We start from the raw sequence: 288,358 nt of genomic DNA, 5'->3' as shown, positions 1-288,358 counted from the left end.
CCAATGACCACTGTTTTCCCAAGCAGAAGACAACCTTGTTATTGAATGGAAGTTGTTGGATTCATTCAACATATCACTAAACCAACACACAAAGATGGCTACACCAATGACCACTGTTTTCCCAAGCAGAAGACAACCTTGTTATTGAATGGAAGTTGTTGGACTCATTCAACATATCACTAAACCAACACACAAAGATGGCTACACCAATGACCACTGTTTTCCCAAGCAGAAGACAACCTTGTTATTGAATGGAAGTTGTTGGACTCATTCAACATATCACTAAACCAACGCACAAATATGGCCACACCAATGACCACTGTTTTCCCAAGCAGAAGACAACCTTGTTATTGAATGGAAGTTGTTGGACTCATTCAACATATCACTAAACCAACACACAAAGATGGCCACACCAATGACCACTGTTTTCCCAAGCAGAAGACAACCTTGTTATTGAATGGAAGTTGTTGGACTCATTCAACATATCACTAAACCAACACACAAAGATGGCTACACCAATGACCACTGTTTTCCCAAGCAGAAGACAACCTTGTTATTGAATGGAAGTTGTTGGACTCATTCAACATATCACTAAACCAACACACAAAGATGGCTACACCAATGACCACTGTTTTCCCAAGCAGAAGACAACCTTGTTATTGAATGGAAGTTGTTGGACTCATTCAACATATCACTAAACCAACACACAAAGATGGCTACACCAATGACCACTGTAGCTCACTGTTTTCCCAAGCAGAAGACAACCTTGTTATTGAATGGAAGTTGTTGGACTCATTCAACATATCACTAAACCAACACACAAAGATGGCCACACCAATGACCACTGTTTTCCCAAGCAGAAAACAACCTTGTTATTGAATGGAAGTTGTAGGACTCATTCAACATATCACTAAACCAACACACAAAGATGGCCACACCAATGACCACTGTTTTCCCAAGCAGAAAACAACCTTGTTATTGAATGGAAGTTGTTGGACTCATTCAACATATCACTAAACCAACACACAAAGATGGCTACACCAATGACCACTGTTTTCCCAAGCAGAAGACAACCTTGTTATTGAATGGAAGTTGTTGGACTCATTCAACATATCACTAAACCAACACACAAAGATGGCCACACCAATGACCACTGTTTTCCCAAGCAGAAAACAACCTTGTTATTGAATGGAAGTTGTAGGACTCATTCAACATATCACTAAACCAACACACAAAGATGGCCACACCAATGACCACTGTTTTCCCAAGCAGAAAACAACCTTGTTATTGAATGGAAGTTGTTGGACTCATTCAACATATCACTAAACCAACACACAAAGATGGCCACACCAATGACCACTGTTTTCCCAAGCAGAAGACAACCTTGTTATTGAATGGAAGTTGTTGGACTCATTCAACATATCACTAAACCAACACACAAAGATGGCTACACCAATGACCACTGTTTTCCCAAGCAGAAGACAACCTTGTTATTGAATGGAAGTTGTTGGACTCATTCAACATATCACTAAACCAACACACAAAGATGGCTACACCAATGACCACTGTTTTCCCAAGCAGAAGACAACCTTGTTATTGACTGGAAGTTGTTGGACTCATTCAACATATCACTAAACCAACACACAAAGATGGCCACACCAATGACCACTGTTTTCCCAAGCAGAAGACAACCTTGTTATTGACTGGAAGTTGTTGGACTCATTCAACATATCACTAAACCAACACACAAAGATGGCCACACCAATGACCTCTGTTTTCCCAAGCAGAAGTTAACCTTGTTATTAAATGGAAGTTGTTGGATTCATTCAACATATCACTAAACCAACACACAAAGATGGCCACACCAATGACCTCTGTTTTCCCAAGCAGAAGACAACCTTGTTATTGAATGGAAGTTGTTGGACTCATTCAACATATCACTAAACCAACACACAAAGATGGCCACACCAATGACCACTGTTTTCCCAAGCAGAAAACAACCTTGTTATTGAATGGAAGTTGTTGGACTCATTCAACATATCACTAAACCAACACACAAAGATGGCTACACCAATGACCACTGTTTTCCCAAGCAGAAGACAACCTTGTTATTGAATGGAAGTTGTTGGACTCATTCAACATATCACTAAACCAACACACAAAGATGGCCACACCAATGACCTGTGTTTTCCCATGCAGAAGATAACCTTGTTATTGAATGGAAGTTGTAGGACTCATTCAACATATCACTAAACCAACACACAAAGATGGCTACACCAATGACCACTGTTTTCCCAAGCAGAAGACAACCTTGTTATTGAATGGAAGTTGTTGGACTCATTCAACATATCACTAAACCAACACACAAAGATGGCCACACCAATGACCTGTGTTTTCCCATGCAGAAGATAACCTTGTTATTGAATGGAAGTTGTAGGACTCATTCAACATATCACTAAACCAACACACAAAGATGGCCACACCAATGACCACTGTTTTCCCAAGCAGAAGACAACCTTGTTATTGAATGGAAGTTGTTGGACTCATTCAACATATCACTAAACCAACACACAAAGATGGCCACACCAATGACCACTGTTTTCCCAAGCAGAAAACAACCTTGTTATTGAATGGAAGTTGTTGGACTCATTCAACATATCACTAAACCAACACACAAAGATGGCTACACCAATGACCACTGTTTTCCCAAGCAGAAGACAACCTTGTTATTGAATGGAAGTTGTTGGACTCATTCAACATATCACTAAACCAACACACAAAGATGGCCACACCAATGACCACTGTTTTCCCAAGCAGAAGACAACCTTGTTATTGAATGGAAGTTGTTGGACTCATTCAAAATATCACTAAACCAACACACAAAGATGGCCACACCAAAGACCACTGTTTTCCCAAGCAGAAGACAACCTTGTTATTGAATGGAAGTTGTTGGACTCATTCAACATACAGGTATCACTAAACCAACACACAAAGATGGCCACACCAAAGACCACTGTTTTCCCAAGCAGAAGACAACCTTGTTATTAAATGGAAGTTGTTGGACTCATTCAACATATCACTAAACCAACACACAAAGATGGCCACACCAATGACCACTGTTTTCCCAAGCAGAAGATAACCTTGTTATTGAATGGAAGTTGTTGGACTCATTCAAAATATCACTAAACCAACACACAAAGATGGCCACACCAAAGACCACTGTTTTCCCAAGCAGAAGACAACCTTGTTATTGAATGGAAGTTGTTGGACTCATTCAACATACAGGTATCACTAAACCAACACACAAAGATGGCCACACCAAAGACCTCTGTTTCCCAAGCAGAAGTTAACCCTGTTATTGAATGGAAGTTGTTGGACTCATTCAAAATATCACTAAACCAACACACAAAGATGGCCACACCAATGACCTCTGTTTTCCCAAGCAGAAGACAACCTTGTTATTAAATGGAAGTTGTTGGACTCATTCAACATATCACTAAACCAACACACAAAGATGGCCACACCAATGACCACTGTTTTCCCAAGCAGAAGATAACCTTGTTATTAAATGGAAGTTGTTGGACTCATTCAACATATCACTAAACCAACACACAAAGATGGCCACACCAATGACCACTGTTTTCCCAAGCAGAAGATAACCTTGTTATTGAATGGAAGTTGTTGGACTCATTCAAAATATCACTAAACCAACACACAAAGATGGCCACACCAATGACCTCTATTTTCCCACGCAGAAGATAACCTTGTTATTAAATGGAAGTTGTTGGACTCATTCAACATATCACTAAACCAACACACAAAGATGGCCACACCAATGACCACTGTTTTCCCAAGTAGAAGATAACCTTGTTATTGAATGGAAGTTGTTGGACTCATTCAAAATATCACTAAACCAACACACAAAGATGGCCACACCAATGACCACTGTTTTCCCAAGCAGAAGATAACCTTGTTATTGAATGGAAGTTGTTGGACTCATTCAAAATATCACTAAACCAACACACAAAGATGGCCACACCAAAGACCACTGTTTTCCCAAGCAGAAGACAACCTTGTTATTGAATGGAAGTTGTTGGACTCATTCAACATACAGGTATCACTAAACCAACACACAAAGATGGCCACACCAATGACCACTGTTTTCCCAAGCAGAAGATAACCTTGTTATTGAATGGAAGTTGTTGGACTCATTCAAAATATCACTAAACCAACACACAAAGATGGCCACACCAATGACCTCTATTTTCCCAAGCAGAAGATAACCTTGTTATTAAATGGAAGTTGTTGGATTCATTCAACATATCACTAAACCAACACACAAAGATGGCCACACCAATGACCACTGTTTTCCCAAGCAGAAGATAACCTTGTTATTGAATGGAAGTTGTTGGACTCATTCAAAATATCACTAAACCAACACACAAAGATGGCCACACCAATGACCACTGTTTTCCCAAGCAGAAGATAACCTTGTTATTGAATGGAAGTTGTTGGACTCATTCAAAATATCACTAAACCAACACACAAAGATGGCCACACCAAAGACCACTGTTTTCCCAAGCAGAAGACAACCTTGTTATTGAATGGAAGTTGTTGGACTCATTCAACATACAGGTATCACTAAACCAACACACAAAGATGGCCACACCAATGACCTCTGTTTTCCCAAGCAGAAGTTAACCTTGTTATTGAATGGAAGTTGTTGGGCTCATTCAACATATCACTAAACCAACACACAAAGATGGCTACACCAATGACCTGTTTTCCCAAGCAGAAGTTAACCTTGTTATTGAATGGAAGTTGTTGGGCTCATTCAAAATATCACTAAACCAACACACAAAGATGGCCACACCAATGACCACTGTTTTCCCAAGCAGAAGTTAACCTTGTTATTGAATGGAAGTTGTTGGACTCATTCAAAATATCACTAAACCAACACACAAAGATGGCCACACCAATGACCTCTGTTTTCCCAAGCAGAAGATAACCTTGTTATTGAATGGAAGTTGTTGGACTCATTCAAAATATCACTAAACCAACACACAAAGATGGCCACACCAATGACCACTGTTTTCCCAAGTAGAAGATAACCTTGTTATTGAATGGAAGTTGTTGGACTCATTCAAAATATCACTAAACCAACACACAAAGATGGCCACACCAATGACCTCTGTTTTCCCAAGCAGAAGATAACCTTGTTATTGAATGGAAGTTGTTGGACCCATTCAAAATATCACTAAACCAACACACAAAGATGGCCACACCAATGACCACTATTTTCCCAAGCAGAAGATAACCTTGTTATTAAATGGAAGTTGTTGGACTCATTCAACATATCACTAAACCAACACACAAAGATGGCCACACCAATTACCTCTATTTTCCCACGCAGAAGATAACCTTGTTATTGAATGGAAGTTGTTGGACCATTCAACATATCACTAAACCAATACACAAAGATGGCCACACAATGACCTCTGTTTTCCCAATGCAGAAGACAACCTTGTTATTGAATGGAAGTTGTTGGATTCATTCAACATATCATTAAACCAACACACAAAGATGGCCACACCAATGACCTCTGTTTTCCCATGCAGAAGATAACCTTGTTATTGAATTGAAGTTGTTGGACTCATTCAACATATCACTAAACCAACACACAAAGATGGCCACACCAATGACCACTGTTTTCCCAAGCAGAAGATAACCTTGTTATTGAATGGAAGTTGTTGGACTCATTCAACATATCACTAAACCAACACACAAAGATGGCCACACCAATGACCACTGTTTTCCCAAGCAGAAGATAACCTTGTTATTGAATGGAAGTTGTTGGACTCATTCAACATATCACTAAACCAACACACAAAGATGGCCACACCAATGACCTCTGTTTTCCCAAGCAGAAGATAACCTTGTTATTGAATGGAAGTTGTTGGACTCATTCAAAATATCACTAAACCAACACACAAAGATGGCCACACCAATGACCACTGTTTTCCCAAGCAGAAGATAACCTTGTTATTGAATGGAAGTTGTTGGACTCATTCAAAATATCACTAAACCAACACACAAAGATGGCCACACCAATGACCACTGTTTTCCCAAGCAGAAGACAACCTTGTTATTGAATGGAAGTTGTTGGGCTCATTCAACATATCACTAAACCAACACACAAAGATGGCCACACCAATGACCACTGTTTTCCCAAGCAGAAGATAACCTTGTTATTGAATGGAAGTTGTTGGACTCATTCAACATATCACTAAACCAACACACAAAGATGGCCACACCAATGACCACTGTTTTCCCAAGCAGAAGATAACCTTGTTATTGAATGGAAGTTGTTGGACTCATTCAAAATATCACTAAACCAACACACAAAGATGGCCACACCAATGACCTCTGTTTTCCCAAGCAGAAGACAACCTTGTTATTGAATGGAAGTTGTTGGACCCATTCAAAATATCACTAAACCAACACACAAAGATGGCCACACCAATGACCTCTGTTTTCCCATGCAGAAGACAACCTTGTTATTGAATGGAAGTTGTTGGGCTCATTCAAAATATCACTAAACCAACACACAAAGATGGCCACACCAATGACCACTGTTTTCCCAAGCAGAAGACAACCTTGTTATTGAATGGAAGTTGTTGGACTCATTCAACATATCACTAAACCAACACACAAAGATGGCTACACCAATGACCACTGTTTTCCCAAGCAGAAGATAACCTTGTTATTGAATGGAAGTTGTTGGACTCATTCAACATATCACTAAACCAACACACAAAGATGGCCACACCAATGACCACTGTTTTCCCAAGCAGAAGACAACCTTGTTATTGAATGGAAGTTGCTGGACTCATTCAACATATCACTAAACCAACACACAAAGATGGCCACACCAATGACCACTATTTTCCCAAGCAGAAGATAACCTTGTTATTGAATGGAAGTTGTTGGACTCATTCAAAATATCACTAAACCAACACACAAAGATGGCCACACCAATGACCTTTGTTTTCCCAAGCAGAAGACAACCTTGTTATTGAATGGAAGTTGTTGGACTCATTCAAAATATCACTAAACCAACACACAAAGATGGCCACACCAAAGACCACTATTTTCCCAAGCAGAAGACAACCTTGTTATTGAATGGAAGTTGTTGGACTCATTCAACATACAGGTATCACTAAACCAACACACAAAGATGGCTACACCAATGACCACTGTTTTCCCAAGCAGAAGACAACCTTGTTATTAAATGGAAGTTGTTGTACTCATTCAACATATCACTAAACCAACACACAAAGATGGCCACACCAATGACCACTGTTTTCCCAAGCAGAAGATAACCTTGTTATTGAATGGAAGTTGTTGGACTCATTCAAAATATCACTAAACCAACACACAAAGATGGCCACACCAATGACCTCTGTTTTCCCAAGCAGAAGATAACCTTGTTATTGAATGGAAGTTGTTGGACCCATTCAAAATATCACTAAACCAACACACAAAGATGGCCACACCAATGACCTTTGTTTTCCCAAGCAGAAGACAACCTTGTTATTGAATGGAAGTTGTTGGACTCATTCAAAATATCACTAAACCAACACACAAAGATGGCCACACCAAAGACCACTATTTTCCCAAGCAGAAGACAACCTTGTTATTGAATGGAAGTTGTTGGACTCATTCAACATACAGGTATCACTAAACCAACACACAAAGATGGCCACACCAAAGACCACTGTTTTCCCAAGCAGAAGACAACCTTGTTATTAAATGGAAGTTGTTGTACTCATTCAACATATCACTAAACCAACACACAAAGATGGCCACACCAATGACCACTGTTTTCCCAAGCAGAAGATAACCTTGTTATTGAATGGAAGTTGTTGGACTCATTCAAAATATCACTAAACCAACACACAAAGATGGCCACACCAATGACCACTGTTTTCCCAAGCAGAAGACAACCTTGTTATTGAATGGAAGTTGTTGGACTCATTCAACATACAGGTATCACTAAACCAACACACAAAGATGGCCACACCAAAGACCTCTGTTTTCCCAAGCAGAAGTTAACCTTGTTATTGAATGGAAGTTGTTGGACTCATTCAAAATATCACTAAACCAACACACAAAGATGGCCACACCAATGACCTCTGTTTTCCCAAGCAGAAGACAACCTTGTTATTAAATGGAAGTTGTTGGACCCATTCAAAATATCACTAAACCAACACACAAAGATGGCCACACCAATGACCACTGTTTTCCCAAGCAGAAGACAACCTTGTTATTGAATGGAAGTTGTTGGACTCATTCAACATATCACTAAACCAACACACAAAGATGGCCACACCAAAGACCACTGTTTTCCCAAGCAGAAGATAACCTTGTTATTGAATGGAAGTTGTTGGACTCATTCAAAATATCACTAAACCAACACACAAAGATGGCCACACCAAAGACCACTGTTTTCCCATGCAGAAGATAACCTTGTTATTGAATGGAAGTTGTTGGACTCATTCAACATATCACTAAACCAACACACAAAGATGGCCACACCAATGACCACTGTTTTCCCAAGCAGAAGACAACCTTGTTATTGAATGGAAGTTGTTGGACTCATTCAACATATCACTAAACCAACACACAAAGATGGCCACACCAAAGACCTCTGTTTTCCCAAGCAGAAGTTAACCTTGTTATTGAATGGAAGTTGTTGGACTCATTCAAAATATCACTAAACCAACACACAAAGATGGCCACACCAATGACCTCTGTTTTCCCAAGCAGAAGACAACCTTGTTATTAAATGGAAGTTGTTGGACCCATTCAAAATATCACTAAACCAACACACAAAGATGGCCACACCAATGACCACTGTTTTCCCAAGCAGAAGACAACCTTGTTATTGAATGGAAGTTGTTGGACTCATTCAACATATCACTAAACCAACACACAAAGATGGCCACACCAAAGACCACTGTTTTCCCAAGCAGAAGATAACCTTGTTATTGAATGGAAGTTGTTGGACTCATTCAAAATATCACTAAACCAACACACAAAGATGGCCACACCAATGACCTCTGTTTTCCCAAGCAGAAGATAACCTTGTTATTGAATGGAAGTTGTTGGACTCATTCAACATATCACTAAACCAACACACAAAGATGGCCACACCAAAGACCACTGTTTTCCCAAGCAGAAGATAACCTTGTTATTGAATGGAAGTTGTTGGACTCATTCAAAATATCACTAAACCAACACACAAAGATGGCCACACCAATGACCTCTGTTTTCCCAAGCAGAAGACAACCTTGTTATTAAATGGAAGTTGTTGGACCCATTCAAAATATCACTAAACCAACACACAAAGATGGCCACACCAATGACCACTATTTTCCCAAGCAGAAGATAACCTTGTTATTGAATGGAAGTTGTTGGACTCATTCAAAATATCACTAAACCAACACACAAAGATGGCCACACCAATGACCTTTGTTTTCCCAAGCAGAAGACAACCTTGTTATTGAATGGAAGTTGTTGGACTCATTCAACATATCACTAAACCAACACACAAAGATGGCCACACCAAAGACCACTGTTTTCCCAAGCAGAAGACAACCTTGTTATTGAATGGAAGTTGTTGGACCCATTCAAAATATCACTAAACCAACACACAAAGATGGCTACACCAATGACCACTGTTTTCCCAAGCAGAAGATAACCTTGTTATTAAATGGAAGTTGTTGGACTCATTCAACATATCACTAAACCAACACACAAAGATGGCCACACCAATTACCTCTATTTTCCCACGCAGAAGATAACCTTGTTATTGAATGGAAGTTGTTGGACTCATTCAACATATCACTAAACCAATACACAAAGATGGCCACACCAATGACCTCTGTTTTCCCCAGCAGAAGCCAACCTTGTTATTGAATGGAAGTTGTTGGATTCATTCAACATATCATTAAACCAACACACAAAGATGGCCACACCAATGACCTCTGTTTTCCCATGCAGAAGATAACCTTGTTATTGAATTGAAGTTGTTGGACTCATTCAACATATCACTAAACCAACACACAAAGATGGCCACACCAATGACCACTGTTTTCCCAAGCAGAAGATAACCTTGTTATTGAATGGAAGTTGTTGGACTCATTCAACATATCACTAAACCAACACACAAAGATGGCCACACCAATGACCACTGTTTTCCCAAGCAGAAGATAACCTTGTTATTGAATGGAAGTTGTTGGACTCATTCAACATATCACTAAACCAACACACAAAGATGGCCACACCAATGACCTCTGTTTTCCCAAGCAGAAGATAACCTTGTTATTGAATGGAAGTTGTTGGACTCATTCAAAATATCACTAAACCAACACACAAAGATGGCCACACCAATGACCACTGTTTTCCCAAGCAGAAGATAACCTTGTTATTGAATGGAAGTTGTTGGACTCATTCAAAATATCACTAAACCAACACACAAAGATGGCCACACCAATGACCACTGTTTTCCCAAGCAGAAGACAACCTTGTTATTGAATGGAAGTTGTTGGACTCATTCAACATATCACTAAACCAACACACAAAGATGGCCACACCAATGACCACTGTTTTCCCAAGCAGAAGATAACCTTGTTATTGAATGGAAGTTGTTGGACTCATTCAACATATCACTAAACCAACACACAAAGATGGCCACACCAATGACCACTGTTTTCCCAAGCAGAAGTTAACCTTGTTATTGAATGGAAGTTGTTGGACTCATTCAACATATCACTAAACCAACACACAAAGATGGCCACACCAATGACCACTGTTTTCCCAAGCAGAAGACAACCTTGTTATTGAATGGAAGTTGTTGGACTCATTCAACATATCACTAAACCAACACACAAAGATGGCCACACCAATGACCACTGTTTTCCCAAGCAGAAGATAACCTTGTTATTGAATGGAAGTTGTTGGACTCATTCAAAATATCACTAAACCAACACACAAAGATGGCCACACTAATGACCTCTGTTTTCCCATGCAGAAGACAACCTTGTTATTGAATGGAAGTTGTTGGACCCATTCAAAATATCACTAAACCAACACACAAAGATGGCCACACCAATGACCTCTGTTTTCCCAAGCAGAAGATAACCTTGTTATTGAATGGAAGTTGTTGGACTCATTCAACATATCACTAAACCAACACACAAAGATGGCCACACCAAAGACCTCTGTTTTCCCAAGCAGAAGACAACCTTGTTATTAAATGGAAGTTGTTGGACTCATTCAAAATATCACTAAACCAACACACAAAGATGGCCACACTAATGACCTCTGTTTTCCCATGCAGAAGACAACCTTGTTATTGAATGGAAGTTGTTGGACTCATTCAAAATATCACTAAACCAACACACAAAGATGGCCACACTAATGACCTCTGTTTTCCCATGCAGAAGACAACCTTGTTATTGAATGGAAGTTGTTGGACTCATTCAAAATATCACTAAACCAACACACAAAGATGGCCACACCAATGACCTCTGTTTTCCCATGCAGAAGACAACCTTGTTATTGAATGGAAGTTGTTGGGCTCATTCAAAATATCACTAAACCAACACACAAAGATGGCCACACCAATGACCACTGTTTTCCCAAGCAGAAGACAACCTTGTTATTGAATGGAAGTTGTTGGACTCATTCAACATATCACTAAACCAACACACAAAGATGGCTACACCAATGACCACTGTTTTCCCAAGCAGAAGATAACCTTGTTATTGAATGGAAGTTGTTGGACTCATTCAACATATCACTAAACCAACACACAAAGATGGCCACACCAATGACCACTGTTTTCCCAAGCAGAAGACAACCTTGTTATTGAATGGAAGTTGCTGGACTCATTCAACATATCACTAAACCAACACACAAAGATGGCCACACCAATGACCACTATTTTCCCAAGCAGAAGATAACCTTGTTATTGAATGGAAGTTGTTGGACTCATTCAAAATATCACTAAACCAACACACAAAGATGGCCACACCAATGACCTTTGTTTTCCCAAGCAGAAGACAACCTTGTTATTGAATGGAAGTTGTTGGACTCATTCAACATATCACTAAACCAACACACAAAGATGGCCACACCAATGACCACTGTTTTCCCAAGCAGAAGACAACCTTGTTATTGAATGGAAGTTGTTGGACCCATTCAAAATATCACTAAACCAACACACAAAGATGGCTACACCAATGACCACTGTTTTCCCAAGCAGAAGATAACCTTGTTATTAAATGGAAGTTGTTGGACTCATTCAACATATCACTAAACCAACACACAAAGATGGCCACACCAATTACCTCTATTTTCCCACGCAGAAGATAACCTTGTTATTGAATGGAAGTTGTTGGACTCATTCAACATATCACTAAACCAATACACAAAGATGGCCACACCAATGACCTCTGTTTTCCCACGCAGAAGACAACCTTGTTATTGAATGGAAGTTGTTGGATTCATTCAACATATCATTAAACCAACACACAAAGATGGCCACACCAATGACCTCTGTTTTCCCATGCAGAAGATAACCTTGTTATTGAATTGAAGTTGTTGGACTCATTCAACATATCACTAAACCAACACACAAAGATGGCCACACCAATGACCACTGTTTTCCCAAGCAGAAGATAACCTTGTTATTGAATGGAAGTTGTTGGACTCATTCAACATATCACTAAACCAACACACAAAGATGGCCACACCAATGACCACTGTTTTCCCAAGCAGAAGATAACCTTGTTATTGAATGGAAGTTGTTGGACTCATTCAACATATCACTAAACCAACACACAAAGATGGCCACACAATGACCTCTGTTTTCCCAAGCAGAAGATAACCTTGTTATTGAATGGAAGTTGTTGGACTCATTCAAAATATCACTAAACCAACACACAAAGATGGCCACACCAATGACCACTGTTTTCCCAAGCAGAAGATAACCTTGTTATTGAATGGAAGTTGTTGGACTCATTCAAAATATCACTAAACCAACGCACAAAGATGGCCACACCAATGACCACTGTTTTCCCAAGCAGAAGACAACCTTGTTATTGAATGGAAGTTGCTGGACTCATTCAACATATCACTAAACCAACACACAAAGATGGCCACACCAATGACCACAGATTTCCCAAGCAGAAGATAACCTTGTTATTGAATGGAAGTTGTTGGACTCATTCAACATATCACTAAACCAACACACAAAGATGGCCACACCAATGACCACTGTTTTCCCAAGCAGAAGTTAACCTTGTTATTGAATGGAAGTTGTTGGACTCATTCAACATATCACTAAACCAACACACAAAGATGGCCACACCAATGACCACTGTTTTCCCAAGCAGAAGACAACCTTGTTATTGAATGGAAGTTGTTGGACTCATTCAACATATCACTAAACCAACACACAAAGATGGCCACACCAATGACCACTGTTTTCCCAAGCAGAAGATAACCTTGTTATTGAATGGAAGTTGTTGGACTCATTCAAAATATCACTAAACCAACACACAAAGATGGCCACACCAATGACCTCTGTTTTCCCATGCAGAAGACAACCTTGTTATTGAATGGAAGTTGTTGGACCCATTCAAAATATCACTAAACCAACACACAAAGATGGCCACACCAATGACCTCTGTTTTCCCAAGCAGAAGATAACCTTGTTATTGAATGGAAGTTGTTGGACTCATTCAACATATCACTAAACCAACACACAAAGATGGCCACACCAAAGACCTCTGTTTTCCCAAGCAGAAGACAACCTTGTTATTAAATGGAAGTTGTTGGACTCATTCAAAATATCACTAAACCAACACACAAAGATGGCCACACTAATGACCTCTGTTTTCCCATGCAGAAGACAACCTTGTTATTGAATGGAAGTTGTTGGACTCATTCAAAATATCACTAAACCAACACACAAAGATGGCCACACTAATGACCTCTGTTTTCCCATGCAGAAGACAACCTTGTTATTGAATGGAAGTTGTTGGACTCATTCAAAATATCACTAAACCAACACACAAAGATGGCCACACCAATGACCTCTGTTTTCCCATGCAGAAGACAACCTTGTTATTGAATGGAAGTTGTTGGACTCATTCAAAATATCACTAAACCAACACACAAAGATGGCCACACCAATGACCACTGTTTTCCCAAGCAGAAGACAACCTTGTTATTGAATGGAAGTTGTTGGACTCATTCAACATATCACTAAACCAACACACAAAGATGGCTACACCAATGACCACTGTTTTCCCAAGCAGAAGATAACCTTGTTATTGAATGGAAGTTGTTGGACTCATTCAACATATCACTAAACCAACACACAAAGATGGCCACACCAATGACCACTGTTTTCCCAAGCAGAAGACAACCTTGTTATTGAATGGAAGTTGCTGGACTCATTCAACATATCACTAAACCAACACACAAAGATGGCCACACCAATGACCACTATTTTCCCAAGCAGAAGATAACCTTGTTATTGAATGGAAGTTGTTGGACTCATTCAAAATATCACTAAACCAACACACAAAGATGGCCACACCAATGACCTTTGTTTTCCCAAGCAGAAGACAACCTTGTTATTGAATGGAAGTTGTTGGACTCATTCAAAATATCACTAAACCAACACACAAAGATGGCCACACCAATGACCTCTATTTTCCCAAGCAGAAGACAACCTTGTTATTGAATGGAAGTTGTTGGACTCATTCAACATACAGGTATCACTAAACCAACACACAAAGATGGCCACACCAAAGACCACTGTTTTCCCAAGCAGAAGACAACCTTGTTATTAAATGGAAGTTGTTGTACTCATTCAACATATCACTAAACCAACACACAAAGATGGCCACACCAATGACCTCTGTTTTCCCAAGCAGAAGATAACCTTGTTATTGAATGGAAGTTGTTGGACTCATTCAAAATATCACTAAACCAACACACAAAGATGGCCACACCAATGACCTCTGTTTTCCCAAGCAGAAGATAACCTTGTTATTGAATGGAAGTTGTTGGACCCATTCAAAATATCACTAAACCAACACACAAAGATGGCCACACCAAAGACCACTGTTTTCCCAAGCAGAAGATAACCTTGTTATTGAATGGAAGTTGTTGGACTCATTCAACATATCACTAAACCAACACACAAAGATGGCCACACCAATGACCACTGTTTTCCCAAGCAGAAGATAACCTTGTTATTGAATGGAAGTTGTTGGACTCATTCAAAATATCACTAAACCAACACACAAAGATGGCCACACCAATGACCTCTGTTTTCCCAAGCAGAAGATAACCTTGTTATTGAATGGAAGTTGCTGGACTCATTCAACATATCACTAAACCAACACACAAAGATGGCCACACCAATGACCTCTGTTTTCCCAAGCAGAAGATAACCTTGTTATTGAATGGAAGTTGTTGGACCCATTCAAAATATCACTAAACCAACACACAAAGATGGCCACACCAATGACCTTTGTTTTCCCAAGCAGAAGACAACCTTGTTATTGAATGGAAGTTGTTGGGCTCATTCAACATATCACTAAACCAACACACAAAGATGGCCACACCAATGACCTCTGTTTTCCCAAGCAGAAGATAACCTTGTTATTGAATGGAAGTTGTTGGACTCATTCAACATATCACTAAACCAACACACAAAGATGGCCACACCAATGACCTTTGTTTTCCCAAGCAGAAGACAACCTTGTTATTGAATGGAAGTTGTTGGGCTCATTCAACATATCACTAAACCAACACACAAAGATGGCCACACCAATGACCTCTGTTTTCCCAAGCAGAAGATAACCTTGTTATTGAATGGAAGTTGTTGGACCCATTCAAAATATCACTAAACCAACACACAAAGATGGCCACACCAATGACCTCTGTTTTCCCAAGCAGAAGATAACCTTGTTATTGAATGGAAGTTGTTGGACTCATTCAACATATCACTAAACCAACACACAAAGATGGCCACACCAATGACCTTTGTTTTCCCAAGCAGAAGACAACCTTGTTATTGAATGGAAGTTGTTGGGCTCATTCAACATATCACTAAACCAACACACAAAGATGGCCACACCAATGACCTCTGTTGTTTCCCAAGCAGAAGATAACCTTGTTATTGAATGGAAGTTGTTGGACCCATTCAAAATATCACTAAACCAACACACAAAGATGGCCACACCAATGACCTCTGTTTTCCCAAGCAGAAGATAACCTTGTTATTGAATGGAAGTTGCTGGACTCATTCAACATATCACTAAACCAACACACAAAGATGGCCACACCAATGACCTCTGTTTTCCCAAGCAGAAGATAACCTTGTTATTGAATGGAAGTTGTTGGACCCATTCAAAATATCACTAAACCAACACACAAAGATGGCCACACCAATGACCTTTGTTTTCCCAAGCAGAAGACAACCTTGTTATTGAATGGAAGTTGTTGGGCTCATTCAACATATCACTAAACCAACACACAAAGATGGCCACACCAATGACCACTGTTTTCCCAAGCAGAAGACAACCTTGTTATTGAATGGAAGTTGTTGGACTCATTCAACATACAGGTATCACTAAACCAACACACAAAGATGGCCACACCAAAGACCTCTGTTTTCCCAAGCAGAAGTTAACCTTGTTATTGAATGGAAGTTGTTGGACTCATTCAAAATATCACTAAACCAACACACAAAGATGGCCACACCAATGACCTCTGTTTTCCCAAGCAGAAGACAACCTTGTTATTAAATGGAAGTTGTTGGACCCATTCAAAATATCACTAAACCAACACACAAAGATGGCCACACCAATGACCACTGTTTTCCCAAGCAGAAGACAACCTTGTTATTGAATGGAAGTTGTTGGACTCATTCAACATATCACTAAACCAACACACAAAGATGGCCACACCAAAGACCACTGTTTTCCCAAGCAGAAGATAACCTTGTTATTGAATGGAAGTTGTTGGACTCATTCAAAATATCACTAAACCAACACACAAAGATGGCCACACCAAAGACCACTGTTTTCCCATGCAGAAGATAACCTTGTTATTGAATGGAAGTTGTTGGACTCATTCAACATATCACTAAACCAACACACAAAGATGGCCACACCAATGACCACTGTTTTCCCAAGCAGAAGACAACCTTGTTATTGAATGGAAGTTGTTGGACTCATTCAACATATCACTAAACCAACACACAAAGATGGCTACACCAATGACCACTGTTTTCCCAAGCAGAAGTTAACCTTGTTATTGAATGGAAGTTGTTGGACTCATTCAAAATATCACTAAACCAACACACAAAGATGGCCACACCAATGACCTCTGTTTTCCCAAGCAGAAGACAACCTTGTTATTAAATGGAAGTTGTTGGACCCATTCAAAATATCACTAAACCAACACACAAAGATGGCCACACCAATGACCACTGTTTTCCCAAGCAGAAGACAACCTTGTTATTGAATGGAAGTTGTTGGACTCATTCAACATATCACTAAACCAACACACAAAGATGGCCACACCAAAGACCACTGTTTTCCCAAGCAGAAGATAACCTTGTTATTGAATGGAAGTTGTTGGACTCATTCAAAATATCACTAAACCAACACACAAAGATGGCCACACCAATGACCTCTGTTTTCCCAAGCAGAAGATAACCTTGTTATTGAATGGAAGTTGTTGGACTCATTCAACATATCACTAAACCAACACACAAAGATGGCCACACCAAAGACCACTGTTTTCCCAAGCAGAAGATAACCTTGTTATTGAATGGAAGTTGTTGGACTCATTCAAAATATCACTAAACCAACACACAAAGATGGCCACACCAATGACCTCTGTTTTCCCAAGCAGAAGACAACCTTGTTATTAAATGGAAGTTGTTGGACCCATTCAAAATATCACTAAACCAACACACAAAGATGGCCACACCAATGACCACTATTTTCCCAAGCAGAAGATAACCTTGTTATTGAATGGAAGTTGTTGGACTCATTCAAAATATCACTAAACCAACACACAAAGATGGCCACACCAATGACCTTTGTTTTCCCAAGCAGAAGACAACCTTGTTATTGAATGGAAGTTGTTGGACTCATTCAACATATCACTAAACCAACACACAAAGATGGCCACACCAAAGACCACTGTTTTCCCAAGCAGAAGACAACCTTGTTATTGAATGGAAGTTGTTGGACCCATTCAAAATATCACTAAACCAACACACAAAGATGGCTACACCAATGACCACTGTTTTCCCAAGCAGAAGATAACCTTGTTATTAAATGGAAGTTGTTGGACTCATTCAACATATCACTAAACCAACACACAAAGATGGCCACACCAATTACCTCTATTTTCCCACGCAGAAGATAACCTTGTTATTGAATGGAAGTTGTTGGACTCATTCAACATATCACTAAACCAATACACAAAGATGGCCACACCAATGACCTCTGTTTTCCCACGCAGAAGACAACCTTGTTATTGAATGGAAGTTGTTGGATTCATTCAACATATCATTAAACCAACACACAAAGATGGCCACACCAATGACCTCTGTTTTCCCATGCAGAAGATAACCTTGTTATTGAATTGAAGTTGTTGGACTCATTCAACATATCACTAAACCAACACACAAAGATGGCCACACCAATGACCACTGTTTTCCCAAGCAGAAGATAACCTTGTTATTGAATGGAAGTTGTTGGACTCATTCAACATATCACTAAACCAACACACAAAGATGGCCACACCAATGACCACTGTTTTCCCAAGCAGAAGATAACCTTGTTATTGAATGGAAGTTGTTGGACTCATTCAACATATCACTAAACCAACACACAAAGATGGCCACACCAATGACCTCTGTTTTCCCAAGCAGAAGATAACCTTGTTATTGAATGGAAGTTGTTGGACTCATTCAAAATATCACTAAACCAACACACAAAGATGGCCACACCAATGACCACTGTTTTCCCAAGCAGAAGATAACCTTGTTATTGAATGGAAGTTGTTGGACTCATTCAAAATATCACTAAACCAACGCACAAAGATGGCCACACCAATGACCACTGTTTTCCCAAGCAGAAGACAACCTTGTTATTGAATGGAAGTTGCTGGACTCATTCAACATATCACTAAACCAACACACAAAGATGGCCACACCAATGACCACTGTTTTCCCAAGCAGAAGATAACCTTGTTATTGAATGGAAGTTGTTGGACTCATTCAACATATCACTAAACCAACACACAAAGATGGCCACACCAATGACCACTGTTTTCCCAAGCAGAAGTTAACCTTGTTATTGAATGGAAGTTGTTGGACTCATTCAACATATCACTAAACCAACACACAAAGATGGCCACACCAATGACCACTGTTTTCCCAAGCAGAAGACAACCTTGTTATTGAATGGAAGTTGTTGGACTCATTCAACATATCACTAAACCAACACACAAAGATGGCCACACCAATGACCACTGTTTTCCCAAGCAGAAGATAACCTTGTTATTGAATGGAAGTTGTTGGACTCATTCAAAATATCACTAAACCAACACACAAAGATGGCCACACTAATGACCTCTGTTTTCCCATGCAGAAGACAACCTTGTTATTGAATGGAAGTTGTTGGACCCATTCAAAATATCACTAAACCAACACACAAAGATGGCCACACCAATGACCTCTGTTTTCCCAAGCAGAAGATAACCTTGTTATTGAATGGAAGTTGTTGGACTCATTCAACATATCACTAAACCAACACACAAAGATGGCCACACCAAAGACCTCTGTTTTCCCAAGCAGAAGACAACCTTGTTATTAAATGGAAGTTGTTGGACTCATTCAAAATATCACTAAACCAACACACAAAGATGGCCACACTAATGACCTCTGTTTTCCCATGCAGAAGACAACCTTGTTATTGAATGGAAGTTGTTGGACTCATTCAAAATATCACTAAACCAACACACAAAGATGGCCACACTAATGACCTCTGTTTTCCCATGCAGAAGACAACCTTGTTATTGAATGGAAGTTGTTGGACTCATTCAAAATATCACTAAACCAACACACAAAGATGGCCACACCAATGACCTCTGTTTTCCCATGCAGAAGACAACCTTGCTATTGAATGGAAGTTGTTGGGCTCATTCAAAATATCACTAAACCAACACACAAAGATGGCCACACCAATGACCACTGTTTTCCCAAGCAGAAGACAACCTTGTTATTGAATGGAAGTTGTTGGACTCATTCAACATATCACTAAACCAACACACAAAGATGGCTACACCAATGACCACTGTTTTCCCAAGCAGAAGATAACCTTGTTATTGAATGGAAGTTGTTGGACTCATTCAACATATCACTAAACCAACACACAAAGATGGCCACACCAATGACCACTGTTTTCCCAAGCAGAAGACAACCTTGTTATTGAATGGAAGTTGCTGGACTCATTCAACATATCACTAAACCAACACACAAAGATGGCCACACCAATGACCACTATTTTCCCAAGCAGAAGATAACCTTGTTATTGAATGGAAGTTGTTGGACTCATTCAAAATATCACTAAACCAACACACAAAGATGGCCACACCAATGACCTTTGTTTTCCCAAGCAGAAGACAACCTTGTTATTGAATGGAAGTTGTTGGACTCATTCAACATATCACTAAACCAACACACAAAGATGGCCACACCAAAGACCACTGTTTTCCCAAGCAGAAGACAACCTTGTTATTGAATGGAAGTTGTTGGACCCATTCAAAATATCACTAAACCAACACACAAAGATGGCTACACCAATGACCACTGTTTTCCCAAGCAGAAGATAACCTTGTTATTAAATGGAAGTTGTTGGACTCATTCAACATATCACTAAACCAACACACAAAGATGGCCACACCAATTACCTCTATTTTCCCACGCAGAAGATAACCTTGTTATTGAATGGAAGTTGTTGGACTCATTCAACATATCACTAAACCAATACACAAAGATGGCCACACCAATGACCTCTGTTTTCCCACGAAAGACAACCTTGTTATTGAATGGAAGTTGTTGGATTCATTCAACATATCATTAAACCAACACACAAAGATGGCCACACCAATGACCTCTGTTTTCCCATGCAGAAGATAACCTTGTTATTGAATTGAAGTTGTTGGACTCATTCAACATATCACTAAACCAACACACAAAGATGGCCACACCAATGACCACTGTTTTCCCAAGCAGAAGATAACCTTGTTATTGAATGGAAGTTGTTGGACTCATTCAACATATCACTAAACCAACACACAAAGATGGCCACACCAATGACCACTGTTTTCCCAAGCAGAAGATAACCTTGTTATTGAATGGAAGTTGTTGGACTCATTCAACATATCACTAAACCAACACACAAAGATGGCCACACCAATGACCTCTGTTTTCCCAAGCAGAAGATAACCTTGTTATTGAATGGAAGTTGTTGGACTCATTCAAAATATCACTAAACCAACACACAAAGATGGCCACACCAATGACCACTGTTTTCCCAAGCAGAAGATAACCTTGTTATTGAATGGAAGTTGTTGGACTCATTCAAAATATCACTAAACCAACGCACAAAGATGGCCACACCAATGACCACTGTTTTCCCAAGCAGAAGACAACCTTGTTATTGAATGGAAGTTGCTGGACTCATTCAACATATCACTAAACCAACACACAAAGATGGCCACACCAATGACCACTGTTTTCCCAAGCAGAAGATAACCTTGTTATTGAATGGAAGTTGTTGGACTCATTCAACATATCACTAAACCAACACACAAAGATGGCCACACCAATGACCACTGTTTTCCCAAGCAGAAGTTAACCTTGTTATTGAATGGAAGTTGTTGGACTCATTCAACATATCACTAAACCAACACACAAAGATGGCCACACCAATGACCACTGTTTTCCCAAGCAGAAGACAACCTTGTTATTGAATGGAAGTTGTTGGACTCATTCAACATATCACTAAACCAACACACAAAGATGGCCACACCAATGACCACTGTTTTCCCAAGCAGAAGATAACCTTGTTATTGAATGGAAGTTGTTGGACTCATTCAATATATCACTAAACCAACACACAAAGATGGCCACACTAATGACCTCTGTTTTCCCATGCAGAAGACAACCTTGTTATTGAATGGAAGTTGTTGGACCCATTCAATATATCACTAAACCAACACACAAAGATGGCCACACCAATGACCTCTGTTTTCCCAAGCAGAAGATAACCTTGTTATTGAATGGAAGTTGTTGGACTCATTCAAAATATCACTAAACCAACACACAAAGATGGCCACACCAATGACCTCTGTTTTCCCAAGCAGAAGATAACCTTGTTATTGAATGGAAGTTGTTGGACTCATTCAACATATCACTAAACCAACACACAAAGATGGCCACACCAAAGACCTCTGTTTTCCCAAGCAGAAGACAACCTTGTTATTAAATGGAAGTTGTTGGACTCATTCAAAATATCACTAAACCAACACACAAAGATGGCCACACTAATGACCTCTGTTTTCCCATGCAGAAGACAACCTTGTTATTGAATGGAAGTTGTTGGACTCATTCAAAATATCACTAAACCAACACACAAAGATGGCCACACTAATGACCTCTGTTTTCCCATGCAGAAGACAACCTTGTTATTGAATGGAAGTTGTTGGACTCATTCAAAATATCACTAAACCAACACACAAAGATGGCCACACCAATGACCTCTGTTTTCCCATGCAGAAGACAACCTTGCTATTGAATGGAAGTTGTTGGGCTCATTCAAAATATCACTAAACCAACACACAAAGATGGCCACACCAATGACCACTGTTTTCCCAAGCAGAAGACAACCTTGTTATTGAATGGAAGTTGTTGGACTCATTCAACATATCACTAAACCAACACACAAAGATGGCTACACCAATGACCACTGTTTTCCCAAGCAGAAGATAACCTTGTTATTGAATGGAAGTTGTTGGACTCATTCAACATATCACTAAACCAACACACAAAGATGGCCACACCAATGACCACTGTTTTCCCAAGCAGAAGACAACCTTGTTATTGAATGGAAGTTGCTGGACTCATTCAAAATATCACTAAACCAACACACAAAGATGGCCACACCAATGACCACTGTTTTCCCAAGCAGAAGACAACCTTGTTATTGAATGGAAGTTGCTGGACTCATTCAACATATCACTAAACCAACACACAAAGATGGCCACACCAATGACCACTATTTTCCCAAGCAGAAGATAACCTTGTTATTGAATGGAAGTTGTTGGACTCATTCAAAATATCACTAAACCAACACACAAAGATGGCCACACCAATGACCTTTGTTTTCCCAAGCAGAAGACAACCTTGTTATTGAATGGAAGTTGTTGGACTCATTCAAAATATCACTAAACCAACACACAAAGATGGCCACACCAATGACCTCTATTTTCCCAAGCAGAAGACAACCTTGTTATTGAATGGAAGTTGTTGGACTCATTCAACATACAGGTATCACTAAACCAACACACAAAGATGGCCACACCAAAGACCACTGTTTTCCCAAGCAGAAGACAACCTTGTTATTAAATGGAAGTTGTTGTACTCATTCAACATATCACTAAACCAACACACAAAGATGGCCACACCAATGACCTCTGTTTTCCCAAGCAGAAGATAACCTTGTTATTGAATGGAAGTTGTTGGACTCATTCAAAATATCACTAAACCAACACACAAAGATGGCCACACCAATGACCTCTGTTTTCCCAAGCAGAAGATAACCTTGTTATTGAATGGAAGTTGTTGGACCCATTCAAAATATCACTAAACCAACACACAAAGATGGCCACACCAAAGACCACTGTTTTCCCAAGCAGAAGATAACCTTGTTATTGAATGGAAGTTGTTGGACTCATTCAACATATCACTAAACCAACACACAAAGATGGCCACACCAATGACCACTGTTTTCCCAAGCAGAAGATAACCTTGTTATTGAATGGAAGTTGTTGGACTCATTCAAAATACACTAAACCAACACACAAAGATGGCCACACCAATGACCTCTGTTTTCCCAAGCAGAAGATAACCTTGTTATTGAATGGAAGTTGCTGGACTCATTCAACATATCACTAAACCAACACACAAAGATGGCCACACCAATGACCTCTGTTTTCCCAAGCAGAAGATAACCTTGTTATTGAATGGAAGTTGTTGGACCCATTCAAAATATCACTAAACCAACACACAAAGATGGCCACACCAATGACCACTGTTTTCCCAAGCAGAAGACAACCTTGTTATTGAATGGAAGTTGTTGGGCTCATTCAACATATCACTAAACCAACACACAAAGATGGCCACACCAATGACCTCTGTTTTCCCAAGCAGAAGATAACCTTGTTATTGAATGGAAGTTGTTGGACTCATTCAACATATCACTAAACCAACACACAAAGATGGCCACACCAATGACCTTTGTTTTCCCAAGCAGAAGACAACCTTGTTATTGAATGGAAGTTGTTGGGCTCATTCAACATATCACTAAACCAACACACAAAGATGGCCACACCAATGACCTCTGTTTTCCCAAGCAGAAGATAACCTTGTTATTGAATGGAAGTTGTTGGACCCATTCAAAATATCACTAAACCAACACACAAAGATGGCCACACCAATGACCTCTGTTTTCCCAAGCAGAAGATAACCTTGTTATTGAATGGAAGTTGTTGGACTCATTCAACATATCACTAAACCAACACACAAAGATGGCCACACCAATGACCTTTGTTTTCCCAAGCAGAAGACAACCTTGTTATTGAATGGAAGTTGTTGGGCTCATTCAACATATCACTAAACCAACACACAAAGATGGCCACACCAATGACCTCTGTTTTCCCAAGCAGAAGATAACCTTGTTATTGAATGGAAGTTGTTGGACCCATTCAAAATATCACTAAACCAACACACAAAGATGGCCACACCAATGACCTCTGTTTTCCCAAGCAGAAGATAACCTTGTTATTGAATGGAAGTTGCTGGACTCATTCAACATATCACTAAACCAACACACAAAGATGGCCACACCAATGACCTCTGTTTTCCCAAGCAGAAGATAACCTTGTTATTGAATGGAAGTTGTTGGACCCATTCAAAATATCACTAAACCAACACACAAAGATGGCCACACCAATGACCTTTGTTTTCCCAAGCAGAAGACAACCTTGTTATTGAATGGAAGTTGTTGGGCTCATTCAACATATCACTAAACCAACACACAAAGATGGCCACACCAATGACCACTGTTTTCCCAAGCAGAAGACAACCTTGTTATTGAATGGAAGTTGTTGGACTCATTCAACATACAGGTATCACTAAACCAACACACAAAGATGGCCACACCAAAGACCTCTGTTTTCCCAAGCAGAAGTTAACCTTGTTATTGAATGGAAGTTGTTGGACTCATTCAAAATATCACTAAACCAACACACAAAGATGGCCACACCAATGACCTCTGTTTTCCCAAGCAGAAGACAACCTTGTTATTAAATGGAAGTTGTTGGACCCATTCAAAATATCACTAAACCAACACACAAAGATGGCCACACCAATGACCACTGTTTTCCCAAGCAGAAGACAACCTTGTTATTGAATGGAAGTTGTTGGACTCATTCAACATATCACTAAACCAACACACAAAGATGGCCACACCAAAGACCACTGTTTTCCCAAGCAGAAGATAACCTTGTTATTGAATGGAAGTTGTTGGACTCATTCAAAATATCACTAAACCAACACACAAAGATGGCCACACCAAAGACCACTGTTTTCCCATGCAGAAGATAACCTTGTTATTGAATGGAAGTTGTTGGACTCATTCAACATATCACTAAACCAACACACAAAGATGGCCACACCAATGACCACTGTTTTCCCAAGCAGAAGACAACCTTGTTATTGAATGGAAGTTGTTGGACTCATTCAACATACAGGTATCACTAAACCAACACACAAAGATGGCCACACCAAAGACCTCTGTTTTCCCAAGCAGAAGTTAACCTTGTTATTGAATGGAAGTTGTTGGACTCATTCAAAATATCACTAAACCAACACACAAAGATGGCCACACCAATGACCTCTGTTTTCCCAAGCAGAAGACAACCTTGTTATTAAATGGAAGTTGTTGGACCCATTCAAAATATCACTAAACCAACACACAAAGATGGCCACACCAATGACCACTGTTTTCCCAAGCAGAAGACAACCTTGTTATTGAATGGAAGTTGTTGGACTCATTCAACATATCACTAAACCAACACACAAAGATGGCCACACCAAAGACCACTGTTTTCCCAAGCAGAAGATAACCTTGTTATTGAATGGAAGTTGTTGGACTCATTCAAAATATCACTAAACCAACACACAAAGATGGCCACACCAATGACCTCTGTTTTCCCAAGCAGAAGATAACCTTGTTATTGAATGGAAGTTGTTGGACTCATTCAACATATCACTAAACCAACACACAAAGATGGCCACACCAAAGACCACTGTTTTCCCAAGCAGAAGATAACCTTGTTATTGAATGGAAGTTGTTGGACTCATTCAAAATATCACTAAACCAACACACAAAGATGGCCACACCAATGACCTCTGTTTTCCCAAGCAGAAGACAACCTTGTTATTAAATGGAAGTTGTTGGACCCATTCAAAATATCACTAAACCAACACACAAAGATGGCCACACCAATGACCACTGTTTTCCCAAGCAGAAGATAACCTTGTTATTGAATGGAAGTTGTTGGACTCATTCAAAATATCACTAAACCAACACACAAAGATGGCCACACCAATGACCTCTGTTTTCCCAAGCAGAAGATAACCTTGTTATTGAATGGAAGTTGTTGGACTCATTCAACATATCACTAAACCAACACACAAAGATGGCCACACCAATGACCTTTGTTTTCCCAAGCAGAAGACAACCTTGTTATTGAATGGAAGTTGTTGGACTCATTCAACATATCACTAAACCAACACACAAAGATGGCCACACCAAAGACCACTGTTTTCCCAAGCAGAAGACAACCTTGTTATTGAATGGAAGTTGTTGGACCCATTCAAAATATCACTAAACCAACACACAAAGATGGCTACACCAATGACCACTGTTTTCCCAAGCAGAAGATAACCTTGTTATTAAATGGAAGTTGTTGGACTCATTCAACATATCACTAAACCAACACACAAAGATGGCCACACCAATTACCTCTATTTTCCCACGCAGAAGATAACCTTGTTATTGAATGGAAGTTGTTGGACTCATTCAACATATCACTAAACCAATACACAAAGATGGCCACACCAATGACCTCTGTTTTCCCACGCAGAAGACAACCTTGTTATTGAATGGAAGTTGTTGGATTCATTCAACATATCATTAAACCAACACACAAAGATGGCCACACCAATGACCTCTGTTTTCCCATGCAGAAGATAACCTTGTTATTGAATTGAAGTTGTTGGACTCATTCAACATATCACTAAACCAACACACAAAGATGGCCACACCAATGACCACTGTTTTCCCAAGCAGAAGATAACCTTGTTATTGAATGGAAGTTGTTGGACTCATTCAACATATCACTAAACCAACACACAAAGATGGCCACACCAATGACCACTGTTTTCCCAAGCAGAAGATAACCTTGTTATTGAATGGAAGTTGTTGGACTCATTCAACATATCACTAAACCAACACACAAAGATGGCCACACCAATGACCTCTGTTTTCCCAAGCAGAAGATAACCTTGTTATTGAATGGAAGTTGTTGGACTCATTCAAAATATCACTAAACCAACACACAAAGATGGCCACACCAATGACCACTGTTTTCCCAAGCAGAAGATAACCTTGTTATTGAATGGAAGTTGTTGGACTCATTCAAAATATCACTAAACCAACGCACAAAGATGGCCACACCAATGACCACTGTTTTCCCAAGCAGAAGACAACCTTGTTATTGAATGGAAGTTGCTGGACTCATTCAACATATCACTAAACCAACACACAAAGATGGCCACACCAATGACCACTGTTTTCCCAAGCAGAAGATAACCTTGTTATTGAATGGAAGTTGTTGGACTCATTCAACATATCACTAAACCAACACACAAAGATGGCCACACCAATGACCACTGTTTTCCCAAGCAGAAGATAACCTTGTTATTGAATGGAAGTTGTTGGACTCATTCAAAATATCACTAAACCAACACACAAAGATGGCCACACTAATGACCTCTGTTTTCCCATGCAGAAGACAACCTTGTTATTGAATGGAAGTTGTTGGACCCATTCAAAATATCACTAAACCAACACACAAAGATGGCCACACCAATGACCTCTGTTTTCCCAAGCAGAAGATAACCTTGTTATTGAATGGAAGTTGTTGGACTCATTCAACATATCACTAAACCAACACACAAAGATGGCCACACCAAAGACCTCTGTTTTCCCAAGCAGAAGACAACCTTGTTATTAAATGGAAGTTGTTGGACTCATTCAAAATATCACTAAACCAACACACAAAGATGGCCACACTAATGACCTCTGTTTTCCCATGCAGAAGACAACCTTGTTATTGAATGGAAGTTGTTGGACTCATTCAAAATATCACTAAACCAACACACAAAGATGGCCACACTAATGACCTCTGTTTTCCCATGCAGAAGACAACCTTGTTATTGAATGGAAGTTGTTGGACTCATTCAAAATATCACTAAACCAACACACAAAGATGGCCACACCAATGACCTCTGTTTTCCCATGCAGAAGACAACCTTGCTATTGAATGGAAGTTGTTGGGCTCATTCAAAATATCACTAAACCAACACACAAAGATGGCCACACCAATGACCACTGTTTTCCCAAGCAGAAGACAACCTTGTTATTGAATGGAAGTTGTTGGACTCATTCAACATATCACTAAACCAACACACAAAGATGGCTACACCAATGACCACTGTTTTCCCAAGCAGAAGATAACCTTGTTATTGAATGGAAGTTGTTGGACTCATTCAACATATCACTAAACCAACACACAAAGATGGCCACACCAATGACCACTGTTTTCCCAAGCAGAAGACAACCTTGTTATTGAATGGAAGTTGCTGGACTCATTCAACATATCACTAAACCAACACACAAAGATGGCCACACCAATGACCACTATTTTCCCAAGCAGAAGATAACCTTGTTATTGAATGGAAGTTGTTGGACTCATTCAAAATATCACTAAACCAACACACAAAGATGGCCACACCAATGACCTTTGTTTTCCCAAGCAGAAGACAACCTTGTTATTGAATGGAAGTTGTTGGACTCATTCAAAATATCACTAAACCAACACACAAAGATGGCCACACCAATGACCTCTATTTTCCCAAGCAGAAGACAACCTTGTTATTGAATGGAAGTTGTTGGACTCATTCAACATACAGGTATCACTAAACCAACACACAAAGATGGCCACACCAAAGACCACTGTTTTCCCAAGCAGAAGACAACCTTGTTATTAAATGGAAGTTGTTGTACTCATTCAACATATCACTAAACCAACACACAAAGATGGCCACACCAATGACCTCTGTTTTCCCAAGCAGAAGATAACCTTGTTATTGAATGGAAGTTGTTGGACTCATTCAAAATATCACTAAACCAACACACAAAGATGGCCACACCAATGACCTCTGTTTTCCCAAGCAGAAGATAACCTTGTTATTGAATGGAAGTTGTTGGACCCATTCAAAATATCACTAAACCAACACACAAAGATGGCCACACCAAAGACCACTGTTTTCCCAAGCAGAAGATAACCTTGTTATTGAATGGAAGTTGTTGGACTCATTCAACATATCACTAAACCAACACACAAAGATGGCCACACCAATGACCACTGTTTTCCCAAGCAGAAGATAACCTTGTTATTGAATGGAAGTTGTTGGACTCATTCAAAATATCACTAAACCAACACACAAAGATGGCCACACCAATGACCTCTGTTTTCCCAAGCAGAAGATAACCTTGTTATTGAATGGAAGTTGCTGGACTCATTCAACATATCACTAAACCAACACACAAAGATGGCCACACCAATGACCTCTGTTTTCCCAAGCAGAAGATAACCTTGTTATTGAATGGAAGTTGTTGGACCCATTCAAAATATCACTAAACCAACACACAAAGATGGCCACACCAATGACCTTTGTTTTCCCAAGCAGAAGACAACCTTGTTATTGAATGGAAGTTGTTGGGCTCATTCAACATATCACTAAACCAACACACAAAGATGGCCACACCAATGACCTCTGTTTTCCCAAGCAGAAGATAACCTTGTTATTGAATGGAAGTTGTTGGACTCATTCAACATATCACTAAACCAACACACAAAGATGGCCACACCAATGACCTTTGTTTTCCCAAGCAGAAGACAACCTTGTTATTGAATGGAAGTTGTTGGGCTCATTCAACATATCACTAAACCAACACACAAAGATGGCCACACCAATGACCTCTGTTTTCCCAAGCAGAAGATAACCTTGTTATTGAATGGAAGTTGCTGGACTCATTCAACATATCACTAAACCAACACACAAAGATGGCCACACCAATGACCTCTGTTTTCCCAAGCAGAAGATAACCTTGTTATTGAATGGAAGTTGTTGGACCCATTCAAAATATCACTAAACCAACACACAAAGATGGCCACACCAATGACCACTGTTTTCCCAAGCAGAAGATAACCTTGTTATTGAATGGAAGTTGTTGGACTCATTCAACATATCACTAAACCAACACACAAAGATGGCCACACCAATGACCACTGTTTTCCCAAGCAGAAGATAACCTTGTTATTGAATGGAAGTTGTTGGACTCATTCAACATATCACTAAACCAATACACAAAGATGGCCACACCAATGACCACTGTTTTCCCAAGCAGAAGATAACCTTGTTATTAAATGGAAGTTGTTGGACCCATTCAAAATATCACTAAACCAACACACAAAGATGGCCACACCAAAGACCACTGTTTTCCCAAGCAGAAGATAACCTTGTTATTGAATGGAAGTTGTTGGACTCATTCAAAATATCACTAAACCAACACACAAAGATGGCCACACCAAAGACCACTATTTTCCCAAGCAGAAGACAACCTTGTTATTGAATGGAAGTTGTTGGACTCATTCAACATACAGGTATCACTAAACCAACACACAAAGATGGCCACACCAAAGACCACTGTTTTCCCAAGCAGAAGACAACCTTGTTATTAAATGGAAGTTGTTGTACTCATTCAACATATCACTAAACCAACACACAAAGATGGCCACACCAATGACCACTGTTTTCCCATGCAGAAGACAACCTTGTTATTGAATGGAAGTTGTTGGACTCATTCAACATATCACTAAACCAACACACAAAGATGGCCACACCAATGACCACTGTTTTCCCAAGCAGAAGATAACCTTGTTATTAAATGGAAGTTGTTGGACCCATTCAAAATATCACTAAACCAACACACAAAGATGGCCACACCAAAGACCACTGTTTTCCCAAGCAGAAGATAACCTTGTTATTGAATGGAAGTTGTTGGACTCATTCAAAATATCACTAAACCAACACACAAAGATGGCCACACCAAAGACCACTATTTTCCCAAGCAGAAGACAACCTTGTTATTGAATGGAAGTTGTTGGACTCATTCAACATACAGGTATCACTAAACCAACACACAAAGATGGCCACACCAAAGACCACTGTTTTCCCAAGCAGAAGACAACCTTGTTATTAAATGGAAGTTGTTGTACTCATTCAACATATCACTAAACCAACACACAAAGATGGCCACACCAATGACCACTGTTTTCCCAAGCAGAAGATAACCTTGTTATTGAATGGAAGTTGTTGGACTCATTCAAAATATCACTAAACCAACACACAAAGATGGCCACACCAATGACCACTGTTTTCCCAAGCAGAAGACAACCTTGTTATTGAATGGAAGTTGTTGGATTCATTCAACATATCACTAAACCAACACACAAAGATGGCCACACCAATGACCACTGTTTTCCCAAGCAGAAGACAACCTTGTTATTGAATGGAAGTTGTTGGACTCATTCAACATACAGGTATCACTAAACCAACACACAAAGATGGCCACACCAAAGACCTCTGTTTTCCCAAGCAGAAGACAACCTTGTTATTAAATGGAAGTTGTTGTACTCATTCAACATATCACTAAACCAACACACAAAGATGGCCACACCAATGACCACTGTTTTCCCAAGCAGAAGATAACCTTGTTATTGAATGGAAGTTGTTGGACTCATTCAAAATATCACTAAACCAACACACAAAGATGGCCACACCAATGACCACTGTTTTCCCAAGCAGAAGACAACCTTGTTATTGAATGGAAGTTGTTGGACTCATTCAAAATATCACTAAACCAACACACAAAGATGGCCACACCAATGACCACTGTTTTCCCAAGCAGAAGACAACCTTGTTATTGAATGGAAGTTGTTGGACTCATTCAACATACAGGTATCACTAAACCAACACACAAAGATGGCCACACCAAAGACCTCTGTTTTCCCAAGCAGAAGTTAACCTTGTTATTGAATGGAAGTTGTTGGACTCATTCAAAATATCACTAAACCAACACACAAAGATGGCCACACCAATGACCTCTGTTTTCCCAAGCAGAAGACAACCTTGTTATTAAATGGAAGTTGTTGGACCCATTCAAAATATCACTAAACCAACACACAAAGATGGCCACACCAATGACCTCTGTTTTCCCAAGCAGAAGACAACCTTGTTATTAAATGGAAGTTGTTGGACCCATTCAAAATATCACTAAACCAACACACAAAGATGGCCACACCAATGTCCACTGTTTTCCCAAGCAGAAGATAACCTTGTTATTGAATGGAAGTTGTTGGACTCATTCAAAATATCACTAAACCAACACACAAAGATGGCCACACCAATGACCTCTGTTTTCCCAAGCAGAAGATAACCTTGTTATTGAATGGAAGTTGTTGGACTCATTCAACATATCACTAAACCAACACACAAAGATGGCCACACCAATGACCACTGTTTTCCCAAGCAGAAGATAACCTTGTTATTGAATGGAAGTTGTTGGACTCATTCAAAATATCACTAAACCAACACACAAAGATGGCCACACCAATGACCTCTGTTTTCCCAAGCAGAAGATAACCTTGTTATTGAATGGAAGTTGTTGGACTCATTCAACATATCACTAAACCAACACACAAAGATGGCCACACCAATGACCACTGTTTTCCCAAGCAGAAGATAACCTTGTTATTGAATGGAAGTTGTTGGACTCATTCAAAATATCACTAAACCAACACACAAAGATGGCCACACCAATGACCACTGTTTTCCCAAGCAGAAGACAACCTTGTTATTAAATGGAAGTTGTTGGACTCATTCAAAATATCACTAAACCAACACACAAAGATGGCCACACCAAAGACCACTATTTTCCCAAGCAGAAGATAACCTTGTTATTGAATGGAAGTTGTTGGACTCATTCAAAATATCACTAAACCAACACACAAAGATGGCCACACCAAAGACCACTGTTTTCCCAAGCAGAAGATAACCTTGTTATTGAATGGAAGTTGTTGGACTCATTCAAAATATCACTAAACCAACACACAAAGATGGCCACACCAATGACCACTGTTTTCCCAAGCAGAAGATAACCTTGTTATTGAATGGAAGTTGTTGGACTCATTCAAAATATCACTAAACCAACACACAAAGATGGCCACACCAATGACCTTTGTTTTCCCAAGCAGAAGACAACCTTGTTATTAAATGGAAGTTGTTGGACCCATTCAAAATATCACTAAACCAACACACAAAGATGGCCACACCAATGACCTCTGTTTTCCCAAGCAGAAGATAACCTTGTTATTGAATGGAAGTTGTTGGACTCATTCAAAATATCACTAAACCAACACACAAAGATGGCCACACCAATGACCTCTGTTTTCCCAAGCAGAAGATAACCTTGTTATTGAATGGAAGTTGTTGGACTCATTCAACATATCACTAAACCAACACACAAAGATGGCCACACAAATAACCTCTATTTTCCCATACAAAAGACAAAACTTTGTACAATGATGGATCACCAGGTTACAACATTTATACATTAACCTGTGTACAGTCCCCTCAAGAACACTTTTACTATGCCTATAAAGTCTATGCTGACAATGTTGCAAAATGTTTCCTTTATTTTCTTAAGGTTATTTGGATTGATACATATAAATGACACATAAATTATGCAAATTAGGTACTTAATTATCATATTTTGCACTGAAAACCTGATGAGGTAGAAACCCTCTGGTCATGTTGCTACCTCCACTAACTTATGTCACTGTAATCCATGGATCTTCAAATGTATCAATTAGCTAATAAATTTGAGTATTTTTGGTGAAAATCTAATCAGGTCGAAAACCTGTGATCATGCTACCTCAACCAAGTTTTGTCATCATCATCCTTAAGGTTCTAAAGATAAATTGTTCACAAGCTTTTAGCACACACACCCAGATTGACACAAACATACCATAGTGACCACGGGGTCTCCCCTTCAGTCCGAAACACTGTTAGTCCGAACCACTGCTAGTCCAAATTTTTAGGGTTAGGGTTAGGTTTAGGGTTAGGTTTAGGGTTAGGTTTAGGATTAGGGTTAGGTTTAGGGCCAGGATTAGCTTTAGGTAAGCTTAAAATTCGGACTAGCGGTGGTTTGGACTGATGGGGTTTCGGACTGACGGGGTGTACCTGTGACCACAAAAGACATAAACTATGGATGTATTCAACAAATCAACTTACCCACGGCATGTATAGTTCACAACCTTGACGTCTGTACTGTGAGATATAAAGTAACACAAAATTAAACCATGCATACAATAATTCAATAAAACTCATTACAAAAGATTGATTATTTCTTCCAACATTCCTGTCATGTCAAATTGGCTTATTCTAGTTGAAATTCCATACACCGTCTATGAAAGACATGACCTTAATCTCCCATGCAGGGGCGGTGTAGATTTCAAATGGATTCAACCATTTAAGTAACCACATTTGAAATTCACACTCCATGTGTGGAAGATTATGATCATATCTTCCATAGCAGTGTATAGATATCAACTAGAACAGCCCAATATTGTGCTATGTGTACGACTTGGAAACTATTTTGTATTCAAGTGGGTAAACATGAGCAGGATTTGGTTTTCCCTGGATCGAGAAGTCAATGTCAGAGGGCTACTCTATGGAAATAGCAAATCCCACTCAAATATTGACCTATGCCATTTTTCACCCTGATGTGCAGTGGCGTCAGTGCACATCTCATTGGGCACAGGTTCAAATTTCTAGTGTTCGCTCAAAGCACTGGCGTGCATAGATGCGCACACGACACAGCTGCCTCAATGCGTTGACCTCCCTGCCACATCAGGACAAAAATGGTATAGCTTGAACCGATTGTTGTAGTCAAACTTGGGGAGCTTGAATTTTTATTATTTTGAAGGTCGACTATATTCTCTGAATAATACTATAATGATCAATAACCCATATGTTGAGGGCTTTACCAATATCTCTATTGAGGCCAACCCAAAAAACAAAAACAAGTAGGGTTAAGTTGGTCTTCATGGATACAACTGTGATGGATTGGCGCAGATAGAAGGGTTCACTCTATTAAAGGAGTATTTTGTGATCCTAGCATCCTCTTTTTATGACATTTTTCAGTAGATATCCACTAAAAAAGCTTATTCCCAAAATTTCAGTTGATTCCGATTTTGTGTTTGCGAGTAATGCATCATTATGTGTAATTGCACTGCTCCATCATGTCCATAGGCCACTGTGCTGCAATTTTGTTCTGGTATACCAGAACAAAATACAAATTTGGCGATATTTTTGCGAAAGGAATTAATCTGCAAGAATTGTTTTGCACATAAACATTATGCAGCCAGAGGTTTCCAGTGGCACAAAAATGAGGGGGATGAGGCTGTGGATCACAAAATGCCCCTTTAAATGAAATGGACCAAGTAAATAAAACCTATAACTTAATTCACTCATGCATAAGACTCACCTTGTATAGTGCTTACACGTTCCTGTCTTGGCCTTATACGGATACTTTTTTTCTGTAACCATAGTCTGGTTTGTATCTAGGAGCCACTCTAGGGTTGCACATAGATTGCCCCCTCCACATCCATGGTCTGGTGGTGTGTCTGCACAGTCTATTAGTTGCTGAGGACTTAATTCAATCAGTTTGCCTAAAACACACAATGAAATGTAAGAAGCAGCTTTAGAATAACAATCATCACCCCTAACCCCAGTCCTGACCTGAATTTTTGCTGGAAAATCAAGACAAATTTTGTGAAAGTTTGCCACTATAGGTGGGCTCAAACCCACAAACATTAACCTAGTTTTGCCACTAATGCCCACAAGCATGCAGTGATAGAGTACAGAACCTTAGACCACTCAGCCGCCTCGCCAACTTATCTCTTATAAAGTCCCAATTTATGCTGGTTTCATACTTTCTGCCGCTTCATCATGCCGCTTGTACTTTTCTGCAAGAGGAGCGCCACACCAATGAGCGGCAGCGGCATGACTCTGAAAGCCACTCTTGCCGCTCAGCACCGCTCCAAAATCGTGTTTTGTTCTCATACGTCAGATCGGCACTGCTCCAAGTTGACTTGAATTGAACTCCCAGCGGTGCTGCCGCCACGGCAAAGCGGTGGAGTGATCGATATATCGGCTTGCCGCTGTCCACCGCTAGCGTTTTTTGGTGCGATTGTGCAATGAAGTAAAACCATCTTCAGAGTGGCAAGGCGGCAAGCGGCAGGAAAGTATGAAACCAGCATAAATCCTAATTGGACCCCATAATAACCCTGACCATAAAAACCAGAACCTAACCCTAACCCTTATCTTAACCCTAAAACTTGACCCTAATCCTAGTATCTTGCATGGCAGCAGTTACACCAAAGCTTATATGAATGTCTTACCAAATTTATCATTATACAATACAAAACTAATTTTCTAGTTTTAGGGCACTCTTTGGAAAGCCTTGATAAACCAAACTTTACTATATATGTGCTGATATCTAACGATTGCAGGGACTGAATTCAATCATTTAGGAATGAAATCAAAACTCGACCGCCGGTTGACCGCCGGTTCCATCCGGTACCGTCCGGTTGCTATTGTTCTAAACCGGACAGAACCGCTGGTCAAGTTTTGATTTCATCCCTTAGCCTGTTAAATGAAAAAAAATGTATATTTGGATATTCCATTTAAAATCCACATTCCTCCTGTGGAAGATTTTGGAAATATTTTCTACAGTGGGAGTATGATTTTCAAATGAAATGAACACATTAGGCAGCTCCATTTGGGTTTCATACATACCCTGAGAATGATTCATCCTGATATCTTCCACAGAGGGAGGCTGAATTTCAAATGGACCTTTCTAATGTATTCATTCCATTTAAAATTCATATTCCCCCTGTGGAATATATTTTCAAAAATCTTACACAGGGGGAGTGTGCATTTTAAATGGAATAGCCAATTTTCATTGGTACCTGTTTTCAAGGCATACTGTGTCTCCATACATTCCACAATACTAAATGCCCTGCAAATTAAAAGAAAATAACATTAGTATGAACATGAATTCAGATCTGTAATTGAAGAGCTTATTTCCAAACCGAGTTAAGTTCACACCCCCATGTGTCTCATTTACTTGTGAGATACAATTACTTTTACAAGTTCGACATTAGCAACAATGAGTTGTACCATCAACAAGCTATTATTTACCATAACAATGCTGCATAACAATATGCAGATGACTATTGTTCTCATTTAGGAGCAAAAGCCTCACACAGTATTGTTACAGAGTGTCTACCACTGTTTGCTTTGTAATGGTGCATCCAACTGAAATTATAATACCTAGCATATCACAACACAGTGCAATATCGCACAGGGAAATCAGAAACATGGGATAGTGTACTTAACACGGTTTGAAAATAAGCTCTTCAATTGGTAGTATGTAATGCATTTAATGCCCTGTGTCCTAGCCATAGGCTTCACATAAAAAGTCCAAATTTTGAGATATTTGAACCACTGAACCAATACTAGGCTTTTTTGTACTCATTTTAATGCAATTTTCATGCTGATTCCAAATATGAAATTTTACAATTTGGAAATTTTTGAATTAAAAAACCACCATGAACTTGTCATCTGCAGTTGACATCCGCATGAAGATTGAGAATTAATTCCCACACTGGAGTTAATTTGCAAACACTTTTACACAGGAAAGTTTCCTGTTTTACACCAGCATATAATATAGGCTCATGATTTGCTCTCATTATGATACTTTTGAAATTGCTTAGGGGTACTACACCCTGGCCAATTGTGTGCCTATTTGCATTTTTCTCAAAATTATAAGCGCATTGGTGACAAGTAAGATATGTATATTATAGGGCAAGGACTACAATTACTGCACTGAAAATTCACCAACTCAAGGCTAGTAGTTATTGATTTATTGATCAAATATTGGTTTTCCCTAATTTTGACTGTAACTCCACAACTGTTGTCTGTGCTGAAATAAAATTTCCAGTGCAGTAGTTGTAGTCCTTGCCCTATAATATACATATCTTACTTGTCACCAATGCGCTATAATTTTGGAGAAAAAAGCAAAAATAGGCATAAAATTGGGCAGGGGTGTAGTACCCCCTTAATGAGTTCACACCTGTAAATAGGAATCTCCTGATGCATTCAGGGCAAAAATTTGTGTTACTGCAAGAAATACATTTGAAAAAGCTTAAAAACAAACAATTAGGCTCTGATTAATGCTTTATCCTAACTTAGGTCTGGATAGTTGATTGTCTATACAAAAATAAGCATCAAGATCTGATTTTTTATCAAGATTTGGCTAAGGTTTCAAATTTAGTTGTACTATATATTTTCAGAAACACCAAGCTATTTTTGGAGCTGCAATGCGATGTATAATGGTCTATAGGGTGATCAAGTCAGCAATTAATAATTTTCCCCATTTTGTCAAGAAGGTGTTTCTCTGCAATAGATGTCTTGCTGGGCTATATGGAAGAACCGAGGAATAAATTTCCCTCTGAAAATGACCCCAGGGCAAAGAAAAAACAAACACACAAACAAACCTTCAACTTGCAAAAACTGTAAGTTTTAAAGTGCTGAGAAGCTCTAAAGTCAAAGGAAATGATTTTAGCGAAAGACCCTTTTTGTAGTCGGTCAGCAAGGAAGCATTTACAGCTGTGCATCCTAATTTAATGGGAATAAAAATTTTGGCCATGTTCCTGGTTTTGTAGGAGATATGTCTTGTATTTCTTAGTATAGCTTATTGTCGTTGGGCAGGAAAACCTCCTATGTATGTGTTTGTGGCCATGTTCAGGGACCAATGACACATAAGAGGTTTTTCCTGCCCAATGTGACTGGATTAATTACCATAGCAATGGATGCACACTATCTTTGAATGCATCGCCCGGCACTATAAGCAGGTTGCACGCAAGTCCTGTGTATGTCTGCAATATAGATTGAATACAATACCACCCTTTTCAAAGATTCTAATCTTACAGGTGAGAGTGATCAGCATGATATGAATATTCTATAGAATTACGATCCAGGTCTTTATCCCTGTTCTTTGGGTGACATCCCGCTATCTCTAAGGTCCGCTATCTCTAAGGTTCGCTATCTCTAAGGTTCGCTATCACTAACGTGTAAAGTCTATGGAGATCAGAATCCTGCTATCTCTAATAGAAAAGGGTTCGCTATACCTAAAAAAGGTCCGCTACTTCTAAGGTTCGATATCACTAATTTAGAATAAGGTTACGCTAGTTCTAAGGTTCGATATCACTAATTTTAAATAAGGTTCGCTATCACTAATTTAAAATAAGGTTCGCTATCACTAATTTTGAATAAGGTCCGCTATCACTAATTTATTGAAGGTTCGCTATCTCTAAGGTTCGCTATCACTAATTGCAATAAAGGTCCGCTATACCTAAGGTTCGCTATCACTAATTTTGTTTAAGGTTCGCTATCCCTAATTAATCAAGGTTCAGCTATCTCTAAGGTTCGCTATCACTAATTTCGATTAAGGTTCGCTATACCTAAGGTTCGTTATCACTAATCTTAAATAAGGTCCACTATCTCTAATTTTAAATAAGTTCCGCTATCTCTAATTTCAAATAAGGTCCGCTATCTCTAACATTAAATAAGGACCGCTATAGCGAACCTCATTTGAAATTAGAGATAGCGAACCTTATTTAAAATTAGAGATAGCGAACCTTATTTAAAATTAGTGATAGCGAACCATAGAGATAGCGAACCTTAGAGATAGCGGACCTTATTTAAAATTAGATATAGCGAACCTTAGGGATACCGGGATTGTTAAAATTAGAGATAGCGGACCTTATTTTAAATTAGTGATAGCGAACCTTAGAGATAGCGAACCTTCAATAAATTAGTGATAGCGAACCTTATTTAAAATTAGTGATATCGAACCTTAGAAATACCGAACCTTTTTCAAAATTAGTGATATCGAACCTTAGGTATAGTGGACCTTTTTCGTAATTAGTGATAACGAACCTTAGAAATAGCGAACCTTAGAGATAGCGGTCCTTAGAGATAGCGAACCGTAACCGTTCTTTGATAATCTCTGTGCCATGCAGTGGAACAGTGTAACATCTAGTACAGGTCGATATACATTCAAGGATGGTGTGCACTGCGCGCCCATTGCTATGGTAATTAATCCAGTTATATAACCACTTCTACAGCGAATAGTTATATAGTAAACAAACAAATCAAGTTCACTTACCAACAGCCTCCACACTAATGTTGAAACCATAGTGACCAAATGATATGATGGTGATGGTCCATTACACATAGAGAGAAACAGAAAGTCTATGGTTAATAATGAAAACATAACATTTTTTCTAAATTGAGTCCAAGTTTTGAGATATTTTTTTCAAAATATCAAGAGCTAGAACCATTGAACCAATACTAGACTTGTTTGTACTCATTTTAACACATTTTTTATGCTGATTCCAAATATAGTCATGAAAATGTACATTTCTAAAACGTTTGAACTTGTCATCTGCAGTCAACACCCATATGTAGAGAGTTAAAGGAGTATATTGCGATTCCAGCATCCTCTTTTTATGATTATGTTTGAGTAGATATCCACACAAAAATTTATTCCCAATATTTCAGTTGATTTTGAATTCACGTTTGCCAGTTATGCATGAATATGTATATAACATTGCTCCATAGGCCACTGTGCTGTAATTTTTGTTCTGTTAACAGAACATAAATACAAATTTGACAATATTTTTGATAAGTGAATTAATCAGCAAAGATATTTTTTGCATATAAACATTATGTAGCCAGAGGTTTCCAGTGGTATAAAAATCTTAACTTTTTAAAAAAAAAAAAGGAGGGTGAGGCTATGGATCACAAAATACCGCTTTAAAGTAGCAACAGTTGCCATTCAAGCTCTGGCTGTTATACTAACTAAAATCCCCTTCCTTTTATTCAAACGTGTCAGAATACAACAACATTTTAACCCTCCTCACACAGGTGTCGACTGCAGACAACAAGTTTCAAATTTTCTGTAAAAAGTAAAATTATTCAGAATTGTACATTTTCATGAAAATATTTGGAATCAGCATGAAAAATGCATTAAAATGCACACACACAAGCCTTTGGTTCAGTGGTTATTATGATAGCTCTTGATATTTTGAGAAAATATCTTTAAAAATTTATGTTGAAGTCTATAGCTAGCATGCAATGCATTAATTGATATCCTACAGTGCAATACATACATGTAAGGTACTTTCACAAAAATATTCTGTATTTTCAACTAACAAGGTAGGCTTTGTATAGACTAAAGTACAACCACGTTTCGTATAGCATTTTTCACCCTGATGTGGCAGTGCGCATTTCATTGGGCGCAGCTACAAATCGCTAATATTCGCTCAAAGTTCTGGCCTACATGCACATGATTAAAGATGCTGCATAGATGCGCTCGCAAAACAGCTGCCTCAACGCTTTGACGTCATTGCACTGCCATATCAGGGTGGAAAATGCTTTAGATAACTTTGTATTCAATGAAATACGCTACTTACTGATCCTTGGTCTCGAACTTTTGTCACTACTGCTGGTTTGTGAGTCCTCCTACATGATAACCAAATTATACAATTTACTGTCAGAGACTAAATATCTCTAGCGCAACTTACAAAACACTTCAGAAGTGCGATTTAAATCAATTTTCTATAAAATTATGATATTGTCCACCCCTGTAAATGCAGTTTTGGTTCAGATAAGTGCCTTCATAATCTACAGTCATCTGCCCAAGTCAAACCAGTTTATTCTAGAGATAGACGCTCTCTGTAGTTTATCTTTCCTCTCAACTTAGAGAAACAAATGGGCCTTAAAATCTCAGAATATTGGGAAATACTAATATTTCTGTTGTCAGACATTGAGAAAGCCCCACAGAGCATGTGTACACCTACCACAAAAAGTAAGCATACCAAGCATTCCCCCACCCATTTTTACTAAGTTTTGATAAACTAGGTGTGGTTTCTCTTGTACAAGCACCAAGATTGGGCAATATTTATTTAGCGGTGTGTACCCAATTAGTAATGCTTCCACAGTGATCCTCTTCGATTTCATATGGCTTAGTGTAATCTGAAACTCTATTTCCCATTACTATTTTTTTCAGCTCATAATGAAGCAACTTTTTCATTGTGGGTTGGGCTACTTAGCCCACAGACCCACCAACAGATCGTCGATGTGTTTCAGTGTATGCAAAAAAGCAAACAAACGAAGTACTTGTGGACAGTGACACTTTCAGGATATGTAAAGTGTGTGCTAGTGATGACACCTATTAAATTGTAATCGTAGTAGACATGTAGAAAAACAGAAACGGACGCAGCCAAAATAGCTCAAAATTGTACTAATTCAGTTTAACATCCGCCAAGTCGCCCAATATATATGCATTGGCAACTCTGTATCCCGTGCGATCGAACCGAAGTTGGGCTACATGAGCCGGTTATGCTTAGGCAACACCCACCGTTTACCTGTAGTATACTTCTATCTCAGACTGGCTGATGGCCAATCAGGGTTTGATCAAGTTCGAAGTTGCATAGTGTATCTCCGTTTGACTGGGTCGCTCTAGAGTCGTCACGGAGTGTATAGTCCTCTACTTGTCATCGCGTGCAATCGTGCGATAATATAAGTATAATAGTATGTTAACACCTACGCACGTTTAGATTGTGTGCGGCTTTAAACCGTTAAACGTAAGCATGATAAGGATGGAGGCTAATCGTGATCAAGTCATGATCAAAGGTCAAAAGTGGCTGTGACTCATTTTCTTGGGCGAATTGATATTATTTATATCATGACGTAATAATTTTTCTGCATTGCAGTGCACGGGATGTTCTAATATTCGGCAGATAAAAGAGAAATCGATCTTGCTCAAACCTATATAATTAACAGCTATTAACATTACATATCAAGGAAATTGGTACTTAAGCTTATGAATGGGACATCGTAGTGGGCGAATTGAAAGTTGGGAAAGGGGTTTAAAACCTTACAGATTTCGTTATTATTTTTGATTATTTATTAAATGTGTTTAGGCCTATATTTCAACATATCATTAGCAAAAATATTTTGTTACGTCTAATTAGCATCAAAAACTAGCGTTTTCTAAGCCAAACCAAGTCCTTAACACTGTCATTTTATAACGAAAAGACCCTTAAACAGCTTGTTTTTGCTACTTAATAATACTCTCGTGGCCGTACGAAACATCCACCCTACATATACGTTTGGTATCGTTGCCAAATAAGGGAATAAACAAGTCCTAGTCTTTACCCACGGTATCTTTTTTGATGTGTGACATGCTTCAAACTGAAGGCATTGCATAAGACTTTGTCCAGACTATCACTGTTATTATTTATCAAGTGTGTTACCAAGCTCAAAACAGTTCGATATAAAAGTAAGGCTATTCAGAAATTTTCACTACTCGTATTTGGCCGCGAAATACAGACCTGCCAACTGACACAGTCCTGCATTCCATAGTTTTAACTAAAAAACCCGAAAATACGGGACGTATCATGTGCCACATTTCCGTCCATTAAAGAAAAATATTAATGTGCATGCACGATCTGATTTTTTTGCACAAATAAAGCAAAATAGTTAACTAAATACCTTCAGAAGACATAGCATAGTAGCAGTTGCATGTTATGAAAAATATTAATGTGCATGCGCAATCCGAAAGCCAGGAAAAAATATGTTGGAAACCATCTTGTAAGCCTTTTAAATAATTTGTTTTATTTGTAATTTTATGTGTATTTTTTATTAACCATGTAACTGCCACATCCCGTGCTAAATGCTATGTCTTTTATTTAGTCAACAATTTTAAAGTGAATAGGCTTACAAGATGGTTTCCGACACCGCTTTCCTTTCGAATTTCGGTTGATGCATGCCCCGGGATGCATGCACATTAAAAATAGGCCTATATTTTACGCTTAATGAGATGGTTTCCATCATTCTTCGAATGGTGCATGCACATTATTATTTTTCATTAACCATCTAACTGCTAAATGACAGACTATGTCTTCTGAAGGTATTTAGTTAACTCCGTTGCTCTTATATATGGTGAAAAGAAATTTAAGCCTACAAGATGGTTTCAGACATCGTTTTTGCTCACGACTACATTAATATTTTTCTTTAACCATATACCATGCATATAGGCAACTGCTATACATAGTCTTGTAGGTTCTAGTTGACATTGCACTAAAATGTTTTAATTTCAGTTTTGGAAATCATGAACAAAACCATGTGATCCTCTGGGGGTACAGTTAACTTATAGAGCCAAATTTTTATGCCTCCACCGCGAGGCATAGGCCTACAGTTTTTGCAATGTCCGTGCTTACGTCCATCCGTGCTTCCGTCCGGAGACTATATATCTCGGGCATGGATGGGCGGATTGACTTCAGATTTTCAGGATAGGTGGGTCATGGTTAGAAACTCTGGCTACTTTTTTTGGGTGAGGTTCAAGGTCATACATTGAGGTAAAAGGTCATTTGAGGTCAGGGGGCCCATTTTTCTTATTTACCACTTTCTCGGAGACTAGGGGTCGCACGTTCCTCAAACTTGGTGGGTGGGTGCATCTTGACCCCAGGCAGAACAAGTGTGTATTGGTTAGTGGGTCAAGGTCACCAGAGGTCATGCAGGGGTCATTTGAGGTCAAATTAGCAAAAACTGTCATATGCCAATGAAACTTGGTAGGTACAGTCAACATTTAGAGCAAAATTTTTGAAAGGTCATTTTGGGGTCATCTGGGGTCACCCAGGGGTCACCTGAGATTAAATTAGTAAAGACTGTCGCATGGGCATAAAACTTAGTGGGTACAGTCAACATTTAGAGCCTAATTTTGGAAGGTCATTTTGGGGTCATCCAGGGTCACCCAGGGGTCATCTGAGGTCAAATTAGTAAAAACTGTCGTATGGCCATGAAATTTGTGGTGGGTACAGTCAACATTTTAAATAGAGCCAATTTTTTTGAGGGTCATTTCGGGGTCATCCGAGGTCATCCAGGGGTCATCTGAGGTCAAATTAGTAAAAACTGTCGTATGGGCATGAAACTTGGTGGGTACAGTCAACATTTTGAGCCAAATTTTTGGGTCATCTGAGTTCAAATTAGTAAAAACTATCATATGGGCATGGAACTTGGTGAGTACAGTCAACATTTAGAGCCAAATTTTTGGAAGGTCATTTTGGGGTCATCTGAGGTCAAATTAGTAAAAACTGTCGTACGTGCATGAAACTTGGTGGGTACAGTCAACATTTGGAGCCAAATATTTGGAAGGTCATCTAGGGTCACCCAGAGGTCATCTGAGGTCAAATTGATAAAAAACTGTCGTATGGGCATGAAATGTGGTGGGTACAGTCAACATTTAGAGCCAAATTTTTGGAAGGTCATTTCGGGGTCATCCGAGGTCATCCAGTGGTCATCTGAGGTCAAATTAGTTAAAACTGTTGGATGGGCATGAAACTTGGTGGACACAGTCAACATTTAGAGCCCAATTTTTGGAAAGTCATTTTGGGGTCATCTGAGTTCAAATTAGTAAAAACTTGTGAGTCATTATGGGGGTCATCCGGGGTCACACAGGGTTCATCTGAGGTAAAATTAATAAAAACTGTCGTATGGGCATGATACTTGGTGGGTACAGTCAACATTTAGAGCCAAATTTTTGGAAGGATATTTTGGAGTCATTCGGGATCACCCCAGGGGTCATCTGAGGTCAAATTACTATAAACTGTCGTATGGCCATGAAACTTGGAAGGTAAAAAAAAAAAAACAATCAACAATTAGAGCCAATTATTGGAAGGTCATTTTATGGTCATCCGAGGTCACCCAGGGGTCATCTGAGGTCAAATTACTAAAAACTGTTGTATGGGCATGAAACTTGGTGGGTACAGTCAACATTTTGAACCAAATTTTTTGAAGGTCATTTTGGGGGTCATCTGAGGTCAATTACTAAAAACTGTCGTATGGTAATGAAACTTGGTGGGTACAGTCAACATTTAGAGCCACATTTTTGGAAGGTCATTTTGTGGTCATCGGGGTCACACATGGGTCATCTGAGATCAAATTACGTGGCTGGTACAGTCAACATTTAGAAGCAAAAATTTGGAAGGTCATTTGGGGTCACCCAGGGCTCATCTGAGGTCGAATTACTCAAAACTGGTGTATGGGCATGAAACGAGGTAGGGGCAGTCAACATTTAGAGCCAAATTTTGGGAAGGTCATTTTGGGGTCATCCGGGGTCACTCAGGGGTCACCTGAGGTCAAATGTCTAAAAACTGTTGTATGAGCATGAAACTTAGAGCCAAATATTTGAACGGTCATTTTAGGGTCATCCAGGGGTCATCTGAGGTCAAATTACTCAAAATTCTCGTATTGGCACCAAACTTGGTAGGTACAGTCACCATTTAAAACCAAATGTGGGAATGTCATTTTGGGGTCACCAGGGGTCATCTGAAGTCAAATGAGTAAAAACTGTCGTATGGGTATGAAACTTGGTTGGTACCAACGCTCTGCAGGGTCTATTGTTCTATTGTTTCCGATTAGAGCGCTGACATATTGGAAAATGTTGCCAATCAATATTCATGAGAGTGTACATTCAACGTCCAGTTTGCGAAATTGGGTGAGTTGTGTTTGGTAGGTGTGAAATACATCTGACTGGGCGTTTTAATTACGTAACGAATAAAGGCATTGACATCATCGAATGGCTGCCCAGTGCTGTTATGTGTTTAGTTATTATATAGGCCTAATATTTATTATTAAATGTATTCATCATTCCTTTCTTTTCCCTTCTCTGTACTTATTCTTTCCTAGGCCTACACTGTATCACTCCCTCGCTCTCATTGTCCCGTCTCACCCTCCCTCTCTCATTCCCATCATTTTCCTTATATTTCTATTTATCTACTTGTCTTTATTATATCTTTTTATTTCTCCTTCCTCCAGCCCTCTCTCATTCTCCATATCCCTCCTCCCTCTTCCTCCCTCCTCCCTCCCAAGACTTCTCACAGAGGTGAATCTGCCCTCCCCAACCCCCCTTCCCTCTTTGGGTACGCCACTATTTCTATACCAATCTCCTTCTTAAAATAAAATTAAATGGACATTTCTTAAAAACAACCTTTATAGGCCTATACTTATACTTACATGTATACGTATAGCTATTACCATTATAGTGTAATATAGATATATGGACTGGACATGGCAGCCTTCATACATTCTAATGTGTAATCGATCAGCGAGAGCATTCAATTTATTTAAATGAAACGCCTAACGTCAGGTGGGTGGTAAAGATGATTGCATCGACAGCTAAAGCCTCCTTATATACTTCAGACCCACACAAGTACACATTTGGGATACGTGAGTACAATGGTACCACTTTACACATGACTGCCCTTACACATGACTGTAGTGTGGTCACTTATTGATACTCGCCTGTTGTGTAGAGCGTTAATATGATGCCGGATCAGTGACCAATTTAATGGCGGAACCCTTTATTCAAACAATGGTACCACATTTATGAATAGGATGTCGCAACTTCTAATCGGCATCAAACGAACAAAAGATTATATAATCTATTGCGACTCTATTTCTATTTAAAACCTCTTTGGTTGGTACAGTCACCAATAGCCAGCTAATTGCGACAGCCGTGAACCGCCAAATACGGGTAATCGCCTAGTAATAATAATTATAGTTTCTTGTACTTCTTTACTACCTCAGTTTGCAAATCGTTAGAACTCTGGCCTTTCATAAGTTGTAGGGATTATATGCTGCAAATGGAGCAATATGTTTTTGGGAGAAATGAAGAGGGACAAACCTAATCATTATGATCAACAGATATACAAACAAAACAAGTTCACACAAGACTTGAAAGTTTTTCAGATTTTATTCAAATGCGGTGGCCAGTGTGTGTTTATATTTTTGCAAACACTTTCATAGCAATTTGTTTCTCCATATTCAAAACCAAACAGTCTACTTTCACAATATAACCAAATGCCCCCACCCATTGACTCGTCCAACCCACATGGTTCTGAACAGAAACAATATACAACCAGCTACAACCACACAGGAAGTCCATCTCACTCCAATATCAGCAAAGAATTGCACAACATGAGAACCGCGAAAGCCGAGAACCGCGAAAGCCGAGAACCGCTCTAGTTATTCATTATTTTGCCAATTTCCATTTCTCACAAAAAGTTGCAAGGGCTTGTACACAAACAAGACAAGCTATGAATAGGGGATCACAGAAGACTGAATTGTTTATTCCCTGCTTCCGAAATGATTTTGCGGCCCATTTTCACTTCAAAAAACACCAAAATATTTACAAAAATATTCTTAAGTACAATTGTACCAAATAATGAATTTTTTGGAGATTCTTGATACAAACGCAGCTTACGTGGACACCGGTGACTGTTAACAGGAAATCAAGTTTCAAGGGCCTGATGGTTCTCAACCAGAAATCATGAGTGCACTGGTTTGATCTCCACAGCTTCTAATTTGCCAGCGAAGTGGTTACACACACCTTTTGGTATTGGTAGTAAATGCCATAGACTTTGTGTTGCGATCATTTCGATCATGGTGCAGAACTCAAAAGCGTGATCCAGTTTACATAGTGATTATCGGATTACACGTAACACTTCGCTGGCAAATTTTGTCTCTCTTCCAATCTCTTTTTTCTCTCTCTGATTTCAATCCACTTGATGCTACTTGCTTTGAATTCAATATAGTTTACTGAGGGTTTCAATTATTTAGACTTACCAATCAAACTTTGGATCAACATCTTTCACAATTTTTAAAAACTGAAAGTTTGGTTTCAAGGCACTTGCTTTTTGACCTCCCAGTGACCTATGACCTAACACAGAAGCTGAGAATTCTTGGGGTGTCATATCTGAGAACTGTGTTACTCCATAGAGAGCATCATGTGGATGAGTTCTTGCAGCATTGAGTGCTCTGTGACGTTCCAAACTTTGCTGGTAAACAAAATCAAATCAAAGTTAGTTACCTTTTGATCACCAAATCAATGAAAATCTTTTCTATGACTGAGAAAATATGTTAAAAAGCAAGTCTTAAGTTATTTTCAAATCACCTAAATATATAGTACATCATATCTTTATAAAATTAATTTATTTCAATGAAAACATCAATGAAATACTGAAAATACCATACTAAAACTTTTAAAAAAAGTTATGAAATAATGTACATACATGTAGTATATATTTTTCTGTTTAAGCAAGTTAAATTTGTTTCACCTTATACAAAAAACAAAATGTAACATTCATTTACTAAATTGAAATTTGATGGAAAATAATGGGTCCCCTCCCATTTTTTTTGGTATTTTTTTAAGGCAATACCAAGGGTGTTTATTGGGCTGTTCCATTTAAAATCCACACTACCCCTGTGGAAGATTTTGGAAATATCTTCCACAGGGGGAGAATGAATTTCAAATGGAATGAACACATTAGATAGCTCAATTTGAAACTCATCCTCCCTCTGGGGAAGATTCCGGTTGAATCTTTTTCAGAGGGTGTATGAAATATAAATGGAGTTGCCTAATATGTTAATTCCAATTGAAATTCATACTCCCCCAGTAGAAGATATTTCAAAAATCTTCCACAGGGGTAGTGTGGATTTTAAATGGAATAGCCCATTAGAACAATAACACAAACAAAGTCATTTTTTGTTTTGTTTTTTCTTACCTTGAAAATGTCAAATCTGGCACGTAGCTCTTCTGATGATGAATATGTTTTGTTATACATATTTATAAAATCTTTAAAAGTTCCATAGCTTTGATCACTGGTGACATTGTTGTCAATAGTGTTAGTGGACACATGTCTAACAGAAGTACAGATGACATACAGTAACAATAAACCCATTGTTTTCACATACTGATACTTGTCCATTGTTGTGGTAGTATTCTCTTTGGTTCAAATGTAAGTTATGAAGCCTGAAAGAAAACAAAAATGGAAATAAATTGCATAGGTCCTATAATCCAATGAAATTTATCAGGGCAATCAACATTTTAAGGGAGTACATGTACAGCCAAAATGGTTTGCTGAGCTCAGCCAAGCTTTGGTGCCTTCACTGAAGGTTCGCCTTCCTAAGAGCCTTTGATATTAACAAATGAACACTATACCAGTTTACTGATATGCATCGGAACCTTCAGCAAAGCAGCAGGATTATAAACATGGGTCACAGACACAACCGTAATTAATTTCTTTTGTGTTCAGTAAGTACATAACGACCCAGTGTCTGCAGTTAATAAGAAAGTCAATATTAAATGTGTTAACAAGTGTAAGTGTAAAGTGGTGCAATTAGGTGCCTCAAGGGGTTGTCAATTCAAGAATGGTCATAAAATAGATTTGATCAATATCGGAGTGGCGTGTGTAAAATTATAGCGAAGCCTGGTTGCGTTTTCTTCAGGCTTTTATGGGTTTGGGCTTTGTCAAAAGCCGGGTACCCCTTCGCTAGAATGTGTTATCAAAGGCAGCGAACCTTGGCTGAGCTCAGTGAACCATTTTGGCTGTCCTCCCTAACTAGGGATGGAGGAATTACCAGCCATCAACAATTCAACATATTATCTACTTCACTTTGGCCATGTAACACTGCATGGTCATGCAAAAACTATTTAAGGATGCATGCAGGATCGCGTTTGGCGGGAAATTTACAATTTAATTTATAAAGTATTATGTGCATTTTATATGAAGTTCATCAATTGAAAATTAAGCAAATGAGTGATATATTTAGATTCATTGATTCATGCCAAATTCTACAATCCCACACACCACAGTGACTGCAAGCAGTACAAGGCGCTAGTCTGACACTGTGAATGAGTGACACACACCACTATATGTTAGTACAACTAGTATGAGCACCCATATCCATTCTCTTTTTTCTTTAATACAGATATCAGTTGTAAAACAGGCAGCCGAGAAGCTGAGCGTGTGTGTATTTCCGAAAAAATTGAGAAAATTTTGAAAAAAGGACCCATTAATATACCAAAATAGGCTTTGAAAAAGGGGTCATTGATATACCAGAAGCCTGAAAATGCTACCCATGTTTGCGGCACGTCCCCGTATGGTCATTTGTACTGAGTACCCCCCCCCTCCCCGGGTATTTCAATATAGACTACAGTGTAAAAAACTGGACCACCGGTCATAATTTACCATAGTATGGTATTATGGATAAGTTACCTCTTTCTCAATAAGTCTAGCCATAAATGTGCTCACCGATAATGAAATTGGTTAATTTCATTTTTTTCAAACCTGATTTTTTGGTATATTTGTAATGTTTACACATGTCCCAACTTGCATCTAAATGGAATCAGCCAAATTTGTTGTGTTTGTAGGTCAACAGAACAAAGTTTGACATAAAGTCATAATTCATAAAATTATGACTTTATGTCCTCCTATTGACATGTCACATGATTGAACTACTGAAAATAGCCAAAATAGCCAGTAGGATTTCTTTCACTTTACCTTCTTATTTCAGCACAAAATGGTCAGAAACCCTTCCAGCATTTTGGGTATACAGGGTGTCTCAATATAAAAAATAGGCCCTGTGTAGTGCCGTACTATTACGCTGCCTTTCGTATTCGCAGAGGAGGACAATTTCGACCTCCTCGTTTGTTTACAAACAGAGAGGTAGACAAAGGGCCTGTAAAAACTGTTCCGCTTGTCCAAATACTCAAGTATCAAAAGGATGGTCCACAATAGAGTGATTCACGCAACATGAATAGGGGATTAAAAAACTGTGAAGTAGGACCATGTGCTTCTTTTGTCCAATTTGGCATCAAGATTTCGAATGGAAACAGTTCAGACCCAGAACATGATCATGTCAGAAATTAATATTTTGTTCTGGGTCTGATTATTCGGACTAGGCCCTGTGGATCATTCAGGGGGCGTAACTTATAATATCGGCAGTAAAATTAAAACTTTCTTGAAGATTCAAAATCCATGAAGTGTCTTCTTCAAATTGGTGCATAAATCATCAAAATCCGTTCCCTTGTCACTGAGATAATTGGGAAACTACAACAAATAGACTCATTTTTGGACCGTTCCAATGGGATAATACATGTACACATTAAAATAATGTGATGCATTGTAGTTTAGAATGGAAGAAATATATGAAGTAAACTTCTAGTGTTGCTGGGTAGGAGATAACTATTATGGCTCTTTTCTGTTATTGATTGGAATGGTCTTTCTTTCTTTCTTTTATATAGACCTTTATTCTAGGGTACACAAAAAATACTATACTGCGCCAATAAAGTATCCTTACACTTGGAAAAATAATCACAATTTCAAAACTGAACAATATTGGGGTAAATTAGTTTTTTTAATAGATGCACTATTTAATCCTGCACGTTATGAGACCACATTGAATCCAATGTGACCTCAAGAAGTAAAGTTACAAGCAATTGAATAGACGAAGGTCCAGTTTTAAAAGTGACAAACTGGTCTATACAAGGCGCAAACAGATTCCAACAAGCGCAACAAAGAGACAACACAGTTTCTTCAATGAAGCGTTATTTAAAACAGTTTTATTTCAGTTTTACTTCTTTGTACTTTTCATAACTTAAATTTAATTGTCAGTCCTTTTGTTTCAGTTTTCTTTTGTTCCTTTTGTTTTAAATTAAAGCCAAATGCACAAATTAGCCATTCACCACTCTCAAACCAGATGTCTAGTCTGTGGAGTTTTGAATAGGCCAGTTTGTCACTTTTAAAACTGGACCTTCGTCTAATCAAATGCTTGTAAGTTTGCTTCTTGAAGTCACATTGGATTCAATGTGGTGTCATAATGTGCAGATTTCGATAGTGCATCTATTAAAAAAACAAATTTACCCCAATATTGTTCAGTTTGGAAATTGTGATTATTTTTCCAAGTGTAAGGATACTTTATTGGCGCAGATACTTACATAAATACCACTTCTCGGGGATCATTAAAACGTCAACAAATTTCAAAACACGGAAGTCAGTAAACTTAATGGCGAGCGGTCCGAATTTTGAGCCATACAAGTTTATGTTTCAACAAGTTTATGGTTCAAAGGTCACGAGTCGCGGGAACACGTATTCTGTTTTGCTCTCACCTAAACCTTCCTAAAAATCATCCTTTTTACGGACTCAAGCCGATTTCCTGCTTTCTGATGCAATCTACCACCCCATCTTTTATGCAAGATTGTTTCCATCATTTTGGTGATCGTTTTTGGAGATCCATTGTGTGGAGTTTCATTAAGCTTATCTTCTCACCGTCAACAAGCACCACAGCATAGGGCAGGGCCCTTCGTGAGTACAGTACCAGTAGTAGACTGACTAGTGCATGAACAATATGGTGACCATCTTGTTTACTGTTATATTCATGACTTGACTTTGATGAACATTTGCAATCCACTGTGCTGTGATACCTTCTGTCACCCATCCATTACCCAATGTTCCTTCCCATGATCATACCCCTTGATCCTTCCCATGATCATACCTCTTGTTCGTTTCCCTTGTCTTTGATCATCAACATCATCATCATTATTTGTGAACACTTTGAAGTTTGTGACAATGTTTAAGTGCTACCTGATTTTATCACTGTTGGTTTTATTATGCCTGGCAAGTAACTTTTGTACATATGAACAGTTTACTGCACCATATAGACAGTCTGAGCAGAACTCCTCTGCTTCATACCCAGCTGCTAGCTTGTTTGAGCCAAATCACCATTGCTACCATCAGTCGCTCCAAGCATCCTTTATAGCTAGTATCAACCTGTTATCTACACCCAGCATTAAGGCATACCCAGTTCACATGAATAAGAAACTCGTTTTACTGTATATTTGTATCCTGCTGATAACTCAATCTTGTGACACTGAATCAAATCCTGGCCCATACACCCCCAAATATCCCTGTGGTGTATGCAAAAAGGCTGTACGTTGGTCTCGGACAAGAATGGCTGCTGCATGCGATACCTGTGATACTTGGTTTCACACAGACTGCATGGGCATGTCTTCCGAATCGTATGACAGAATTAACAGATCTGATGTCACATGGATATGTGCTAATTGTGACACCCCAAATTATTCCACATCCCTCCTCGACACCTATGTTTCTGAATCTGAAAACCGATTTGATGCTCTATCCAGCCTAAACCACGACCCAACTGCTCCCATGCCAGAAAACGCTAGTGTCAATTCAAGTAGGCACAGTTCATCCGGTAGTGCAGCGGACAGCTCGGATATTGGTTCACCGCTTCAACGCTCATCCCCATAAAAAGAACTAACAGAAAGAAAAAATGTTTCTAGACCCTTAAAGATTTTGTCTGCCAACTTGCAAAGCTGTAAAGCAAAGAAGGAAGCTTTTTGGGAAGCGGTAGACTCCAGTCAACCAGATGTCATCATAGCAAACGAGACCTGGCTTAAACCGGACATGCTGAGCAGCGAAATGATGCCACCTGGTTATAACGCCCCTCTTCGCAAAGATCGCTCAGATGGCTACGGTGGAGTTTTGATCGCTACGAAACATGATCTTGTAGACAGTGAAATTACAGTTGTTACCGACTGTGAAATAGTAGCCACTAAGGATGGCATTCTTCAATCTGACAGCACTGTTAAGGCCAATCTTCTTAACGACCAGTTTGTTTCTGTTTTTACGACTGAAGACACCACTTCACTTCCAGACCTAGGACCGGAGATCCACCCTACTGTACCCAGCTTTACAATCAATGTGGAGGGAGTTCGGAAGTTGCTTTCTAACACCAAACCATTCTCTGCTTGCGGCCCAGACAACATACCTGCATACCTACTTAAAGAAGGAGCAGGCAATTGGCGCCAGCCTTAACTATGCTGTTTCAGGCCTCACTACATCAAGGCAAGATCCCCACCCAGTGGAAGACAGCTGACGTCTCACCCATCTTTAAGAAAGGCGACAGACACAAGCCTGAGAATTATCGTCCCATCTCCTGACATCCATCATTGGCAAGTTAATGGAACACATCCTACACAGCCAGATCATTCACCACCTTGACAAGCATGGTATCCTTACGGACAAGCAGTTCGGCTTCCGGAAAAAACACTCCTGTGAGTCGCAGCTGCTTCTGACAATCAACGACCTGGCCGAGGGACTCCGTGACAAAGAACAGGTTGACGCCATCTTACTTGACTTTTCTAAGGCCTTCGACCGGGTCCCCCATGAACGTCTCCTGCGTAAACTTCATGTTGGCGTACGGGGTAACCTTCTCGCATGGATCCGTGACTTTCTATCTGGCCGCACCCAGCAGGTTGTCTTGGAAGGGAAGAGGAGCTTCACGTCAAGCGTAACATCAGGCGTTCCCCAAGGGACCGTATTGGGTCCACTTCTACTTTTGGTCTTCATAAATGACTTACCTGATGCTGTCACATCAAGCATCCGCCTCTTCGCTGATGACGCTCTCCTATACAGACGTATCCAAACCAACGATGACGTAACTGCCCTCCAAGATGATCTAGACCAACTTCAGACCTGGGAGAAGACCTGGCAAATGGCATTTAATCCTGATAAGTGTGAAGTGCTCAGAGTCACCAATAAGAACAAGATCATTGATGCCCAATATTCCATCCATGGGACTACACTCTGCACTGTCGACAAGGCGAAATACCTAGGTGTCACCATTCAAAGCAACCTGAATTGGAAAGCCCATGTAAACAACATCTGCAAGAAGGCTAACAGCACCCGTGGATTCCTACAGAGAAACCTCAGGAAATGCCCCAGCAGGATTAAGGAGAAGGCTTACAACACCTACGTCCCCCCAACGCTTGAATATGCCTCATCAGTCTGGGACCCTCCAACCAAAGACCTTGTGAATCAGATTGATATGGTACAGAGGCGTGCTGCCCGGTTCGTCAAGTCAGACTACGACCAGAGGCATAGTGTCACCAGCATGCTGGAAGATCTTAACTGGAAGACCCTTCATGACAGGCGAGCTCACAACAAAATGATCATGATGTACCGCATTGTTCATGGTCTGGTAGCCATTCCATCTGGCCCTCCTTTCCTGTACCAATCCTCCGAGACCACCAGAGGACACAACATGCAGTACAGGCAGCAGCACTGCAGGATTCAAGCCTACCAGTACTCATTTTTCCCGAGTGTCATCTGCATCTGGAACCGACTCCCAGCATCCGTAGTGTCAGCAGAATCCCTGGACCAGTTTAGAAATAATCTGCGTCCACTGCCTCTACGTTAGTCCTCAAGTCTTGGATTCTGTTTACTCGCACCTTGGTCTGCAACTGCACCTGTATATATTTTTTCTTCATGAGCAGCTAGAAGCCGTGTTCCCGCTCGTCCACATTTGCACTGCACACAGTACGACGATACTCTCGAAGAGAGGAATGTACTCACCGGTAGAAGAAGAAGAAGATGTGGTGAACTAACGTACCCTCAACCTCAAATCGTGCACTCTGAGTCTGACACATGTTATGAAATTTTAAGCTTACCTGTACCTAAAAAATAAATTGTGGATCTTCATTATGGATTTACGGGCTTATTAGAGCTGTAAACTCATGTATGCCGAAGGGGATTTTCAAACAATCATTAGCAAACTGATCAATATTTTTTTTACAGAGAATCTGACCAAATATAGGAAATTCTGCCTACTTTTTGTCTTTGGTTTACCTCTGTTTACCTTTTTCCGGCCGCAAACTTCCTGCTGCTAACCACAGCTAGTGAGCCAATAGCATATGTGAAGGCAAAGTTCAATATGGTACGACGTTTCAGAGTGAGAGTGAGTTTCAGACTACTGGAGGATGAGAATAATGTTACCTTCGGAATGTTATCGACAGCAGTGAGCTCTACAAATCAATCAATCAACGTGTGTTGGTGACGCAGCTGCGACTTGATTTTGTTATTGATGAAAATATACTACGTATATGCATGTAAGTATAAAAACTAATTATGAATCAAGTGATTATGAGTCCTCTAACTCAGCAGAAGGTATAATTGGCAACTGACACTTGAACATTCAACATCATCCAACATGTGACTGAACTTGACTTCATTTCAAGTTCAAAGAAAGGTCAATAAAACTACTCCCTGCCCCCTGCCTGACCCTATTCCCCTCGCCGCTGCCGACAACCTTAACTTTATATATATTTGATTATTGTGATCGTGATTTGTGACTAAATGTAAAGGAAGAAGGAACAATTCTTCTTTATTTGTGATTGTTAAGTGACTAGTGGATGTTTGTGAACTGAACTTACTCTTCAAAAAGGAAGAGGTGCTCCTACACAAAAGGAGGAAATTCCAATACGAAACGAAACGAAACGATGCCAACTCACACATGCATGCACAGACAGAAACTCAATTACAATAGTCATTGATAGTATTTTAGTATTTAGCTGAATTTATAATCGATCGCTGAGCGATTGCGATGCACCGCGTCTGGAAAACAATTACAATAATCGCTATCGCCGCGGTGATAAGTATGCAAAAGCGACAAGCGATGAATCACAAAAATTCGGCGATTGACCATTTTTGTGGTTCATCACTTGTCGCTTTTGCATGACTTATCACGGCGATAACGATTGCAAAATAAAATGCCAAGCATTGCCACAAAATGCATTTTTAGAACATCCATTGCTGTCAATAATTATTGCTTTGATCTTTTTTCAGAATATAGGTCTTTATTTTTTTTTGGCATATTTGTAATACTTACACATGTTCCAACTTAAATCTACAACGTATGAGCAAACTGTCAAATTCGCCCTATTTGTAGTAAAACGGGATGATTTTCTGTTGGTGGGACATATCATAATTTTCAGATTATGATATTATGACGGAAAGATCGCAAATCGAAGTCTCCTACGAAGCCAGTTTGGTTACGCTCCCTCCACATGTGTGGAGGGAGCTTAACCAAACTGACTGCATTGGAGAATAACTCTGAGGTCGAACTCGCCGTCCTAATCCAAAAAGTAACGAGATATTTCGAGTAGTAGAGGTGAAGTTTATGATGTTGTTTCTTTGCAAATTGCCAATGTTTTCGCGTTCAAATGTATTTGGAACTTTCATAATGATTGCATAATTATTAACTAATTATCATTTTGGAAGAAAAAAAGATTGTACATTAAAGGCTTTAAAGGAGGATTTCATGATCCTATCATCCTCTATGACATTTTTCAGTAGATATCCAGAAAAAAAGCTTACTCCCAAAATTTGGGTTGATTCCGATTTTGCATTTGCGAATTATGCATGATTTATGTGTAAAACACTGCTCCATAGGCCACTGTTGTAAATACCGGAACGAAATTCAAATTTGACGATATTTTTCCTAAACAAGAAATTTTTGGTACCGTTACATGAACATTATGTAGCCAGAGCTTTCCAGTGGCATAAAAATCTCAACTTTTTTGTAGAGAAGTGGGGGGAGGAGGCTGTGGATCACAAAATGCCCTTTTAATTCATAAAGTTAATAATAATCGAGAAAGGTAAATTAATTAGCAAAATAATAGATCCAATTGGTTGGAAATGATTGGTTGACATTGATGCATTCATGTGTCAAGGGACATCGTCATCGCCATGGAACATCGCTGGGAATTAGTTGAGATTTCTTCAACTTGCAAAAGCTGCGTCGATTTTGCCTTGGCGATTTGTATCAATTGATCCACTTGACGTTCTGAAAACAGAAGTAAACACTGAGCATGTGTGAGAATTCTGCAAAAGCGATCAAGTATAAATGATTCAGCTTAAAATAAAGCTGACTTAAATTGACGTAATGATATTGTTTGTAAACTACTTACACAGTGTCATGCTTCAGCGAATCTGAGTAGATTTCGAATGCAATGGTCTGCTCGAGAAGTCTAGGATGTCTAGCCAGCTGCCACAAATAATATGCTCTCCGATGAGCTTCACTTTCGAGGCTAGAGACAATTGTATTCGAAATCTAGTCAGGATTCGCTGAAGCATGACACTGTGTAAAAGAGTAGAAGTCCAGAAGTAACACAGCAGTTTACGACGGGCGGCCACATTAAAAATGTTGCTAAAATTGCACTCTAACAAAATTTTGGACTGTTGAAAATATAGGCAGTCTTTACTCCAAAGATGCAGTTGACTCATCAAAATAATATAACTTTCATCCTAATTTCAATAATAACACAGAATAAAATGTTGATGCTGACTGACCGAAAAATGATAGCAATGCATCAGTTGTTTTGAGGGTATTGTAAAAAATCTAAACATTTTGCTTCGGAACTGAGGAATATCCTTAGGGGCACAGCCCCAAAGGATATTCCAAGATCCAAGCAAAATGTTCAGATTTTTCACAATACCCAAAAAAAACTGATGCAAAGTCATAACCTCATTCATAACTGTCACTTTGTACTTTTGAAATTCCATGTGCATTGCATTTTATTCTTTTAAAATTTTAACTTTATCTTTCATTTTCCCTACGCAAAATTGAACAGCCGATTAAAGAGATACTGATAGCAACCAATCACACTAGCGCGTAATCATGCGATGTCCAAATACGGTGGCCAGCGCCCACGTAAATTGTTTGAGGGCATAATACGTCACACAATGTGGTCATTGTAAAGAGGACATTATGTGACGTCACAAGACGTAGTCATTATACTTTGTCAATAACCTGCATTTAATTTAATATTTATTCTCTGTGATTGGATTAAACATGTTATGTCTATTCATGAGGTTATGAATAATGTTTTTTTAAAGTTGGTTGAAAGTTGTTTCAATGACTCAACTGTATAGTAAAGTTTGCCTATTTAGAACAGTCTAAAATTTAGTTGAAGCCTAAATTAAGTATCTCTTCCAAATGAGCAGAACAGTAAAAAGTGAGTTTGTTCACCAAGTACCGTATCAGCTTACATATTAAGGGGTACTACACCCCTGTGGTAAATTTGTGACTATTTTGCATTTTTCTCAAAAAATAATAACACACTGGTAACAAAAGTTATGTATATTATTGGGGCAAGGAATCCAATTACTACACTGAAGTTTCAGTGACTCAAGACATGCGGTTTAGTATATATATATGATAGGAAATGAGGTACATCCTAGCGGTACCTTATTTGTTATCATAAATAACGAACCGCTTGTCTTGGGTCACTGAAATTCCAGTGTAGTAATTGGATTCCTTGCCCCTATCATATATACATAACTTTTGTTACCACTGTGTTATTAGTTTTTGAGAAAAATGCAAAATAGACACTAATTTATCGAGGGGTGTAGTACCCCCTTAAAATGAGGAGTCAACGCTAATTTGGATTTTATCTCTTTTATTGCAGTTTGACAGCATACAGCAAGCTTTATAATTTTGTAAAATGAGCTGTCCATTTAGTGGAGCTGCCTTAAATGGGTAAGTCTTTCATACTGTATGTTTAATATTTATTCATGTATCCTTTGCAAGATTTAATGGAAGGAATATGGTACTATAACTTTTAGTGAATATATTCATTTCAATTTTTTAAGGCATTTATTTATACTTTGACACTTGCTTTATATACACCAGGCACAAAAAGAAACTCGTCAGTTATATTCATCCTTGCTGTTCAATAACTTGATAATTTTGGATTATTCTGAAATATACATGTTGTTAATTGGACTTTCCTTTCTCATTTGACACGTTCGTGAACATTGAGCAAGAATTGACCAAGATATGCGCCTCCAAACTCTCAAACGCCAAAATGAAAAGTTGCAATTTTAACAATTCAAATGTGCCTGTTACACTGTGTGATTTATTGATTGGCCCGTGGTGCTTGTGTGCAATACAATGATGCATTCCCATTGAAAATCGTTGAAAATGCAACCTTTGATTTTGGGGTTTGGAGGTGCATATCTTGGTCAATTCTTGTTCGTTTTTCACGAACAGAGTGTCAAATGAGAAAGCAAAGTCCAATTAACAAAATGTATATTTCAGAATAATCCAAAATTATCAAGTTATTGAACAGCAAGGATGAATATAACTGACATGTTTCTTTTTGTGCCTGGTGTATTTTGATGAGTCTTAACCACCATTTTCACTTACTTCTTTTTTACCACCAGCATGTTCCCTACCCCAAATACCAATGGCAATAATTCCTCAACGAAGGACAAGAATAAGCCAGAGAAACTGACCTATGGTAATTACCTTCACTTAGACCAGGTTCTTGGTAGCAATGTGATGCAGAGTGAACTACATGGAGATCCAATACACGATGAACATCTCTTTATTACGGTACATCAAGGTGAGCAACACTTCTGTACTTGAGGCTAACCTTTGGATCACCTCCCAGAGGGGTGGGGGAGGGGGTTCTTGGTAGCAATGTGATGCAGAGTGAACTATATGGAGATCCGATACACGATGAACATCTCTTTATTACGGTACATCAAGGTGAGCAACATTACTCTGTACATGTAGCTAAACTTTGAGTCAACTCCGGAGGGGGGTTCTTGGTAGCAATGTGATGCAGAGTGAACTATATGGAGATCCGATACACGATGAACATCTCTTTATTACGGTACATCAAGGTGAGCAACATTGCTGTACATGTAACTATAAACTTTGTGTCACCTCTTGGGGGGGGGGTTCTTGGTAGCAATGTGATGCAGAGTGAGCTACATGGAGATCCAATACACGATGAACATCTCTTTATTACAGTACATCAAGGTGAGCAACATTTTGCTGTACAAGTAACTAATTAAAGTTTGGGTCACCTCCGGGGGGTTCTTGGCAGCAATGTGATGCAGAGTGAACTACATGGAGATCCAATACATGATGAACATCTCTTTATTACGGTACATCAAGGTGAGCAACATTTCTGTACATGTGGCTAAACTTTGAGTCACCTTCGGGGGTTCTTGGTAGCAATGTGATGCAGAGTGAACTACATGGAGATCCAATACACGATGAACATCTCTTTATTATGGTACATCAAGGTGAGCAACATTTCTGTACATGTGGCTAAACTTTGAGTCACCTTCGGGGGTTCTTGGTAGCAATGTGATGCAGAGTGAACTACATGGAGATCCAATACACGATGAACATCTCTTTATTACAGTACATCAAGGTGAGCAACATTTTGCTGTACAAGTAACTAATTAAAGTTTGGGTCACCTCCGGGGGGTTCTTGGCAGCAATGTGATGCAGAGTGAACTACATGGAGATCCAATACATGATGAACATCTCTTTATTACGGTACATCAAGGTGAGCAACATTTCTGTACATGTGGCTAAACTTTGAGTCACCTTCGGGGGTTCTTGGTAGCAATGTGATGCAGAGTGAACTACATGGAGATCCAATACACGATGAACATCTCTTTATTATGGTACATCAAGGTGAGCAACATTTCTGTACATGTGGCTAAACTTTGAGTCACCTTCGGGGGTTCTTGGTAGCAATGTGATGCAGAGTGAACTACATGGAGATCCAATACACGATGAACATCTCTTTATTACGGTACATCAAGGTGAGCAACATTCCTGTACATGTAACTAAACTTTGAGTCACCTTCGGGGGGGGTTCTTGGTAGCAATGTGATGCAGAGTGAACTACATGGAGATCCAATACACGATGAACATCTCTTTATTACGGTACATCAAGGTGAGCAACATTTCTGTACATGTGGCTAAACTTTGAGTCACCTTCGGGGGTTCTTGGTAGCAATGTGATGCAGAGTGAACTACATGGAGATCCAGTACATGATGAACATCTCTTTATTACGGTACATAAAGGTGAGCAACATTTCTGTACATGTAGCTAAACTTTGTGTCACCTCTTGGGGGGGTTCTTGGTAGCAATGTGATGCAGAGTGAACTACATGGAGATCCGATACACGATGAACATCTCTTTATTACAGTACATCAAGGTGAGCAACATTTCTGTACATGTAGCTAGACTTTGAGTCTCAATATAGGAGAGACCTCCCCTGGAGGTCACCTCAAGTTTGGTAGTGGTGTAGGTGTTTATTTTGTTAGTGGTACAACGTACTAGTATCGTGTTTGTATCCAGGCCCGTACGCGGGATTTTTTTTGGGGGGTGCTGATTTTGAAAAAGTGGACCTTTTTTTCCAGGGGGGGGCAATTTGTAAAAAGTGGACTTTTCCTCAAAAATGTGGACATTTTTTTGGCCAAAAAAGTGTAAAAACCCTGATTTTTTTGCTCGCTATGCTCGCAAATTGTCGTATTGTGGGACTTTTTGTATACTTTTGCACATTTGGGGGGGGGGTGTATCAGTAATGGTCTCTTGCATCAGAGGCAACAACCTTAACCACTGGACCATGATGCTCTCTTGAAAATTCTTTAATTGGCTTTCAAATTGTCTTTTAAAAACTCCTATTTTCATGATAAAATGTATGGCATTTGAAAAATAATGTAAATTTTTGTGTTTTAAGGCTATGGTCTGTAAATAATAGTGTTAAGGTTTGACACTATTTTAAAGTGTTGCGATTTGGTAGTTCACAGCATCTTGCGAATGGTAGTCAGCTTTGGCAAAAATCGCATTGCTCATTTCATAGCGAGTGTGTAGAAGAATTCAAATATCACAGATATACTTTTGTAGGTCCTGTGGTTCTTGAGGAGGGCTGAAACACCTGCAACACTTACATAAATGTACATAACTCATTAACAACGATAAATCAAGCAAGGTTTATAGAATGAAGTTTATGCTTTGTAGAATGAACTTTTGCAAAACATCAAAGTGTTATTTTTCAATAATATACTGATTTACATAATGAAAATCAATATTTTTGGCTGCTTCGACCAACAGTACCTTGTCTACCCTTAACATTATTACCTAGGGCAATCGTTCAATTTATTGACTTATACAATATTGGGTCTGTCTGGAATGGTATAAATGATTAAATAAATAAATAAATAAGAATAAATAAATAAATAAGTTTATGTCATCTACTATATCATTTAAAGTTTGTTACTTCTTTAAATTTTATGTGAAGTGTGTAAACTATGAAATTGTTTACGATCGTGAAGATTATCATTCATCCAGGTATTAATGACTGTGAATTTTTAAGATTATAATCTGATCTACAGGACTCTATGAGTGCACTATTATACCACATCCTATCCCGGATGCATTATCAGGCCAATTGATGTGACAGGATATCTAGGATGTGAAATAATGCCACGTAAGTCCAGTAGATCAGATTATAATCTTAAAGGGGCATTTTCTGATCCAAAACTTAAGTTTAGATTTTTATACCACTGAAAGAAAACCTCTGGCTACATATAATGTTTATGTACAGAATATTTCTTGCAGATTAATTCGTTTAGCAAAATTATCATCAAATTTGTATTTTGTTCTGGTACAACAAAAGGTAATTACAACACAGTGGCCTATGTAAATACACATAATCATGCATAACTCTCAAACACAAAATTGGAATCAACGTAAATTTTGGGAATAAACTTTTTTCATGCATATCTACCAACTGAAAAATGACATAAAAAGAGGATGATAGGATCACAAAATACTCCTTAAATCATATGAAATTGTTTGTGATTATAAACTGTTAGTTATTTAATGTATGTAGGAACCTATCAAATGTTTGATTGTTGTGTATTTGTTTCAGTTTATGAGCTGTGGTTCAAACAGATTCTATACGAGATGGATTCTGTGCGTGAGATGCTGAGCTCTATCCCTGTTGATGAGAGCCACATGTTACTCATCAACACACGCATGGGACGAATCAATATGATTATGAAGGTAAATATATCAGAATTTATTTTATCAAACTTAAAATATGATAAATCAAATTTATTTAGGCTAAATTTCATAAAAGACTTGAGATGTATTGTAAAGGCATGTGATCTGCTCATAATAGGCAAGAATGATTTTTTTTTTTTACTGTGGTTACTGTGCACATCAATAAAGTCCTAACTTATTCCCCGCTTAAATTATTTACTCTCATTTTTTTTATCTGGCATATTTAATAGATGACTGGGGATTGTAGAGTTCCTGCTTTGAGTCATGGACCATAATGTTTTTCCTGAAGGATGGATGTTAGTTTTGCCATTGCTTGCTTTCTCAAGTAACACCAGCTATGAAAATAAAATTACTTGGTGTTGATTTCAGCTATTTCTTTTAAAATCAAAAACTTAAAAGTTTTAAGTTTTTTAATGCATTCTGCAATGATCATGTGTCACATCTGCTCCTTTCAAAATAAGTCAGCTTCTGCCCCTGTTCAGTGACAACACTACTAATATTTTTCTTTCCCCCCCCCCTAATTTGAAGGCATTGTCAGCCTTAAAACCCAAAATTACAAAAAATGTCAACTTTTTGCAGCAATTGTTATTCAAAATGTATTTGTTTTCCCCTGAAATTCACACCACCCCTCCCCCCGCCAAAAAAATTCCTGGTGCCGCCAGCCCGCCACTGCTCCTGTTTATTGTCGTCAAGTGCAATGAAAACAGTTCTTTAATCACTTGTGATAATCTGTATTGTTTTCAACAGCTTCTTTTGGAGCAAGTTCATGTGGTAGAGACTATGACTCCATTTGATTTCTCAGCATTTCGCTGCTACTTGGGGGGATCATCTGGATTTGAAAGCTATCAATTCCGTGTGCTGGAGAATAAACTGGGGATCGTGCCAGTAAGCTGTACAAGATAAATTATTAGCAAAATGAAACTTCTATGTTACTCAAATTTGGTACACTCACCGGAGTGCTTCCACCGGGTCAACCGGAGTCTTCAGCTGATGTTATTGCTCTGAAGATATGTTGTTGCTATATGTAGTGATGTTGTTGTTGAGACACCTCCGATGATGTCACATTTATAGATGATGTCAAACAAGAAGATGTTCATCTTATTTACAAAAGTTTTTTCAGCAAGTTTATGATGTTTATCTTCTTGTTTGATGTCATCTACACCTGTGACGTCATTTGAGGTGTCTCACGCTCCGGTGAGTGTACCAAATTTGAGTAGCGTAGAAGTTTAATTTTGCTTTTATATTCACATATTTACCGCTACGTAGGAATATACATCATTATATATTGTCATTTAGGTGTTTTGAGGCAGTCTGAATGAACATGTACCTTTCTCTGGTCCTTACCAGTTAGAAAGCACTTGTAAGGTGACAAAAAAAACCCAGTTTTTTAAATTTTGCTAAAATCATGTAAAATCAGCCGTTTGGGGCCAAAGTTTATTAATTTTGGCTGAACATTTTTAGAAAATATGATTGCAAAAAATCTTAATTTGTCAGATTTTGGTGAAATTTTGGGTACTTTTAGCCTTAAAAAAATGCCTGACCGACCGCCCCTATCCGCCCATAGAAAAAAAAATTTCAAACAATTTTTCTAAATAGAACATAATTTGAACAAAAATGATCCGAAAAAGTTGTTAATCAGGAAAGAGACAAATGTGATTTTGGGAAGCTTAAAGGCACTGAAGCTTGTCATGGATGTTGTGTGTGGAATAGTACCAAAAGTTGGGGACATCATTTTGGTAGTGACCAAAGTTTATTTCGGTAGAAAAAGTATTTCTACATTGTACATCAGTGTGTATATTTAATGTGACAATTTATGATGACTTTTCAGAGCTGGAGAACTAGCTATGCTCAGAAGTCCTACACTCATGTTCATCATGGACCATATTTGGAAGATATCAAACAGGCTGAGAAGGAGCCATCTATGTTGAACCTGGTAGAGGTAGGTATTCTTTATTGAGTAGAAACAGACAGTGGAATAATTTTACTCTGTATTCAACAAAATTAACTACTTTTCACCCTGATGTTGCAGTGATGTCAATGCATTGAGTTAGCTGTTTTGCACACAGCGTGTGCATGCCAGCATATGAGCGAACGCTAACGATTTGAAGCTGCGCCCAATGAAATACGCACTGACGTCACTGCCAGATCAGGGTGAAAAATGGTATATAAGGTTTAAGTGCATTTCAGTTGTAATTTGTATATAAGATGGGTCCAGAGCCAAAAAAAAAAAAGGTTTGTCTCAAAGCTTGCCCGCGCGTTTGTAAAATCGCACGATTTGACAAAAAAGAAATACAGAAATTTTTTTTTATTTCAAAACAATTTTTTTTTTTTTTTTAGTTTTTACAGAAAAAATTAGGCGGAAATTTTTTTTTTTTTTTTCCTTAAAAATACCATGAAAAAAGTCAGGAATAAATTTTTTTTAAATAAATCGCATTTTGCATTTGTTTTTAAATTTTTCGTGAGCTTTGAGACAAACCTTTTTTTTTGTGCCTAATACAGTTTATTTATGCAGAGTAATACATTGATCTTATAGACAATGAGTCAAGGAAGCCACTGGCAACATTTATATTTCCATATGTACATGTATTGCAGTTATTCAGTTATATATCAAATTATAGGCCAAAACAAGTTTTTGCTATTTCCCCCGTCCCATGAAAAATTATGGACACACAGAAAATAAAACCCTACATGTATACAGTGAGCCTTTGGATCTCACGTATATTGAACCGATACCTTTCCCTGCAAGTGCAGACTTTATTTTTCTCAATATTGGAGTACATAAACTGCTAGCTCAGGCAACGTTCTGACTAGCCATAATTTGGAAGGATTTGAAAAACAAAAACCTTTATTTGGCCATAACTTACAATCAATGTTTACTCTTTCAACATGAGTGTCACCTGCAGATGACCCAATCAATTAATTCAAAATTTCAGTATTGTAAATTTTCATAATCATATTTGGAATCAGTATGAAAAATGCATTAAAATGAGTACAAACAAGCCTAGTATTGGTTCAGTGATTTTTAAGATAGCTCTTTATATTTTGAAAAATTATCTCAGAACTTTTTAGTTTAAAAGCTATAGCCGGCACGCAGAGCATATACAACAAATGAATTATTTATGCAACTACTTCTCATATTATATTGAAATGGTTTGGTTTATGAATTTTTTAGCGATGGCTAGAGAGGGCGCCTGGATTGGAGGAAGATGGATTTAATTTTTGGGCCCGATTTTCTGATTCGGTGGAACGTATGCTTGAAGACAAGTCTGATGAGGTCAAGGTAAGCAGGCTATTCCATTTAAAATCCACTCTACCCTTGTGAAAGATTTAGCTATAGTCTACCACAGAGGGAGTTTGAGTTTTGAATAGAATAGACAATTGGGTAACTTCCATTTGTAATACTCACTCCAGTTGTGGAAGAAATAGGTAAAGCCATAATACAGGGGGAGTATGGGTTTCAAAATGATTACCTCTTTACCAATTACATTTGAAAAACATATTCCCCCTGTGGAAGATATTTCCAAAATCTTTCACAGCGGTAGTGTGATTTCAACTGGAATAGCCCATTGCATTAATTGAAAGAGATATGATATAGTGCGCACAGGAATTAAGGTACCAGATATGTTCCCCCCTGTATATCGTAAACAAAGGCAGATATGTCAAAATTGGAACCAATTTAACTCAAATTTAAGACCCCATTCAAAGAAATTGTTAAAGAAATAAAGACATGATGATCCAAAAACCCAAGGAAGATGTGAATTCAAAAGTTGCAGTTTGCTCCATTTCATACCCTATTGATTTGTACACAAAGCGTTCTCGATCAAGAGAACTAGCGCCATGCTTTCCATTGACTGCTTAAGTCTGCTTTTTACCAATGGTATGATAAAGAGAAGAAACCTCACACAGTTGGATAGTAAAAACTCAATAGGTTGGTTGATGTCCCCTGTTATTGTTTGCTCACACACACCCACACAGCCCCTACGGTTGTGTGGGTGTGGGTGATCAAAAATTGAAGATTAGAGAAAAACTAAGAAATAGCTTATATTACATTCATTGTTAGACATAAAATCGAAAATGGTAAGATCAGAAATTTAGATTCGAGCTACCATGTTAAAAGTTTTATTGTCCTCCTGTTTCTGTAGAATATTGAAAATGAAGCTGAAAAGGAGATTGCAAAGGCTGAATACGAGACTCTGAAGGAGACTTTTGACTCAATCTTGGATGTTAGTATTCATGATAAGCTCAGAACACGAGGTAAGTGTATGAGCCTTAGACCAAAAAAAAAAGTTGTTTGCTTGTCCTCGTCTGACCGACCATCTCGGCAGTCCCGACCGTAGAACTTTTTTTTTTACATTTTCCCAAAAAAGTCATGAACTTTTTGTCTGAAAAATTGAAGATATGACATTATAAAATGAATATTAAATCTGTTCATCTGGACATACTATTTTTGATAGCAACAGTATCGCGTCTCATCCAAGACGCATCATCAGGCTGACTGATCAGGTTGTTGACTATTGACCTGTGACACACTTGATGGTATGACGTCACAGGAGAGTCGCTGGGGTAGTTTCCTGATTGCTGCGTCGTAAGTCCTTGACAGGTTGTGGCGAAGTCCCCCTCCTCTGTTGAGCGAACGTTCCTCCCGCCGGACATGTATTGCCTCCTTGACTCCTCTTTCAAACCACTAATGTTCTCTGTCGAGCACTAGCACATCCTTATCCTCAAATGAATGATTGGCAAATTTGAGAATTTGTAAACTGCAGAATCGTTCAAACCTGTAGAACTGGGTCTACGGTGCTGATACATGCGTTTGTACATGGGTTGTTTAGTCTCCCCTATATATGAGAAGTCCCCCTCCTCAACAGAGGTTTCACTGTATTTCTTTTGTTTATTTACAGGTGAAAGAAGATTGTCACACAAGGCCTTACAAGGAGCTCTTCTTATTTCATTTTATCGTAATGAAGTACGATTCCATCAGCCATACCAATTCCTTAGTCTTCTTATGGATCTTGACTCCCTGCTGATGAAATGGAGATGTAAGTAACTGGTGTTGTTTGTTTGTTTGTTTACTGCCAGTTCCTTAACCTTCTTAGATATTCGGAATTTGGAATCTGGATTCCGGATCTGCAACTTAATTACAAAATCATGATTTTTTTTTACATGAAAGACGCTGAATTCAGCTTTACTATTTCCACATGCTAGTGATTAGTATATAAACAAACATCGTATACATATTAAAAAACAGATTTTGATCAAAATTGATGGCGTAAGTTTTTATAAAATCTCACAGAGCCCCTTTAACCTTTGACATGATGTTTGTTTGTTTGTTTGTTTCAGCCAATCATATGTTAATGGCTCAGAGAATGATTGGAAGCAAGGCTGGCACAGGAGGATCATCAGGATACCAGTACCTTAGATCTACTGTCAGGTAAGGATGACAAGCTTATTATAGCAATCACTTCAAGAAGCTGCCCACAGGAATTTTGTCATGATATTTTTCTTTAAAAGCTGATAAACTAGGACACATTCCATTTGAATCATGTACATGTACCTTATTTAAACTGTAGGATTAGGTATCTCTTGAGCAGAGGTTTGTATCACAAACACTGACTTAGATTGTAGATCCCTCATCTCTGTTCATAATTCCTTGCCCCCTCCTCCTGATCTGAGGGGATCATGTTGAAGACTGCAAGTAGACATCAGTTGTTGGATCATCACAACAACAAGCTTTGATTGTCAGCAACAAAATAGTAAATTTCTTCAATGGGTTTTGACAAATTAAAAACACTTTAACACTGTGCACAAAATGTGGTGATCTTGTATAGTTAGGCAGCTCTCTTAGTTAAAGCAGTTTTATATTTCAGATATTAATTTCTCTGTTGTATTTTCCTTTCCTTACAGTGACCGTTATAAAGTATTTGTGGACCTGTTCAACCTTTGCACCTTCCATCTGCCTCCTGCCTACATCCCTCAGCTCCCGCGTCGAGTCAAGCGTATGCTATCCATCCCTAACAGCCCACAGATGCCTACAGTAGACATGGAAAGACTCTCACTAGCATTCAAGAAACGCATGGAGGAGGATTCACACAAGGAACTGAGTGTTCAGGAGGAGAACTCTGCTTGAGATGTCATGGAGGAGGATGTTGAATGGCTGTTTTCCAGTTGAAATCCATACACCCTCTTTTGGAAGGTAAAGGACTCGAGCCTGTATTTTACAGGATGGTGCTCATCTCTCTTTTGATAGCGATTAGGCCAGACTCCATCATGAAATGTTGCTGTGGGGGGATCGCCACACCTCCACAGCGAGTCTGAGATAAAGTGCCTTACTCAAGGGAACAATATGATGGCGTTGCCGGGGCTCGAACCCGCAATCTTCCGATTATGAGTCGGAGGCCCATTACACTTGGCCACCGTGCCCCCTTTTGGAAGACATAACCTTAATATTCTACACAGTTAGAGTTAACCTGACTGGGTGGCTCTATTTGAAATCTACACCCCTGTGTGGGAGATTAGGTTATGTCTGCCATAAGGGGTGTATGGATTTCAACTGGAATAGCCCATAGACTTCCATGAAATTGTATGAGTTGAATATGTCTGTGTGAGTGAGACAGTACTACTACTTGTTTGAATGTCAACAAGTTTTCTCAATTTCTGAGGGGGAAACGGGTTAAGCTTTTTTAAGGTACTTCTTGTTTAAGTTGTCAACAAGTTGGTGGGTTTTTTTCAATTTCGTAGGAAAACAGGGTAAAACTTTTGTAAAATACTGCATTATTTGAATGTCAGGAAGAAGTTTTCTCAGTTTTGTAGGAAAACAGGGTTAAGCCTTTGTAAAGTACTACTATTTTAACAAGTCAACAAGTTTTTCTGGTTTAGTAGGAAAACAGGGTTAAACTTATAAATGGAATTAATATATCAGTACTATTCAGGGGCTTGTCTAGAAACCCTCAACCCAGAAGCTAGAAACTTCCTGGACTTGCCACTGAGTAGGGAAATATTTAAAATACTGAAATATTGATAACAATATTTAACTTCTGAAATATTCACAATATAAGAATTATACTTATAAGCAGTGTGTGTGTGTGAGTGAGTATACCCTCCATCAGAGACCTCAACCTGGTTCTCAGAAGTATCCTAATCATCATGATATATGGAGTTGTATCATAGACAAGCACATTTTTAGCAACAAGTCACCTTTTTGAGGACCCTACTCTTATAGGGTCTACAGCCTGTAAAACTTGCATTTCTCTTACCAATATTTAGAATTCCAATCTAATCTGATCCTTCCATCTCTTTGTAAATCATCTGCCCTATACCAAAAAAGAGGCTGAAGTAACTTAAAATTAGGTTTCTGCACTTTTCTGCAAGTTTTTGTTCACATTATTTGTAATGTAATTAACTGTTATTTTACCATATTATTACATTGTAATATTATATCATGTAGGTGTATTGTTGGAAATCGCAGTGATGGCCAATAATTGTCCTTGTGTGTGGATGTGATGTGTGTGTGTAAACAACGCCCTGGCAGGAAAAAGATTATATTTACTACATGTATCTATCCAGGATGCTTTAACACCTTGGATTGGGCTAATACTAGTCAAATGTGGTCTTATTCAGTATCGAAGTTACGTAATGTTACTATGTCAACGAGATCACGCACTTGAGTAGTGAAACACGATCGAAACAATCACCACGCAAAGTATATGGCACTCGAAGGCATACCAAAATAGCGTGATCCGGTAACCAAGGGAATTACGTAACCACTTCGATGGTGAATTCCTCCCGCCGGGAGGCGCGAGGTATTAGTGTTTACTTCTGAATCGAACGTGGGGACATGGGGAAAGCCTGAATATAGTAAATTATAATTACCTTCATTTAAATATTTATGATACTTTTATTAAAACAAATATTCAAGCGATGATAGTGTGTAATATAAAAAACATAAAATTTCACTATTTTCATAGAAAATAGTGTTTTTAGAAACAACAACAATTTGTTTTCTGCATAGAGGTTGATTTATTAATTGAATTGAGCATGCGTGTTGAGAAATTTGTTCGTTTGGGGCACTGATCTGACGCTTTGATAAAATTCCCTTTAAACGGAAAGACCGGAGGGAAAGCTTAAAGCAATAAATATATATAGTAACTCGGGGAAAATGATCCCTGACTCTTGGGGAGTATGAAACCGCAAAGGTCATGTGAGGTCAAAGGTCAGGTCAAATTTGAAGTTGCTCCGATTAGGCTGTAACTTGGGGACAATGATCCCTGACACTTGGGGAGTATCAAACCGCAAAGGTCATGTGAGGTCAAAGGTCAGGTCAAATTTAAAGTTGCTGCGATCAGGCTGTAACTTTGGGAAAATGATCCCTGACACTTGGGGAGTATCAAACCACGAAGGTCATGTGAGGTCAAAGGTCAGGTCAAATTAGGAGTTGCTCCGATTGGGCTGTAACTGGGGAAAATGATCCATGACTCTTGGGGAGTATGAAACCGCAAAGGTCATGTGAGGTCAAAGGTCAGGTCAAATTTGAAGTTGCTTCGATTGGGGGAAGTGATCCCTGACTCTTGGGGAGTATGAAACCGCAAAGGTCATGTGAGGTCAAAGGTCAGGTCAAATTTGGTTGCTTCGAGGCTGTAACTTGGGGACAATGATCCCTGACACTTTGGGAGTATAAAACCGCAAAGGTCATGTGAGGTCAAAGGTCGGGTCAAATTTAAAGTTGCTCGTAAGGAACAAAAAGGTCACTGGCCGCATATCTGTAGGATCATTGGTTAATGAGATATATTCACTTTTTGTACTTAGTGCACCTAACCCTGTATTCCAATAATGTATCTTTTAAACCAAATATCCTAAAGAGTCGTGGAACACGAATCGATTGGCGCGAGTTCATATTGGTGCGTATGCACCAAATATGTATCTTGTATCTGTGATTGTGGTGAATATGTTTATGTAACTCAATGTTGTTACCCATGTATTTTCATGTGGATTCAGTTATTATTGTCGAAAATAATGGATGGGTCCTTCATGTCATTCTACCCAGTGTCAGAACTTCACTTCCAAATTATATACAGTTAATCAATATGTATCAGAGTATTAGCTAGCCACCCATCCACCCGTCATTTTGGACAGGCAGTTTGCTTCTGGGACAGGCACAATTAATGCTTGTGACATATGCTACTGGGACAGGCACAATTAATGCTTGTGACATAATGCTATATTCTAAAAATAATGCTTGAATAAGGTTTGTGAACTCAAAACAAGACCAGACAAGTAAGTCAGGCTGTGGCAATTTTAGCTATTTGAACTGACTGAACCTCAGAAGGGGCAGAAGTCTGGTTTATGTTTTCGGGGTCAAATTTTGGACAGGCAGTTTTTGGTGAAAATGATGGGCACTTGTTAAATCTAGCTAAGACCCTGATATATGACAATAGGCTAATAAGTCAGTAAATTTTGAATGCATTGTGCACCTGTTTTGGCAATGATTGGTACAGCTGAATTAAGTGAACCCTGACCTATCGGGAAAATTTGTTTTTTTGTGCTTCGAAATTATTGTTTACAATGTTTACAAAAATTGTTAAAAAAACAAAAAAATTGTAATCGCAAATACAATATGTTTTTTTTAAATGAAAGTAAATAATTTTAAGCAATATTTTGTAAGCTCAAAAAAGCAATATTCAGCTGTACCAAACCATCCAACAATGTATCAGGAATTCTGGTATTCAAATATATGAGAGAAGAACCCAATTATGTAAGTACTCAAAGCTTTGCATTCCCTTCCAATATATATATTACTGTATACCATTTTGCACCCTGATGTGGCAGTGATGTCAATGCATTGAAGCAGCTGTTTCACTCGCGCATCCATGTCTTTAAACGTGTGTGTGTACTACAGCGCTTCACGCGAACACCAGCAATTTGATAGTGCGCCCAATGAAATGCGCATGACGTCACTGCCACATCAGAGTGAAAAAGGGTATAGTATTGGTTTCCTTACATGATTATCTTAATTGTGCTAGTATCATCTTAGTTGTGCTAGTATTATCTTAGTTGTGCTGATTTTAAGCTTTAAGAACAAAGCAACCAAATAATAACTGTATATACGCATGCTTGTAATCAAGAATAACAAAAACAAAAGTATAGTTTGTAATCAGCTTATTTGTAGATAGAATTGCAGATTCATATTTAGTGGTAATAAAAATGAGAGTAATTTAAAATACTACTTAATAATTTTGCTTACCGGGGGCAGTTTTGATGAACTTCCTTGTCATCGGGTGATGCTGTTAGCTATGATGTTTTCATGTAAACGACTAGAGACCAATCTGATCAGACAACTTCGCACTAGGGGACGTCACCAAAGTTGTGTAGGACAACCTGATCAATCCCAAAAAGACCAGGGGCAGGGATTTTCCAACTTGTGACATCATCTGATCAGGTTGGGCTCTTGGCATTTCCCAAGAAAATGTTGGAGCTACAGGTAACAACATCAGCTGATGATGAGGAAGTTTCTCAAAAGCTCTCCTGCTAAGCTAAATTAACAAGTAGTGTTGCAGTCTAATTTTGAATTGCTCTCACCTTATATGTAGATTTTAGAAAGTATGGGGAGTCAAAAATTAGCTTAAATTAAGCTCACAAAAGTATTCCTTAATATGCTGCGCAATCAGGGTCAATTTGTTGTGTGAAATTGAAGTATTTTTTCTCTGGCATTGATATGTGTATTTAAATGATATAATGTGCCTTAAAAGCTTGTACAATATTAGAATACTTAAGTTTTTTATGTTTTTTTTGTAATTTTTGAGAACAAGTACAAAATATGGTTCAAGCATGTATCAGTTATGTAATCACCCTGTCCCTATTCATTTCTGATTATTCCTTTTAATTTATCATCATTTTGTGTGCAAAGATTGGTGAATAAATATGTTTAAATGCATGCTTGAACCATTTTTTGTACTTGTTCTCAAAATTACAAAAATGACTTGGGCAATTATCGTAGCAGGGTGACCATATGTAGTTGTTTACTGCATATCAAATGCTTGGAGCGCAAACCTGTTAACTGCTTAGAGCACATAAAGGTTAACTACCTTCATTTAACCTTTTTGCGCTGCAAGCAGCTTTAGGAATTAATAGTTTTGTGCTACCAGCAGTCAATATTTTTTAACAAAGCCAAAAACTTGCGGAGCCAAATATATTAAAACCTGTTATTTTTTTAGCTTTATTTTTAATAAAATAACACCAAGTTGTATTTTTGAAATATTTTACATGGTGAAATATGGGGACAGACAAAATGACTGCTCAGTGCCAGAAGTGGGTAAGTGCAATAGCTGCCCTGTGAACATTTGGCAATTTACACACAGTATATTGTACTCATCTACACATGGCAGCTATTGTACTTCCGCACTTCAGGCACTGAGCAGCCGAAAGTGCAGCCCTTATTTAGGGATTGGTCACATTTAAATGCACTGTATGGTAGTTCCCCTAAGGAGCCAAATCATATTTATGTTTTTTTAAGTAGTGTAACATTAATGTACATATTATTCATCTTAATAATAGCTTTAAATTTAATTAATGTAAAACTGATGAAATTGTCAAGAGATGTAGGTCCGATTGCTGGAAACTTGACTAGTATTAGTAGTCAGTCTTCCTAAGCCAGTGGGGTAGCCCTACCAATATGGATCGATCTTATTGATTTATCTTTCTAGGCGATGTATGATGTGAAATTGTAAGCACTGGTATTGAGCTTAAGCCTAACGATTTAGGAAGCCTGACCAATAGCCATGGTTCGAGAAACTGGCTTCAAAGTTTTTAGTTTGCTGAAATGATGTGGTTTTCACATGCGTGACCATCAGTGGCGGCGCTACAGGGGGGGGGGGGGCAAAATCCTCAAAATTACGTAAATTTCCAAATTTTGCACAAAATGTGTTGATTTTGCCCCAAAAAAAAATTCCTGGTGCTGCCATTGGTAGCCATTCTCTTTTTCTTTTTTGTGGTGTTTCTTTTGCTTTGTCTTCCCCACCCAAACATGAAAAAAGAAAGCCTTCATACCTCTTCAAAGATCTCTTGACCGAATATTGACCAAGTTCTTGCTAATTACCCAGCAAACACAAAATGTTTACAGAAAACGCTTAAATGTTATGTTATATAAGGGTATAAAATGTTTTAACATTCAAAAACATTTTTGAAACTTGCTGCAAAACATTCTTACATATTTTTCAATACTTTAAAAAAATATGTTGCAAATTTTGACAAAAGTATTTTACAATTACATTTGATCAAATTTTTTTAAAATATTGTTATAGTGGGTTTTTTTCATACAAAATATTATAAAACGTTTTCATCACCTGTATGTTACCCAACATTTAAATGGTATGAAAACGTTTTAACCAAAACATGTTTACAATGTTGTTGTTTTTAAATTGTGTTAGCTGGGAAAGACATTGTTGAAACCAAATCAAATCTTTTCTGAGTCTTTATAGCTTATTTTGTACTGCTTCTGAACAATTCAAAAATGAAACCTGTGCCTTAAAGGGGGGTAACCCTGTCAGTTTAGGATATGGATTGTCTTCAAACTTACATACAATTTCAAATATTGTCCCCTTTATGCATCTATGGGAGAAAACGAGAACATTTTCAGCGTAAAAGTGAATAATTAGCACAATTAGTAAGCCAATACGCTGGTACGCATGAATTGCATTGTGGTCCGCATCCAGAAACAACACTCCCGTCGAAAGTGCTTCGCCATACCACACTACGCTCATCATTCTTGTGACAAAATATCTCATTCTTTTTATTTTAATTTGACCCAGATACATTTCCTTTCAATTTTGTATATTATCATCATGTACATTTTACACTTATCTTTTATTTTAGGATTGGTTTTAATGAAAAAATGGGGTTTTTTTATAATATTTTTAATTAATTAATTAATTTTATAGTGGGGGACATTTTTTCTCATATTTTTTTCATATTCCTCGATCATACTTAACAAGATAAGGTCTTGTTTTGTATTTATTTCATCCCTTATGTATTTCTTTATTTTTGTTTTAAGCGCTTATCATTATAGCGCCTCATTATTTCCGACCTATTTCCGTTCGTGCGAATTGGCATGGGAGTAAAACGGCTCTTATTCACGGAATCATTTTTTCCTACCCAGAATGTCGAAGGTGGCTACCAGTATAGCCTGTTTGTTTCTTGATTTCTCCGAAAATACATCAAATTGGATCGTCAAATTTCAGGATGGTAATGAGAAAAATATAATCTATTAAGGGATCTAAAATGAGCGTTTATTGCGTTTCGACAGTATTTTTTGTGGGACATGAGAGCACCTCAGACCTATCAAATTGCATTCTGAATACAAAGCATGTCTTTCTGATATCAAATAATTTTCATTTTATAAAATTACAATATAATACAAATTTTATGACAAATTATAAAAATTTGATATTTTTCAAATTTTTGATATATAACAGTCCTCGAAGTTAATTATATAAATCTAATGATATATTCTTAAAGTGTATGTAGCAGGAAGGAAAAGCCGACGGTCAATTGAAAATTTTGACCTTTCATATTGAAGATATGGATTTTTTCCCAAAAGACCTAATTTTTTTTTGGTGTTTTGGGGAAAAAATCCATATCTTCAATACTGAAAAGGTCAAAATTTTCAGTTGATCGTCGGCTTTTCATCCCAACTACATACACTTTAAGTATAAATCATCAGATTTATAAAGTTTACTTCAAGTACTGTTAAATATCAAAAATATCAATTTTAATGATTTGCCATAAAATGTGTATTAAATTGCGAATTTCAAAAATCAAAATTATTTGATATCAGAATGACATTCTTCGTATTCAGAATGCAATTCGATATGTCTGATGTGCTCTAATGTCCCAAAATAAATACTGTCCAAACGCTCATACCCCAGCCCTTAAATGATACCAAAAACTCATCAACAATGAGAAAAATCGGGGGGATGATGCTGTCGATCGGGTCACGGACCTTTAATAACAGGAGAATCAATTAAGCTTTGCTACTTACTAATTAGGTCACTTGAAGTAAAATCATGTCAAAGACAATCCAAAGATGAAATAAATGTGTATTATTCATCAATATGCCAGAAAATAATCAATTCGGACAATTCCCGCTATTCGCAATAAGGGCGCCGCCAGCGGTTTGCGATGTAATCGTGATGTATCTTGGGAAAAGGTCGACATCAAGTCCGCATAATCTGAATATTACCATGCTATTACATAGGAACACGTGACAATATTTTTTAGTTTGTCAAAATAAAGGTGTTACACGCGAATCGATACTCAATAATACTTAATAATGTGATTTGAAATGTGCACAATTAATTTTTTCTATCGATTTGCGTGTAATACCGTTATATTGACAAACTAAAAATATTGTCACGTGTTCCAATGTAATAGCATGGTAATATTCGTATTGCGCGGACTTGGATGTCGACCTTTTCCCATGATACATGACGATTTTCCCATGATCATCACGATTACATCGCAAACCGCTGGCGGCGCCCTTATTGCGAATAGCGAGAATTGAATTTTGCTTATGAAGAGCAAATGTACAGATGATTGCTGTTGAAGTAAAATGTGAAATAAGTTTGATAAATTAATTTGTCACAGGTAAAAATAATTGTGTGTAAACTGAGAATAATTATCATATAAGTGAAGCTTTTTTGCTGTCAGCTATATGCTGACACCCCCACCCCGTGCCCCTATGACGCTACACCACTGAGCATAGGTAATGATGTACTTAACATTTGTCACAAAAATTACATAATGTGCATATACCTTTCAGGGGTTTAAACAGAATTTGAATTTTGAGGTTACTTTCTCATACTACTAGCCATCTGATATAATGCTATCTACTGAAGATAACCTAATTTGCTATAGATATTATTTGTGACACGGTCTGGTCCGTGGAGGCCAAAATTGCAAATTTGAAATTGAAATAAAGGCGATTGACAATCATTGTATTTTGTATGTAGGGTAATATTTTGTTATTCCAGATATTGCCCATTCCCTACACACCAAATATGATTTATAAGTCCGTTTTAGGGTGGATTAAGCAAATATTTGGATTAATACAAATACACCCAAAGGTCTATTCTGTGTTTTTTTGTACAAAGGTAGGTAACATGAGTAACCAAGAATATTTCCTGGATATAATAGTAATACTCTGCGTGCTAGCCATATGCTTCAACACAAAAAGTCCCAAGTTTTAAGATATTTTCTCAAAATATCATGAGCTATCTTAAGAACACTGAATCAATACTGGACTTGTTTGCACACATTTTAATGCATTTTCCATGCCGATGCCAAATATGGTCATGAAAATTTACAATTTCGAAATGTTAAAAAAAAATATTGAAACTTGTCGTCTGCAAGCGATACCTGCGTGTTAGTACTTTGTGACTTGCTTCATGTATATAAGAGACTCATTGTTGGTTGCTCACGTTTATTTATCTTTTAAAGGATTTTTTAGTGGTTTTGTTTGCTTTATGACATTTTCATATTGTGAATACCCCAATATTGAGGCTTGGGTAATTTCCGGAATGACCCACTACAAATACAACTTAGTGCCTTTAAGATTCTGTGACCGTCTTCCTATTTAAGTGATCAGATTGCAGCGTTTAAACAGTATTATTTGTGGGACCTGAGAGCACATCAGACACATCAAATTGCATTTTGAAACGATTAATATCCAGATGATATAAAATAATTTAGATTTTTTACAAATTAATGATACAAATTGTATGGCAAATTATTAAAAATTGATATTCTTGATATTTAACAGTCCTTGAAGTAAACTTTATAAATATAATGATATCAGAAGGAATGCAATTTGGTGTGTCTGAAGTGCTCCTATATCCCACAAAAAATATTGTGCCAACGTCGCTATTCGTTCCCTTAAGTAAAGTATATTTTAGGATATAAATTTTGTTTTACCTGATATGCCTACAATACTATTATTAACCAATAAAAGTATTCAACCTTGACCTAAATTTTATCGTTTCTGTTTTTCTCTTTTAATGTCTGTAATTGCTTGTTTGTATTTATTTATTGTCTTGTTATTATAACATTTTGTGTTGGTTGACTGTTCTTTCTTATTAATCACATTCAAGTTACCTCTTCTAGCAAACAATCGTTCATTTATGCACACCGCCATGACTAGTACTATACTATTGACGCAAATCGGAGAGGAAATAGTTGGTCAAGTGGCGTAGTTCCACGGAAATAATATAATATTATTTTATTTCAAAGTATATAATTTGGGCCTATACAACAACGAGCTGAACATGATGTGGACTGAACTACCCATATTTTAATTTTTCAGCCAGGCATTTTGATATTTTTCCAGAGAAGCCTGTTGTAAAATCTGGGAAAATACCATTGATGATTTTTCCTGACATGACTCTGATACCCTCTTTTTGAGCGTCATTGTTATCAACACACTGATCTGAAAATACAAAGAAATAACAATTTTGACAAATTTTCACGCCGCCGTGCCCCTTTAAAGCCATGCCTTGGGAATGTTACGATCGATTTCAAAATAAAACGGGATCATGTTCAGCAGGAAAGTTTTTGGACTCAATTTAGTTTTCATCATAAACTTGACAAGATAGCTTGGGAATGTTCCCACTCATGGTACTCAATAATAATTCAAAAGTTAAATTGGACGCAGCGATCACGACTTCAGAATTGGCGGGAAAAGTTAAAGCAAGGCGTAGTTCACCTCATTTTTAACCACCATTCAACCCCGCATTCAACTCATATCAGATGTGTTGTGTGGATTGAGTGACTGAGTGTGTGCGTCAGGGTGAAGAATTATCCTCCGGGATTATCCTCACAATATTTTCATCTTTCTGCATGAAATGCTGCGTGTCAGCCTTCAAATCAACAAGAAAGATGATGTTCAGTCTTATTCAGATATTTTTGTAATCATACACACCAGCGCAAACACAAAGAATAAGACTTTTAAAAGGCCTTGTATAAATTGTCCTCGTGTTGTAGAACGTGCGTGCATTAAGCCCGTTGCATACTTTTTATTCGATGCACCGTCATTCGTTTTTCCATGGTTTTTCATCCTAACTTCTGAATAATGGAGATGTGAAATCAATCATACATTTCCACCAGATATTCAACATCAAATATAATTGCTTTTCCGTCGACAAACTTTCGTTGGAAGATTAAAAATGAATTGAACCCGGAGACTGAAGTAACGAAAGTTGAACGAATGTTTTAAGTCGAATATTTGAAGAATACATGACCCTTAAGACATTTAATTGACGCAAGTTACATAATCGAACAAAAAGTCGTAGATTTAATCGACTGTCAAAATAACTTTCATTGTTATAAATGCAACTCATGCTCATTGAACACTACTGCCGCGAGTGCCTATCACATTATTGTACATTTAGACTGAGGCTCGGACCATTAAAGTGTTGTATTTTTAGTACAGCAATAGGCCTATTCTTTAAAAATAACAGTTAAGGCGGCTGTTTCCCGTTTCCCGAAAGATGAAAGCGTTAATTCTTTCTTCGTTGTTGTTAGCCACATTTGTAATGTGTGCACAAGCTCAGCTATCCCAGCTACCACGGCGGATAGGTCAATTCGTTTACATAGGCCGAGGATCGTGCCCAAGTGTTAACGTTGCAGCCGATTTTGACAAGGTAAGAACATGGACGTTTACAAACTTCTTCCAGATTATTTTTAAAATGTTGAGTAAAACCTCCCAATATCAATAGAATTTCAGGTATAATATCACTCAATGCTCTTGAAATTCCTGTTAGGTCTCAGCACATGTTACTTGTTAGCAGTTTTTCATAACTTTTCATAATTTTTCAAATAAGTGACAAAAACTGTACTCGGTCGGTCTCTGGACAAACAGTAATCACGACTTTTATATTGGGCTAACTAAATCATTCAGATTCATATGTGGATTAATTACCTCGGATACTTCCAAACTGTTATAATTATTTCAGAAAAAGGAAGAAATACATCTACATGCAAAAGGTTCAAATTTGGAAACAACAGGTCCATTCCCTTGAGGAGATATGATAATAAATAAAAATTCCTTTAAAAAGGAACAGGGCGAACAAATGAGGAAGTGTCAAGATAAAGGTGTAGTTATTTTATTGTTTGAACTGTTTCTATAATTCGCATCGATCATAATGAGTATGTTTTTACGTACCTCAAATGACAAGGACTACGGTACTTAGCCTATGATCTTGCAATGAGACTGTACTCAGTGTATGGACAGTGTAGCCTATTTGTCTAATCATTTTGGCTATTTAATTCTGACCATTGTGATTAAAGCAGGCTTTCAGATTGGTGAGCTATTGTGTACCAAGTGATTAGACCGGGCACGTATAATAAAAATACACTGGATAATTCATGACAGCCTATTTACTGGCAAAAGGTGGGCCAAATAAATCTTAGTTGATTCTTGAACACAATTTAAGCAGGAACCTTGAGGCAAAATTTGAATACATATTATCCTGTAACGTTTACTTAGCCTAACAGTCAATGAACGTTCATTGTTAGCATAATAAGTAGCTTCTCCTATGTTTATGAAATAAAGTGTTTACAAACAAATAACATCTGTTATACATATATACATCTACTTGCTAATACACTGAAAGTCTAATAGAAATGAAGGATAAGGAACAATTACAGAACATGTATTGTTGATTAATGTAGCTATGGGTATACAATGTTTACAAAATAAGAGCGTTAATGTTTTGTACATGAAGTTAACGTCTTTGCTACATAGCTAGTTGTTAATACATCGAAAATGTGACTAGAGATTTACAATTTGATGACATTCAAAATAATTTAGCATTGAAGAATTTCAACAAATTACAGAACTTTCATTTGTTGACATACTAGCAATATTGTTAACAATGTTGAAAATCATGTTCATAAGCGTAACATCCTCTATACATCTATTTATTAATGTTCATAAACGTATAACAATTTGTTACATCTATGTCTTAATGGGGTTGGTACAATTGGTGACCCTACTTCTCATATACCCGACTTTTCATACCCCACTTGACCCGACTTTTTGCGTTACATTAAATCTGTTTAAATATTTCAATGAATACTAAATGAAGTGTAAATGTAGTCTATACCGATTTGACATGGCTAAATCAGTGTGATTAGTGAAAAATCATATTTTCAAAAATATTGTTTATAAACCTCGCTCTTCCTCGTTCGCTGCCATAATCTCCAAACCAGTCGTTTTTTAAAAGCTCTCGCATTAAGATGGTATTTGAGGCATTTTGGAAGTGCTCTATGCATGTTAAAAATAATATGAATATTATGGCTACACTCTTACAAAGACCTTATTATTTTTGAATAGAAACCTTTCACATGAGGAGCTATTCGGGTGGGGATATAACAGATTTCTCTGCAAAATGAACATATTTCTCTTCAAAATGAATCGGATATTCTCATCAAAATGACAAGAAAAGAATCAAATTTGATTAAAAAAATGAATAGGTTCTTGTCAATTATTAAAGTTTAAGCTAACATAATTTGCACTTGAATGAAATCATCCATTAGTTCATTCTGTTGAATGCCAATAGTGAGTCTCCCCCATATTTCTACTTTTCATGTTGCTCCGGTTATTCGTTAACGAAAGTATTTATACCTAAAAATAATTTCATGCTGACATCTACAAAATTTCTTTATCAGTTTAACAAGTTCACCCTCTGCATAAAATTCTTTTATTTTGAACATGTTGAATGCCAATAATGTACCTCCCCATGCATTGTATTTCTACTTTTTATGTCACTCTGGTTATTAAAACTAGTACTTTATTTTCCGTCTTTTAAGTTAAAGATGTGGCGATCATACTATTAACTCAAAATCAAAATGAAAATAAAATCTTCTGAAAGTAATAAAATATCTATATTATAAAGAGTATACTATTAATGAAAAATTTAGGCCTAAAACGAATTAGACATATAACAAATCAAACTCAAATAATTTATTTTCAAATTACATACCTTAAAATCTTCTGAAAGACAAACGGTTTTGTCTCAGCCATTTATTAATTTCTAGAATATGCCGCAAATACCACCTTAATATCTATGCATGACGACATCATAACTTTTTTTATTGTCATTGCAGGCAGTAGGCCTATTTAATTATTTTACTGCTAGCAACATTTGGCATTTATTGAACATTGACTTCAACGTATACAACTGTATACCACCATACCAGGTTCAACCAAGTTAGCAGATAAAGGGCAACCAGTTATTGACTTTTCTCCTGGTAATTGGTCAATAAGCAAACACTCATGGTCTGAGCAAATAAGTCCGGGCGATTTGTATTGCACAGGGCTCAGTGCTAAAGTAAATATATTTTCTCTTTATCGCCTGCCTAAGTTTCCCCATTTAAGGGATGGGGTATGAACGTTTGGACAGTATTTATTGTGGGACATTAGAGCACATCAGACATGTTGAATTGCATTCTGAATACGAAGAATGTCCTTTTGATATAAAATAATTTTGATTTTTTGAAATTCGCAAATGATGATTTTTACTTAAAGTGTATGTAGATGGGATGAAAAAGCCGACGATCAATTGAAAATTTTGACCTTTCGTATTGAAGATATGGATCTTTTTCTTAAAAAAAAAAAAAATTAGGTCATTTTGGGAAAAAAATCCATATTTTCAATATGAAAGGTCAAAATGTTTCAATTGATCGGCTTTTCCTCCCAGCTACATACACTTTAAGAATATGTCATTAGATTTATAAAATTTACTTCGAGGACTGTATATATCAAAAATATGAAAAATATCAAATTTTAATAATTTGTCATAAAATTTGTAGGCCTATTACATCGTGATTTTCAAAAATGAAAATTATTTGATATCAGAAAGACATTCTTCGTATTAGGAATGCAATTCCATATGTCTGATGTGCTCTCATGTCCCACAAAAAATACTATCGAAACGCCCATTCCAGATCCCTTAAGTACTCTTTTTAATTTACTCAAGGTTGTGTTTGTATAAATGATTCAGTTATATAAACACAGCCTCGTGAAAACGTCATGTTGACATAAATTAATTGACTGTGTGGTATCATTAACAGATTCTATACGCTATAGCAGTACAACAAGCACATACAGGCAAGTATTTTGCCAGTATCAATAAAACTATAATGAGGCTATTAATGTAGCCCAACTGTACGTACAATCTGGCAATACCGCTAAATCTTAAAGAAATGAAAAATATCTGTTGCAATTTTCGGATTTGCATAAAAGTAATTCTAGTTCATCCAAGTTGTAAAACAATTATTTCTTTTAATACAAACACATTCCTTGGTAAGACAACTTTATAGCACTGTTTGAATATCAACATGAAGTAGAAATGACAAATTTAAATGTACACTATCGCCTCTGTAGTTTCCTGATTACATAGACAGCACGATTATTTTATTTTTTATTCTGCAACGCTGTGAGGAAATAAGTATGCCAAAACCCATCGCAATAAGGACGAAAAGAGCCATCAAAGATCCATTTAGGGAGTGGGTAGGCCTAAAGTTACTACTTTATGCATTGAAGTCAAATTCTTCCCAAAACAGGTATAGGCCAACATTGCCGAAAAGCCTAACGTCTGGATGCCATTAATTACTGTTAAAATGTTGCCTACCCAGTAAATTGTTTCCCCTAATTAGAGAACAAAAATAAATTAAATTGCCCACCCAATAAATTATCCTTATTTACCTTCCTGAAAAAAAGCCGAGACTGGTTTTATAAAGTCGTGTTCACACGGTCGGATATAAGTGACTTATTACCGGTAATAGTGACTTATTATCGGTAATAAGTGACTTATGTCCGACCATATGAACACGACTTAAGATGAATATAAATATCATAGAAGTCTATCAACAACTAGTGTGTGGTCAGTGATCTATGCAGACTAACGTCCGCCGTTATTTTTTACTTTTCAGGATCGTTACTTGGGGCTGTGGTACGAAATTGCTCGTTTTCCTGTTATCTACGAATACAAATCTAATTGCGTTACTGCCGAATATTCCGAACTCGAGAACCGTCCTGAGACTATCAAAGTCACAAACACTGGTATAAAAGAGAATGGTGAATTAAGCGTGGCCGTAGGACGAGCTAAGACTCCAGATGCAGATGAACCAAGCAAACTGACCGTCAGTTTTGGTCCTGAGATTCTTGCCGCTCTTCCGGGTTTCCTTTCTCGTATTGGGTTTTCTCTACCGGAAGGTGAGTGCTTTCTTATCGTAATAAATCCAGCTTTGAATTTATACTCACATCGCTGAGCGACGAGCGATTGATATGTGACTAATGAGGCAGCACTACGCATTTTGCAACGCAACAAAATCGTTCTCCATCATTGGCTAGAAACCAATATTGTTCGTCGCTCCGCGATGGAGTATAAATTCAGCTTTAGAGCAAAGAAACATACCAAAGAACAACAACAAAAAAAAAAAAATACAATAAATAATCTTCTGACATAAAAAAAATTATACTAATATTAATCTTCAGCTTCTCGGCTATCAAATCAAATGATTCAAATTTTAAAACCTCACAGGCCGCATGACGGTCATGAAGACGAATCACCCAAACACAAGTTTGCATTACAATATTTTTTTTGGATAGAAGCATATATTTCTGTCCCAATGGCCCTGGATTATGTTCTTGGGGGTGGTAGGACAAATGAAGGAAACTTTTTTTTTTCATGTTCTTGGGGTTTAGTTGATCTAATATTGATATTCTGTTTTAAAATATCAACAGATGATGGGAACTACTGGATTCTGGACACCGACTATGACAACTACGCCCTAGTCCATTCCTGTAACCAGAGGAGAGGATTTCACACTATGGCAAACTGGATCTTATCCCGTACACCAGTCCTTGACGAGGCTGTCAAAGACGCCGCGTTAGACGTATTCAGTGGTTATGGTATACCAATTGAAAAGTTTCTTTTTACTGAACAAAGTGATTGTTGGCGTGATGAAGTACCTGAATAAAGAATAAAAATGCCCTCCCGATGTAAAAAAAATAAATTACAAAACCTGCATGTTCGTCCGTTTTACTCTTGACAGACAGATGGTTTTGATTCAGTTTCCTCACAAAATCAAAATATAGTATGCAGCATAGGCTTTTCGGAACCGGGTGGTTAGCAAGGGGTTCAACCCTCCCCGCAATAGTTTGGATGCGGGTGCTCAGTCGAATACCCTTCAGCCCCCCCCCCCTCCATCATTCCACGTGAAGTTAAAAAAAACCTGATTGGATACCGAAAAATGCCTTCTTGACATATTTTTGCGAAATTTTCTGACCAACACAAACAGGTCATCAACCAATTTTGTTTTTGCTAGCCCCACCCCCCACCCCAAATCTTCCGAATCCAATGCAGCATACTTATTACATATATAGGGGATAATTATGGCGTTTTGAATTTATGAGGCAGATAGCTTGAAACGGTCTGCTACCAGAATAAAAGGCAGTAACCGACAGTACCGTAAACATTCGTTAATAAGCATAATGTGCATGTAGTTGCTCGGACATGAACGAATTTTAACACCATTTTAAATAATATAACATTATTTTAAACATCTAACACAATAATGTTGCTATCTACTGAAGATAGCCCTCTATACGTTGAAACCAGGCCCGTACGCAGGATTTCATTTGGGGGTGCTTATTTTGAAAAAGTGGACTTTTTCCAAGGGGGTGGGGCAATTTTGTTAAAAGTGGACAAAATGTGGACACTTTTTGTCCAAAAAAGCGTAAAAAACCTCGCAAATTCTGAAATTTTGGGACCTTTTTGTCGCACCTCGTACCCCCCCCCCTTGAAATATTGCCATTTACTTGAAATAATAATGTCAAAATGCTGCTATCTACTGAAGATAGCTCCACGTTAAATTAAAACTGTGCAAGCTGCTATATTACTGCGGATAAAATGTGGAAAAAGGTCAAATATTACCATAAATATCTTATGATATTATTACCATGTTGTGATTTTTAACGATATTTTTTAAGTTGAACATGATTTAACAGTATTTTTAATGGTTTATTTTTATACTAATGTACAGTATCATTTTTTTTAAGTAATAAGGTTGTTTTTTTAAATAATAAGATAGCATTATACACTGGTCGGCTAAGTAACACCCTCCTACGATAATTGTGCGGTATGATACTTTTCTAACAATTTTTTGTCACCAAATGAAGTTTTAATACCTTTAAAAGATCTTTATGTCACCAGTATTTTAACCTTAAAAACATGACAGTTCTGAAACTTATCGCATTATATGTTTTATTCATTCTTTAAAATGTTATGAAAGAAAATGTTTTTTACATCCGAGGATCGAACATGTTTTATATAGTAACAACATATTTCTGAATATCATTCAATTCTATTTACATGTATTTCACCCTTTTTAGATTAGGCGAAATTTAAAATTAATTCGTTTCGCGTCCACCTCCCTCCTCACTTTCTGGGACCAGTCCATATTTGTTATTGTTCAATTTTCATATTAAATTTTACGTTTTTAATTCTTGAGTAAAATGTTAATGCTGATAAACAAGTTTAAGGGTCAGCATGAATCACTTGCAAGTGTTTTTGTGAAACTCTTAAGGGGTCTAACCGTCATAATCGCGGCTTCGTCGTTTTCCTGACAGATGCTGAAAACTGCTAACAATGTCAATTTTATGTGAAAACTGCTGCATTTGGTCAATTCAGCAAAAACAAAAAACACTTCCACCTTCTCACATTTCCAAAAAGGTTGGGTCGTGAAACGAATTTGTAATTTTATGTGGCCTTAACAACAGTTTTGCAGGGTTAAGTGCAAAATTAACAATGACGACATTACGAAGCATTTTGAAACTAATTAATAGTATGTAATTTACGATGATCAAGTTTTGAAATAAACAATTCAAACTTTGTGTATCACAATATTGAGGCTATCCTAGTTTATTCTTTGAATATTTTAGTACATAATCTGGTACCGTGAATAGAACTATACTGCGCCCAAAAGTAAGTGAACACTTAAAACAAAAGCCATATCTTAAAGACACTAAATCTAAATTGCAAAATGAAGTAGTCGATAGATGGAGAATTTTGTACCACAAAGTTTGATACCTTATTCGGCACGATGCGATTTTATTCCACTGAACTATTTGCCATCGAAGTGGTTATATAACTCCCTGGTCACTGGATCACGCGCCTTTTGGAATTGGTATGCCATAGACTTTGTGTTGCGATCATTTCGATCGTGGTGCAGAACTCAAAAGCGTGATCCACTTGACACGGTGATAATCGGATTAGACGTAAAACTTCGCTGGCGGGTACTGATTTGATAATAAATTGCCGAGTTTTAAATATTACCTCCTTCAGTACAATTTCTGCTGCCCTTTGTTACGGGTTCAATCCCCTGTGATCAATATCTGCTTGCTTCGAGGGAAAAGTCAATGCAAATTTGTGTCACTTTTGAAAAGCTCTTTTATTCAAATTGCTATAAGTTAGGAAAATACAGACGTTTCGTGCCGAATGAGGTATCAAAATACGCAGAAGAAAACGTATCTATTGACTACTTTATTTTGTAATTTGGGTTTAGTGTCTTTAAGAACTGGCTTATGTTTGAAGTGTTCGGATACCTTTTGGGCGCAGTATATTAGCTAATAAGATTAATATTGAAAGCAAACCGCATGGAATAATTGTGAGTTTGAACACGCATTATGGGGCCTATATACTCGGCAAATACAAAACATTATTCGTAAAAGATTAGAAAAGGTTGCCAGAAAATGTTTAAATGTCGGTTATATAGGGAATAAACGTTTTCATAAACATTCAAACACATTTTTGAAAACTGACTGCAAAATATTCTAAGATAACGTTATTTAAGTGTTGACAAAATATTTGACAAAAAGCACATATCGTCAATATTTTCTTGTTGTAGTATGTTTTCATACAAAATGTTTCCTGCCCTTTTAATGTTACTATCCATATTATATTTATATTTATATAAATATAAACCGTTAAAACATTTTAAATACGTTTTGTGTTTGCTGGGCATGTAGGTATGTCTATACAAAAACACATGCAGCTCGCGCTGGTTAAAAAGTGGTGGCGAAAATATAGGCGTACTGTGTATGGGCCGATTGGGCCGATTTTTATATACTTCGGACCAACAGTTCGTGATGTTGTATCGAGTTCCCACTGGCCCGTCATAGAGTCTGATATGCTATCTGCGCATGCTGAAGGTCACATTACATCTTTATATGTTATGGCCACACTACTATTATATTCTCTGTGAATGCTACTACTGAAGATAAAACCATATCTTTTCAGCAATTATGCTATCTACTGAAGATAACAATTACACACTATATGTTGCCAATAGAAGAAAGCACGGATTTTTGACCATTATAACGACTGCGCCATAACTAGGGAAAGCCTACGAATAATTATAGATAATTCCTTTTGTCATTTTTGTTTCGCGTTAGGGTTAGTCCTCAAAAAGCATTGAGAAAATGTGTAATTTATGCATATTTTGGCCAGTTGAATTTCAGTCAATGTTCAGTTTTCACCTTTTCGCCAGCCCATCGGGCTGGTACCTATTTCTGGGATGGGGTCAGTTTGCTCAAGAGATTATTTTTTATTGGTATTGGAATGACTTTTGTTTAAAACTTTTTGTGGTTGAATTTTTAAAAAATATTTTAATTCGATTTGTAAGGAAAAGTAAGTATGTTTTGCCGTTTCAACGAACGAAAACGAGTGAGTATTACCAAAGTTATGTTTGAACTAATTATGACTTTAAAAGTTCTAGGTATAGGCCTAAATGTAACAATAATAGTTAATATATAGCATCATATGGTCAGCAGAAGAAAATCTGACATCACCTATGATGTCATATCAGTGTCCTTGACCGGGGTCCTTACTCCTTGACCACTGAACAGCGTGATATCATGTTGATAACAGATCTATAGAATCAAAATCTTCATCATATCCCCGGATCATATCACAGATTCTCAACAATCTGTGATCATATGGACCATATTGATGTGAAAGTAGTTATCTATCATATCCTGTGTCGTTTTATGGATAAAATTACTCAAAATGTTATTGATGAAATGGTTGCTATCATAAACATCAGTTTTGTCTTTTCAACGGGAAAAATTCGATGCAAAATAAAGTTTTTAGGGCCTAGCTATAATATGGGCATAATTTATGCATGTAGGCCTATAGTATTGAACAATGTACCCCATTTGACATGCACTTATAGATAAATAAATTGTCTTACTTTATTAATTTAATAACTTCTTTATTATAAATAAAATGACATGTAACTATTTGATTCATAAAATTACATTCAACAAAATGATTGAAGAGAAAACACACAAGGCACTATAGGCAGACTGTTATAGAATGGAGTATGTAAGATGCCATGTCCATAGCTTCGCAGGAGTTTCCGACTAGCAATCAACATGATCAGCACATTCAGAAAAACACAGTTTAAGAGTGAAGATTGTAGTGAGTAACCAGTCCTTTATAAATGTGCTGGCCACTATCTATTATAATATAGTAGGCTTAAACTATACATTGCGAATTAATTAAGTTATTTTAAAATAAAATGTACATGTAAGTTAACTCAAACCGGCAGTGTATTTGTGAAGTGGTATATCGAAAGCAGTGAAATCGGACATTCCTAAGCGAAGATATTGAGTTCGTAAGTTCTGGTATTACAAAATTGGAAATTGAGATATCGTGGGTAAAAAGCTGAAAAGACAAAAAACAACAACAACAACAACAACAACAACAACAAAAAACAACAAAACAAAAAACAGACCAGAACAATTTGGAGTAATGAATTAAAAGAGTTGACATGAGATTAGGAATTAATGTTTTCTGCTGTTTCAGTGTGCATGTTGTTCTCATCGTTGATGGTTTGGTGGACTGTCATGTAGATGTAAGCGTGATCCTAAAAATGCCTTTCACATTGACCAAAACTAATTACAAGACCTCTTCTACATTGAGGCTGGCTTTCCCTTTTAAAGGGAATTTTTATTATGGTTAGGCCCGTGGTTAGGAAAGCCTAAGAGGCGTACCGACCGTCCGGGGAGCAATATTTTTCCATAGTTAACATTTGAATAGGAGAAACTTAGAATATAAGGCTAATATATTGTATTCGCCTCCGGGCAGACTCGAAATACCGGGACCAAAAGTTGTACGGCATATAGTAGAGCTATATACACTTAAGGCATACATTGGAATAACAGATATTCCTACTGTATATGGCATATTGGATGGTCTAGGGGAAAGTTAACCCATATTTGCAAGACTAACCTTGCCTTCGAGGTGAAACAAACCTACTCATTTTACCCTCTGGCCATGGGCTGGCCTGGTATCAGATCTTACCCAGGGAAAGAAAATGTATGCCTTTAAGGGACGCACCATTAGATACCAAGGGGGGGGCTGGGTAGTTTTTTGAAAAAAAAAATTTTGTCGCGCCATCTGAGCAAAAAAAAAAAATTTGCTCCACCTCAGACTAAAAAAAAAAATTTGCTCCACCTCGGACCAGAAAAAAAAAATTTGATGTCAAGGGTGAAAAAAAATTTGTCACAGTTAGTGAAGAAAAATTAACTTCATATAGCTTTTATATTACAAAATTTTTCACGCTGCGCGCGAATTTACTCCTTTTTTCATCAAGAATATTTATTTTAGCTTCAAACTGGTACATATTTTTTCCGTGTTTGTTTGTGAAAAGTTATTATGTGAACCGGGTCTGTAAGTGAAAACGCTTGATTCACTCATCTTCACCAAATTCCAACCCTATGTCAAAATTATTATAAAAATCTGGGCCACATGACTGATTGAGAGCATAGGCGTAGATCCCGGGGGATAAATCCCACCAATATTTGCTAGGGGGTGGTCCATACAATCATCCCCAATGTTGATGCCTGTATGTGAGCTTCTGACCAAATTAACCTAAAAAAACCCAATTTTTGCGCGCTTTGCGCGCATTTATTCCGCATTTGTACCATATTTCACCAGTTTAGCTTCAATATGCCAAAAATTTTCGCGCCAAAAGAGGTTGATTATACTTCAAGAAAATTTTTACACATAAAAATAATGATGTTTTTTGTGGCACTCGAAAATTTAGGTGCTACAAAACGTAAAAATGATTGAAAATATGGACAAAATTTTACAACTCAACAAACAAATTGTTGAAAATTATAAAACATTACGATTGAAAAAAAAAAAAAAATTGTCTCTCCGAGGTGTTGAAAAAAAAAAAACTTGCTTCACCCAAGGGCTAAAAAAAAAAAATTTGCTTCACCGAGGTGCAAAAAAAAAAAAATTTGTCACGACCCCAACTACCCAGCCCCCCCTTGATATCTAATGGTGCGTCCCTAAGTGAGTGTACGTGTAAACATACCGGGTAAACATATTATTGAATAAAGTTACATAATCTGCTCAAAAGGTTGTACATTTGATCAATTTTTAAAGAATTTTCTTTGTTGCATGATATGACTCACTGGACATCTATTGGGCAGGTTATAGGGTAGGTGCAGGTAATATGGGACAGCAGGTAATATGGGACACCTGTTTTCATTTTAACAAAAAGTAGCTTAGAGAAGGTAAACACTTTAAGTTGATTTGTTAAGTGTTTAGAGACATCAATTGTGCTTCTAGAAATGCAGTTTTGGAGTCTGTGTATCAAACTCTTGGAAATCAATGCCAAAAGAGTGAAATTGCCCAAAAATTATGTCGTTTTTTTGGCCTGATATAAAATCAATGACGTCACATTTTATGATTGTGTATCCAAAACCTCTGGTACTGAGGGGGCATTTGTCATTTTTTATGATCTTTAGGTGATGGGTTAAGCTTATCAGCAGGTAAAATTCCACTGACAATTGGCACTTTCCTTTTATAAATGATTATTTTCTCTGATTTTCAACTGAATGGGTGCAGGTAATATGGGACACAAAGGAAATTGTGTGCATTGTCAATGCGAAAAGCAAAACTATTTAGAAAATTGAATTTTCTTGTAGAAATTTGCATTTAACATTCAAAATCATGTAACAAAAATGTTTTTAGAACAAAAGAGTGATTTTCTGAACTTTTGATTTTCACCATAGAGATAACACAGTGTCCCATATTACCTGCACATGCAGGTAATATGGGACACTTTGACGATGACGTCATTTTGACGTCATAGCGTCCAAACAAACATAAAAACAAGGTAACATTGCCTGTTTTATTAATCTTAAAGGACAGGTTGTTCATCATAACAATCTCTTGTGGGCATATCTTCTTTAGTTTTTATGCAAATAAGCTAAACGTCCTTAATGGTCCCATATTACCTGCAGGTACCCTAGTTGTAATTTGTACATGTATACTGCAACACTTTTTGAAACGGACCTGTCTTACCGTTCTTCGTTATCATCCTCGTTCCCGTTTTATAGGCCCCTATATATAAAAAAAAAAAGATGAAAGCGTTACATCTTTCTTCGTTACTTTTAATCATATTTGTATTGCGTGTAAAGGGGACTTTTCTACCGCTCCCCTTTTACATAGGACCAGGATCATGCCCAAGTGTTAACGTTGTATCAGACTTTGACAAGGTAAGTAAAATCAACCACCATTGTTATCATGTTTTTCAGTCTGTGACGTTGCTGACGGCGCGGTGACATTTTGTTTTTTAGATTCAATCTAAGTGGTATGATTTTAACAGATTTGGGTGCGTAGGTAAAATAATTTGGTAATTTTGGTAAGTTTTAAAGACCGTCTAGTATTGGATATAGTAAGAGATATACGGTATGTCTAGTATCATAGTAATGACGTTTACCTGGGGGGGGCTCTCCCACTTTGGAGGTGACGCGTATGTAGGCTGGTCGCTGTCACCCAAAGACCCCATATTTTTTACGAACACATGCTCTGTAACCCGAAGACTCCCTATTTTTGCATTTGATATGTCACCCAAAGAACCTTACAAGTTCAATTTGACTAACAGCAACTTTCATTTCAGCACTAATTTTGTTACTTATTTTGAAAATAAAAACAAAAAAGAAATTTGAAGCCATTTAGAACTATAGAAATTTCTATATTCGAGGTTTCTGTGGCGCTGAGTTCGTCGGCTCTCACCCAAAAAAGGTCATGTTCTCACCCAATGACCCCATATTTTTTACATTTTGCTTTCACCGAATGCCAAATATCATGCTCTCACCCAATGACCCCATATTTTTTTACATTTTGCTCTCACCTACACCTATATCCATTTCATATTGAAGTGTCCCCCCAGGCTGTACTCCCGATTGCTCCGATTTTCGTGAAAATTGTTGTAAATTGTACATCTATCGGATTTTTTTTTAACACACTAGCTCTTCTGGTTGATGTGTTACCCTACTGTGACAAAGATGTCAACAGAATCAACCGTTACTTTTTACTTTTCAGGACCGTTACTTTGGACTGTGGTACGAGATCGCTCGTTTTCCTGTTATCTACGAATGGAATTTTCGATGTGTTACTGCCGAATATTCCAAACTTCGGCGCCGTCCGAAGACTATCAAAGTCACAAACATCGGTACAAAAAAGAATGGTGAACTAAGCGTGGCCGAAGGACGAGCTAAGACTCCAGATGCAAATGAACCAGGGAAACTAAGCGTCAGTTTTGGTCCTATGATTCCTGATGCTGATGGTGTTACAGGGGTCGTTTCTCGTATTCCCGGTGCTAATGCTGTTAATGTTACAGGTGTCCTTTCTCGCATTCCTGGTGCGAATGCCGTCGCAGGTGTCTTTTCTCGTATTCCTGACGTCCCTGATTTTATCCAAGGTGAGTGCGTCCATCGGCATCAAAATCTTAACCCCCTGGACACTACTGGTCATCTAATCGGGCATCTAACAGCATTTCTGATTGCTTGATAACTTGAAATGCTCATTTCAATTGCATGCCAATGACTGTTTAAACTATTTATGGTTAAACTTGCATTTGCAGATGATCTTATTAATAACCTCCTTGATTGGTTCAAAATTGGGCACAATATTCATTTTGGTCAATCTGCAGGTAGTTCTCATGGGGTTTATAATCCATCTTCGTTGAGCATGGTGAGTGGTGCATATATAGGTGAGGGGTGCGACTTTATCCATGAAGGCATATCACCCAAACATTTGCATTTCAAATTAAAATTTTATCAGTCGAGATATTCAGTTTGCAAATTGTAAACATGCGTCGTACACATGGTACACATGTAAAATGTGCGGTCCTGGGCGCATGAGACGTTGTATTATAATAGCAATTTGGTCTAAGTCCCCACATTTTCGGCAAAAAGAGGCCGCACACTCCTTTTACAATGGTCTGACGACGGTCGGCTTTTCCTCCCAGCTACATTATATACTTTAAGTATGATATGATTAGATTAGAATTATTTGATATCAGCAGGACATTCCTCGTATTCAGGATGTAATTTGCATGATGTGTCTGATGTGCTCTCATGTCCCACAATAATAGTGTGCCAACGTTACTATTCGATCCCTTAACTGGACTTGAAAACATTGTGGAAATGATCACTTTACGAGACTTAAAGGAAGTCTCCGGCAATCACAACATTATTCCTTATATGTTAGAAAAATAATTATCAAGCACGAATCACATGGTTTTATTTAAAACAAACTCATAGTGACCACATAAAAACGAATAAAAACATCCGTTTCTCAACACGCGATATTCAAAATTCCCGGGCGCCGAGTGCAATGACGTCCCAGTAATACAATGAAGGCTGACGACAATTGAACACAAATAACCATTACGTCATTGCACTTAGACAATTTCGGCGCGGGAATTTTGAATATCGCGTGTTGAGAGCCGACTGTTTTTATTCGTTTTTATGGTCAATATGAGTTTGTTTTAAATAAAACAATGTGATTCGTGCTTGATAATTATTTTTCTAACATTTAAGGCATAATGTTATGATTGCCGGAGTCCCCCTTTAAAAATGATAAGACGGTCATATTTTTATGTGCAAACGAGGGTGCCTAACTAAAACCATGGCCCCTTCTCCCTGTTATCAAAACCTAGGTTATCAAAAACGATTTCCAAAAAGTTGTCGAAAGTGTCCTCCGGGGAAACCCTCGCCTTGGGATTGCTGAAAATTAAAGAACAATTCCATTGCAAGTTCTGCAGGCTGCACCTCAAAGGGTTTCTCGAAGTGACCAGTGGCGTATAGGGTTGGTAGCGCCCGGGGCAAGAAACAAAAATGGCGCCCTACCCCCCCCCCCCCCGATAATATCTTAGACGCGGGCAGTGGATAGGGGTTGTGGTACCCAGGGCCAAGGATACATACCCCCCCCCCCCATTCTAGAAACAATTGCGAGCGAGCGAAATTTTGGACAAATAAGGCCTACCACTAATTAATTTTGGTTACTAGAAGTTGAATATCGGTTTTAAAATGTTCTTTCAATTGAATTTGTGCTGAAATGCGCGAGAAGCGCGCGACAATTTTGACTTTCATCGATTGGAGGGGCACAGAATCGATGCTGAATTGGTCAATTTGGCGTCCCCCCTAAGGGTGGCGTCCAGGGAACATCCCCCCCTTTGCCCCTCCGTCGCTACGCCACTGGTTCCTTTAAAAATATTGCGGATTTTCCTGAGAAGGCAAAATCCATTTGGAACCCCTTTTTCCAGTCTTCTTAGGATGAGTTGATCTAATGAATATTCATATTCTGATTTGTAATTTCAGCAGATGGGAACTACTGGATTCTGGAGACCGACTATGACAACTACGCCCTTGTCCATTCCTGTAACCAGAGGAGAGGATTTCATACTATGGCAAACTGGATCTTATCCCGAACTCCGATCCCTGATATGGAGGTTATCGAACACGCGTTAGAAGTTTTCCATGGTTACGGCATACCAATTCAACGGTTTATTTTTACTGAACAAAGCAATTGTGGGCGTGATGAAGAATCTTTTATGGAAATGGTGACTGAAGTCATGGAAATGGAGACCGAAGTACCTGAATAAAGAACTTTATATACCTCATATATAGATTCCTGTCATCTAATTGGTTGAATGTGCAGTCATTGAATTAACTATGCCCTCAAAATGAACTATGGACCGGTCACGTGCGTCCCGATCAAACTCAGTGCGCAATCGCAACATCCACGTATCCATTCGGTATATAACACAAATATTGACTGCTTTATTCGGGGGACATGATGACCCTCGGCTGCGCCTCATAGCATGGTTTTGAGATCCCCTTGGGCCTATAATCTTAACCATGCCCCTCATAGCAGTCAATATTTGTATAATAATGCCCTCCCAATGTAAAAAGAGTACCGAGCTAGGCTTAAAACCAGAACCATCTGTGTCCACAATTACAAGTTACTCATTTCGACAACACTTGAAATGGACGGATAATTCTGCCCTCCATAATAAACGCGACTTTGGTGTATATGCATGGTCACTTGCGTCCAAGTCCCGGTCCCCGCACTCCGTGCATCCGCGGGTATTCATGCTCGTCGAAAATTTCGCGAAATAAGGGGTGTTTTCAGATGAAGAAACGCGATTCGCGAAACACACAAAAAAGGGGTGTTTTTTCAAACCACGTGTACGAGCAGCCTGCGCGTTTTTGCGAGAAAAGGGCATATTAGAAATATCGTTCGTGTTCTAGCGAAAATAGGGGTATTTTCGAAGGGCAAATAATTCGCGAAATCGCTAAAAAAAGGGGTGATTTTCCCCTAAAAACTTCGCGAAATGAGATGCAAAAGGGGGTGTTTTTAAAGTTCACCGACAAGCATGAATACCCGCGGATGCACGGAGTGCGGGGACCGGGGTCCAAGTGTAGTGACCATGTATGTACCCCAAATGCCAAAGTCACATGCATTTATAACGGAGGGCAGAATTAACCGTCCATTTGTTGCCGAAATGAGTAACATGTAATTGTGGACATAGAGTAACATAGATGGTTCTGGTTTTAAGTTCTCGGTATAATGTCTGAAATTCTGTAAACAAATTACAAAACCTATACATCCGTTTTACTTGACAAACAGATATGGTATTGAATCAGTTTCGTCACGAAGTCAAAATGCAGTGAGGCCTACAGCATTTGGCTAAATGGGGTGCCGGTGGCTATGCCCCCTCACCTTTGTCGGTCAGTCGGGATAAATGAACACAGTCTATGGAAATGTACCTATATAGTAGGGGAATTGATGAGGCTACGTTTAAAAGTAATTGAAAAAGGTTTGACACAGAAATCTGGTCTCAACGACCCACACATTTGAGCGTCCTGGCGATAAAAAAGGGAAATGGCTCATTCACAATTTTAGTCGTGCATGTTAACACCCCTCCCCCTCGAAAACATGTGCACGCTACTGATAACTGATATACAGAATATTATTTTATAGCTTTTTATAACATAGGGAGATGTAGTTTTTATTTGACCATGTTCTACATGTTCTATGGGTCATGCAAGGGCGTCGTAACTAAACATTTTGGTCCAAATTGAGTCACTAATGTATGTGAAAATATAGGTACACAGCAAAAAATGGGAGTAATTTGCTCCCGAGTAAAACATTTTGAGTAAAAAACGAGTAATAATTTACTAAAGAAAGAGCGAACCGCGAAATTTTGATTACTCCTCCCTAAAGTAAAATCTGATAAGTTTGAATCGAGTAAAGTTTACTCGACAGCGTAGTAATATATGCTACAAGTTCGGAGTTCGCTACCGATTTAGGTTGCATTGGAGTAAAGTTTAGTCGGTACAAGTTCGGAGTTCGACGACGCGACGCCATTACAAGCCTATGTGTACGTGTTGCGAAAGATGAAAGAAGTACCCCTGGAAAAATATGTGTGGTGTTGCGTGGCGACTGCCTGAGGTTTAGTGGAAATTGTCCCCATTCTTGAAGGTAAGAGCTGATTATTTTGACCCGCAGGTTATGCAATAATTGTGTCATTGTGTGATGCAATAAACATTTCATGTTTGGCATGAAGTTGGTAAACGTAATGCAAATAAATTTAAGCTTACTCGGTCCAGTATGCTTAAGCTCTGAATGTAGTATCCTGCCCTGCATACGATCATGCTGATATCATCACCTGTTTTATTGTGTTTATTTATTATGCAAATTGGTACATCAAGTTATGGAGGACAGAATTTTATTTAAATGATGATGACTCTGTTATGATGAGTGACGTCATACTGCATACCCTCTACAGGCCATGCACATGTGGCAAGGGGCTGTGTTGCCCCCCCCCCCCATGCTTTGATTCTTTGGCAAGCCAATTATGCCCATGTAGTACCTACATGTGTTGGGTTGTGCAATAATTACAGGGGCGGAGAAATGGAGGGGGTTTAATTTTTTGGCAAACCAAAAAGGATGGGGGCAAGCATTTTTTGACCAGTCAAAGGGGAGGGCAAGTAATTTCTCTCAAGAGCCATGTTCTCACAATGAGTTTTTTGTTTTATCCTTTTTGATACAGGAAGAGAGTTGCAACTATAGCTTGGATGAGAGATACTCAAGTTGGACTACATGGGATCAGAGGGTAAAAGGAACCAAGTGAACTGCCTGGTATATGTGGTGTATGTAAAGGACATGATGAACATTATCAATTGTATACTTAAATGAAAAGTAAATAACCAAATTGTACAAAGGTCAGAAAATAAAATTGCTCTAATTTGAATAGAAAATGATGCAAATCGTTCTCTTCCCAAGAGGGAAAAAAAGGAAAATTTTGAACTATCGATGATGCCTGGTTCATATGTGTGCTTTATGATCTAAATGTCACATGAGAGCCAATGGCTAATTGATCTTTATCATTTCATATTCTGGTAACTTAATATTGCAGATAATAGTGCTAACTACTTTCCTACCTTAATTCTGATATATGATGAAGAAATCGTAACCATTTGTAAGACCGTTTTGGAGCAATTTTATTTTTGTACCCTTGACAATAACCATATTGTGACACTAGTGACATCAGACTGTCAGAGGACTTCTGATTTTTGAAATATTGTGGCATCAGACAACAAACATGTATTAATGGAGAACATTGAGAAATAATGGACATAAAACTAACAGCAGTGGTTTATACAATCTGTAGTTTAATTTAAAACTCCAACTGAGAGGTATGCTGCATTTCTGACCATCCACTACAAACCTGGTGCAAAATTGCTACATTTAACAAATTTTATGTATCTGTTTTTATAGTTTTCTTATAATATCCTTTAGGGAGGTTTTTAAACCTTTATGGGTCTTCACTCAACTTGTATCATATTTTGAGGTTGTTTTTTTTTAGTTAGATTAGATAGGGCTTTATCACTTAAAAGGCCCTACTTTACACCAGGTTTGTTCTGGATGATTTTTGTTGGGTTTAGGAAGCAAAGGCAACTTTACATTTGCTTTGCTGATGTAACACTGTACTGATTTTGTGGATTGATTGTACTGTTATAGAGTTAATTGCTGTTAAACCATTTTTTATTTTGAAGTTTGAATAATACTGTTTAAAAAATAATTTTCTTGCCAGTCATTGTTTGATTAATTGGTGTGATGTGTAAATAATTTCATGTTTTTATTAGAACAGAGAGTAAAATGGAATGACAACAGCTTCATTGATTCTGGATATTACAGATGTCACAGTTTCAATCTACTCATTAAACTGAGTAAGACACTATTTTTGCATCTAATTTGAGCAAAATATTTACTCACCTTTAGTAGTAACTTTTACTCAATCCATAATGAGTCAAAATATTATACTCCATGCAGAGTAAATATTGAGTAAAATAAGTGCTCAATCTTGTGGTAAATCTAACTCAACCTTAGTTGAGTACAGTTTTACTCTCTTGTTGAGTCAAAAAGGGGAAAGCGCTTTCCCAGAGTAATTATTGAGTAAAATAAGTTGAGTAAAAGTCTTACCCAATTCTGAGTAAATTTCTAATCAGCAAGTTGAGTAATTGGTTACTCAACCTTGATGGAGTACAATTACTCAAAAATGGCGCTTTCCCCTTTTTACTATCAGAAAGAGTAAGATTTTGATCAACTTTGAGCAATTATTTTTTGCTGTGTAAAAGCACACATTTTATGGTGTTTTACCAGTCTTAAAAGCAATTAATTAAATATAGATTTAAAGACGTTCAAAAACATAACTATAATGTAACGCAAAAAACCATTCTCCTACAACATGTACAAAATGACAAAAATGCAGATACGACATTTGAGTAACTAAACGTTTGATAACCTTAACAACATTTTAAATAACTAATGTAACAGTATTTGAAGTATCTAACACATAGCAATATGCTGCTGTCTTCTGAAGATAGCTCTAAAAGTTGAAACAAAGTTGCAAATGTTGCTGCATAAAATCATAAAAAATACTCAGAACTATAGTGCTACAGTAGCAAATGTGGTATCAAATGAAAGAGGCTAAAATGTTTTATAAATGAAGTAGTTGTCTTGCAGTTACGTTGGTGCATGCATGTTTGCCGTGAATTTTCTTTGAAAAACCTGGTTTTTTTTAATACTTTTTTGAGTGAAAAAAGACCTACATTTTGGATCTCCTTTGCACTTCTTCATTAAGGTTCTATTTCATGTTTTTTGTTTTTTATTGCTTATTCTATGATATTTTTTATGGGTTTTTTACATCTTGTTAATGTATTTATTATTGAATTCTTTTCCATTTTTTTGTAAGGACAAACTGTAGCACAAGTTACCGTAGCACGAGTTACCATGTTTTTTTCCAAGCCGGCTAATGTAAAACTCTTTTTGTGGCGCCCTCTACGGAGGCGCGCCACAATATAGGCATGACTTTGTGAAAAGCTTCTAATTTCACTCTTGCTAGATTGACTTCGCAATTGTTTTGCTAAAATTATGCCCAGCTCAGAAATAAAACCACAATTTGCTTGGATTTTATTTTATTATTGTTTTCTGATATGCACGGGATAAAATGGTGAGCGTATATTCTTTGTTTAAAATACAAAATTAGGATTTATAAAAACACCAAATAAATCCTGACCTTTGTATGCGTTCAACCAGTTTACCGTGTGCCTTAGAACCCGATAGACGGTGACATTTGACTATACACTATAGGATCCACAACATGCTCATCTATCATGTGAACAGTTCTTAAACCCTAATACATTTGTACATTCATCCTTTGAAAATTTGGGAACACAAACTCATACTCTGCAACTTGAGGTCAAATTTTGCACTATGATTATGTAATTGAGGTTATTGGACTGTGCCATTGGGATGAGACCCTTGTGGTCCATAGTGATAAGATCAATTAACGAGGCCTAAACTGATGGCTTTTGTTTGCTAATTACCATAGAATCTATATAGCGGTTATTGCCAAAGTTGCAATATGGTGGCACAATTGGGCGGCAAACTGTATGCAAACAACACGGCATATTAATTATACATGTTCTACATTGTTGTATTTTAAAACACTGAAGACCAAAATTGACTAGCTACTACCTCCATGATTGGATTAAGTAAATAACTAAATCCTGTTATCTACCCAGCAATGTTTGCTAATCTTAATAATTGTAACAAACTGTAGTGTACTAAATGGTATAAGACAGAAAAGGCAAACAGACAGAAATTTAGAGTTTTAAATTAGAGAGTTGACAGGAAGTTGTAAGAGTTAAATTGTTATGGATATGATTGGTGTAAGCGCGAAAATGTTGAATGTCAGATCAAAGTCATCCGAGGTGAATTAAGTAATGTCAATCACAAATTGTTACAGGTCATTTGAGGTGGACTAAGTTTATATTTGGATTGTCAGAACACCTTCCCCGATCAAACACATTCCTCTTGCATTTGATCATCTTCTACTCTTCCCTAGAAAAATCATTATAATACCAAATCTACACACCATGGAATTCACCATATCACGTCCAAGTTCACATTGGGCGCCACATTCCTTTTTTAAAGGAATTTTTATATCAAGATAAGCTTTAGTTAACATTATATATGACCAGCTCCAAAAAATCTGGAACAAGTCACCAGCCATGTTTTTGAGTTATAAGCCTTTAAAGATGACATCCCCATGAATAAAAATCAAATTTTGGAATTCTACTGAAGATTAAAATAAAGTTTTGCAAATGCTGAAGGTTAAAATAAAGTTTTGCAAATGCTGCTATAATATGGAAATAGTGCAGGTATCATTATAAATATATTTTATATGTTGCAAGTATATGGTGAAATGTTGTTGATGTCCTATGCACACAAATGTTACATTTATATTATGATCCTTAGACCCAGACGAATAATTCGATATGTTTTCAGTGGAAAATTGCCGTCTTAGGGGCGTCGAATCGCCCCTGGTTAAAAAATTGCGATTTGCTTCTTCCCTCTTGTCTGTTTGCATGCAAATGAACCACATTTGGCAATGAAGGATTAATATTGCTACAAATACGTGCGTTTATTTTTTTGTATCCCTACATCCCTACCTCCTCCCAACCCACCCGCACCACCACCACCACCATTCTTTAGATTCTCGAGCGCCTCTGGGCAAAAATATTGGGGTAAACAATTAACAATTTCAGTCGGCAACAAATATCTTGACATGTTTGGGGCGCCATTCTGCCCGGGGCAGGAATATCCTTGCCCCGAGCGCCACAACCCCCTAGCTATGCCGCCGATAATCGATTTTACGTCATCAAACATTCGTTATAAATAAATCAGTTAAATCTGAGATAGGCTTTGTGCATCGAAGCTCATCGAATATTATGCAGTAGGCCTTCATCAGATTTTAGTACATTTGCATAAACACAAAGAATAAAAGACAAGACCTTATGATTTTCGGAAATTGAATAAAATCTAATAAAGTTACAAAATCGGTTTAAAAGGTTTAAAATTTGATCAATTTTTTCAAAGAATTTCCATTATTGATAATACGACTCACTGGACATCTACAATTTGGACAGTGAGGTGGCCCTGAAAGTGTTGTAATTTGTACTGCAACATTTCATCTTTATACAGCAAAAGGCCGACCGGTTGTCTTACATCTTCGTTAAAATTCTCGTTCCCGTTTTTAATAATAATAATAAAAAAAGATGAAAGCGTTACTTGTTTCTTCGTTACTGTTGATCGTATTTGCATTGCGTGTTAAGGGCCAGGGGGTTTACAGAGGCCCAGGATCGTGCCCAAGTGTTAACGTCGTATCAGACTTTGACAAGGTAAGTAAAATGAATCCACCATTGTATCATGTTTTTGTGGGATTCTGTGACAGTTGTTGATACAAGTTGTTTGCTGTAAAGTGTGCTGAGTGTGCTGAGGCTTGTATAAAGTGTGCTGAGGCTTGTGGATCAACGTCTAGGCGTTGTGGATCAACGTCTAGGCGTTGTGCCTAATGTGAACAGATATCCTGTCTACCAAGGAATTTATTATTCTTCATTTATGTGAATGAATAACAGTATGAATTTCAAATGGATTAATTTCAAATGGAATGAACACAGTAGACAGTTCCATTTGAATCTCATATACTGAGTGCTCGCCCCCCCCGACACACACACACAAAAAAAAAAAAACTGGGAAGAAGAGCACAAAATAGGGAAGGGGGACGTCAGACGCAAACTAGTCTTTTTAAATCGGTCTTCAATTTAAAAAAATTTAATGGCTCTGAAAAGAGCCGTTCAGGTGAAATATTTGTGGCCAAGAAATAAAGCCGAGACTGTCCCATGTCCATGAAAAAAGATAATAAAGTCGACTGCTCGTTACCTACAAATTAGTGTATGGCTGGTCAGTGATCTATGCAGACTAACGCCCGCCGTAACTTTTTACTTTTCAGGATCGTTACTTGGGACTGTGGTACGAGATTGCTCGTTTTCCTGTTACCTACGAACACAAATCTCAATGTGTTACTGTCCACCGTAACTTTTTACTTTTCAGGATCGTTACTTGGGATTGTGGTACGAGATTGCTCGTTTTCCTGTTACCTACGAATACAAATCTCAATGTGTTACTGTTACTTTTTACTTTTCAGGATCGTTACTTGGGACTGTGGTACGAGATTGCTCGTTTTCCTGTTATCTACGAATGGTGGGTTTCTCGATGTGTTACTTCCGAATTTTCCAAAGTTGGATTCTTTTCGCAGTCTATCCAAGTCACAAACACTGGTATACAAGTGAACGGTGAACAAAACGTGGCCGAAGGACTGGTTACCACTCCAGATAGAAATGAACCAGGGAAACTAAGCGTCCGTTTTGGTGTCTTTTCTCGTATTCCTGGGTTTTCTCGTAAGTGAGTGTTTCCATCGGCGTCAAATCTGGACAATCCAGCTTTGTTGAGTTGTGCATTACCTTACTAATACTATAGGTTTTAAGTTCGGTATATTTTGGCAAATTGCAATTGCGTTGTACGAATGCTAGATGTACGAATTCTTGTGCGCATGAGACGTTGTTTTACATTATAATGTCGGGCCTCACCACAATTTCGTCGGCAAAACAGGCGGCACACGTATCCCTTCCCATTCTGACTGGTATGCAATGGTCAGATGGTCTAGCGACCCAGTGGCCCAGATCATGCGTTGCTTGAGTTTCAATTTTCGAGTTTCAGTTTTCGAGTCTCGAGTTTCAATTTTCGAATTTCAGTTTTTGAGTTTCGAGTTTCATAGAACACTTTCGAGTTTCAGTGCAGCATGTTCGAGTTTCGATGCAGCACTCTCGATATTTACAAACATTTTTTGTTGGACTGGGGGTTAATAATTTAAGGTTAATTAAGTTGGGGGGAAAGCACACAAGGGAAGTGTTCCTTCCCTGTATAGGGACTGTTGGCCGTTGTGGGGAAGGGATTGATGAAGACATATTCGCGCGTGCGGGCCAGCACGGGAACGAACATGGGTCATTTGTCCTCTACAGGTTGTATTAAAATGATTAGTACTCACCAGGTTTGATGGTTATTAAGAAGCCTACTTCTTCTGAATGCAACGCAGGGGTTTCTTTAAATGACCTTGAGTTATATGACTGTTTATAACACTTACCAACAAACGTGGATACTATGTTGCATTTTGATGTGGCAGTTTAATATGTCCTTATTACTGGAAACCGATAGGTATCAATCATTTTGATACAGCCTGTATGCAGGTTGTATATAGAAAAGAACCATAAAGTGTTCCTCGAAGTGCCCCAAAATCATTTCAATGGTTCCTTTATATCGCGGGTTCTCCTGAGAGGGCAAAATAATGGAGAACCCATTAGGCACCATATCACCATTTTCACCGTTCTTCTTATGGGTGAGTTGATCTAATGAATATTCATATTCTGATTTGTAATATCAGCAGATGGGAACTACTGGATTCTGGACACCGACTATGAAAACTACGCCCTAGTCCATTTCTGTAACCAGGGGAGAAGATCTCACTATATGGAAAACTGGATCTTATCCCGAACACCGAACCCTGACGATGAGGTTATCGAACACGCGTTGGACGTTTTCAGTGGTTATGGTATACCAATTGAACGGTTTATTTTTACAGATCAAAGCAATTGTGGCCGTGATGAAGAATCTTCTAATGAAGAAGAATCTGTTATAGAAGAAGAATCTGTTATTGAAGAAGAAGAATCTTTTATTACAGAAATCGTGACTGAAATCATGACATTGGAGACTGAAATCATGGAATTGGAGACTGAACTACCTGAATAAACAATCATCGTACAATGGAACATAGAACATGCAAACATTATAATCTAGCGCACAAACCCGGGGTGGGTACTCGGGTGTATACGGGGATGCATGTGCTGCTATAATGGGTTGCTTTTTTTGCAAGAAAGCCCTAAACATGGGTCCCGAAAGAATCCCTAAACATGGGTCTCGATTTGAAAAATGAATGTTCAAAAACCGCCAAATCATCCGGGTAGGGGTTACAGAGTTCCAGCGGCACACCCCTGTCAAGATGTAACCCCCCCCCCCGCCCACCCGAGGAAATTCCCAGCTACGCCATTGCGTGGCAGAATAAAACGTAGTTGAAGATCGAATTGATAGACTAGTTTGCGTATGACGTCCTGTCAACCAGATCAAAAAAGCCATACTGTGCAGGTCAGCAACCAATCACGCCGCACCATTGCCCTGACGTTAGACGCAACCTAGTCTTTTTGTTCACGGAGTGAACATTTCCCCCACTTGAACCCATATCTCATATGCACAGTTTATCCCGTACACACTGTGTCTTGAATAACTATTGTAGCCCATCAACCCTGTGGTTAAGAGGCTAGGAAATAATTCCTAATGTCTCATACCCAGCGCCACCTGTAAAAAAAGTAAACATACTTATGAGACCATTTTTGGACCATGTACATAAGGACCAGTAATTACACTGACAAAATTTCATCGATATAGCTCCTTTGCTTCTGGATGATGTCAAAAACTTTTGGATACCCCCTCGTACAAGTAGTTAAACAGCAAATTTACATAATAAATAATTGTTGAATGAATCCGTATATAGGTAATAATATTGTCCGGGGGTACCGCTTCAAGTTTTTGTCAATTAATTTCCATTGGTAGGGACACTTCATTACACATGTGATGTATTATGCTCTATTCGTAAGTAACATTTATTTTGTAGGTAAGAATTAGACTTTTGGTGGATATCGCAATCATATCTTCATTTTATAAAGCACTTTGAATGTATTATTTTCTTTATGTGCGTTTATTGATACTAGAGACCCTATCATGTATTGATAATGTCGGTTCATAGCGGTTGAATGAGGATTGAAGTAAGAAACAAAGGAACTAAAGTGACTTTAATTAGCTTAATTGCACACAAATCGCTTAAACCGTTATTACAGACTTGTGAAGTCCATCTTGGAGTCAGTTACGTCTTTTGGCCTTTCGTTTGAGGGCAACTACAATTAGCTTTATACCAGGGTCCATCACTGTGTTGTCTAGATCATGAGACAATGAGAACAGTCGTTTTGTCCATGGTATTCGTAGGTAACGTTAGCGAAAACGTCAAAGTTACCTTCGAATAAATCAATTTGGACACAAATTACTCAGAAACCAGAAGGTCGGTAAACGTTTTAAACGTTTAAAATGAAGCACACATGACAGCTGACAAATCCAAGTATTTATCCCCTTCTAATCTTCCTCGAATCTGATTTTTCTTTCAAATGAGTAAACCGTCGTCTATTTCAGTACATATTTTCAACAATTCAGCCGTATTCAGTTTTGCATGGCAGGCATGTATGTGAATTCGCAACTTTTATTGACATATAATTTGATAGCGAACGCACGGGCCTTCTTTATGTACCGATATGGGCATTGGCATGAATGGCGGTGTTTCACAATAGGGTCATGATGTCAAATTGTATTTGTAGGCAACATTCGGCTACCAAAATCTACCTACGAATACTTACTTATTTTGTTAATATCTCAGAAATTGTTAAATACAGGCTATTGAAACTGGTAGTATTAAAGAGTGTATTACCCTGCACCTATTGCTTAAACATAATTTACTATTCTCTCAATTTGTGGAAATGACAGAGCTTTTAACATGTATTCGGAGGTAATGCATATTTTTTTATCAAACCTACCTTTGTGCCATTTAGAATTTCTGGCAGCTAAACACAACAATAAAGATGTCTGAATGCAATGCATTTCAGTATTGGACATATCAAAGCTTGTATCAATCGCGCATTTATTAGTGATTTTCATTTTTTAAAGATATATCTAGTGCTATAAAAAATTGTATTCGTAGGTAATGTAAAAAATACCACTCGAAAAATTATCATACAAAATTCATAATTATGTACAAATATGTGAAAAATTGAACAGGCAATCTTTGAATACACACCTTTCAGAAAATCAATTTAGATTCAATCCAATGACTGCTTTTCATAACTGACATAGATGTTTTTAAAATACCATAAGAAATATTTTGAAAAAATGGGTCAAAATAGCATGTTTTTGGGTGTCTGTGTCTAAGTTTTTCACAGAAGGGGGTCTTATTATATATGGCGCGAAGCGTATGATCAAGGCGAATAAACACAATACAAAAACGAAAGCCAATTGTGTTATACTTTTAAGTTATGGCCCTGAACATGCCGTGAACACTTTTCGTTGGATTCGACCATATGCATAACAATATAGAGGATGGTCACTGGCGTACTGAGTGTACTGGCGTAGATATAAAAATTGGTTGACCCTTGTTCAGCAGAATCAGCCGGATGTTATTTATTGCGTGAAGGCCTAAACATCATAGCATTATAGTCCTATATATACCATGTCTACGGATATCCTATAGAGGAAGTTTAGACACCAAGCTGACCAGCTTTTATCATCATGATCATAGACATAAGTTTTCAATCGAACTAAATATCATTTGTTTGTTATAGCTTCCACTGATAGTCCATATAGAGTGTTTAATCGTAAAACTCAAGTTCAACATATTTTATGACAATTTTTCATCATATCATAATTTACTTTAACCGAAATCTGAAACGGCTTCAAATTTGGACTTTGAGTCAACTTAATCTTGATGTTCACGATGTTTGCCGATTTCCGTACCATATCCGAGTTTTTCTTCGATACTCGTTCTCTGTTGATCTTTGCAGTTTTATTTCTTCTTCTTTTCTGGTGGACTCATAGACCAAGGCCCTTGCCACCTGGACCAATGAATTTACCATTGGTTGGGAACTTTCTCACTTTCGCATGGCAAGCTTACAGCTCTGGATTAGGTCCTCATGAATTACTCACATATTTTGGTCAGAAGTATGGAAAGATCTACTGTTTGAATACCTTTGAAGCTACATGATCGTTATCTCTGATCTTCAACTCCTAAAACAGGCACTGAATAATCCAAAATCAACGATCGATTCGCAAATGACTTGAGAATAAAAATATTTGGTATAAATCGCGTCGCTTATGAAGACTTTCAACACTACCGTCGATTTTTAATGACCACCTTTCGCCATTTTGGAGGTGGGAGACAGTCTTTTGAAAACAAAATTGCAGCTGAAAGTGAGATCCTTCGACTAGAGGTGTCGAAATTGCAAGGCAAAAACACCGATCTTCATCTGTTTCTCAACAGCGCAACAGCAAACGTAATATGCTCCGTTGTTTATGGTCGACGCTATGAATACGACGACACTCAGTTTAAACACCTAATGGACTTGGTTGACCGTTTTGCAGTCGCCTTAGGCGCAGCTGGATCAAACAACACTTTGCTTATTTTCGCTTCGCTCTTCCCATCCAAAGCAAAACGTGAGTTGAATGCCATTCAGACACCCATACGAGAATACCTATCCAACATCATAGAAGAACATCGTCAAAACTTCGATTCAGAGCGCATCAATGATTTTGTAGATGCGTATCTACGCGAGCAATCGCTTCAGAGCGATTCAGTCGCAGATGTTCATTCGTTTGTACATGATGAAAACATAAGAGGCCATTTGTTTACTTTGTTCTTAGCAGGTGCGCATACCACCGCTGTTACCATTTATTGGGGGATGTTGTATCTTCTTGCCAATCCAGACATCCAAAGTAGTCTACAATCTGAGCTAGATTCTGTCGTTGGACGTACCCGCTTCCCTAGAATTTCTGACAAGGTAAATCTGCCGTATACTCGTGCTGTTATTCAAGAGATATATCGAATGTCAAGTCCTGTGCCTCTTTCACTTCTGCATGTGGTAAACGACGACACCACAATTGGACCTTACAGTGTGCCAAAAGGTGCAACCGTTGTATCTAATATTTGGGCCATACACCATGACCCTCAACTGTGGAAAGACCCAGACGAATTCCGACCTGAACGATTCGTAGAGAGTCCTGATAAAGTTTCCGAGGTCATTCCATTCAGTGTTGGTCGTCGAAAGTGTCCAGTAGAAGCTTTGGCACAGGCTATGGTGTTACTCTTTCTTACGCATCTTTTGCATCCGTTCAAATTTGTAAACCCCGAAGGATCATCGCAGCCTTCTCTACAAGGAGAATTTGGAACAGTATACAAATCTGTGGCATTTTTAGCGTGTGCTTTAGAACGGAGTTTGGATGACTATAAGAAAGACGATTAATTTAGTTTATCAATAATCAATGATAATGTAGCAGACGACTTAAGGATAATGTATACATCGCGTCGCTTGTGAAGACGTTCAACCCTACCGTCGATTTTTAATGACCACCTTTCGCCATTTCGGAGCTGGGAGACAGTCTTTTGAAAGCAGCTGAAAGTGAGATCCTTCGACTAGGTGTCGAAATTGCAAGGCAAAAACACTGATCTTCATCTGTTTCTCAACAGCGCAACAACAAACGTAATATGCTCCGTTGTTTATTGTCGACGCTATGAATACGACGACACTCCGTTTAAACACCTACCCAGCAAACACAAAAACGTTTTTAAAACGTTTTTAAATAAGTTATATTTTGGGTTTTGGTTCAGGTAAAAACGTTTTAATAACATTCAAATGTCGGGTTATATAAAGGTCATGAAATCGTTTTAAACGTTTTGTATGAAAACACACTACAACAATATTTTTAAAATGTTTTCGAAATGTCATTGTAAACTATTTTTGCAAACATTTTTGGCCAAATATTTTGTTAACACTTAAATAACATTATGTTAAAACATTTGCACCCAGCAAACACAGAAATGTTCTTAAAATGTTTTTTACAAAACGTTTTAATAACATTTAAATGTCGGGTTATATAAAGGTCGTGAAAACATTTTAAAACCGTTATTGTAAATATTTTGGGCAAACGTTTTTTGCAAAATATTTTTTCACCCCCAAAATAACATTCTGTTTAGAATGATTTGTACCAAGTTTTCAAAAATGTTTTTGGAATGTTATTAAAACGTTTTTATACCCTTTATATAACCCGACATTTAAATGTTTTCTGTAAAACATTTGTGTTTGCTGTGCAGTAAATTACTAACAAAATGTTATTTAATGTTATGAAAACGTTTTATACCATTAATGTACCCTTTATATAACCCGACATTTAAACGTTTTCTGACAACCTTTTATAACCTTTTGCGAATGATGTCGAAAACGTTTTGTGTTTGCTGGGTAATGGACTTGGTTGACCGTTTTGCAGTCGCCTTAGGCGCAGCTGGATCAAACAACACTTTGCTTATTTTCGCTTCGCTCTTCCCATCCAAAGCAAAACGTGAGTTGAATGCCATTCAGACACCCATACGAGAATATCTATGTCCAACATCATAGAAGAACATCGTCAAAACTTCGATTCAGAGCGCATCAATGATTTTGTAGATGCGTATCTTCGCGAGCAATCGCTTCAGAGCGATTCAGTCGCAGATGTTCATTCGTTTGTACATGATGAAAATATGAGAGGCCATTTGTTTTCCTTGTTCTTAGCAGGTGCGCATACCACCGCTGTTACCATTTATTGGGGATTTTGTATCTTCTTGCCAATCCAGACATGATAGACATCCAAAGTAGTCTACAATCTGAGCTAGATTCTGTCGTTGGACGTACCCGCTTCCCTAGAATTTCTGACAAGGTAAATCTGCCGTATACTCGTGCTGTTATTCAAGAGATATATTGAATGTCAAGTCCTGTGCCTCTTTCACTTCTGCATGTGGTAAACGACGACACCACAATTGGACCTTACAGTGTGCCAAAAGGTGCAGCCGTTGTATCTAATATTTGGGCCATACACCATGACCCTCAACTGTGGAAAGACCCAGACGAATTCCGACCTGAACGATTCGTAGAGAGTCCTGATAAAGTTTCCGAGGTCATTCCATTCAGTGTTGGTCGTCGAAAGTGTCCAGTAGAAGCTTTGGCACAGGCTATGGTGTTACTCTTTCTTACGCATATTTTGCATCAGTTCAAATTTGTAAACCCCGAAGGATCATCGCAGCCTTCTCTACAAGGAGAATTTGGAACAGTATACAAACCTGTGGCATTTTTAGCGTGTGCTTTAGAACGGAGTTTGGATGACTATAAGAAAGACGATTAATTTAGTTTATCAATAATCAATGATAATGTAGCAGACGACTTAAGGATAATGTATAAATCGCGTCGCTTGTGAAGACGTTCAACCCAACCGTCGATTTTTAATGACCACCTTTCGCCATTTCGGAGCTGGGAGACAGTTTTATAAAAGCAGCTGAAAGTGAGATCCTTCGACTAGGTGTCGAAATTGCAAGGCAAAAACACCGATCTTCATCTGTTTCTCAACAGCGCAACAACAAACGTAATATGCTCCGTTGTTTATGGTCGACGCTATGAATACGACGACACTCAGTTTAAACACCTAATGGACTTGGTTGACCGTTTTGCAGTCGCCTTAGGCGCAGCTGGATCAAACAACACTTTGCTTATTTTCGCTTCGCTCTTCCCATCCAAAGCAAAACGTGAGTTGAATGCCATTCAGACCCATACGAGAATACCTATCCAACATCATAGAAGAACATCGTCAAAACTTCGATTCAGAGCGCATCAATGATTTTGTAGATGCGTATCTACGCGAGCAATCGCTTCAGAGCGATTCAGTCGCAGATGTTCATTCGTTTGTACATGATGAAAACATGAGAGGCCATTTGTTTACTTTGTTCTTAGCAGGTGGGCATACCACCGCTGTTATCATTTATTGGGGGATTTTGTATCTTCTTGCCAATCCAGACATGCAAAGTAGTCTACAATCTGAGCTAGATTCTGTCGTTGGACGTACCCGCTTCCCTAGAATTTCTGACAAGGTAAATCTGCCGTATACTCGTGCTGTTATTCAAGAGATATATCGAATGTCAAGTCCTGTGCCTCTTTCACTTCTGCATGTGGTAAACGACGACACCACAATTGGACCTTATACAGTGTGCCAAAAGGTGCAACCGTTGTATCTAATATTTGGGCCATACAACATGACCCTCAACTGTGGAAAGACCCAGACGAATTCCGACCTGAACGATTCGTAGAGAGTCCTGATAAAGTTTCCGAGGTCATTCCATTCAGTGTTGGTCGTCGAAAGTGTCCAGTAGAAGCTTTGGCACAGGCTATGGTGTTACTCTTTCTTACGCATCTTTTGCATCAGTTCAAATTTGTAAACCCCGAAGGATCATCGCAGCCTTCTCTACAAGGAGAATTTGGAACAGTATACAAATCTGTGGCATTTTTAGCGTGTGCTTTAGAACGGAGTTTGGATGACTATAAGAAAGACGATTAATTTAGTTTATCAATAATCAATGATAATGTAGCAGACGACTTAAGGATAATGTATACATCGCGTCGCTTGTGAAGACGTTCAACCCTACCGTCGATTTTTAATGACCACCTTTCGCCATTTCGGAGCTGGGAGACAGTCTTTTGAAAGCAGCTGAAAGTGAGATCCTTCGACTAGGTGTCGAAATTGCAAGGCAAAAACACCGATCTTCATCTGTTTCTCAACAGCGCAACAACAAACGTAATATGCTCCGTTGTTTATTGTCGACGCTATGAATACGACGACACTCAGTTTAAACACCTACCCAGCAAACACAAAAACGTTTTTAAAACGTTTTAAATAAGTTATATTTTGGGTTTTGGTTCAGGTAAAAACGTTTTAATAACATTCAAATGTCGGGTTATATAAAGGTCATGAAATCGTTTTAAACGTTTTGTATGAAAACACACTACAACAATATTTTAAAAATGTTTTCGAAATGTCATTGTAAACTATTTTTGCAAACATTTTTGGCCAAATATTTTGTTAACACTTAAATAATATTATGTTAAAACATTTGCACCCAGCAAACACAGAAATGTTCTTAAAATGTTTTTTACAAAACGTTTTAATAACATTTAAATGTCGGGTTATATAAAGGTCGTGAAAACATTTTAAAAACCGTTATTGTAAATATTTTGGGCAAACGTTTTTCGTAAAATATTTTTTCAACCCCCAAAATAACATTCTGTTTAGAATGATTTGTACCAAGTTTTCAAAAATGTTTTTGGAATGTTATTAAAACGTTTTTATACCCTTTATATAACCCGACATTTAAATGTTTTCTGTAAAACATTTGTGTTTGCTGTGCAGTAAATTACTAACAAAATGTTATTTAATGTTATGAAAACGTTTTATACCATTAATGTACCCTTTATATAACCCGACATTTAAACGTTTTCTGACAACCTTTTATAACCTTTTGCGAATGATGTCGAAAACGTTTTGTGTTTGCTGGGCCCAGTAAAACACAAAAACGTTTTAAAAACGTTTTAAATAAGTTATATTTTGGCTTTTGGTTTAGGTAAAAACGTTTTAATAACATTAAAATGTCGGGTTATATAAAGGTCATGATAACGTTTTAAAACGTTTTGTATGAAAACACACTACAACAATATTTTTAAATGTTTTCAAAAAATGTTATTGTAAACTATTTTTGCAAACATTTTGGCCACATATTGTGTCAATACTTAAATAACATTATGTTAAAACCCAGCAAACACAGAAATGTTCTTAAAATGTTTTTTCAAAACCTTTTAATAACATTTAAATGTCGGGTTATATAAAGGTCATGAAAACGTTTTTAAAACGTTATTGAAAATATTTTGGGCAAACATTTTTCGCAAAATATTATTTCAACCCCAAAATAACATTCTGTTTAGAATGTTTTGTATCAAGTTTTCAAGAATGTTTTTGGAATGTTATTAAAACGTTTTTATACCCTTTATATAACCCGACATTTAAAAGTTTTCTGTAAAACATTTTTGTTTGCTGAGCAATAGATTATCAAAATAATGTTTTTTAAGGTTATGAAAACGTTTTATACTCTTAATATACCCTTTATATAACCCGACATTTAAAGGTTATCTGACAACCTTTTATAACCTTTTGCGAATGATGTCGAAAACGTTTTGTGTTTGCTGGGTAGGACCAACGCACTGAATGGTCTATTGTTCTATGGTGTCCGATTTGAGCGCTGACATATTGGAAAATGTTGCCAATCAATATTCATGAGAGTGTACATTCAACATCCAATTTTCGAAATTGGGTGACTTGTGCTTGCAGGTGTAAAATACATCTGACTGGGCGTTTTAAATACGTAACGCATAAAGGCATTGACATCATCGAATGGCTGCCTATAGTGCTGTTAGTGTTAGGCCTATGTGGGGGGGCTGTGTTTAGTTTCTATAATAATTATTATAAGGCCCAAATTTATTTGTCATTCCTTTCTTTTCCTTTCTCTGTACTTATTCTTTCCTTGCTAAAGTATCACTCCCTCTTCTTATCACCCTTCCTTTCTCCATCCCCTCTTACTTTTTGTCCCCTCTCATTCCTATCATTTTCCTTACCTTTCTATTTATTTATTTATTTACATCTATTTATTTATTTCTCTTCATTTCTTCCTCTTTCTCTCTTCCTCCACTCCCCCTCTCATTCTTCATATCCCCTCCTCCACCTCTACCTCCCTCATCCCCTCCCAAGACCTCTCACAGAAGAGCTGCCCCCCCTTCAGTACGCCACTGTTTATGACATTCTCCTTCTTAAAATAAAATAAAATGTCAATTTGTGAAACAACTTTTATATAGGCCTATACCGGTATACTTATTATATGTTACATGTATACGTAGCTATTACCATTATTCAGTACTATAGACATGCAGACATGGCAGCCTTGATGTGTAATCATTCAGCAAGCGCATTCAATTTATTTAAATGAAGCACCTAAATTCAGTAGGGTGACAACGAACTGTGCATCAGCGGCTAATGTGTGCCTTTTGTGCTTACGGCTACTCAATCACACCCATGAGTGGTATGACAACAAAAGGTACTTTTCGTTATAGTAGGCGCTTTCACGCGACTTTCGTTTGATCACTTATTGACAGTAGTCTGCTAGGTAAAGTGTTAATACACTGTCGGGTCAGCTTACCGATTTAATGGCGGAAGCCATTTGTCCCAAACAAAAGGTACCTTTCGATGAATAGCTTGTCAGATTTCAAATCGGCACAAGTTTACAATGCGTTACATAATCTATTGCCTCTCCATCTTTAATAGCTCCATGGGTAGGACCATGAATAAAACCCTTTTTTATTTATTTTTTGAACCCCAGATAAGGCATTTAAACACCACGTAAGGCGCCTTAACTCTAGATAAGGCATCTAAACCCCAGAAGGTGCGTTAACCACAGATAAGGAACGTAGACCCCAGGTAAGGCATCTAAACCCCAGATCATACTGCAGTTACTGTCCGTTTTCCTATACACAATACACAGTGCTCTTTCCCATTGACGAGTGACCTCTACAAATAGCCCTACGTTAACAGTATGGGGATATGACTAGTTAACGTCGCTGCGTGAAAAATAACCGGCCAATATTAAAAGTACTCTTCTAAAGTTCTAGAAAATATAGTTTTTTAACATGTCCTAAATTTTTAGCTAATTTAGATGTTTGAAAATATTCGTACTTTGGTGTTTTAGTTAATGTTATAGGTAATAGTACATTGCCTAGTTAACGTCGCTGTGTGAAAAATAACCGGCCAATATTAAAAGTACTCTTCTAAAATTCTAGACAATATAGTTTTGTAACATGTCCTAAATTTTTAGCTAATTTAGGTGTTTGGAGAGGGTCGTACTTTTGTGTTTTAGGAAGGACATGTAAACGACAGATAACACCAAAAATATGAAGAAATTATTTCCAAACCGTGTTAAGTCAAAAATCATTATGTTGCTCATTTTCAAGAATGCTGGTTTACAAAAAGCACGCCATTGTCTGATTTCGTGAACAAAGCCACACATAACATTGTTTCCTTTCGTTTCCTTTATAATCGGTTACCCAACTGAAGCTATGAATACAAGCTTTATTGCGATATCGCACATGAAAACAGTCACTTGTGCACAACCAGAGAAGATCCGATTTAATCAGTTGAGCTGTTTCAATGAGTGTTATCTTGGTTTAATAGCTTTTAATGGGGTTAAGTCCTGCAAAGGTCGAGATGAATTCTACTGTAGACATGACTGCATCATGTAGGGCGGCTTAACCTCAGATGAGGGACGGAAACCTGCATGGATAACACAGTCTAAACCCAGATAAGGCATCTAAACCCCACATAAGGTGCCTTAACCCCAGATAAGGGACGTAAACCCCAGATAAGGCAGTCTAAACCCCAGATAAGGCACCTAAACCCCACCTAAACAATCTAACCCCAGATAAGACATCCAAATGCCAGATAAGGCACCATATCCCCAGATAACCCCAGATAAGGCAGTGTAAACCACAAATAAGGCGCCTTAACCATTAACCCTAGATAAGGAACGCAAACTCCAGAAAGGCGCCTCAATCCCAGATAAAAGAGGTAAACCCCAGATAAGGCAGTCTAAATCCCAGATAAGGCACCTAACCCCCAGATAAGCCACCATAACCCCAGATAAGGAACGTAAACACTAAATAAGGCATCTAAACCCCAGATAAGGCGCCTTAACCTCAGATAAGGGATGTAAATCCCCGATAAGGGTCGTTAACTGGGGATAACGCAGTCTGAACCCCAGATAAGGTGCCGTAACTCCCGATAAGGGACGTAAACATATATATAGGATACCTACCTACCTACCTACTAGACAGCATCATGCATTTCTGCACCTACTGCCTGACGTAGAGAAACTTCCATATGACCCGGTCCTTGGTAGCAACTTCAGCTTCTTCCACAGACCACCTGGTGCCAAGTCTATCCAAGTCCCTTTGAATAACATTCTCCCAAGTTATCCAGGGCGTGCAGGTCTTCTCTTTCCATAGGTGGGATTCCAGAAGTAGAGTTTTCCGGGAATGCTACTCTCATCCATCCTGAGCAGATGACCAAACCACTGTAAGCGGCGCTTTCTAATGATGGCGGTGAGCTTCTGTTGCTTTGTCAGAGATCTTATGAAGTCGTTGGTGATATGCTGAGTCCATTTAATGCGGAGAATTTTCCTTTGGCATCTCATACCAAATGCATCTAATCTGGACTCATCTCTCTCAGTGAGAATCCAGCATTCAGAAGCATATAGAAGGGTAGAAAGAACGCAGGCATTATAAAATTTCATCTTGGTGTCTAAGTTGATATACCGGAACGGTCCTTCAACACCGTCTCAAGTTCTTTAAAAGCACCTGATGCTTTGCCAATCCTATGATTGAGAGCTCCTTGGCATTTGATCCATCAGCACTACAGTATGCTCCCAGATACTTGCAGTGATCTACAACCTTAATGAGGCCTTCGTCTCCCATTGGAACAGATGCTGCTGAGCTCAAACGACCAAGTGACATGATTTCCGTTTTCTTGAAGCTCATTTTAAGTCCCAACTTTCCAGCTGTTTCACGGATGGCTTCAGTTGTTTCTGTCATCTTGGCATCAGAATCTTCTAGGAGGGCTATGTCGTCAGCATAGTCTAGATCCGACAGCTTTACCTCGAGCTTCGCCTAGGTAGAAGGGTTATACCTTTCTTATTTTCATCTACGACTGATTTCATTACGAAGTCCAAAAAGCAGTGGCGACCAAATATATAGGATATATATAGGAAAAAACATAGGATACTGCAGTCTAAACCCCAGATAAGGCACCTTAACTGCAGATAAGGAATGTAAACCTAGATAAGGCATCTGAACCCCACATAAGACGCCTTAACCTCGGATAAGGAGCGCAAACCCCAGATAAAGCAGTCTAAACCCCGGTCTAAACCCCCGATAAGGTGCCTTATCCCTAGATAAGGGACGTAAACCCCAGATAAGGCAGTCTAAACCCCAGATAAGGGACGTAAACCCCATATAAGGCGGAAACTACACACTTATGCTTCCATATCCATGACCATTTTAGAATTAGCCACAAAGGGGGGTTAATTCATGATATTAGGTGCTCCCATACCCATTCAAAAGTTACGCTCTACCAAATGGGGGCCATCTTGGATTTCTGAGCAAAATTTATGTTATAACATCAAACTAATGTCAGATTCGGAATTCTTGGGGTCGACCTTGGAGAGATGGCCCAATTTCTCCTAAATTATATGAAGCAAGTAGAGAACTTACTTCACTTGATTCGAGCGAGTAGACAGGGAAAGTGGGAGCTTCATCTTGGTGCTCTAGAGGAGCAAGCGCAGTACTACTTTGCTCACGATCTTTACAAATATGCTTGACTCGTGACAGTTTTGCCCAAATGCAGTTGCTTTATTAAGAAATCTGGAAAGCTCTGAAATGTAGCGATTACACTATGGTGACTAAATCTGGCATTCCTGTCACAACTCTCTTTGTGGATCAAACATTGGAACAGCTTATCAGAGAACTCAAGGTGCGTGAGGAATTACTGAAATTACACAGAATGGGGGCAGGGGGGCAACATGCCCCAGGCGCTACCCTCAGGGGGCGCCAAATTGGCCAATTCAGCATCGATTCTGCGCCACTCCAAGCAATGAAAGTCAAATTTTTCGCGCGCTTCGGAGCCCATTTCACCACAAAATTAATTGAAGACTTTAATTTTAAGACTGATATTCAAATACTAGTAACCAAAATTAATTAGTGCTAGGCCTTATTTATGTCCAAATTTTCTCGCGCTCCACTTGCAATTGTTTCAAGAATGGGGGGTGGGGGCATTATGTATCCTGTGTGCCACAACCCCTATTGCTATGATATACTGGCCGCGTCTAAGATAATCTCGGTGGGGGGGGGGTAGGGCGCCAATTTTGTTTCTTGCCCCGGGCGCTACCAACCCTAGTTACGCCACTGATGAAGAGTACGGTACAGTATGGAAGTACTGAGTGAATGTAGTAGATATAACACCAGACAATACATCAAGCAGGGTGGAGAGCCGACACAATGTGCGTATTATCGATGCCATGGCAGTTACAACCTTGCCGATTAGCGATATGAGATTGGCTCTCTGAATGTCTGGTTACAGTGCTCTAAGAGTTCGTGGCAACTTTTCAGCTTCAACAATTTTTTTGGATTTGAACAATTCCCATCTCAACTCCTTGACTGTGCTGCATTCGCTGTTCTTGGCATACCGTTGTGCACACAAAGTTTTCGACCATGCAAAAGTTTATTAAATATGGCGGCCATTTTGATTAGCTACAAGTAAGACAATGGTTTTAATGGAATCTCTGGTATCACAAACACCCGGGGGGGGGGGGCACTCCAACTTTGGAGGTGACGCGTATGTAGGGCTGTTAAGACCCCTTTTCCAGCATCGCTGTCACCCAAAGACCCCATATTTTTTTACGAACACATGATTAGTGCGGTGCAATCCACCCATGCAGGCTCTAAAATTATTGCGATTTCAAGTTGGATAGAAAACCGACAATTTGAAAAGGCACAATGTTTGATTTGATTGACATAATGTACACATGTATTTCGATAACGACATGAGTAAAACATACAATAATCATTCCTCCTATAGTTCATAGTTTTTCTTTATTCAACATTTAGGCCCTAAAGTGATACAGTCTTTGCATTGTAGGGCCTATATTCAAAAGTGAATTGCTTAAGTTGTAGTACCTACTACCGTCACAACGTGTTAATATTTTCTAAAGCTATACAATACATTAGGCCTATTAAGGGATTCGTCCGCAATTAAGGCAATGGCTATTCCAGTCGAAATCCATACATCCCCTATTAAGCTTTCACATAGTGAGTGATATCAAATTGGGTTACCTGAATGGGTAACTCCATTTGAAATACACACCCCCTGTGTGTGGGAGATTAAGGTCACGCTTCCATAGGGGTGAGTGGATTCAACTGGAATAGCCCAGTAATATTTGAGATATATACATGAACATTATACATCATTATATAACATAACATAATTTTTATTTGGATTTTAATAATAATTAAATGAACAATGAAAGAAGTCATTCTCGTTAGATTTATCTTCGCTGTCAATAATACTTTAAATGAAGAAATGATTCGTATTCTGTGAACAGAAGACCAAATTTTGTCTACTGAGGATCAAACATTTTTTCAAGAATTTTTTGTTTAGTAGTAACTATTTTTAAATTCAAAGTATTATAGTATTATACAACTAAAAAACACCCATCCCTATTGCGGCGGCCCTATTGGCGAAAAAAAACCTAACCCTTAACAAAAAATTTCCGCCCTTTCTTCATTAATAATTCTTCTTGACAACAGTTCCGCCCCACCCTTTTTTCTTTAAGAATTCTTGGTCACATATTGAGTTAGGACCACTGGCCTATATTTTAAATATTGTATGCTATATTATAGGCCTACCGTAATAAGGTCACGTCACTTAATGGTCGACCCCACCCACACACAAACGTAATCATATAAGTAGTTCAACATCTTTTATTTTAAGTGTAATGCAGTCAGACAGCTTCATGTAAGGCCCGATTCATATTCCATATACTTGACGTCGAATATTCATGCACCTTTAGTAGGCCTATTCATTATCATCTGTTTCAATTCATTTTTTATCTTTTAACAAATGTAAAAGAGTGAAAATCCACTCTTTCAAGGATTTGAACGAAGGACAACCCGTTTTTTAAGTAAAAAAGTAAAACTGAATAAACCTCAAACCTCAAACCATGCATCACATACGTGATTGTACGTCAAATTGTCATATAACGTATGAGCGTGATGTATAGTATACGAGTCTTCCTCAACATCTTCCAGCCGGGATGATTAGATCATGTACAGTCATCTACGTGTTTATTCTAAATTGTACGTCAAAGGGTGACAAAGGGTGTACAGATTACCGATTTAGCATGGGGGACACAAAAAGGTGCTTAAAAACACATTTTGAATTTGTTTTTTTGTCCATTTGCGAGCGAATGAGTAAGTTAGAGTTGAGGAGGTCGGGCGGGGACATCTAGCCTATTAGTTTGAGAGGGTCATTATGCCGAAAAGGGCTAAAGTTATAGTTTCCTCAATTTACGTTATAATTAGAGTTAAAATTAGGGTCAGAGTTATGTTCATTGGCGGCACTACGGGGGGGATACTTATCTTGACTCCCAAATAATAAATCCATGACCCCTTCCTTCCGAAGAAAATGACAGCCCCCTAAGTTCCCTACGTGCAAACATTATCAAATAACATCATCGGCAGCTACCCAGTTCTGACCTTAAGGTTACACAAAGAGACGTATAAAAAACGTATAAAAGACGTATAAAGTTGTTCTCTAAAACAGAGTTTTCTCAGTAATCAAATATCGCAGCGACTGAAATGTTGGTGCATTGGATGTAGCTTAACATTTTTGTGTGTGTTATATACAAATTATTAGAATAAATGTGAAAATCCTTCGTTTAAAGCATTTTTACCCACCATGTTCACAAGATCAAAAACACGTTCCATGAGGTTTTTTTCAAATGTGCGCTCCGTATAAATCCACACCGAGCGATTGTTTTCTTCTTTTTCGTATTGTATTACAAATCGATCAAAGAAATAATGTTGCCTTGGGGAAGAACCAAATATAGTACCGATTAAATTTTATAAGCCCGTTTTGGGGGAAAATTTTGGAGAATTTGCTTGAGAAAAAGCTGGTTTGTGAAATTATCGATATCTTGATTACGAAACGTTAATTTAGACATCTGAATACCTACATTATTTCTCAACATTCTGCCAATTGCTATTCCATTTGATTTTCACTCCAAATTGAATCTAGTTTTGCAAAAAAACGAGGTTTTCCTCCATCAGTTCGTTCAAAATTTCAGCGCCGACATGCGTGTTTATTCTAAGAGCCATAATGCGGACGCGATTGTAATCATTTGTAATTGCATCCAATTATAGTTATATCATCCGCTTTGAGAACAGTCAATTGCGTAAGCTGATCTATGGCCTAGTGGATAGAGTGTTGGACTGGGAATCTAATATGAACAATTTTTGTGGGTTCGAGTCTCCGTGTGGCTGAATTTTCTTTTTTTTTTTTCTCTTTTCTCATTTTTACTTCCTTTCTTTCCTCTTTTCTTTCTCCCTTTCTTTTTTCATTTCTTTTTTTTTTTTCATTTCTTTCTTTCTTTTTCGTTCATTTTCTTTCTCTCTCTTTCTTTCTCTTTTTCACTATTTCTTTATTCTTTCTTGATCCTTTCTTTTTAGTTTTATTTGATTGATTCGCTGAGTGCAGTGAATCGTGATTGATTGTTTTTCACTTTATATAATTCAGAAATTTGTAGGCCTGCTAAGTCTGTCTTGTTGATTTTCATCCCAAAATCAACACATTTTCCAGGGCGTAGCTTGACGAAGTGCCCCCAATCAATTTTAAAATTTATAAAATCCTTGTGAAAATTGCCGAAAACGGCTTGTGCCACCCCCCGGCATCCGAGCTCCGGGCACGAGCTAAGCCAAGTTTCATAGCCTTTTCATGTCTTGACCGTGGATCGATAAATTCGATATTCTATTGTAAGTAGGCCTACGTCCCGGTACGCTTGTTCATTTTCTGCATGGCTGTTTCTGTTATGAACTTACGCCCTCTGAAATCAAGCGCATGAAAAACTCTCAGGCTAACCTTAATGCCAGTAAGAATCACATTTCGTCATCAATATGGCCAATTGCCACGCCCATTTAGCACGGAAATAATGAAATATAACTTTTTAAATCAGCTATATCTAGCTTTTCCGTCATAATTTTTTTTTTCCGTAATGGAAAATCCAAATAAAGAGTTTATGTTTCGGGTCAAATTATTTTGCCCTTTGCAATCAATGCCACTATTTTGCAAAGCCAATTTTCCTTGTAACCTGTCATTTTCGCCTATACTTTTGCGTGTTGAATTTGTGCACATCCGGGTACCTTACATCGTTGAACACGGTATGGCGACTTGTAGATGTCACGTGCGCATTTATATGCGCATTTATATATATACCCGAAGTCCACTGATGGGCGGGTTAATCATGAATTTACACTTAATTTAGGTGAATTTTGTCTTGGGTCCAATCTCTAGCATGGAAAGTTTGCTATATCTTTATAAATATAATGATTGTAGGCCTACTAGATTTGAGTTTTTGCATCTCATATTTGAAAGAACCAATGTTTAATTGCAATATTTTGAAACCACAAACCAAAACTGGGTGCTATGATGTATGAGATTGGGCTACGAGTATGCATTTTACCAAGTTGGCAATAAGAATTTCTTTCATTTTGCAAAAGTATGAATTTCTTGTGTTGACCTTCAAGATGTGTCTTTTTCAGTTTCATATGAGTTATACCACATCCATGGTATATTCAGAAACGGATTTTACTATCAATGCATATTATCTGTTTTGACTATAACAGCTTATAACAATGTAAATATGAACAGGGTCATGTTTTTGTAGCCTCAGCAGGTAGTACTGATAATGGATTGCATGATAATTGAATCTGAACATATATACAATTAAAAAACCGCTTATTTTGTAAACAGATAATACTCTTTGATTATCTATGGATTAAATTATGCTATCAATGAAATAATTAATATATTAAACATACATTTTGTTTTGTCAACGATGAAAATCCGTTCACAAATAAAGCTTTTAGGACCTATAATATTTGACAATTCAATTCATTCAGAAAATGCAATTTTGGATTGAGTAATCATGTAGACTATGCCATAGTCGATTTTTGATAAATAAAAGCATGTTATTAATGTTAATCATGATGAAAGCATTCAGTTGAACTCGAAATTATACTGATATTTGACCTTGACCTTGACCTTGACCTAAGCCGTCCACACCATTTTGGGAATGTGTGATGGCTTCTGTTTCAGGATGGCTTGCCAGATCCTCCGATCACGTGATAGACTGGTAGCTTCAGCCAGGGAGCTCAGGTTTCTAGTAGCACAGTCTGCCTTTACACAATCTGTCCATTTCTTGGCTGGTCTTCCACGTGGTCTGTCACCATGGATATTGGAGGTCAGGTATGTTTGGGTATCTTGATGGTTGCATCCGATTGACATGGCCAAAGTATTTCAGTCTTTTTGTGGTCACTCTGTCAATTATCGTCTCCTTCAGACCTAGACTTTCTCTGATGACGGTGTTCCTGATTTTGTCTAGTCTGGTGACACCCATGATTTTCCTGAGGCAGATCATCTCAAAAGTCAGCAGCCTATTTTCGTCTATCTTTTTCAGTGTCCATGTTTTTGAGCCATACATAAGGATGGACAGGACAAGTACTTTGTAGAGTTCGATTTTTGTTGAGCAAGTGATGTCTTTAGCATACCAGATTTTGTTGAGACTTTGAATCGCCCCAAGCGCCTTTCCAATTCTGTGCCTGATATCTTCTGAGCATGTTCCCCTCTGAGTAATGGCACCTCCAAGGTATATGAACTTGTCTACCTGAAGAAGTTTCACCCCATTGATGTTGATGTTTAGGTCCTGTAGTTGCTTGCTGATAACTTGTACCTCTGTCTTGGCGATGTTAATCTTCAAGCCGAAATTTGAGCTGTTTAGGTTCACTTTGTTGGTCAGTGTTTGCAGATCTCTTTCATTTTCGGCTATCAGCACAATATCATCTGCAAAGCGAAGATTATTTATCAGGTGACCTTGTATGTTGACGCCAATTGTAGTGTCATTAGTTGCGTATAGCATTACGATTTCAGGAGGATGTTGAAGAGTTGTGGGTACAGTACACAGCCCTGACGTACTCCCACCGTTGTTCTAAACCACTCTGTCAGTTCGCCGTTCACTCTGACTGCACTTGTAAACTGATTATACAGTGCTTGAAGAAGTTGTATGTGCTTGTTTGAGTATCCAAAGAACTGCATCGCTTTCCAAAGACCTTCCTGCCACACTGTATCGAATGCCTTTTCAAAGTCGATGTAACAACAGAATAGGCTTTTCTTCTTCTCAAGGTGTTTCTCTGCTATCTGTCTGAGGGTGAACAGTTGATCTGTTGTTGATCTTCCCGGTCTGAAGCCTTTATGATTCTACGTTGGAGAATTAGAGCAAATACCTTTCCTGCATGGCTCAGTAGACTTATGCCCCTGTAGTTGCCACAGTCAAGTTTGTCTTTCTTCTTAAAGATAGGTTTAATAATTGCTCTACCCCAGTCAGCTGGGAAGACTTCCTCCTTCTAAATTTGATTACAGAGTCTATAGAGAATATCTATGCCAGTTTCTCCAGATGCTTTCAGTTCTTCCGCTGTTATACTATCATAACCCGGTGCCTTTCCATCTGTTAAGGTTGGTCTGAACCCTGGAATTATGAAAACTTTCGGGCCTCATAACTGCTAAATTGTTAGTCTAAAGAATATAAAAGTATACATTTTTAGAATGGAAATGACTTGATGAATTCATCTGTGAGGTCAATTTGGGCCAAAATGCTCATTTTGGAAAATCCCAAAAATGGGTTTTTGGCCCAAATTTGTAAATGCAACGTAACAAAAAAATTGTTTGGCCAAAAAATTTTTTATTAATTTTTGAAAACTAGATAAAAATATCTAGGGACCGTTTTTTTATTTTTTGAATTTTGACCAACTTCACCAAAAATATTTGAAATTTGGGCGAAAATCAGGCTTTTTTATGATTTTTTTGTTTATTTTGCATTTTTTGTTCATTTTTGGTGCAAATTTCTCAAAGTCGGTCAAAATTCAAAAAATAAAAAAACGGTCCCTAGATATTTTGATCTAGTTTTTAAAAATTAATAAAAAAATTTTTTGGCCAAACAATTTTTTTGTTACGTTGCACGAAAAAATTTGGGCCAAAAAACCCGTTTTTTGGGATTTTCTCCAAAAATGAGCATTTTGGCCCAAATTGACCTCACAGATGAATTCATCAAGTCATTTCCATTCTAAAAATGTATACTTTTATATTCTTTAGACTAATCATTTAGCAGTTATGAGGCCCGAAAGTTTTCATAATTCCAGGGTTCAGACCAACCTTAACTTCTTAACAGCACTAGTCACTTCATCTCTTAGGATGTCTGGTTCATTTTCCAGCTTAGGCATATGGGGTATTTGAATTGCATCCACATTGACATAGTTTTTATTATTATACAGCTCCTCGTAATTTTCTTTCCATCTATCTTTCACGTCAGATAAATCAGTCAGGACTTGTCCATCTTTGCTGATATTTATTACATCAAAATACTAGTATAAAATTGTTATGAAAAAGTTTATATAATTATATTAGTGACAGTAAAAGTAAAGTGTACGTAGGCTTATATTATTGAATGCAACATATCATAATGTCATAATTGTATTGGCACTTCAATACTGAACAATTCTGATTTTAGAATCTGCCAGTTTATTAATCGCGAAATTCCAGGTTAAAAATCGACTATGGACTTTCAATTTTAAACGGGATTTTGAACGGGCAAAGTCCCTAACACTCACACTGTCAATCATACTTGTTTATCAATCAAATTTAACCGCAAGCAAATACAAGACGCGCTCATGCACTTACTGACGCGTTCATGCAATTACACAACACAACGGCCGCATACTTGTGTACCATGTAGTTATTAATGGTAATGACAGGTACCCGGAGGATTTAAACCCTAACGAGATCTGGGCGACCAATCACAAGCCAGATCCATTTAAAGATGCATTACATCATGGCCAATTTTAGTAGGCCAGATTTCCGACAATCTCCTCCATAGAAGCTCATAGACAGCCGTGTTAAGCATGTAAACCGCAATCCAAAGTCAGTAGTCCACTTGGGAAGCTAACAGAGGGAGTAGGGTGACTGAAAAGATCAGATGTGAAAATCTATCAATTGTGCAACACATTAATTAAATCAGAGTTTTAAGCTTAAATACAATATCCAGAGTATGCACAATGGGCAAGTGGACTACGGGTAGTCTAGTAATCATGCAGTCTTTTTTATTATAATGTGCTTGTACCTAACAGTAAACTATACCATGCAAATAAATATATTTTAAATTAAATGCCATGCTTTTAAGGGATGGGATATGAACGTTTGGACAGTATTTATTGTGGGACATTAAAGCACATCAGACATATCGAATTGCATTCTGAATACGAAGAATGTCCTTTATCAAATAATTTTGATTGTTTGAAATTCGCAATGTAATACACATTTTATGGCAAATGATTAAAAATTGATATTTTTGATATTTAACAGTACTCGAAGTAAACTTTATCAATCTGATGATCTTAAAGTGCATGTAAGTGGGATGAAAAGTCGACGATCAATTGAAAATTTTGACTTTTCGTATTGAAGATATGGATTTTTTTTTTCTCAAAACACACAAAAAAATTAGGTCTTTTTGGGAAAAAATCAATATCTTCAAAATCTTCAAAATTGATCGTCGGCTTTTCCTCCCAGCTACATACACTTTAAGAATATATCATTAGATTTATACTTCGAGGACTGTTATATATCAAAAATGTGAAAAATATCCAATTTAATAATTTGTGACCATCCACATCGAAACGCTCGTAAAGTCGGCCCCTGGTCAATTTTGTTTTCTTTCATGTTTAGAAAATATATATCATAAGCTTTACAATGATATATCATTTGATTTCAAACGATATCCAGAAGTGGAGTTATGGCTTGTTAAACTTTGCTCCTTCAGTAAAAAGGTACATTATTTTGGTGCTACAATATATCCCTTTTTCTACATTGCTGGTATTAAATATCAAATGGTCATAATTGGCGGTCACTTCAAATCATCCCCAAGTCAACGAGGTTCAGGAATGTCCTCTCTTGTTAATTGTTGGTTAACCCACCACTTGAACAGGATTTAGCCAAAGCAAACAAAGACTTAAGCTATTTACTAGACTGAAATGAGAAACTTGTAGGACAATTATTATGTACATTATGAATACAAGCTTTATGCACATTTTGGACTGTAACTCGAAATTCAATTTGCCGACTTTACGAGTGGTTTGAGATGGATGGTCACATTTGTCATAAAATTTGTATTATATCGTGAATTTCAAAAAATGAAAATTATTTGATATCAGAAAGACATTCTTCGTATTCAGAATGCAATTCGATATGTCTGATGTGCTCCCATGTCCCACAAAAAAAATTGTCGAAACGCTCAAAACGCTCATTCCAGATCCCTTAAGGGATTGGAGGAACCATATTTTTTCAGTTTTAGTAATTTAATTAAAAAACTGTAGTGTACTAAACATTGGTAAATGGTAAAACAGAAAGGGCAACAAGACAGAAGTTATGAATGAGAGAGTTGACAGAAAGTTGTAGTAGTTAGATTGTTATGGACATGATGGATGTAGGTGCAATAGATAATTTATCTGTCCTAGATAAAATATTACCAATAAGTGCATGTGTGAACATAACTTAAGTCACTTAAAACTTAAGTCGTATACAGACTCCGAGTATTAGACGTACAATATTGTATGTACAATATGTACGTTATTTAATCTATTGCCATTCTATTTCCAGTAATGTTTAAGTTCTAACGAATGTTTGATGACGAAAAATCGATAATATGTTACATACAATATCTAGCAGAAATATATTATCGATTTTACGTCATCAAACATTCGTTAGAACTAGCACTGGCTTCTGTGCTGTACTCTGATACCTGTATGATGATTTTCCAACTGTAGGAGTGCTCCCTTCGGTCGCTATTCGAGAGGCGTCGCGGTTTGTGGAACGGGGCTAGTTCTAGTTAGAAGTTTATTCGATACGGTCTTTTGATTTATTTGTTTCAGCATAGCGCCACTTGACCATAAATTGATTGTAGTTGAGTTTCGATGCGAACGGCATTATGACGTTCGCCCGCACAATACCGTTACACGTAACCCGTATGGCGTTTCCAGTGAACGCCTCTTCGCAATCTCTCTAATGAGGCAATACAAACGATCGAATTTGGTGTTGATATCATTTCGATTTGGATTTGGAAGATACCTTCTCTTAAGGCTGAGTTCACATAGAAGTATACGGTATACGGTATTCGCTATACGAAATACGCTCATTCGATCAGGCTGAGTTCATATAGGCGTATACTATGTGAACTCAGCCTGATCGAATGAGCGTATTTCGTATAGTGAATAGCGAGTAGGTCAGTTTACCAATTTTCTTCGTCTTATTAAATGCTTGTAACTTTACTTCTTGAGGTCACATTGCATTCAATGAGGTGTCATAATGTGCATCATACTGCAGTTACTGTCCGTTTTCCTATACACAATACACAGTGCTCTCACCATTGACGCGTGACCCCTACAAATGATCTACGTTGGAAGAATGGGCACTTGCCTAGTTAACATCACTGTGTGAAAAATAACCAGCCAATATGTTAGCTATTCTCCAAACTTCTAGCAAATATATTTCTCTAACATGACCTAAAATTACAGCTAGGTTAGATGTTCAGAAATAGTCGCACTTTTGTAAAATATGAGTGAGGGCAAGGCATAGCTAGCCAACTCCCCGTGTTAATTGAATGGAGATTTGACCGAAAATATTGGTATCGGACCGCTCACTTCAGAAGGATGCCACAAAAAAACGGTACAAGCTACATTTTAACTATTCTCTGGCAATCATCATGATGAGTTTCTTATATAGTATGCCGAAATTGGGTACTGTAGGTGATTGACAAATGGTCGCACTTTTCTGATAAATAAGTGACAGTGAACATGAAATATCAGCGCCCATAAACCCAAGTTAGTAGCTAGTTAGTGGAGGCCGTCACGGGACTGATTATTGATTATTTAAGTGCCTTATTAATAGATACGCACGATTTAGGGCAAGAAAAACAAACCGGGACACTTTTGGAGACATCATCATCATCATCATCATCATCATCATCATCATCATCATCGACATCATCATCATCATCACTTCCTACATTTTTTCTAAACAACATAGGGCCTACCGTTTTAATAAGATTTTTTTCTTGAAATGCATGTAACTATAATTATTGTTTAGAGCGTGATGAAATAAAACATCACGATTTTCATCACAAAACAAATATAATGCATAAGAAATCGTTTGTTTTAGAGCGTGATGATGAAATAAAACATCACGATTTTCATCCCGAAACAAAGTAATACATAAGAAATCAATTTTTCGTGAGTGATGAAATAAAACATCAAAATTGTCATCACGAAGCAAAGTATTACATGAGAAATCGTTTGTTTTAAAGCGTGATGAAATAAAACATCACGATTTTCATCACAAAACAAAGTAATAGGCCTACAAAAGAAATACATTTTTCAAGAGTGATTGAATAAAACATCACGATTTTCATCACGGAACAAAGTAATACATAAGACATCGTTTGTTTGATTGCAATCAACCGCGACAGTTCGTCTCACACACATAACAATGCACTGCGATCAAATAGGTTGATGACAACATTTGATTGAATGGACTGCACTGCGCCATGATTACGTGCACCGGTTCAAATCCTTTGTTTGGAGCCAATCAATAATTTCACGTACAGCCTCTATGCAAATTAGAGTTTACACACGCTGCAGCTGCTGGGGTAATCGACCGAAGCTTGTTGCCGTTAGTGATCGAATGCATGAGCTTATTTGCTTTACTGAATCGATTTACTGGATTAATTTCCTGTTAACTGGGTTTAATGCCACAAAGGTCGAATCGCCTTTGCCATGGACCATGACTGCATCATGTAATTAGATAGTGCACCTATTTAAAAAATATGAATTTACCCACATATGGTTTAGTTTTAAAATTAGGACGGTATACGCTGCACTAAAATCGAACACGCACGATTCCCACTATACTATACGCAGGTACGTCTACGGCCTTTTCGAATAGTGCCCTATGTGACCCGGTACTATGAAATTACCTTGCTCGATTTAAGCTATACGCGTACACCTGCAAAACGTGCACCGTATACCCGAATAGTATACTTCTATGTGATCGTAGCCTTATGTGACCCGGTACTATGAAATTGCCTTGCTCGATTTAAGCTATACGCGTGTACCTGCAAAACGTGCACCGTATACCCGAATAGTATACCTCTATGTGAACGCAGCCTAATAACAGTATTGCGAACCACCAGCATACATAACTCGATGTAGAGAGTCTTTCCTATTCAGAGGAAATATTGCAATTACACACCTTATTGCCTTTTAACAATAACCATTGACACTAGCACATATCAGAGAAGATGTAAGAAAAGGAGGGAGAACAGAATTATATCCTTGAAATAATCCCGTAGGTAATCCTGTTGCACCTATTCATAGTCCTTTATTCTCAACCCGGATTCTCAAGTGGTGGGTTAACCAACAATTAACAATGAGAGGACATTCCTGAACCTCGTTCAGTTGGGGATGATTTGAAGTGACCGCCAATTATGACCATTTGATATTTAATACCAGCAATGTGAAAAAAAAAAAAGAAATAATATAGTGCCAAAATAATGTACCCTTTTACGGAAGGAGCAAAGTTTAACAAGTTATAACTCCGCTTCTGCAGTACGAATGTCAGCGGCGAATGTCAGGTTATTATTTCCCAGTCTTTAAAAAAAATTGCAGGCAGAGGTGGGAATCGATCTCGGTACCTCCCGGTTAAACAGCACTGTGCAAGACCACTAGGCCAACTAAATATCTGTTGTGAGATGTGTGACATTAATCTTTGATATTGCTTAATGGAAATCAGTAAATAAATCAGTAATAAAAGAAGTAGATTCTTATATAGCGGTCAAATTGGATAAAAGGGAAATATTTGTCCCTGCTCTAAAGAAAATATAGGTTAGAAAATTATCAAATAAATTTAAATTAAAAATTGAGATTTTATATTCTTTCTTTCACGAGGCGGCATTATCAAACACTGTATAAGCTAAAAACTCGACCCTCATCACTAGATGCTGTCATAGCTCAATGGTAGAGCATCAGACTGCGGATATCAATATCGTTGGTTCGAGTCCTCCTGTCAGCAATGGTTGTATTTATGATTTTAATGCTACGCTAACATTTGTTCAATTGTTTTCGTTTATTTATTTATTTATTTACAAATTGATATGGTTTACACACCGAGTGCCACAACACTGTGTTTCATGCCCTGCAATCTTCAGGTGACTGAGCACAAATTTAAAACTACTTCTTTTTAACACGGCTTGCTGGCCTGTTGCCATGCCTATATTTATTTATTTATTTATTTATTTATTTATTTATTTATTTATTTATTTATTTATTTATTTATTTATTTTTGTTTATTTATGTAAATAATTTGATATATTTGAAAGAGGTATTTGAGCAATTCGAAATTTTGATTTTATAATCCTATGGGGTCATTTTGAACCCCACCCTCCCAAATTGCCAAACGCACAACACCTATGAGTTTGCATCATGCATAATGATCAGAATGTCCATGTCATCATCATAAACAAGTATTCCTGAAAAAAATGGTGTCAGTTCCAATTTACAATGTAATTATTATTTGAATGTAATGTTAAAGAGAAGTTTTGCACTGTAGCGCTGACAAGAACATGAGTGGGTAGTTCATATATCATTAAATAGGCCCACATGTTATTATGGCAAGCTAAGCGGCTCAGAACGTGGGACTAGCTACGCGCAGCTTCTTTCTCGTTACGTGCAGCTTATTAACCAATCAGATTCGCGGTTTTAAACACGTGGAGCTGATGTAAACATCCTCTCTCACAAATATTACGTTGTTAATTTTTGTAAATGAAAATATCTGTAGTATATCAGCAAAAATGGTATAGGTGCTATTAAAGTAATATCTGAACAGAATGATGATTGTTCTATATTTAGGGGGCTATCATTTTCTTCGGAAGGGGATCCCAAATATAGGGGGTCATACTTTTTTGAAAGAAAAATAAGGGGGAGGGGTCATAAATTGATAATGACAAAATGTAGGGAGTCACAAGATGACTACAGATAGTGTGTTTATTGTATTCAAAAATACAATTTTAGCCTGTCTAGGGGGTAAAGTGTATCGGTGGTGGGAGTAGGGGGGTCATAACATTTTGATGCCGAAATAGTGAGGGCTGCAATTTATTGACGCCGACTTTTGTAAATTTAGGACCCCCTTCCGAAAAAAATGATGACCCATTTTACTCTCTCCATATTTACACAGTGGCATGTGATATCGCTTTCCCTGCAATATCTTTACACAGCGCTTTACATCAGTAGTACCGTAGTTGTTGTTTGACCTTCATATCCCCTGCACCGCTAATACAGCCCGAGTATAAAGTTACTTGCTATTAAACACGGTGTAAACTTGGAAACACTAAATAAATATGCTTTGTGTCATTTTAGCCAGGCATTAGCAACATGTTCTCTTGACACGTGCTGTGATTTGGCCTCCTTTACCCGTTCGTTATCTATGCTAATTCCGTAAATTAATTACAAGATAATAATTGTGAAAGAGGATACCTATAACTATACTACGCGCAGCTAACGACCCAACCACGTGATTAAATTTGACTATTTTGATTGGTCAAACAGCTGCTCGTAACGAGAAAGAAGCTACGCGTAGCTGTTCCACGCTTTTGGCCCCCTTGGCTTGCCATATGTTTTGGCGCAACGTCAGCCTTCTATTCTTCAAATCTTTTCAGAGGGCGCACCACCAAATCACTCCACGATTTATGTATCAGTGAAATTCGGTTAAAATAGTCCACCGCTTATTTGAGCTTGTTGTGGCTTTATTTTCAAAAGATAATTGTCAAAATTCGCCCGTTTTCAGCTCATTTGCTTCTGGCAAGTGTCTACATGAAGGAATCTGAGAAAAAATTCCAATATTTTATTTCAGAGGTGAAGTTTTGGCGCAAATTTGAACAACGTCCGGTTTCAAAAATGAGTGATTTTTTAGGTTTAAATTTGAAATGGAGCCTTGATCTTTGGTTCGAGTTGTATTTTTTCCTGAATGTATTTTATGCTTTCTCTCCCCCACCAGCTCCAAGTACAGATAAAACAAAAAGCTGAAAAAGGAAAAAAGAAGTGTGGACACCGTAGGCTTACCCCGTGTATTATCGGCCGGTGCCATTATCACGTGACTGTAGAAAAATGCTGTTGCCACCAGATATAGGCTAATTAAAACAGCGTATTACTATCAAGACTTATGTTTGAAAGCTGTCCTCAGATCGATGCGTGAAGTTTCCAGTCCATCATACGTGTATGGCAAGCTAAGCGGCTCAGAACGTGGGACTAGCTACGCGCAGCTTCTTTCTCGTTACGTGCAGCTTATTAACCAATCAGATTCGCGGTTTTAAACACGTGGAGCTGATGTAAACATCCTCTCTCACAAATATTACGTTGTTAATTTTTGTAAATGAAAATATCTGTAGTATATCAGCAAAAAATGGTATAGGTGCTATTAAAGTAATATCTGAACAGAATGATGATTGTTCTATATTTAGGGACTATCATTTTCTTCGGAAGGGGATCCCAAATATAGGGGGTCATACTTTTTTGGTAACTAAAAATAAGGGGGAGGGGGGGTCATAAATTGATAATGACAAAATGTAGGGAGTCACAAGATGACTACAGATAGTGTGTTTATTGTATTCAAAAGACTGATTTCAATACAATTTTAGCCTGTCTAGGGGTAAGGTGTATCGGTGGTGGGAGTCGGGGGTCATAACATTTTGATGCCGAAATAGTGAGGGCCGCCGACTTTTTGTAAATTTAGGACCCCCCCCCCCCCCCCCGTTCCGGAAAAAATGATGACCCATTTTACTCTCTCCATATTTACACAGTGGCATGTGATATCGCTTTCCCTGCAATATCTTTACACAGCGCTTTACATCAGTAGTAGGCCTAGTTGTTGTTTGACCTTCATATCCCCTGCACCGCTAATACAGCCCGAGTATAAAGTTACTTGCTATTACACACGGTGTAAACTTGGAAACACTAAATAAATATGCTTTGTGTCATTTTAGCCAGGCATTAGCAACATGTTCTCTTGACACGTGCTGTGATTTGGCCTCCTTTACCCGTTCGTTATCTATGCTAATTCCGTAAATTAATTACAAGATAATAATTGTGAAAGAGGATACCTATAACTATACTACGCGCAGCTAACGACCCAACCACGTGATTAAATTTGACTATTTTGATTGGTCAAACAGCTGCTCGTAACGAGAAAGAAGCTACGCGTAGCTGTTCCACGCTTTTGGCCCCCTTGGCTTGCCATATACGTGCTCTATATATTAGTCCATGTCGATATTATCAAGACAGAGATTGCGTCTGATGACGTCATCTGTCAAAGTCGTTGATGATGAACCGGCGGTAACGGCGTCTTATTTTAAGCTTATTGTTAATTTTGCACCTTCAAACCGTACAAACCATCTCAAAAGTTAGGTCTTTAGGGGCTGTGCAATAATTATTTACCCCGGGGGTAAAATTTCAAACGGCTCGCCAAAAATCGCTTGCCCCCCTCTCGGCCCGCCAAAAATTGCTTGCCCCCCTCTCGGCCCGCCAAAAATTCTTTGCCCCCCCCTTGAACATGCCAAATTTTTGGGATCCCAATTTGCAAACCTTAAATGGTCTAGATGTATGTTGCGAGCGCAGCGAGCAGGAAAATTTGCATATTTAAGCGTTTCCGTACTGTTTTCCCAAGCCTTTTTAGAGCGTTTTATTAAAAAGGCGCCCCAAGAATGTCTGCCAAAATCGCTTGCCCCCCTCCTCGCGGCCCGCCATAAAATCTTTGCCCCCCCCCCTTTCGGCTCGCCAAAATTTCTTGCCCCCCCAATTTTACCCTCCCCAGGGCTCATAATTATTGCACAGCCCCTTATAGTAGGAAACTTTCTTTAGCGGGGGCACCATGTCAACAATGCCTAGAAAAGTTGCTTTTTGCCTTGTAAAGTACGTAATTTTCGGCATTTCCTGGTATCAGGTCGATTCGGCCCAAACCAATTCGTCCACAGTTGACTTGGCCATATGCCAATTCATGCATTGGCCCCAAGCTAAGTCAGCCACAAACCAATTCGATATCGACCAAAAGGGATAAACGATTTAATATGTTAATGAATATATGTGACCGTCCATCACGAAACAGTTGTAAAGTCGGCTGGCGGTCAATTTTGTTTTATTTCGTGTTTAGAAAATATATCATAAGCTTTAAAATGAAAAATCATTTGACTCAAACGATATCCAGAAGTAAAAAACAAGGGGTTAAGTGCACAACGTACAAAAAAGTGACTATATCTCATTAACCGATGATCCTACAGATATGCGACCACTGACTTTTCTGTTCCTTTTTGACATATGGCACGACTCTCTAAGATATTTGGTTACAAATTTTGAAAAAGTGACTATATCTTATTAACCAATGATCCTACAGATATGCGGCCACTGACTTTTTTTTTGTTCCTTATGACTAAGGAAAAAGTTTGACATATCTCACGACTCTGTAGGAAATGATGTACATCATCATCATCATACATCATCATTTTATTTTCATACAAATCGACATACAAAATATATATAAAAGACAACATTTGAATGAGGAGATGCTCAAAAGGCCTGAAGCGAGCGCCCCCTTACACTGCCATAAGTTACAACATACAATTACACAAAGCTAACAAATAAAAGAAAGAGGAGAAGAACATGCAAAGAAAGAAGCAATATAAATATTTATAACATTTCATATAGACATTCCACAGTTCACAGAAGAAATTGATAGTTGGGGTGGGGATGGGTGAGGTCATTAAATAATGCCTAAATATTAGATGTAATTTTTATTAGACTTTTCTTTATTTGTAACTTAAACTGGTTTACTGATTTTGCCATCTTTATATATTTATCAGTAATATTCCATTTCCTAGGACCCCTGGCTGAAATTTGATACACTTTTGATACACCACTTTTGATACGTATGAAAAATGTATGAAATAAAAGGCTTTGAATTGGAACCCTCATTTCATACACTTTTATGTATCAAAACTGTATCAAATTAACATTGCATACACATTTTATACATATCAAAAGTGTATCAAATGAAATGTATCCTTGTATCCTTTCATTTCATACATATTTGATACATAATTATATCAAAAGTGTATCAAATAAGTAACTGTATCAAATCAGGGTTCCAATTTAAACTATCAAATTAGCGTTCAAATGTTTATCCTTTCATTTCATACACATTTCATACATAATTTATATCAAAAGTGTATCGAATATGTTACTGTATCAAATGGGGGTTCCAATTTAAACTGTATCAAATTAGCATTGAAATTTTTATCCTTTCATTTCATACACATTTCATTCATAATTTATATCAAAAGTGTATTGAATATGTTACTGTATCAAATCAGGGTTCCAATTTAAACTGTATCAAATTAGCGTTCAAATTTTTATCCTTTCATTTCATACACATTTCATACATCATTTATATCAAAAGTGTATCGAATATGTTACTGTATCAAATGAGGGTTCCAATTTAAACTGTATCAAATTAGCATTGAAATTTTTATCCTTTCATTTCATACACATTTCATACATAATTTATATCAAAAGTGTATCGAATATGTTACTGTATCAAATGAGGGTTCCAATTTAAACTGTATCAAATTTTCGTTGAAATTTTTATCCTTTCATTTCATACACATTTCATACATAATTTATATCAAAAGTGTATCGAATATGTTACTGTATCAAATGAGGGTTCCAATTTAAACTGTATCAAATTTGCGTTCAAATTTTTATCCTTTCATTTCATACACATTTCATACATAATTTATATCAAAAGTGTATCGAATATGTTACTGTATCAAATGAGGGTTCCAATTTAAACTGTATCAAATTTGCTTTCAAATTTTTATCCTTTCATTTCATACATATTTCATACATAATTATATCAAAGTGTATGAAATATGTAACTGTATCAAATCAGCGTTCCAATTTAAACTATCAAATTAACATTCAAATTTTTATCCTTTCATTTCATACACATTTCATACATAATTTATATCAAAAGTGTATCGAATATGTTACTGTATCAAATCAGGGTTCCAATTTAAACTGTATCAAATTTGCGTTCAAATTTTTATCCTTTCATTTCATACACATTTCATACATCATTTATATCAAAAGTGTATCGAATATGTTACTGTATCAAATGAGGGTTCCAATTTAAACTGTATCAAATTTGCGTTCAAATTTTTATCCTTTCATTTCATACACATTTCATACATAATTTATATCAAAAGTGTATCGAATATGTTACTGGTATCAAAAATGAGGGTTCCAATTTAAACTGTATCAAATTTGCGTTCAAATTTTGATCCTTTCATTTCATACATATTTCATACATAATTTATATCAAAAGTGTATGAAATATGTAACTGTATCAAATCAGCGTTCCAATTTAAACTGTATCAAATTAGCGTTCAAATTTTATCCTTTCATTTCATACACATTTCATACATCATTTATATCAAAAGTGTATCGAATATGTTACTGTATCAAATGAGGGTTCCAATTTAAACTGTATCAAATTAGCATTGAAATTTTTATCCTTTCATTTCATACACATTTCATACATAATTTATATCAAAAGTGTATCGAATATGTTACTGTATCAAATGAGGGTTCCAATTTAAACTGTATCAAATTTTCGTTGAAATTTTTATCCTTTCATTTCATACACATTTCATACATAATTTATATCAAAAGTGTATTGAATATGTTACTGTATCAAATGAGGGTTCCAATTTAAACTGTATCAAATTTGCGTTCAAATTTTTATCCTTTCATTTCATACACATTTCATACATAATTTATATCAAAAGTGTATCGAATATGTTACTGTATCAAATGAGGGTTCCAATTTAAACTGTATCAAATTTGCGTTCAAATTTTTATCCTTTCATTTCATACACATTTCATACATAATTTATATCAAAAGTGTATCGAATATGTTACTGTATCAAATGAGGGTTCCAATTTAAACTGTATCAAATTTGCGTTCAAATTTTTATCCTTTCATTTCATACATATTTCATACATAATTATATCAAAGTGTATGAAATATGTAACTGTATCAAATCAGCGTTCCAATTTAAACTATCAAATTAACATTCAAATTTTTATCCTTTCATTTCATACACATTTCATACATAATTTATATCAAAAGTGTATCGAATATGTTACTGTATCAAATCAGGGTTCCAATTTAAACTGTATCAAATTTGCGTTCAAATTTTATCCTTTCATTTCATACACATTTCATACATCATTTATATCAAAAGTGTATCGAATATGTTACTGTATCAAATGAGGGTTCCAATTTAAACTGTATCAAATTTGCGTTCAAATTTTTATCCTTTCATTTCATACACATTTCATACATAATTTATATCAAAAGTGTATCGAATATGTTACTGGTATCAAAAATGAGGGTTCCAATTTAAACTGTATCAAATTTGCGTTCAAATTTTGATCCTTTCATTTCATACATATTTCATACATAATTTATATCAAAAGTGTATGAAATATGTAACTGTATCAAATCAGCGTTCCAATTTAAACTGTATCAAATTAGCGTTCAAATTTTATCCTTTCATTTCATACACATTTCATACATCATTTATATCAAAAGTGTATCGAATATGTTACTGTATCAAATGAGGGTTCCAATTTAAACTGTATCAAATTAGCATTGAAATTTTTATCCTTTCATTTCATACACATTTCATACATAATTTATATCAAAAGTGTATCGAATATGTTACTGTATCAAATGAGGGTTCCAATTTAAACTGTATCAAATTTTCGTTGAAATTTTTATCCTTTCATTTCATACACATTTCATACATAATTTATATCAAAAGTGTATTGAATATGTTACTGTATCAAATGAGGGTTCCAATTTAAACTGTATCAAATTTGCGTTCAAATTTTTATCCTTTCATTTCATACACATTTCATACATAATTTATATCAAAAGTGTATCGAATATGTTACTGTATCAAATGAGGGTTCCAATTTAAACTGTATCAAATTTGCGTTCAAATTTTTATCCTTTCATTTCATACACATTTCATACATAATTTATATCAAAAGTGTATCGAATATGTTACTGTATCAAATGAAGATTCTCAATTTAAACTGTATCAAATTTGCGTTCAAATTTTTATCCTTTCATTTCATACATATTTCATACATAATTATATCAAAGTGTATGAAATATGTAACTGTATCAAATCAGCGTTCCAATTTAAACTATCAAATTAACATTCAAATTTTTATCCTTTCATTTCATACACATTTCATACATAATTTATATCAAAAGTGTATCGAATATGTTACTGTATCAAATCAGGGTTCCAATTTAAACTGTATCAAATTTGCGTTCAAATTTTATCCTTTCATTTCATACACATTTCATACATCATTTATATCAAAAGTGTATCGAATATGTTACTGTATCAAATGAGGGTTCCAATTTAAACTGTATCAAATTTGCGTTCAAATTTTTATCCTTTCATTTCATACACATTTCATACATAATTTATATCAAAAGTGTATCGAATATGTTACTGTATCAAAATGAGGGTTCCAATTTAAACTGTATCAAATTTGCGTTCAAATTTTGATCCTTTCATTTCATACATATTTCATACATAATTTATATCAAAAGTGTATGAAATATGTAACTGTATCAAATCAGCGTTCCAATTTAAACTGTATCAAATTAGCGTTCAAATTTTATCCTTTCATTTCATACACATTTCATACATAATTATATCAAAAGTGTATGAAATATGTAACTGTATCAAATCAGCGTTCCAATTTAAACTGTATCAAATTTGCGTTCAAATTTTTATCCTTTCATTTCATACACATTTCATACATCATTTATATCAAAAGTGTATCGAATATGTTACTGTATCAAATGAGGGTTCCAATTTAAACTGTATCAAATTTTCGTTGAAATTTTTATCCTTTCATTTCATACACATTTCATACATAATTTATATCAAAAGTGTATCGAATATGTTACTGTATCAAATGAGGGTTCCAATTTAAACTGTATCAAATTTGCGTTCAAATTTTTATCCTTTCATTTCATACACATTTCATACATAATTTATATCAAAAGTGTATCGAATATGTTACTGTATCAAATGAGGGTTCCAATTTAAACTGTATCAAATTTGCGTTCAAATTTTTATCCTTTCATTTCATACATATTTCATACATAATTATATCAAAAGTGTATGAAATATGTAACTGTATCAAATCAGCGTTCCAATTTAAACTATCAAATTAACATTCAAATTTTTATCCTTTCATTTCATACACATTTCATACATAATTTATATCAAAAGTGTATCGAATATGTTACTGTATCAAATCAGGGTTCCAATTTAAACTGTATCAAATTTGCGTTCCAATTTTTATCCTTTCATTTCATACACATTTCATACATCATTTATATCAAAAGTGTATCGAATATGTTACTGTATCAAATGAGGGTTCCAATTTAAACTGTATCAAATTTGCGTTCAAATTTTTATCCTTTCATTTCATACACATTTCATACATAATTTATATCAAAAGTGTATCGAATATGTTACTGTATCAAAAATGAGGGTTCCAATTTAAACTGTATCAAATTTGCGTTCAAATTTTGATCCTTTCATTTCATACATATTTCATACATAATTTATATCAAAAGTGTATGAAATATGTAACTGTATCAAATCAGCGTTCCAATTTAAACTGTATCAAATTAGCGTTGAAATGTTGATCCTTTCATTTCATACACATTTCATACATAATTATATCAAAAGTGTATCAAATATGTCACTGTATGAAATCAGCGTGCCAATTTAAACTGTATCAAATTAGCATTGAAATTCTTATCCTTTCATTTTATACACATTTTATACATAATTATATCAAAAGTGTATCAAATATGTCACTGTATCAAATCAGCGTTCCAATTCTAATGCTGGCCAGCTGGACCGCCCTATTTTTGATACATGCCATTTGATACACCTTTGATATAGTTTTTGATACACTTTTGATACAGTTTTTATACACTTTTGATAGTTTTTTGATACACTTTTGATAGTTTTTTGATACACTTTTGATACAGTTTTTATACACTTTTGATACAGTTTTGATACACACTTTTGATACAGTTTTTTATACACTTTTGATACAGTTTTTCAAATTTAAAAATTGGTCTAATCAAGCTCAAATTCAACAAGAATTAACATATTTGCAAACATTAATGACCCCAAAGTGAAGGGGTCAAAGGTCAAATTTTGAAATTAGTCTAATCAAGCTCAAATTCAACACTGCCCTCTACTGCTAATGCTGACCTCTAGCACTTTCCCCCGTCACGGAGCAGCTCAATGCACTTTCCCCTATCAACGTTCAAAATTACAACGCAATAGGATAAATGTGTGAGAAAGTCTTGCAAAAAAGAAGCAAAACCCAACCAAAATGGAACATACATACATCAGAAGGCCTGCTTGGAATGCAGTGCTTGTCACTGAAGTTGTTACCCTCAATAAAGAGACAAAAAGGCTACCAATAACATCTACTATACAGGCATGTGCTATATTGATGCTTAATACATATACATTGAGGCCCTATATATAATATATAGTAAGCTTACCTATCAGAACAAAGTCAGATATTTCCTCTTTAATCACAGTCCCTGATTACAACTACATTGTAACCTAATGTGCAGTCTACAAGCATGTTTGTATCGTCATCATGATAAATAAAACACCATAATTTGCTCTAAAATACAGTACATTTCCAAATGCAAATCCTGGTGTTAACTGCATACATGCCACATGGGCAAATTTGAAAATGATGAGTCATTATCTAGACATGTGATCAGTTATTGATACAGTTTTGATACACTACAAAAGGTCAGTTTATGAAAGCCCAATTTGATACACTTTTGATATACCTCTAGCCACCCAAAATAAACTAAGTCCAATTTAATACGCTTTTGATACATTAAAAAACAGGCAAAGTCCAATTTAATACACTTTTGATACACTGTATGCAGCCAGAATTTGACTAAGTCCAATTTGATACACTTTTGATATACCTCTAGACACCAAAAATTAACTAAGTTCAATTTGATACACTTTACATACACTAAAAAACAGGCAAAGTCCAATTTAATACACTTTTGATACACTGTATGCAGCCAGAATTTGACTAAGTCCAATTTGATACACTTTTGATATACATCTAGCACCAAAAGTTCACTTTGATACACTTTACATACACTGAAAAACTGCAAAGTTCAATTTGATACACTTTTGATACACCACAAGCATGGCCAAAATTAACTAAGTTCAAATTTGATACACTTTTGATACATTTTTGATACAGTTAGGTGGTATTTGATACAGTTTTGATACCTTATATTTTCAGTTGATACATTTTCAATACACCTTTGTATATCAAAACTGTATTAAATTGCTGTTTGATACAGTTTTAATACACTTTGATACACTTTTGATACACTTCTTGCTGTATATAATTTCTGCTAGGGCCGGCAGCTCACCGGAAGCCCGGGTTGTGAGGGCCACAATAACTGCGGCTACGTACCCGGGCTACGTATAGATACGCGAACGCTGACTTTTTTGTTCTTTATGACCTGAGGAAAAGTTCGACATATCACACGACTCTTTAGGATATTTGGTTTAAAAGATAGAGGGTTAAGTGCACAAAGTACAACGAATTGGTTTGTGACCGAATGCAACACACCAAGGCATCTAAATATACAGATTTGGTGTAAAAACAACGGTTATGGAGAAAATCACGAAATAGGTTTGGCCAACTATTTTTGTACATCAATATACAGGGTTCGAATTAGCATGTGGGCGAATTGGTTTGGGGCTGAATTGACGAATAGTATTGGTATCGATATTGATATTTTTACCCACGTGATATTTCGATATGATGATTCGAATTGTCACGTGATCGTCAAACCTGTACTAAAGGTGTCAGTTCTGCAGGAACTGACACAAAAACCATTCTATGTATACCTGACGCCGGCAACTAGACTACTATAAAAAAAAATAATATCACATCTTTCCTGCTCAATCAAAATAATACTTGCAAATAGATCATAGTTTACTAATCTAATCCTGTAATATATAGACCTGTAATATCACCTGTAATATAGGTGATCATTGTTTACATGGTTTGTTATGGTTGGGATTAGTGTCCGATCTCTGTAATGTAATGTAAATGAAGCATATTGATATACATGAAGAATCGATCAGGGCGCTAGCTTTATTGTCCTATGAGATGTAGGGCCTAGTGCGAACTGTCCAAGCTGATTGTTCATTTAGTATCATAATCTATTAGGGAAAGATAAACACTATTCAAAATATCAATAGATAAGAAGAAAGGGATTTAGAGATTTGTAATAGAGTCATGCATGATTTAACAGAAGGTTCTTTCCAAAACCCAAACGTAATGATGAGCAAAATTTTGACATTTTCATTGTCAAATTAATTTTCTCGGTCAAACGAAAAGCAATAATTTTCATTTTTCAGTAAATGTCCGAGGATAATGTTTGTTACTGTATATTTTTTTTCAAACCCTGGTGTTAAACTTAGGTATGGAATTTAGGCTTGCAGTGTAAGGTTTTCGATTTTCACAGGCTTCAATTTGACCCATGAGCTTTTTTTAGGGGGGGGGGGGCAACGTTTTTGCTTTTCAGTAACATAATTCGCTAAGGAAAGATATTTCCAAACTTTCTAAAGCACATCATATAGGGCTATATATCCTAGTTTTGTCAGAATTTTGGTTTTGATTGTACCATTTTTCAAAATAATTCGACTGCCAATTTTTTCAAAATCTACTCGCGAATGTACCCATGGATGAATGATTTTGCAAGCCACAATAGAAATATCGATTATTTCTGTTGGTTATATTAGAAATGAAGTACTGAGTTGGACATTTTGGCAGTCGCAAGTGAAAAGAGGTGAAATCAAAACGGATATCTACCAAAACACGTTTCAAAAGGCTTATTATATTCAGCGAAACGAAACGAAACGAAACGAAACGAAACGAAACGAAACGAAACGAAATGAAGTTCTCACGGCTATTGGACATTATGCAGATTGTCACAGCTCATCTTGTGATACCAGTTGTTCCTCACGGGTGCAATGAGTCCGCATTGTTGATTAAGAAACACATTTCTCACGGCTATTTCTGAATGAATTATGAATTGATTTTGATTGCAAACTATGCAGATAGTCACAGCGGATGTTTTGATACTCATTTCAAAGTTGTCATTCATTCCTAGCAGGTGCAGTGAGCCCGTTTCGTTGATTATCACTTTTTGCCAAAAGTGATAATCAACGAAACGAAGTTCTCATGGCTTTTTTAAAGCCAATTATGGAATTTATTTAGAGTGGAAATTATGCAGATTGCTACAGCGCATCTTTTGATACCAATTTCAAGGTTGTCACTCACTCCCATCAGGTGCAATGAGCCCGGAATGTTGATTTAGAAACACAGTTCTCACGGCTATTTATGAATGAATTATGAATTTATTTTGATTGCAAATTATGCAGATAGTCACAGCGGATGTTTTGATACTCATTTCAAAGTTGTCATTCATTCCTAGCAGGTGCAGTGAGCCCGTTTCGTTGATTATCACTTTTTGCCAAAAGTGATAATCAACGAAACGAAGTTCTCACGGCTACTTCTGAATGAATTATGAATTGATTTTGATTGCAAATTATGCAGATAGTCACAGCGGATGTTTTGATACTCATTTCAAAGTTGTCATTCATTCCTAGCAGGTGCAGTGAGCCCGTTTCGTTGATTATCACTTTTTGCCAAAAGTGATAATCAACGAAACGAAGTTCTCATGGCTTTTTTTAAGCCAATTAAACTGTATCAAATTAACATTGCATACACATTTTATACATATCAAAAGTGTATCAAATGCCAAGATAATGTATCAAAAAAGTATCAAATGAAATGTATCCTTTCATTTCATACATATTTGATACATAATTATATCAAAAGTGTATCAAATAAGTAACTGTATCAAATCAGGGTTCCAATTTAAACTATCAAATTAGCGTTCAAATGTTTATCCTTTCATTTCATACACATTTCATACATAATTTATATCAAAAGTGTATCGAATATGTTACTGTATCAAATGGGGGTTCCAATTTAAACTGTATCAAATTAGCATTGAAATTTTTATCCTTTCATTTCATACACATTTCATTCATAATTTATATCAAAAGTGTATTGAATATGTTACTGTATCAAATCAGGGTTCCAATTTAAACTGTATCAAATTAGCGTTCAAATTTTTATCCTTTCATTTCATACACATTTCATACATCATTTATATCAAAAGTGTATCGAATATGTTACTGTATCAAATGAGGGTTCCAATTTAAACTGTATCAAATTAGCATTGAAATTTTTATCCTTTCATTTCATACACATTTCATACATAATTTATATCAAAAGTGTATCGAATATGTTACTGTATCAAATGAGGGTTCCAATTTAAACTGTATCAAATTTTCGTTGAAATTTTTATCCTTTCATTTCATACACATTTCATACATAATTTATATCAAAAGTGTATCGAATATGTTACTGTATCAAATGAGGGTTCCAATTTAAACTGTATCAAATTTGCGTTCAAATTTTTATCCTTTCATTTCATACATAATTTATATCAAAAGTGTATCGAATATGTTACTGTATCAAATGAGGGTTCCAATTTAAACTGTATCAAATTTGCGTTCAAATTTTTATCCTTTCATTTCATACACATTTCATACATAATTTATATCAAAAGTGTATCGAATATGTTACTGTATCAAATGAGGGTTCCAATTTAAACTGTATCAAATTTGCGTTCAAATTTTATCCTTTCATTTCATACATATTTCATACATAATTATATCAAAGTGTATGAAATATGTAACTGTATCAAATCAGCGTTCCAATTTAAACTATCAAATTAACATTCAAATTTTTATCCTTTCATTTCATACACATTTCATACATAATTTATATCAAAAGTGTATCGAATATGTTACTGTATCAAATCAGGGTTCCAATTTAAACTGTATCAAATTTGCGTTCAAATTTTTATCCTTTCATTTCATACACATTTCATACATCATTTATATCAAAAGTGTATCGAATATGTTACTGTATCAAATGAGGGTTCCAATTTAAACTGTATCAAATTTGCGTTCAAATTTTTATCCTTTCATTTCATACACATTTCATACATAATTTATATCAAAAGTGTATCGAATATGTTACTGTATCAAAAATGAGGGTTCCAATTTAAACTGTATCAAATTTGCGTTCAAATTTTGATCCTTTCATTTCATACATATTTCATACATAATTTATATCAAAAGTGTATGAAATATGTAACTGTATCAAATCAGCGTTCCAATTTAAACTGTATCAAATTAGCGTTCAAATTTTATCCTTTCATTTCATACACATTTCATACATCATTTATATCAAAAGTGTATCGAATATGTTACTGTATCAAATGAGGGTTCCAATTTAAACTGTATCAAATTAGCATTGAAATTTTTATCCTTTCATTTCATACACATTTCATACATAATTTATATCAAAAGTGTATCGAATATGTTACTGTATCAAATGAGGGTTCCAATTTAAACTGTATCAAATTTTCGTTGAAATTTTTATCCTTTCATTTCATACACATTTCATACATAATTTATATCAAAAGTGTATTGAATATGTTACTGTATCAAATGAGGGTCCAATTTAAACTGTATCAAATTTGCGTTCAAATTTTATCCTTTCATTTCATACACATTTCATACATAATTTATATCAAAAGTGTATCGAATATGTTACTGTATCAAATGAGGGTTCCAATTTAAACTGTATCAAATTTGCGTTCAAATTTTTATCCTTTCATTTCATACACATTTCATACATAATTTATATCAAAAGTGTATCGAATATGTTACTGTATCAAATGAGGGTTCCAATTTAAACTGTATCAAATTTGCGTTCAAATTTTTATCCTTTCATTTCATACATATTTCATACATAATTATATCAAAGTGTATGAAATATGTAACTGTATCAAATCAGCGTTCCAATTTAAACTATCAAATTAACATTCAAATTTTTATCCTTTCATTTCATACACATTTCATACATAATTTATATCAAAAGTGTATCGAATATGTTACTGTATCAAATCAGGGTTCCAATTTAAACTGTATCAAATTTGCGTTCAAATTTTTATCCTTTCATTTCATACACATTTCATACATCATTTATATCAAAAGTGTATCGAATATGTTACTGTATCAAATGAGGGTTCCAATTTAAACTGTATCAAATTTGCGTTCAAATTTTTATCCTTTCATTTCATACACATTTCATACATAATTTATATCAAAAGTGTATCGAATATGTTACTGTATCAAAAATGAGGGTTCCAATTTAAACTGTATCAAATTTGCGTTCAAATTTTGATCCTTTCATTTCATACATATTTCATACATAATTTATATCAAAAGTGTATGAAATATGTAACTGTATCAAATCAGCGTTCCAATTTAAACTGTATCAAATTAGCGTTCAAATTTTATCCTTTCATTTCATACACATTTCATACATAATTATATCAAAAGTGTATGAAATATGTAACTGTATCAAATCAGCGTTCCAATTTAAACTGTATCAAATTTGCGTTCAAATTTTTATCCTTTCATTTCATACACATTTCATACATCATTTATATCAAAAGTGTATCGAATATGTTACTGTATCAAATGAGGGTTCCAATTTAAACTGTATCAAATTTTCGTTGAAATTTTTATCCTTTCATTTCATACACATTTCATACATAATTTATATCAAAAGTGTATTGAATATGTTACTGTATCAAATGAGGGTTCCAATTTAAACTGTATCAAATTTGCGTTCAAATTTTTATCCTTTCATTTCATACACATTTCATACATAATTTATATCAAAAGTGTATCGAATATGTTACTGTATCAAATGAGGGTTCCAATTTAAACTGTATCAAATTTGCGTTCAAATTTTTATCCTTTCATTTCATACACATTTCATACATAATTTATATCCAAAGTGTATCGAATATGTTACTGTATCAAATGAGGGTTCCAATTTAAACTGTATCAAATTTGCGTTCAAATTTTTATCCTTTCATTTCATACATATTTCATACATAATTATATCAAAAGTGTATGAAATATGTAACTGTATCAAATCAGCGTTCCAATTTAAACTATCAAATTAACATTCAAATTTTTATCCTTTCATTTCATACACATTTCATACATAATTTATATCAAAAGTGTATCGAATATGTTACTGTATCAAATCAGGGTTCCAATTTAAACTGTATCAAATTTGCGTTCAAATTTTTATCCTTTCATTTCATACACATTTCATACATCATTTATATCAAAAGTGTATCGAATATGTTACTGTATCAAATGAGGGTTCCAATTTAAACTGTATCAAATTTGCGTTCAAATTTTTATCCTTTCATTTCATACACATTTCATACATAATTTATATCAAAAGTGTATCGAATATGTTACTGTATCAAAAATGAGGGTTCCAATTTAAACTGTATCAAATTTGCGTTCAAATTTTGATCCTTTCATTTCATACATATTTCATACATAATTTATATCAAAAGTGTATGAAATATGTAACTGTATCAAATCAGCGTTCCAATTTAAACTGTATCAAATTAGCGTTCAAATTTTATCCTTTCATTTCATACACATTTCATACATAATTATATCAAAAGTGTATGAAATATGTAACTGTATCAAATCAGCGTTCCAATTTAAACTGTATCAAATTTGCGTTCAAATTTTTATCCTTTCATTTCATACACATTTCATACATCATTTATATCAAAAGTGTATCGAATATGTTACTGTATCAAATGAGGGTTCCAATTTAAACTGTATCAAATTTGCGTTCAAATTTTTATCCTTTCATTTCATACACATTTCATACATAATTTATATCAAAAGTGTATCGAATATGTTACTGTATCAAATGAGGGTTCCAATTTAAACTGTATCAAATTTGCGTTCAAATTTTTATCCTTTCATTTCATACATATTTCATACATAATTATATCAAAAGTGTATGAAATATGTAACTGTATCAAATCAGCGTTCCAATTTAAACTGTATCAAATTAGCGTTCAAATTTTATCCTTTCATTTCATACACATTTCATACATAATTATATCAAAAGTGTATGAAATATGTAACTGTATCAAATCAGGGTTCCAATTTAAACTGTATCAAATTAGCGTTGAAATTTTTATCCTTTCATTTCATACACATTTCATACATAATTTATATCAAAAGTGTATCGAATATGTAACTGTATCAAATCAGGGTTCCAATTTAAACTGTATCAAATTAGCGTTGAAATTTTTATCCTTTCATTTCATACACATTTCATACATAATTTATATCAAAAGTGTATCGAATATGTAACTGTATCAAATCAGCGTTCCAATTTAAACTGTATCAAATTAGCGTTGAAATTTTGATCCTTTCATTTCATACACATTTCATACATAATTATATCAAAAGTGTATCAAATATGTCACTGTATGAAATCAGCGTGCCAATTTAAACTGTATCAAATTAGCATTGAAATTCTTATCCTTTCATTTTATACACATTTTATACATAATTATATCAAAAGTGTATCAAATATGTCACTGTATCAAATCAGCGTTCCAATTCTAATGCTGGCCAGCTGGACCGCCCTATTTTTGATACATGCCATTTGATACACCTTTGATATAGTTTTTGATACACTTTTGATACAGTTTTTTATACACTTTTGATAGTTTTTTGATACACTTTTGATAGTTTTTTTGATACACTTTTGATACAGTTTTTTATACACTTTTGATACAGTTTTGATACACTTTTGATACAGTTTTTTATACACTTTTGATACAGTTTTTCAAATTTCAAAATTGGTCCAATCAAGCTCAAATTCAACAAGAATTAACATATTTGCAAACATTAATGACCCCAAAGTGAAGGGGTCAAAGGTCAAATTTTGAAATTAGTCTAATCAAGCTCAAATTCAACACTGCCCTCTACTGCTAATGCTGACCTCTAGCACTTTCCCCCATCACGGAGCAGCTCAATGCACTTTCCCCTGTCAACGTTCAAAATTACAACGCAATAGGATAAATGTGTGAGAAAGTCTTGCAAAAAAGAAGCAAAACCCAACCAAAATGGAACATACATACATCAGAAGGCCTGCTTGGAATGCAGTGCTTGTCACTGAAGTTGTTACCCTCAATAAAGAGACAAAAGGCTACCAATAACATCTACTATACAGGCATGTGCTATATTGATGCTTAATACATATACATTGAGGCCCTATATATAATATATAGTAAGCTTACCTATCAGAACAAAGTCAGATATTTCCTCTTTAATCACAGTCCCTGATTACAACTACATTGTAACCTAATGTGCAGTCTACAAGCATGTTTGTATCGTCATCATGATAAATAAAACACCATAATTTGCTCTAAAATACAGTACATTTCCAAATGCAAATCCTGGTGTTAACTGCATACATGCCACATGGGCAAATTTGAAAATGATGAGTCATTATCTAGACATGTGATCAGTTATTGATACAGTTTTGATACACTACAAAAGGTCAGTTTATGAAAGCCCAATTTGATACACTTTTGATATACCTCTAGCCACCCAAAATAAACTAAGTCCAATTTAATACGCTTTTGATACACTAAAAACAGGCAAAGTCCAATTTAATACACTTTTGATACACTGTATGCAGCCAGAATTTGACTAAGTCCAATTTGATACACTTTTGATATACCTCTAGACACCAAAAATTAACTAAGTTCAATTTGATACACTTTACATACACTAAAAAACAGGCAAAGTCCAATTTAATACACTTTTGATACACTGTATGCAGCCAGAATTTGACTAAGTCCAATTTGATACACTTTTGATATACATCTAGCACCAAAAGTTCACTTTGATACACTTTACATACACTGAAAAACTGCAAAGTTCAATTTGATACACTTTTGATACACCACAAGCATGGCCAAAATTAACTAAGTTCAAATTTGATACACTTTTGATACATTTTTTATTTTGTATTTGGTATTTGATACAGTTTTGATACCTTATATTTTCAGTTGATACATTTTCAATACACCCTTTGTATATCAAAACTGTATTAAATTGCTGTTTGATACAGTTTTAATACACTTTGATACACTTTTGATACACTTCTTGCTGTATATAATTTCTGCTAGGGCCGGCAGCTCACCGGAAGCCCGGGTTGTGAGGGCCACAATAACTGCGGCTACGTACCCGGGCTACGTATAGATACGCGAACGCTGACTTTTTTTGTTCTTTATGACCTGAGGAAAAGTTCGACATATCACACGACTCTTTAGGATATTTGGTTTAAAAGATAGAGGGTTAAGTGCACAAAGTACAACGAATTGGTTTGTGACCGAATGCAACACACCAAGGCATCTAAATATACAGATTTGGTGTAAAAACAACGGTTATGGAGAAAATCACGAAATAGGTTTGGCCAACTATTTTTGTACATCAATATACAGGGTTCGAATTAGCATGTGGGCGAATTGGTTTGGGGCTGAATTGACGAATAGTATTGGTATCGATATTGATATTTTTACCCACGTGATATTTCGATATGATGATTCGAATTGTCACGTGATCGTCAAACCTGTACTAAAGGTGTCAGTTCTGCAGGAACTGACACAAAAACCATTCTATGTATACCTGACGCCGGCAACTAGACTACTATAAAAAAATAATATCACATCTTTCCTGCTCAATCAAAATAATACTTGCAAATAGATCATAGTTTACTAATCTAATCCTGTAATATATAGACCTGTAATATCACCTGTAATATAGGTGATCATTGTTTACATGGTTTGTTATGGTTGGGATTAGTGTCCGATCTCTGTAATGTAATGTAAATGAAGCATATTGATATACATGAAGAATCGATCAGGGCGCTAGCTTTATTGTCCTATGAGATGTAGGGCCTAGTGCGAACTGTCCAAGCTGATTGTTCATTTAGTATCATAATCTATTAGGGAAAGATAAACACTATTCAAAATATCAATAGATAAGAAGAAAGGGATTTAGAGATTTGTAATAGAGTCATGCATGATTTAACAGAAGGTTCTTTCCAAAACCCAAACGTAATGATGAGCAAAATTTTGACATTTTCATTGTCAAATTAATTTTCTCGGTCAAACGAAAAGCAATAATTTTCATTTTTCAGTAAATGTCCGAGGATAATGTTTGTTACTGTATATTTTTTTTCAAACCCTGGTGTTAAACTTAGGTATGGAATTTAGGCTTGCAGTGTAAGGTTTTCGATTTTCACAGGCTTCAATTTGACCCATGAGCTTTTTTTAGGGGGGGGGGGTCAACGTTTTTGCTTTTCAGTAACATAATTCGCTAAGGAAAGATATTTCCAAACTTTCTAAAGCACATCATATAGGGCTATATATCCTAGTTTTGTCAGAATTTTGGTTTTGATTGTACCATTTTTCAAAATAATTCGACTGCCAATTTTTTCAAAATCTACTCGCGAATGTACCCATGGATGAATGATTTTGCAAGCCACAATAGAAATATCGATTATTTCTGTTGGTTATATTAGAAATGAAGTACTGAGTTGGACATTTTGGCAGTCGCAAGTGAAAAGAGGTGAAATCAAAACGGATATCTACCAAAACACGTTTCAAAAGGCTTATTATATTCAGCGAAACGAAACGAAACGAAACGAAACGAAACGAAACGAAACGAAACGAAATGAAGTTCTCACGGCTATTGGACATTATGCAGATTGTCACAGCTCATCTTGTGATACCAGTTGTTCCTCACGGGTGCAATGAGTCCGCATTGTTGATTAAGAAACACATTTCTCACGGCTATTTCTGAATGAATTATGAATTGATTTTGATTGCAAACTATGCAGATAGTCACAGCGGATGTTTTGATACTCATTTCAAAGTTGTCATTCATTCCTAGCAGGTGCAGTGAGCCCGTTTCGTTGATTATCACTTTTTGCCAAAAGTGATAATCAACGAAACGAAGTTCTCATGGCTTTTTTAAGCCAATTATGGAATTTATTTAGAGTGGAAATTATGCAGATTGCCACAGCGCATCTTTTGATACCAATTTCAAGGTTGTCACTCACTCCCATCAGGTGCAATGAGCCCGGAATGTTGATTTAGAAACACAGTTCTCACGGCTATTTATGAATGAATTATGAATTTATTTCGATTGCAAATTATACAGATAGTCACAGCGGATGTTTTGATACTCATTTCAAAGTTGTCATTCATTCCTAGCAGGTGCAGTGAGCCCGTTTCGTTGATTATCACTTTTTGCCAAAAGTGATAATCAACGAAACGAAGTTCTCACGGCTACTTCTGAATGAATTATGAATTGATTTTGATTGCAAATTATGCAGATAGTCACAGCGGATGTTTTGATACTCATTTCAAAGTTGTCATTCATTCCTAGCAGGTGCAGTGAGCCCGTTTCGTTGATTATCACTTTTTGCCAAAAGTGATAATCAACGAAACGAAGTTCTCACGGCTACTTCTGAATGAATTATGAATTGATTTTGATTGCAAATTATGCAGATAGTCACAGCGGATGTTTTGATACTCATTTCAAAGTTGTCATTCATTCCTAGCAGGTGCAGTGAGCCCGTTTCGTTGATTATCACTTTTTGCCAAAAGTGATAATCAACGAAACAAGTTCTCATGGCTTTTTTAAGCCAATTATGGAATCTATTTAGAGTGGAAATTATGCAGATTGCCACAGCGCATCTTTTGATACCAATTTCAAGGTTGTCACTCACTCCCATCAGGTGCAATGAGCCCGGAATGTTGATTTAGAAACACAGTTCTCACGGCTATTTATGAATGAATTATGAATTTATTTCGATTGCAAATTATGCAGATAGTCACAGCGGATGTTTTGATACCCATTTCAAAGTTGTCATTCATTCCTAGTAGGTGCAGTGAGCCCGTTTCGTTGATTATCACTTTTTGCCAAAAGTGATAATCAACGAAACGAGCCCGGATTGTTGTGCAATGAGCCCGGATTGTTGAGTAAGAAACACAATTCTCACGGCTGTTTCTGAATGAATTATATATTTATTTTGATTGTAAATTATGCAGATAGTCACTGCGGATGTTTTGATACCAATTTCCAATGTTGTCACTCACTCCTAGCAGGTACAGTGGTACATGGTGAGCCCGTTCCGTTGATTATCACTTTTTGCCGAAAGTGATAATCAACGGAACAAGATTGCCACAGCGCATCTTTTGATACGAATTTCAAGTTTGTCACTCACTCCCATCAGGTGCAATGAGCCCGGAATATTGATTAAGAAACAAAGTTCTTACGGCTATTTCTGAATGAATTATGAATTTATTTAATTGCAAATTATGCCAATAGACACAGCGGATGTTTTGATACCAATTTCAAAGTTGTCACTCACTCCTAGCAGGTGCAGTGAACCGGTTCCGTTGATTATCACTTTTTACAGAAAGTGATAATCAACGAAACGAAGTTCTCATGGCTTTTAAAGCAAATAATGAAATCAATTTAGAGTGGGAATTATGCAGATTGTTGGTGTATGGGATTTTTTATAGCCATTTATTGGGTACAAAAATATGATTTTTTTTTAAAACATTTTTGACCCGAAATTTCGACCCTTTCTCGCTTATCTGATAAATTCAGCTTCTTTTTGACATGTGATAGATATGACTTTGGCGTTATATTCCGTGAAAGGATTGCTGTGATTTTGTTTAGATTCATAAAAAAGACGTGATTTTCTGCACCGAGTCGTTTCTGCTCTCGGTCATGTTTACATCTCTCAGCTTCGTTTTCACACGCTTGAACTTCCCGGCTCGCACATGCGCCGTGTGTTTGTTACTAGATAAATAAATGATTTAGTACTGTGCGCCCTCTCTTGGTTGTACGACGAGCTGTATCATTTATTTTGCGCCGTTGCTTGGGAGTGCAGCCGTTCAAAGCCGAGTAGCTTGTGACATTGTCAGTGCCTCATGCATGGCTGTGAATATATCCAGGTAAGAATTAATACTGCAAGTTCAGGTTTACAAGTTAAATATATAGGGAATGTGGAGGATGATCATGAATGATGATGATCTTAACTTTACTTCACAATGATCAATCACATGTTATAAGGCAGCACACCACAACAACATGTGGTGTGATTGTGACAACATAACAGGGGCTGTGCATTAATTATGAGCCCTGGGGGGAGGGTAAAAAGAAATTTTTGGCGAGCCAAAAGGGGAGGGCGAGCAATTTTTGGCAAGCCGAGAAGGGGGGGGAAGCGATTTTTGGCACACATTCATGGGCGCCTTTTAAATAAAAGCAGCTAAAAAGGCTTAGGAAGCGCTTAAATATGCAAATTTTCCTGCTACATGCTTTCATAACATGTATATAGACCATTTAAGATTTGGAAATTGGGATCCCAAGAATTTGGCATGTGCAAGGGGGGGGGGCAAAGACTTTTTGGCAGGCCGAGAGGGGGGGGGCAAGCGATTTTTGGTGGGCGAGAGGGAAGTGTACCCCCGGCTCATAATTATTGCACAGCCCCTAAGGTGAATCTAAGAAGTTGGAAGGTTGGGGAAGCACCCAATAAAAACAAAATGCATCGACCCAAATTAAGCGACAAAAGAGCGGTTTTAAAGCATATTTGGCGTCCTCTATCTGTTGAAATATGACATACTCTACCTAGAACTTTTTTATATCTTAGAATTTATAAAGTGAAATCTGGTTGCCATGGTTTTTGTACATTGTGTTTAACTGTGTGATTTTATGACAGCAACATTGTGTTTAACTGTGATTTTATGACAGCATTTTTATCTTGATGTATTCAGTTTGTTCCTTATAATTTGGCTTGTCCAATTTATGTGCAATACTTTGTTATGTTATTTATTACTTACTGTTTTATTAAATTACATTCTTTAGTGCATCTGTGGTGTGTGGGGTGTGTGTATATGGAGGGCTGATAGTTTGGGTGGGGTGTATGTAAGGGGTGTGTGTGGAGATGTAGGGGTGTGTGAGATGTGTGAGTGAGATTTTGCCTCAAAGTGCAATTAATTTTTTGAGTAATTTTATGGTGTTTTCATGTATGTTTTATATGTTTTTATGTCTTTTAATGTTAACAATGCAAATGTAATATTTCATGTAATTTGGCCTACGGGCCACGAATTTGAAATACATTTAATCTGAATCTGATTTAATCTGAATCTGATTTAATCTGTTAATCTGAGTGATATGCAAATATATTTTTAAAAGTTCATACTACGATTTCTTTCTTTTTTTTTTTTTTTCAGGATTACAACATGGCATTCAGATTGACACCTAAGACCATGAAGAAAGGAAGACAATTTAATGAAAATGTTAAGCTGGTACAGTGGAATGATTTTGAAGTGATAGAAGTGCGGTCCAAAAGGACCGGCTTTTTATGAATAATTTGTGTCTGAATTTCAAGCAAAAGCCTGAAAAGATCAGAAGCCTATAAGCTTGGTACTTTCACAGTGTGTGTACACTGACATATATATCATACACAGATGTAATTGGTATTTGTAAAAAAAACCAAAAAACCTTTTGCCGACCGTCCGACCCTCTGCACTTTACACTTGGGAGGGCAACACAATATATTTTTTGTCTTAGCCTTATAACATTTTTATAAGGGATAACTTCACCACATGTGAATGAAATAGAAAATACTGGTTGTGATACCCATTGCACTGAATTGACAGGATTCTTTCTTCCTGCATGTTTGATCACACTAGGGATCTGGACAAAAGGAATTCAGTGTGCTGTTATATTTAAAGCTTAGATCTTAAGTTGTTGGGATTAAGGAAATTAGATCCTTATTTTAATCCAGATAATACAACCGTCCACATTTTTGGTTTGATACTTAAACTACTAGTTGCCGAGGTGTACATGATTAGAGCTTTTCGTTCAGGGATCTTTATGTGTGGAATCGGTTTCATGCTGGTATCTAGACTACTAGAGTCCTTACTTGAGGAATATGGATGACTAGACCCTTTCTTGCAGGGAACTGGATGACTGGAACTTACTTGCTAAATCTGGACAACTGGAACCTTGTTCGATTGAATTTGGACACCTGGAACCTCCCATGCAGGGGTCCGATTGACTGGAACATGGCTTGCAGGGATCTGGTCATCTGGAATCTCGTTTGCTGGAATTTGGACAACTAGATCTCTTTTTAGGGGATTTGGATGGCTAAAACCACGCATAGCGGAATCTGGATGTCTGGAATCCTTCCTGCTTACATCTGGACAAGAGGATCTTGCATGGATCTGGGTCACTAAAATCTTGGCAGCAGGAATCCGGATGATTAGAATTGGCATGGTGGGATCTGGACAATTGGAGCTTTGTTTGATTGGTGTCTGGACAACTAGACCCTCACAGGGACTGGGCGGACTGGAACCTAGCTATTCCTTGCATTGCTTGAAATTTATATTGCTTTTATATTTAAACTACTATTTGCTGAGGTGAACATGATAAGAGCTTTTCTTTCAGGGATCTTATGTGTGGAACTTGGTTTCTTGCTGGGGATCTAGACCACTAGAGTCCTTATTTGGGTAATCTAGATGACTAATCCATATCTTGCAGAGAACTGGATGACTGGAACCTTACTTGCTGAATCTGGACAACTAGAACCTTGTTCGATTGAATTTGGACACGTGGAACCTCCCATGCATGGGTCTGATTGACTGGAACATGGCTTGCAGGGATCTGGTCATCTGGAATCTCGTTTGCTGGAATTTGGACAACTAGATCTCTTTTTAGGGATTTGGATGGCTAAAACCACGCATAGCGGAATCTGGATGTCTGAAACCCTTCCTGCTTACATCTGGATAAGAGGATCTTGCATGGATCTGGGTGACTAAAATCTTGGTAGCAGGGATCTGGATGAATAGAATTGGCATGGTGGGATCTGGACAATTGGAGCTTTGCTTGATTGGTGTCTGGACAACTAGACCCTCGCAGGGACTGGGTGACTGGAAACTAGCTTGATTGATTTTAGATTGTATCGTTGTCATTGCATTGATATGTGAAGCAAAAATCATGTTGAGGTAATAACTTTCTAATCAGGCAACTAAAACCTTGCAAGTTGCTGGATCTTGCCTTGCTCAGATCTTGTCATCTGGAGTAGGAGTATGTTATTAATATTTGCAGGGATTTGGACAATTCCTTTCAGGGATTTGGATGGGTGGATGCCGAGATGTGATTTATCATTTAATATTGTCAATAAAACCTAACATTCTTGAAAATTTAGGTATATTTTGTTGACACTGCTGATATGAGTTCAAAATAAAACACAATAGGTACTCGAGAAATCAAACAACCCAATTACCGAATTTGTTAATATATTCAGTGACCATAAACCGCAGTATGTCAATACCCCATTTTTTTCTATGGAAAATACCGAATGTAAAAAATTGGTGATTCGATTGGCATACCCCCACATTGATGAAATGAAAAGACGCTACACCTAAAAAGTGGTTGAGATTTGAAGCTGTGAAACAGTTGTTTTCAATGTATATATATTTGTATGGTATTACAAAAACGTGACTTTGTTATAGACGTCCTTGTTTTATTAGTTACTTTATGAATAAAAGTTTGCATAAAACTCATTCTGATTTAAAGTATAACTCGCTTGTATGTTTTGCGTGTTTTTTGTTTGTTTGTTTGAATGGTTTTTTGTTTGTTTTTAATACCGAAATGAAGTGAATTTAATTACCAAACAGAAGTGTCTAATTAGCATCTTTAAAGTATGCCCTGGGAAGATAAGAAAAGATTTTCTCTGGTACAATATTTAAGGACCTGCTTCAGTTAGGATAAAACCTGACAAGAACAACTCTCAAAGAATGTGCAGTTACCATCATCCTTCAAACAAATCAGTTTGGACCCCCCTTGATTTCGACGAAACGAGGTCATTTCCACCTTCAATTCAATTCAATTTTATTTCAGTATTAAAAACAAACGACCATAGTATTTAAGTTATCATTAAAATGCGCACAGCGTGATATTGTGGACATTATTGAAAGGAAAGGCCCGAGGTAATTGTGCCTAACACCTTAAGATAAAAGAACCATCCGTGATTTTGGTATAAATCAAGCAGTTGTTTTGAACCTATTCAATTTGAAATGAATAGGTGATACAAGATGTTGTTTTGAAGTATCATTGAATTTGAAATGAAGTCACAAGTAGGTGTAATTGACTCGTTTCGTCGAATATCAATTGGACCCCCCCCCCCCTAATTGATATTCGACGAAACGGGGTCATTTCTACCTTAAGATGGAAGAACCATCCGTGATTTCGGTATAAATCAATCCCTTGTGATACAAGCAGTTGTTTTGAACTAGAATTTATCACTTTTTGGCAAAAAGTGATAATCAACGGAACAGGCTCACTGCACCTGCTAGGAGTGAGTGACAACTTTGAAATGCATAATTTGCAATCAAAATAAATTCAAAATTCATTCAGAAGTAGCCGTGAGAACTTCGTTCCGTTGATTATCACTTTTGGCAAAAAGTGATAATCAACGAAACGGGCTCACTGCACCTGCTAGGAATGAATGACAACTTTGAAATGAGTATCAAAACATCCGCTGTGACTATCTGCATAATTTGCAATCAAAATCAATTCATAATTCATTCAGAAGTAGCCGTGAGAACTTCGTTTCGTTGATTATCACTTTTGGCAAAAGTGATAATCAACGAAACACAACTCACTGCACCTGCTAGGAATGAATGACAACTTTGAAATGAGTATCAAAACATCCGCTGTGACTATCTGCATAATTTGCAATCGAAATAAATTCATAATTCATTCATAAATAGCCGTGAGAACTGTGTTTCTAAATCAACATTCCGGGCTCATTGCACCTGATGGGAGTGAGTGACAACCTTGAAATTTGTATCAAAAGATGCGCTGTGGCAATCTGCATAATTTCCACTCTAAATAGATTCCATAATTGGCTTAAAAAAAGCCATGAGAACTTCGTTTCGTTGATTATCACTTTTGGCAAAAAGTGATAATCAACGAAACGGGCTCACTGCACCTGCTAGGAATGAATGACAACTTTGAAATGGGTACCAAAACATCCGCTGTGACTATATGCATAATTTGCAATCAAAATCAATTCATAATTCATTCAGAAGTAGCCGTGAGAACTTCGTTTCGTTGATTATCACTTTTGGCAAAAAGTGATAATCAACAAACAAACTCACTACACCTGCTAGGAATGAATGACAACTTTGAAATGAGTATCAAAACATCCGCTGTGACTATCTGCATAATTTGCAATCAAAATCAATTCATAATTCATTCAGAAGTAGCCGTGAGAACTTCGTTTCGTTGATTATCACTTTTGGCAAAAAGTGATAATCAACGAAACGGGCTCACTGCACCTGCTAGGAATGAATGACAACTTTGAAATGAGTATCAAAACATCCGCTGTGACTATCTGCATAATTTGCAATCAAAATCAATTCATAATTCATTCAGAAGTAGCCGTGAGAACTTCGTTTCGTTGATTATCACTTTTGGCAAACAGTGATAATCAACGAAACGGGCTCACTGCACCTGCTAGGAATGAATGACAACTTTGAAATGAGTATCAAAACATCCGCTGTGACTATCTGCATAATTTGCAATCAAAATCAATTCATAATTCATTCATAAATAGCCGTGAGAACTGTGTTTCTAAATCAACATTCCAGGCTCATTGCACCTGATGGGAGTGAGTGACAACCTTGAAATTGGTATCAAAAGATGCGCTGTGGCAATCTGCATAATTTCCACTCTAAATAGATTCCATAATTGGCTTAAAAAAGCCATGAGAACTTCGTTTCGTTGATTATCACTTTTGGCAAAAGTGATAATCAACGAAACAAACTCACTGCACCTGCTAGGAATGAATGACAACTTTGAAATGGGTATCAAAACATCCGCTGTGACTATCTGCATAATTTGCAATCAAAATCAATTCATAATTCATTCAGAAGTAGCCGTGAGAACTTCGTTTCGTTGATTATCACTTTTGGCAAAAAGTGATAATCAACGAAACGGGCTCACTGCACCTGCTAGGAATGAATGACAACTTTGAAATGAGTATCAAAACATCCGCTGTGACTATCTGTATAATTTGCAATCGAAATAAATTCATAATTCATTCATAAATAGCCGTGAGAACTGTGTTTCTAAATCAACATTCCGGGCTCATTGCACCTGATGGGAGTGAGTGACAACCTTGAAATTGGTATCAAAAGATGCGCTGTGGCAATCTGCATAATTTCCACTCTAAATAGATTCCATAATTGGCTTTAAAAAGCCATGAGAACTTCGTTTCGTTGATTATCACTTTTGGCAAAAAGTGATAATCAACGAAACGGGCTCACTGCACCTGCTAGGAATGAATGACAACTTTGAAATGAGTATCAAAACATCCGCTGTGACTATTTGCATAATTTGCAATCAAAATCAATTCATAATTCATTCAGAAATAGCCGTGAGAAATGTGTTTCTTAATCAACAATGCGGACTCATTGCACCCGTGAGGAACAACTGGTATCACAAGATGAGCTGTGACAATCTGCAGAATGTCCAATAGCCGTGAGAACTTCATTTCGTTTCGTTTCGTTTCGTTTCGTTTCGTTTCGTTTCGCTGAATATAATAAGCCTTTCAAAACGTAAAAATGGGCCAAGTTTAAAAAATCTTTCCTGTGTGGCTTTTCACCCTTTTTTAAACTTGGTCCCATTCAGTAAAGTGGTACCGTAATAACATGAAGAATGAGTCCTAATTTCTACATGCAACAATTAGGTTTAAGACTGTTCGAAAGCGGTGCAATATGACGTAGGCTATGTATTATCAAAAACATTTGAAGGTTTATGTTTCATTATATTGCGTGTTCATAAAGAGTAGTAGAGTATTATATATACTTAGCAAATTGACTGTCTGTCAACCTGTTACATATTATAGGCCCTACATCTGTACATAAGGCGCAGGATCGCACAAGACGATGAAGAATTTAACAAAGTGAGTATTTGCTACTTTTGCTTAAATCAAAATACATTATAACGTCTTTACGGAAAAACTTCAATCAAGCACGAACATTAATTAATTTACTCTACAAAATGAACACTGACAACTAAGAAAACAAACAAGTAGCCTAAAGATGACTTCGTATGGGTCTTTAGAAACTTTCATAAATGGGACCAAGTTTAAAAAAGGGTGAAAAGCCACACAGGAAAGATTATTTAAACTTGGCCCCTTTTTACGTTTTGAAACGTGTTTTGGTAGATATTAATTCTTTTTTTGAGGTAAAAAGATATTGCGCGGTAAGTGGTTCTTTTTACCATGTGAGGCGAAGTAGTTGGATATCCATATTTCGCGGTTAATGGTTCTTTGTAGCCCTGCAGGCAAACTAGTTGGATATCCATATTTCGCGATGAGTGGTTTTTGAAGCTTCGAGGGCAAACTAGTTGGATATCCATATTTCGCGGTTAGCAGTTCTTTGTAGCCCTGCGAAATTCAAACTTGTTGGATATCCATATTTCGCGGTTTGTGGTTCTTTGTAGCCCTGCGGGGTAAACTAGTTGGATGTGAGTGGTTTTTTGCAGCTTCGAGGGGCAAACTAGTTGGATATCCATATTTTGCGGTTAGCAGTTTTTTGTAGCCTGCGGGGCCTATGTTCGATATCCTCATTTCGCGATTAGTGGTTTTAAACTGCAAACCTAATAAAGATATTTTGATAATTGAAAATAGTCTTTATCATAAATCGTATTGAAAGAGTCAACAAGCGTCAGAAATTATAATTTGACATGGAACTTCGGTCATATTTTATTTGAAATATAACTGGATGTTAGGGTCTGCATGCATGGTATGCATAGTATGATGATTATACAGACATTGACCTTTTCCTAAAACTATTAAGCAGCAAGTTGTGTATCACACCCATCATCAGGGCGATGTGACTTCATAAAAGGGCAATGTCGGGGATTATAGGACACAATCGATGGGGAGAGATGAGGTCCGACCAGGTCCGACCGAGTCTCCTACACAGGTTACGCTCCCTGTGGAGGGGCGGAACCAAACTGGCTGATGTGGAGACTAAGCCAGTTTGCGTCGGTCTGATACTCGTCTTTGACCATGCGCAGATCTGGCTGGTCAGGAAGATATTTAATATCCCGAATTTATAATATGCCTACCAGTTCCATCTATAACCGATTTGCTAGAGAATATTTGTTACCATGTTTAATAAATTCGTATTAATCGTATAATAAAATGTGGCCAAATGTATATTGTGTACATAGTGTGTGGATCCACTCTTCTACGGACTTGACTACTAAGCATGTCGGGAAGGATATGGCGGTATGCTGACCTGGGTCAATATGTTCTGGGCAGATGAGGTCCGACCAATTGCCTACGACCTTATGTGCGATCATGTGTAACAGGCAATTCCCGATAATAATAGAGGTTCCCTGCCATCATGGGTTCGAACCCCTTTATTGTATTTTATTGTTAAACCTGAATAGCGTGATTACTTTTGAATGAGCGGCAGCACACATATTTTGTTTGAGGATAGCTGGATCTATCTCCTTTTCCTCACATCTTCTCTGTAGTACAAAGCTGTCTTTTTATCTAGTGTTTAGACAATGTTTACTCAACCATTGCTATCAATGGATGTTGCCATTTTGACGACTTCTAACTTTTGAAATGCCCAAAATGAATCAATAAAACCGTGTATAAGATATTTGCGGGGATATTTGGGCGCGATTACAAAAAATTAGAAAATAAATGGGCACTTCTGGGTTGGGTATCTATAGAGGCCCTGCATGAAATTATTGATTGGCTCCAAACAAAGAATTTGAACCGGTGTCCTTCACTGTAGTTATGGCGGAGTACAGTCCATTCAATCAAATGTTGTCATCAACCTATTTGATCGTAGTGCAGGGTTATGTGTGTGAGACGAACTGTCACGGTAGATTGCAATCATGCTTTTGTTGAATGCATTTGAGTAGTCTGCCATATTTACGGGATGATACTTCACATGCAATGCCTCTATAGATTCTATAGAATTTAAGTATGATATATTTTCGATGGTAATATATTTTCACTTTCAAAGTTTGTAGTTTTCATAATTGCAATTTCTGAATATTATATAAAAGGTGGGAATAAGTCTATAAATGAAAGAGTATAGGATCATTTTGAATGTTAATAAATACGAAACGCCGGCGGTAGACACCAGCAATATCAGGGATTGCCGCGATTCTTGCAGTAGCTTTTATGAATAGAATACAATAGTGGATACAATAGCGGATACAATAGCGGAACAATAGAGCTCTCTTACGGGCAAATAAACCTCGTCGCGTTTTGCTAAATTTCACTTCTTCTTTTTCATGAACTAACCGTTATTTCATTAAGTAGCCGTTATTTTTAAAACTTGGCAAAACCTCGACGCGAGGTTTTTAATTCTGACAAAACTATAATAAACACAGCCAAATTAAAAAGTCGTCACTAGTTCCATCCCCATTTAATCAGAGTCTGATGAGTTTATGACAAAATAATTTATATAATAATTTTCTGTACACTTTCCTTCGAAGGTTGATACCAAATTTGATATCAAAAGTTTAATCATCGTGAGCATCCATAGGAACCGTTGTTTGGAAATTCGTGCAATTTTAAAAATGACAAATTACAAATTGACCACGCATATAAGCCAATGCATGGTATCAGCTTATTATGAGGCCCGAAGCAACCCGTACAGCTAGGAATCATTGTACACTTGCCTGCGCACAATTTAAAGAGCGGGGTATTTAATTTGCATTTTGACATACATGGGTAAACTACGGTGTACCATGAGGGACATGAAAACTTCAATCAGGTTTTTGCAAACTTCAATCAGTTTTTGCAAACTTCAATCAGTTTTTGCAAACTTCAATCAGTTTTTGCAATCAATCAGTTTTGGCAAATTTCAATCAGTTTTTGCAAACTTCAATCAGTTTCTGCAAACTTCAATCAGTTTCTGCAAACTTCAATCAGTTTCTGCAAACTTCAATCAGTTTCTGCAAACTTCAATCAGTTTTTGCAAACTTAAAACACTTTTCGCAACCTTCAATTGTTTTTGCTAACTTCAATCAGTTTTGCTAACTTCAATTGTTTTCGCTAACTTCAAACACTTTTCGCTAACTTCAATTGTTTTTGGTAACTTCAATCAGTTTTGTTAACTTCTATCAGTTTTGCTAACTTCGATTGTTTTTGCTAACTTCAAACAGTTTTTGCTAACTTCAATTGTTTTTGCTAACTTCAACTGTTTTTGCTAACATCAAACACTTTTTGCAAATTTCAATTGTTTTGCTAACTTCAAACACTTTTTGCTAACTTCAATTGTTTTTGCTAACATCAAACACTTTTTGCAAACTTCAATAATTGTTCTTGCTAACTTCAATCACCCGAGCGGGCCGCGATAAGGGTATCAATTTCAAGCTTTTTGCAAAAAAGGGTAGATTTTTTAGCCACTTAGACCTACAAGTCTGCATTAAGGGTATTGATTTTCATGTTTTGTCGGAAGCCGTTTTCCAACTGGTATTTTACATACACAGCAATAAACATCAAAGCCTGTACGGGAGCCCGAGTATTTAAGTCTACTTTATTGTATCAGTGAAAAGGGTGTACATGAGTTGATCAGTGAAAATGGTTCCTACTTTGCTCCAAGGTCAGTAATAAGGGTTCATTTTTTTCACACAATAAAGGGCGGTGTTTAGGGTTGGGAATCTGAGGGGGATGGTTGAGGATGACAACACATAATGGTATGTGAGTGCCCCTGGGGGGGTTCTCAATGTCGTAACCAGACATTTTCATTGGGGGGTATGCAGGGGCAGGAGTACTGACATGGATGGAGTGGAACTACATTTGTAATTGTGGAAATGAAATTTAGGGCATGGAATTTAATGCAAGGAATAAAATCCCTGCCAGGTGTGAAAACAGGCGCGTGTTACCTGTTTAGGGTATCGTTTTAGCCAAGGGTTAAATCCTTGTTTAGGGTGCTTTTCAAAAGTTGATTATCGCGGATGGTGTACAGGCCACAATGGGAGTGACCCCCCCCACCGGGTCTGGGGAGCACCGTCAGGACAGAAACTTTGCCTGGTTTTATTTGGTGGTGTGGGGGGGGCATGGCTACTAAATACCTCCTGACCCACTCCCCCTATGTACTCATTTGCGTTGCCATGGGGGATTCCCCGGACCGTGCCCCCTGTTCCCCAGTAAAAACCCAAATTACGAAAATTTGCACGTTTTGCTGCAATTTTCACCCCCAAATTCACTTTGCCCCCCCCCCAAAAAATCATGGCGCCGGCACTGGCACCACTTACCTATAGTATCATGTCAACGAAAATTGTACTGGGGTTTTATAATTACAGAAGTTTTCATGTCCCTCATGGTACACCGTACCGTTTGTCTTCTAAAGGGTTTGAAGTTAACAAAAACAGGGTTTGAAGTTAGCATAAACAGGGTTTGAAGTTAGCGAAAAAAGGGTTTGAAGTTTGCAAAAAGTGATTGAAGGTTGCAAAAACTGATTGAAGTTTGCAAAAACTGGTTGAAGTTTGCAAAAACTGGTTGAAGTTTGCAAAAACTGGTTGAAGTTTGCAAAAACTGGTTGAAGTTTGCAAAAACTGGTTGAAGTTTGCAAAAACTGGTTGAAGTTTGCAAAAACTGGTTGAAGTTTGCAAAACTGGTTGAAGTTTGCAAAAACTGGTTGAAGTTTGCAAAAACTGGTTGAAGTTTGCAAAAACTGGTTGAAGTTTGCAAAAACTGGTTGAAGTTTGCAAAAACTGGTTGAAGTTTGCAAAAACTGGTTGAAGTTTGCAAAAACTGGTTGAAGTTTGCAAAAACTGGTTGAAGTTTGCAAAAACTGGTTGAAGTTTGCAAAAACTGGTTGAAGTTTGCAAAAACTGGTTGAAGTTTGCAAAAACTGGTTGAAGTTTGCAAAAACTGGTTGAAGTTTGCAAAAACTGGTTGAAGTTTGCAAAAACTGGTTGAAGTTTGCAAAAACTGGTTGAAGTTTGCAAAAACTGGTTGAAGTTTGCAAAAACTGGTTGAAGTTTGCAAAAACTGGTTGAAGTTTGCAAAAACTGATAGGTCCCATGAGACCATAAAGGCGCAGGATTGGTCATTGCACAAATAGCCTTCAATTGCAAGAAAGTGTGCAATTTGTATAAATAGCACAAATTGCACAAATAGCCAGTTGCTTAAGCAATTTTCACAAATTGCATAAATAGCCACAGGTGTTGCAATTTGTGGAATTTATGTCAGTAAATTGCACGAATAGCCTACAGTTGCAGGAAAGTGTGCAATTTGTACAAATAGCAACGTATGTAAGCAATTTTTACAAATTGCATAAATAGCCACAGGTGTTGCAATTTGTGCCATTTATGTCAGTCAATTGCACAAATTGCCTACAGTTGCAAGAAAGTGTGCAATTTGTACAAATAGCCATGCACGTAAGCAATTTTTACAAATTGTAGAAATAGCCACAGGTGTTGCAATTTATGCAATTTATAAAAGCAATGAGGATTGACAATATCTGAGTTGCTTCCAGTAAGTGCTATTTGTGCAATTTGTGCAATTGGTGGAAAGAAAATTTAAGGAAGAAATGATACGTACGAGGAAGTTTATAAGCAAACAAAATCCGTCAACAACCCTAACTACGGTTACACTCAACTTTTCCGGGCTCGCGCTTCGCCATTTCTTTCGACAACCGCTTTCATATCATCATCGTCATCGTCATCGTCATCCTCCTCCTCCTCCTCCTCCTCATCATCATCATCATCATCATCATCATCATCATCATCATCATCATCATCATCATCATCATCATCATCATCATCATCATCATCATCATCATCATTATCATTATCATCATCATCGTCGTCAACATCATCATCATCATTCATTATTCATCATCATTATCATCCTCATCCTATTCATCATATCAGAGTCATCATCATCCTAGGCATCTTATCAGGTCATCATCATCCTAGGCATCATCATTATAGTCAAAAGCTGCGTCGGCAGTGTGATGATATTATATACTGAATCTGAGGCATCGCCGTCTTATCATCATCATCCTAGGCATCATATCGGAGTCATCATCATCCTAGGCATCATCATTATAGTCAAAAGCTGCGTCGGCAGTGTGATGATATTATATACAATTCATCATCCTGAATCTGAGGCATCGACGCAGCTCTGTCCCATTGCTTTCGAGAACCGCCTTATTACAAACCGAGAAAATTTAAGGAAGAATGATACGTACGAGGATGTTTAGAAAGAAAAAACAAGTCCGAAAACCGCCCTAACACTAACACTAAACTTTTCGGGGCTGCCTTAATCATCATCATCATCATCATCATCATCATCATCATCATCATCATCATCATCATCATCATCATCATCATTATCATTATCATCATCATCGTCGTCAACATCATCATCATCATCATCATCATATTCATCATATTCATCATATTCATCATTATCGGAGTCATCATCATCCTAGGCATCTTATCAGGTCATCATCATCCTAGGCATCATCATTATAGTCAAAAGCTGCGTCGGCAGTGTGATGATATTATATACTGAATCTGAGGCATCGCCGTCTTATCATCATCATGGTCATCATGCTAATCCAAGTCTATATCATGCGATGCATCGTCATCAACAAAATTTCACGGTTGATTTAGCTCTTATTCCTGCTAATAGGGTAATTAGACTCCCAAAATAGCGCTGTCCCATTGCTTTCGAGAACCGCCTTATTACAAACCGAGAAAATTTAAGGAAGAATGATACGTACGAGGATGTTTAGAAAGAAATAACAAGTCCGAAAACCGCAGTAACTACGGTAACACTCAACTTTTCGGGGCTCCCCTAATTTCAATATCGCTAATAAAATGACACCTTCATTCATTTTGTCATTATATAGCGTAATCATCGTCGTCATCATCATTATCATCATCGTCGTCGTCTACATCATCATCATCATCATCATCATCATCATCATCATCATCATCATCATCATCATCGTCATCGTCATATTCATCATCATCGGAGTCATCATCATCTATGCATCATATCAGAGTCATCATCATCCTAGGCATCATCATTATATCCAATCATCCGAGTCATACTTAATTTGAGGCATCGGCATCTTGTCATCCTCATCATCATCATCCTAGGCATCATACGGCAAGTCCCGCCGGCGAGTTAAGATTTTACGGCAAGTCCTGCCGGCGAGAAGTTCAAAATTGCATAAATTGCACAAATTGCTGACGGCTAGAAGGGACTTGGCGATCAATGTCATAATTGCTTATATAGTCGGCACGTTAAAGCCCTTTCCACCAATTGCACAAATTGCACAAATAGCGATCATTGGAAGCAACTAGGATATGAGAAAAATAATCTAAGTTCAAAATTGCATAAATTGCACAAATTGCTGACGGCTAGAAGGGACTTGGCGATCAATGTCATAATTGCTTATATAGTCGGCACGTTAAAGCCCTTTCCACCAATTGCACAAATTGCACAAATAGCGATCATTGGAAGCAACTAGGATATGAGAAAAATAATCTAAGTTCAAAATTGCATAAATTGCACAAATTGCTGACGGCTAGAAGGGACTTGGCGATCAATGTCATAATTGCTTATATAGTCGGCACGTTAAAGCCCTTTCCACCAATTGCACAAATTGCACAAATAGCGATCATTGGAAGCAACTAGGATATGAGAAAAATAATCTAAGTTCAAAATTGCATAAATTGCACAAATTGCTGACGGCTAGAAGGGACTTGGCGATCAATGTCATAATTGCTTATATAGTCGGCACGTTAAAGCCCTTTCCACCAATTGCACAAATTGCACAAATAGCGATCATTGGAAGCAACTAGGATATGAGAAAAATAATCTAAGTTCAAAATTGCATAAATTGCACAAATTGCTGACGGCTAGAAGGGACTTGGCGATCAATGTCATAATTGCTTATATAGTCGGCACGTTAAAGCCCTTTCCACCAATTGCACAAATTGCACAAATAGCGATCCCCGTAGCGATCATTGGAAGCAACTAGGATATGAGAAAAATAATCTAAGTTCAAAATTGCTTATATGGCCAGTACGTTAAAGCCCTTTGAACCCTTGTCTTTTGCATTTACTTCTAGCTATTTGTGCTATTTGTACAATTTATATATGTGGCGAAATGTAAAATTTCCCTATACCTTAAGTATAGGAAATTTACTAAAACAACCAATCCTGCGCCTTTCTCCATGAGACATGCTTGGTAGCTTAAAGTTCTGTGGTGGGCTGGTGGACCAACATTGTTCAATGTCTCAGCCTATATACATACACAGCAATAGCAGCTAGGTCAAGGCTGCTTGAGGCAGACTCCTCACATAGTGTTACATCACATGTTACATAACCAGGGCACCAGTCACAAATAGTCGCGCTTTCTAATCGATTAACCTGCCGGCCTATTCAGGCACTCACGCTATTTCCGCCGCGTGATACGACTCCCTATGTCATTTTAAAAATTTCACGAATTTCCAAACAACGGTTCCTATGTTCACGATGATTAAACTTTTGATATCAAATTTGGTATCAACCTTCGAAGGAAAGTGTATAAAAAGTATTATATAAATTATTTTGCCATAAACTCACTAGACTCTGATTAAATGGGGATGGAACTAGTGGTGACTTTTTAATTTGGCTGTGTTTACACGATGTGCCTTATGAGGTGGGGAAAATCTTTCTTTAGTGAATTATATTATTTTGAAACGCTAAAAAGTTAATTCCAAAAAACTCACGGACGAAGTTGGGGCCTATAAAAAATTTTACACTAAAAGGCACAATTTCATGCCTAATTTTAACACTAGGATTTTTTTTTAAAAGTTATTTCCAAGTGCCATGTCTTTATCCGACATTACCAATGATTACTGAAAAAATAAATTTATTGTTTTTAATTTGACAGAGAAAATTTATTTCAAAGCAAAAAGGTGTATTTCTGAATTATGCTGATTTCAACATGTATCGAACGACATGGTTGACCCTTCAGCATGTTCAGCGGAATCAGCCGGATGTTATATATTGTGTGAAGGGCAAGGCCTAGACATCATAGCATTATAGTCCTATGTTTTAATGTTTATACCATGTCTACGCGGATATCCTATAGAGGACGTTTAGACACCAAGCTGACACCAGATTTTATCATCATGATCATAGACATAAGTTTTCAATCGAACTAAATATCATTTGTTTGTTATAGCTTCCACTGATAGTCCATATAGAGTGTTTAATCGTAAACTCAAGTTCAACATATTTTATGACAATTTTTCATCATATCATAATTTACTTTTACCGAAATCTGAAACGGCTTCAAATTTGGAATTTGAGTCAACTTAATCTTGATTTACACTACAGCAATGCTCACGATGTTTGCCGATTTCCGTACCATATCCGAGTTTTTCTTCGATACTCGTTCTCAGTCTGTTGTTCTTTGCAGTTGTATTTCTTCTTCTTTTCTGGTGGACTCATAGACCAAGGCACTTACTACCTGGACCAATGAATTTACCATTGGTTGGGAACTTTCTCACTTTCGCATGGCAAGCTTACAGCTCTGGATTAGGTCTTCACGAATTACTCACACATTTTGGTCAGAAATATGGAAAGATCTACTGTTTGAATATGTTTAGAAGCTACATGATCGTTATCTCTGATCTTCAACTCCTAAAACAGGCACTAAATAATCCAAAAATCAATGATAATGTAGCAGACGACTTAAGGATAAAAATGTTTGGTATAAATCGCATCGCTTATGAAGACGTTCAACACTACCGCCGATTTTTAATGACCACCTTTCGCCATTTTGGAGCTGGGAGAGAGTCTTTTGAAAATAAAGTTGCAGCTGAAAGTGAGATCCTTCGACTAGAGGTGTCGAAATTGCAAGGTAAAAACACCGATCTTCATCTGTTTCTGAACAGCGCAACAACAAATGTAATATGCTCCGTTGTTTATGGTCGACACTATGAATACGACGACACTCAATTTATACACCTAATGGACTTGGTTGACCGTTTTTTAGTCACCTCAGGCGAAGGTGGATCAGAAAACACTTTCCCTATTTTCGCTTCGCTCTTCCCATCCAAAGCAAAACGTGAATTGAATGCCATTCAGGCAACCATACGAGAATACCTATCCAACATCATAGAAGAACATCGTGAAAACTTCGATTCAGAGCGCATCAATGATTTTGTAGATGCGTACCTTCGCGAGCAATCGCTTCAGAGCGATTCAGTCGCCGATGTTCATTCGTTTGTACATGATGAAAACATGAGAGGCCATTTGTTTACTTTGTTCTTAGCAAGTGGGCATACCACCGCTGTTACCATTTATTGGGGGATTTTGTATCTTCTTGCCAATCCAGACATCCAAAGTAGTCTACAATCTGAGCTAGATTCTGTCGTTGGACGTACCCGTTTCCCTAGAATATCTGACAAGGTAAATCTGCCGTATACTCATGCCGTTATTCAAGAGATATATCGAATGTCAAGTCCGGTGCCTCTTTCACTTCTGCATGTGGTAAGCGATGACACCACAATTGGACCTTACAGTGTGCCAAAAGGTGCAACCGTTGTATCTAATATTTGGGCCATACACCGTGATCCTCAACTGTGGAAAGATCCAGACGAATTCCGACCTGAGCGATTCATAGAGAGTCCTGATAACGTTTCCGAGGTCATTCCATTCAGTGTTGGTCGTCGAAAGTGTCCAGTAGAAGCTTTGGCGCAGGCTATGGTGTTCCTCTTTCTTACGCATCTTTTGCATCAGTTCAAATTTGTAAACCACGAAGGATCATCGCAGCTTTCTTTACACGGAGAATTTGGAACAGTATACAAACCTGTGGCATTTTTAGCGTGTGCTTTAGAACGGAGTTTGGATGACTATAAGAAAGACGATTAATTTAGTTTTCTCATTTTTTAATAAAAAAGCTGCGTTATAGGCCTACTGAAATATGATAATCATGCAGTAAAGTGGCCGCTATTCTGTTTATGGTAATAGTTTACCCAAAGATTTAATTTAGTTTCTATACTGCAAAATCTCGTGTAGTAAAAGTAACACTGGTTGGAGTCAATAGAGAACTGCACCCACATGACCCAGGGATGTTTTTTTAACACGTTTTGTGTTATTGTTATACCTTCCATGTGTCGAAAATGACACCAAGAGTGTAAAATTAACACCCAAAAGTGTTAAAAAACAACATCAACACCCCTTGGTGCGGTCCTCTATTGATTCCAACCAGTGTTACTTTTAAAACCCGAGTTTTTGCAGTGAGAGGTGTCAGATTTAATTTTATGTAATTGAGTGTAATTTAAATGCTGCTGCATTAAGGGATCCAAAATGAGCGTTTATTGCGTTTCGACAGTATTTTTTGTGGGACATGAGAGCACCTCAGACCTATCGAATTGCATTCTGGATACGAAGCATGTCTTTCTGATATCAAATAATTTTCATTTTTAAAAATCACAATATAATACCAATTTTATGACAAATTATAAAAATTTGATATTTTTCAAATTTTTGATATATAACAGTCCTCGAAGTAAATTATATAAATCTAATGATATATTCTTAAAGTGTATGTAGCAGGGAGGAAAAGCCGACGGTCAATTGAAAATTTTGACCTTTCATATTGAAGATATGGATTTTTTCCCAAAAAGACCTAATTTTTTTGGTGTTTTGGAAAAAAAATCCATATCTTCAATACGAAAGGTCAAAATTTTCAATTGATCGTCGGCTTTTCATCCCACCTACATACACTTTAAATAAATCAACAGATTTATAAAGTTTACTTCAAGTACTGTTAAATATCAAAAATATCAATTTTAATGATTTGCCATAAAATGTGTATTAAATTGCGAATTTCAAAAATCAAAATTATTTGATATCAGAATGACATTCTTCGTATTCAGAATGCAATTGATAGTTCTAAGTGCTCTAATGTCCCAAAATAAATACTGTCCAAACGTTCATACCCCAGCCCTTAAGGGATCTAAAATGAGCGTTTATTTCGTTTCGACAGTATTTTTTGTAGGACATGAGAGCACCTCAGACCTATCGAATTGCATTCTGAATACGAAGCATGTCTTTCTGATATCAAATAATTTTCATTTTTGAAAATCACAATATAATACAAATTTTATGACAAATTATAAAAATTTGATATTTTTCAAATTGTTGATATATAACAGTCCTCGAAGTAAATTATATAAATCTAATGATATATTCTTAAAGTGTATGTAGCAGGGGAAAAAGCCGACGGTCAATTGAAAATTTTGACCTTTCATATTGAAGATATAGATTTTTTCCCAAAAGACCTATTTTTTTTGGTGTTTTGGGGAAAAATCCATATCTTCAATACGAAAGGTCAAAATTTTCAATTGATCGTCGGCTTTTTCATCCCACCTACATACACTTTAAGTATAAATCATCAGATTTATAAAGTTTACTTCAAGTACTGTTAAATATCAAAAATATCAATTTTAATGATTTGCCATGAAATGTGTATTTAATTGCGAATTTCAAAAAATCAAAATTATTTGAGATCAGAATGACATTCTTCGTATTCAGAATGCAATTCGACATGTCTGATGTGCTCTAATGTCCCAAAATAAATACTGTCCAAACGTTCATACCCCAGCCCTTAAACCTTTTCAAGGAAAATCCTGTCAAAATTACAGAAAAATGTAAAGTGGAGTCAGAGACAAACAACTTCAGTCATTTTGGCTACTTGATGTAAAAAGTGAAGAAGTGTTTGAATTGGAAAATGTAAATTTATGTTTAACATGTCTGTTACATTGTTATTGACAATAAAATATAGTCATAAAACGTATATAACTGGAAATAAAGGTGTATTTTTCACCATTGCATGATCCGAATAACTTTTGTGACTGAAAAGTTAACTCAAATAATTTTGAGTTGTTGAAGGTCAAATGCAATTTGAAAATTTTGATAATATTATGTGAAATGTATTTGAAATGTGTGTAAAATAATAGAATCATCAGATTGTATAAAAAGACGAAAATATGTTGCAATTAACAACGTGTTAATTTTGATATACTCAGCCTTTAAATTAACTGAGTCAGATACAAAGTTATTTGGTGTTATTTAATAATTTGTATAGGTGTTAAATATTGTATAGATGTGGATAGATAATATTACTGTGCGATAAATATTATGTGTTAAATTTCCTTGATTTACTATGTATTATTACACGTAGGCGCACTTGAATATTATTATAGACTAAGGGATTAATCGCATGTTCTGTACTTTGTGTTAGTTTTTGTTAGTTTGCCATAAACATATTGTCCTTATAAGTGTTTGTGTTGTCTTAAGTCTCTCTATGTTTCATAATTATACACTGTACATCTGGGTATGAACTTCACAATTAAATTTAAAATGTAACGGGAAAAATATTGTCTTGATTGTACGATGATGTATGCCTATTAAAAAAATGTAATCAGAGAGAATATCTGTTTAAAAGATAATTTGTAGCCATTATTCCGGGCCATTATTTTACAGTTTGTTGTGAAGATAACATGATAAAAGCTTATTTGCTTTTTGAGGTACAGAATTTTGACTGCAGAAATGTTATATATCGCCAATTGAATCGGCTTTTTTCGCTAGAGGCCAAAATCAAAGATGGCTGCCGGCGCCATTTTGAAAAATTTAGTTTTGAACCAGAGCACCTATAATCATGTACAAAGACACTTTTTCGGGTAATTCGAGCACAAGGAATCCGATTCTGACATTAGTTTGACATTACGGTGTCATTTTAACCCAGAAATCCAAGATGGCCGCCGGCACCATCTTGAAAAATTTAGTTTTGAACCAGAGCATCTAAAATCGTGTACAAAGAAAACGGGTTGGTTGACATAATGTACACATGTATTTCGATAACGACATGAGTAAAATATACAGTAATCATTCCTCGTAGTTCATAGTTTTTCTTTATTCAACATTTAGGCCCTAAGTGATACAGTCTTTGCATTGTATATTCAACAGTGAATTGCTTGTAGTACCTACTACAGAAAGTTACAGCTATTTCATTTAAGAACAGGAAAACAACGTGTTAATATTTTCTAAAGCTACAATACATTATTAAGGGATTCGTCCGCAATTAAGGCAATGGCTATTCCAGTCAATATCCACACATCCCCTATGGTAGACATGACATTAAGCTTTCACATAGTGAGTGATATCAAATTGGGTTACCTGAATGGGTGACTCCATTTGAAATACACACCCCCTGTGTGTGGGAGATTATAAAGGTCACATCTTTCATAGGGAGTGTATGGATTTCAATTCTGGAATAGCCCAGTAATATTTGAGGTATATACATTATACATCATTTTACAACGTAACATAATTTTTATTTGGATTTTAATAATAATTATATGAACCAAGAAATAAATATTTCAGTCAGTTATTAATGGTCGATCCCACCCGTGGACCAACCCATTCACAAACGTATAATCATAGGCTTATAAGTAGTTCAACATGTTTTATTTTAACAGACAGGTTCATGTAATGCCCGATTCACACTCCATATACTTGACGTCGAATATGCATGCACCTTTAGTAGGCCTATTCATTATCATCTGTTTACAATTTACTTTATTTTATTGTAGAACTTGGGAGAGCGTGGCGCAATGGTTAGGGTACTTGCCTTTAGTGCATGAGGTCCCGGGTTCGATTCCCGGCGGTGGCGATTTGCTGGGATGTTGACTTGGAAAAAAAAAGTCTGAAATTAATTGGCAACTTCTGTAGATTAAATTCAGACTTCCGCTCTCCCATGGTTCATTTAGAATTGGGTAAATGAATCATGAAAGTACTCCGTCCTTCGGAGGGGACGTTAAGCCGTCGGTCCCGTGTACAGAGAGCCATACCTGTACATGTATCTCGCAGCCAGTTTCGAAAAGAGTAGGGTGTTAACCCCTGACTGTTCCCAACCCGTCCCGGTTTTCAAATGGACCCCAATGGAAATAAGCTTCAACAAATCAAATCAAATCAAATCAAATAGAACTATACTGAATTTTAGTTCTTAGTTATAATGGACTACCTGGTACATCAACGACACAAATGCATGGCTTATTCGTATGTAGTACGCCCTATTATCATGATTATATTTATTTTAGTTCAGTTGCTTATTCTATACTTTCTTTATGTGAAATTGAAAACTACCACAGCGATTTTGTCGACGACTACTTCAAAGCTAACACATCTCATTTAGAGAAAGGAAAGGGTGAACAGATACGAAAAGAAGGAAAACCTCTTCGTACGAGTATGATGCAGCATTTGTCCCAATTTGACGTCATTCATGTGTCATTGGACACAAGTCATATGTCATAGCCTAAGTCATACGTATAAGCGCCACATGACACATGCGAACGGACGCCGATTCATAATCGGAATGTTCCGGGTTCGAGCCCCGGTGATGCCATCGTGTTGTCATGGTTGTGCCCTTGAGTTATGCGGCGCCCACACGTTCAATTTTATTGATCAATATCAAAGACCCTAGATACAAGAGTGGATACAAAATCTACCACTGAATACGCACAATGGTAGATTTTGTATCCACTCCTGCATCTAGGGTTCTCAAATTGATCAATATTAAATTTGATCGTGTATGGGTCGCATTAGGCTTGCCTTTTTTCGAAAATGTAAAAATTAAAGTTTCTCCTAAAGCAATAAACTATGTAATCACTGCCTCAGAAAGGGGACATTTAAAGATGAAGCCCCACCAGAGCAGTTCTTCTGGGGTGAACCAAACCTGCCTTGTTATCAAATTAATCAGTGACAAAGTTATCTCTGAATTTGCTAGGTTCTAATTGATATTTTAATGTTATTGCATCAATTAGCACCTGTCAAATTCAGAGATAACCTTGTCACTGATTAATTTGATAACCAGGCAGGTTTGGTTCACCCCAGAAGAACTGCTCTGGTGGGACGTCCTCTTTAATATAGGCCTAAATGTCATTCAGTGCATGTAATTCATCTTTCCTTTCTCCAAACAAAATACGTGTTATAAGGCTTTTGTTAAAAGGCTTCTTCATGGGAAGTTACCGGCACTCAACCTCTCCAAGTATTGCTTACGACAGTCCATCTCATCTGCTGGACGATAGTGGTACTTCAGACCGGATTCTGTTGGATCCAACTTCTTATTTGCTCGAATAGATAGACGGTTGCAAACATCCTATATAAAAATCACAAATGGAAAAATGTACCCAAAATATGAAGGTCCATTTATAAAGACATTAACCAAAAGGATCACTTTTCTTTTTTTTTGCATGTAACTGAATTTATTTAGGAAAAAGGCCAACAAATTTACCATGCATATGCCTATTACATTGCAGAAAAAACATAGAGAAAAGTAATATAGTATTTACAAAAAAAAATAAAGTAAAAAAATAGCAGACGATAGCCCTGGAGTAGCCCTCTTCAGTGATTCCTGGACATTGTCGCATCTCTTTCGGAGGGTGCAAACAAATTTGAATTCAGGTTTGTTCATATAGTTTTACTTAAGTTCTTTATTCATCGTCGTCGTCATCACCATCGTCTTCCTCCTCTATCACCATCATCATCATATGATCATCATCATCATCTTCTTCATCATCATCTTCATCATCATTGTCATCACCACTATCACCATCTTCATCATCACTATCATCATCGTCATCATCGTCATCATCACTAGAATCGACATTGGGCTAATCCATTTAAAGATTTTGGAAATATCTGCCACAGTGGGAGTATGAATTTCAAATAGAATGAGCACATTAAACAGCTCCATTCGAATTTCATACACACCCGTTGAGATTCAATCTGAATCTGCCACAGAGGGAAGGTGAGTTTCAAATGGAGCTGCCTAATGTGTTCGTTCCATTTGAAATTCATACTCCCCCTGTGGAAGATATTTCCGAAATCTTCCACAGGGTAGTGTGGATTTTAAATGGAACAGCCCATTGCATCATCATCCTTATCAGTGACGTCGTCAGCGTCAGGCCAAATAAGTAATATTTAACATTATAAAAATAGGTCATTTGCTTTCCTACCGTTTCCAATCTCAAGCGATGGTATACTCCGGCAGGGAAGACATACAAGATCCCTTTGACAACCGGTACATGTATCCAGCGTTCCTGCTTGTCTCGCATCTCTATATAACCTGCACCATCCAAAAAGAACAACACCTCATCCTGCTCGTGTAGATGCTCCTTGTTGTATTCCTGACAAGACACAAACATCAGATTGGGATTCAATCTACACTCTCAGAAAAGTTTGCCCAACGTTGGTTAAGGAGTGCACACCTCAACGTTGGACAAACTGTTGGGTAATGTTTTACCCAATATCGGGTTTGGCTAAAGGAATTTATACAACATTGGGCAAAACATTACCCAACGTTGGCCGGCTGTGCCCTCCTTAACCAACGTTGGGCAAACTTTACTGAGAGTGTATACTGCAGCATACGACACTGGCATTAAATTTTACTCGCCACTATAAAAACTATCAATTTGCTTCAAATATATTTTTGTTGCTTTCCGTTTGAGTAAAGAAAAACCATCTATCATAAAATTAGGCAGTTTGGCGAATTTGTAAGGCTAAAAACTTTTAGGTCCGATTTCTCAAAGCTTGGGTAGTGGTCAGGCTTCTTAAGCCAGCAAGCTAGCCCTATATGACCAAGTGGATCCATTTTAGGTGATGTATGATGTGAAATTGTAAGCACTGCATGGTATGGCTAATTGGGCTTATGCCTGCATGGTGGCTTATAGGAAACCTGACCACTTGCCATGCTTCGAAAAAACAGACCCTTACAGTCTACGTTGTTCCGCACCCCAACAAAATATCGAATTTTGTTTACGTCAAGGGGGTCAAATTAATTAATCAAGTTAATTAGTTTTACAAGCACTGAAAGCACCATGCGCACTAATTCACCTATTTTATTCAACATGTTCAATATGTGCATTTATACGGGGTATATACTTTATTCTTAACGGGGAGGGGGCTTACTGCTTACACCCCTCATGCCTTCAGTAATTTCATCTTCCAATGGCCATAACGTGCAAAGATTTCAAGTAAAACTTACTATAAACAATCAAGTCCAAACTATATGCATTTACAAACCGCGAAAGGCGGGTGATCGGCTAGTAACTGGTAATTTACCAGTGGCGTAAATTTCTTTTTAACATCGGGGGGATGGAAGCTTGTGTAAAATCTGTGAAGAATTAACTTCCCTGTTGCGAGCGAAAATATGCAATTTTAAGCTAAAATGCTCAAATATGACATATAACTATAGTAAAATGCACTAAGCGCGCACAAATTTGACAATGCTTAATTATATTAATCACGTGAGCATCTACTACCCTTCCCACCCCCTGTTTAACAACTATGTAGGCCTACTTTATATTACACAATTTCAAATTTAACAAAAGCACGCACGTGCAATAAGCAACGATATTGACAAAGGAACCAAAGCGTGAACTAGATGAGACATCAAATTCATCATAACGAAAAATCACAATACGTGACCACAAAATGGAAACATAAATTAGAGCAGTGCTATTTTCCCAACCGGGATGCGTCCATTAAACGAATCTTTTATTTGACGAGCAATGCACATAATTGCCTACATGAATAAAGTTGATGCAAATGCATTTAGACGACAAGTGGAAACTTGGTGATTTATATATTACGCAACTTCCAATCAAAACAACAACTATATTATGAAGAGCTTGGTTTCAAACCATGTTAAGTCCACAAACACATGTTTCTGATTTACCTGTGCGATATTGCAATGGGTTGAGATGCTATAGGTACAGCAATTTCAGTTGGATGCACCATTACAAAGCAAACAGTGGATGGATGTACAGTAACAATACTGTGTGAGGCCTTTGGTTCCCAGATGAGAACAATAGTCTGCATATTGTTAAGCAGCATTGTTGTCAATGGCTTGTTGATGGTACAACTCATTGTTGCTAATGTCAAACTTGTCAAAGTAATCGTGATTGTATCATTCAAGTAAATGAGAAACATGTGGTTGTGGACATGGTTTGGAAACAAGCTCTTCATAAACGATTCAGTCCCTTACCAACACCATTTCTCTGGTTGTCCTTTTATGGCCATAGTTCCAGTAGTTCCTCTCCTCACAAATCTTGTCGATTTTACCTTCTGCTTTCCAGTTATCAGCATCGATCTTATAAGAAAAAAGTAGGGTAGAAAAGGCTATTGAGCGATTGACCGATAGTAAGCCAAATCGGAATTAGAAGTTTGCAATGCATTGTGGGACAGTTTTTGCAGTTTTGGGACACTTTGCCCTCTGACCTATTGGGAAAATTCAGAAAAATTGTTTTTTGTGCGTACAAAATGTGTAATCTAAAACTTTTAACAAGAATGAAAACAAACCCCAAAAACATTATTATTGTAATAATTAATTATTTAAATATCTTTAATGATATGATTGTGACAATAATAATTAATTAATAATAATAACAACAATTTTCCCGATATGTCAGCGGTCAAAGTGTCCCAAAACTGCTCTCAAAAACCAGAAGTTACAATGGCGATTGGGCTTATTGTTAAAACATACATGTTTGGCAATATGGTCCACTTTTGGTGACACTTATAAAAAAAAAATCAAAAATAATAAATAAAGGTTGGCATATGCAGCGCATTTCACATTAAAGTACTTTTAAGTACTTTAATGTGAAATGCGCTGTATATGCCAACCTTTATTTTAAACATTTATTTAAAACCTTTATTTAAAACATATATTCCGTTGTCGTTTTTTATAGATGATGTCTGCTGCCATACAATTCCCAAGGCATACTCCGTAGTACCTTTGGGCGGCGCTCAATGGACGATATTCATAACAGCTCCCCATTTCACTCCTGGGTAGAGAGGGGCAAATGAGGTCAAGCACCTTTCCCAACATTTGGACAATTATTTGAGGGGTTGGTGCAAGAAGACCCATCTGATGTAATAGTTGCCATGTGTCGTGCTATTTTACGTGTCAAATGTATAGGGCACCTCGTATAGGCCTTCTCATTCCACCAACCCCTCGAAATCAAATGCACTGACAATGAGCACACGCATACTTTTAGCCATTTGCCACAGTACTCCCCTCCGACCCGCCTTAAGGCGAAAAGCTGCACTCATTCATAGAAATGACTTGTTCGTCTTGTGGCGCAATTCAAAAGGAGTAAGTTTGGACAACTCAAAAATAGTGTAAAAATTGCCAAAACAAAATTCTTTTTAGTTATCCGAACTTAAAAAATGCTGAAAAAGCTCAAAAAGTTCCGTCAACTAATCAAATTTGTTGGCATTACTTAAAAAGTTGATGTAAGTCGTTGCGTCAACTTTTTTAAGTAATGCCAACTTCTGAATTCAAGTTCAGGGAACTTAGAAAAATAAACAAGGTTCAAAGAACCAATTAGTTGAGTTTATTGTAACTCAACATGTAAGTTGATGTAACTCGTTCATATTAAGTTACTGGTACTTATTGTTTTGAGTTATTCCAATTTGGTACTTTGTTATACTTAATTCACGTAATTGGATCATTTTCTGCACAATTAGCAGTATTCAAATATTTATTTTTGTAATCAGTGCAAAATTGTGTATACTATAGCACACCTCTAGAAAATTATGCTAACCTAGTTTCATTTTCTGAGTTGTAACAACTCAATAAAGTAAGTGCAAATGAGTGCGACCAACATAATGATATCGAGTCAGCGTTACTCAAAATTGTACGCGTTGGCATTACTCGGAAAGTTGACGCAACGACTTACATCAACTTACTGAGTAATGCCAACGAACAATTTCTATTAGTGTGCGCATTATATGTCATATATAAGTCATTAATAATACAAAATTCTAAAAATAACAAGATACATATAAAATTTTCTTAGGGTCGCTTAATTTAGGCCTACGTCCCGTGCGTCTAACGTGCAACATACAACGTAGATAGCAAAGTGATTTTACCATTGCCGGGATGCATTCATAAAATGAATCACGGACTTTCAATCACCATGCTTAATCAGTCATGGTATCATTCAAGGTAAATTGGTAAACTTATGATGATTCTTTAAGAACGATTCAAGGGAAGATTTTATAGTCAGTGTCCTCTGCGCATTGCAACATTTGATGGTCTGCCTATTACAAACGCTGGTCATAGACACACTCTCGAATCACCAGTCCAGTTGCGAGAGTATAGGCCTTTATGATGCGTGGGCAGGTAAACTGGAAAAATCTATATCCCCGGCCACCAACAATTGGCGCACGAACCCTCTTGTCGATTTTGAGTTTCACTAAGGCACCAGAAACAAATATGCTCGATCTTTGGATCGACCGTCGATGCTGCGTTCGATGCTTGTTATTAATGAACTATCAACTAATTAGCTCTAATTAATCAGAATTAACGCCAAATTTAAATTGGCCAATATCCCTTCAGGTACAAATTACAATTTTATCACAATTAACAATAGTAAATTAATTGATTTCATAAATAATAAGGATCGACCAAGCATCGATGGTCGATCGAAAGATCGGACTAATTTGTTCCTATTGCCTAAGATGTTTGCACGGGAGCACGGACCGGGCTCTGGACTCATAAACAGAATCGCTGTGGAATCACCATCACTGTTGTGATAAAAATATTTATAAATATTCTTGAAATATCTTTTTGAAATTATGATGGCAAATCAATTGACAAACAAAATGATAAATACTACAGACCCCTTAGGTCTGTGTAAATACTCACCACCCAGTATTTCACGCCAATTTCGTTGAGATCAGCATCTGAGAGATATTGCTTTGGTTCGGTACCACTAAGCCAAGCTTTCAATCCAGGCATGGTGTCAGATGATGAACTGTGAACGATGACTGAAGACGAACTACTGCTAGATACTTCCAGCGAGCAGGCCTACAATGATGCACTCGGGAGGTTTGGTATAACTAGGACTGCATCATCAAAATTGGTTTTAATTTATATGATTGTCCTGTTTCAGGTGATTTAATTAATTAGATGATTTGCGTAAGAGTTTGATGTCATATTGGGACTGAAAAATGTGCACTCGCGGTTTTTTTCTTGCTGTGCTAATTAGTTTAATAAATTAAGAGGCAGCTGCATTAGCACGAGCTTGGAACCAGAATTTCATAGGGAGTATAGAATCTCTGTAAAGATAATTAAGTAAACTATATGTGGGTGCGGTGGGGTGGTGTGGAATGGGTTCAAAGTAAGAGGGCTCAAGTCCCACACCCTTTCTGGCTCATTCCTATACTTTCTTCTTTGTCAAAAATTACGATTTTGACGTATTTCATATGAGTGATTTTTAGATGCTGTTTAATTTAAAGCCATATTATAACATTTGCTGAGGAGAAGGCCCTCAAAAAAAAAATTTAAATTCAGGTTTTTACACGATTGTAATGAAATTTAGTAAACAAAGATTCTCTGCAAAAATCAAGACTTTAGGTGCTGTAGTTTTGTCAAAATCCGAGATTTTGAATAAACCGCCTGAATCAGCGTTTTATTATTACGATAGAAATATTAGTCGAACGCGTATGCGATGTCAACACACCCCTACGTACACGGCGTGCGGGACACACACACACACCCCCGCCCGCCAGAGGGTCGTACCATATTACAACTGCCGGCGTGACATGCATTGGCGCTAGTTGTAAATTCCGATTTTCTTTGCTTTACCTCACTTGTTCGGCTCAAAATTAAAAGGGGACATATCTGACAGTAAATGCTAATATTTTATTGAAAATTAATACTAATCTATTTTTAAAGAAATGTTATAATATGGCTTTAATGTCAAGAATTTCTAAACAAATTTATTTTATTCTCGTACATATCATAAGGATTACAACGGAAATGGAGTGGGCAAATAAAGTCAACGATAACTAAGACGGTAGACGAGGCAAGTCAAGAATTTCATTAATATAATTTTATGGTCGGTCCGTTACTCCGTAGGGGTAATATTTCAAATTGAGAACGGTGCGATTTTAAGGATAAAATTGCGTAGTCCAAATGCCCGACGTGATTCATTTCTGTAATTCATCATTTTTAAGTTAATTAGCTTTCACACGTGTGTAGATGTGTTTCAAATGTTGCAATTGAAGTGCAATTTGTAATGATCACGATATAGGCCTACACAATGAACGGGGAAATTAAAAAACTATCTTTTTAATAATACAAAACTTCAGGTTAGCAGCTGCACTACACGACTAGGGGCTGGTTTCTCGAAGCATGGCTTGTAAGTGGTCAGGTTTCAATTAGTCCATTGCTCATATCCTAGAAAGATAAATCAGTAAAGGGGATCAACATTGGTAGGGTTAGCCTGCTGACCTGACCACTAGCCAAGCTTTTTCAAATCGGACCATAGACATACATGTAATAGACCTATATTCCTCTCATATAGGCCTATAGTATTTGCTACCCGGATTTGCTACCGGAAAATGGGATGGGCTATACCATACTGAATCTGTATCTGGTATATTTGTTCTAATTTTGAAAATGTAATTAATGATAATCTCAGTAGCAGTTCATATCCTTTCACTTAGCCTGATACTTTGCAGACTCTAAGCCAATATTCGCCACTTGCACGTTCCGCCATTATGCACTATGTGCGGGAGAGCCTCGAACTGGCAGCATACATGAATGGGAATTGAACCAGTCATATAACATTCTGTGTAAGGTTACGTAATTCTTCCTTTCATGTATGCTGCCAGTTCGAGGCTCTCCCGCATATAGTGCATAATGGCGAACTCGTGCAAGTGGCGAATAGAAGAATCTTACCACTTTTCCAGGAATATATATTTTTTCAAATGTTACTTCTAAATGGGATTTCTGCAGTCGTACCCTTGAATCCTCCACCCCACCCCTTCAGGACAAATTTTGGGGTGTTCTAAAACTGAAAAATTGTCAGCCCTGCACAGTCATGATCATAACAGACAAAATCATGCATATGAAACAAAAAATATCAAGACTGATAAAACTTTCTCTTTTAATGAAAACACATTAATATATACATGTGGGTAATACTGTTATGAGGTAAATTTCTCACATGAATAAAACGTGTACATGGATTAATACGTACACAAAAGAGACAGACTTTTGTCCGAAGTACATTTATTAAAAAATATACTAAATAATGTACCACATTCAACCTAAATAGTACTCCCCTAAATAAGCACCCTACAGAATTGTTCAAATGAAAACCGTCTAAGACTAAAAGCCCTCAACTGTACGACTAAATCCATCAAAATTCTATTATAGGTTTATAATGATTTTGATTTCAGAGACACTGCATTTTTGCTCTTCATGTGTGTAAGTTCCCCATTTTGACTTTTTTTTTCATTTTACATGCTTTAGTAAGCGCCTACCAAATGTGGCTCAGTGACTTGATGTGTGCCCAGGGTGCTAAAGGTTGAATGCGGTAATTTGGTTTAATGAATTGAGTGCACCACTATAGTATGTACAAACTGGTTAAAAATTTCCACATTATTCATATAGGAGTATGTAGGCCTTTATACAAATAATTTTATCATAGAACATAGCATTAGCAGAAGACACATGTGTAGATAGTACACTCGTCCTAATATCTGGTTCCTTAATACATGTAATATATTACATGAAATACAAAGTACAGGAAGCATTAAAAGTTCAACACTCAATTTCTAAACATATGTGTTCCCTTTCAGGCCCATTCAGTGTTCAGTTATATATACTGCGCCAATAAAGTATCCTTACACTTGGAAAAATAATCACAATTTCAAAACTGAACAATATTGGGGTAAATTTGTTTTTTTAATAGATGCACTAGCTAATCCTGCACATTATGACACCACGTTGAATCCAATGTGACCTCAAGAAGTAAAGTTACAAGCAATTGAATAGACGAAGGTCCAGTTTTAAAAGTGACAAACTGGCCTACAAGGCGCAAAAAAGATTCCAACAAGCGAAACAAAGAGAACGTGGTTTCTTCAATGAAGCATTATTTAAAGCAGTTTTTATTTCAGTTTTTACTTCTCTGTACTTTTCATAACTTTCATTTTATTTCTCAGTATTTTTGTTTCAGTTTCCTTTTGTTCCTTTTGTTTGAAATTAAAGCCAAACGCATAAATTAGCCATTCACCACTCTGAAACCAGATGTCTAGTCTGTGGAGTTTTGAATAGGCCCGTTTGTCACTTTCAAAACTGGACCTTCGTCTAATCAAATGCTTGTAACTTTGCTTCTTGAAGTCACATTGGATTCAATGTGGTGTCATAATGTGCAGGATTAGATAGTGCATCTATTAAAAAACAAATTTACCCCACTATTGTTCAGTTTGGAAATTGCGATTATTTTTCCAAGTGTAAGGATACTTTATTGGCGCAGTATATATATTTGTCCCAGGTGATCATAGTGAAAGTTTGAAAAAAATTAATTGTGTATATTATTGTGATGTAATCAAGCAAAATGAGTCAGATTTCGGAAATATTGATTTTGAGATATAGCCAATAATAACATTCAACTTCCTTTGTATTTATATTTTATTGTTCTGAGCAACACTAAAATGTCCATATCTCTAGGCCGTAAGTATATTATTATGATGGGGGTTTCAGCAAAATAAATCACTCTTCTTTACTTTGAAAAGTAAAGAAGACAGTAATCAATGTCATAAACATTACCAAAACATGAAGGATTCTTCTACTCAAATGAAACTGCATACAGAATTGAATCTTTCATAAGTTACAAGTTACATCAAAAATTTCAATAAAAATGTCCAACTCAGATTTATTTCCTTGGGCATGAAATTAATTTGATAGGCAAGCTGCAAACTACTGCAGCAGCAGCACCTGAATAAAATAATTTAATTCTGACAAAATCAGTCTTCATACGGATGCGAATTCTATGGCATGAAATGTCAATATCATTATTGTGATTATTAAAAGGGCATTTCGTGATCCACAACCTCATCCCCCATTTTTCTTTTAAAAAGTTGAGATTTTTATGCCACTGGAAACCTCTGGCTACATAATGTTAATGTGCCAAAAATTTCTTGCAGAATAATTTGTTTAGCAAAAATATTGTCAATTTTGAATTTCGTTCTGGTACAACACATTGTCTATGGAGCAGTGTAATACACATAATCATGAATAACTCGCAAACGCAAAATCGGAATCAACTGAAATTTTAGGAGTACGCTGTTTTCGTGGAAATCTTCTGAAAAATATCATAAAAAGAGGATGCTAGTATCACAAAATCCTCTTTCACTGCAGAGTCAGTATTTAATATTTAAAACTAGAACCTTCAAAGGGACATTCTGAGATTTCTCAGTCGACCTGCTTTCCATTTTTTTCCTTTATCGTTTCTTCTATGATCATATAGAATTGTTGTGCGCTTATGTGAATTTATGAGAGCGCAAGTTATAACTTTATTAATGTGTGCTGTAAACAAACAAAAAACAACACTAAAAAATGCTACTTATAAGGCGAACAAACTATAGGCGAGACGACAATGGGCTATTTCCATTTGAAATTAAAGATGACACTTTACATCAATTCGAGTTGAACTACATTACATTGACTGCTCAGTGCCAGAAGTGGGTAAGTGCAATAGCTGCTCTGTGAACATTTGGCAATTTACACACAGTATATTGTACACATCTACGCGCGGAAGCTATTGCACTTACCCACTTCTGGCACTGAGCAGTCGACACGTTCCATCCAAATGGACTTGTTTGCCTGTTTTCCATTTGGATCTGATGCAGTTTGACCCCTATTTGAATTTTTGTTCAAAAATTCCTACACCCCTTCCTTTATTTTGTTTTGGATGAAAATAGTTGGATCTGGATTCTGGAATGGTTGGTTACAACTCAAAAAAACGTCATGAAAGGGGTGTTGTTTTCTAATGGAAGAGTCCATTGTAAAGTTTGCCGTATAACCAAAGATGAATTTACAAATAATTCTAATTAAAAAATATCAGCTGCATGTAAAATATTTGGCAATGAAATTAAGCACTTGTGAGTCTTTTAATTAGTTGCAATATGTGTCACTCAATCACACCTGCATAATTAGAGTGGCACGTGTGTGCTCAGCACCATTTTAACCATTAATACACTAACAAAGAATATAATACTTAATAGGAATGATACTATTTAATATGAAGCGACTTCCTCTTATCAAAAATCCTTCTGTAATAGACCAATCCTATAATTGGCACTTTCCTGCCATTGATGGGGTGAACATATATCACACCCTTTTTGACCTCGATTTCGTCATTTTATAATATGCAATATCGATATGACATCGATGGAAAGTGTCAATTATAGGAATGGTCTGTAGTGTTCCAATACAGTCAGGTCGAAACCATAGAACAGGGTTTTTTTTTCTCCTTATAATTGCAAATAACTCAATTTTAACTGCTGGTCTGGCCTGGTTGGCTACATTTGCATCACATAAGTATGGATGAGCCAATAATCTTTTAGAATTACTGGTTCAATTGTAAGACTGGGATTTTCGGGTAATGTTGTGCCCGTGTACCCTGTGTAATTTATGGGTGGGTACCCATGGTGATGGATCAAGTGAAAATTGGAGTGCAACATTTGCACTTAATTTTTTTTAAACGGTCTCCCAACAGTTGTGTGTGTAGCAATGATATTTATTAAAAATATATCACCTGCAAAATATTTAAAGTAAGCAAGGTAAACAACAGTTTTGTTTGACATTGAACTCTGGCCTCTTGTAATTGGATTTTGTGGCTTGGGGCCAAGTTTATCAACTCATTGGTAACATTGAACTTAGTACACAAACTGGGCCAAGGCAAGGTGTGTACATATATTACACAATGCCCTTCAGGTTATTCCACACCAGAAATTCCAACCCGACCGCAGGGGTGTCGCAGGTACCCGAGACCACGCCTGTCTCTCCCAGCCTTATCCAACTATCACTTGTCAAACAAGGTTACGGTTGCGTCATAATGGGCTATTCCAGTTGAAATCCACATTCCCCCTGTGGAAGATTTTGGAAATATCTTCTACATGGGTAGTATGTTTTTCAAATGTAATTGGTCAGAGTTAATCATTTTAAAACCCACACTCCCCCTGTATTATTGCTTTACCTATATCTTCCACAACTGGAGTTAAGTATTTCAAATTGAAGTTACCCAATTGTGTATTCTATTCAAAATTGATACTCCCTCTGTGGCAGACTTTAGCTAAATCTTCCACAGGATTTTAAATGGAATAGCCCAATGTCTATAGCACCTTTAGTCAACTATGTTAAATTAGGCCAAAAAAAGGTTGCTTGCTTGTCCCCCACCGACCGACCCTAATCAGGAAAAAAATTTTACTGTAAAAATGAATACCGACCCTAATTTTGGAAATTCCAGATAATTTTTTTCTTTCAACAATTTTGACATCCTGAAGCTTTTTTCAGTATCTACACATTTTAAAACTACTTTAAAAAACATGAATGAAGTGGTATACACTATACAGTAGAGAAATATCTCTGTTCACAACTATTTGGCTCAGGCCAAAAAAAAAGGTTTGTCTCAAAGTTTAGGTATTATGGTCTCAGGTCTCAAAGCTTGCGTGTGGATTGTAAAATTCCAAGATATGAAAAAAAGAAGAAATTAGGAAAAAAATTTTATTTAATTTTTTTAAATAGTTTTTTGCGGAAAAATTCGGCGAAAATCAGACTTTTTTCTTAAAATACCAAGAGAATTCTGAAAAAGTTGTGGAGGACAAGCAATCTGTCTTTTCTTTGGTTTTGCTGCAAAACCATTTGTGAAAGCAATCATTATCATATTGGGCTATTCCAGTTGAAATCCACACTAGCCCTGTGTGTATGCTTTTCAAATGTATTTGGTCAGGGTTACCAGGGTTAATCATTTTGAAACCCATACTCCCCTTGTATCATAGCTTTACCTATATTTTCCACAACTGGAGCGAGTATTTCAATTGAAAGTTACTCAATTTCTCTATTCTAATTAAAACCCATACTCCCTCTGTGAAAGATTTCAGCTAAATCTTCCACTGGGGAGTGTGGATTTCAAATGCAAAAGTCCATTTTACATTACAATTCTTGGCAGGGTCATGTTATACACTTGTCAAAGAGTACTCTGTTGATCAATATTGAATCAGTTGTTTCTAAGGCATGATTGTATGAATGGGTTTATTCCACTTAAAATCCACACTATGCCTGTTGAATAAAAAAGGGGAGTATGAATTATGAAAGGATTGAACACATTACACAGCTCTATTTGAATTGCATGTATACACCATCTAACAAAGAATCAACCTGAATCTTCGACAGAATGAGGATGACGACAAATTGGTAACTGTGCCAATTCCATTTGAAATGCATACTCCTCCCTGTGGAGATTTACCAAATCTTCTACCGAGGTGTTGTAGTGTAGACTAATTCCAATCAGCCGTCTACACTTCGTATGTACTGTGTATGCTTCGTAGTGACGACTGATTATCTTACAGCCAATATCATGACGGACTTCTGAAAACTATTCAATGCGACTTCAGTTGTGCGCCGTGCGCGACTGACTAGCGGCGCCAGCGTACCGCGTCGCTGTACCGCGCCGCTGTGACAAGATCGCGCTCTGAACTTCTAAAAACAACAAACTCGGTCAAAAGGTCAATTTGGACACAACTGCGCATGCTCTATGCCACAGGAATCCTGTTGCAAAATCCGTCACTATTTTTCCACGTAGTTTTCTCAGTCGTCAATCCAGACGGTTGACAACTGAGGGCAGCAGTCTAGTTGTAGTGGTACCTTCTTCAATACTCTGTATTTTAGTAGTCACACACATTCAGCACATGAGAGTCACATGGTTTACTTATCACATGAGAATCACATGATTTACTTATCACATGATACTGAGTCACATGGGTCCGTCAGAATCAGAGGCAACCACAGTTGAATGCTGCAGTAGATTGTTTGACTTTGTTGTAGCTACACCGACACAATCTACATGGTACCATGCATCGCAGCCATCGCATTGGACCTGATGCAAAAAGGACAGAAAACATGTTATGAACACTTGTTTTAAAATGATAGCACTTTCCCTGTAAGTTGCTGCTTATGGTGGCTATCACATTTAAGGGATTGATTATTGATAGCAATGTTTGCACAGTATTTATTGTGGGAGCATATCAGACACACCAAATTGCATTCTGAATATGAGGAATGTCCTTCTGATATCAAATAATGTTGCTTTTTGCGATATTCACAGTACAATACAAATTTTATGACAAATTATTAAAATTTGATATTTTTGACATTTAGCAGTCCTCAAAGTAAACTTGATAAATCTAATGATATAAGGCAAGGGGGGGGGGGACATCTCAGGGGGCCTTTGCCATGCTGCTGTTTTACAACAAATCAGACTTACCCATGCAGCCGTTACTTTTCTGTCTAATGGTCTACAACAGTCAATGGAGCTGCATACTTCTAACGCTTCATACACAACTTGACCTTTCACCTGACGGGAACCCGCTTTAGTTTTTTGCTTTTTGGCGGGAACGTTACTTTTGACGACTGCAAAGAAAGAAAAAGTTTGAAAAAAGTTCACAACCGGGTTTCAAAAAGGAAGTGCAAAGTTAATTGAACATCACATTGAATCAAATTTAAATCATTAATTGTCATGTGTCATGTCAAAAACAGACACACTTGGGCTGGTTATCAATTTTGAGGTTTCTAAATATCTTATTTCTTCATATCAATTATAAAATTGGAAATTGAGATATCGGCCTTTAAAAATATTATTGACAATGTTGAGAGTAGGAATTACCTTGAAAAATGTCTCAAATCAAAAAATACAAGATGCCAGTTATATTCTGGTCTGAAACTATCAGACAATATTTTAAACATTAATAACATCACAAATTAAACAAACCCACATTGTGAAATTAACATCCAGGCAGATTTTTGGCTTTTTCTCCATTTACGATCCTGCCCAAAAGTGTCTGCTTTCGATATACCATGTCACAGTTAAGTTTACTTATTTGAAGATCAATTGGGTATGGCCAATCTTTTGAAGTGTGGAAAATCTGGTAAGCAAGAATTAATTCATTCTCTCGCTTACAATTCCCATGATTGAGATTGTTCACAACTTCCCATTTGAGTTTGGTTGCATTATACTAGAAATCACAACAATTTTGAGATAACTCACTGGTTACATTGGAAGTGATTCAAAACTGGAAAAATTGGTCAAAATGCTACAAGAGTTTCAGTCAATGCTGGCAAATGTGTTTTGTGTACCTCTAAAATTATCTTGATTTTCAAATGCTAGCACTTATGAGCTAGCTTGTCATTCTGCTATAGTTTTTCGGCAAGGTTCTTCAGTGGTCTACATATTTGATCATCAGAATGAGCAATCAGGTACTGCTGAAGGACATTACCGAATACTATAATTGCTGTAGTAGTAATTAAAGATACTTAGTACTGCCTTAATATCTTTTTAACAGAAATACATTGCATTCCGTTGTTGTGCAGTAAAGAATGTACAAAATACTACGAGCACAATTTACAATTGGTGACTTGTGTTAGAAAGCAAGCCCTAGTAAATCATGAGTGATATACTTATTATGTAAATGTTCAATTACCTGTGACACGTTTACCCCCATTCCTTGTGGCTAGCTTCTGCTGTGAGCCCTGAGTACTTAATGATCCCCCTACTGAGCCCTGAGTGCTTAATGATCCAACCACTCCTATTACAGGGGCGGGCACCTATCAAAGACAGGACTTCCTGGTGCCTCCCCATCACCCAAGACACTTGGATTTCTTATGATATCAAGTCCAGGAATGGGAGACTCATTTAGGTCAATGTTGTTGTTATTTTGTGAGTCTGGGATGTGTGCCGAGAAGTCGTCCTCGTCGTCGTTGGTGAAATTTGTAACTTTGGTTTGAATGTCCGATGCCAAGGCAAATATATCCTCATCACTGCCATCGGAATCTACAGCTGGGAAATAACAAATTGAAGGAAAATGTGAAACTAAGCGATCGTAAGTATAATAGACGCATATTATGTTTGAATATAGTTATGTACCAAGCAGGAATCGTAAATGCTGGCATAAACAGGGTAAGAGAGCAGGCCATTAAGTGTGATCTAAATAAGTCTCCGCAATAATAATAGTTCATAACACATTTTTTACTTGCATTATCAAAAATTTACAAAAAATGAATGAGTCAAGGTACACTGTTTTTATAAATTAAAAAATTATTTATGATAATGTCACAAAAATAAAACGTTCATTCCATAATTAATCTCAAACACATGACGATGGGAAATTGCCACACATCTATGGCCTCATCAAACAAAAAGGTCACCATGTCAAAGTATCTTATATTGTGTACTCGATCCCTAGGTTTCATGACTTTTTAAAAACATTATTAAACATTATATAAAAAGAAGGACAGATAAATTATTGGAAAAACTGGATCGTATAAGTTATATTGATCAGTGCCTATCCACTGTGGGCCCCTAGAAGAAAACTTAATTCTGATTCAGAGATCAGGAAAATGTTGCACTTTATAGTGGTCACCAGACCAAATGAACAATGACATCAGCCAATATCTGAGATGAACAATACCACAGTACATTGTATGTTCAGCTGAAGAAGGCATCATTTTTATGTAATACTTATTCAAATAGTTATAGATCTTTCAGAAAATGGGTGGTCATCATTACATATTGCATTGTGGACTACAAGACAAAACAAACTTAAAGGCCCATTCAGTGATTTGTTCTTCCGGATGATCGTAAAAATCATCAAAATTCAAATTTTGGTGCCTCTGTCATTGTCATGGATGTGCTAACGTAGCCTGCTATGAGGCATTTTACATAAGGCATTTTACATGGATCTGTATATACTGCCAGTATATAAATTAGCTACATGTATTTGAATGGGGCTTCAACTTTGTCAATACTGCTGTTTTTTTCGTTTTTTATCAAATTTTTCATTTCAAAAGTACCAATTTGAATGACTTATCCATCACATTTAAGCAATTTATAAACAATTTTAATTTTTTCACTCTTTCGCTGAGATCACTGAATGGGTCTTTAATGTAATTCTGTAACCAGCTCACCCATGTCCTCTTCATCATCAAGTTCCCTGAAGTCATCATAGATCCCAGAGTCTTTGCTAATGTTCTTTGAGCCTGCTGCTTGATGGTTCTCTTCCATACTGGTCCTGCTGACTTGCTTCATAACACCTTTCAGTATAGAGGTTCCTTTGACAGTGTGGGTTGGTGTCTGTGGCAGTGGCTTTGGTATGCTGCTGCTGCTGGACGGACTTGATTTAGGATTGTGCCTGCTGGTAGTCGGGGTAGTAGGACTGCTGGATGGTTTGGGTAATATGTACACTAAAGGTTTGCTGGAAGACCCTGCAAACATGAACGACAGTTTGTTTTGGAAACAAATTGAAAATTTTTAATGATTTAATGACTTTTATAACAATGTCAAACTTATCCATAGATAAGCTCAGATAAACGCTTCATTTCAGAACATGAATGACAAGAGTTGAAAAAAAATATTTCTTTTCATTCAGGTTCACTCAGGGCTCAAAATAAGAATATATGAACCAGAAGACACCATTTCACTAATCCCAGCATGCATAGGATATTCATAGTGCACTCACCTGCATTGGTTTAAATTTTTAACATTGGAAAAGTCAACAACAAATGTGACCCATCACATCGAAACAGACCACTTCGCGGCAGAAATGAAAATTGAGATTTAAACACTAGGATAGACTGCTGTGGTTTAGCTATAAAATGACACCTTACTTGTTGAAATCAGATAGAGTAAAAATGTTTTATGAGGCAAAATAAGCTCAAATTTCTTTTATTTTCTATATTTGTTCATCTTCTTTCATTGTTATCTGCTAATGAAGCCAGCCGCGAAATGGTCGGTTTTGATGTGATGGGTCACAAATAGTTCACAAATGTTCATGCAATGTCAAACTTGTAATTTCATACCAATTGTTCATGCATTTTGAAGTTGTTTTGTACCTTATTTAGAATTATTTCATCTAAGACTTTTTTTAATGAATTGGCAGGTACCCGGTATGTGAAAATATTAATTCAAATTAAAAAAACACAAACTCTATCAATCTAGCTCTAAGGCCTAAAAAAATTGTTTGATTGGCATAACATAAAAAAGATTAGGGTAGGTAGGTCAGGATTTTTTTTTTACTTTACTTTTTATGCTGTAAATATTGCTGATAAAGACATTGGAAGTTTTTTCTTCTTCTTCTTTTAAATTTATTTATTTTTATTTATTGTTTTTAAATTAAATTTTATTATTTATTTTTTGCAAAAAAAGAAAAAGAAAAAAAAGTCAGGATCGAGCCTACTTTTAGGGTTGGTCAGGTTACGCCAATAAAATATTTTTGTTAGCCTAATGTGCATATTTTTGCCATAAAAAATTGGGTCATATTGCCTTTAAGGCTTCAATCTTGGAAAATTCATGTTATCTAATTAAGGCCTTGTAAGTTAAAACTCCAGTGTAATTAAGGCCTTTTAAGTTAAAACTCCAGTGTATTTTGAGCCATGGAAAGCAATGTCCTTCTAAAAATATTCAAATTGAAAACTAAACTGGAACACATTATAATCTGGTTGGTATTATTCAGCATTTACCACACATGCTTAAACCTTTCAAGAATTTTCATTTTGTTATTAAATTCAAATGTTTCAACAAAATGGTTGCAAAGATTAATAAAAAAATTACCTGATTGAGACTGAATCCTCTCTACTTTTCTTTGTGGAGTTGAACAAATCTGAGTACTTAAAGGAGATTTAGCTACTGGAGTTGTTGAAGGCTGCCCTCTAGCACCGGTTGAAGGCTGCCCTCTAGTACCAGAACCTGTAACATTTACGGAAGCTGTAGCACCATTCACAGACGTTGGACTATTTGCCAATTTGTCAAAACCCGGGATGCCAACCATCATCCCAGCTCTTCCCTGGCTAGTCACTTTGTCAAAATGAGGATCAACTTTGACCCCTGATCTAGGATCATCTTTGACCTCTGACCTAGTAGCTTCTGTGTTTCTATTGTTAGGAGTTGTCTGTAATTGTGCACTCTTATTAAGCAGTGCAGGTGATTTCACATTACTCTGTTTGGGTAAGGCTGGTTGAGTTGGCAGAGGTGATACATCAAGTGGGTTGGTTGCTCTGATGGTGACGTTCAAGGGCGATGATGGTGGTTCTTTGAATGTTTGCACTGCGTCATTCAACACCGATGGCTTGCCGAGACTCGGATCTGATGATATCTCTTGCACCTATATTATAATTATTAGAAAATCATACATTTTGAATTGTAATGGAAAGTTTGTGAAACGAGATGCAGACATGATGATCTGGAGAAAAAAAAGCAAGTGAATGAAATGAATACAAGTACCTTGAGAGATTCCATTTTAGATTTGCAATTTTAAGATAGCATAAGAAAATTGAGTTACCATTATCATCAGTTAACCCAGTAACCAAATGTGCTACTACTGAAAATTCATCCCTGAAATCCTACATTTCTAGCATACTTGGTTGTGAAGGTTAGAGTAGAGACCAATGTTTTCCGTTTTACTGGTGAAGAAAATGGAATTCATTGTTTTGGTGGAAAACCAGTTAATGTCATAACTTCTTGGAGAAGACTTTGCCAGACTAATTAATGTCATCTTAAGCTTTGCTTTGCTATCGATAATCGTCTGTATGTTGAAGGTGCAACTTTGCAATTTGAAAACTGTTGGAAACTGGTATTGCAATTCATAATACGGAATTTGCGTTTTAGAAAACGAAATCTTTGGTCTCTAAACTAGAGCTTTATTATGACACATGTCTTACTCATTATATTGTTGGTTGCATTCAATTTTTGCCTGTATCTCAAATTTGACAATAGCTGCCATTGGCCTGATTGGATTAGATCATGTCCCACATAGTCTACTTACCACAAAGCTGAACTCTGAGTTGAGTTGTGGACTACGGGTTCCTGGTTTTATGCCAGCCCCACTAAGATGTCCAAATGTTACTATGTCTCCAGCTTTTAGCTCAGCTGTACCTGGAATCTGCAAAGGATTGCAAAACCAAAATCACTTTTCAAAAAGATCTTGATATTTTGCCTTGTCCATATGAAACTTTAGATAGATAGGTTATTAATACATTCAACACATTAGTCTTGTACCAACAAGCTTAAATTTGTTTTGAGAAACTGTTTGAAAATAATAATTTTAGGTTTTACAAAGTAGGCATGAAAATGACATTGACCATTGCTTGAAAAGACTAACCTAGACCCATCAAATGTGTGAGTACGGTTTTAGCACCCTACAATCTTAAATGAATACAAATCCCAAAATTAGTATACAGGGTGATTCAAAATGAAGTAAACTCATGTTTGTGGTGCTTTTGTATGAAATCTAGAAAGAATCTGCTGCAAATTAAAATATCATCGAAAAGAGCAGATTCTGAATGTCTAAATTAAAAAAGAATTGTTGTATTTGCTAACTGCAAATCCGAGTTGTACTCATTTGAATAAAACCATCCATTGTAGCTGCACACAGCTTCTCTTCCCCAGCTTTAGCACAAAACTGGCATTTTACATTTAAATGTATTTTTACATAGTGTTTTATTAAGTATGTTGTATACATGTGCAATTCTATCTTATTATCTGTATTTCATATTTCATATTTAATTTTAATGTATCTGTTTTTAAAAGATTTTGATGTATTTTGTTTGACCCTGGGCACCCCTGAAAAACAGTGCTTGCACTGATGGGGTTTCCCCAGGCAAAATAAGAACTAATAAAATAAAATAAAATTGGAGGCAACAAAAGAACCATACGAACATTTGGATTCTTTAAAGTTAAGTACGATCACAATACCAACCTTAACATCGTTAACAAATGTGCCATTAAGACTGCAGTCTTTGATATGTAACTGCACCACACCTGTGCCCTCCTTCTTGGCCACGAGAATCTCTGCATGATGCCGTGAGATGAGACACTTGTTGATGGTTGAGTTGAGAAAGAAATCAACCTTGGCAGTATTTCTCCCGATCACATTCCTGCTCTTGCTTAATCTGATGAAGGAAAAGACAGCAGGGGTCAATTAATATTAAACAAGCAAGTGAGGTTGATTACGAATATAAACTCAAATCTTATTACCGTATTCATTCCAATAAGCGCCCAGGGCGCTTAACAAAGTCATTTTGCATGGGCGCTTATTTTTACCTGGTTTACCAGTTTACCCAGGGTTCGGTTTTTGCCGGCAAAAACCTGTTTTTGCCGAGAAAGTGGCAAAATCTGGCAAAAACCTGTTTTTGCCAGTTTTGGCAAAAACTTACATATAGTCACTCAAATATTAAAAGGTAACACAGAAAGCTCATAAACAGTAACACACAAGTTTTAATGAATCTTTCAACATATTTTTGTCTCATCAAGTCCTTAAAATGAAAAAGTTGTGAATTTGATCTATGCCACACTTCGGTTAAATGCACTTGAGCAATGAAAATGCATGCCTTTAATTTCTTAATATTGTTACTTAAATAATTTCAAAATTTGGCCTGTTTCACTAAGCAAATTATTTTTGTAACTTAATCATTTGTTTTAAGATGAAAAATCTGGACTAGAAATCACTTTTTTAGTTTTTGCCGGCAAAAACTGTTTTTGCCAAGCGGTTAAAACCGTGGTTTTTTCCACCTGCGGCAAAAACCTGTGAACCCTGAGTTTACCTAATTTTTTCGTAAGGGGCGTTTATTAGAGACAAATTGATGTAGGTTATAAAAGGGTCCTGAGATGTTCTAGTAGCTTTTCTGATGCAGAAAATGTATTGCAAGTTACACAGGACAAAAATTTTACCCCCCTGGGGGGCTCATAATTATTAGCACATCCCCTTATGCTGGTTTCATACTACCCTGCCACTTGCCGCTGAGCGGCGTGGCGCATGCGCATTGCAGACAAATGGACACAATAAAGGCTTGTCATTGGTTGAAACAGCCCTGCCGCTTGCCGCAGGACAGTATGCCGGGCGCTTTACATGGCGGCTCATTCGATTCATATATCATTGACATTGTAATTGTATATCATGCTGATTGATTAGTCTTGCCAGCAAGACTTCAGTCTTTATCATAACCATAATGACATCTACGAACCATAGATTCTATGGTTTCAGTTACTGGAACTATAGTAAGAATTCCAATTGAATGAACGCAGCTTTCAACAGCTGCACTCGATCCAACCGCGATCGTATATCGCGTATTTCAAACTACAACACGAACGCACGACCTTGGATTGTCAATGCTAACCAATCACAAATGTGTTGGCATGGTTGGATCAGGCCGTTGCAACTTCTATACTAGCGCAATACAAAAAGATGGCGATAGCGTCGGCTGTGCTGATAGCCTACTGAAGTGTTGACGTCACTGACCTCACGTCGACGATCGGAGTTGCAATTCCATCGCACTTCGTGCTCTATTTTTCTTCCATGGTTGGATTCACTTCCACGTCAAATCCGGATATGACGTCACATGCATCGGTCATCTCCTTTGCTATTATACCCAGCCCACCCTCGTTGGTATGATTTGTTGGATAATTCATGCGTGAACTTCAATTTTGGAGACTTTTTCCTTCATCGTATAGAGTGACGTACTACCAATGACTACTACCTGTTTGCTGTTGTTTACATCGAAATTGGTCACTTGCAATTATATACAAACATTCCCACATCTTGTGAACTACGGTAGGAACTATATCTCTTGCCTAATTCGTAATGATGTCAACCAACTATGAAACACCACCATGTTCTTATGTGCGCTGTGATAGCGGTTTCGATCCTGCTATTTATCCACAATCTGATTGTTGTAACTGATAAACCATTAATATCACTCACAGAGACAAAACCTGTCTCGCATGAAGGCTTTCCATCATGGCCCTTCAACATTTCCCAATACTTTAATACCCGTAACACAAGCATGCCAAACATATGTGCTTTTCCCGATCACTACAAATCTACAATCTGAAGTATACCACTAGTATTAGTATGCATACATGTACATGGGATTTGGAATCTGCAAACCTGAGGTATATTTACTTGTACAAATATTGTGCATCAGTAAGCACAATCATGTCAATCAAATAAAATCATGATCATGTTGATGTTGATTATGAGTCACACACACTTGTGACCATCATGTTTCCCTTGAATTATACTGAGATTGGTATGCGTACAAGTAGCCTTATTGATTCCAACCACTGAGCAGTCTGAAGGGATAAGAAATTTGCTGTCTCTTGTGACTCTCTACTTAGACTACTACTTGTACAACCATCTCGGTGCTCAGTCACAGCTTGATATAAACCATCACAATCTCCTTTCCAATTCAAATCTTCTGGAATTATGGAGCTTAAACATGTCTGTTAGTGCTGCCAAAAAACAAAGTTGCTCAACCAATGTTTGGAATTTCAATTCCTCAAATATTAGCCATCTGCTGCTGATTTTGTTACTCAGCGGCCAAGTTGTTGAGACAAACCCAGGCCCATCTACTGTTGAGTTCCCTTGTGGCATATGCCAGGCTGTTCTTGATGACAATGCCAAAGCCATGTTATGTGACAACTGCCAATTCTGGTGTCACATTAAATGTGTTGGTCTGTCGGACCACTGTTATCGTGATTTTATGAACCAATCTAGCAGCTTTGCTTGGATCTGCTACAAATGTGGTTCCCCAAACTTTGATAGTTCCTTATTTGGTGCGAGGTCGATTGAAGTGTCAAATCCCTTTTCCTCATTGCACGAGTCAAGTTTTGATGAGTGTGAGGTTTTGTTGAGTGCTACACATCCACGCACTTCCACTCCCACGGATACATGTACCTCGAACCTGAGGTCACCCAGATTTACACCACCGAAAAACCATAAAAACAAAGTCAAAGTTATGATAGTCAATTGTGACGGTCTAAAGGGCATGAAGAAACAAGCTGCATTTAGAGCAGCAGTTGAACACCACAATCCTGATGTAATGCTTGGGTGCGAATCCAAGATCAGCCCTGACCATGCAACCTATTCCATTTTCCCAGAAAATTATTCGATCTATAGAAAGGATAGAAATGTAAATGGAGGAGGTGTCTTCCTAGCCACAAAAGATAACCTGATATCAACTGACATGCCTGAGATGGACGCAAAACTGTGAAATTGTGTGGGCTAGTCTTCAATTTTCAAACTCCAAACCACTCTTCCTAGCCAGTTATTATGGCCCCCAACTTAATAATAAAAGTACATGTAAGGAGCTGGATGAACTGGCAAACTCACTTAGCACAATGCTCTCCAAACACAAGTCAAGATTCCCAAATGTCATCATTGGAGGGGATTTTAATTACCCAGACATTGACTGGGACACATGGTCATCAACAAACCCCAAAACAGCTGGTGTTCACAGAAGTTTTCTAAATTTCTTATTAGAAAACTCGCTTGCCCAATTGGTGACGAAAGTTACCCATCCTGTGTCAAATAGCATCCTTGACCTGATTGTTACCACAAGCCCACAAATTATCAGTGATGTTGAAGTTAGTCCTGGTATCTCTGACCATAGCATCGTAACCTTCAACAAAAATCTCAAACCCAAACAGCAATCCAAACCACCCAGGAAAATCTACAATTTCCTCAGGGCTGATGTTGAAAACTTGAAACAAAATGTTAAAGTACACACACAGGAGTTCCTAGCCTCTGCCCCCCCAAATAACAGTGTGGACACAAACTGGGAAAAAATTAGAGACAATCTAACTGAAGCAATGAATGCTCATGTTCCCTCAAAAATGAGCAGTGGAAACGACATCTTCCCTGGGTAACACCTGACATAAAACGCCAAATGAGAAAGAGGGATAAGCTACACTGTCGTGCCAGGAAGCAACAAAACAGCACTTCCTGGAAGCTTTTCCGCCAGTACAGAAACAAAGTTGCATCAACAGTCCATATTGCCCATGAGGATTATGTTAACAATGTAAACGCATCCCAAAAAGAAAGTATCCAGTTTGATTTTGGTCCATAAGTCAAAGATGGGGTCTTAAATCAAGACCTACCCAAAGTATGTTACTGATAAATTTATTCCGCACATTTTGATACCTCATTTGTCTAAATCGATGCAGAATTGATGACACAATGATCTTTTGAATGCAATCGCCTCAATTTTAAAAGTTGCAGTAACTTTCTATTGATTTGGTCCTGCTACTCAACATGCTCAATATGGGCAGCGATAGATCAAGGCCAGGGCGCATCAGGCGTCTCGCTAAAAGCATGCGTCGCAGATGTCTGTTTGGCAGTCATTGATGCAGCAGGAGGACATACCAGATATTGACTGTGAAGAGTAAAACATTGAGGAAGGAGTAAAAGAGCATCTGTATTGATTAAAACACATGAAGTGAAGTCAAACAGTCTTAAGTTATACCGTCTCTGTTATTGTGTACCTTTATGAAGAATCTTGAGAAGCAGGAAAACCACATCAATAGGGATTACTGCAACTTTTAAAATTGAGGTGATTGCATTTAAAAGGTCAGTGTGTCATCAATTCTGCATCGATTTGGACAAATGAGGTATCAAACTGTGCGGAATAAATTCATCTGTACCATACTTTTGGTAGGTCTTGATTTAAGACCCCATCTTTGATTTATGGACCAAAATCAAACTGGATACTTTCTTTTTGGGATGCGTTTAGTTGGTAACAGCCTGTCTGAGAGTCCCAAAAAATTCTGGTCGTACGTCAAAATGATGCGTACAGAAAACCTTGGCATTCCAACCCTGAGGACAACAACCAAACTCTGCACCACTGACCAAGACAAGGCAACTGCACTCAACTCACATTTTCAATCTGTGTTCACCCAAGAGACTGATACATGTATGTAGTATACCACAAAAAGGTATTTCACCATATGGCCAATTCCATACCAAAAGTGCCTTTGTAACGTCCGTAACAAAATTTTGGAACATTATTGCTTAAAACAGGAGCATTTATTTCAAACTTGCTAATCATGCCTCCATAGATTGATGTCACACCTACTTCAAGATAGTAAAAAAATTTTTGAGGAAGCACCTTGACAGTTTTTATTCATCATGAAAAACGTTACGGACGTTACATTTGAGATAAAATGTAACGTCCGTAACACTAAATCAACAGTGTAGGACGATACAGGAGTATTAATTTCAAACTTGCTTTTCATGTCTACATAGAATGGAGTCAGGGCTTGCTCAATGTAGTAAAACAGAAATAAATAAAACACAGAACTGAATGGAGATTTAAGGATATGTACCATCTGTCAAAAAGGCAGGCACTTTCGCGTAACGTCCGTAACGCTCGTTTCTAATTTCTGTAGCTAATTAACTAAGAAAGCCAAAACAAAATTGCTTCATAATAATGAACATTAGAGTGTGTACTAGTAGCATACTAAGAAATAAAGTGTTATCCTAACAGCAAACATGTGTGCTATTCACTTAAAAGTTGCAAGTTGCCTTTTTTCTGTAACGTCTGTAACGGTGGAATAGGCCATATCCATCCATTTCGGAGCTCATAATTGGAGTTGAAGGCGTTGAAAAGCAGTTATCATCTTTAAACCCAACTAAAGCATGTGGCCCAGATGAGATACCACCCAGACTCCTCAAGACAGTTGCACCTGAACTTGCACCGGCACTTTGTTTTCTCTTCCAACAATCATATGACACTGGCGTAGTTCCATCTCAATGGAAACAAGCACTTGTTACAGGTATATTCAAAAAGGTCAAAATCAGATCCTGCGAATTATCGCCCGATTTCACTTACAAGTTTGTGTTGTAAAGTTATGGAGCATGTGGTTTTAAGTCACCTAGCCAGACATCTGAACAGCAACAGTATCCTACTGGACTCGCAGCATGGGTTCCGCGAAAAACTGTCTACCGTGACACAGTTGATCACATCCTGTCACGACTGGGCACGCACACTTCAACAACGTGGGCAAGTTGATGTTATCCTCCTAGATTTCAGCAAGGCATTTGACAAAGTACCCCATCTGCGCCTGTCTGCCAAGCTGGAATTCTACGGCATCAGAGGTTCAACACTGACATGGATCAACTCCTTCCTTAACAACAGAAGCCAGGCAGTTTTGGTAAATGGGACCCACTCACCCTGGGGGAAAGTAACATCAGGAGTACCCCAGGGCTCCGTGCTTGGACCAGCCTTGTTTTTACTCTACATTAATGACATCCAGGAGGAAATCAGTTCTATGCGCTTATTTGCTGATGACAGCATCGTATACAGAGATATTGCGAGTCCTGACAATCACCAAGTACTCCAGAAAGACCTCAATGAGCTTGCAAATTGGTCCTCAAAATGGCTTATGCACTTCAACGTGGGTAAATGTGCCATCCTCCAAATAACTAACAAACGCAATTTTAACCAGCCTCTTTGATTATACCATCCTGGGTCAGCCTCTTGCTAGAGTCAATCAACATGAGTACCTTGGAGTTACAATATCCAGTAAACTTCGATGGGATGCACACTGCAACAAAATCACGCAGAAGGCTAACCGCACCCTCGGTCTGATACGTCGCACCCTATCACCATGTTCTCAAGAGGTCAAGGCCAGAGCATACCAAGCCCTAGTCCGCCCTCAAATTGAATACGCATCAGAAGCTTGGAATCCGCATACCATCACCACTGTGGACCGCCTTGAACGTGTTTAACGGGCAGCGGCACAATTCGTTTTCCAAGACTACCGCAGAACAACATCCGTATCGGCACTAATTATCACCCTGGGCTGGGACTCACTGCACAACAGGCGTTTAGCTGCTCAACTGTCCATGTTTTACAAGATACATTATGGCCTAGTAAACATCCAGTTCCCCACCATCATCCAACCAGCTACATACTTCAGCAGACATGACCACCAACTTAAGTTCAAGCTACCAGAAGCAACAATAGACAGCTATAAGTTCTCCTTCTATCCATGCACCGTGAGACTCTGGAACCAACTACCAACTCCTGCAGTATTGGCTCCTTCACTACCAGCCTTCCAGGAAGTCAGCCTGCCGGCCATCCAGCAGATGAGGCTTCCTGTTGGTGCCAAGCTGCTGTAGTTCACCACTCCTTGTATATAGTGCACCCTAAGTTCATCACCAGTCTTGGTTTCGTCATTTTGTTACAGTCTTCACCTTATCTTCACCCTTGTTTCTGCACCCTTGCCTGTGACTTCACTTCTGCACCAAGTCCCAGTATAGCTGTTGCTGCATAGGGATAGCACCTTTGAAGATTTGAAGACGTTACTCACGCACAGTCGCACACGCTGGCGTACATCGCACAGTGTACGCAAAAATTCGTCACGCTATTGAAAGCTGCGTTCATTCAATTGGAATTCCCACTATGATAGCTGATTGATAAGGCCAAGTAAAATAAACAAGGCGGTTCTCGAACCACGAGTCTCGCGGTAGTCCAGGCCCTGTCCTACAGACCCGTATACATTTTTCAAAGAGGAAAGTTTGAAAGTTGATTCGAGTAGGGTATGCATAGGTCTTCCAAATTCTACTAGGTGGAAAATTCCAAACTCGGGCAAACTCTGTTTATGGCCATTTTTCAAAATGGCCGCCAAAATGTACTTATGAACCAGGTAAAATGACAATAACTCTGAAACTACTTGACCTAGTAGGGTGATTGAGGTGTCAATCCCCACTAAATCAAAGCTGTCTGATTGAATGAAGGGGTTTCATGGATGTCTGAGGTCCAGGACACCTGGAATCCAAGATGGCCGCCCGTAGCAACCATAATCATCATATTAGCCAGATGATATGACAATAATTGAATCTGCCTGACCTACAAGGGTCATTGAAGTGTCTATCCCCACTAAATCAAGGCTGGCTGAGTGAATGAAGGAGGTTTCATGGATGTCTGAGGTCCAGGATACCTGAAATCCAAGATGGCCGCCCATAGCAACCATAAATCATCAAATTAGCCAGGTGAAATGACAATAATTGGAATCTGCTTGACCTACAAGGGTCATTGAGGTGTCTATCCCCACTAAATCAAGGCTGGCTGAGTGAATGAAGGAGGTTTCATGGATATCTGAGGTCCAGGACACCTGAAATCCAAGATAGCCACCCATTAGCTACTTGCAGTTCCGCCATTATGCACTATGTGCGGGAGAGCCTCGAACTGGCAGCATACATGAAAGGAAGAATTATGTAACCTTACACAGAACGTTATGACTAGTTCAATTCCCATTCATGTATGCTGCCAGTTCGAGGCTCTCCCGCACATAGTGCATAATGGCGGAACCGTGCAAGTAGCGAATAGCAACCATAAATCATCAATTTAGCCAGGTGAAATGACAATAATTCGGAATCTGCCTGACCTACAAGGGTTATTGAGGTGTATATCCCCACTAAATCAAGGCTGGCTGAGTGAATGAAGGGGGTTTTATGGATGTCTGAGGTCTAGGACACCTGAAATCCAAGATGGCCACCCGTAGCAACCATAATCATCATATTAGGCAGATGAAATGACAATAATTCGGAATCTGCTTGACCTACAAGGGACATTGAGGTCTCTGTCCCTACTAAATCAAGACTGTCTAATTGAATGAAGAGGGTGTATGTGTGGTTGTCTGATGTCTAGGACACCCACAATCTAAGATGGCATCCCATGATAGTAACCATATAATATTCACATTAACCAGATGAAATGACAATATCTCGGTAACTATTTAATCTAGAAGAGCAATTAAGGTGTGTAACTTCGCTCAATCAATAAGTCACACCAAATCCAGATGGCAGTCATAGCAACCACTATAAACCTATATAAACCTATATTAAAACCTATGTACCTATGAAAATCAAGGCTAGTTTCCATGGTTATCTGAGGTCTTGGACACCTAAAATACAAGATGGCTACACATAGCAACCACATGCATATTTCCACAGTTATAACTCTTGCAAATGATTTGACTCGAGGTATAGGTATATGGAATGTTGCCCACTGTCTTAACCAATGTTACGTTATTGATTGTTAATTGTGTTTGTTAATGTTACAGGTGAGTAGAGATTGACAGACATGACAGAGGAAAAGGAAGAAAGTACATCTGAGATCGATGCACTTAATCTCCTTATTCCCAAGCCTGCTCATGCTCCTCCAGACTCTCAAACATGTATCATTTTGTCAAAAGAAGAGCAAGAAATCACAGTCACTTCAGAGTGGTCCAAGAACTTTAAGCTTTTTGTGAACATCATCATCTTTGAGTTCAGCTACCTCTCATCACTGCTCGTACACCATGTACACGTTTCCTACCAGTTTCACCACTCTGAAGTGACTGTGATTTCTTGCTCTTCTTTTGACAATACATTTTCAGGGTCTGGAGGAGCATGAGCAGGCTTGGGAATAACGAGATTAAGTCCATCGATCTCAGATGTACGTTCTTCCTTTTCCTCTGTCATGTCTGTCAGTCTCTACTCACCTGTAACATTAACAAACAAAATTTAAACAATAAATAACGTAACATTGGTTAAGTGGGCAACATTTCATGTACCTATACCCCGAGTCAAATAATTTGCAAGAGGTATAACTGTGGAAATATGCATATGGTTGCTATGGGTAGCCATCTTGTACTTTAGGTGTCCAAGATCTCAGATAACCATGGAAACTAGCCTTGATTTTCATTGGTACATAGGTTCTAATTGATGACATTTCATTTGATTTATAGTGGTTGCTATGACTGCCATCTGGATTTGGTGTGACTGGATGCAGCGATGTTACACACGCTAATTGCTCTTCCAGAATAAATAGTTACCGAGATATTGTCATTTCACCTGGTTAATGTGAATATTATATGGCTACTATGGGCTGCCATATTAGATTGTGGGTATCCTAGACATCAGACAACCACGACACCCTCTTCATTCAATTAGACAGTCTTGATTTAGTAGGGATAGAGACCTCAATGACCCTTGTAGGTCAAGCAGATTCCGAATTATTTTCATTTCATCTGGCTAATATGTTGATTATGGTTGCTACGGGCGGCCATCTTGGATTTCAGGTGTCCTAGACCTCAGATATCCATGAAAACCCCTTCATTCACTCAGCCAGTCTTGATTTAGTGGGGTTAGACACCTCAATGACCCTTGTAGGTCAAGCAGATTCCGTATTATTGTAATTTCACCTGGCTAATTTGATGATTTATGGTTGTTATAGGCGGCCATCTTGGATTTCAGGTGTCCTGGACCTCAGACATCCATGAAACCCCTTTCATTCCCTCAGCCAGCCTTGATTTAGTGGGGATAGACACCTCAATGACTCTTGTAGGTCAGGCAGATTCCCAATTATGGTCATATCATCTGGCTAATATGATGATTATGGTTGCTACTGGCGGCCATATTGGATTCCAGGTGTCCTGGACCTCAGACATCCATGAAACCCCTTTCATTCAATCAGACAGCCTTGATTTAGTGGGGATAGACACCTCAATCACCCCTCTAGGTCAAGTAGTTTCAGAGTTATTGTCATTTTACCTGGTTCATAAGTACATTTTGGCGGCCATTTTGAAAAATGGCCATATACAGAGTTTGCCCGGGTTTGGAATTTTCCACCTAGTAGAATTTGGAAGACCTATGCATACCCTACTCGAATCAACTTTCAAACTTTCCTCTTTGAAAAATGTATACGGGTCTGTAGGACAGGGCCAGGACTTGGCGACCACCTGCTTTTTCAATTACTTTTGGTAGAGGTAAATGAATTTGGCGGTTTTCGGCTGGGCACGATTATCTGGCTGATGGTGACTGTACCCACCAAGTGTCATGCCCATGCAACAGTTTTTACTAATTTGACCTCAGATGACCCCTGGTGACCTCGAAATGACCTTCCAAAAATTAGGCTTAAAATGTTGACTGTACCCACCAAGTTTCATGCCCATACGACTGTTTTTACTAATTTGACCTCAAATGACCCCTGGTGACCTCAAAATGACCTTCCAAAAATTGGGCTTAAAATGTTGACTGTACCCACCAAGTTTCATGCCCATACGATTGTTTTTACTTCTTTGACCCCAAATAACCCCTGGTGACCTCGATATGACCTTCCAAAAATTTGGCTTTAAATGTTGACTGTACCCACCAAGTTTCATGCCCATCCAACAGTTTTTACTAATTTGACCTCAGATGACCCCTGGTGACCTCGAAATGACCTTCCAAAAATTTGGCTTTAAATGTTGAATGGACCCACCAAGTGTCATGGACATATGACAGATTTTACTAATTTGACCTTAGATGACCCCTAGATGACCTCAGTGACCTTGACCCACTAACCAATACAAACCGGTCCTGTCTCGGGTCAAGATGCACCCACCCACCAAGTTTGAGGAACGTGCGACTCATAGTCTCTAAGAAAATAGGCGGAAAGCAAACTTTAACCAAAACTTTAACCAATTTTGTCACATACACACCCCTACACATATCTGCACGGAAAAGTGATTATATAGTCTCCTGCCTTATCAGGCGAGACAAAAACATGTTTCATGTCCGGGTTTTTGAAAAAAAGGAGGAAGAGGGGCTTTTTATTTTTATCGCAAAATCAGTGTAAATACCCATAGTTAGAGCTGTTTTAGCGTATACAATAATGCCTGGAAAAAGGAGGAGGCCTCTTTTTATTTGCTTTTCTGAGAGATAGGCCCCTCTATACTATCACAAAACCTTATAAAAGTGTTTCTTGTATATTAGCAAGGCTATAGAAAGCATCTCTACTTCCTAGACATATTTTGTGAAAAGTTATAACTGAATTTCAAAAAATAAAAATAAAATTGAATAAACCTCCAAAAAGGATGCGGGAGGGGACGTGAAACATGTTTATTTTGGCGATCCTGACTTTTAGACCAGTGCCCCCCACGCTATATAGGGCTCAAATATTACTATTTCATCAAGGTTTAATATTCCAACAAGCTTAAACTAAAAGTTTCATCTAAGGAGTCAAGCTTTAAACTATTAAGCAAAAATATCCAACAAGCTAAAACGAATTTGTACCCGTTTTTAACAAGCTAAAACCAATTTTTGAAAAGAAGCTTAAAACATCAATTTTTCATCGAAAAAACATCTAACACATCTTTAAAACTACAGTGACCTACCTAATATTACTAATCTATGTTTCCGATAATATCCAAGAAGCTAAAATGTTGTGAAAGAGGGCAGGGTTTTGAGTAATGAGGGAAATTACGGGGTAAAATACATTACGTTTTTTCGAGAAATTTGCCATCTTGAATAAATGCAGAATTGTGTCACGCAGTAAAACGATGTCAAACACGCTTGAAACTGCATGATACGCTAGCGTAAATTACCGTTAAAACGAGCGTACATCAAGCGCTCGTGCTACGCGAAAACTTTGGAGCTGGCATGCATCACCTGTTTGTTACCAGCTCTTTTACATCAAAAATAGCTATAAAAACATGAATTTTGGAACAAAATAAAGCATGTTCGATGGAATAAAAGGTATGTTTGTGCAGTTGAAAACGTGTAAAACCTTGTTGCGAAAGTTTAATATGATAAATTTGCAATTTGTACTTTATATAGCTCGGGTGATCTAAAAGTCAGGATCGCCTTTATTTTTTGAGTGGCCTAATGCTAGACTTGCTTGCCAGTCCTATACGCCGTACCTATGTATATTAAGGACTGGCTTACGCCATTTTGGATGTCAATGGGAAATACACACTTAACGATTTGCACCGGTTAGAAACTTGAAAAAAAATCTTTAAAATTTTATCAATGTATATAAAAGAGGTACCAACCTTATTGTGCTTGCTAATTTAAGACTCGGTTGAAACAAAATTAAGGATCGAATGCATTTTAGTGTTCAAAAGGCAAAATTATCGTCAAAGTTCTGTCGAAATCGGCACCCTTGCTAAGAAGGGTCCAGAATTGAATCGGGAACGAAAATATCCGATCTTTGCGATCAAAAACACAAAATTACAACTTTAAACATACTATTGGCAAAAGTCTAAGACATTATTACCAAACAATATAGAATAGAAAATTTGACATCATTTTCTCAAAATATTGAAGAAATTTGCTCACTAGACATCGAAAAAGTCGCAATCCAATTCCCGTTCAAACGCGTGAGAAACTGAAAGTGCATAATCCCGACTAATCCCCATAGGGAAATACAAAAATTTGAAATTTGGACACCAGAAACTTGACGACGTAGTCTAAAAAGTGCTGGTACTTTATCCTTGATACAGAAGTCAGCATGCAGTGAAAGTTGGATTTCATAAAATAAAATCGCCTTTGTGTAAAATGGATCATCGTGGTAAAAAATGATGCATTACATGCTTTTTTTGTACAGTAAGTCATTGTAAGGTATTGACTATTGTCAATGATGGGCGCAGAAAAGTGCAGTTTTTTAAAAACAGACATTTGCCCATAACTTCGCTAATTTTTGATGGTTGACCCTCATTTTTAAGTTAAATAATCACCTTTTTAAACAAAATAATTTCAATGTGAAATATCCTACTTGAACATTTTGTGAACATGCCTATCTAAATCCCGACTAGCATGACTAGCCTATGGCATGCTGCTTTAATCCATTTATAAGCTTACCTAAAAACATCCACCACGCCCTCGCATGTCGATGGCGCTCCACATCTTTTTAAAAGATAATATGCTCGTGTCTCTTCCACCATTATTTCATCCAATGAATGTTTAAAACCTACTTATAATTTGACCAAAACTTGAATATTTTTCAGTGTTATCAAATTCAGCGCCACCTCAATTTTGACAGGATGACGTCATTTGATGATTTAGTGGATGTCCCTGAAGCTGAATTCATAGAAATCAAACAATTCTATTTCTACACCACAGTACTATAAATGTATTACTAAAAACATTTTTTAGGCAACTCATTTGCTAAATGATATTTTCTTTCCTGATTAAATGAATTATTTTGTCTTGACTTTAGGAACAAATCAAACTAGAAATAGTGTGATGTGCTCATGACCTTTGACCTAGCTGTTGTTGTTTTTATGATTTTGAACTTTTGTTTTGGTTTCGTCATTTTCCATTTTCGGGATTTTTTTGGTTGTTGTTGCCCTTGCCGATGACGAATTACGATGTGGATGTGACACCTATTTCACAGTTTGGACTTTTTTCCGTTTCATACCAACTTCTAATATATTGAGTAAGGTATTAAATATAACGAGTTAAAGGAGGATTTCGTGATCCTAGCATCCTCTTTTTATGACATTTTTCAGTAGATATCCACGAAAAAAGCTTATTTCCAAAATTTCAGTTGATTCCGATTTTGCCTATGGCCATGCGTTTTGAACTCGACACCCAAAAAGGGTGGTGGCCGGTGGCGTCACACTTTTTACTGTGATCATTTGGTTTTTTGAGTGTATCTTTGGAAGAAATATAGGAATGACCAGTTGTTTAACTACAAATTTCGAACGTTTGAGGACTTGTTCTCAAGTTGTAGAACGTGCCATAAGGTGTCTTCAGTGTTAATTATTTTCATTATAAATGTCGCAAAATATTAATATTGACAATAATTAACAACCTGTTTGACCTCTCCATATATTCATACATTGCTCACCTGTGTTTTCATATGATATTTTGTGGTGAAAAATGATTACAAATGTGTAATTTGCAATCATTTTTGGAGCAACGATTTCTTCGTACCAACGGCTAAGTGTAGTACAAGGAACTTATACGATGTCCTCATTCACAAACTGATGCGAGCGGTCCGAATTTTGAGCCATACAAGTTTACGTGGTGAACTAGGCTAAGTGTGTATGTGAATGCACATTAAACACATACATACACATACACAGCACCTGTTGGAACTCCCGGTCGGAGCCGGGAGTTTCAATTATTGGAACTGAGGAATGACAGTAAATTTGGTATCAAATGAAGGCTAAGAAAGTAAGATATTGACTAGGGTAGGCATGTTCATAAAATTTTGAAATTTAATAAATTCATCTAAAATTGCTTTCATTAAAAAGAGAATCGTTTAACTTAAAAAATGAGGGGTCAATCATGTATGTATAGGCCTATAATTGGCAATGTTATGAGGAAAAGTATGCTCGTCTGAATGTCCCAAAATGGGCCAAATTGTGTGTCCCAGCATTATCAATGGCTTCCTATGTCATAAACATGTGTGTATGTATTTTATGGCTAAATTTTTGAGCACGAAGGGCCATTTTACAAAAATTTCGCGAATGTTTCATGAAATGTGGCTTTCATTACTTGATGATAGTATCAAATATTATTCAAATGCAGATTTTCTAAAAATCATGCTAGGTTGGAGTTTTAAGGGTCAAAATCCAAATTTTCTTCATTTTCCTATTGGATTACACAGTTAAGACAGGATCTTGGATCACAAGTAAGCTTAATAAAGCCCGCCCTCACATGTTCAAAATGTGATCATGTCTAACTAGGGACAGTTTCATTAAGATATCTTGAACATTGGCAGAATGGCACCCAATCCAATTGACCAAGTCAGGGTATATGTGTGGAATAGGGAGACTATAGTGCTAACTATTTCACTTACCATGTCACTGTTGCCCTAAACATCTTTGAAGTAAGCTTCCTTGGTTGTATTATGTCTCTGGAAATTTATTGGTCCAAATTTGTAGTCAATAATCCTGAAATTATGTGTCCTGCTTGTAAGCTACACCATGCTTCAAATGGTGTTGATCAAATCTGGCTCTCTTGCCTCTCAAAATGTCTGACAAAACAATCCCTAACTTTTGACCTTTCACAGAGACTGTGACATGAAGCAATTCCTGGAGAGGGCAATCCCTCATTTGCATGTGACGCTTTCTTATTTAAATTAGCCATTGTGTTATTGCTTAATATTCATATGTTATGGGGAGCACTTTACACCACCAGGTTGGGCAAGTCATGAATAATTTAGCGTTGTGAAGCCAAATAAACTTATTATTTCCCAGGCTTGAAAAAAAAAATACAGGCAGAGGTGGGAATCGATCTCGGTACCTCCCGGTTAAAAAGCACAGTGCAAGACAACTAAGCCAGCTAAATATCTGTTGTGAGACGTCTAACATTAAATCAGTAATAAAAGAAGTAGATTCTTATTTTGGGCTCAAATTGTAGAATAGGGGAAATATTTGTCTCTGCTCTAAAGAAAATAAAAATTGAGATCTTTAAACAAAATGTTACGGCTCTATTGAAAAAAAAAAAAAGATTGATATCAAAATAACTTTAAAATCATTTCACGAGGCAGCATTGTCACAGACGAACACTGTGTACGCTAAAAACTAGATCTTTACCACTAGACGACGTCGTAGCACAGTGGTAGAGCATCAGACTGGTGATGCAAAGATTGTTGGTTTGAGTCCTTCTGATGTTTGTTTTTGTGAATGCAATGCTACGATACCATTTGCTCAAATTTTTCTTATTTATTTATTTCTTTTATTTCTTTCTTTCTTTCTTTATTTGTTTATTTGTTTATTTATGTAAATAATTATGCATGTATTTATTTTGTTTAATCACTCACTCACACTCTTTAGAAAAAAGGGCTCTTGGTCGATCAGTTCATTTATTCATTGTTTGATGGTTTGATATGATATGTCTATTGATCGAAATTGAATATCATATAATTTATTCATATTCATTGTTTGTGAATTGATTGATTAATTAACTGGTTGATTGATTTGTTGAGCCGGTGCAAGTGAGTGCGTGAAATGTTAGAGGTGAGTTACTTGAACAAGCCTTAATAATTATAATAAATAAATAAATAAATAAATAACCCCCCTGTTGGACATTCAAATTATTGGGATCCCAAATAATGATTAAATACATCAGATTTGTAGATGTAGGCCTACAGTAAAAAAAGGTTTTTTTAAAAACTAAACCGATATTTTACTCATTATTGACCATGGTAGGCTAAACCGTCAATAGTGATTAAAGAATTTTTGTTCAAAATAAAATTTCCATATCATAAGCGTTTCCGGACCTTTACTATTATCCTCAGGGCCGGATTTACCATCATGAGGGCCAGATGGGCCCGGGCCCAGGGCCCCCAAATTTTTGGGGCCCCCCAAATTGCTCTGCAGTGTCCATCTTCCATTTTAGCCGTCGAAAAACACCATGTTTTGGGCCAAATCAGGGTACAAAAATTGCAAAATTTTGTGCGCTTCGCATAGCAAAATTCAGCTTCAACTTGGGCTAAAATTGAATTTTTATCGCACGCTTCGCGCGCAAATTTCCTAGTAAAGTCTAACAACTTGGGCACTTGAGTGCACATGCCTTCCTCACGGTGCGTTTGGCGGGGCCTCTAAATTTTGGCCTGGCCCAGGGCCCCCAAAAAGGTAAATCCGGCCCTGATTATCCTCCCCCTCCACTCACGTACATACATAAGGTTTTCCACGAAAAATCCTTAGACATGGGTCTCCCTTTTAGATTGTCCGTGCTATGTGTGAAAAACATGCCGGAAAACATGTTACTTTTACTATTTTCAAGCTCAAATCCTTAGATAAGGGTCCTTACTTTCCTGACAATCCTTAGATATGAGTAGGGGGCCTACCTATTTTCGGTAAAATCGTGACCCTTAGAAATGGTTATGGGTTCGGAAGCTCGGGCCGCACATCGTCGAAAAATAATCCAAGTACCCGCCCCTGGTTATCCTAAGCCTTTTAAATCGCTTTTAAGGCCAAAATCGCACCCCCCTCTCACCCCAATTTTACCCTCCCCAGGACTCATAATTATTCACAGCCCTGATAATCTCCTAAATTATTCAATTGTTTTTTTCGATGGGTCTAAATTCCTGTAATATGCATGCACATATTGAATACAGCAAGCTACATTCAAATTATACATGCACGATGCAAGTGCTATTCCAGAAACGCTGCACATCAGTGACATCACTTAATTAATATTACTACCGGTAGTGAATAGCAAGCTTGAAGGTTGAAAGTGCGCCGCTTTACTACCTGAGAGCAATCCGGTAGTGGCGTTTCAATTTATTACGTGTTGGGAAATCCACAAGATCAAATAGAACGGTGAGTGATGATTATTTACTTGTTTTTAAAAAAAAACTTCTTAGGCCAGTAATAAACTACGTTCACGGCCGACAACTATAGTTTGAATGATATTTATTATCACACGAGGAAATAAAAACAAACGAATATGGCGCCTTACGTGCTTCAGGTCAGGTCAGTGGTCAAAGGTTTTTTTATCGCTAAATCGCTGGCTGAATATCGTATCAAATTCAAGTGATACACTACCGTTGTATTATTGACACCAATTCCTAATTTCGACATTACTATTGCGAAAGGTTATTCCATTATCAAATTAGTAGACTTTCTGTAAAAAACAAATCACTGGTGCCTGATGGGAAATACTAGTGCGCCATCACGGATTGCTCCCTGCTCTGCTAGCTGGCGCACTTTCAAGCTTGCTACTACGCATTGAACAGGCAGAGTTCGCAAAACTAACGGCGTCGTTATTTGCCAACCCTAAAAGGGATCGAAATTAATTATTCATAACCGATCGATAACTGGCCTCATTTTCTAACTAGCAAACCAGCGGGATTTGTCATAGGTTTGCGTTGATAATAGAACAACCGTGAAGTTAGTGTCACCCCCTTGACTGTGACTATGAGGTTGATATCATGACATCACTAAATATGACACATCAGCAGTTGAAGCATGTGCTGACCATGTGCAGGTGAATGTGGACTCTCAACCAGTCTCTTGTTCAGCATGAATTGGGCTATTGACTACACATGGCAGGCCTTGTGCATGTGTCTAAGGTCTGAAAGGTTATGATTTTGGGTCATGTTGTGAACATATACAATGCACATGTACAGCTGAATTTGTCATGTGGATATTTAGACTTTTATCAATAAAGTAAGTACAAATTGGGGATCATATTTTTCAGATATGGAATGGACTTTGAGTGCATTTTGAAAGTGGTATGTGTGTGGGAATTTTTATAACTGGTGCAGTTATCACGTTTTGAAATATACACTCTTTGACAGCTCTCTCCAGACAGGGTCTAATTCTGCATAAAACCGGGCAACGTTATTTCTATAGATCTGCTGCGCATTCAAATTGCATTGTATTGCATCGTAATTTCATTTGTGTCTATGCTAATTATGCTTACACAACATGAACTCATGTGTTTTCAAGCAAATTCGCTGATAATAGGTGATCAAAAGCGATCGGAATGTTCAGCTTACTTCATATGAGATGATCTTTGGAAAAATACGGCATAATTTGTCTTGGTGTTTGCGGAATGCCATGCAGTAAAATATTAATACGTTGCGGCAATTCATGATTGACAACTAACAATCGGCGTGTCCTTCGTATCCTCCACTGTCAATTTCTTATCCACTCACTAATCCTCACAAAAGCTTTGTGTTGTTTACGTAATGTGTGGAGGCAAATTGCAATAAGTACAATGAAATAATGAGTAGGGCGGGCTCCGAGGTGGGTTTCTTCTTCATCTTACGTAATGTTCAGTATTGTTCTCCAAAAAAAACCGGAAGCTTGTCGTTTGGAGCTCTAGCTGAAATACAGCAAGATAATGTACGATAGTAAATGTAAACCTGTATTTTAGCTAGAGTATCTCGAGCTAGCTCTCTCCGTGCCTGTTTGAATGCCTGGTTATACCATGTACCCATACACTAGGTATGGGTACATGAGACCAGGTATACAAGTCAGGGGTGGTGGTGGCAGCGGTGCATGTGGCAGCGGTGCACTCATGTACAAACTCTATGGTTAGTTTGTATTTTAAGTGCACACAATTGTAAAATTGTTCATTATGTACTTCAAATGTGTCCTTATTACTATAAATTTGGTATCAAAAGATAGCTTAGTTGTCCATGTAAACATTTAAATACCTTAACTTTCTTAAAAGAAAATGAGAGGACTGGTAGTCACAGGTAAGTCACATGACGTACAAATTCGTCCCTATTCTCTACACAGTAAACCCAAATTGTCAAGCGCAATATACTGCTAGAGATTACCATCGCTGCATTTTGAAAAGTGTACCCCCTAGGATAGCAAAAGTATACATTTTTGGAAAGCTCTTGGCTCAAGGAATCCAAAAATGCACTTGAAATTAGTGTAGGGTGTTACCCATAGAAAATATTTTTCAAAATGTACTAGACTGATGGGTTGAATCGGTATAAAATTCCACCAGCCATTTTCTGAAATACACATTGGTTTACTATCATAAAGCCCTATATCACCAGAAAGCTAATGGTCTGAACTTTTCAAAACTGCATTAAGAATTGATGCAGGGGTACACATGAATGAAAACCAGTACCCCAAGTAAGCGTCATCAAAAATATAAAATGGGCTTGCATTTTTTACATAATTTTTTTCACATATACCCTACACTAATTCTGATTCCTTTTTTAGATTCCTTGGACCAATAGCTTTCCAAAAATGTATACTTTTACTATCATAGGGTGTATAGATTTCAAGATATGACAATTTATACCAAAAAAGGTGTATCGTGACAGGAAAATCAAGGTGTGACGCAAAGTCGGCGAGTTCACGACGCATGGCCCTTTATGAGTTATGCATGATTATGTGTATTACACTGCTCCATAGACAATGTGTTGTAATTTCGTTCTGGTGCACCAGAACGAAATTAAAATTTCACGATATTTTTGCTAAACAAATTAATCTGCAAGAAATATTTGGTACATAAACATTATGTAGCCAGAGGTATCCAGTGGTGTAAAAATCTCAACTTTTTTTGGGAAAAGTGGGGGGATGAGGCTGTGGATCACGAAATGCCCCTTTAAAAGGGCATTTCGTGATCCACAGCCTTATTTTTTATCCCCCACTTTTCTCAAAAAAAAGTTGAGATTTTTATATCACTGAATATACTCTGGCTACATAATGTTTATGTACAAAATATTTCTTGCAGATTAATTCGTTAGCAAAGATATCATGAATTTGAATTTCGTTCTGGTGCACCAGAACTAAATTACAACGTATTGTCTATCATGGAGCAGTGTATACACATAATCATATCATGCATATAGCTCGCAAAACGCAAAAAATCGGAATCAACTGAAATTTTGGGAATTGCTTTTTCGTGGATATGTACTGAAAAATATCATAAAAAGAGGATGCTAGGATCACAAAATACTCCTTTAAATGACGTTGTTGGTCATGTGCATGTAAAACTTACAGTTGTCATGGTTGGTTGTAGTTTAACTTTAAATGTTAAAATAAGACTAATAGTCTACTCTAGAAAAATGATTTTAATTTGTGTACATCGACCATCGTGGAACATTTAACGCTTGTTACTCCGCGACTCATGGACTAATCATTACGTATCCCAGGCAAACCTTAGTTAACACATTTGCTAGTCAGCCAAATTCGCCGACAATGTCAATGCATATTTACATTGAAATTTAAAACAACTGGCGAAGAAGGAAACCTACATAAATATGTTTTCTATACTTCACTTGACCCAAATATATGATTTTTTATGGTGATAAGACAATCGCACATGGAATTTTAGAGGATTTTGATAGCAGTTCCATTAAAAAAACTGGTATCATAATGAGACTAAGATCTAGAAACACCCCCCGAAATGCCGTTTTGGGGAATTTTGCTAGCTGAATCTTTTTGATGAAAGTCAATCTTTGACAAGATGTAACTTTGCTACAGAAAGTGCTCTGAAAAAAAGGTTTTCAGTTTTGGCTTTGTTTACTCAAGGGCTTTAATTTGATATACACTAGTATAAAATGATGCAGTTTGATGGCAAATTTGAATTCACCTAGTATACCTATAATCATGCTACGAGCGTACAACGCTACTCTACGCATCCAGAGGTGCAAGGTTATCTGCGTACAACTGCTTACTACGGTCTACGCAGAGCCACGCAAAGAGTATGTTCCACGATGTACATGAATTAAATCATTTTTCGGTCGGACATGCGGGCATGAACCGGCTGACAATAGCACTGGAGTGAAAACAACATTCGCATTCACTGAACTCTGGAGTGTATCACAAGCTATCACACTATTGTGCCAGGTTCGACTCTCTGCAAATAAAAATATGCGATAAATTGTTTTCACTCCAATGCATGAATGGAGGTGATATGCATGGCCCCGACCGAGAGAATCAGCCCTCGAATTAAGGATCTGAAGGGGCACAGCAACTTTTTAGGGCAAGTTGATAATTGCCTTGGATTTTCACTGAAAAGGCAAGGCAACATGGCAGTTTGTAATATTTCAAGAGGGCATCATGGCAACTGTTGAAAATTTGAGAAGGGCACCAAGGCAATTTCTCTAAACGCACACAAACATAGATAGATGATTTTATGATGAAGGGGGCAGGGCTGGGGCACAGACGGCAACTTCATTAGAGTGCACGGCAAGTGACTGCCTTGGGTAAAGGACATATTTTGAGGGCATTACGGCAGTGGGGATGGGCACCCACGGCAAAATGCCATGGGTGCCGTGGGTTAATTCGAGGGCTGGAGAGAATAGACTTACATGTAATAGTTAAAGACCCATTCAGTGGCCCAGCGCAAGAGTAAAAAAAATTAAAATTGTTTATGAATTGCTTAAAAGTGAAGGATAAGTCATTCAAATTGTCATTTGGTATTTTTGAAATGACAAATTTGGCAAAAAACAAAGAAAACAGCAGTACTGACGAAGTTAAAGCCCCATTCAAATTAGACTCGCTCGCCAGTCCTACGATACATACTGTACCTAAGAAGGACTGGATCACGCCATTTTGTCTGTCATTTTTCATCAAATCTTCAAAATTTCATCAAAGGTATTAGACTGTGGAACTCAGCTAGTCCTCAATGATAGTCAGTCACTTATATTTTGGTCGTTATATGACTATCATTTGAGGACTGAGTTCTTACCATACATTTTCCGAGGTGCAGTTTCAGACAATAGCTTGGGATTATTGGGGCAGAGGTTATCTTTTGAATTCTTTCATGACCACTGAAGCATAGTCACGCCTGTCAAGGACACTCGGCGTGAATTGAAAGACCATGTCATGATCACTCGCCACAAAAGAATGTCAAAGGTCATACGACACCAATTTGGTGTCTTTCCGCGCCTCGAAATCTGATGCTTAAAGTCTATGTCTGCAAAGGTTTATAAAATTAATACCCACCTTATTGTGCTTGCTAATTTAAGACTTGGTTGAAACAAAATTCAGGATCGAATGCATTTTAGTGTCCAAAAGGCAAAATTATCGTCAAAGTTCTGTCAATTCTCCACCCTTGCGAAGGGTGCAGAATTGGAGTAGGGAATAAAAATATCTGATCTTTGCGATCAAAAACACAAAATTACAACTTTGGACGTACTTTTGGCAAAAGACATTATTGCCAAACAATATACATGTAGAATAGAACATTTTATGTCAACTTGTCAAAATATTGAAGAAATGTGCTCTAAACTTGTGGCGACTAGGCAAAATAATTCCCATTCAAACGCATGCGAAACTGAAAGTGCATAACACAGGCTAATTCAAATACACATAGCTAATTTAGATACTGTCAATATCTAAATTACAGATTCGTGTAAAATGTCTTATTTTGTCTTAAATACACGGCTTTCGGCTGAACCACTCGCAGGCTATGATAGCACATGTAAATCTATGACAATGACAAAGGTACCAAAATCTGAATTTTGATGATTTTTACGATCGTCCGGATGGACCTTTAAGCTTAAACTTAGGCGATCTTTTCTTTTTAGATCACCCTCGCTATATATGGTTACAATTACAAATTTATCAAATTAAACTTTCGCATCAAGGTTAAACATGTTGAAGCTGAACAAACATATACCTTTTATTTCGTCGAATAAACTTTATTTTGTTCCAAAATCCATGTTTTTATCGCAATTTTTGACGTAAAAGAGCTGAATGCAAAACCGGTGATGCAAACTCCAAAACTTTTGAGTAGCACGGACGTATGATGTACCGTTGTTTTGAAGGCAATTTCAATTGCGTTTCAAGCATTTCCAAGCACGTTTGACAATTTTTACTGTGTGACGCAATTCTGCATTTATTCAAGATTTATATGGCATTTTATTCCCTATATACACGTTTCAATAGTTTGAGACTTTCAAGAAGATCAACTGATGTCAACTGATATTTGGCTTTTGATTTTGTAATTATAATTTATAGATATACTCAAAGAATAAAGCCTATATACCGTAACAACTTGGAACGTGAAATACCACCCATACCTCAGGACTAGTTGGAACTATATATCAGCTGCCTTCTTTGAAAATGAATGTAACATCAAAGTTCCGAGAGTGCCCAGATTGTGAGAAAACGATGAATAAGAAAAATTTTGCAAGGCACTGTAAGAAATTTCACCCGCATTCCATACCTGAAGTGAAAGGAAGGAACATTTGCAAGGAAGCTGACTGTGATTTCGCTGCCAGTACAATTAATGGTCTGAGATCCCATCTACGCAATATCCACGGTATGCCTATGATGGAGAAGTCACTTGTTTTTAGTGACATTTCTGCCTTTGAAGATTGGAAAACCAAGTTTGAATTGGCAACAGCGAGCAAATATATTAAGATGCGCGGCTCTAGGAATGGAATTTCCCACTACCTATGTAACAGATCGGCTGATTATCATACGCCAAGAGGAACTGGAAAAAAGTTGAAGATTAGTAAAAAGATGAAGTCTCCTTGTACAGCTGGTATTCGAGTAGACCTGGAAGATGACCCTATTATTGTCCTGGTTTATGAAACTCATTATGGACATGAACTGCAGCCTGGTTGTCTACCTCTTACAAATAATCAAGACACAATGGAGATAGCAGGAGACACGATGGAGACAGCAGGAGACACGATGGAGATACATTTTGTAGCAGGAGACACGATGGAGAGAGCAGGAGATATGGTAATGATTATAATAATAAAGTATTTACATGTATAATAATTAATTAATTTTAAACTTGATATAACACATTCATAACCTCATGAATATACGCGATTCACAAGACCCAATATTGCACGGTTACTAATAAACAACAATGGACCTCCACGTAACATTAGTAACCTCCGCGTACATATCCTACGCAAACGAAGAATTTACGTGCACTCAACTACCATATCTGCACATCACATGATTACATGTAAGCGTTATCGGCTATTCGGTTTTTAAAGGGAAAATGAAAGGTAAAGTTGAAATTGTATTTTGTTTTAAAAAATATGATAATATTATATAGATGGAATCAATCAAATTGAAAGTGACGGTTATGAATGAGTTAATGACTTTTTGTGAAAAATCGAAACATTTTGCTTGGACCTTGGAGTATCCTTTGGGGCTGCACCCCTCAAGTTATTCCACGGTTCCAAAAGCAAAATGTTTATATTTTTCACAATACCCTCAACTGATGCGCAGTCATTAACATCTACATTTGTAAATATATAATGATCAAGGACCATGCATAATTTGTATACGGTATGTGGAACAGCAAGAAAGAGGACTGAATAGACGGACGAATATCGATTTGTGTAGCAGTGTAGCTAAATGATTTATTCTATTTCTAGCTATGATAGACTCACAGCACGTTGGTGGGGACGACCACTGAAACAAGGCAAAAATGTCAAGGTCATTTTGGGGTCATTCGAGGTCATCTGGGGTCAAATCGCCATAGACTGCATGCTGCAGGTTCATGAAATTTGGTGGGAACGGCCACCTTAGTGAGGCAAATAATGTTAAGGTCATTTTGGGGTCAAGTGAAATTAGCGGTTGAAATGATGGGCGCCAAAGTGGAGGCATTGCGGCCGACGCTTTGCGTCGAAAACCGCGCAGGTCGAAAACCGCGAAATTCTAGTTTGAAAAAATATTAGTAATCACAACAAATTTCTGCAAATTATGATGATCTGAGTATCGAGACTAAGGCATTGAATGAAAAATAACACCAACACAATGTTATAAAGAAAGTATCCTATACCTACAACACAGTCACACAGAGGCATGCGCTTAGGTCTCGCTTCAATTAATACAGACACACTTTGCAGCTACATGTAGTATAGGAAAAAGGACAATGTTGTATTTTGCCGATATTAAAAAAAACCCAAACTTAAATCGACTGACCGACCGACCCAGGTGTTGGCACCTAAAGGGCAAGTCAACTATATGTTTTTTTAAAGCCTACCGGTATACAATGTAGGACTTGGCCTCGTAATCCAAAGGGCAGTACCAGTACATGTGGTTTGAGTCTGTGGAAGTTTCTGGTTTTTAGTTTTGGTGAGGTTAGACAGATGAAACCATTCATCAATTTATAAATAGGAAGGATAATATTTCCATTATAATAATGAATTATAAAAACTCATCATATTTAAATTCTAGCCATCTCATGCAATATTTTGTTTTTAGGAGATCAAGATTGGGCGCACTTACTATCTTTAATAGTGTAAGAGCCCAACCCCATCAAATGGAGGGTTTGGTACCACCTGGGGGCATAGCTACACTGCAGGGGGGTTGGATAGCTACACTTTGGTAGGAAAAGGTCATCAAACTTTACACAGGGTCAGATTTTAAATTTGTTGGCAACATGTTTATCTCAAATTGCTTTGAAATTGTTACACAGTTCTTTCATGTCACTGAGCAGACTTGAAACTTCCCGCTCAACATCAATTGGGCTTACACCCCCTATGGAAGACTTTCATGACCTTAATCTTCCACACAGGGAGTGTTGTTCATATGGGGTTACCTAAATGGGTGGCTCCATTTTCCTATTCCTTTTGGGTATATGGATTTCAACTGGAATAGCCCAATTTGTACAGGTAGCACTTCTTGTCTGGATTATTAGATCAATAGCGGTCAAGATCTTCAGCTAAATGGCAGACACGGGCTTTGCCGTTTGAAATTTGCAGGGAAACTTTTAATCCCTCTCCTTGAGTGCTACAGGAGAGCACTAGGAGAACATTTTTACTGTACTGTATTAAGGCTGGCATTTCCGGGCGGTAAACGGGTACCCGCCGAGATTACATTACCCGGTAGGAAATGCCCTCCCGGGTACCAAATTTAAAAAAAAAAATGATTTCAAAATGCATTGAATTTGAATGCATTTTGAAATCATTAATAGACTATGACATGAATACAAATTATCAATTTTCATATTAAAAATACAAAATATCTTTTTTTTAGGTCAACCATGAATGATCCTGGCATTTAGGTCTAGGTCCATTTTTGCAATTTCGGGTACCCGGTTACCCGCCCGAAAAATGCGGCGGGTACCCGGTACAAAATTACCCGAAAATGCCAGGCCTATACTGTATATAATTATATGGTTATCATTGTCAGCGATAATAACATTCATCGACTTCAAGAAAGCTTTCGACACCATCCATAGAGGCAAGATGTTGAAGATACTCCATACCTACGGTATTCCGGAACTCATTGTTGAAGCTATTGGCCAAATGTACCAAAACACAAAAGGCAAAGTAATATCACCAGATGGGGAGATAGAATTGTTTGAAATTTTAGCAGGAGTACTTCAGGGGGATACCCTTGCCCCATACCTGTTTGTGATTGTCCTCAACTTTGCACTGAGAATAGCTATTGAAGGAAACGAGGAGGAGCTAGGATTGCATCTGGAAAAGAGGCGAAGTAGGAGAGTTGGCCCCGTCGTAGTGACACACTTTGATTTTGCTGACGACATTGCACTGTTGTCTGAGGAAATACACCAAGCACAAGAATTGCTTCATAGAGTGGAGACCTCAGCTGCTAAAGTGGGCCTGAAGATGAATGGAAGTAAAACAAAGTATATGTCCTACAATGCGGCGAGATGGCCGAGCGGTTAAGGCATTGCGCTGTCGGCCGGGAGATACGATCGACGAGAGTTCGAGCCTTGGGCTTGCCTTAGGTGAAAATTCTCCTGCCTCCCAAAAAGTTCCTATATGGTCGGGAATCCTTCAATTAAGTTCAGTTTCATCACAGAATTTAATTGTAGAATTTCTTCTCGCCCCCATACACTGCTTAGCACGTGCAGATATAGGTAGTGTGTGTGCGATGTCCGTGGTTTGGAAGTCACGTAAAGCCGTCGGTCCCGTGTTCAGGAGGATTCATCCCTGTGCACGTTTCAAGTGTCAGAGCTATTCGAAAAGAGAAGGGGATCATCCCGGTTCTGATATCTGCAATCAATCCTAGGTTCCAGGATCAAGTGTTGACGAAATGTGACATATTATAAAGTCGCTCTGTCGACCGAAACCAAGAAGAAGAAGAATAACAGGAGAGAAAGCATAACAACAAATGAGGGTGCAGTACTAGAGGAGATAGATGACTTCAAATACCTAGGCACTTGGATGAAAAGCCCAGAAAGGGATGTAAAGCTACGTAAAGCAGCAGCATGGAGGGCGTGCAGTAAACTTAAGAAAATCTGGAGGTCAACTCTTACCAGGAGTTTCAAACTTTGAATCTTTGCTGCAACAGTGGAGTCGGTGCTGCTTTATGGATGTGAAGCATGGACCATCACCCCTAAACTTGCAAAGGGTCTGGATGGCTGTTACATCCGCATGCTAAGAACTGTTCTGAATGTGCATTGGAAGGAACATATGTCAAATGCAGACCTATATGGAGATCTTCCCAAAATAAGCCACAAGATCAGGGAAAAAAGAACCGGGTTTGCTGGCCACTGTTCCAGAAGTGAGGAGCCCGTATCTAAAATGGTTCATTGGATACCCAAGCGTGGGAGGCGGAAACCTGAAAGACCTGCTCTGACCTACATTGACATTCTGGAAGGTGACACTGGACTGGAGGCAGGAGACTTCAAGACAGCAATGGAGGACAGGAAGTTGTGGAAAGCCATCACAGTTTGAGGACACCACTCGAATTAAGCAAGTAAGCAAGCATTGTTATATCAAAGGTAGGCAAGCAATAACAAGCTCTCCTCGGCTTTATTTGAGGGGAGTGATGGGAGCAATCGCTCTAGCTCTCCTCAAACGGCAAAGCCTGCAGACATAATAATGCATTTGAACGATGAAACATACGTACAGTTGATGTCAAGTTTGCTTTTGATGTTAAGTTTTGTCCGTCTGTTAAGTGTGAAAAAGGACTATACAGCTTTATTCCATGAACTGCTTAATTTCTCAATGGAGTCTTTACACTAGCCTCCCTAGTCTAAATCATAATTATATTTTACACCAAGGATACACCAAAAGTTCTCCTGGGCTGGTTTTATGCCCTGTAGATACATGTATGCTGCAAACAGACACACATCAAGAATATAAAATTTCCCACCTTTTAAACTAGCTACTGGAAAATGTGTTGTAGATGGTCCGTACAATATATACCATAGAAAGTTATAGCTTCTAGGCAAGTGGCTGCTGAATCAGATCCGGCATGTGAATGAGAGTCATGCGCATGGAGAATACACACATTGAGAGTCATCTAAAAGTGAAATTGTTTATTCTACGTGAGCGGATCGATTCTGGGGTAGCATCATCCATGCATCGAACGCTATTAATAGCAAAGTATTTTGCCTCTTTACATACACTGTCGCTTACTAGTTGGGCGCACACGTCTGTGAACTCATTGGGAATCTGCAGAGAAATAGTGTGCACTCATCCTTTTATTCTTTATTTGCAATTTTTTTTATTTGCAATTTGTGATGTGTTCATGTAAGAGGGGGTTAACATTGCGACATGTTGTGAACTTGTGAGTTCTCATGGAAAGCAAGTCCGCTCTCCCCAAGAAATAGGACAATGTCAATTATTCTATCATGCAATTTCCTCCACCTGGCTTCTGACAGGATACCTTGCTTGAATTGGTTGTTTATAGATGAGTTGACTTCTTACGTCAATGCCTGGCGGTATGCACACGCATCATCACAATTTCCATTGTTTTTTGCCTGGCAGTATGCGAGTGGATCATATTTTGTTCAGGGCTCGTGTTTTTAAAACTCCTGCCACATCACAATAAGGCTATTGAACAGTGAAGTGGTTGCATGGGGTCACTCAAGCATATCAATATACCAGTCCCTTTCCTTTAATGTTGATAAACATTGAGGTCAATGTTACCAAATGCCTTTCTAGTTCACACCACATAACATAACATTGCTTATTATGCGCATTGTTTGTGTTCAGGAATTCTTTTGGATTCATCCACTTTATATCAGGCCATCCATCTGAATCCAGCCATTTGATGGTTCAATCAATACTGGATGAGAATAGTATGCATGGCATACAATAAAGAGCTTCTCATTCACAACTGAAAACAAGCCATTCACAGTTTTGAAATTCACCATCTTAGATTTCAGAAATGTTGTAGCAAAAAGCTTGCCAGTGGAATCACTGAAATGGAATTCCTTAGGGTGTGGAAGGTGACCACATCTGACCATGTCTTCCAAATTGGTTTGACTTGGAATGTTGAGCACTAGACGGAATCAAACGGAGTCTTTTTTGAAGCTTGATTGTAGTCTGCATTTTGAACAAAACTGGGTTGTTCAACTTTGACTTTTCCATCTTATAAGAGGAGGGACATAACTTAGAGAGAATATGTGTCTCAACCTTAGTGGATGAGGCTGATGTCAGCAAATGTCAATTTAATGCTTGTTTCTTTGTATTTTGTATTTCACAATGTCCAAGTTCCATGACTTTTGACCAATCATAACTTTATTTAACTGTAAATCCGACAGAGATGGTTGAGGTATCATTTTAATCCATATTTACTTTATATGAAAATATAAAACTCTCAATGAACAAAAGGTATGTCATGTGCCTCATTTACTCGCATTGGGTCACATTATAGTACCATGTATAGTTTTGTCACTTGGATTTAAGTGATCATAATTATTTGAGAGTGTCTTTATTTAGTTAACAATTTGATTTGCTATTTTTACAGATCATTAAAACCACAATGCCACCAAAGTCTGCCAAGCGGCTGCAGAAGTCTTCCGGACAGAGACAAGGAAGTAGAAAGCGTAAGCCACAACCCGACAAGACAGCATCACAGGTACTGTATCACTAATAATGGTACACCCTAGAACTCTGGCCAAAGTAACCGTTTTTACTTTTACTAAGGCAAGAGGCACTTTACATAGAAAAAATGGGAGAAAATGCTTGAATGATCCAGTACAAAAGTTGGAAGCACTTCAATGCTTGATCGAACCAAAGCAAATGTGTTTCAGGTCCCTATTAAAACCCACTTGAGAACACACAATCGTCGGCCATTTCTAAAGATGCATTTGTACTCAATCGCTTTTGCAGAAAACCGAATCACACAGATCAGTGTACAAAATCAGCGTTGTATATGCATGCTGAGCATGCAAGCGATTCGCTGTTTAGCAAATGTGGTGCTGGACTGAAAAAGTTTGGGAAAAGCACTCTTCATATTTTAATGTACTCTGAAGTTAGGAATTACACAGAGCTTGACAGAAGGTGCATACGTACAATGTATATCAACTGCTCAGTGCCAGAAGAAGGTTAAGTGCAATAGCTGCCCTGTGAACATTAGGCAATTTACACACAGAATATTTTACTAATCTACACATGGCAGCAATATTTGCACTTACCCACTTCTGGAACTGAGCAGTCAATATTCTATTTCAGCTCAAAAAGGGTGACACTGCAAATACAATGTCATTATCAACACCAAAAATTTGGGATTTGCCAAAATGATTCCTGTATTATGATTCATGTAAATTTGTTTGATAATTATATTCACTAGAAATTATCAAACTTGCCGCTTACATGATCTGAAAACATCAGTGATCGGAGTGACAATAAGTAGTTTGAATTACTTGTACTTTAAGGTGGTACTACACCCCTGATAAATTTTGGGACTAATTTTGCATTTTTCTCAAAAAATAACTACACACTGCACTAACAAAGGTTATGTATATTATAGGGGCAAGGAATCCAATTACTTCACTGAAATTTCAGTGATTCAAGATAAGTAGTTCATTATGTATGATAAGAAATGAGGTACATTCTAATGGTACCTCTTTTCTTATCATAAATAATGTACCGCTTGTCTTGAGTCACTGAAATTCCAGTGTAGTAACTGGATTTCATGCCCCTATAAGGCCAAAAAAAAAAAAACAAGTTTGTTTCCTGTAGCGCACGCATTTCGTTTTTGATGGCTTATTGCGCGCATTTGAATTTTTTTACACTTACAAAGAAAAAAAAAAAAAACCAGAAAAAATCGCAAAAAAATAATATAAAACACTACTGGAGTAAACATTTACACATCACACAACAAACGAGCTTAGTGAAAAACTACTGGAGAAAACATCACACATTTTTTTGATATGTTTTTACAATTTCCATTCCAATTTGCAGCAAAAAAGGTATTTTTTTTCATTTGAAGACATGGATTATAAAAAAAAATATAAAAAACGCATTTCGCATTTGACTTTTTTTTTTTGACCTGCTACAGGAAACAAACATGTGTTTTTTTTTGGCCTAATATACATAACTTCAAAAAAATAATATAAAACACTACTGGAGTAAACATTTACACATCACACAACAAACGAGCTTAGTGAAAAACTACTGGAGAAAACATCACACATTTTTTTAATATGTTTTTACAATTTCCATTCCAATTTGCAGCAAAAAAGGTATTTTTTTTTCATTTGAAGACATGGATTATAAAAAAAAAAAAAAAAAAACGCATTTCGCATTTGACTTTTTTGACCTGCTACAGGAAACAAACATGTGTTTTTTTGGCCTAATATACATAACTTTTGTTACCAGTGTGTTATTATTTTTTGAGAAAAATGCAAAAATAGTCACAAATTTATCAAGGGGTGTAGTACCACCTTTATCATTTGACTTTTTAAAAACTATACTTACAGGCTAAAAGACCAAAGACCAGCAAACCCTACAAAGTCTGTGATATCTCCAGGAGCAACAGAAAAGGCATCGTAGCATCCAGCCTAGATGACTTGAGAGACAAGGTGGCTACCAAATTTAACATCCCAGATGATGAATTTGACATTGTCCTGGAAGATGACTGTACCGTTGTCGGGGATGAAGAGTACTTTGAAACTGTGTCTGAGAATACATTATTGATGGTGTTAAAAGGAAATGAGAGGACACACTTGGGTAGGTATTACTTTGTGACAGGCAAACTGAAACCCTTAAAATCTAATGGATTGCTTTAATAATTTTGAAATAAATAGATCTTATTTAAAATTGGAATGCATCTATCATAAAACTGTTTTCCCTATTAAATCAAGTTTTCATGAATTTCTTCTCTTACATTGTACCACCTCAAAGCTATTGATTATCATCCAGCCAATCATTCTGATTTACATATACCTTAAAATTAAATGACTGTATAACCTTTTAAGATTGATTAAATACAAGAACTGATCATGGCTGTGATGGTTTATTGTGGTATGTATAGGGTGTACACCTCTTAGCTGCAAAATCCCTGAATGTTGCTAAATGGTTTATATATGCGACACGATCTGGTCCATGGGGGCCAAAGGCGGCAAATTTGAAATTGAGATAAAGGCAAAAATATGGAGTAAAAAAAAACATAACAAAATACACATCACAAAGCTTCAGAGCTTTAGAACCAAGTATGCTAGACCTTTGGTGTTTTTCACATGGTAGCCTATTGTTTGTATTTGGTAATAATTATAGTAACTCAATTTTCAAAAATGCCTCCTTTGGCCTCCATGGACCAGATCATGTCACATATTGTGTCTTGGGTCACAGTGGTTAGTGATTTCCTATAAAGTATGCTGGGGCTTGTGCATAGTACATTGCACTTTATATTTTATGAGTAATTTTATTCCCAATTTTCTGTTTTGTTGTATCACTATCTATTATGAAGAGCTTGATTTCATATGTAGAAATTAATTTGCATCACTCTCGGAATCAGAAATCTGACCGAAGTGGAAAGAATTAAACCTACGCAATAGTCACACACCAAAGGTATATAGTCCACATACCTTCCTCGAGTCAGTAATTTAGATATTGTTTTTGATTGTATCTCTAAACGTAATAATAGTAAGTATATATAAAAGTATACATTTTCAGAAAAGAAATAATGCAAGGAATCCAACTAGCATAATAGATTTCTGCAAAATTAGCAGTTTTGAGAAAATCTTTCTGCCTCAAAGAAGGCATATGGACTATAGCGGGTTTGAATAGAACTTTTTATTTTAATTTATTTTTCTTGCAGAAAATGATGATACAGATTTAGCCTTTGAAGAAACAGGAGAACATAGCAGTCAAAGTGTACAAGATGCAAGCCAACTTGCTAGAATTGCTGGGAAATTATCTAAAAATCTATCAGCATTGGTGACCCTCCCAGATAATGAGGCACAGGTAAGCCAACTTGCTAGAATTGCTGGGAAATTATTTAAAAATCTATCAGCATTGGTGACCCTCCCAGATAATGAGGCACAAGTAAGCCAACTTGCTAGAATTGCTGGGAAATTATCTAAAAATCTATCAGCATTGGTGACCCTCCCAGATAATGAGGCACAGGTAAGCCAACTTGCTAGAATTGCTGGGAAATTATCTAAAAATCTATCAGCATTATAGTGACCCTCCCAGATAATGAGGCACAAGTAAACCAACTTGCTAGAATTGCTGGGAAATTATCTAAAAATCTATCAGCATTGGTGACCCTCCCTGATAATGAGGCACAGGTAAGCCAACTTGCTAGAATTGCTGGGAAATTATCTAAAAATCTATCAGCATTGGTGACCCTCCCAGATAATGAGGCACAAGTAAGCCAACTTGCTAGAATTGCTGGGAAATTAGCTAAAAATCTATCAGCATTGGTGACCCTCCCAGATAATGAGGCACAGGTAAGCCAACTTGCTAGAATTGCTGGGAAATTATCTAAAATCTATCAGCATTATAGTGACCCTCCCAGATAATGAGGCACAAGTAAACCAACTTGCTAGAATTGCTGGGAAATTATCTAAAAATCTATCAGCATTAGTGACCCTCCCAGATAATGAGGCACAGGTAAGCCAACTTGCTAGAATTGCTGGGAAATTATCTAAAAATCTATCAGCATTGGTGACCCTCCCAGATAATGAGGCACAGGTAAGCCAACTTGCTAGAATTGCTGGGAAATTATCTAAAATCTATCAGCATTGGTGACCCTCCCAGATAATGAGGCACAGGTAAGCCAACTTGCTAGAATTGCTGGGAAATTATCTAAAAATCTATCAGCATTGGTGACCCTCCCTGATAATGAGGCACAGGTAATTAGGTTGCATAAATAGTTTTGCTGGAGAGAGGATGATGGTAAATATACCACTAATAGGCCTGAAATTAGCCATTTCCCATTTGAACAAAACCAAAAATGTGACTCACAATCAGAATGATGGTTGTTGATCCTTACTTCCGGTTGGACATATCCCGACTGAAGAGGGTGTATTATCAGCCAGGAGAGGATGCCTACCTACCATGATAGGCGAATTTTTTGTTTTGTTCAAATGAAATCATTTATAATGTTTATCAACAAACCTGGTGAATCTATTTACTGATGTGTAATAGGTAATTGGTGGCATTGAACCTGATAGGGCATATGTGGGTTGATCCTTCATGTAATTATTTCGTGTAAGCTAATCCTTACCCTAACCTAGAGTCCGAAGTTTTCCGTTTTACGGAAGAAAATCACGGAATCAGAGGTACAACACGGAAAATGACATTTTTGTATGACGTGACAAAAATTGTTAAAAGATATGAGGAGTGGTGTGTGTCAATATTTATGATAAAAATACTGTTTAATAATACCGAAATAAAGGTATATTAAACACCGTAACAGTCGGCCTATTCTCGTGAGAATATTCCAATCAGAGCATTTTGATCGCGATATTGAACACTTTATTGTGAAATTAATATCATTCATAATCATTGTTTATACATTTTAAGTTTATTCATAAAACATGGATTTTCAAATTTTACAACACGGATTACAACACGGAAAATGGATTTTAGAAAATGGTAAACTTCTGACTCTACCCTATTAAACCCTAATCCTAATCCTAACCCTAATCCTAACCCTAAACTAACCCTAAACTTAACCCTAACCTTAATTTCGTGTCAAATTACATGAAGGAATAACCCATATATGTGACAATCAACCATGAACCAGGTGGGGTTATAGACACCAAAACTTGGTTTCAAGCAGAAAGTTAACATTTCTCAAAATCATTGGTAGTTTGTCATGTGCAGGGTCGTTGCAAGCGAGTGGACAGGTTTGACAGGGCCTGAGGGTTCAGGGGGCCGAAGCAAAAGCAAAAATAGGGATAGGACTGATAAAAGGAGATATACTGCTCCTTGTCCTGAGGCTCTTGCTACGCCCCTGGGTTTGAGGGAAACGTGAGTCCCAAATTAAGGTTTTGAATTCAAATTTAGGATGAGGTCAGCATGTAAGTGGAGAGGTTGCACTGTTTTCCCCCTGCCATAGTATACTAACAAGATTATATCTAAGCAAAGGAGATTAAAATTGTCATTCAAGACAAATATATTGAGATATTTGCCTCAATATTTCAATGTCCTCATCAGGGAGGCTCCAATGATGGAGTTGAATGTCCTGCTCTCAACATTTGATGTCCTTTCTATTGACCAGATTAGAGCATTTTATATAATGAAGGGAGCTCAAGTCCCTGATCATGGTTGAGTGCCGGAGCCCGGAGTGTGTTTTCTAATCTGAATGGCCTTCCGCATGAGACAGGGCTATTCTCTGTCTTCTCAATTCAAAAATCTTGATATTATTATTTCAGTCAATTTGAGGGTTAGAATGCAGATCGAATGCAGATCAGAAAACACACTCCAGTGCCCAACTGTGATCAAGGACTTGAGCTCCTTTCATTATATAATGCCCTAATAATGACAGTTCAAATCTACTTTGCTTGAGGAGCATAAGTTGCCGAGTGGATAAGGCGCTCGGCTTGTGTCAACGTGTTGTGTCCTTGGGCAAGGCACTTTATCCTCATTGCCTACGGGGGCGGGCATGGATGTTTGTATAGTTGTTTGTTTCGATGTTGCAATATTGGCGCTGATTAAGCTGCTGCCTTCAAATTGCATTGTTTCTGTTTAGGTGTGTTTAATGTAAGTTCTAGCAATTTGACCTGCGGGTCACTATTAGAATTTGAAATGAAACCATACTTTTTTTTGTTTTTCTACCAACATGTATGAGCATACACATTGATTATATCTCTTTGTGTTTAACCTTCCATAACAGATTATCGCTGAAGCAGACAGAAATCAACTTCATGTGCTACTACGGCAACCCATGGATATTGTGCGAGACATTCAGCATACCTGCGTACAGAGGTTAAGTGACAGACAAACTGTGAAGGATGCAGTAGATCTATTGAGGTTATACCACAGGGCTAAAAGCCAAGATGGCAATGATAATGATGCACAGGACAGGAGGAGGTCAAGATCAAAGAACCGTTGACCCATGGATGTACTCACCAAGACTTTTAACACACTTGTACATGTACTTGTTCATTGGTTGAGTAACAGACAGTTTGTGAAAGATGCTGTATATACCAGAATGTTGTCTAAATTGGCTGCAAGCCAAGACACTAGGCAACAATAATCATTATTTATAATCTTCAAGACCAAAGAACACGGACTTAAGGAAATAATACACTATTGTCTGTAGTCACCAAGGAGCACCCCAACCCCAACACTTTTCTTTGTATGAATGTTTACATGGCCCAAAAATCCCTGGAAAAAACCCTGGAAGCCCACATTTAGGGTAATTGTTTTACATTCAAGTTGATTTTCTCTGTGAAAGATCCATATTTGTGAACTGCTACAACAAAATGAGCGTAAAGTTGCAAGTTGTTAGTTTCGAGACATCCTGGCTGCGGAGTTGATGTTCTTTGTTTGTTTGCGCACCTGGACAAGTCATTCACAAAGGGCATACAGACATTATTGGCTTGAACAAGTGCGTGTGAAACAAAGAAAACCAACGCAGCAGCCGGGACGTCTCGAAACCACTAACTTGCGACTTCACGCTCATTTTGTGGTAGAAGATCACATTTTGGAAGCTTGACTACGGGTCTGGATGGATATAGTGTACTTGAAATGCATTTGAGAAAGTGTGTATATATGTAAGAGAGTATAATGTATAGGCCTACATAATTGTTTCTATATCATCAAAGGTTATATATTACACATGATGGGGTGAGCTATGAATAAATAGTTTTAAAAAGATATCACAGCAACTATCATACATTTTACAATAGAAAATGTTCCAGAAACAGGATAAAGCATTGCTTATTCACCTGCTTAGCCATCGTCGTCTTGTAACCTGTGCTGTGGTATTGAGAGTTGCATCATGGAAGTAAGAGACATGGAAGCTGGTCGATCCAACACCTATTGAATTATTTACGTAACATTCTATACAGGGTACGTATCAAGCTATTGTGATAACAATTGTCTTTGATGTGGATCAGACTTGCCGCCTTTGTTGCCAGTTCGTTTATTTACAGGTTTATTATTTTGAGCAAAAATCATGTTTTTCTTGATTATGTTTCAAGTATGTTGTTTTTATTCGGAAAAAAAAGTGACAGGGATGTTAGATTTGTAATCCATAATTACAGAAATCCATTCAAAATATCGATTTCTACCCTATACTTACAGATTTTCTTAAACTTCAAAATATTGGAAATCATGCATTTACGTCTAAACCACTAATTAGCGGTAATAATTGATATGCGCACTTGGCACATGCTTTACATTATAAAATGAATCCGCATCTATTTGTGTGCCCGGGATGCCCGAAATTGCTGTTGACCAGAATGTTCCAGAGTCGGGTATTATCTGTTTTAAAACTGCCATCTGAAAGTCTGGCATATATATACATTTAATCGGTAGGTTTTCACATAATTACATACTTTTAATAAAATTCTATAAATTAAACTGATAGCATTCTGACCATCACGTAGGGATTTTATAAAATCTGTTTGTGTTCATAAAACTAGTCATGCACTGCGGTAATATAACACAGCCCATTGTCAGGACTTAGTACACGACCTCGTACTGCTATTGATTTTTAAGCGGGAACTTTGATTTTAGACATGGTACACGTTGACCATGCGATGACTCAATTGTTCCACTTTCAACTGTACTGCTTTTGTTCAGTATCGCGGCAAGTATGATACTCACTTTGATGTAGTATTTGACCAGCTTCCATGTGTATTACTTCCATGGTTGCATGAAGGTTTTTTTCAAGAGACATCAGCTTGTGATGCGCAGAGTGCAATAGTCTTTTTCTAAAAATAGCACTGAAAAATAATCAATAGTACCCGGTAATTGATTTACTAGTAATCAAATGGCAAGAATCTTTGTATGAATATAAGGGTGCATACCAGTAAATGCTTCCATTGACTTTCTGTCCGTACAATCAGGGTCCAGGAAAAAATCATTTTCTTGACTTGAGAGCGACTCGGCTCTTTAAAACTTACACTTTCTACCAGTTGAAGGTCAGATAAAGACAGCCAGTACAGAGAAAACATACAGTGACTTTTAACAGGAAATTGCCGACTAGATCACCCAATAGGCCATACAGCTTATATCAGCTTGAAAATAACTCACTGCTCCTGAAATGTAACACATTTTGAAAGCTAAGCCAAATCTTCATAAAAAGTCGGATCCGGCTCATTTTTCATAGACAATCTGTCAATCTCTAATACCCCTGGAGACCTAAATGAGGATTAAATATGAATCGGGCCTAATATTTGGGTTATAAGCTTTTTTAAATGTATTACTTTAAGTGTTATGCCACTTTACCACTTTTCAAAACACTTATTTTTCCTCCAAAGGGTATAAGAGATTCCTATTTACTGGTGTGCACTCATAAATCTATCGAATGCATGAGGCCCACATTTTTCACTCACAAGAAAAAATTCCTGTTATTTTATAACATTATTGTTACTAAAAATGTTGGGGAATACAAGCAAATATGAATACATCAACCCGCAAGAAAAATGAGCACGTCAGAAAGTACTGCGCCAAGTGCCCGCCCGTACATTATACATGATTAATACACTCCTGCTATTTTTCTAACATTTGCTCCAATTGGTTCTCACTTTTGAAGAGTGTATAAAAAAGGTTTATAAAACATTTGAACAGTTTTAGAACATTTTACATATTTAAAAAGTTGCCACAAATGGTAACATAATCATATTTCAAAATTTTGTTGAATGTTGCAATAACAGGATCAACTGTCAACATTGTTTTTAATATGGAATGTTTTAAAATGTTTTTCTAATCTTTTAATAATTGAAAGTTGTTAAAATGTTTTATAAACTTTTGACAACTTTTAAAATGTTTATTTTGTGTTTGCTGGGTATACTTGTATGATATATATTTTAATAGATTATTGCAAAACTTGATGATGTGAAATCCAGTTATGTTTACCCATGTATATCCTAAACAAAGAAAGATATGTCATAATTGGAATTGGCAGCCTGCATCTTTGTTTTCGATGATTCAAAAACCCAAGGAAGATGCATATTAAAAAGTTGCAATTTACTCCATTGCATGCCCTATTGATTTGTACACAACAAGAGAACTGGTGTCATTCTTTCCATTGATTAGCTTATTAAATCTAGCGTTGTGCTTTCATTGATTAGAGCATAAAATTGCAACTTTTGATTTTGTTCCTTCAAGGTTAGGTTTTAGATCACCGTTTCTTAAATTTTTTCTTAAACATTTGTCTTTGTTTAGGACATACAGGGGTGAACATAACTGGTATCTTAATTCTTTTGCATACTGTTTCTTGAGGATGAAGTTGATATCAAAAGAAAACAAAAATACATTTGTGTTTTGTACAATGCTTTGTATTATGAATCTCATATTTTATGTTTTTATCAATAGAGCCATCAGCCTTTTGCCATCTTGAGCATAAATAGATACATTTGCATTCCCCTTTTATATTGACGGCCCCTATAGTTTGATCAGAATTAGCTATTCCTTGGGCATTGAAATGAAATGTAAAACCACAATATAAGATACAGGTAGGGGTCAAAAACTGCAAATGTAATGATGGCCTCAAAGTACCGACAAGTTTCTGGAAAAATAAAACATGAAATAAAATTCAACCTTCAATTGCTTTGAAACAGGGTAACAGCCACCATCATGTTGGCTGCATCACTATTGTATGCAGGGTGGAATGTAGGATCATATAGTTTGATCAGCTGGTAATTGGCGGAAATTGTTAGGCTTTTACCACTATGCTGAAAAGTAGACCCATGTTAAGAGTGATATAGTGGACGTTTGGTCTATATTTTGCGTGTTAAATAAGTAGACAAAGTATAGAACTTGAAATAATAATTTGTCATACTTCTGGCTAGTTAGTTGTCACAAAACAATTCTTGAAACAAAATATAATGATATCAATCTGTGATGTTTTAAGGCCCTCTCATTACAAACTGATCAAACTATAATTGATTTTATAGACCAGTTACTTAACTAGTTGGTATGCTTCAGCCATAAATGGGATAAACAGCCTTGACATCGATATTCACACGATTATAAATATAAATATGAAGTCAAAAATGATATCATGTCATCATAAAAAAATATGCGACACCATAGATGGGGTAAAATAGCCTTGACATCAATATTCACACGATTATAAATAATAATAAGGCAATAGAAATAAATTTGTTTGATCTTTCGATCCACCATCAATGCTTGGTCGATCTTTATGAATTATGAAACAAATCTTAGTATGTATTGATATTGTCCAATATAAATTTAGCATTCTCATTAATTAGTTGTTTAGTTCATTAATAACAAGCATCGAATCAACATCGATGGTCGATCCAAAGATCAAAAAAATTTGGTTCTGGTGCTTAAAGATAAGGAAGCTGAAGTCAAAAAGGATAACTTGTAATTATAAAAAAACAAACATGCAACATCCTTTCCAACCTTACTTTTTGTCTCGCCTGATAAGGCAGGAGACTATATAATCACTTTTCCGTATGTATGTGTGTGGGGGTGTGCGTGCGTGCGTGCGTGTGTGTGTGTGTGACAAATTTGATTAAAGTTTTGGTTTTCGCCTATTTTCTCGGAGACTAGGAGTCGCACGTTTCTCAAACTTGGTGGGTGGGTGCATCTTGACCCGAGACAAAACCGGTTTGTATTGGTTAGTGGGTCAAGGTCACTGAGGACCTCTAGAGGTCATCTGAGGTCAAATTAGTAAAAACTGTCGTATGGGCATGAAACTTAGTAGGTACAGACAACATCTCAAGCCAAATTTTTTGAAGGTCATTTCAAGGTCACCAGGGGTCATCTGAGGTCAAATTAGTAAAAACTGTCGTATGGGCATGACACTTGGTAGGTACAGTCAACATTTCAAGCCAAATTTTTTGAAGGTCATTTCAAGGTCACCAGGGGTCATCTGAGGTCAAATTAGTAAAAACTGTCGGATGGGCATGAAACTTGGTGGGTACAGTCAACATTTAAAGCCAAATTTTTGGAAGGTCATTTCAGGGTCACCAGGGGTCATCTGAGGTCAAATTAGTAAAAACTGTCGGATGTGCATGAAACTTGGTGGGTACAGTCAACATTTAAAAGCCAAATTTTTGGAAGGTCATTTCAAGGTCACCAGGGGTCATCTGAGGTCAAATTAGTAAAACTGTCGATGGACATGAAACTTGGTGGGTACAGTCAACATTTAAAGCCAAATTTTTGGAAGATCATTTCGAGGCCACCAGGGGTCATCTGAGGTCAAATTAGTAAAAACTGTTGTGTGGGTATGAAACTTAGTGGATGCAGTCAACATTTAGATTCAGGGTCACCAGGGGTCAAATTAGTAAAAACTGTTGTATGGGCATGAAACTTGGTGGGCACAGTCACCATCAGCCAGATAATCATGCCTAGCCTATAACCGCCAAATTCATTTACCTCTACCAAAAGTAATCACAAAAGCAGGCGGTTGCGAAAGCAGGCGAGACTCGTGGTTCGAGAACCGCCTTGTGTAATTCTGTGATCAGTGATGTCAAGGTTATTTGCTAATGGACCCCATCTACAGCTGACACATGCCAATGGTCTATAGACTACTATTCGTAACATGATATTCCCCCTACCATTATACCAACTATACATTCTATGGAATGTCCCCAGGCCCGTAGCCAAAGTCCACTTTTCACAAAATTGCCCCACCCCTTGGTAAAAAGTCCACCTTTTCAAAATCAGCATCCCCCACAAAAAATCCTGGCTACGGGCCTGAATGTCCCAGTAGTAAGATTTTTCTGAGGGTGTCCAAGAGGAGCTACTGATTTTACTTTAGGGGCTGTGCAATAATTATGAGCTGGGGGGGATAAAATTTCCAAATGGTCTGCCAAATAATGCTTGCCCCCCCCCCCCTCTTGGCCTGCCAAAAATCACCCCCTTGGCCTGCCAAACATCTTTGCTCCCCTTTTGCACATGCCAAATAATGGGAATCCCAATGTGCAAAACTGCACATTTTCGTTTCCATACTGTTTTCCTATATAAATGTGCAAAACTGCACATTTTCGTTTCTGTACTGTTTTCCTATATAAAGCCTTTAGAGCATTTTATTGAAAAGGCGCCACATGAATGTGTGCCAAAATTGCTTCCCCCCCACAGCCTCTCAGCTTGCCAAACATTGCTTCCCCCTTTGCCAAACATTGCTTCCCCCTTTTGGCCGCCAAATATTTCTTGCCCTCCCCCCCAATTTTACCCTTCCCTAGGGCTCATAATTATTGCACATCCCCTTATAGACAATCAAACCAATGCAATAAACAACAAAAGAGCAAGTTTTGTGTTCAAGGAATTTATTTGACCTAACTTATTATCTGACTCATGTATTGTCAGAATTAAATGTCAAAGTACATGAACAAGCGAACATTATTTTAACACAAAGGGTGGATTGGGGCTGCCTCCCTCTAAACAAGGGGGGTTCATAGAACTATTTAATATCAGTAATTTATAAACGTATTTAATATGAAGTTAAATTGAAATTATTCCGGGAAATTATAGCAGAAACTTTGATTTGCTAATTTTTGTCACTTAAAAATATTTTGCTGTGAATGAACTATATGAAGAAAGAATTTGGTAATCAGTGGATAGCTTTACACACACAACTAAATTGACAGTCATGAATAAATTATGATTTTTTTTGACTCCACAAACAGCATTTCATGTGAAAAATAAGAACATGTGAAAAATAGGAATGTTATAAACTTGCAAACAACTTAAAGGAGGATTTCGTGATCCTAGCATCCTCTTTTTATGACATTCTTCAGTAGATATCCAAGAAAAAATCTTATTCCCAAAATTTCAGTTGATTCCGATTTTGCATTTGTGAATTATGCATGATTTAGTGTATTACACTGCTCCATAGGCCACTGTTGTAATTTCGTGAAATTCAGATTTGGCGATATTTTTGCTAAACGAATGAATCGGCAAGAAATATTTGGTACATAAACATTATGTAGCCAGAGGTATCCAGTGGTATAAAAATCTCAACTTTTTTTGAGAAAAGTAGGGGGATGAGGCTGTGGATCACGAAATGCCCTTTTAATCTTAAGTCACACATTTATTTGGAATGTTGTTTGCATTCTGGAAAAAAAACCAGTCAAAGCAGACTCACAAATTACTCACAATACTATTCAGTAACCATTCCTTTGTGTTAAACTACACAAGGGTCAGTCCATGTCAAAACAGACTGAGTGTACACCCACCCTCTTGGATTTTGCTCTCCTTTGGCTCAGGGTACCTTTCATGGACCCCTAGGTGAGGTCACAAGAAAAAATTCAAATTCAATTTCGTTTCGAATGGCGGGCCATCTAAGTTTGGCGACCTTGGCCAAAATTGGGAATTTAAGGTGTCCAAATGACAAAGCGCTCTCTTTGAGAGGCATTTTCTTCTTAATTAAATCAGTTGTGACCCTCTTTTTGAATGTGGTCACTCACTGGCTGTGTCTGAAATGCCTAATGCCAAAAAAGATTGATTTGAATTTCGTTTGGGATTTCAGGGGGTCAAAATCGGCACTTCAGTGCTGTTCAATCAAATTATCTTTGATTTTGAAGGACCCATGATAATGTCACAGTGCACTTATAGGTCCTAATTATGTTCAGAATGGATTAACCATGTGCCAATGTCTATGAGCAATTCAAAAAAAGAGAAATTTTTTAGACCCCCTACAGAATTTTAGGCCCCCTAAAGTGGTTCAGCCACAAATGGCGCTTAAAATCGGCAAATTTTGACACCTAATAACTTTAGGTGTACACCAGATATGAATTTCTAGTCTTTTGCATCTGAAAGAATGTAGTCTAATGTTACTAGGAACATAAGATTTGTTTTGTATTTTTGTGTTTTGATACTAAGTTGATGGTCCCAAAAATCCCAATTTTTGACTAATAATTCCGATTTTGCATTTGTGAATTATGCATGATTTAGTGTATTACACTGCTCCATAGGCCACTGTTGTAATTTCGTGAAATTCAGATTTGGCGATATTTTTGCTAAACGAATGAATCGGCAAGAAATATTTGGTACATAAACATTATGTAGCCAGAGGTATCCAGTGGTATAAAAATCTCAACTTTTTTGAGAAAAGTAGGGGATGAGGCTGTGGATCACGAAATGCCCTTTTAATCTTAAGTCACACATTTATTTGGAATGTTGTTTGCATTCTGGAAAAAAAAACCAGTCAAAGCAGACTCACAAATTACTCACAATACTATTCAGTAACCATTCCTTTGTGTTAAACTACACAAGGGTCAGTCCATGTCAAAACAGACTGAGTGTACACCCACCCTCTTGGATTTTGCTCTCCTTTGGCTCAGGGGTACCTTTCATGGACCCCTAGGTGAGGTCACAAGAAAAAATTCAAATTCAATTTCGTTTCCGAATGGCGGGCCATCTAAGTTTGGCGACCTTGGCCAAAATTGGGAATTTAAGGTGTCCAAATGACAAAGCGCTCTCTTTGAGAGGCATTTTCTTCTTAATTAAATCAGTTGTGACCCTCTTTTTGAATGTGGTCACTCACTGGCTGTGTCTGAAATGCCTAATGCCAAAAAAGATTGATTTGAATTTCGATTTAGGGATTTCAGGGGGTCAAAATCGGCACTTCAGTACTGTTCAATCAAATTATCTTTGATTTTGAAGGACCCATGATAATGTCACAGTGCACTTATAGGTCCTAATTATGTTCAGAATGGATTAACCATGTGCCAATGTCTATGAGCAATTCAAAAAAGAGAAATTTTTAGACCCCTACAGAATTTTAGGCCCCCCTAAAGTGGTTCAGCCACAAATGGCGCTTAAAATCGGCAAATTTTGACACCTAATAACTTTAGGTGTACACCAGATATGAATTTCTAGTCTTTTGCATCTGAAAGAATGTAGTCTAATGTTACTAGGAACATAAGATTTGTTTTGTATTTTTGTGTTTTGATACTAAGTTGATGGTCCCAAAAATCCCAATTTTTGACTAATAATGTACAGGTTATGGGTACAAAATGTCAATTTCAACATACCCTTTTTCTATTTTTGATCACTTTATAGCAAATTGTCTTATTTATCCTGTTATTACATAGTTAACAACGTCCGATTTTGGTGTCTAATTATGTTTTCTTGCATGAGAAATACAACTACGCAACTTAAAAAACTGTACAAGGAACCAATGACCTCCTTATTACAATATGGACGCTTTTGGCAGCCATGTTGCAAAAGAGGATCATCGGTTCCTTGTATAGTTTTTTAATTTGCTTAGTTGTATTTCTCATGCAAGAAAACATATATAATTAGACACCAAAATTACCAAAATCAGACGTTGTTAACTATGGTCAGAATTCAAAAAGGTTGTTGACCTATGAACATTTTTCGTCATAGCGCCCTCCTGAAAGGTCTGACACATAGCAAACGATACATTTTTGGAATCCTCATGAGTAATTTGATATATTACTTGACATAATTGGGAGCATTCTGAAAATTTGACCCCCATAACCTGTACTTTGCATGTGCATCGTTGCCAGGAAGTGCATTTTGACCCCTTAAAAATCCATACAGAGGATTAGAAAGTAGTTTTTCTTATTACTTGACTCAAGAGCAACTTGAAATATCAGGATAAATAATACAAATGGCTATAAAGTGATCAAAAATATAAAAAAATATCATACTAAAATTGGCATTTTGTACCGTATCCTGTATGCATGGCTAAATGACTATTTTTGAAAGCGTCAACTTAATACTAAAACACAAAAAATACAAAACAAATCTTATGTTCCTAGTAACATTAAACTACATTCTTTCAGATGCAAAAGACTAGCGCCATCTGTGGCTGAACCACTTTAGGGGTGGCCTAAAATTCTGTAGGGGTCTAGAAATGTCTCTTTTTTTGAATTGCTCATAGACATTGGCATATGGTTAATCCATTCTGAACATAATTAGGAGCTATAAGTGCACTGTGACATTATCATGGGTCCTTCAAAATCAAGATAATTTGATTGAACAGTACGAAGTGCTGATTTTGACCCCTCTGAAATCCCAACGAAATTCAAATCTATCTTTTTGGCATTAGGTATTTCAGACACAGCCAGTGAGTGACCACATTCAAAAGAGGATCACAACTGATTCAATTAAGAAGAAAGTGCCCTCAAAGAGAGCACTTTGTCATTTGGACCCCTTAAATTCCCAATTTTGGTTGAGGTCGCCAAACTTTGATTGCCCGCCATTCGCAAAGCGAAATGGAATTTGAATTTTTTCTTGTGACCTCACCTAGGGATCCATGAAAGGTACCCCTGAGCCAAAGGAGAGCAAAATCCAAGAGGATGGGTGTACACTCGATCTGTTTTGACATGGACTGAGCCACAAACATTAAAATATAAAATACAAATTAATTAATTTAACTAATTAATTAGTAATCCAATGAAAATAATTAATTAGTACATTGACTTGGTACACATCAAAACCTGCAGGCTGAAGGCGACTCATTTTGTACTAGTAAAAGACATAATAGCAGTGGCGTAGCCAGGGTTTTGGTGTAAGGGGGAAAAGCCAAAGTTTTGTCCTCATTTAGGGGGCAAAGCCAGATTTTCGTCCCCATTTGCCAATTTTTTGTCCCATTTTCGGTCATTTGACTCTTTAACATCCACATTTTGTCCCTGAAAATTTTTTTGGGGGGGGGGGGCACTCTGCCCCCTTGCTACTCACTGCACAATAGAGGTTGCAAGCAACAAAGAAACTAAACAGAACTAAGGGACCTATCAATATTGATGCCAAGTGAAATGGGGGAAATCAACATATTTGGACAAAGCATTTGCTAAAATAAATTATTACTGCTTTTTCAAATTCCTGCATTAAAAAATTGTATTCCTCCCTCCTTCCTGAAAAAACAAATAAGTGCACTTTTTTCTTCTGACAACTTAATTTGTGTTCCCCAATTTTTCCCTGTTCCTTCCACCATAAAAATTGAATGGTCCCTATTAATATTATTAAAATTGTAACACATAAGGGGCTGTGCAATGATTATCTTTCTCCCTCCCCAGACAAAAAAAGGGGGGGGGGGGACAAGAGGCCTGCAACTAAGTATAGGAATGTATAAATGAGTTCAACAATAGCTTACTTGGTTACTGTTCAAGTTATAATGACAATTTGGATCTAGTCAGATTTTCCACTCCTCATGGATCAACCCAATCAAGTACTGTGTGCATAATGGGGGCAAACACGGGTGGCACTAAAATATGTTGAGGGAGCATGTGAAGAGAATGGGGCAAAGTTAATTATGGAGGGGAGGGGTAACCAAGTCAGTTATTGTTAAGTCAGCTATTCAGTGTTGGGGGGGTAAATTGGAGACCTTTCCTAAAACATTTAGCTCCATATCAGGGTATTTCCCATTTTTTAGATATTTTGACTGAGACCAATCCCAAGAGACTGGAGGTAAATACCTCATGCACCCCTCCCCAACATCGCCACTGGGGAAAATACAGGGAAGCTTGAAGGAAGCCAATCGCAATATCTCAAGGTATGATCAGGGACAGATTACAGGGCTAGCTTCCCCTTCATCACACAACCCTGTACAATGTAAAACTAGCCATCACTCAATCAGATTTATGATAGTAGGTTAAGTCAAGAACTGCTAAGGTTGCCAGTAACTCAATTATTCCATACAATTGGGCTCATTATGAAATGGTTCAGAAACAGCCAGCCAGTATGCCCTCACAAATTAGGCTACTCATAGGGACAAAGAATACCGTAAAACCGTAAAAGTGGACATTTTCACCCAAATTTATTTTTGTGCTTTTCATGTTTGAAGTAGCTACCGCAAAACAAGCAAAGTACCAAGTATAGCCCCACCCCATTTGTAGGTGATTTTTTTTCAATACTTGAATTAAAAAACAAAAACAAATCCAATGCATTTTTAAATCATTAACAGACTATGAGTATGACATGAAGAATTATACCTTCGCATATTAAAAACGCAAAAAACTTCTTTTTTTTAGTCAACCATGAATGACCCTAGCAGTTAGCTCTAGGTCCAGGGACACTCCAAAACTGAAAAAAAAAAAAAAAATTTTTACCTTCTACATTTTTTGAAATATTGGGGGGACTTTAATCAAAGGTGGGACTCGCCTTAGTACGGTAGTTCAAAATTGGTCAATTGCAAAATTATTCACGCACAAAAATTACTATATTTACTGCACTTACTAGTTATTTTTTACTATTTAGTGCAATAATTTATACCATATTGTCAAAAATATTTAACCAAATTTTAGATTATTTCACCAGATCCTGCACCCCCCCCCCCCGTGAATACCCAAAATTACGAAAATTTCCACTTTTCCCTGCAATTTTGCACAAAATTGGTTGATTCCCCCCCCCCCACCGAACAAATTCCTGGCACCGCCACTGCTCCCCATGCAAAAAAAACAACAACTTTCTGATGCTACTGGGCTACATTTCAGTGACCTTTATCAGTACAAAACTGGCTTAAAAGCAACAAGTAACCAAAATTCATTCAAATACATCATTCTTTCACTCATTTTAGATGTGCTCTTTAAAGTTAGTAAAACTACTAACATTTAGCAATTTAGAAAGCTTTCTTGGGCTACATAAAACCATCAAATATCACCCTGATTTAAAGAGTAAGGGTTGTTGTGGCAACACAGTGACTAGTTTCCTGTTCTTAATTCAATTAATTTTTTTTATCACAGTGCCATGGAAATCAGCCAAACTAGAAGGTAAGTCTCACTCAATCTTCTGTTAACTTGTGTATAATTTGCATCGGGGTTGTTGATTTTTTATATTCTTTTAAAAATTAAAAATCTTATTTTTTTTTTTAAATCAGATTTTTTTATTTGAATCAATTTTTTTTTAAATTCCAAGAACTGCCATACCCCCATGATAAAGTCAAAAGAGTACCAGTGGAATACTAGTCATATGCATAATCTTACCAGGTATTTACAAAAAATCAAAACATGTTTTTGGACATGAAAATTTCATACAAAAAATTTGGTAAAATCATGGGAAAAATCCTGTTGAATTCTGCACCTTGAAGATGAATTTTCAGCAATAGATAAAGTGACATCGTAGAGGTATTTTAATTGTATCCAAAAGTTGTAGAAACATTAGGATTGTTGAAAAACAGTTAATTTAAGAAAGAAATTAACTTGCATTTAATCAAAAATGGTAAAAAAATGAAAAAAGTTTTAAATCGTGATTTAAATCATTGATTTAAATCGGCGTGATTTAAATCAAACAACCCTGATTTGCATTATGATTTCAATTCAATCTCAGATTGAGTGTGTAAATTTTTTTGCAGGTCTTGGTATCCTTGATATTTTGCTTGGTTCAGGTTGTTTAGATTTAACTGGTTGAGATATGTTAGGTATTAGTTTACTTCTAGCTGCCAGAGTTGAGCCTTTTACTGATGATGGTGTCACTCGCTTGTCCACTGTAAGAATAAAAAAACCCAATAATTCATTGTTATTAGCAGTCTGATTAAATCGGACTAAAGTCGGCAATAATGAAATTGAAGTATCAGCAAAAATAAGATTAGGTACTGTGCAAGTTAGTAGGCATAAAGAAACTTGTCAACATTTCTGAATTTGGTATAAATGGATTAGACCATGTTGCACTATAATTTGTGTGTGTGTGTTTTGTGTGTGCTTTTCTCCCAGTGCATGTAAAATAAATACTGCAGTGGCTTTGAATGATTTTCAACATGGGGTGGGGGGTCTGACAAACCCAAATTTTGTTGATAACCTGTTTTGGGGTGTCGCCTGGGGGGAGCACATTCTCCTTCAGAGTCAGAGAATTTAATAAATAATAAGTAAAAAAACCCAGCAAAACTAAAATTCTATTCTACTAGACTATATAATGTAGATTGGAGGATGTTGGATGCATTTTACATGCTAAAAAAAGCTTCAGTGGCAATAGAGTGGATTAAGAAGTTTCCTTTCTGTCGACAAAGAGGCAAACAGTAATTTTTTTGAGAATTGCGCCTTTTTCATAGTGTAAATGGAGTCTATTATTATCAGGGATGTATAAGTAGCAATGAGAATGTGAGGGATTGCCCGGATCGGGGAATAGGCTAAGGGGCATCACCCCCTAATTTTTGTTTATGATGAAATATCATTATTCAATTCTGGAAATGTACAACAACAAAAATATATGTAAAAAATGTTTAAACAAATCAGCCATTATATACATACCTCTTTGTAAAGCAAGCTGTCTTCTGACACTTGCTTTACAGCCATAGTTTCCTATTAAATGGATCTGCCACTGCTCTTCTGTCTGCAGGAATGTTAGGTTACATAGAGGGCATCGAGCCATGTTTTCTGGCAAAACTAGGAAAATTGACAAAAATAAAGAAATTAAGTATTAGAACTAAACAAGTGATGCAATCACACAAATGAGAAATAGATTTGGTTTTCAATGCTCTCAGAAAAAATGTCCAAGTTTCTGTCATATTGCAAGCTTTAAAAATGACAAAATCATCAATTCATTTTTCCTGATAAGAAATTAATTTTGAATGATCATTCTACACAATTAAAGTGGGGCAGCACCAAGGGGGAAGGAATGGCCCCAGTTACAATCCTTGCCTACCAGTTAAAGCCATAATGTATGATCTTATAATATGAAATTGGTTAATTTTTTTCAAACCTGATTTTTTTGCATGTTTACACATGTCCCAACTTGCACCTAAATGGAATCGGCCAAAGTTGTTGTCTTTGTAGGTCAACAGAGCAAAGTTCGACATATTATCATAATTTAAAAATTATGATAATATGTCCTCCCATAGAACTGCATGTTAAATGGCCAAAATAACCAGTGGGGTTTCTTTCACTTTACCATGTTATTTCAACTTAAAATGGACAGCAAACCTTCCAGGTAGTTATTACTAATATTATTTCAACATTTTAAATAAAGAATAACAAAATTAAAATTTGACGGAAATCATACATTAAGGCTTTAAGCAATCAGCTCATGTACCTTTACAAAATGTTGCACAAAAAAAAATATTTTTTTTTGCTCTGTAAAGCACATCAAGACTTCTGTATGATGCGCTATATAAATCTCTTTTATTATTTATTATTATATTGTTTTCAGCAATTGATATATTGACGTAATTTCACAAAAAGCCATATCAACATGGGGTTTTCAGTTTCTGAAAGCTCTAAATGTCCTCTTTTTAAATGTATGTACAACTCATTTCCGACCAAGGTTGACATGTGACTCATTCCCCTTGATCATGTGACATAAATTTGAACACTATAAAATTGGAATCCAATCATACCTGAGCATGTCTTGTGCTTTTCAATCACAGTTTTCTCTTTGACTTGATGACATCTAGAACATTTGGCAAATTTATCATGAAAAATACATTCTGATAACATGTGCTCATGTAGTCCTGATATCTCAACCACCTGTTGAAGAAAGGATGAACAATTTTAAAAATAAAAACACCATCATTGGATATCAGTTATTTTCCCCTCCATGAATCACATGCAAGCATGACAGAGTCTAATTTCTTACAGTTTAATTGTGTGGCTGTACCCTTTTTGCTTATCATGTGCCTCAATATATACCCCTCGATCCTCTTCATCAAGACAAATTTGGCACCGAAAAACTCTTTTAAGCAGATTTTTTTTTTAAATCCTGTTTCTCCCAATACCTAAGTCCCCCTTTTATTTTTCACAAACTTAAAATACACTCCATTTGGGTACATTTTAGTTGAAAAATATAAATTTCTATATAGGAGTTGACAGTATTATTATGCATTAATTCAAGCAAAATATCACATGGTGGGCCAAGATGTACATACTGGCACCTTGGCAATTTTCTTACAAATTGATTTTTAAATCAATTTATAGCATTTAAAAATGCTATAACAATTTTAAATGTTTTCGCTTGTTTTCAATTTAGGTAATTTCAAGTTTTCTATAAACTTGCACACTATATAGTTTGATCAGTGCGTAATCTCCGGGAATTGTTAGACTTTTACTACTACTATGCCGAAAAATAACCTCACAATTAAGAGTGCTATATAGTTCACCTGTCTGGTCCATATTGTGCATTTTAAAGAATGTATACAAAAGTATATGACTTGAATTAATAATATGTGACATGATCAAGGGGAATGAGTCGCATGTCAACAATTTTCAATTAGAAGTTTTTTTACATCATTTTCTGGCAGGTTATGAATGCTACATTTTGATGCAAACCCCATCAAAATCGGACATCTGGTTACCGAGTTATGAGCAATTTATCAATGCCTGAAAACAATATAAAACACAAGAATTTGAACACTGTTTTGCCAATATCTCAAAAACAATATTAGCAACATTAGACTCATTCCTCTTGATCATGTCACATATGTGATTACAAGGCCTGCTGATTACGAGCTGATCAAACTATAAATAAGCATTCTGGTGCATTTAGAAACAAATGTGACAAACTTAGGAGAGGAGTGTAAAAGGAAACATAGCACAAAACCTTCCACTTTTAAAATTACTGAGGGATGGCTAATCTGGTTGGTTATCTCATCATATATAGCATAACTAATACAAGCCTCACCTGCTTACAGCTAGAACATGGCATCAGCATGGGACACAATTGCATGAAATGCTCATCCATTTCACTCTGCGTTTGAAAAGCGCCATCTTCTTCCCCACAAAACACACACTGATTATCGATGGCATAGTCACTCCCAAGTTGTATCGTCCCTGCAGCACTGGGAGCAAACGGTGTTCTTGTGGACAGCCTTGATGGGTTGGAGGGTAAGATCAAACTGGGAGCTGTTAATGAGGACTTCCGTGGTTGGGCACGTTTGGGTATCCTGCTCACTGTTTTGCTCGGAGTACCTGGAAAAGGTATCCTGCTCACTGTTTTGCTCAGAGCACCTGGAAAATAAAAGTAAAAGTAAACGTAAAAGTATAAAATAAAATAAATGTTGACATTTACATAAAGTCTCTCACATGTATGAAAGCGCTTTACATTTATTCCGCTGTCATTCGAATATGTCAGCTGCCATACAATGCCTAAGGCATGCTCATATCTTTGGGTGGTGCTAAATAGACAATATTCATAACAGCTTCCCCATTTCACCCTTGTAAGCAAGGTAAAGCACCTGAATACACAGTACAGCATGGGGAGAGTGTGGCCTAATGGTTAGGGTACTTGCATTTGGTGCAATGAGGGTCCCAGGTTCAATTCCTGGCGATGGTAACTTGCTGGGATATTGACTTGGAAAAAGTTTTTAATTGGCAACATCTTTAGGTTACATTCAGACTTCTACATTCTCCATGGTGTATTTAGAGTTGTGTATTGAACTGTGATGAGAGTACTCTGTCCTCCAGAATGGACATTATGTTGTCGGTCTCATGCAGCTATACCTATACATATATCTCACAGAAGAGTAGGGTGTTAACCCCCAACTGTCCCACTCCACCCTGGACCCCAATGGAAATAAACTACCATTTGTATGCTTTCTTGAATTATCCAGGGTTATTGTCAAACAATCCAAATAAACAGCAAGATATTTGTACCATATAAATCATTTGTCATGTACAACAGTATTAACAAATCATAGTCATATAGCAAAATGTCCTCTTTTTAGCATTTTGAACATGCTCGCTGTGGAGGAGGTGTAACGACCCCCCTACAGCAACATTACATGAAGGAGTGTGACCCAATCACCAATGAAAGAGAGATGGGCACTTCGTTCACTGTTTATATACAGGTTCGCCTCCTTTACTTTTAGTATTTTGAACAAATAACATATTTAATGGTTTAGAAAGTAAAACAATACCCATACAAGCCTAGAAAAATTTGTGCATGGACTAAATAAGTACTGTGGAAAGCATGAACCAGTTCCAGTGTAGTACAAACTGATTTATGTGTGTGGGCACTACCAGTAATTTTCAGTGGAATAATTCCTCACCTGTCACTGGAGTTGTCTTGTCTGGAATCTCCTGAGATTAAAAACATAAGAATCAAGAAAAACCTGTCACAAACTACAAGTATGTTTCACTGAGCAGCTTCATCAAGAAAGGGTCATAATGGAACATTTTCTAAACATTAAGCATTCATACTTTCCTCATAAAAAACCCATATACCATAAACTAAAAATATCTATAATTCCTATAATTTCTGTTTTCAAAGTTCCCCTAGAATCAAGCCAGTTTGTAAATTAGTAAGAACATTTACTCAGGACTCACAGAATCGTGTGCCTGGTGACCTGTGATATCCAAAAATACAACGTTGGGCAATTAAAAACACAGACCCATGTCCAGTGGGCAACTTAAAAAAATGTGCATATCAAAATCTTCAGAGAAGAAGACGTGTGCATACAATATGCACATGAATCTAATTTTATGTAAATGTTATACATGTCTACATGCCTCCAGTTAATTCTGCCCTGTATGTCAACCAATTTCCCTTGAATTAGTAATACTAAATAGAATATATGAACTTACATGGTTTGCCAAACTTTCTTCATGTATAGAAGCTCTTTTAAGTTTTAAGTTTGCAATTGCACGCTGCATGGAATTAATATCCTCCTCCTCCTCATCACCACCACCACCATCACTACCACCACCACCACTACCACCACCACCACTACCACCACCATCAGACTCTGTTATGATTGGCACTTGGTTTGAGGTCCCTTCTAAAGCTGTTCCACCTGCCTCATTTAATTCAGCATGGCTATCATCTGGATACTCATGGTTATCAGGTATAGACATATTGGCAAGGGTCTTGGCCTGCAATCAATAGTTGAAAATAAAATTGAGTTGAGGGTTGCAAAATGATATTTGGGATGGTTAAAAAGGAAAGATGACAGATTTTGTTAAGAGAACTGTTTTAGAATTATAATGATGTATATAGCGGTAAACGTAACTAGAAAGCAAAATTAAACTTCTACGCTACTCAAATTTGGTACACTCATTGGAGCCCTTTCACAAATCTTCAGAGCAATAACATCCGATGAAGACCCCAGTTGACCTGGTGAAAGCGCTCTGGTGAGTGTTCCAAATTTGAGTAGCATAGAAAATTAATTTTGCTTTCTGTTTTAGAATTCATTTTACCAACAAATGTTGAATTTAGATTAGAATTAGGAGTATGATTAAGTTTAACAGAAGGATGCATGGTGTTGAGATAGACATGCATTAGGATTAGAGATGAATTGAGAAACACCGATAAAAAGGCGATAATACAATAATCTGACTCACTAATAAATTTTTTTTAAACTGATTATTAATGTGGTTAAGGTGGTTTCAAAATTTAGTTACTTAAAATGGCACAAATTTCACATACCTTTATTTGAGACACCACAAACTTGCTCAGGCCTTTAAACAGCCTTCCATACAGAGATTTATTAGCCTGCACCTTGGGATCATCTTGGGCAGGTAGATGACCTATAACCTCTGACCCTCTCAGTTTATAGAGTTCATGGATGAGGTTGACTGCGGCTTCCCTTACAGCTGCTTGAGTGTGTTCCATGGCTTGTTTGGCAAAGGTGGCTGTATTGCTTATGGTCAAACCACTGAAAATGTATACAAATGGATATGATAACATCATCACCAAAGTGCTGCAATTTGTATAGTTCATGTTTGAGGTGTGTGTATGAGATAGTTGCTGAGGTGTGCATTTACACATTGCTATCTCGATGCAATAACTATGTATATGTAGGACTTTCTCAGGTCACAAAAACTTTATAGAAGTTTTATGTTAAGAGATGAGGTTATTACAGTTTTTGGCAAGGTACTTCGGTGGCCTGCTGAGTTGGCGCTGTTTACGGCATAAACATGGAGGTTAGATTCTAATTGGCTAATCATCATTGCATTGGCACCTCATTTGCTGCTCGAGTCATTAAAGCCATTGGCCTGGCAATAGATTTACTGGCCCAGCTTTCTTAATATTTTCTACTGCAAAATCAAGCAACTGACAACCAAGTAAATTCCATTTCCCATTTCGGGAGATATCTAAAAAGAATTTATGTAAAAGGAAATGTAGTCCAACCATGAAGGTTTATACTACAAATTTCAATTGAAAGAACACAGCAATTGAATGAACACCGCCAGAAATAGCCAGCTGACATAGCGTACACTGTGCGATGTACGCCAGCATGTGCGACTCTGCGTTCATAACAAGTGAATCCATCCATGCCAAGGTACTCTGGATTGGTTAATATTGTAACCAAGGTCATGCGTTAGCGTTGTAGATTGAAATATGTGATCTACGGTCACAGTTGGATCGTGTACATCTGTTGAAAGCTGTGTTCATTCAAATGAAATGTCTAGTATGGGTCAAGTGCATGAGTGTCCCCATTTCAGGCCAATTTATGGGCACACATGCCACACTCACCCCATACAAAAAACACAAACAAAGAAAGCATACCTTTTAGCATCTAATTCTAGTTTTCCCAGTAACTTCTGAACTATTTCAAGCCGAGACAATGCCACTTTTGTTTGCACAGTAGGTTTAAATGGAGTCACACAACGGTATGGTACTACCTTAAGACTATAAACCTCTTTATAAGTTGCCATGGATACAATGAACTCAATTGCAGCAGATTTTAGTCTCTGGTTCTGAGAGAATAAAAAAAGTAGTGTTACTTGAGGCATAAGGATATAAATATTATGTAAATGAACATGGCTTATATGGTGAAATAACATATACACCCGGTCACCCACTGCAAAATCCAAATTACATGGAAAAGACTAGCCAGAGATTTTGAAAGATGAATTAAATTATGTGGGTTCTGTGAGCGCAGGTACAACTCTCCATAACTTCCATACCAATTCTCTACGGGAGATGCCCATGGTGGTGTTTCTCATGCACCCAACATAAACAGAGCAATAATACACAGAAAAGACTAGTACAAAAAAAGAGAAAGTCAATTTTCTGAGAGTGGAGTTAAACTGCCTATCACTTACCGTATCCCCGATTCTAGCCATCAATTCTGGTAGTATTATCTCCACAGTGTGCCCAGCAGGGAATTTGTGCTTTGGAATCCAATTATCCAATATAACACTTAAGAGATGAAGGGTTGCTGTGAACACCTGTAAACAGGACAGAAAATAAATAAACATATTGTTTGTAATAAACACCCTGGGGGCGTTGCATTTTTCCAAAGGGGAGGCGTTTATTGAAGGTGAATTGTCAGTGAAAAAAACTTTAAAATCAGGTTAAATTTCCCGATGGTGCTCCTGTAGAAAGGAGGGATTTATGGCTATACTAATATAGTATTATGGCGACGCCCATGGAAAATATCTTTTTCGTAGGAAATACGTCAAAATTACACCCGTAAGTGCATCATCAAGCAAGAATCTGGTGAAATTCTACCATAATTAGGCAATGGAATGGATGGAAGTGTGAGTCATAAAAGGTTTTGTCCATGCAATTTAGCGATCGTCCCTGACAAGACTGACTGACTGATGCCAGTTTTAAGCTTACTCACACGATATAGCATGGAAATGTTTGCATTTTTGTCAATTTTTCGCATTTATTACAAACAATACGGTAATTACTTATTGGTTATTCCAGTTGAAATTCATACACCCTATGTGGAAAACATGACATTATTAAGGTTACACGAAGAAACGATAAAAAACGTATAAAAGACGTATAAAGTTGTTCTCTAAAACCGCGTTTTCTCAGCAATCAAATATCGCAGTGAGTCAAATGTTGGTGCATGGATGTATCTTAACATTATTTTTGTGTGTTTATACAAATTTTTAGAATCCGTTTGAAAATCCTTCGTTTAAATCATTTTTTACGCACCATGTTCACAAGATCAAAAACACGTTCCATGCAGTTTTTTTCAAATATTCGCTCCGTATAAAACTACGCCGAGTGATTGTTTTCTCCTTTTTTTTTTGTACTACAAATCGACCAAAGAAATAATGTTGCCATGGGGAAGTACCAAAAACAGTACCGATTAAATTTTATTAGCCCCTTTTTGGGAACAATTTTCGAGAATCTTGTACCACAAAACACTGTTATGTTACATTATCGATATCTGGATTGTGGAACATTTATTTTGATTTCTAACTGCCTACATTATTTCTCAAAAGTATGTCTATTCTTTTACCATTTGAATTTCACTCCAAATTTAAGCTACTTTTGCAAAAATCGAGGTTTTTCGCCATCGATACCTCCGACATTTACAGCGGTGATGAGATTGTTTATCATAAGAGCCTGGTATGCACTATTCCATAATAGTCAGTTTGAGATCAATCGATTTCACAGATCACTCAGTAGCTCAATCGGTTAGCGCGCATGGACTCACGTTCGACTATATCATGATATATCATGATATAATACTGTAGTTTTGAGCTGGAAAACTTTGCTACGTGTTCGAGTCCCTATGTGGTCCCATTCCATCTATTTTATTTTATTTTTCTCTCACTTTTTTCTTTTTTCTTGTTCGTTTCTTTCTTTCTGACTGCAGCGATTGATTGTTTTTGCCCGCTTTTTTTTTATATATAATTCAGGAATTTTTAGGCTTTACGAGTCTAATAGGCGCGCCTATGAATATATTTTTACAAATTAGATTAACAAAATATTGGTTGTTGGTTTTGTTACTGTTGTTGTAGTTATTGTTGTAGGCCTATATATTGCATAATCAGGGTATAAATAGGCATACTAGGCCTATTATAGCCTATAGAAGCATTGATTTATTTCACGACAGATATCATCCAGGATAATTTTAAAAATTGAAAATTTAGAAAATCCAAAGGAAAATTGCCGAAAACGGCTGCCCATAATCACCCTCCCCCCATCAGCCCATATGGTCATATTATGGTCGCCCCTTCCCTATCCCTGCAACATATAGGATGACTCACGAGCCGCGGTTTGTCCGTGGCCCTAGTTCAGATTGATACACTCTTGTTATTTCCTAATTCGCAAGCTCAATCGGAAATAAATCATTTCCAATTGCGCCTACTTGTCTAGGATCTATCAACCTGCAAAACAAACACACAATGATACAGTTTATCTTACCAGGGGAATATTGTTCGTCAGCCGCGAACTACGGACGGAAATCGAGACGGTCAGACCTATAACGGGTGTAACTTAGTAAGAAGCTAGAAGACCTACTGATAGGTCTGCGATTCATAAAGAATAGTATAACAAGACCTATATGCTAGGTCCAATTATCCTTCACTATGCTCTGCTCAAGAAATCGTTTCTTCATTGAAGGCCTAATTTAGGCATAGCCTTAAACCATATAACGCCTGTCAACATAGATAATATTTCTATGCATAAAGCAGAAAACATTTACGTCACATGTGTTTATTATAACATAAACTTAAACAAATCAATCTATGCCATGCGAATAAGAATAACAAGGAACCAAAGTCCTAACAATCAGAGGATTCAATTATCTGAATTCTCAGCATCAAACATTTCCCATCTACCCAAATTACTGGACGGACTGTGACACGGATCAGACACAACCCAAGCTATCACAATTATCATCAAGCAGGTCCCATAGGGCCTAGGCCATACGCCATTGGACATGTTGGACACAATCCAAAAAGAGATAACTGAACACAAGTTTTAATAAGCGTCACGGAAAATTAGACGTCCGTAGTCCTCGGTGCTGGCAACAATCAATGCCTTGATCACACCACGCTGTACACAATTCATGCATACCGCTGAATTGACCATTACGTAATCCTCGATCCGCAGGCCTCCAAAGGAAATGTATATTATTTCCTAATTCGCAAGCTCAATCGGAAATAAATCATTTCCAATTGCGCCTACTTGTCTAGGATCTATCAACCTGCAAAACAAACACACAATGATACAGTTTATCTTACCAGGGGAATATTGTTCGTCAGCCGCGAACTACCCCTTATCAAGATATAAAGAACGGGCGGGCAAACGGTCCACACTGAATAATTTCTATGCTGAGCTCAAACTCAAACTAATCTGGAATAATTTATTCCGAGCTACAAAGCCCCTCGATGAATTTGATACTCCTATAGGCCTATATATAGACATTATGCTACTAGTACTTATTTCCCGCCGCACCAGCCCTCAAACATTGTCAAAACAAAAACAAATAACATTTCCCTAGTCCTGATCCCAGGACCTCGGCCCCCCTCGGCCCTGAATCGCCAAATAAATTGCCACCTCAGTACTGAGACTGTAAAAACCAATGCTCTTTTGGCTAAAATAAAAGATGCCTATATATATATATATAACTATATACATGTACATGAAAATCACCAGCGTTTAGTGTAAGGACAGATCTGTGGTGTAAGCATCCAACATATTTATAACATACAACATTGCACTAATGTACAGAGCTTGGACCAATAAAGTCACTTTGACTCTCTGTAAAAATATGTAAATATCTCGTCTAATCAAAGACCCCATGGTCTCATTTAATAAGAACCACTAACGAAGAAACTCAAACACTTCTGCCAAACTGACAATTTCAACAGGTGCATGATCTCCGAACGCCACAGATACTTGTGTAACAGCAGAAGGTCTATAACTCAGTACAAGAAGCTATTGCAGCTTATTACTGCCTTGAGTGTAGTCACAAAGGCAGATGCAACGCCTGATGAATTTTGGCGCATCTCACAAATTTACTTACTGAAATACTAGTTACTGGTGAAACATGAACACATATATGCCTAATATGAAGAGCAGAACCGCAACTAAATATGTGGATATTCAGATCCAAGTGCTTCTATGAATAAAATAAATTCTTCTGACATTTTACTTTCACAAAACACTGCCCTTGTCACATACGATATCCTTAAGATATATATAGAAAAATACCTGTAGACATATATAGTAAACGTAAATCTAGCTCAGGCGTGCATACTACATGTACTATAACTATGCATAAGCAAACAAAATGGACATCCATAAATAATATAATGAGCATACTCTCGAAATGCTCACATCTGTCTTCAGGAATAATCCAATTACTGAATCTTGAAAAACAAACCAAAACACTGTACCTATAATGTATTCTTTAAGGAATACGTTAACATCTACTCAGCAGGGAATACCTCGTGAACATGGAGAACGCCTATATAGAAATCTCAAAAAACCAACTTGGTGAGACTGTACATATCATAAATGTCAAAAAACATGAACAGACTCGAATATCCATCTCCAATACACTCACTTATCCCATGCACGAAACTTATGAATTTCTACCTTCCATGATCTTCATGATCTTTGATAATAATAAGCAGAAACCCAGCATGTCTTCGAAGACACACATATTCACTGCTAACAATACAACATGCATGTAAATATCCTAATCATGAAGGTAATGCTGTGGAAATGCGTATCCATATCCCAAATCCATGCCGCTGGTAAGACAGTATAATCCATTTCATCCGCTTACCCCTACAAGTGATGCACTTCCAAAATCTTTCATGACGACACAATGATGGTATAGAACACATTGCTATAAATGCTTAGCTTGCTCATCTCCGTCTATTATGATCATGATGAGGTGTACCCAAGACTACCCGCTACGGAGTAAAGTTCATTAAGTCACCAAATATCGAGATATTAGCCCTAGTTTAACCGGCTGAGGGACAAATCAATTGATTTAGTCTATGGTCTATTAGAACCTACATTTACTATTGTCACATTCTTCCAAGTCCACGATCCATGTCATGTAAATACTCTTGCATTGCCACGTCCATGGAAAAGCTCCAACAGAGATCTTTCATATCCATGAGACTGTCCTTTATCAATGGAAAGCTCCAGTATAAATCTGAAGGAATGCTTCCTTCTATACTCTATCATCCATTCTGCTCAGAAAAACCAAACCAACCGGAACTTTAATGGGAATGATCAAATTCCATTAAACACATCCTCTGTGTGTATGAACCCAGATATGCCTATACATCCTCCTTTGCTCCATACACCTCAATAGGAAATTCCATACACATCGATGATACTGCTCCTGTGACACATCCATATGGGAATGCTCCTATAAAATAATGTTATGTTATACGCAACCTTTGGGACCTTGCTCCCATACACATCTACAGCCAGGATCCATGAGAATACTCCCATCCACATCCATGGGAAAAACTCCCATACAAACCCATGTGATGCTCCCATATATGCACCCATGGGATGCTCCCATCCACGAGATACTCGATCCCATACACATTCATCCCAATGCTCCAATACACATTCATGGAAAAACTCCCGTCGCATTATGTAAATGCTCCCATGCACGTTCATGGGAATGCTCCCATACAATGTACTCGCTCATTGGAATGCTCTCCCATAGACTCTCCCATGAGAATGCTCCTATGTATACCAAATTCATGGGAATGCTCCTATAGACATTCATGGAATGTTCCCAGACACATTCATGTGAATTCTCCCATACACTTAATATTCAAAAGCTCCCATATACATTTATAGAAATGCTCACATACACTCTGCGTGATGTTCCAGATAGAGCTTATCAGATGCCAAACCGAGACACCGCACATTCATGATAAACATAAATTGCTCCCAAACTCATTCAAGGGAATGCTCCCATACACAATCATGTGAATGCTCCCATACACGTCCATGGAATGCTCCCATACACCTTCATGGGAATGCTCCCATATACACTCATGTACGTTCATGGAAATCTCCCATATATAATCATGCGTCTGCTACCAAGCATGCACATCCTCACATACATTCCGTGAGAAATCTCCAATACGTCCCTGGGAAGCTGCCTTTACCCATAGTAAGTACTTTACTCATCCACGGGAATGCTCCCAAGATCAGAAAGCTCTAGCCTCTGCAAACCTCAGAAATTATGCGAATCTACATTTTCCTGTAGGAATACTCCCATGGTAATACAAATCCATATATATATTCCACATAACAAACATATTCATGCCAAGCTCATTAATTTCTTATTTACTCGAATTTTTAAGACCACGTTAAGTGGTAGGGCGACAATGCTCACGCCCATGGAAAAGCTCCTATATGCCTCAATGAAACCACGTGAGAGGAATGATCTCATAAAGGCCGATATGGAATTCCTCCTAAATAGCCTAACAACACTGGTAATCGTCTATCCTAAGCAAAAACCGAAAATGACGAAAATTTTGAAAAACATCCTGAAGCATATAGGCTTAATAATAGGCTTAATAAGTACCTACATTCTTATGCGACATTACCATAAGCATATAAATCAGTATGAATTTGCATTCTACTTCTAATTAACATTCTTATATTAAAGTGCCCGCTTTGAGGCCCAAGGCCAACGAAAGGCCAAACTGAACACAGCCATGCAAGCTGACATGATAAAGCAGCGTTCCCTGACATGTGCAGCGTTCTGAATAACGGCCCTTCTTGATCTCAATCTCGCAATCCATCGAAGCTTCAAACTGGTATGAAACTAATCAATCGTAAGCCAGGTGTTATTCTGGATCAAATCTTAATTTAGAAATTTTGAAAATTAATACATGCGAAAATCAATACTTATGCGAGAAAAATATATCGGTGCGTTTCCAACGGCAAAATTAATCATGTAACGCATAAAAGTATGACAAAAGCTTGCAAGAAATCGAGATGTCAATACCATTAAACCAATCTACAATCTCTATTATGACTACTACTCTATCGCAGTCGAGATTGAAACCTATGTATGATCATGATAAAAGGGTAACGAGAACAACCTCTCTGCCTGACAGCACAACCGCATTTATGTCATAATATGATATAACAATTATTAGAAGATACCGTATAACAAGAATTTATTAAAAACGCATACACAGGTATTATCTATTGTTTTATACTTTATCCATAATGATTTGGAGACCTCGTCAAGCGAGTCGCGTATAATTAGAACCCGGGTTAGAACCCCAAAATCAAATGAAAGCAAAACCATATGATATTAAGTACCCGCATCGATCACACGATATGATAATGATGCCTATTTATTTATCTGATCAATCAATATACAATCACAATGCTTTCACTAAGCAGTCTTGTACCCAGACTAAATGTAGCCCATCGTAAAGATAACGACAGAAAATCCGGCTGTGATGGAGACCACATAAAACCGTTCATGCCAGAAATTGGCGACCCAGGGATGGCGACAATTACTATACTGATAATAGACATGGTGTATAACCACCATTTATGTTTGATACCATCCTAAATGTTGATACCAACTCCTATGCAATTCACATCCAATGTACTGGCCATGAGTCATTTCAGTAAGGCCTATCCATAGCCCCATAGGCCTCCAAGGCCTATGTATTATGAGGAATAAATCACCTACCTCCTTACATCTGTTACTTCTTGTCAATCAAAAACATCTTACCGTACCAGGTCTCACAAGCAACCGCCATACATACCATAGGTACTTTTCAAATCCCGATTCCAACTTGGCCTACAACAAGCTTGATAGTAATATTTTTACTAGGCTCATATCTGTTTTATCTGAACTAAATACGCCATCCTTATACAATTTGACCAAAAGGTGTACACTAAGTACAGCGCTGGAAATTAGACGTCCGTAGTCCTCGGTGCTGGCAACAATCAATGCCTTGATCACACCACGCTGTACACAATTCATGCATACCGCTGAATTGACCATTACGTAATCCTCGATCCGCAGGCCTCCAAAGGAAATGTATATACGCGTGAGTTCATTCTTTTCTGCATGGCTGTTTCCATTATTAACTTACGCCCCTCTGGAATCAAGCCGTGAAAATCAATTGTATTTAACCTTAAATCTCCCATACAGGGAATGCAGATTTCAAGTGGAGTCACCCATTCATGAAACCTCATTTGCAATTCACACATCTTGTTTTTTTGTCAATCAAGAATTTAATGTTTAAATTTATGGGGGTTTCACTGGCATGTGCATATATATATATGCCTCAGGCTGATTGCATCATATGGCAACAAGTGGAATGCATGCATGCACATCAAGTGGAATGCATGCACGCGCAGTAGTTTTCTTTGTAAGATTTTGAAAGATTTTATAGAGTTAGGGTTAGGATCCGTTAGGATATTACAGGTTTTATCAACAACTACAAAGTACTTACTGAGAATGTCTGCTCTGAAAATCTCTTACGTCAGCTGAATTATTGGAATAACCATAATGTTATGTTGCACTGCAAACAAATGTTAATAAACAACATTCAAATAATAATTAGACCATCTTAATTAATAGTTCTCAAAGCCCCTGTGCACAATAGTAAAATTGTATTTTTTTCCAAATCCACCAAACAAAAATCTCACACCTGACATCGCCAGACGTCAAAATAGCCTAAATCGTAAATCTCAATTACATTATTCATCTTAACCATGAAAATGTAGTCTATTTTTGTCAAAAAGCTTGTCCCACAGATAAAAAATAATTATTAAATCGAAAAAAAAATGCATTCCGCATTAGGTTTCTAACTTGGGAAGGGCTTTGAGACAAACTATTAAATTAAGATGGCCTTACAAGACACAAATACAAACACATGTTCTTAGGGTTAATATAGTCAGATATTTCTGCTTGCATTTTTCTAATGCGACAAACACTTCAATTTCTGTTGTATGCTGCAATTCTGGGTTGTCTGTTGCATTGTTTTACTCAAATTATTTGATTGAGGCTTTTTTTTTATGTTTTATTATTTTCTTCCGAAGCAAAAAAAGCTGCGGCAAAGTTGCTGCTCTATCACAATGACAAAACCACATATAAAAAGTCAAACTACATACTGGTCCTTAGAACAGAAAGCATACGTTTTGAGATATTTTCTCAATATATCAAGAACGATCTTAATAACCACTGAACCAATACTAGGCTTGTTTGTACTCATTTTACTGCAATTTTCATGCTAATTACAAATATGGTCATGAAAATGTACAATTCTGAAATTTTTTAATGTACAATTTTGAAAATTTTGAAACTTGTCGTTTGCAGTCAACATCCGTGTGGAGAGAGTTAAAATATGCACAACATAGTATATCAATACTGAAATCAACACATAAAACACTCATATGGTGAGAATTGATTGACAGGTGGAAATGACTGGACATCATGTTTAAACTCAGATATCAAGTGTCACAAATAGTGAACCGAGTTGACGAATGGGCTATTCCATTTAAAATCCACACTACCCCTGGAATCTTTTGGGGAATGATTGTTGGATACAACTTACTAAAACTTTGCCAATGTAATTGAGACCATTTTGACATAGTGGACAATTGGGCTATTCCATTTAAAATCCACACTACCCCTGTGGAAGATTTTGGAAATATTTTCCACAGGAGGAGTATGAATTTCAAATGGAATTAGCACATTAGGCAGCTCCATTTGAATTTCATACACCCTCTGAGAAATATTCACTCTGACTCTTCCACAGAGAGAGGGTGAGTTTCAAATGGAGCTGCCTAATGTATTCATTCCATTTGAAATTCATACTTCTCCTGTGGGAGATATTCAAAAGGAATAGCCCAATTGTCCACTATGTCAAAATGGTCTCAATTACATTGGCAAAGTTTTATAAATTGTATCCGACAATCATTGCCCAAAAGATGATCTCAAAATATGGGGTATGAGTTTTTCCAACCCATCACATTAATGCTCTGCATGCTATAGGCTTCATGAAAAGTCCAAGTTTTGAGATATTTTCTCAAAATATCAAAAGCTATCTTAAGAACCACTGAAACAATACTAGGCTTGTTTGTGTTCATTCTTATGCATTTTTCATGCTGATTCCAAATAAGGTCATGAAAATTTACAATTCTGAATTTTTAGACAAATTTAAAACTTGTCATCTGCCGTCGACACTCTCATGGAGAGAGTTAAAGGTCATCTATTAGTGTATAGGCCTATTGGGGTTAAAGAACGTACTGACTATGAGGATGTTGTAAATCCTTTTTGGTCAGTACAAACTATTGACGGAAAATCTATAGACAACTAGATTAGAAAAAACACACATAAACTTCACAAAATTAACAGCATACATTTTGAATTTTTAATTCAATGCAACTTACAGCCAAGACTTTGTCCTTCACACCTCGTACTGACAAGGTCACCGATGCATTTAGCTTGTGCCGTAATTCTTCCTTGTTGCATCCTTCATCAAGTTGCTTTAAGTGAGATGTGAGAGACTTAAAGCCTTCTTCTCTTAGGGACCAGTTCTTGGAATGTATCTTTATAACCTGCATTAGTAAATAAGCCAAAATATTCTTATTATTTGCAAAATCTATTATTGAATACATTTATCGTTCTAATGCGGTATTCCATGCAGGCGCCAGTAGCCAACTTTTTTGGTCGGGGGGGCAAAATAAAATTTCAGGGGCAAATACGATGTGTGTGCGTATCGCGCAAAATTTTTGTATTTTACACTATTTTGACCCATGATCGGGCTGAATTTTGGGGCTCCTTGTCCCTTTCCTTTTCTTTTACCCTCCTGATTTTCTCTTTCATTTTTTGTCAGAGGGGCACTTTTTTCTTTCATTTTTTATTGGGAGCCAGGCACTCTGCCTATGTAGTTTGTTCTAACATGTCCCACTAGTAATAATTTGTACGATATACACCCACTAATAGTAATATTCTTTTCAGGTGATCACATTTAAAATATTATGCAATCCAATTTCCTGAAGAAGTGAACCACTCACACCATCATCAATCAGATGCCTGATTAAGTACGATGGTTTCGGTCGCAACAAAGCAAATTCCGCTGTAAATTTTAGTTCCAGTATTAAATTAATTTACAAAATAAAGTTTGACCACTCACGACCACAGGTCAACATTTTCTGACATGAACGACCACATTCCTTGGTATATAGTCTCGAACCCAAAATTATGAGCTTGCAAACTCATTTTGCTTTGGGATCATTATCCTGGATTTTGTAGAGATAATTTGCTATTGTAGCAAACCAGTGCACATTTTTTTATCATTCCTCAAAGACTTATTAACATGAGCTTTGCTATCTTCTCTCTATGTCTAAATCACATTTATTCATGTGTGTCCAGCGTTTCACCATGTTTCAATGTACCAAGCTGCAATTAATTTGGTACATTCTTCCCCTTGGGCCCAAAGAAAAATTGTTTAGTTGACTTTTATCACTCAAATTGTGTTTGACCAACTAGTTGTTGAGAACACAGGTACTAAGTTGCGACCAAAAAATTACATACCATTTCCTGGCCAAATATTTCCATGGCATCTCCCGATTGTTTCCTGATCTTTTGCATCATTTCCTCTGTAATGATATCAGGTGCATGACTACCAACTCCGCTATTAGACTGTGTGGTTCCACCTGTCTGGCTGCTCTCCTCTGGTGGTGGTGATGCAACACTGATGCTGGTTTCCGCACTGACACTGGTCCCTCCACTGACATTTAACCCTGCACTGAAACTTGGTGGTAATACTGTACTGTCTGGATCTTTGCTGCTGGAAAAAAACCATTTAAACAGTAAATCATTTATTCTGCCATATCTTAAAATCTGTACACATATTATACATCGCATCAGTTTCTGTGCTGATATGGTTTTTGATAGCTCATTGCTGTGTTGTGAAGATGAGTATAAATGTATTACTGATTGAACAAATTCATCAGGATCGGTAGAGTAAACTCGGTAACAAAGTTCCTTGTATCTGATCCAATTATACACTTACTTGTGAACGTTTCAACAACCACTGTTGCCTTTGTCAACACTTGATGAGGAATGACTGCAGTTACTGACAACCGGCGCTAGAGGGATTTCCAGCGTGATTTTTTTGGGTTGCCAGTTGGTTTTCCTTCTAGGGATTTTTTAGGTCCCTGCTGCAGAAACTCATCGAAAATGTGAGAAAGCTGGTACTGCCCCTCGTACAGTGGTTGTTGAAACGTTCACAAGTAAGTGTATAATTGGATCAGATACAAGGAACTTTGTTACCGAGTTTACTCTACCGATCCTGATGAATTTGTTCAATCATGTTAGACAGTCTTACGGACAGAACACAGTGAAACATCTACGTGATTTAGAAAATTGTGAGAAGAAGATACAGCGTCATAGAAACCATCTTGTCTATAGCCTCCGCTGCCGTGACCTAAAGCTAACCCTCCCAGTTTAAAACTGCGTTGTCCGGTGAACACCATCAAAGCGAAGGAAATCATCAAGCGAGCGGAGAAGAGCCTCATTAGAGAAAGGATACGTGTGGTGAACAATAAGATCAAGAACCTAAAAGCGAAAAAAGATCTCTTGAAGGAAGAAGTAAACAATGAAATTCCCGCGGAAACTGAGTTGGGACAAAGAATTGATCGTCATCTGGCGACTGTTGGTGAGTCTACGTGCGTGGATACTAAACAACATCACCTACAGAAGTTAAAGATCTTGACTGAAAAAAACCGCCACGAGAGCAACAAGAAGTCCGTTGATTCTACCATTGATTTATCGGGTACGCAGCTCAAGAAATGGGTCATAAACCTCTCAAAGTACAAATTAAACACAGCAGAAACCAGTGTTTTGTCTAAGGGACTTAATTTCGCCATATCACCACCAGAAATATGCGCGGAGGAATTCAGACTAGCAACAGAGTTGGCGTGTAAACACCTACCGCTGGCGATGGAATCCAACTGCGAGCAAAAGTAGCTAGCACGTTAAAATCATCCAAAGTGCCTGAACAAAACATCACCAAAGATGAAAGAAAAGCTATCAAAGACCTGAAAAAAGTGGAGGACATTATCATCCTACCAGCAGACAAAGGGAAATCCACGGTGGTACTAGATAAGGTAGAATATGAGGAGAAAGTCACTACCATGCTCGACGACAAGAAGACGTATGAGGAATTACCAGCTGACCCAACTCTAAAGTACAAGCGTAAACTCGTCTCGATGTTATCTAACATGAAGAAGGAAGGTAAGATCAGTGAAGTTAAGTATAAACAACTGTATCCTACTGCTGAAAACGTGCCTAGGTTATACTGTACACCAAAATTCACAAGCCAAACACCCGTTAAGGCCCCATTGTTGATTATACGGCGACTATTGGGTATAGCACTTCCAGATGGCTGGCAGATATTCTAGGTGGATTAGTAGGCAACACACAGCATCATGTAAAGAACTCCCAGCATTTATCTGAGGAACTTAGCAAAGTAATCATCGAGGAAGAGGACATTCTCAACTCCCATGATGTGGTCAGCTTGTTCACAAATACTCCGATTGACCAAGTGTTGGATATCGTGAAAAATAGACTTGAGAATGAGAATGTTCTTCGTGTTTACAACAAAGAGACCGGTTTCAGCTTAGCGAGTGATGACGTCGTACAATTACTTGAATTCATCCTAACGACCACCTATTTTACGCTCAGGGAAAAATCTATCGCCAGCTCTTCGGTACAGCCATGGGCAGCCCTGTTTCACAGATAGCAGCTAACATTTTTATGGAAGCGTTAGAACAGCAGGCTATTGCTACAGCTCCTCTCGACTGTAGACCGAAGCTGTGGCTTCGTTATGTTGATGATGTTATAGAAGTTATAAACAAACACAGCGTTCAGCAGCTGACTGACCACATCAATCAGGTTGATAAGTCTGGCTCCATAAAGTTTACGCTTGAGCAAGAAACACAAGGTTCGCTTCCTTTCTTGACACATTGATCGTAAGGAAAGAAGATGGTGCGGTTAAACTCATGGTCTACCGCAAACCAACGCACACCGACCAATACCTTAATTACCATTCCCATCATCCTTTGCACCAAAAGCTTGGGGTCATACGATCGTTGTACCACAGAAAAGACACTATAGTGACAGAAGAGGAGGATAAGGTCGAAGAAGAAAAGAAAGTCCAGAAAGCCCTTCAAACTTGTGGGTATCCGAGTTGGACATTTGAGAAAGTGAAAGATCAGATGCTGAGTGTGAAACCAAAGAAAACTACAAAGAAGAACGAGGAAAACAGCAAGAGCAAAGGCATGGTTGTTCTACCATATGTGAAAGGTGTCACGGAAAGAGTGTCCAGGGTAATGAAGAACTATAATATAATCCACAGCAATGAGGCCACACAACACCCTCAGAAAGCAACTGGTCCACCCAAAAGATAAGCGAGACCCTCTCAACACCACTCAGGCAGTGTATAAAATCCCCTGCAAGAACTGTAACCTGTCTTATATTGGGGAAACAGGAAGAAAATTTGGCACACGCTTAGAAGAACACAAAAGCGAAGTGGAGAAAGTCAGCAACACAGTGGTCACAAGAGCAGGGAGAAAAGAGTCGCTAACTACCACCTACAAGTCGGCTATAACAGATCATGTTGTTGACAAGAATCACGTCATTGGGTGGGGGACGCTAAGGTCATTGGCACGGAGCAAGATAGATTCAAACGCTGGATTAAGGAAGCTGTAGAAATTAGGAAGACGGGCCGCACGACTATGAACAGAGACGAGGGGCAGTACCAGCTTTCTCACATTTTCGATGAGTTTCTGCAGCAGGGACCTAAAAAATCCCTAGAAGGAAAACCAACTGGCAACCCAAAAATCACGCTGGAAATCCTCTAGCGTCGGTTGTCAGTAACTGCAGTCATTCCTCATCAAGTGTTGACAAAGGCAACAGTGGTTGTTGAAACGTTCACAAGTAAGTGTATAATTGGATCAGATACAAGGAACTTTGTTAACGAAATGTATTACTGTTTTTATTCATATTTAGTTGTAACCTTGTCTGATGATGATGAGTTGATGAAAGTTTGACAGATAAGTTTATTTCAAAATTAAATGAATACACCTAAAAATCATTTATTGCAGCTTCAAGATTTGTTGGAACTTAATTAGAAACTAAGGGCGTGAGTGAGTCCCGGGTATTTGAGTCCCGCCCGATAATCCTATTACCCGGCAGGAAATTCCCTGCCCGGTACCCAAATTTAAAAAAAAAAAGTTTTTTGTTTGTTTTGTAGTGTATCTGGACCTAGAAATAAATGATAGAATCATTCATGGTTGAAAAAAAAAAAAAAAAAATGTCATGTCATACTCTATTAATGATATCAAAATGCATTGAATTTGAATGCATTTTGATATCATTAATAGAGTACGACATGAAAACTATGTATCAATTTTCATATTAAAAACACAAAACAATGTGCAAAATTCAATTTTTTTTTTTTTTTTAGGTTAACCATGAATGATCCAAGCATTTAGGTCTAGGTCCAGAGACACTACATACAAAACCAAAAAAAAACTAGAAAAAAAATTAAAATTTTTTTTTTTTAATTTATTATTTTTTTTGTTGCAATTTCGGGTACCCGGTTACCTGCCCGAAAAATGCGGCGGGTACCCGGGCACAAAATTACCCGAAAATCACACCCCTATTAGAAACCCAAAATATGTTTGTGTCATGCACTGCAATTTCTGCAAACAATCTAAACAATTTGCCTTACACGAACTTACATGAGGTGTAGTGTGATGTCAATGTGTACAGAAAACAGTGATATCTTTGTATATTCCTGATATGCAAGAATTAGGCTGTTCCATGTAAAATTCACACACCCCCACACAGTGTGTGTAGATTTCAAATGAAGTCACCCATTCAGGTAACTCCATTTGAAATTCACACTCCCTGTGTGGAAGATTATGGTCATGACTTCCATAGGGGGTATATGGATTACAACTGGAATAGCTCATTCCAACAAACAAATCTAGGACTAAGTTTTTAAAGCAATAATGTGTGATTTGCATAAAAAATAGATTCCTATTTAAATGTTAGATTTCACTGATAGCTACTAATCGCATTGTCCCTTTTTAATTTTGAGCCAAACAAATGAGGTAAATCGAAGAAAACTGGTATTTCATTCCAGCGCCTATATTGCGTGTATTTAGCTCATCGATTATTATTATCATGATTATTGGGAGCTTCACACAGCTGATGGGATTCAAACAAGACGTATAAGACGAATAGCGATATACACACAGTTTATGCACCAAGTCGGCGTACAGCGCCTACAAAGCGTGTATAATCTTGCCAATCGTATTATTTATTATGATTATAAGCGGAGCTACACACGGCTGATGGGATGTACAAACAAGACGTACTACGAATAGTGATATGCATACAGTTTATACGGTACGTCACCGATTCAATGATTTAACATACACAAGCAGGCAATGTATTTATTCAGCACTCGATCGCTGAGCTCAGAATAAAACCGGGGATACCCGGTTTTATTATAAATGTTAAATTTTACTGTAATTAAAGCACTTCAGGCTTAGTCTTTCACAGGGCATTTATGTACACCAATGGCCATTATACAATGGTGCAAAAAGTAGAAATTCAAAAAAAAAATTGAGGACGTTGCTGTGCAGCAAATCACACATTATGGCTTTAAATTACAAACCTTGCTAAAGTTGGAAGAGGTCTATCATCCGTAATAGGTTCATACATGAAGGGTTCAAATGGTCCCAGACTCTGAGGTACAAACGGCATCTCCTCACGTTGCAGTGATGGGTCTCTTAAGAATGGGTGTGATGGTGGTCTGTGAGGTATATCTCTACTTGGAGTGTATTCATCTATCACCGTGTCCCAGCTGTATTTCTCAAACTGCCATGAAAATTAATAGTGAAAATATGTCAGATTGAAGGATATATATCTACACTTTGTTTCTTATCCCTAATACCCCCTCTGCTTTTTGGTGAAGGAAGGGAAAGGAAGATGAATAGAAATGTTGTTTTCTTGGAGGCAGATCTGAAACTGACCATTTGTGAAAAAAGAGAAAATGCTTTAAAAAAAAAGAAAATAGATCAAAATCATATTGAAAAAGCTCAAAATGGGCTGAAAATAACAAATAATGTGTAAATTTCAGGAATAAAAAAAGAGGAAATCAGCTAAAAAGAGGAAAAGTTTCAGGTCTGCAAAGGACAAGACTGGGGACAGCAAGCCATGAGTGTAAATATTACCCGGCCAATGATTTTGTGTGTACGTGATTTCACATGATGATGCATGATAAACAAACCTGGACACATTTTTGACACCAAGAAAATGCTATCAGATGGTGATGGAAGACTATTCAACAATGTAAAAAATAAGCACCCACCCAAAATGACTTTGTTAAGAGAACTGGGCGGTTATTGGAATGAATACGGTAACACACTCACCCAGAAATCAATAACACAATGTCTGCACAGATCTTCTAACTCCATCTCCTTGTACAGTTTCCTCCTATAATCATCTATTTGCATCTTCTTCTGTCGAGCGAAATCATAATCTTCCTTCTCAACTGCACGCCTCTTCTCCACGTCATATTGACTGATAACCTTTCCTGCCTAGAAAAGACATGAGCAGTACTATTCCAATGTATGTCCAAACAATTTTGAATGATTTACACCAACATCTTTATTTAAGTTCAGATAATTTTTTGTGAGTCTCAAATGAAAGAGGATCTCCAAATGAATACTTCATTTATATGCTCAATCGCTCATCCCATTTCATTGTTTATCAATGTGAGGGGGAAGTGTGGCTTTCTTACCCGTTTTAAGTTATTAATTGCCTTTTCCAATCTCTTTGCAAGAGTAAATAGTCTGTCTGCAAAGAAAGAAAGAACGATTTGAAAAAAATATTAAGTTGAATTATAAAAATGAAAATAATCCCCCCCCCCCCTCCCCGTTTACCCTCATCATAACTGGCTGTGAGGTCTTTGTCCACTGCATCTGGGCAGCAATTCAAATATAATAACAGGGAGAGAAGATAACTGTTAATTTTACCTCTACTGGGACACAAAAAAAGACCTCTTGCACTAGTGTCAAAGACCTTTTAAGGGTTAAAACTGCTGTAATGTATGGTTCTCCCGGCCAACTTAAAAGAATATTAAATACAATTACAAGCAATTGCAGAAAAACATGGATAGATATATGGATAATAAGTTTCTAATGAATGCAAGTCATACTAGTACCTTTTGTTGCTTCATTCCTCTTGGTCTCCATCTTCCTTATAAGTGTTGCTATTTCAGGGTCTTGGTACATGTCAAATGCCAGGTCATCTGTGGATGCGATGTATCCTTCTCTGTGATAAAAATGTTACAATACAGAAGTATATATCAGGGCCTATATGGTCTGTTTGTTTAACCAGTCGGTCCGGGTGGAAACACACTTGGGTCCTGATGGGACCAGGCTCAAGCTAAATGCTCCAACCAAGCTTAAAAGCTTATATAAGCATGCTGCCCTGTATGAAGAGAAAACTAGAAAGAAACAGAATGAAGAAAAAGAGCAAGGAAAAGAAAGGCCACTCCTAACAAATCAATTGTACAATTTTGTCTGATTTTACTTCTGAAGTACTCATAACTTGATTTGTTTTAGATCATCAATTATCTTGCAAGTATGCTTCCAACTGCAGCATGAGGCATACCAAGCATTATAATGGTTTTTGCTGTGTATGTATGACTTCACTGAGGTACACATATGAGAAACTGTAGTGCAACCATGAGAGATGGAAATGATCGTTATCCAATCTTGGTGGACATTTTACCTTCCCCCCAATGCTCATAATTTTTGCTCAGCTCCTTAGGTGGCATACAGTGGAAACAGAGTATAAATCACAAATAGCACAATAAAAACACATTGTAAACAACATCTGCTGTTTTGGATGTACACTCCAAGCTCAGTGGTAAAAACTCTAAAATAGTTTGCGGCAAGGCCTATAAAACCTTATAAAATCCCATTTATTTTGCTTCACACTTATGTGTATTTGTGTCCTCTACCACCAAATGAGCATAAAGTCGCAAGTTGGTAGCTTCAAGACGCCCTGGCTACTGTGTTGGTGTTCTTTGTTTCACGCGCACCTGTTCAAGCCAGTAGTATGTCTTTATGTCCTTTGTGAATGGGGTACAAAGGACCATTCTTGAAGGACATACTACCGACTTGTACAGGTGCGCTGCAAAGAAAGAACATCAACTCAGTAGTCTTAAAACTACCAACTTGCAAATCTGTAAATGTGACATTTAAGATAAAGAACCTCTAAACCTACCCCCTAACTTTAACCCCTAACCTCTAACCCCTAACCCTAATTTACATATGTGGTGATGTTTCTGTCTTAAATGCCACATCTACTGCAAACTTTAGACTCATTTCGTGGTAGCATAATGTGCAAGTTGTATTATTATTAAAGAAAATGAAAAAAAAATGTTGAAATAACTGTATGGGCAAAAATGAAAAGAAATGTTGAAATAACTGTATAGGCAACATACCTTGCCGCAGCTTCAACAAGAGCAGGGTTTACAGGATCACCTTCGCTATCTTTAAATTTACTCTGCAGCAATAAGAATTCATCAATGATCTTCTTATTGACCACCCTAGGATCTTCAGAATCAGCATCTTCTGTGAACTTGTTGTCTCCGATGACATTGACTGCAATCAACCCAACCTGATAGAAAAGGGAATTGCGAACGAAAATGAGAACCATTTTTAAATAAATAGAATTAAAATGTCCTTAAACTCAGCACAAGGAGGGGTGTCACTCAAGTGCTACAAAATTGGGTTAACAAAAACACAGAAAATGATCAGAATTTGAGCATACAGTGTGCATCACCATTTTTGCCAAATATGGCTACACTTCCAGTCATATCAAAATTTAGGGTCTCTTTTTTGCCATCAAGGATTCCAAATGTGATGTTTATGCCATTTGGAGGAAAATGTTTACACAACTAAGGGTAATACGAGTAAATGTTTTTAGTTCAGCCATTTTGGGTAGCAAGTTTGCTACAATCACTTATGTCATTAAGGTGGCATTCATTTAGTTGAGTGACCCCCAGTCTTATTCTACATGGCTATACTCATTTATATCATGATCACATTATTGTTGGCTAACGGAAGACAAATACATTTTCACCTGGACTTGTATCAGAGGAGCTCTAGCACTCTTGGATACATGTTATAAAAGTTCTAAACCACAAGTTTTCCAAATGATATAGCATATATTTCACAATATTTGAGAATAATAATTTTATAAGCTACTGCAATATCAAATAAAAAGAAAAAAGAAAGTTCTCTTGCAAACATGCATTTTGATAAATATTTTTCAGACATATTTGTAAGCAATTTCAAAGACTTGAGCTAAATTACCGACCTGATTAAACAGATTGTATTTATTAACATGATTCTTGTCCAATACTAAACGCAGGTATTGTCCAACAGCATCAACACTGATTGATCTCAGCTCCCTGAGTTTACGTTCTGTTGTTGCATTATCACCAAACAGGGTATATCTGTAGATAAAGCAAGAGTGGAAGTATTCAACAGAGGCATCAAATGAACACAAATACTGTCTGAAAAACAGGCATAACATGAATACATGTACTGTTACTACTTCCCCTTCCAGAAAAATACAGCTTTTTTTTTTTGGATTAAAAGAATATTATCCTGTTTTGTCAAATGAAACATAGTTAAATCCTAATCCTTTAGTTAGTTCTAACCGGCAATAAAAGTCAAATTTTAATATTTTTGCAATTTGAGGGAAAATGGTCCAGTTGCAATTTTGCATGTTTTCTTACAATTGTAGTCACAAAATTGTAAGACTTGGCACAAGTCTTAAGAATTCAAATTATATGAGTATAGGGTAAGAGTTAGCTCATAATTTTAATATTACATGTTATTTTTGCTAATTGGTTATGAAAAGCTTGGAAAATGTGTTTTCCAAAAATTAGAATGCATAACTTAAAATTAGTCTTTGTTCTCTTTGGGCTTGATTGTAGCAGAATACGAAAAAGGTCGAAGACACCCTTACAAATGCATGTTTTTGGCCCTTATTTCCAAAAATCAACCAAATATTAAAATTTTACTTTCATTGCCAATTAAGACTAACTAAAGGATTAGGATTGAGCTATGTTTCATTTGGCAAAACAGGATAATATTTTTTAAGCCAAAACATTTAGTGCTGTATTTCTCTGGAATGGGGAGTAGAAAAGGCATATTCATAATCAGTGGCTGTAGTTTTGGTTTAATCTCTGAATTTCATTGGCTCCTGTATGTCATCTATCACACGGTAGGTGATGGGGTCCACTTCGTCGTAGAACACGCTTGTTGAGGCGCACAGTAGCTGCTCGTATGTAGTACATAAGCATAGTGTGTATACGTGATCGCAGTACGTGGATTATGTGAAACTGTATTTGTAAACAAGTTTCTCGCATTTAAGAATATGAATAAATGTTGAAAATCCATTTTTCACTCAAATATTTTCAGACAAACATGTAAAATTATTTATTATACAATTAATAAAACTTAGTTATGGTGTGTTTTTTTAAATACACTATAGAGAAAATGCCAAAGGAAAGGGTTGAAGTCACCTGTCTTCATACCATTTTTGGCTCCTCTTTCAAACACCCAAGTTTTCCCTTGCACTTATCCTCTCACTTACCCTAATAATTTATATTCTTTATGATGTGACTTAGTCATGTGATCTGGTGCTGTTAGTCCCACATAAAAATCTATTTTGGTAGCTGAAAATATGAGCAACATATAAGAACAAATTATTATTATCATTATTATTTGGGAAGGAGGGTTATTATAACTTGCTTACATCTATTTGCAGTTATACATTACATTAATTAACACTCTTTTTCCTAAATGGAGCTTACAAAACTTACGTATTAGATATTCATGAGCCAAAATTTGGATTTGTCGTAGGCGTGTCTTTTCTTTCAAATTCAGTATGACTTCTTGAGGGTATATGCAGAATCTTGAAGATAACCAACCTTTGACCTGAAAAAAAATAAGCAAATAAAATTTAAAAATATTGTTGGTTTTAAAATTTGCTTTGCTTTTATAGCTGAATTTATACTGAATCGAGTTGGTTAGTATACTCGATTAGATAGATCCAGTTGGTTGTAAATGATTGGTTGATGCATTCAAGTGTCAAGCAATATCACCCAAAAGTTGAGATTTCTTCAACTCGCAAAAGCGACATCGTTTCTGCCTCAGCGATCGATTGATTGGCTCAACGCTCTGAAAACGGAAGTACACACTGAGCATGCGTGAAAATCCCTTTTCTGCAAAGCTCACCTCACCTCACCAGGCTGTGTTCGACCATTGTTGGACGTAGCCCTCTTCATGATTCTTCCACTGTTCTCTGTCTCTAGCATTTCTTGTCCATGTAGGTCCCATGTAGGCAGTATTAAAGCGATTGAGTATAAATTCAGCTTTATGATTGCAAAAATTCTTAATAAATTTGCAGTAACCAATTTTATACTCCATCTGCTTAGAAATTTGCACAAATTCTCATCACACTTTGTTGAAGCAATCAAAGTTTTAATTTCAAAATAGCCTTAATACAAGGTTTTGGCTTTTTTCCTCTCTTCCCCCAAATTTTTGATAATTTTTCCACGAAAGGGATGCAAGCATGTGGAAAACACTCTCATCTGATACATACAGTTTATTCACATGCAAGGCTATACAAATTCATTGAGAATCATGTACAGGATGTATTTATTAGGTTTCACTACATGTACCTGAAAAATTTGATCAAAAATTGAATTGAATTTTGACCTGAGATTGGTATAGATCTGTCAATGAGTTAACCAGATCACTACGCTACAGGGGAGGGGGGAGGGCTGATTTTGAAAAAGTGAACTTTTTCCCCAAAATGCGGACCTTTTTTGACGAAAAGGCATAAAAATCCCCCGTTACAGTGCTAGGCTGACATTATAGCTAGAGGCAGTATATAACACAAAATAATGGGTCTAATGAGTTACATAAAAATGACCTTGTGTGGTATTTAGTTCCCAGGAAGTGAGTTTTGCCTGAGCCAATTTGTGGTTAAATGTTGATCCCTCCCTCTATTAACTTCCATTGATTTGGTTGAAAAAGGAGGTGAGACATGATAACTTCTGTTCAGGCAGTGAAACCTAATGTGTGACACAATCTGGTCCATGGGGGCCAAAGGAAGCATTTTTGAAAATTGAGTTACTATATAACTACCTTATACAAACAATAGGCTATCATACTGAAAACACCAAAGGTCTAGCATACTAATGGTTCTAAAGTTGTGAAGTTTTGTGATGTCTATTTTCTTATGTATTTTATTGTTTTTTTACTCCATATTTTTGCCTTTATCTCAATTAAAATTTGCAGCCTTTGGCCCCCATAGGACCAGATCGTGTCACATGTACGGTAATGAATTTAGTTTGATTCCAATACAAATTTACACAGCTTTTCTGGAATATCACAATATCCTAAATTTATATTCTGCCAAAATCAAAATGCTTCTTGCAATCATTGTCTGCCAAACCAACTGACTCTGCTGCAGCCCTACCTCACGACTTTTTAAAAGTATAACAACCAGGCCCATAAGGCGACGAAAAAAAGAAAACCTGTTCTACGGGCGGACGGGCGGACCTTTCAAGTAGGGTCGGTCGGTCTGGCTTTTTAAGAATTTTTTTAATGACCCAAAAATCACCAAAATCTATAAATATTTTGCGATTTGGGAATATACCAAAAAAAAATGTTGTTCCTGAAATTTTCGAACTTTGGGTCGGCATTCATTTGTACAGGAATATTTTGTTCCCAATTTGTTCAAAATCTGGGTTGGTCTGGCCCGTAGAACAGGGCTTTCTTTTTTCGTCGCCTAACCACGATTTATTTTGGGGGGTGCTGATTTTGAAAAAGTGGATTTTTTTCTCCAAAATTTGGACCTTATTTGACAAAAAAGCGTAAAAAAACCCAGCCCCCCTGGTTATAGGCCTGATAACAATTAACACAACCAACCTGGTGATGATGTGATTCCAATTCCTTCATATTGTAACCATTCTCTGTGCTGCTGGCATGAATCACACTGTAGTGAATTCTTTGAGGCATTCCTACATGTAATGATCCTATACATGTATACGATACAACTGCTTCAATACATTGGTGCCATGCGGATGCCACTTCTTTTGTTAGATGCTCCAATACTGTACCGGTATACAAACAAAAGCAATACAATATACATTTCTTTCAGCCAATATAGTAGCTTATAGTGGGCTCTCAAAGGGTAAACAACACTTTGTCCAAAGTTACTTTGGCCAATATTGCTTTGAAATTAAGTTATTTTGTCCAATATATGTATATATGTCCAATTATGTTTTGTCCAATTTATATTTTGCCCAAATATATTTTGTCCAAAAATATTTGGTCCAAATGATTTTTTGTCCCATGTATATACCGTAATGGTCCGAGTATAGTCCCACGCTCGAGTATAGTCCCACCCCCATTTTTCAAAAATTCCAGAAATTGTAAAAAAAAAAATTTAAAAATAATTTTTTTTTATTTTTTTTAAAGTTTTTTTTCGGTTTTGTAATGTCCCTGGACCTAGACCTAGATGCTAGGATCATTCATGGTTGACCTAAAAAAAAAATTTAAAAAAAAAAAAAAAAAATTCAAGATGTTTTGTATTTTTAATATGAAAATTGATATTTTGTATTCATGTCATACTCTATTAATGATATCAAGATGCATTCAAATTCAATGCATTTTGATATCATTAGTAGAGTATGACATGAATACAAAATTGCGGGATGCCACTAAGTAAAATATTAAAACTAGGCCTGGCATTTTCGGGTAATTTTGTACCCGGTACCTGGCGCGTTTTTGGTAGGGTAAACCGGTACCAAATTGCAAAAAAAAAAAAAATTGAATTTGAATGCATTTTGAAATCATTAATAGAGTATGACATGAATACAAAATTTTCATATTAAAAATACAAAACATCTTGAAATTTTTTTTTAGGTCAACCATGAATGATCCTAGCATCTAGGTCTAGGTCTAGGGACACTCCAAAACCGAAAAAAAAAAAAAAAAAATTTAAAAATAAAAAAATTTTTTTTTTGAGTAAAATCCCACCCCCCCCCCCCTTTGTGAAAATTTTTCACCTAAAAAACGGGTGGGACTATACTCGGACCAATACGGTAATATATTTTGTCCTGACACAAGAGTGGTAGTGCGACCTATGCGCCAAGGGCGGATCCAGGACTGCTTCCCCCCGGGGTGCTTAAAAAAAAAATTGTAAATGTACAAAATGAACGCGAAGCGGCAATAGTGGGGGTTGTCTGAGGGGGGAAGTTGGGAATTTTGCAAAATGAAAACCTAATTGAAGCGATTTGGTGGACCATTTTGTCACTATTAGTGTGTAAAATTTTAGTTTGAAAAAGCCAAAAATTTGTGAAATGATGGGCCATGAAGCCTTTTGTTTCCCTATTAATTGTTGTAGGCCTATAAATTGTTTTCAACAAATTGGCAATTACATGTTGGAAGCAGGAGCGAAAATGGCCACTTATATATGCAACTACGCAAGGGGTGCCTTTCATTTCCCTCCCTCTCTTTCTTTCTTTCTTTCTTCCTTCCTCCTTTCTTTCTTTCTTGCAGCCACCAAAGCACCCCCGTGGATCCGCGCTTGCCATGAGCTACAATATATGTCTATGTTCATTGTCATGCATGCATTGGTTGATGCATTAACGTTTCAACTTCAAGCGATATTGCTTGATAGTTGAGATTTCTTCAACTTGCTGCAATTTGTGCA

The 288,358-nt window shown here is 37.2% G+C and overlaps 11 protein-coding genes and 1 long non-coding RNA gene across 19 annotated transcripts in view; 6 read left to right on the top strand and 6 right to left on the bottom strand.

Annotated features, from left to right (window-relative positions):
- Positions 1 to 57,663, bottom strand: part of LOC140160786 (cathepsin O-like) — an 80,235-nt gene extending 22,572 nt beyond the window's left edge. Inside the window, exons 1-8 of one of the 4 annotated variants that reach the window (XM_072184086.1) lie at positions 57,566 to 57,663; positions 50,629 to 50,876; positions 49,691 to 49,902; positions 42,475 to 42,523; positions 41,166 to 41,179; positions 37,903 to 37,952; positions 36,417 to 36,600; positions 35,162 to 35,197 (exon numbers count right to left, since the gene is read on the bottom strand). In XM_072184086.1, the coding sequence (XP_072040187.1) occupies positions 35,162 to 35,197; positions 36,417 to 36,600; positions 37,903 to 37,952; positions 41,166 to 41,179; positions 42,475 to 42,523; positions 49,691 to 49,902; positions 50,629 to 50,832 (749 nt within the window). In that variant the 5' untranslated portion in view covers positions 50,833 to 50,876; positions 57,566 to 57,663. Of the gene's footprint in view, positions 1 to 35,161; positions 35,198 to 36,416; positions 36,601 to 37,902; positions 37,953 to 41,165; positions 41,180 to 42,474; positions 42,524 to 49,690; positions 49,903 to 50,628; positions 50,877 to 57,383; positions 57,515 to 57,537 lie in introns of those variants that run through there. The other 3 variants (XM_072184089.1, XM_072184087.1, XM_072184088.1) reach the window with 3 other exon arrangements.
- Positions 57,664 to 57,690: 27 nt separating this feature from the next.
- Positions 57,691 to 72,096, top strand: LOC140160785 (tryptophan 2,3-dioxygenase-like). Its single transcript, XM_072184085.1, has 11 exons — positions 57,691 to 57,815; positions 61,176 to 61,246; positions 61,933 to 62,114; positions 65,455 to 65,588; positions 66,336 to 66,473; positions 67,417 to 67,527; positions 68,761 to 68,868; positions 69,731 to 69,842; positions 70,487 to 70,624; positions 70,926 to 71,016; positions 71,490 to 72,096. The coding sequence occupies exons 2-11, from the start codon at positions 61,212 to 61,214 to the stop codon at positions 71,710 to 71,712; spliced, it is 1,272 nt and encodes a 423-aa protein (XP_072040186.1). The 5' UTR covers positions 57,691 to 57,815; positions 61,176 to 61,211; the 3' UTR covers positions 71,713 to 72,096.
- Positions 72,097 to 77,987: 5,891 nt separating this feature from the next.
- On the bottom strand, positions 77,988 to 79,693 carry LOC140160784 (uncharacterized). Its single transcript, XR_011860017.1, has 2 exons — positions 79,576 to 79,693; positions 77,988 to 78,100 (listed from the first exon to the last, which is right to left on the bottom strand). It is a non-coding gene; the product is annotated as an uncharacterized lncRNA (long non-coding RNA).
- A 3,259-nt stretch (positions 79,694 to 82,952) lies between these two features.
- LOC140160783 (apolipoprotein D-like) lies at positions 82,953 to 91,579 on the top strand. Its single transcript, XM_072184084.1, has 3 exons — positions 82,953 to 83,269; positions 87,564 to 87,846; positions 88,378 to 91,579. Exons 1-3 carry the CDS (start codon positions 83,117 to 83,119, stop codon positions 88,611 to 88,613), a joined length of 672 nt encoding a protein of 223 aa, XP_072040185.1. The 5' UTR covers positions 82,953 to 83,116; the 3' UTR covers positions 88,614 to 91,579.
- Positions 91,580 to 95,967: 4,388 nt separating this feature from the next.
- LOC140160297 (apolipoprotein D-like) lies at positions 95,968 to 100,030 on the top strand. 2 transcript variants are annotated; one of them, XM_072183571.1, is made up of 3 exons: positions 95,968 to 96,210; positions 97,040 to 97,418; positions 99,325 to 100,030. In XM_072183571.1, the coding sequence occupies exons 1-3, from the start codon at positions 96,076 to 96,078 to the stop codon at positions 99,603 to 99,605; spliced, it is 795 nt and encodes a 264-aa protein (XP_072039672.1). In that variant the 5' UTR covers positions 95,968 to 96,075; the 3' UTR covers positions 99,606 to 100,030. The 2 variants fall into 2 exon arrangements, with proteins under 2 accessions (XP_072039672.1, XP_072039671.1); XM_072183570.1 differs by having other exon boundaries at positions 99,322 to 100,021.
- Positions 100,031 to 111,849: 11,819 nt separating this feature from the next.
- On the top strand, positions 111,850 to 113,798 carry LOC140160782 (cytochrome P450 2U1-like). Its single transcript, XM_072184082.1, has one exon. The coding sequence runs from the start codon at positions 112,468 to 112,470 to the stop codon at positions 113,578 to 113,580; it is 1,113 nt and encodes a 370-aa protein (XP_072040183.1). The 5' UTR covers positions 111,850 to 112,467; the 3' UTR covers positions 113,581 to 113,798.
- A 63,470-nt stretch (positions 113,799 to 177,268) lies between these two features.
- LOC140160781 (cytochrome P450 2J2-like) lies at positions 177,269 to 178,993 on the top strand. Its single transcript, XM_072184081.1, has one exon. It carries the CDS (start codon positions 177,291 to 177,293, stop codon positions 178,458 to 178,460), a length of 1,170 nt encoding a protein of 389 aa, XP_072040182.1. The 5' UTR covers positions 177,269 to 177,290; the 3' UTR covers positions 178,461 to 178,993.
- Positions 178,994 to 183,601: 4,608 nt separating this feature from the next.
- Positions 183,602 to 189,524, bottom strand: LOC140160780 (acireductone dioxygenase-like). The gene is made up of 4 exons (XM_072184080.1): positions 189,310 to 189,524; positions 186,643 to 186,747; positions 184,613 to 184,783; positions 183,602 to 183,753 (listed from the first exon to the last, which is right to left on the bottom strand). The coding sequence occupies exons 1-4, from the start codon at positions 189,400 to 189,402 to the stop codon at positions 183,610 to 183,612; spliced, it is 513 nt and encodes a 170-aa protein (XP_072040181.1). The 5' UTR covers positions 189,403 to 189,524; the 3' UTR covers positions 183,602 to 183,609.
- A 7,790-nt stretch (positions 189,525 to 197,314) lies between these two features.
- On the bottom strand, positions 197,315 to 218,383 carry LOC140160779 (uncharacterized). Of its 2 annotated transcripts, none has more exons than XM_072184079.1 (8): positions 218,109 to 218,383; positions 204,423 to 204,615; positions 203,490 to 203,606; positions 202,280 to 202,829; positions 200,638 to 200,934; positions 199,155 to 199,504; positions 197,942 to 198,087; positions 197,315 to 197,554 (listed from the first exon to the last, which is right to left on the bottom strand). In XM_072184079.1, the coding sequence occupies exons 1-6, from the start codon at positions 218,189 to 218,191 to the stop codon at positions 199,263 to 199,265; spliced, it is 1,482 nt and encodes a 493-aa protein (XP_072040180.1). In that variant the 5' UTR covers positions 218,192 to 218,383; the 3' UTR covers positions 197,315 to 197,554; positions 197,942 to 198,087; positions 199,155 to 199,262. The 2 variants fall into 2 exon arrangements, with proteins under 2 accessions (XP_072040180.1, XP_072040179.1); XM_072184078.1 differs by having other exon boundaries at positions 199,155 to 199,510; positions 218,109 to 218,365.
- Positions 218,384 to 218,562: 179 nt separating this feature from the next.
- Positions 218,563 to 243,130, top strand: LOC140160778 (uncharacterized). Of its 2 annotated transcripts, none has more exons than XM_072184077.1 (6): positions 218,563 to 218,690; positions 228,647 to 229,378; positions 235,331 to 235,441; positions 237,288 to 237,537; positions 238,628 to 238,773; positions 241,655 to 243,130. In XM_072184077.1, exons 2-6 carry the CDS (start codon positions 228,752 to 228,754, stop codon positions 241,871 to 241,873), a joined length of 1,353 nt encoding a protein of 450 aa, XP_072040178.1. In that variant the 5' UTR covers positions 218,563 to 218,690; positions 228,647 to 228,751; the 3' UTR covers positions 241,874 to 243,130. The 2 variants fall into 2 exon arrangements, with proteins under 2 accessions (XP_072040178.1, XP_072040177.1); XM_072184076.1 differs by having other exon boundaries at positions 218,593 to 218,685.
- An 11,973-nt stretch (positions 243,131 to 255,103) lies between these two features.
- On the bottom strand, positions 255,104 to 260,468 carry LOC140160296 (centrosomal protein of 104 kDa-like). 2 transcript variants are annotated; one of them, XM_072183568.1, is made up of 6 exons: positions 260,385 to 260,468; positions 259,850 to 259,880; positions 258,484 to 258,809; positions 257,204 to 257,333; positions 256,119 to 256,253; positions 255,104 to 255,358 (listed from the first exon to the last, which is right to left on the bottom strand). In XM_072183568.1, the coding sequence occupies exons 1-6, from the start codon at positions 260,451 to 260,453 to the stop codon at positions 255,198 to 255,200; spliced, it is 852 nt and encodes a 283-aa protein (XP_072039669.1). In that variant the 5' UTR covers positions 260,454 to 260,468; the 3' UTR covers positions 255,104 to 255,197. The 2 variants fall into 2 exon arrangements, with proteins under 2 accessions (XP_072039669.1, XP_072039670.1); XM_072183569.1 differs by having other exon boundaries at positions 255,106 to 255,358; positions 258,484 to 258,770.
- Positions 260,458 to 286,676, bottom strand: LOC140160021 (centrosomal protein of 104 kDa-like). The gene is made up of 16 exons (XM_072183289.1): positions 286,570 to 286,676; positions 284,454 to 284,568; positions 284,225 to 284,306; positions 282,938 to 283,076; positions 282,060 to 282,235; positions 280,770 to 280,879; positions 280,347 to 280,402; positions 279,976 to 280,143; positions 279,219 to 279,421; positions 274,061 to 274,316; positions 272,914 to 273,081; positions 262,848 to 262,973; positions 262,309 to 262,499; positions 261,226 to 261,454; positions 260,501 to 260,672; positions 260,458 to 260,468 (listed from the first exon to the last, which is right to left on the bottom strand). The coding sequence occupies exons 1-16, from the start codon at positions 286,657 to 286,659 to the stop codon at positions 260,458 to 260,460; spliced, it is 2,292 nt and encodes a 763-aa protein (XP_072039390.1). The 5' UTR covers positions 286,660 to 286,676.
- Positions 286,677 to 288,358: the final 1,682 nt, after the last annotated feature.

The sequence above is a fragment of the Amphiura filiformis genome, chromosome 9 (assembly GCF_039555335.1).
Source record: "Amphiura filiformis chromosome 9, Afil_fr2py, whole genome shotgun sequence".
Lineage (NCBI taxonomy): Eukaryota > Metazoa > Echinodermata > Ophiuroidea > Amphilepidida > Amphiuridae > Amphiura > Amphiura filiformis.
Note: the sequence above shows the minus strand (reverse complement) of the source record. Positions and strands in the feature narration are given on the sequence as shown.

What these genes read in the sequence shown, in the direction of transcription:
- LOC140160783 (XM_072184084.1), top strand. Translation starts at nt 83,117, where the DNA reads ATGAAAGCGTTAATTCTTTCTTCGTTGTTGTTAGCCACATTTGTAATG. An exon ending in TTGCAGCCGATTTTGACAAG is followed by an intron (nt 83,270 to 87,563) that starts GTAAGAACATGG and finishes TTTACTTTTCAG; the next exon opens with GATCGTTACTTGGGGCTGTG. An exon ending in TGGGTTTTCTCTACCGGAAG is followed by an intron (nt 87,847 to 88,377) that starts GTGAGTGCTTTC and finishes AAATATCAACAG; the next exon opens with ATGATGGGAACTACTGGATT.
- LOC140160782 (XM_072184082.1), top strand. Translation starts at nt 112,468, where the DNA reads ATGACCACCTTTCGCCATTTTGGAGGTGGGAGACAGTCTTTTGAAAAC.
- LOC140160297 (XM_072183570.1), top strand. Translation starts at nt 96,076, where the DNA reads ATGAAAGCGTTACATCTTTCTTCGTTACTTTTAATCATATTTGTATTG. An exon ending in TTGTATCAGACTTTGACAAG is followed by an intron (nt 96,211 to 97,039) that starts GTAAGTAAAATC and finishes TTTACTTTTCAG; the next exon opens with GACCGTTACTTTGGACTGTG. An exon ending in CGTCCCTGATTTTATCCAAG is followed by an intron (nt 97,419 to 99,321) that starts GTGAGTGCGTCC and finishes TTGTAATTTCAG; the next exon opens with CAGATGGGAACTACTGGATT.
- LOC140160778 (XM_072184077.1), top strand. Translation starts at nt 228,752, where the DNA reads ATGAATGTAACATCAAAGTTCCGAGAGTGCCCAGATTGTGAGAAAACG. An exon ending in TGGAGAGAGCAGGAGATATG is followed by an intron (nt 229,379 to 235,330) that starts GTAATGATTATA and finishes CTATTTTTACAG; the next exon opens with ATCATTAAAACCACAATGCC. An exon ending in TCCCAGATAATGAGGCACAG is followed by an intron (nt 238,774 to 241,654) that starts GTAAGCCAACTT and finishes CTTCCATAACAG; the next exon opens with ATTATCGCTGAAGCAGACAG.
- LOC140160296 (XM_072183568.1), bottom strand. Translation starts at nt 260,453, where the DNA reads ATGCAGCGTGCAATTGCAAACTTAAAACTTAAAAGAGCTTCTATACAT. An exon ending in AAAGCACAAGACATGCTCAG is followed by an intron (nt 256,254 to 257,203) that starts GTATGATTGGAT and finishes CAATTTTCCTAG; the next exon opens with TTTTGCCAGAAAACATGGCT. An exon ending in ACAGCTTGCTTTACAAAGAG is followed by an intron (nt 255,359 to 256,118) that starts GTATGTATATAA and finishes TTATTCTTACAG; the next exon opens with TGGACAAGCGAGTGACACCA.
- LOC140160779 (XM_072184078.1), bottom strand. Translation starts at nt 218,191, where the DNA reads ATGGTGGAAGAGACACGAGCATATTATCTTTTAAAAAGATGTGGAGCG. An exon ending in CATTTGTTAACGATGTTAAG is followed by an intron (nt 203,607 to 204,422) that starts GTTGGTATTGTG and finishes AATCCTTTGCAG; the next exon opens with ATTCCAGGTACAGCTGAGCT. An exon ending in ACTCAGAGTTCAGCTTTGTG is followed by an intron (nt 202,830 to 203,489) that starts GTAAGTAGACTA and finishes ATTATAATATAG; the next exon opens with GTGCAAGAGATATCATCAGA.
- LOC140160781 (XM_072184081.1), top strand. Translation starts at nt 177,291, where the DNA reads ATGTTTGGTATAAATCGCATCGCTTATGAAGACGTTCAACACTACCGC.
- LOC140160785 (XM_072184085.1), top strand. Translation starts at nt 61,212, where the DNA reads ATGAGCTGTCCATTTAGTGGAGCTGCCTTAAATGG. An exon ending in ATAAACTGGGGATCGTGCCA is followed by an intron (nt 66,474 to 67,416) that starts GTAAGCTGTACA and finishes ATGACTTTTCAG; the next exon opens with AGCTGGAGAACTAGCTATGC. An exon ending in CCTGCTGATGAAATGGAGAT is followed by an intron (nt 70,625 to 70,925) that starts GTAAGTAACTGG and finishes TGTTTGTTTCAG; the next exon opens with CCAATCATATGTTAATGGCT.
- LOC140160780 (XM_072184080.1), bottom strand. Translation starts at nt 189,402, where the DNA reads ATGCCTGGATTGAAAGCTTGGCTTAGTGGTACCGAACCAAAGCAATAT. An exon ending in CAACCAGAGAAATGGTGTTG is followed by an intron (nt 184,784 to 186,642) that starts GTAAGGGACTGA and finishes GTGTCTTGTCAG; the next exon opens with GAATACAACAAGGAGCATCT. An exon ending in ATCGCTTGAGATTGGAAACG is followed by an intron (nt 183,754 to 184,612) that starts GTAGGAAAGCAA and finishes ATTTTTATATAG; the next exon opens with GATGTTTGCAACCGTCTATC.
- LOC140160021 (XM_072183289.1), bottom strand. Translation starts at nt 286,659, where the DNA reads ATGCCTCAAAGAATTCACTACAGTGTGATTCATGCCAGCAGCACAGAG. An exon ending in GGCTCATGAATATCTAATAC is followed by an intron (nt 284,307 to 284,453) that starts GTAAGTTTTGTA and finishes TCATATTTTCAG; the next exon opens with CTACCAAAATAGATTTTTAT. An exon ending in CTTGTTGAAGCTGCGGCAAG is followed by an intron (nt 280,880 to 282,059) that starts GTATGTTGCCTA and finishes TTTTTATCACAG; the next exon opens with AGAAGGATACATCGCATCCA.